Source organism: Calliphora vicina, chromosome 1 (assembly GCF_958450345.1).
Source record: "Calliphora vicina chromosome 1, idCalVici1.1, whole genome shotgun sequence".
NCBI classification, from domain to species: domain Eukaryota; kingdom Metazoa; phylum Arthropoda; class Insecta; order Diptera; family Calliphoridae; genus Calliphora; species Calliphora vicina.
In genome coordinates, this window is record NC_088780.1 from 125,269,461 (window position 1) to 125,513,253 (window position 243,793).

General features: G+C 29.7%; 12 protein-coding genes across 14 annotated transcripts; 3 read left to right on the top strand and 9 right to left on the bottom strand.

Annotated features, from left to right (window-relative positions):
- Nucleotides 1-79,302: 79,302 nt before the first annotated feature.
- Nucleotides 79,303-82,102, bottom strand: LOC135957039 (uncharacterized). Its single transcript, XM_065507698.1, has 3 exons — nucleotides 81,971-82,102; nucleotides 79,496-79,629; nucleotides 79,303-79,423 (listed from the first exon to the last, which is right to left on the bottom strand). Exons 2-3 carry the CDS (start codon nucleotides 79,622-79,624, stop codon nucleotides 79,340-79,342), a joined length of 213 nt encoding a protein of 70 aa, XP_065363770.1. The 5' UTR covers nucleotides 79,625-79,629; nucleotides 81,971-82,102; the 3' UTR covers nucleotides 79,303-79,339.
- Nucleotides 82,103-86,551: 4,449 nt separating this feature from the next.
- On the bottom strand, nucleotides 86,552-87,878 carry LOC135957049 (uncharacterized). Its single transcript, XM_065507709.1, has 3 exons — nucleotides 87,714-87,878; nucleotides 87,305-87,640; nucleotides 86,552-87,241 (listed from the first exon to the last, which is right to left on the bottom strand). The coding sequence occupies exons 2-3, from the start codon at nucleotides 87,622-87,624 to the stop codon at nucleotides 86,902-86,904; spliced, it is 660 nt and encodes a 219-aa protein (XP_065363781.1). The 5' UTR covers nucleotides 87,625-87,640; nucleotides 87,714-87,878; the 3' UTR covers nucleotides 86,552-86,901.
- Nucleotides 87,879-99,225: 11,347 nt separating this feature from the next.
- Nucleotides 99,226-100,689, bottom strand: twr (signal peptidase complex catalytic subunit SEC11 homolog C twr). Its single transcript, XM_065515741.1, has 4 exons — nucleotides 100,488-100,689; nucleotides 100,059-100,318; nucleotides 99,816-99,993; nucleotides 99,226-99,736 (listed from the first exon to the last, which is right to left on the bottom strand). Exons 1-4 carry the CDS (start codon nucleotides 100,554-100,556, stop codon nucleotides 99,686-99,688), a joined length of 558 nt encoding a protein of 185 aa, XP_065371813.1. The 5' UTR covers nucleotides 100,557-100,689; the 3' UTR covers nucleotides 99,226-99,685.
- A 1,579-nt stretch (nucleotides 100,690-102,268) lies between these two features.
- LOC135963768 (probable peptidyl-tRNA hydrolase 2) lies at nucleotides 102,269-103,052 on the top strand. The gene is made up of 2 exons (XM_065515743.1): nucleotides 102,269-102,472; nucleotides 102,534-103,052. Exons 1-2 carry the CDS (start codon nucleotides 102,293-102,295, stop codon nucleotides 102,903-102,905), a joined length of 552 nt encoding a protein of 183 aa, XP_065371815.1. The 5' UTR covers nucleotides 102,269-102,292; the 3' UTR covers nucleotides 102,906-103,052.
- LOC135963767 (uncharacterized) lies at nucleotides 103,029-104,485 on the bottom strand. The gene is made up of 2 exons (XM_065515742.1): nucleotides 103,360-104,485; nucleotides 103,029-103,273 (listed from the first exon to the last, which is right to left on the bottom strand). The coding sequence occupies exons 1-2, from the start codon at nucleotides 104,258-104,260 to the stop codon at nucleotides 103,269-103,271; spliced, it is 906 nt and encodes a 301-aa protein (XP_065371814.1). The 5' UTR covers nucleotides 104,261-104,485; the 3' UTR covers nucleotides 103,029-103,268.
- A 2,042-nt stretch (nucleotides 104,486-106,527) lies between these two features.
- Nucleotides 106,528-125,236, bottom strand: Taf1 (TATA-box binding protein associated factor 1). 2 transcript variants are annotated; one of them, XM_065515745.1, is made up of 13 exons: nucleotides 124,904-125,235; nucleotides 124,377-124,843; nucleotides 123,494-124,322; nucleotides 122,030-123,401; nucleotides 121,847-121,956; nucleotides 121,652-121,763; nucleotides 120,114-121,580; nucleotides 119,595-120,030; nucleotides 119,384-119,526; nucleotides 118,943-119,282; nucleotides 109,116-109,220; nucleotides 108,303-108,500; nucleotides 106,528-107,157 (listed from the first exon to the last, which is right to left on the bottom strand). In XM_065515745.1, the coding sequence occupies exons 1-13, from the start codon at nucleotides 125,110-125,112 to the stop codon at nucleotides 106,622-106,624; spliced, it is 6,324 nt and encodes a 2,107-aa protein (XP_065371817.1). In that variant the 5' UTR covers nucleotides 125,113-125,235; the 3' UTR covers nucleotides 106,528-106,621. The 2 variants fall into 2 exon arrangements, with proteins under 2 accessions (XP_065371817.1, XP_065371818.1); XM_065515746.1 differs by lacking the exon at nucleotides 109,116-109,220 and having other exon boundaries at nucleotides 124,904-125,236.
- Nucleotides 125,237-126,062: 826 nt separating this feature from the next.
- Nucleotides 126,063-126,916, top strand: Spc25. Its single transcript, XM_065507722.1, has 3 exons — nucleotides 126,063-126,187; nucleotides 126,251-126,476; nucleotides 126,541-126,916. The coding sequence occupies exons 1-3, from the start codon at nucleotides 126,073-126,075 to the stop codon at nucleotides 126,827-126,829; spliced, it is 630 nt and encodes a 209-aa protein (XP_065363794.1). The 5' UTR covers nucleotides 126,063-126,072; the 3' UTR covers nucleotides 126,830-126,916.
- A 2,162-nt stretch (nucleotides 126,917-129,078) lies between these two features.
- On the bottom strand, nucleotides 129,079-135,039 carry LOC135963772 (probable cytochrome P450 304a1). The gene is made up of 5 exons (XM_065515748.1): nucleotides 134,883-135,039; nucleotides 134,558-134,809; nucleotides 129,867-130,741; nucleotides 129,560-129,704; nucleotides 129,079-129,503 (listed from the first exon to the last, which is right to left on the bottom strand). Exons 1-5 carry the CDS (start codon nucleotides 134,974-134,976, stop codon nucleotides 129,319-129,321), a joined length of 1,551 nt encoding a protein of 516 aa, XP_065371820.1. The 5' UTR covers nucleotides 134,977-135,039; the 3' UTR covers nucleotides 129,079-129,318.
- A 4,348-nt stretch (nucleotides 135,040-139,387) lies between these two features.
- On the bottom strand, nucleotides 139,388-140,630 carry LOC135963774 (zinc finger C4H2 domain-containing protein). Its single transcript, XM_065515750.1, has one exon. It carries the CDS (start codon nucleotides 140,486-140,488, stop codon nucleotides 139,547-139,549), a length of 942 nt encoding a protein of 313 aa, XP_065371822.1. The 5' UTR covers nucleotides 140,489-140,630; the 3' UTR covers nucleotides 139,388-139,546.
- Nucleotides 140,631-141,599: 969 nt separating this feature from the next.
- Nthl1 (Nth-like DNA glycosylase 1) lies at nucleotides 141,600-143,082 on the top strand. The gene is made up of 4 exons (XM_065515749.1): nucleotides 141,600-141,766; nucleotides 141,857-142,324; nucleotides 142,394-142,564; nucleotides 142,630-143,082. The coding sequence occupies exons 1-4, from the start codon at nucleotides 141,638-141,640 to the stop codon at nucleotides 143,032-143,034; spliced, it is 1,173 nt and encodes a 390-aa protein (XP_065371821.1). The 5' UTR covers nucleotides 141,600-141,637; the 3' UTR covers nucleotides 143,035-143,082.
- Nucleotides 143,083-145,689: 2,607 nt separating this feature from the next.
- On the bottom strand, nucleotides 145,690-196,691 carry LOC135963776 (probable basic-leucine zipper transcription factor J). 2 transcript variants are annotated; one of them, XM_065515753.1, is made up of 9 exons: nucleotides 195,930-196,691; nucleotides 180,724-181,388; nucleotides 153,681-154,192; nucleotides 153,364-153,596; nucleotides 153,103-153,302; nucleotides 150,673-150,804; nucleotides 150,424-150,590; nucleotides 149,726-150,354; nucleotides 145,690-147,398 (listed from the first exon to the last, which is right to left on the bottom strand). In XM_065515753.1, exons 2-9 carry the CDS (start codon nucleotides 180,914-180,916, stop codon nucleotides 146,984-146,986), a joined length of 2,481 nt encoding a protein of 826 aa, XP_065371825.1. In that variant the 5' UTR covers nucleotides 180,917-181,388; nucleotides 195,930-196,691; the 3' UTR covers nucleotides 145,690-146,983. The 2 variants fall into 2 exon arrangements, with proteins under 2 accessions (XP_065371825.1, XP_065371824.1); XM_065515752.1 differs by having other exon boundaries at nucleotides 150,673-150,816.
- Nucleotides 196,692-202,305: 5,614 nt separating this feature from the next.
- Nucleotides 202,306-240,978, bottom strand: LOC135963777 (UNC93-like protein MFSD11). The gene is made up of 5 exons (XM_065515754.1): nucleotides 240,751-240,978; nucleotides 205,872-206,041; nucleotides 205,344-205,801; nucleotides 203,484-203,917; nucleotides 202,306-203,425 (listed from the first exon to the last, which is right to left on the bottom strand). The coding sequence occupies exons 1-5, from the start codon at nucleotides 240,835-240,837 to the stop codon at nucleotides 203,231-203,233; spliced, it is 1,344 nt and encodes a 447-aa protein (XP_065371826.1). The 5' UTR covers nucleotides 240,838-240,978; the 3' UTR covers nucleotides 202,306-203,230.
- Between the last annotated feature and the right edge of the window lie 2,815 nt (nucleotides 240,979-243,793).

Sequence of the window (243,793 nt, forward strand, 5' to 3'; positions counted from 1 at the left end):
AAGTATTTGTCTTAAATTGCTGGCCACCATTGTAAATATTTATAAACTGATATAACAATGACAGGCACTATAACAGTAATAATAAGGAAAGAATATGCAGAAGTATTATTACAAGGAGTAGAGTATGAAGAATACAATGTTTTTATATGTGATTAAGGCAAATCAAATATTTTTTAACCCGAATTTTTTTTTCATCAAAAATTTTGTTTGTCATAAATTCTTTTTCCAAAAAAAATAATTAAAGAAATTTAAAAAATTTTTTTTTTTTTTATAGATAGCGTTTAGACCTAATGAGTGCAAGCACACATTGAGAAAAACAGTAAAGAAGGCAAAAAATTAATTACCAGTGCGCTTAGTTAAATAGTTAATGTTGAATTTATTGAAAAACTATTTAAAATGTGATGAAGGTTTTGTTGAAATTACATAAAATAAGACTTATTGCCAACATAGCTGGAAAATATGTCGCGTGCTATATCCTACTAAAGGTTATTAAAAAGAAAACTAATGCAAATATTTCAATATGACAACTTTCATCAGAATGTTACATTATTCTGTTGTTGTTTGAAAAAAAAATCGATTTCAATTCATATATTTTTTATTTTTTAATATTGTATTTTTTGTAGCATTCTGGAACGCGTGCTATGGCAAAAAAATATTGGAAACAACATAACGACAAATCCTAACTTTTATACAAAACATATTGCTACTAAAATGCTATCAAAGTAATGCTTATTACAAACGAGGCTGGAATATATGTCGCGTGCTAAATCATTCTAAAGGTTGTTAACCCTCTAAACTGCAAAAAAAAATCACACACAAAATTTCACGTGCTAAAATTCACAAAACAGCTGACAGATAAAAAACTAAAAGTCAGAATGCATTTCGACCTTCGAGAGAAATGTTAACAAATCTATAAATAAAGTCACCGTTAAATTTAATAACAAATTATAATTAATTTTTGAGATAATGGATGTTTAATAGTGAATGCCTTGAGGCACTCTTGCGGGTTATACAACTAATGTAAATATTTCTACATTGCACAAAGACTCATTATTATTATATAGTTTAAAAAATTATGTTAAATTTTTCAAATACTTTTGCCGAAACCTACCTATCTTTTATACTAAGTGCTATAAAAAAAAAACACTTTCAACTATTTTTTTTTAATTTTTAGCCTCAAATACATACTAATGTCGCGTTCCAGATGTGCAAATGCAAGTGCAAAAATAATAGAAAAACTTTTGCGAAATTGTTAAATAATTCCCACAATATTCATACAACAGTTTTCCCAGTTAAATCAATTTTTTTCATTGTCAAGTAATACAATTTTTCCATTTTTATCATAAGCAGTACTTACATATCTGTAATAATAACTATCAGCATACTCATATCAATTACTATAAATCAAATGACAATTGCAGTTTAAAATTAAAAATTGTCTGCACAAGTTTGAATTTTTTAACAATAAATGTTTTATTAACTTGTTGTGTTCAACAATAAAAACTTCATTTCCAAGGAAAATATTTTTTAATCATTATTGAATGATGAAAAAAAAATCGGCCAACAACCCCGCCTAGTGACAGAATTCGTACTTAAACTTGTGCATTTTTTTTTAAATCACATTCTCTGTAGTTTTTAATCAGATCGTTCATTGGCTTTTGCTGTGTGTTTGAAAAAAAAAAAAAAATATTATTAAAAAATGAAAAATTGTCATGTTGTTTGGTTGTAATGACTCTGTCATATGCAATTTAATATTATTTTTGTTGTTGTTATATTTTTACTGTGTTGTTACTGCTACTGTCATTTACTTAGTTGTATCTATAGATTATTTCAGCTTCAAAATCATCATTATTCTTTTGTATCCGCAATAATAATAAACTGAACAAAATCATTATAATAGTAATAACAGAACAACAACAAAAAACCGGGGATGCGTAGTTCAAATTTTATTCCGTGATGTTGAAAAATTGTACTTTTTGGTACTTAATTGAAAAAATATTAATAGATTTGGCAAACAATCTTAACAATCGGTTTATATTTCTAAAAGTTACCAAAAGTTTTATAAACCAAATATGTTCTATAAGCCTCTCCCCCTACTCTATTGATATTCCAGATAGTATTAGAGTTTCATAAGTTCTATGAAACGGTCCCGAACGCGACATTCGTACGCCTTTTAAAATGTTTTTTAAATTTTTTTTGGTGAAATTCGGGTTAAAAAATATTTTTTCCGATTTAGACCCATTGTAGGTCCAACTTACTATGGTCTTATATACGTCGTTGCAAAGGTCTTTGAAATATCGATCATTAGATATTCATATTGTCTATATTAATGACTTAGTAATCCAGATATAGGTCAAATATCGAGGTTGTCCTGGTTTTTTCCTCATATCTCAGCCATTTGTGGACCGATTTTGCTGATTTTAAATAGCAAACTTCTCGAAAGCATGTCTGACAGAATAATTGAAGATTTGGATCCCGAAGATATCAGGATAAATTTGATTTCAACAGACGGACAGACAGACGGACATGACTTAATCGATTCCGCTATCTATAAGGATCCAGAATGTATATACTTTATAGGGTCGGAAATGAAAAATGTAGAAATTACAAACGGAATGACAAACTTATATATACCCTTCTCACGAAGGTGAAGGGTATAAAAAACGTATTGTTGAATGATCATTTTTATTCATATATATTTGGGTTGTTTGATTTACATTTGATTTTAAAATATTGTTACGTTTTAACCTTTTCAAAACGTTTGGTTTATTTCCTTTAAATAAACCGGATACTTTTGATTGCAAATAAAAGCCGTTTAGTAGTTTGAAAATTGTAACAACTCTTTATTTCTTTAAAATGTACAACAACAACAGAATCAAATAGCCACTCAATTTTTTTTATACACGTTTATAAATTCTCAGAAATACAGACACAATTTATAATGTACACGAATTTACTTGAAAAACACAACACACTTCAAGGCACTCAGTTGATGTTTATTCGAAAAGCGTCTCTGATAAACTCACTAACGACTGCAACCTCTGCCACTATTTATAACACTGCCATCTGCACTCTAGATTGCTCTTTAACTGTCAATCGAATATTTTAGATCATACGCCATCTGTGGTGTACTTTCCACAATGTTCTTTAACTGAATATTCGAATTCAAACAGCGTTGCCAACTTACGATCAATGGTCAACTGAAAGCTTTTATTTAATAATGCCCACAGATATGTTACAGTTTGCTATTACAGCGATGTTATTTAAAAGCATTATGCTACTTTTAAATCAGCCCTTAAAATCGTTATATTTGAATTCAAATACAATTTCGTAACAATATGTACAATGAATCTTATGGTAATAAAATAAAATATACACAGAAGCGTTACTGAAAGACAAAGAACCTAAGTCTGTTGTAAAAAAACTAAAAATGATCACAGATCGAGCTCTTTTTCTTGATTATACGCTTATTGGCCAAGTTACTAACGACTTTAGATTTTAGATTTTTAAGCACCTTTTCTTGCTTAAACGCTTATTGGTCAAGTTATTAGCGGATTTAGAATATAGACAACACTGAAATACAGACTTTTAATTAGATTTTTAGAGTTTAGTGAGGATGCAAAAATGTGTTTGCATCCTCTAAATTTTTAAATATTTTTTTTGTATGACAACGAATGAGTAATTTTATTTTTTATGTAATTTTATTTCAATGGATATTTTCTCGTGATCTCGTTTTCGAATTTTAATTAATAACACTCTGCGTCCTAAACCATTTTCAAAGATTTTGAAACACCCTCAAAATTTTGAGTTATTTTGAAAAAACTGTTTTAGGGTAAGTCGTAGTACTTTAGTACCTCTAACTCGCACATTTTTATACCGATTTAAAAATTGTAAACAATTATGGATAGGCAAAGAATAAAGCTTTCATAAAATGTATGCATAAAATTTAGTTTCCAAAAAATTTTGTATGTTTTTATAAAAAGTTTCGCTTTATTTTTCTTACGAACATTTAAAAATTGGATAACTACGAACATTTAAACAAAAACATAGCCAAATCGGTGTAGCCGTTTTCCGATTTTACATAAATCGAAAAAAGTGGGCGTAAAAGTGGGCATGGTCAATTTTTCATTCCGTAAAAACCTTAGTTGGACTATGACCAACATTTAAAAAAAAAAATTCTAAATCGGTCCGGTCGTTCTCAACTGATGCAATTACCAACAAACGACATTTGATTTTTATTAATATAGAAGATATGTAGATTGATTATCATATTGAAATGTTTGCATTGGTTTTATTTTTAAAAATTTTAGTTTGATATTTGACACTATGTATACGAAACTGGACTGAGCTGGGGAAACTGCCTTTATAAATGATGTATAACTTCAATGAAGTTTTAATGTTTTAGAGAAAACTATTTTGTCAAGAAAATTATCATTTCATACGTCTTTGAAACATAATATAAAGAAAATTTAACTATTTTTTTCTTTATTTTAGTAGCACAAGGTAGAATTTTTCATTTTATCGTCTCCAATTTATCTATATAAAAGTGAATGTGTGTTTATATGTATGTATATTTGTTGATTTGAAGTTTATAGACGGCTAAACGGCTAACCAGATTTGCTTGAAATTTTTACTGTATGTTTTTCTATATCTGGAAGGATATTGTTTTGAACTTCCCATACAAAGTTAATTTTAAATATCAAATACAGAGGGCGTGGCACCTCCCATATGATGATAATTAAAAAATCTATTATATGGGATACAATAAGAGATAGAGTCCATAAATTTTGCACGGTTATCAATATTAATATTTATGACAAGGATGGACGGACTATCAATAGTGGGCGTGGCACATCCCATACAAACTAAATACTAAAATTCATATCTATCTGTATAATTTTGATATGTAAAGCAATGAAACTTTGTATGAATTATATATTAAGGCCAAAAATGGGCCAACCTGCAAAAGTGGGCGTGGCACCAATCTAATCGGTGCGACCTTTATAACTATAGATATAGTGACAATTTATATATAGGGAAATCTATAGCAGCTATCAATATTAATTTTTAGTACAGAAATGCGCAGACTACCAACAATATTAAGTAAATGTTAAAATTTGTATACATTTGAAAACCTTATATAAAAGTTAATGTGTGTTTGTTTGTATGATTGTTTGCGTATTTGTAATGGCACTCGACTTACAGTAAGGAAATTAATGACCAATCTAATCGGAGCGACCTTTATAACTGGGAATTATAACTTCGGAAATGCCATTTGATTTGAATCGATTGCAGTTCCCTATGAAGCTCAATGTCAGTCTTTGCAAGTTTGCGGACTAAATCTAGAAAATCCATGTTTTTCACATGAACAGAAACTAATTTTAGATAGACTAAATATATTGTAAATCTTTACGGTACGGGTAGCGAAGTTTAGCTAGTTATAAATAAACATGGGATCCAGAACGCTACAAATGTAAAAATTCAAAAGTCTGCGAATTGGAACATAATTCCTTAATGCAATTTTTATTAAACTAAACTAATAGTTGTAGCTAGTGTGCGATTTGCAATTTTCCAACTTTTGGGACATAAAAGCATTTTTTTTGAAAAAGATAAACTTACGACAACGAAGGCTATACAAACTTTATCAAATCTAAATAAAATATTTGTAGCTCAATAATTTGATTTGAATAAACATTTTCAGCCACCTGATTCGTATGATCGTAGATTAATGATAACAAACAAAGATTTAGGTTCGGGTACGCAACATTGGAACACCAAAATTAAAAAATGTAACCCTTAATCGAGCTTTATTCGGCCTCTATTCCTTTTATACCCTACACCACCATAGTAGGGAGAGTCTATTGGGTTAGTGCTGATGAAAAATATTGTCCCAATAAATTATACCAATTATACCCTTAAATTATACCAATCTGGTCAGGATGACTTTCTGGGATTAAGCGATGTCCGTCCGTCCATGTAAACTACAGGTCGCAATTTCAAAGATAATTCGACAAAATTTGGTACTAGCTCTTGTTTTGCCCCAATGACGAAGCCTATTGAATTTCTTTTTTGCTCAATAACTGGATTACAAATCACCATGAAATTAGGTCGTGTGATTTGTGTCTATATGAAAGTTATTTATCATGAATTTTGTATGTATACCATAATTTTTAACAGATTTATTCACTTTAAAGTGATTTTCGGAAGCGGGTCTTATATGGGAGCTATGACTAATTATGGACAAAATTCATGATAAATAACTTTCATATAAACACAAATCACACGACCTAATTTCATGGTGATCGGTCCATAATTGGATTTGTAATCCAGTTATTGAGCAAAAAAGGTGAAAAATTGGTTAAAAAAAATTAAAAATGGGCATTTTTGCGATTTTTAAGGCACTGGGTGCACATTTTTCGGGTAGGTATGTTTTCTACTATTCAATATCTACAACTTTTCTCAGCCACAAAAGAAATATTCCGTACGGTATACGAGATATAACCGTGCTAAAATATAGAAAAAAGGATAAAAATCCACCTTGAGGAAAAAAAAGTCGTATGGTCATTAAATTATTACGGCAGCCAACTTGACAAAACTAATGATGCAGAAGTTCTTATTTTTGGGGCTACTTTCACGTGCAATTGTCAGAATTGAGTCCCAAAATCATGTGTTGTACTGTGTAATATTAGAAAAAATCATTTTAATTTTTGTTCTCGGTAAATCTTTCTATGGAAATATCCATATATTTATTTACATTTCAATAGAGCGGCCCATGCTAGGTACTTTTTAGTTAGAAATTGTTCTTTACTCAAATGAATCGCATCATTATTACAAGTACATATGATAAATATTCATACATTCACCCATAAATAATTAATTGTAACAGTACAGTGACCATAAAGAGAGCATTACACTGCTCTTAAATATTATGTGGGTGCATCAGCAGCAAATAAGTGAATGATGTGGAGAGGGGGGAGGTAGGTATATATTGTGTAGGTATGAGAGATATTTGATTTATGTTTATTGTTTCTGTAAATAGCGGTTGTGCTTTATTTAATAAACATTGTTTGTTATTATTATTCTTTGTAGTTGTTGCTTTATATATGATTTTAAACCAGGGTTTAAGTAGTACGTTGTGTGTGGACATAGTCATAATTTTGTGTCTGTTCTTTTTTTTATTTCAGTTGTTGTGGTTTATTAAAAATATAGACAGTGATAGTGGCGTTGATCTCTTGCTGTGAGAAAATTTGATTTATGTGCACAAAAAAAACATAAATATAAAAATTAATTTACAAAGTTATGAAATTAAAAGTGCAGGGGAGAGCCAATGCACTTTGCTTTAGGTTACAAAAAAAAATTGTTAAAATTTGTAAATAATCCACTAAAGATTGTAGGTATTTGATTATTTTTTATAATTTTTCAATAATTCAATGTATTTTTTTGCGGATTGTATTGAAATCTCCGAAAATTATTTTACTAGGTTTATAATTGATTTATTTTATTTAATCTATAATGACAAACTCTAAAGTTTATTTTTCAAATATTTCATGCACTTTAAATAACTGTCTTTTTAAGTAATTTTGAAGAACTTTAATTTTAAGACCTCAATTAATATATTTCTGATATTACACCAAAATCCGCTGATAAATACATGATATGTTGTAATCTTTTTAATAAAAGTTAGCAATATTTCAACATTTTACTTTTCACTCTGCAGGAGAATAGATTAGACTTGCTAGATGTTGGCGAAGTGTTTAATATGCAAATTTGTTAAAATAAGAAAAATTCAATAAAAAACAAGTAAGAAATAATACACTAAGTAAAAGAGCAAAAATATTTTTCTTTTAAAATTTTAATAATTTATATTATTGAGTGATTTTCGGAAGTTGGCCTTATATGGGGGCTATGACCAATTATGGACCGATCACCATGAAATTAGGTCTTGCGATTTATGTCTATATGAAAGTTTACTATGTTGAATTTTGTGAGTATACCAACATTTTTAAGCGATTTATGCACTTTAAAGTGATTTTTGGAAGCGGGTCTATATGGGCGTTAAGACTAATTATGGACCGATCGTAACAAAATTTGGGACATGAATTTTGTATATATAAAACTTATTTGGAGCGCAATTTGTGGAGATACATTTATAAATTAAACATTTATGTCCGATAAAGTCCAATTTCGGAAGGACATTTGTATGGGGGCTATGTGAAATAATGGACCGATTTCAGCCAGTTTCAATAGGCTTGGTCCTTGAGCCGAAAAAATAATATGTACCAAATTTGATCGAAATGTCTTCAAAATGGGTATTAAGTCAATCGGTATACTTTAGACTAATATTTTTGGGCGTTACAAACATCTGCACAAACGCATAATACCCTCCCCACAATGGTGGTGTAGGGTATAAATATAGTGAAAAAACGAAAAAAAAATTATTTTTCGCTGGTAAACAAATGTTGACATTTCCACTGTGAAGAACGCGACATATGAATTTAAAGTAAAGCAAATTTTTGCGTGTATAACTTAATAATATTCTACAAATATAAATTTATTCAAAGTATTGGCCATTGTTAGCTATGACATTTACCATTCTTTCTGGCAACATATGGATTTCAAGTCAAAAGAACTCTTATTTTGAAGCCAAGAACGAATCAAGCCAATATCGGATACTCTGTTCTAAAATTAAGCGTATCTACATTGATCGAAACAAATAGTAATCGTACAGGGCAATTTCTGAACTATAAGGCGAGTGAGGCAAAACTTCCCAACCACTTCTTTCTGAATAGTTTTTAACAGATATTGCAACACGTGGCCGGACTTTATCATGATGAAATATTACGGTTTCATGTCAGGCCGTATATAGAACCCAATTTCCCTGCATTTGGATGAATTCTGAATTTTGAAATTGCTGCTTGAATAGCTCACAATGATTTTTGCAAGCCCTTGTTGAGTTTTACAACAATGTTCTAGGAATAACGCCTCCAATTCTTGGTCTTCAAACTTTTTTGGCTGACCTGGGTGATCTCTGTCTTCCGTGTGAAAATCACCACTCCTGAACAGCAAAAACCATCTTTCGCTCTCGTCGAAACGGATGGAACACATTCACCATAAGCTTTGGTGAGCATTCGGTGTGCAGCAGCTGAACTTTTTTTCAAATTAAAGAAGTAAAGTAAAACTTCCAGCACATGACGCTTTGTTGTCATAAAATTCGACATATTCGAATAAAGAAAAAACGTTGATGTTTACCCTATAATCTACAATAACTATGTGAGAATAAATGACATATAAGTTATTAAAAACAAAAACCCCATTCAAAAGATACGTCATCTATTGTAACTCCCTAATTTTTAAGTCATTCACCCAATAGAAATCTTAAAATAGCAGTTTTTGAATCACTATTTTGTGCAAAATGTAGGCTTTGTCGTTTTGCAGTTTCCCACATGTTTGCAATAAACATGGAATCAAAAACGTGACAAAAAATTAGACTACATCTAGAAACATGCAAAAATCTGCGCATTGGAACATAAGTTTTTAAACTAAATGTTGAATATTTGCGTTTGTTTTTTTTTATAATCTTTAGTATGATTTAGCATGCGACATATTTTTCTGTCCCGTTTTTTATTTGACCAGCTTGCTTTTTATAGCTATTCAAGGCGTCTTCCCAGCTGCTTTATCGCAATATTATTTATACTTTAGTGGATCTATTTTAATTTGTCGTTGCTTCTTAAATATTCATATTATAATGATAAAAATATTTGTTTTGAATAGATATACACTTACGATAGCAAACATGACACAATTTGAAAACCAAAAAAAAAAAATTCATTTAATTTCTTTAATTTTTTCTTTGAAAAGTTCATTAAATTCTTTAATACTTTAATATATTTTTATTATTCAGTTAAATTTTTTAAATTGAATACAAATGTTTAACTTTTCCATACACCACTTAATATTCCATTTACATTTAAAATCTTAAAATCTAATTTTTAAACTTCAAATGTCTGGCATTTTATAGGAAATACAATAAAATTATTAAATAAAAAAGAAGATATTCGTAGTGAAAGGTAATCATTATGACGACGATAAGCGGCAATTTTTGTATACATATTTTTTAGGATGCATATAAAAACACCAAATAAGTACTTTTCATGGTGCGTGTAAATAATACAGAATGTAATTCATTGCAGACGTTAAAAATTTAAATAAACAGACAAACAAAATGGCAGACTACTGGACAGACATAATAAAATATTTCTACCATTTGACTGACAAGCCAGTCTATTTTTTTTCGTATTTATATATTTAAATATTTGTGACTGCAATATGTTTTAATTTCCGTTGCAGTTTTATTATTTTATTTAAACATTTACAAAACAGACATTTTTCATGACGGAAATGATATGTTTAACTATTAAAATATAAAGAGAAAAATGCAATAAATGTAATTTACAGTTTTTTAATATTTTTTTTTTTAATTATTTACAAAATCACACTTAAGCACTTGGTGCCATAGTCTAACTAAAATACACTGAGAGTAAACTAGGTACAAAAAATATTACAGAATAATAACACAACAAGTCCTGATAGAAAAACGGCACACAACACCAATTTGAGTGAATCTAGAATCTAGTTAAACAAGGAAATCTAATTCGAAATTGTGCATCATTAACGCAATCAGAAAATGTATTTTATGTAGCATTGCAGGGTTTGCTACTGTTGCAAGTTCTGTTTGTGCCGACCACTGGTTTTATAGTCTGTTCACACTGCACAGTGGGGCATAATCAAATTTTTTTGGAAATTAATCTGGCATTTATAAACGGCTGGTCCGATCGGGATAACATTTGACGTGAGCGTAGCCAAGGAGTATTCGAGTATTAAAATTGGCCCTATAAATGATCCAGAGGCGGCGCTATGGGGACTCAAAGTAGTGTTCCTTCAACTTGTAAAATTTTTAAACGGGTGAAATTTTTTGTTTCCCATCCGATTTCAAAGTTTTTTATATTTTTGGAAAGCGATTGGCGCATGCTTGCATACCTTGGTCCGCTTTTTTAAAAATATAGCGCATACTTTTGGACCAAATGGAGTCGAAATTCTTTTGTTAGTTAGACAACTAATATACCAATAATATACAAAAGATTTCAGAGCAATATCCATTATGAATCCAAATATAAAAGATTTTCAATTTAGAACTTCAAAAAATAGTAGATTTTTGCTGTTTTTTTGTCCTTTTTATTAAAAGTTCTTTAAGAACATATAACAATTTTATGTTTTTCTGTAAGATACGGAGAACATTTTGGTATAAAAAATATGTTCTATTTTTCGAATATGTCGGCCTTACGTCCTTCGGAAATTGATCTATTTAGTCGCATATGCTTCGTTTTGCTTCTTATTCAAGTGAACTCTTAGAATCAGCTCTTAACATTTTGCTGTCATGGTCTAGGGAAAACGGTCTAGTATCAACCAAGTTCTCTGTGATGGGCTGGTCGGATTTCAGCAGCTCATAATAGATAGGCTCCTTTTGCTCCCACCAAATACAGAGAATTACATTAGCGTCATGGATATTTGGCTTTGGTGTCGATTCGGCTAGTTAGTTGGCCGGACTTCACGTACGATATCTTACGCTTCGGGTTATCGTAATGAATCCATTTTTCATCGCAAGTAATATTGCAATGTAAAAATGATTTTCTTTTATAGCGTTCAAGCATCATTTCGGACACGCAAAATCGTCATTCAAGGTCTCTCGTCTTCAATTCGTATGTTGGCCCATTTCCAGTTACAATCTCAATTTCGAAAACGTGTTGAAATTGCTGCTTGAGTAGTTCCCAATAATTTTGCAAGCTGTTGTTGAGTTTTACAATTATTGGTCTTCAAACATTTTTCGCAGCCCTGGGATATCTTTGTCTTCCGTGTCAAAATCACCACTTCTGAAACGCACAAACCAGCTCTCGCACATTGAAACCGATGGAACACATTCACCATAGGCTTCGGTGAGCAATCGGTGTGTTTCAGCAGCACTTTTTTCCCAATTAAAGAAATAAAGCAAAACTTCCCACGCCACACAGTGGTATAGAAAAAAAATAGAGGAAAATAAATATGTAACTTCTGAACGGTAAGTCCGCTTTAAATGAAATTTCACATGCGCAAAAAAGAAGGATTGTCTAGTTTAAGTTTTGAACTTGGACCTCATGGGCTCACCAGGGGCGCTATCAAGGTTCCTCAAAGTAGGACACCTCGGGTATGTTACATTTTTAAAACTACCCTATTTCTTCGTTTGTATTCCGATTTCAAAAAAATTACACATATAGAATAGTCGTAGCTATCAATTATGTCTTATAGCTTAGGAGATATTCGCAATTGAAAATTAAATTTTCAACATTTTTACCCACCCTACTCCAGTTTTTTGATAACAGCGGATCCAAATATTTCCCGATTTTCTCCAATTTTCCTTTATTGCAGTAACAACACATGTATGTGTCAAATAGAAAAATAATTATTTAAAAATAATGTCCAAAGTTATATGCATTCGGATTTAAAAAAAAACTTTAAAAAGACGATTTTTCACAAATTGTTTGTGAAAAAAGTACTTTTTTCTTTTAGTTATCGCAAAAAATGTCTAATAGGATGTATAAGGAATTTGAACTTTTTGAAAAGCAAACTTTTCATCAATTATTTTAAATGAAAAAAAATTTTAAAATTGATTGTTGATGCCGAGGGGACCAGGTCCTTTCAAGAAAAACGTCTATTTATATCCTACACCAGTCTAGCACCCACCTTAAATTATACCGATTGAAGTACAGGTGCAGAGTACAGGTCGCAATTTTGAAGATATTTCGATCAAGCCTATTGAAACTGACTGAAATTGGTCCATTATTTCACCTAGCCCCAATACAAATGTCCCTCCGAAATTGGACTTTATCGGTCATAAATGTTTAATTTATATATGTATCTCCACAAATTCCGCTCCAAATAAGTTTTATATATAAAAAATTCATGTCACCAAATTTTGTTACGATCGGTCCATAATTAGTCATAGCTCCCATATAGACCCGCTTCCGAAAATCACTTTAACGTGCATAAATCGCTTAAAAATGTTGGTATACACTAGGGTATTCGAATTATTCAATATTTGTCTTGTTCGAATAAAACGAATAATTCGAATAAGAGATTTTAACTTGTTTGAATAATTCGATCACACGTTTAAAATTAATCGAATTATTCGAATAATTTAATTTTTTTAAAAAAAGTAAAGAATAAGGTTTTGATGTCGGTTTTTTAATATTTTATTGTTAAAGAAAAACAAAAGATAATGTCCAATGTTAAAAAACATTCGAAAACAATGTCCATCATTAAATTTTCAACAGAAATATTCTGATCAGATTAACTCCCGAACAATCTACAAAACAATTGACTAGCAAACCCTTTAGTTTCCGTTTTGGAGCTATGCTTTAAAAAATTTGAGTTAGTTGGACATGATCCTGAGTTCAAATACAATATAAACGCATTAAGAACTTTTTTATGTCGTTCAATGATTCGGGTTTTAAATTGAGTAACTAATTATTTTATAAATGAATTATTCACTTTTTCTAAATTATTTATAACAAATTGTATTATACATCAAAGTGGTCTTAATAAAGTGGTCTTGGGGAATTACATAATAAAGGGAATCTGTCCAAAGTTTGATATCATTGTCAGTGAACGTGGCTAATTTAAAGTCAGGCAGTGTATGATTGACGCAATTACAAATACGCAAAAAGTTTATTACCATGTTAGACAAAGATGTTCAACGATGTTCAAAATCATGTATAAGACGAACTCCATGCTTTTCTTGCAGCAAAACGTTAGTTTGCAATATTTGTGTTTATCATTCGATTTATTAAATATTTTGCAACACTTACGTACGCGGTTAATAACATCACTTATATGCATACATATATTTTAAGATCATGCCCTTCGTCTATTTCAATGTAATCATTATAAATGTCCATCACATTCTCCATCACATTCAACTCCACTATAACCTAAGTTAAAATTTTGATTATTAATTTCGATTCTTCTAATATTTCGCAAGCTAAATAACAAATATTTTTGCTCTTTTACTTAGTGTAGGGTCAAGACCGACCATACTTTCTTACTTGTTTTTATGTAAAATTCTAATTCTCAAATCGCATATTCGATATCAAAATATAGTATTTATTTTAGATGGCCCAATATGTTTTTAATTATTTTGTAAAGGGTTCCAATAACCCCTTCCCTGGTATGGATATTAAGCCAAAAAACTAAAAATTTCCATTTTTGGGATTTTTCAACACTTTTTTGGGAATTACGGGATTTCTAATAACAAATTTCAAAATATGTTTTTATTTTTCCATTTAAAAAAAAATATTGCATAACAGTGGAATTTCATTAAAAACTATTTATAAATAAATTTGAAAAATTTGTATCTATGCAAAAAAATTCAATAAAAACCACTTCTTGTCATATTTTTCAAAAAAGTATTCCATGAATTTTTTAATTGTCTATCCATTGATATATGTTGTTGTTATGTTGTTTACGCGGCAAATTAATTATGTAGGGAAAACTTAACAAATCGCAGAGAATATTTCAACATCTATTGAATGCAAAAACTATTTTTCATTGGAATATTTTTTTCAACTAAAATTTACATTTTTTTAAATAAAATGTACAACCACTAAACTTTATTCCATCATCATAATATTAATAGGCAAGTCGATTTCTTTAGACCCCTTTTACGCTCACATTATACATTCAATTTGGGCAAGAAATATACCATTTTAAAGGGATTTATTCCCAGAAGTGCAGAATATATATTTTATTGACATGGGTTCAGTTTTTGAGGAGTTATAAGCGTTTAAAGATGTTACTAACACGTATGCAAAAACATATACATGTGAACCTTAAGCTAAAAAGTAAACAAAGAAATGCGTGTTCGTCGAATTTTTTGTTGTAAATAAATAAGAGAAACAATTAAACAGTATTGATTTCGCTCTGTTTTAAGTGAGAGTTGTTATAGAAAACAAAGAAGAAGACTTTAGTAATTTAAATTCACTTAAATAAATATATTTTTAATGTGTTTTTTTTTTTATTTTCTAACTCCCATATGCATAAACAATTTTTAAATTTATCAAAGGTTTATAAAACAAAATTTCCATTCAAAATTTGTTTTATAAACCTTTGACAAATTTAAAAAACTGTTTATGCATATGGGAGTAAATATTTAATTGTACATAAGTAAATAGTTATTTTATAATATGTGCAGAACTATAATTGTGACGATTTTCAACATTTTATCACTGCATGAAGTTTAATGAAAAATGGGACGGGTCGGAAAAAATGATGAGTCGCCTCCCATACAAAGTAAATAGTTATTTCTAAATATTTTGTGAACTATAATTGCAAGATTCTTCAAACTTAGTCTAAATGGCTCTCTTATAATTGTGCATAGTTTCGCTGAAATTGTTCGGGAATATCTGAATTAATTTCGAATATCTGTAGAACTATAATTGTAAAAGTGTTTAAACTTTTAGCGAATTAATTTCTTATTACTGTGCGGAGTTTAGCTGAATATAGACTGATTTAGAATATCTGGGGAACCAAAATGGGAGGGGCCGAAAAGGAGGTAGTCACCTCCCATACAAAGTAATAATTGCAAGATTCTTCAAACTTTGTCCGCATAGCTCTCTTACCATTTTACACAGTTTGGCTGAAAATGGTCGGGATTGCATTGGTGGTTGTGGCACAAAGTAAATAATTAATTTTGAATATCTGGAGAACTATAATTCTAAAAGAATCAATCAATTTATTACCATTCTACGGAGGTTAGCTAAAAACGAATTTATTCCTGTTCCCTGTTCGAAGTTCGAAGTTTAGCTAAGCATGATCGGCTTAGTAGGAATGACCCCTCCCTTATAAAGGAAAGTTAAAGTAAAGCTTGATATTTACATAAAAGGTTTAAAAATGGGTGAGATCAGAGCAGTGGAGTGGTATCTCCCATACAAAATTAGTTAGTTATTTTCGAATATCAAGTGATCTTTAATTGAGAGATTCTCAAATTTTGTATGTGTTATTTTCGTATTTCCTTTCATATTTTTTTTAGTTTTACTAGGTTAGGGGTAGCGAAGTGCACCCGGTTATGCTAGTTTTGTTAAAATTTTCAGATTACAAACAACAATTGTAGCTGATGGAAACTTTGAGAATCGACAAAGTCCAAAGTAAGCACAATTTCGGTTTTTATTTTAAAAAAATAAATTAAAAATTGTGGGCGGTACAGTTTGTTTCTCTCTTTTCTTTAACTGTAAAACTTCAATGGTCTAACAAATCTATTATCATCGTATTTAAATTGTATTTACATTGTTTGGTGTTCCATACAATTGATTTCCCTTTAATTAAATGTGTTATACTTTTCGAATAAATATTCATTGCAATGATTTCGTTTATGTTGAATTTGTATTTAATAACAAAGTTAGAATTTTTCAAATAAAATATACACAATATCAAACACATAGCTATTAATTTGAATATTCATTCATTCATTCACTCACCCTTTCGACATAAATTTATTGTTTATTTCGGCCACTAGAAAGGCATCATGTCGTATGATTATTGTGATTTATGAATATTTTTGCGGTATTGTATTTATTCGTTTAATGCTTTATGTGGCAACAACATCGCATACAGCTGTGGTTTCATTATTATTATTTGAACAAATAATACAATAAAATACAAACTATGGCACGCCAGGAACAGCACAATAAATTTCAAATTTAAATTATAATTATTTAAATAGATACCTCTTAAAATGGTATATTTCCAAGTCAACAAAGAAAATTGATTTTTAAAGATTAAGCTTTCTTAGAGGAAAATTTTTAAAGACACAGTTTGGAAGTCTGTAATAAAATAAAATGTTTTTATGAATTTTCACGAACGCGACATTTGAACGCCTTTGGAAGTCTTAAAATTGGTTTTTCTTGTTTAAATTTTATGATGACTACACCATTTTTCATTGAAATTGAGAAAATTCCAAATGAAATTGAGAATCTCCATTTTAAATTGAGAAAATTCCAAATGAAATTGAGAAATTCCATTTTAAATTTAGAAAATTACAAATGAAATTGGGAAAATTCTAAATTAAATTGAGAAACATTAAATAAATTATTTTAAATTAAAAAAAAAAACAAAATTAACGATTATAGCAGATGTGGAAAGATGTGGTTGTCTGGATAGAGAGACCAATTTCAATTTATTTTGTCGTAGAAAACATGGTTGTTCTCGTGTTGGATCCCGAACAGTTCTTTCGATATATACTTCCCGTGGCCCCGACATCCACCTGATAGGTGCAATTGGTGCCGCATGCATTATTCAAATGGATAGTCGCAGAGGTTCGTTCACTGCCGAAAGCGCAAACGAATAGGTCAAAAGAGTTTATAGCAAGAGTTGGGTAATCAGTTATCTGAACTCGTTCTGATATGTGACAATGCCCCTTGCCATAGTCGTTTATGTGAAAAACTCTCCCGCAACACTTTTACGATTGAGTCCCTATTCACCAATGCTTAACCCTATTGAAATAATTTGGTCCATAATCAAAAGTATTGAGAAGTAAAAGATGAATATACCAACCGTAAATCCTCCTAATGCAGGATAGCAGAGGATTTTATATCTTCAATAAATAATTAACGATTCCAAGTCCTGTACATCTACATATGTTTTTTGTTTAATGTATATTATTTATGCAGAGTAAAATAAAATTTTCTCAATTTCATTTGGAATTTTCTTAATTTCAATTAGAATCTTCCCAATTTCATTTGGAATTTTCACAATTTCAAATGGAAATTCTCAATTTCAATTGGAATTTTCTCAATTTGAAATGGAATTTCTCAATTTCATTTTGAATTTTCTCAATATAAAATAAAAATTCTCAATTTCATTTGGAATTTTCACAATTTCAAATGGAAATTCTCAATTTCATTTCGAATTTTCTCAATATCATGTATAATGTTCTCAATTTCAATGAAAAATGGTATAGTATGTTTTGTTGTTTTTTGCTAATATGTATATTAGCAATAACTATGCGATCCAGAACGCTACAAAAAATAAAACTCCTTTTTGACTAATTTTAGAAATATGATAAAATCTGCAAATTGAAACATTATTTCTTTTAAAGCAATTTTTATACCCTACACCACCATAGTGGGGAGGGTATAATGCGTTTGTGCAGATGTTTGTAACGCCCAAAAGTACTAGTCTAACACCCACCTTAAAGTATACCGATCGACTTAGAATCACTTTCTGAGTCGATTAAACGATGTCCGTCCGTCCGTCTGTCTGGCTGGTTGTCTCTCCATGTAAACCTTGTGCGCAAAGTACATGTCGCAATTTTGAAGATATTTCGATACAATTTGTTACATATAGTTTTTTCTGCCCAAGGACTAAGCCTAATGAAACTGGCTGAAATCGGTCCACTATTTCACCTAGCCCCCATACAAATGTCCTTCCGAAATTGGACTTTATCAGTCATAAATTTAATTTATATATGTATCTACACAAATTTCGATCCAAATAAGTTTTATATATACAAAATTCATGTCACCAAATTTTGTTACGATCGGTCATAGCTTCCGAAAATCACTTTAACGTGCTTAAATCACTTAAAAATTTTGGTATATACACAAAATTCAACATAAATAACTTTCATATAGACATAAATCACACGACCTAATTTTATGGTGATCGGTACATAATTGGTCATAGCTCCAATATAAGGCCCACTTCCGAAAATCACTCACGAATATAAATTATTGATATTTTAAAAGAAAAATATTTTTACTCATTTACTTGGTGTAGGGTATTATATGGTCGGGCTTGACCGACCATACTTTCTTACTTGTTTTAAACTATACTAGATTAATATGGTTTTATTTTGATAGTTGTAATGTTTGCATTAGTTTATTTTTATAACCTTAAGTATGGTTTAGCACGCGACATATTTGTCCGCCAAATTACATGAGCTTATTCGTAATAAGGATTAGTTCTAAAAGTGTCAGCAAAAACTCTACTAAATTTCTAAATTTTAAAAGATCTGGAATTTAAAATATGTTTGCCGAGTTAAATAATGCTTAACCCCTTGTGGACCAAGGCTTTAAATCGTTGAAAATGTTAAATTTTTTTTATTAAATATTGAAAATAAGAACTTCAGGAAGTTATTTACAAAATTTTAATTTTGTGGAGGACCTGCAAGTAACCGAAAGCGACCAACAAGTATCCGAAAGGGACCTGGTACCTTTAGGTCAGCATCAGTCAAAAGAGAAAAAAAGCTTATCGATATTTGTTTAAATTTTAATAATATATTGATTAGTTTTGTAACTTTTATAACATTTTCTATTACGAAACAGTATTTTTTACCATTGCAACATAAATGAACATCACAATGAGAACATGAAATAATTCACCGTTATTCTGGGTAAGCGAGCTTGCCAATAGGCAAAAAAAATATTATTCCAAAGATGATAGTGTACTTCAAAGTACTTTTGGGCAAAAAGAGTCAAAATATGTTTTGATTTAATTTTGTAAGCTTATTATTGTTATGGTACTTGTAGGTACCGTCTGTCGTCAAAGGGTTAAAGACATTTTGTCCACTGTCAATTTTACCTTCTTTTTAGCAGCTAAGTGGAGCCTCTCAGGAATAAAACTTGTGAATGTGGAGCTCGGTGGAGGTTTTAGCGTTTTCCAACAGCAAGTCAAAGCATTTCAGAGGCATATGTCAATATTGGCAAAAATATGTCTGTAAATTTCCGTAGATTTATTTATAAATAGTTATATTCGCCGTAACGTATTCTTGCTCCATTTATACATATGAAATGCTACTGAAGTGGCCACGCAATGAGCGGTATTTCTGAGCGGCTAAGCGGTGTCGCTTAGTAGTATTTTATATATTTCTACACCCGAAACAATTCAGATTGAAATTGAAAGAGATTGTGGGATCCATAGGCATCTCACATGGCTCAGTGGTTTCAATTTGAAATGAACCGTATATGGACGAATTTGTCTGCCTTTTCGTACCCATAAACGAAACGTGGATCCACCACAACAACACAACCATACACCAGCAGTTCACATTGGGTTACTGGAGGTGAATCGATCATTAATTGCCTATTTTGATGACTTCGACAAACAATTTTTTTTTTGAAATAGAGTCAAAGGAGTCAGAGACTTATTGACCCGGTTCTCGTACATTAGAACAAGCCACCCAAATGGTTGGACATTGCCGAATAACAACACTTACAGGAGTCATAACACAACGACTAACTCATAGTTAAAATCTAACATCAACATAGACCCACAAATACTCGTATGTATTTTGTTTTGAAAGCATACACATCAACGAGATGAAATTTCAAATTAGATGGGTGTCATTCAAACACTTATATACATATATACACACACACTAAACTATACAAATATAAACACATATGAATGTACATAAGTATGAGTGCAAATGTAAATGTGTTTTCATGTGTGGAGTGTTAGTATTTTTAACTAAACCATAAATTTAAATGTTGTGAAAAATGTTTTATTATCATTTGTAGTTTTGTTTTAGTTTTTTATTTTCTACAACAAAAACACCCATACAAACGTATATTAATATACATATATTAGGCTGGCCCTTATATTGCACTTTTGCAATTTTCTATACTCCCAAGGTGTAAATTATTATTCGCCATCTAAAAATCAAATACTTAAAATTTTAGCAAAATCGAAAATTTGTTTTATTTTATTAATTTTAACGATATTATGGTCACTGTGTAATTATGTATATTGTTGAGGTAACCATATACATATCATTTACATCATTGTTGCAATCGTATATATATATATATGATTGTGGTAAACAAATATATGTTTATGGCAATCTTGTTCAAGATGAATCAAAATTTTTTAAATATTTTCAATATAACCCAACTTGGTCCTACAAAAAGTTGGCCAAACAATCAAAGGTCTGCTATTATTAAACAGTACCAGGAGAACTTGTCCGCTGATATAAAACCAGGTTTAGGTAGAATGAATTTTGCTAATATGTATATTAGCAATAACTATGCGATCCAGAACGCTACAAAAAATAAAACTCCTTTTTGACTAATTTTAGAAATATGATAAAATCTGCAAATTGAAACATTATTTCTTTTAAAGCAATTTTTATACCCTACACCACCATAGTGGGGAGGGTATAATGCGTTTGTGCAGATGTTTGTAACGCCCAAAAGTACTAGTCTAACACCCACCTTAAAGTATACCGATCGACTTAGAATCACTTTCTGAGTCGATTAAACGATGTCCGTCCGTCCGTCTGTCTGGCTGGTTGTCTCTCCATGTAAACCTTGTGCGCAAAGTACATGTCGCAATTTTGAAGATATTTCGATACAATTTGTTACATATAGTTTTTTCTGCCCAAGGACTAAGCCTAATGAAACTGGCTGAAATCGGTCCACTATTTCACCTAGCCCCCATACAAATGTCCTTCCGAAATTGGACTTTATCAGTCATAAATTTAATTTATATATGTATCTACACAAATTTCGATCCAAATAAGTTTTATATATACAAAATTCATGTCACCAAATTTTGTTACGATCGGTCATAGCTTCCGAAAATCACTTTAACGTGCTTAAATCACTTAAAAATTTTGGTATATACACAAAATTCAACATAAATAACTTTCATATAGACATAAATCACACGACCTAATTTTATGGTGATCGGTACATAATTGGTCATAGCTCCAATATAAGGCCCACTTCCGAAAATCACTCACGAATATAAATTATTGATATTTTAAAAGAAAAATATTTTTACTCATTTACTTGGTGTAGGGTATTATATGGTCGGGCTTGACCGACCATACTTTCTTACTTGTTTTAAACTATACTAGATTAATATGGTTTTATTTTGATAGTTGTAATGTTTGCATTAGTTTATTTTTATAACCTTAAGTATGGTTTAGCACGCGACATATTTGTCCGCCAAATTACATGAGCTTATTCGTAATAAGGATTAGTTCTAAAAGTGTCAGCAAAAACTCTACTAAATTTCTAAATTTTAAAAGATCTGGAATTTAAAATATGTTTGCCGAGTTAAATAATGCTTAACCCCTTGTGGACCAAGGCTTTAAATCGTTGAAAATGTTAAATTTTTTTTATTAAATATTGAAAATAAGAACTTCAGGAAGTTATTTACAAAATTTTAATTTTGTGGAGGACCTGCAAGTAACCGAAAGCGACCAACAAGTATCCGAAAGGGACCTGGTACCTTTAGGTCAGCATCAGTCAAAAGAGAAAAAAAGCTTATCGATATTTGTTTAAATTTTAATAATATATTGATTAGTTTTGTAACTTTTATAACATTTTCTATTACGAAACAGTATTTTTTACCATTGCAACATAAATGAACATCACAATGAGAACATGAAATAATTCACCGTTATTCTGGGTAAGCGAGCTTGCCAATAGGCAAAAAAAATATTATTCCAAAGATGATAGTGTACTTCAAAGTACTTTTGGGCAAAAAGAGTCAAAATATGTTTTGATTTAATTTTGTAAGCTTATTATTGTTATGGTACTTGTAGGTACCGTCTGTCGTCAAAGGGTTAAAGACATTTTGTCCACTGTCAATTTTACCTTCTTTTTAGCAGCTAAGTGGAGCCTCTCAGGAATAAAACTTGTGAATGTGGAGCTCGGTGGAGGTTTTAGCGTTTTCCAACAGCAAGTCAAAGCATTTCAGAGGCATATGTCAATATTGGCAAAAATATGTCTGTAAATTTCCGTAGATTTATTTATAAATAGTTATATTCGCCGTAACGTATTCTTGCTCCATTTATACATATGAAATGCTACTGAAGTGGCCACGCAATGAGCGGTATTTCTGAGCGGCTAAGCGGTGTCGCTTAGTAGTATTTTATATATTTCTACACCCGAAACAATTCAGATTGAAATTGAAAGAGATTGTGGGATCCATAGGCATCTCACATGGCTCAGTGGTTTCAATTTGAAATGAACCGTATATGGACGAATTTGTCTGCCTTTTCGTACCCATAAACGAAACGTGGATCCACCACAACAACACAACCATACACCAGCAGTTCACATTGGGTTACTGGAGGTGAATCGATCATTAATTGCCTATTTTGATGACTTCGACAAACAATTTTTTTTTTGAAATAGAGTCAAAGGAGTCAGAGACTTATTGACCCGGTTCTCGTACATTAGAACAAGCCACCCAAATGGTTGGACATTGCCGAATAACAACACTTACAGGAGTCATAACACAACGACTAACTCATAGTTAAAATCTAACATCAACATAGACCCACAAATACTCGTATGTATTTTGTTTTGAAAGCATACACATCAACGAGATGAAATTTCAAATTAGATGGGTGTCATTCAAACACTTATATACATATATACACACACACTAAACTATACAAATATAAACACATATGAATGTACATAAGTATGAGTGCAAATGTAAATGTGTTTTCATGTGTGGAGTGTTAGTATTTTTAACTAAACCATAAATTTAAATGTTGTGAAAAATGTTTTATTATCATTTGTAGTTTTGTTTTAGTTTTTTATTTTCTACAACAAAAACACCCATACAAACGTATATTAATATACATATATTAGGCTGGCCCTTATATTGCACTTTTGCAATTTTCTATACTCCCAAGGTGTAAATTATTATTCGCCATCTAAAAATCAAATACTTAAAATTTTAGCAAAATCGAAAATTTGTTTTATTTTATTAATTTTAACGATATTATGGTCACTGTGTAATTATGTATATTGTTGAGGTAACCATATACATATCATTTACATCATTGTTGCAATCGTATATATATATATATGATTGTGGTAAACAAATATATGTTTATGGCAATCTTGTTCAAGATGAATCAAAATTTTTTAAATATTTTCAATATAACCCAACTTGGTCCTACAAAAAGTTGGCCAAACAATCAAAGGTCTGCTATTATTAAACAGTACCAGGAGAACTTGTCCGCTGATATAAAACCAGGTTTAGGTAGAATGAAAGTTCCACATGATGTTACTAAAGCCTAAAAAATTGAAAGCATTTTTAAAAATTCTCAACACCTCCGGTAGGAAAGCAGTCCGGTTAGGTCAGTACTATGGTTTTTAATTTCCCGACCATGTTTGATTCCCGGGAATCGGGAAATTTTTTTCTACATTCCCGGGTACCCGGCTATTCCCGAAATATATAATGATTCTGTAAATTAGAAATATTATATAAACACTTACCCCCAGTAACACGAAGTCTGTTTATGTTTTAACTAATAGTTATACTGACAGTTTTCATACAAAAATAATTTTAAACGGCAATATAACTATTAGTTAAGGCATAACCAGACTTCATGTTAATGGGGGTTAGTGTTATAATTGTTAAATATTACATTTGTTAAATCGGATAATTGTTAAATCGGGTAGTGAAAAATTGGCAAAATACCCTGGAAATTTGTACCGGAAATTCCCAGGATAAAAGCCCTAGTCAGTACTCGGACTATTTGGTACAAAAAGTTAAAGGCAATGCAGGTTTAAAAGCATTCAAGGCTCAAAAAGTTCTTGACAGGAACTCTACTAACAAAATTAGAGGCCAAAGACAGAGCACGGAAATTGAAATCAAATTTTATACAAAAACAAGTAAGAAAGTATGATCGGTCAAGCCCGACCATATAATACCCTACACTAAGTAAAAGAGCAAAAAAAATTTTCTTTTAAAATTTCAAAAATTTATATTTTTGAGTGATTTTCGGAAGTGGGGTTATATGGAGGCTATGACCAATTATGGACCGATCACCATGAAATTAGGTCGTGTGATTTATGTCTATATTAAAGTTAACTATGTTGAATTTTGTGTGTTTACCAACATTTTTAAGCGATTTATGCACGTTAAAGTAATTTTCGGAAGCGGGTCTATATGGGAGCTATGACTAATTATGGACCGATCGTAACAAAATTTGGTGACATGAATTTTGTTTATATAAAACTTATTTGGAGCGGAATTTGTGGAGATACATATATAAATTAAACATTTATGACCGATAAAGTCCAATTTCGAGAGGACATTCGTATGGGGGCTAGGTGAAATAGTGGACCGATTTCAGCCAGTTTCAATAGGCTTGGTCCTTGGGCCGAAAAAATAATATGTACCAAATTTGATCGAAATATCTTAAAAATTGCGACCTGTACTCTGCGCACAAGGTTTACATGGACAGCCAGCCAGCCAACCAGACGGACGGACGGACGGACGGACGGACATCGCTTAATCGACTCAGAAAGTGATTCTAAGTCGATCGGTATACTTTAAGGTGGGTGTTAGATTAATATTTTTGGGCGTTACAAACATCTGCACAAACGCATAATACCCTCCCCACTATGGTGGTGTAGGGTATAAATATACCTGCTGCATAATGGATGACGAAATGTACGTATGAAAATTTTTTCGCAGCTTCTGGGTCAATTTTTTTTTTTTGCACATGCTCGAGGGAATGTAGAAGAAAAGTTAAGGACCCAAAAGCAGACAAAAATTTCCCAAAAAGTTCTTGGTATGGCAAGCAATATGCAGTTTCGCCCAAAAAGCCAAACATTTGTTACAAAAGGGTTCTATAAATACCGAAATTTACATCAAGGAATGTTTACAAAAGAGGATGCTTCCATTCATAAGACTTCTTAATGCGTCCACTTATCTTTGGCCTGATTTGGCATCTGTCACTAATGGTAAGCATGGTCTTGAGTGGTACAAGAATAATAATGTGGTATTTGTACCAAGAGAGGCAATTATTCCTCCAAACTGCCTGGAGCTGAGGCAAGTGGAGAAATATTGGGCTGTTGTTAAAAGAGAATTGAAGAGCAGAAAAAAGGTGTCCAAAAGTGAGCTCTATAAAAACCATAATGGAAGGGTTTTCGAAAAAGGTTCAAAATTTCATCATTTGTGATTAGAACTATAAAAATAATTTTTATTTTTTGTGAAAATTGTAACAATAATTTCAATCAAATAAAAAAAAGATTCAAAACTCTATGTTTAGTGGTTTCATTCTGATTAACATATTTGTATGTTAAACATTTTTCGATCTCAGTCCTTATGGTGAAGTAATGCATCATAAAAATGATTGCCATAAGCATATATTATTGCTACAATTATGTAAATGATACCATAAACATATTATGGTTACCGCAATCATATACATAATTACAGTGACCATAATATTGTTAAAAAAAACATGTAAACATTTTTTTAATTTTTTTTTTGTAAAAAAATATTTCAGTGTGCGAATTTTTTGTGCTAACTTCTTTAGTTTTTGTGATACAAAAAATATATTGGTTGGTGATAGAATGTCAATAGTAGTGAACAATAAGTGACAATAATTTTGTCGGTCATTTAATTTGAAGTATGAAAAAAATTTATATTAAACCTCAAAACTCCCCCTGATACAAGGAATCCATGGGTGGGGTGGTTTCAACGTTTTTGGTCAGTCTAGAAATGTTAAAAAAATATGTATATTAAGATGAGATAGGCAAGATTTAAATGATCAAAATTAAAGCCAACATATCTAAGTATCCGAAACAGGAAAAAACTTAAGAATATGTATTGTGGTTTTAATTTGAGAACGCCTCAAAAAAAAAGTGGCGTATGGTCCCCCTTCTACCCTATATCAGATATGCGAATATACACAAAGATCTAAACGTGCTCTTTGAAAAAATTGAGATCAATGTTTATTTATTGAAAGTTTTCAAAAAACCATTCTACAAGCGGACTGGATTTTATTTGTATCACAGTCCCAAAAGTCCTATGTCAAGTATGAGTATTAACAAGAAATTTCAAAAATCTGATTTTGCTTAAATTTTAGTAATTTATTTTTAGATGACGTAGAACAATTTTAGACCCTTAGAGCATAGAAAACTGCAAAATAAAAGCCATCCTAATGTATATAGTATATCTATTTATACTACGTATACACTTGTATATGTAATATATGGGCAATTCCATGTAATCATACGTGACATTTGTACGGCTATAGAGTAGAATAGATTTTGCAATAATAAGAGTATCTGAAAAATAATTTGCTCTTTATGTTCCATTCTGAGGTTACTATATTTTAAAAAATTATTGTCCAAAATATAGAGCGAAATAAAACGTGACATAAAACGGAAGTAATTTTGAGGTACTTGTAGAAATATGCTTAAATTTGCGAATCGTGCGAATCGTTATTTTTATATCCTTCACCTTCGTGAGTCTGTCATTCCGATTGTAATTTCCACAATATAATTTTCCGACCCTATAATGTTATATATTCTGGACACTTATAGATTGCCATGTCCGTCTGTCTGTCTGTTGAAATCAACTTTCCGAAGCCCCAAATAACTTACATACACGATTCATACATCAATATCACCGGAATTCTTCCGGCCCAGTTGCTACTTAAAATCGAGAAAATAGCTGATTTATAATGAAAAAACCAGGACAACCTCGATTTTTGACCTATTTTTGACCTATATCTGGATTACTAAGACATTAATATAGACAATATGGGTATCTAAAGATAGATATTTCAAAGACTTTTGCAACGATAAGACCATAATAAGTTGGACCAAGGACGAAGGCCTCTGTAGCCAGTTCCTAATTTCCAATATTGATATGAAAATTTAATTTGCTATTAATAAATAATAATAATAATAATAATAATAAGTTGGACCTACAATGGGTCAAAATCGGAAAAATACTTTTTAAGCCGAATTTTTTTTTCGCTAAATATTTAAAAAAAAACAAAAAAAAATTTAAAGTTAAAAACAATTCAAAAAATTTTTTTTTACAAAAAATTTTAAAAAAAAAAACATTGGAACAAAAAATAAATTTCATTTACCTAAAACTATTTTAAATTTTTATTCTGAAGTATAATTTGGTGAAGGGTATATAAGATTCGGCACAGCTGAATATAGCTCTCTTACTTGTTTCTATTAATTTCTTACACTAAACCACATATTTTTCCACTAAAATCCGTCATATTTAAATGAAAACAATCTTTGGATGATTTTATAATAAATAAAATTTAATATCGTACGTTACATACCGTATGCGACATATTTTTCTCTTATAGTACAACAATCTATATTCTGTAAATATACAAAAACTTTTTAATAAACAATTTGATAATAGCTAAAAAAAACATCAGAGTCAACTTCATTTCATACTACATGTTAATTGGGGGCTTAGTTTTCGCTGCAATCTTAGCCTAAAACATACAGTGAGGCCTCGATTATTCGATTAACCGGCAACATCAATTAACCGGGAATGAAAATTTAAATATTTTTGTATCGATTTAATTTTTTTGCATCGATTAACCGTAATTACCTCTATTATCCGGGATTATAAGCAAATTTTTTTCGATTATCTTTGAACAATCAATTTGAACAATGTGAATAAAACGAAAAGGGGGAATTCCCTCTATTGCATACGATGATTCGGAAGCATATACAAAAGTAGATTTTGCTGTTTATGAATGGTTCCGGAAGGAAATATTTAAAGGGACTCCAATTTCTGGATAAAAAACTACTTAAAATTGGTACTCAATTAACCGGGAAAATTGATTATGCAGAATGCTCCCGGTCCCGACCATTATGGATAATCGAGGTCTCACTGTACTAATTAAATTAAAAAATTAAATATAGTCAGTTTAAACTAAGTATTATTATTATTATTGCCCTTAAAATGTTGTAATAAGTTCTAAATACCTTCACATAGTACAGATCATCTTGAAAAAAAGTTTTTCTCGTGGAATTGCCCATATGTATATAAATACACAGATACTTAAAACAAAGACCAACAACTACATTTAAACTAATGTTGCTCTCAAATGTTGATGCTGGTAATGTTTGTTGCTGATGATGCTGATGATGAGGGTGTCTGTTTTTCATTATTTTTTCGTGTTTGTAATTATGCCCTTGTTTTTTTTTCCGAAAAATATCTGGTATATATCTCAACTATATACATACTACATACATAAATTGACAGTTGTTTGTTGCTGTCATAACGGTAATTGTAATGTAATGTATACTCCTCGTACTTGATAGTGTTTGTTGGATTTGGAATAATTTTACTCTTTTTTTTTTTGGTTATTTTAGAATTAGTTGAGTGACCACAATATGACAACACTTATAAGGAGAAAACATACAATATTGGTTCATATATACATACGAATGTATATGTGATTTTTTTTTTTTAATTTTCAGTAGTATGGATTGCAATAATGACACTTTAGTCAAATCAGGCAATAATAATTCGTTCGTTGAAACATTTTACTGGTTTTAGGCTTAAATTAGTATTTAAAAATTCCCGGGAATGAACTGTCAGTCGACAATGAAGCTATTACTTTCAGTCTGGTATGTTTTCATCTTTTTTAAATCAGTTTTTTGGTCACGATATACACCCTGCCACTGTGGTTCCAAATTCAAATCAAATCTAGCTAGACAAAATAATTTACTGGCTTTTGATATGTATTTATGATCTCTGTTTCCAAAACTTATGTTTAAACAGCTCTAAACTCTGCAGTTCATTGAACTAGTTCCGCCACGTCGCACGTTGGGTTCAAATTGTATAAAAGTGGCGATTAATTGAAAATTAGAAATAAAGTATTTATAATAAAAGTAGATAAAATTCTACATCACTAGCTGTAAAAATAAATCAGCTAAGTTGTTTACTTTCTTTTCAATGAGCGGTCAAAGTTAGCAAATTATTGCTGTTTTTAAAAAAAGTGAAAAAATTGGAAATATTTACAATTCAAGTGATTATTGTTAGTGTTAAATCTATTAAAAGTAAATCTTTTTTTTTATAAAAATTATGTGTATATATTTTTAAATTTTTTTTTTAAAAAAGCTCCAAAATTTGGATAATTTCCCCATTTAATGAGCCACAAGTATTAAGTTAGTAATAGTTGAAATTAGTTTTATAGATTTTAGAATAGTATAGGATATCAGCTTATATTTAAGAAAAAAAAAGTCCAGACAATGCCCGGCTATTTTGTTTTATTTTAATTTTTGTGTAAAAACTCTGGTTGTCATTTATTTAACAAGACCAGTAAATGATAACAACGATGAAGATAGTGATGATGATAATGATGAAGAAGATTATAATAATGATGACGAAGATGAAGATAATGAAGCTTATGATAAATAGGATATTTGTGATGAATTTGAGAATGCAGAATAATACAAATATGTTAATATATTTTTTTTTTATTAAGAAGGTAAAACGAAACCAAAGAAAGATTCCCCCCAAAACATTTAAATTTTTTTATTTTTTCAGATTAAATTTTACATTTACTGAATTTAGTGAAAGAAAAACTGGATACAAATTTATACTAATAGGAATTCATATTACATATTAACTTATTCTTTAAATTTATATTGATTTCAAAGTTACAGCGAAAATTAAAAAAAAAAAAAATTTTTAATTTTTTTAAAAAAGCTGTGTTTTTTAACATTTTTTTTCCAAAATTTTCAATATATTTTAAATTTGTCATACTAAATAACAAAATCTAAAAAAAACTTGTCAAAAGGTCAAAGGGAATCCCGCAATTCCTAGAAATTGGAGCGAAAAATCCCAAAGAATTATATTTTTTACAATTTTGTCCCCTATTTATTGCCTTTGGGAATAAATAGGGAACATATCAAGGTTTCCAAAGCTGCTTTTCGTTTTCTGTTTCCAGCTTTGGGATTTTAGAACATGTGGCCCAATGTTGAAATTTTGATAAAATAAAATAGGTCAATTTCCGAAGGGCGTAAGGCCGACATATTCGAAAAATGGAACATATTTTTTATACCAAAATGTTCTCCGTAAAGATGCCTTACAGAAAAACATAAAATTGTTATATATTCTTAAAGAACGTTTTTTTTTAATAAAAAAAGTGTTAAGTCACCTTTTCGCCTAAAAAACAGCAAAAATGTACTATTTTTATACCCTTCAGCTTCGTGAGAAGGGTATATATAAGTTTGTCACTCCGTTTGTAATTTCTACATTTTTCATTTCCGACCCTATAAAGTATATATATTCTGGATCCTTATAGATACCGGAGTCGATTAAGCCATGTCCGTCTGTCTGTCTGTCTGTCTGTCCGTCTGTCTGTCTGTTGAAATCAGTTTTCAGAAGACCTCAGATATCTTCGGGATCCAAATCTTCAATAATTCTGTCAGACATGCTTTCGAGAATTTTGCTATTTAAAATCAGCAAAATCGGTCCACAAATGGCTGAGATATGAGGAAAAAACCAAGACAACCTCGATTTTTTACCTATTTTTGACCTATATCTGGATTACTAAGACATTAATATAGACAATATGGATATCTATTGATAGATATTTCAAAGGCATTTGCAACGACGTATATAAGACCATAGTAAGTTGGACCTACAATGGGTCAAAATCGGGAAAAAAAATTTTAACCCGAATTTTTTTTTTTTTCAAAAAAAAAAAAATTTAAAAAACCAAAAAAAAAATTTTTAAAATTTAAAAAAAAAAAATTTTAAATTTAAAAAAAAATAATTTAAATTTAAAAAAATAAAAATTTAAAATAACAATCGAAAAAATTTTTTTCAAAAAATTAAAAAAACAACTAAAAAAAAATTAAATTTTGTTTACCTAAAAATATTTTAAATTTTTAAGTATAATTTGGTGAAGGGTATATAAGATTCGGCACAGCCGAATATAGCACTCTTACTTGTTTAATTTTTGAATACAAAATCTTTTGAATATTATTGGTAATTTAGTTGTCTAACAAAAAAAATTCGACTTCATTCCAAAAATACGGACAAAGGTATGGAAAAATTTTAAAATTTAAATTAAATGCCTATAACTTTGAAATTATAAGAGATAAATAGCACATGCAAGCATGTTTTTTAAAGGCCTAGTCTAATGCTTTGCAGAATATAAAAATCTTTGAAATCGGATGGGAAACAAAAAAAATGACACAAAATAATACCCTACACCAAGTAAATGAGTAAAAATATTTTTCTTTTAAAATTTTAATAATTTATAGTCGAGAGTTATTTTCGGAAGTGGGCCTTATATGGGAGCTATGACCAATTATGGATCGATCACCATAAAATTAGGTCGTGTGATTTATGTCTATATGAAAGTTATTTATGTTCAATTTTGTGTATATACCAACATTTTTAAGTCATTTAAGCACGTTAAAGTGATTTTCGGAAGCGGGTCTATATGGGAGCTATGACTAATTATGGACCGATCGTAACAAAATTTGGTGACATGAAGTTTGTATATATAAAAATTATTTGGAGCGAAATTTGTTTAGATACATATATAAATTAAACATTTATGACCGATAAAGTCCAATTTCGAGAGGACATTTGTATGGGGGCTAGGTGAAATAATGAACCGATTTAAGCCAGTTTCAATAGGCTTCGTCCTTGGACCGAAAAAATGATATGTACCAAATTTCATCGAAATATCTTCAAAATTGCGACCTGTACTCTGCGCACAAGGTTTACATGGACAGCCGTCCAGACGGACGGACGGACATCATTTAATCGACTCAGAAAGTGATTCTAAGTTGATCGGTATACTTTAAGGTGAGTGCTAGACCAATATTTTTGGTCGTTACACACATCTGCACAAACGCATTATTCCCTCCCCACTATGGTGGTGTAGGTTATAATTATATTTCAATTCAAACACTTAAAAACACAAATAAATAACAAAAATGTGTTTTCAATTACGAAAATTATCTATTCAATAATTTTTCTATTTGAAATTCAACCAATAACGAAAATTGTATATTCAATTGTCAAAATAATCAAATTCAAAACTCAAAATTCAATAGAAAATATCAAGAAATTTTGTTTTTGAGCAAATGAATACTTGATTTAATTATAAAATAATTGAAACCAGTTCAATATGTGACAAATATTTTAATTGAAACGGTTTAAGAAATAGTGGTTTCTGTGTACTTTGTAGATCCCATTTTAATAACATAAATGGGATGCAGAACTATCAGTTCTTCATAACGGGAATATAAGTCAACCATTTCACACTAACGAATTCCTGCGAATTCACTTTAGTGCTAGAAGACATCATGAGCGAAGTCTGTTCAGAGAGAACAGGAATAACATGGAGCATCTCACGTCAACTCGAGGATTTGGATTATGCGGAGGATATATGTCTACTCTCGCACAAGATCTCCTATGAGAATCAATAACATTAGCGCCGATAACATTATGCTACAAAGCCAACCAGTTGAATATGTAGAAAGCTTCTGCTATCTAGGCAGTATCAACGAATGGTGACGCAGAAACTGACGTAATACTGTGCAATGCATGAATGTAAATTTAACGTAAGTTTTTAAACATTTTAAAAATATTCAAACAATAAATCATTTATGCAAGCATGTATTTGTTGACATTATTTATCAACATTTGTACACAGCATAATTGGTATTAAAATTCTAGTTATGGTGATGAATAAACATTACAATACCCTGTCACATACATATCAGACACGTTTCAAAAAATAAATATAAAATTTAATAACTTTATATTTACTATAAATATTTAATTGTGAATAATTACAAAGTATTGTGAATATTCGAAAGAATCAAAGTCGTCTTTCATGAAAATGTAAAACTTAGTAAACTTTCAGTATATTTTTATGATACAAACCTAACCAGACATTGAGAAAATGGGGGCAAATTCTTATGAATAATAATTATTCACCTTGCTTTGCAATTCATTATTTTCTATAGTTGGATTTTAAAGTTAAAGATGCAAAAAAATTTCAAATAAAACTCAACTGTTGTGTACCGATAACGACCTACTGAACTAAATGTTCTTTTCAAATTGTTGTACAGTATATGTATAAAAAATAAAACATCCTTTAGAGGAAAAAATAAAAGTACTAAAATTAATAAAATGTAAATAAAAGTAAAAAGAAAAACATAATAAAAAGTAAATACAAATATCACATATAACTAGTCAACATATAGTCACATACATACATGAATAAATAAGTATCTAAATCAGTGGTACGCAAAAAGAGGTATTTAATTTGTGTGCTCTTTTGGGTAAAAAATTAAATATCCACAACAACATCAAGAAACTGAATGAATTGTGTGTATTTTTACGCTCTATTACGCTCTTTTGTTCACATTCGGGTTGTTTGACGAAAATCATCGTAACCTCAACAATATGAACGCCTACCATGGATCTAAATACATAGAATCTTACATACATATTTACACATATAAATATATACTTTATGTATAGTTGGTAACATTCTGAAACCTTCTTTTCCGTTTTCTATACAACTGAAATTTATGAACTGTATTATGAAAGAAACACACTGGCAATAACAAATTGTGCCCTTTTCATCAGAATATTTAATATTTTAAGGTAGGACGAAGAACGATGACACACAGTGAGCTCAACCGGAAAAAATTGGGTAATAAATCTGGATGCTCTAAACTACTTGTCCGATTGTAAAAAATGGGTACGAAAGAATCGTACAGGAGGACATAGACTTTAAGAAAACGAAATTTGTGGCTTCCCTGTTAGAATACAAGGTGAGTTACAGGGTGTCAAAGTTGACGAGCTATGATTAGCTAAATTTTGTACAGTTTGTAACTTGTGCAAATATGGACAGATTTCAATAAATGAAATATATACGTTAGTAATAGGGTCTTCGAATTATTCGATTTTTCTCTTGTTCGAATAAATCGAATAATTTGAATAAGAGATTTAAACTTGTTCGAATAATTCGATCATGAGCAAAATAATTTTTCTTTTAAAATTTCAATAATTTATTTTCGTGAATGAATTTCGGAAGAGTGGTATGATGGGAGCTATGACTAATTATGGACCGATCGCCATGAAATTATGTCGCGTGATTCGTGTCTGTATTAAAGTTATTTATGTTGAATTTTATGTGTATACCAACATTTTTAGGTGATTTATGCACGTTAAAGTGATTTTCGGAAGCGGGTCTTATATGGGAGCTATGTTCCAAGCTGCATCTTATATTATTGTGCTCAATCGTTGGTAAAACCATTAATAATGTTGTTCAACACATCCATTAAATATGGCTATTTTCCTAAAATTTGGAAGTCTTCTTACATTATTCCGTTATTTAAATCCGGTAATAAATCTGATATCTCCAATTATAGAGGCATTGCTAAACTCAGTGCAATTTCTAAGATTTTTGAGAATTTTATCACTGATTACATGTACCATCAATCATCATCTATACTGTCATCATGTCAACACGGATTTCGGAAAGGTTGTTCTACTACAACGAATGTCCTTCATCTTACAACACATGTAAACCAAGGCTTTGTCCAAAGAAAACAAACTGATGCCGTATATACCGATTTTAGTAAAGCTTTTGATAAAGTAAATCACAACCTTCTTTTTATTAAGCTGGACCTTCTGGGTTTAACATCTCGCAGCCTAAACTGGATAAAATCGTATCTTTTGGATAGAACTCAATATGTTAAATTCAATAATAAATACTCCAAAAATATTTTGGTTACTTCTGGTGTACCTCAAGGGAGCCACCTTGGTCCTATTCTCTTCTCCCTGTTCATCAATGACCTTCCGGATGTTTTAAATTTTTGCAACATTCTAATGTATGCGGATGATGTCAAAATCTTTTTGAGCTTCTCTCAATATGTGGATCATTTTTATCTCCAATCCGATCTCAACAATTTCTTTTTTTGGTGCAGTCAAAACCTAATGGAATTAAACTTAAAATAATGTAAACTTATGCGCCTTTCTAGAAGTAATTATATTCCCGCAAACTATACTTTGGGCAATTATCAGCTTGATTCTGTTGAAAATTTTCTTGATCTTGGAATTTTACTAGACCATAAATTAAACTTTGTTTCGCATATTACTATGACAATAAATAAAGCCAGAGGTGTACTTGCATTTATAAAACGTTGGGCTAAGGAATTTAGCGACCCCTACATCACAAAACAACTTTACATCTCTTTAGTAAGACCTATATTGGAATATGGCTCTGTTATCTGGGATCCTTATTACAACATTCATATTCAGCGAATAGAATCTGTACAAAAGCAATTCTTACTCTTCTGTTTACGTGGTTTACGTTGGAATCCTGAAATAAACCTTCCATCATACATTGATAGACTTAAGTTAATAAAATTGCCTACATTACACAGTAGAAGAACTATGCTTAATGTAACATTTATGATCAATATAATTAATGGTGAAGTCTGCTCCGAATTCCTTGTAAATAATGTTACTTTCAACGTCCCTCAACGATTGTCACGTCATTTCAAGCCACTGTATGTCAAAAACGTTAGAACTAACTACGCCCAAGCTGATGCAATAAGGAGATTATACTGCGAATTCAATAATCTTTATCATCTAATTTATTTTTCTCTTAAAACAAGTGTAATTAAATATAACATTATTCGTTTTTTAAATGATTAATTATTTGTTGTACTTTTTGTAAATTCATTGTAATTATATACTATATATTTTCATAATAGTCTGTAAGGATTTAATCCATTGACTTAAATAAATAAATAAAAAAAAAATGACTAATTATGGACCGATTATAATAAAATTTGTTGATATGAATTTTGTATATATAAAACTTATTTGGAGCAGAATTTGTGTAGATACCTATATAAATTAAACATTTATGATCGATCAAGTCCAATTTCGGGAGGACATTTGTATGGGGGCTAGGTGAAATAATGGACCGATTTCTGCCAGTTTCAATATGCTTCGACCTTAGGCCAAAACAATTATATGTACCAAATTTTATCCAAATATCTTCAAAATTGCGTCCTGTAATCTGCGCACAAAGTTTACATGGAAAGCCATCCGACCAGCCAGCCACCCAGCCAGACGGACGGACATCGTTTAATCGACTCAGAAAGTGATTCTAAGTCGATCGGTATACTTTAAGGTGGGTATTAGACTAATATTTTTGGGCGTTACAAACATCTGCAATAATACCCCACCCACTATGGTAGTTTTGGATACTCTAATAAATAGTCATCGACATTTACCAGCGTTTTAAAAGAAGTATAAAATAACAATATTTGATTTTACAATGTTGGTTCAACCTTTTTAATTTAATAATGGCATTTGATCGGTATTGTCCACTTATAGTTTTAATCGGTGTAAAATCAAAAAAATTGTATTGTTGAATTAAAAAATTCAAGAATTTCGATTGACACCACTGTGCGACGACTTTGTAAGGACCCACTAACTGATTGACTAACTTAACGATGGGGCACACACACACCAACACATTCTACGTAGATACATTCAAAAAGTAAAGGAATACATGGTACCAAATCAACATACAAACAACAACATATTACATGCATACATACATCCACAAATACTCGTTTACATACAAATTTATGAACATATACATACGTTTTTGTATATTTAAGTGTAAAAGAAAAATTATGAATTTATAAGATATTTTATTATGGTAAACATTTCCTTTTCATTTTTATAAACATTTTATTTTTATTTTATTTATTTTTTTTTTATTGGTAGATTGTTTATTTACAATTTGTATTTATTTCTAAATGTTTATGTGTTATTATTTTTTGTACACACAGAGAAAATTCGATGTAGTAAAATTTTACATGTCCAAAGGACTCTAAAGAGTATGTGTTTAACGAATATGATCAAAATCGTAAGATTCACGATCAATTTGTATGTAATTTCTTATGCTATTCATGAATTTCGAAAGGACCATAATTATACAAATTATCCACTTACTATTGAAACTATTTTTTACTAATTCTTTATAATAAAAAAAATATATTATAAAAAATTCAACAAATATTTATTAAAATATACACAAAAACGTTCAACTATCTTGAGAACCCATTCTGAATTTTATATATGGGCAATTCCATGTCATCGTACGTGACATTTGTACCCATATAGAGTGGAATAGATTTTGCAAAAATACGATTATCTGAAAAGTAATTTGGTCTTTATGTTACATTCAGAGGGTACAATATTTAAAAAAAAAAAATAATAAATTCTTGCCTCCTTTTCACTTCTCATATTTCTTTATAAGAGACATTTTGTTGTGAAACTTGAAGAACACCAAGGTTGCCAATTTAGCCATTTTCCGGCTAGATCTAGCGATCTTATTTTCATTTAGCCATAAAAAATGGCTAGAATTAATCTAGCCGGAAGATCTAGCCATTTTATTTTGTCTTAGCCTTTTTTATTTTATACTTATCTTGAGCATTTTTGGAATTTTTTAAAAATAAAACAGTATTTTTTATCAAATGACAAAGAAACAGTCTTTTTAAACAAATTCGTCTGTTGATGATTTGATAAGAATATTATTGTTTTTATGAAAACAGGCTTCGAAATTGTTTCCAAAGCAAACACATGAGGCATATTCAAAAATCAATTTTACATTTCTTCAATGGATCCGATTTTGAATGTAAGTGCCCAGAAATATGTTTAATTTTTAATTAAAAAATATTGATATTACAATATTTATCCGCATTTTCTCAATCTCTGGTTATTTTTCATCGTGACGATATACTGACAGTTCTCATACAAAAATTATATTTATTGAAAGTATATCGTTACGAAAAACGATAACCGGAGATTGAGAAAGTGGGGGTTAATCTGCTAAACCCCATTAATACGAAGTCGGTAAAAATTATTTTTCAAAACTGTCAGTATAACTATTAGTTAACACATAACCAGACTCCGTGGTAATGGGGGCAAAAAATGTAATATTTATGAATTTGTATATTTGTATTATTTTTGGATTTTAGCCATTTCTAGCCATTTATAATTCAAAATCTAGCCATTTTCTGAGCTGAAGAGTTGGCAACCTTGACTGCCACCTTTTCCCTTCTCAATTTTTGTAAGTATGAGAAAATGTTAGGAAAACTAAAAGAACTAAATTCTTTTTGTCTGCCTCTCATTTTTCTTAATAAGAGAAATTCTTTAAAGAGCTAACAACACTGCCTCCTTTTCACTACTTAGAAATTGCAGCATTAATTATATTCATTTATTATACCCTTCACCTTCGTGAGAAGGGTATATGTATATAACTTTGTCATTCCGTTTGTAATTTCCACAATATAATTTTCCGACCCTATAAAGTATATATATTCTGGATCGTTATAGATAGCGGAGTCGATTAAGACATGTCCGTCTGTTTGTTGAAATCAATTTTCTGAAGACCCCAGATATCTTTGGGATCCAAATCTTCAATAATTCTGTCAAAAATATTTTTTAACCCGAATTTTTTTGTCACCAAAAAAAAAATTTTTAAAAAAAAAATTTTAAATAATTCAAAAAAAAATTTTACCAAAAAATTAAAAAAAAAACTATTTTGGAAAAAAAAAATTGTTTACCTAAAAATATTTAAAATTTGTATTTGAAGTACAGTGAGACTTCGATTATCCGTAATGGTCGGGACCGGGAGCATTCTGGATAATCAATTTTCCCGGTTAATTGAGTATCAATTTTAAGTAGTTTTTTAATACATATAGTTTTTCGATAATGACATTTACGGCTCTATATTGCACCCTGATCCATCAGTTGGATCAATATCGTCCAATTTGGTGGACAAACTTTCACAATACCGTTTTCAGCATTAAGGCAAACTGCTCTCAGGTAAACAATTTCAAAAAATGTCTGTTTAATCTCCATTATCTCATTGGTGAGTTTTTTCATTGATATGAATTCATTTAATTTTTCCACGAAAATTGTAGCAGCTACATATATAATCAGTTGCTTATAATCCCGGATAATAGAGGTAATTACGGTTAATCGATGCCAAAAAATTAAATCGATCCAGAATTATTTAAATTTTCTTTCCCGGTTAATCGAATCACGGATAATCGAGGCCTCACTTTATAATTTGGTGAAGGGTATATAAGATTCGGCAAAGCCGAATATCTTTTACTTGTTTTTTTTATAAATTTTTTATTTTACTACGACAGGGGTAGCGAAGCTCACCGGGTCAAGCTAATTTGAAATAAATTTAAGCGATTAAACTTTAACTTTTGGACGATGTTGGACGGATTTGGCAAAATTTTACTTTCTTGTACAATTTACAAAGTATTGGAAACTATAAAAAGCTTTTCAAATTTAATTTAGGTCCTATTTTCTCTCAGTGCAGTTTATTGTTGTATATTAGAACTGTATGTGAGAGGTGCGTGTTACTCCTCTACAGATCACGATATATAAAATATAACCTAAAACGAAACAAAAAAAAAACCTTCGTACACGTGAAACATTTTGAAATACTTAAGTGAGCAACAACAGCAAATATTAACTAGTAGCGGCAATAGTAAATAAATATTGGGTAAGAAAAAAGGAAACTATCGTGTCAAAAAATATTTAAGAGTTTTTTTGTTTTCTTTCAAATACAATGGACAGATAGACATAAAATTTCATAATATCATAATAAAGTGGTAAAAACACAACAACAAAAAGATAGCTTGTGGTATATTCAGGCCTGTCACAGAATTCCATTTCGATAGAAAATGGAAAATTTCTTTCGGAATGAAACCACTTTCAGTTTTCAAAGTGGAATTAATATTTCTTTGTAATTATTTGTTATCTAAAATTTTTAATCAGTTTCTATAGCAAAAACTTCACATTTGCTATAATATAAAAAACGCTGTTCAATTTAAAATCTGGAATACAGAGTTATTAAATCTTTTTGGAATTAATAAACTACACGGAATCTGAAGAACCTAAAATAAAATCGATCGGAATTGTAACTACGGAATTGAAACCATTCCGAACAAAATGTGTGACAGGCCTGATTGAGTTTGCCATTCCGTTTGTAACATATCGAAATATTGGTCGTAAAATCAAATAGTATATATATTCTCGGTCCTTATATAATTCTAACAACAAATGAATTCGAAATTTCATGCTCGCTAACCCAATATTTGTTTTGTTTTTTTTACTATAGAAAACAAAACAAAAAAAGCACAGCTGACGGAAAAAATAAATAAAGTAAAACGTAAAAACCAAAATCAACCACAGACAGCACGAACCAATACAATTACATCATACATAGTAACAAATAAGGAGCCGCAGAACAAAAGGTACAAATTGATTTTTTGGTATTTTTATATTTGGGTTGAAATCTTCTAGAAAAAATCAAGTTCCCAAGATTTTTAAATTTTCAAGAAAGTACCTTTTGTTCTGCGGCTCCTCAAATACACATACATACACATATATACATTAGGATGGACCTTATTTAGCAATTTTTGAGTTTTCGCTGCTCCCGTCATACCTATAACGTTTACAAATTGATGCATTTCTCTTCAATATAGTTTTGTCCATGGACTTGATTCCATTCTCCTGTATTAACCTCCTAATACTAAATACTATCTCTGTTAAATACATAACAGGGCACTGTTAACTGCAAAATAAGATCTGTTACAAAATGTGGTTTGTGTCTCGACTAGTTAAATACGAATTTATCTTCACACATATGAAAACATAGTTTTTTTATACACTTCACCTTCGTGAAAATTCCACAATATAATTTTCCGACCCTATAAAGTATATATATTCTGGATCCTTATAGATAGCGAAGTCAATTAAGCCATGTCCGTCTGTCTGTCTGTTGAAATCAACTTTCCGAAGCCCCCAAACAACTTACATACACGATTCATACATAAATATATCCGGAATTCTTCCAGCTCAGTTGCTATTTAATATCAAGAAAATCGGTCCACAAATGGCTGAGAAATAAGGAAAAAACCAGGACAACCTCGATTTTTGACCTATATCTGGATTACTAAGTTATTAATATAGACAATATGCATATCTAATGATAGATATTTCAAAGACCTGTGCAACGACGTATATAAGACCATAGTAAGTTCGACCTACAATGGGTCAAAATCTGAAAAAATATCTTTTAACCCGAATTCTTTTTTTTCACCAAAAGTTTTTTTCGCTAAATATTAAAAAAAAAAATTAAAAAACAAGAAAAAAAAGTTCGAAAAAAAATGATAAAAACAACTTTGGAAAAAAATAAATTTTGTTTACCTAAAAATATTAAAAAGGTTTATTTTAAAGTATAATTTGGTGAAGGGTATATAAGATTCAGCTCTCTTACTTGTTTTAATTAAAATTTCTGTTCTCTCTTTAAACATAGCTATAAAAGACAAAAATTTTTTTACTTGGACTTCATTAACCCATGATAGACTGAAGTCAAAAATAAACTAAGAAATTAACTACCAAAATAAATGTGAAAACTATTTTTTTTAATACTAGGAGGGATTTACTTTTATTTTTCTGAATTTAACCCTTTAAAGCCCGCAGATATGTTTAATCAATTTCGTGCAGTAAAAACATAATTTTTGTAAAAATCAATATAAGTGCTTATATATATTAATATGTAACTAAAAATTAATTTTGTAATTTATTTTCGTCATGATCATATAATTTTACAACATTTATAGTCTAATTTATATGTATTTTGAAATAGCTTTGAACAGTATTTTTGATTTCAGGTTAATATGGGTTAATTTAGTCCAAATAAAAAGAAATATTAATTTGTTAGATATGGTCCAATAAACTTAAAAAAAATATACATATGTATTGTTACGAAATTGTACTTGAATTAAAATGTAACGATTTTAAAGGCTGATTTAAAAGTAGCAGAATGCTTTCAAATAGCAGTGCTGTAATAGCAAACTGTAACATATCTGTGGGCATTATTAACATTGAATAAAAGCTTTCAGTTGACCATTGATCGTAAGTTGGCAACGCTGTTTGCTGCGACCGTATATTCGAATTCGAATATTCAGTTAAAGAACATTGTAGAAAGTACACCACAGATGGCGTATGTATTAGTAAGATCTAGAATATTCGAGCTTTGACAGTTAAAGAGCAATCTAGAGTGCAGATGGCAGTGTTATAAATAGTGGCAGAGGTTGCAGTCGTTAGTGATTTTATCAGAGACGCTTTTCGAATAATCATCAACTGAGTGCCTTAAAGAGTGTTGTATTTTTCAATTGAATTCGTGTACATTATAAATTGTGTCTGTATTTCTGCGAATTTATAAACGTGTATAAAAAACATTGAGTGACTATTTAATTCTGATGTTGTTGTACATTTGAATAAATAAAGAGTTGTTACAATTTTCAAACTACTAAACGGCTTTTATTTGCAATCAAAAGTATCCGGTTTATTTAAAGGAAATAAACCAACGTTTTGAAAAGGTTAAAACGTAACAGTATAAACAAAAACGTTCTTCGATTTTGCTAAAATGTTAAGCACTTGTTTTAAATACGATGGGGAACAATTTTAGGTCTTGGTGCTACCCTAATATAGTATATACGTATGTATATATACTTACTACATATATGAACAAAAGAATCATGTTTAAGTATCATTTTACGGTATAAATATTAGTAAAATATCATCGTACACATAAGAAGGTGGAATGGATATAAAATGTTAAAACGTTCATCTTTAATTTCAAAAGTACACAGCATGTATGGATTTATGTGCGTGTATGTTTTCATTTCCCGGAAAACTTTTACTTTCAGTATTGAGATAATAAAAAAGAATACGATTACTTCTGTTTTTTAAAGTTAAAGGTGACTACAAGAATTTGAATGGAACAGTTTTTTGCGAAAAATTAAATTGTTGGCACTCAAATTGATTATACGGGAGACATTTGTATTTTGATTACATGAAATTTTGCTCTGATTATTTCTTAACAATTTTAAAATTTGTCTTCTCCTTATGAAAGCAGTAACCTGCTTAAATTTAGTGGTAATATCTGCAACATAATCTGTGAGGTTGTCTCATTACTGGGAGCATAATTATTTCTCTATTAAATTAATTTTTCAATAAATAACATTTTGTGTAAATCTTTTTAATTTCGGTTTGGTACGTGTGCCTTTTTGAATGAAACAAAGGTTTTTGGAAACAGAATTATTTTATTTTTCAACAGTCTCTTTGAGCCCTATGCACTTTGTCCAATGTTTACCCAATTATTTTCTCACTTTCGAAACTCAACAATCTAATATTGGAACTCTTAGCCGTTAGGCAAATGATACTGATCTGATTGCTATTGTCCTGTGAATAAAAAAAAATCCCTTGAAATTATTGTCGGGAAATTCAAAATTAATTAATTAAACTTTAATGGATTTAAATTTAACATCTTTGTTTGAAGAAGGGCTTGTTCAAAATTTAGAAATTAAGGATGTTGTAGATGTTTGTAACATGCCAAAATATTGTACCAACCTTAAAGTATACCAATCTGCTCAGGATCACTTTCAGACTCGATTTAGCGATTTCCGTTCGTCCGTCCGTCCATGTAAAACTTGTAATCAAACTACAATTTCAAAGATAATTCAATAAAATTTGATACAAGCTCTTCTATTGTCCCAAGGACGAAACCTATTGAATTTGGTTAGAATCGGTCCATTATTTCTCCTAGACCCCATACGATTGCACTATCTGAAATTAGTTAAGCTCTCATAAATACCTTAGTTATATAGATATCCAAACCAAATTCTGGAAAAATAAGTTTTATATAAGTCAATCTCGTCTCACCAAATTTTGTGATGATCGGTCCACAATTAGTCATAGCTACCATATAGGCCCACTTCCGAAAATCACTTTAATTAGCATAAATCTCTTAAAAATAATGGTATTCTAAAAAAACTCAACACAAATTATTATATATATATACAGAAGTCATGTCACTAAATTTTATAACGATCGGTCCATAATTAGTCATAGCTCCCATATAATGCCCACTTCCGAAAATCATTTTAATCAGTGTAGATTTCTTAAAAATGGTGGTATTCAAATAAAATTCAACACAAATAGGTTTCATATATACAAAAGTCATGCCACCTAATTTTGTTGTGATTGGTCCATAATTATATTGGTGTAGGGTTTCATATGGTCGGGCTTGACCGACTATACTTTCTTATTTGTTTTTTACTTATTTTTCTAGTTGTAAAAAATTCCCGTTTCCCGGGAAATAAAATTAGTCGGGAAACCCCAAACCCTAAACATGGCCAAAGAGAAAAATACTGTATACTGGAAGTATACACAACCAGAGGCATATAAAGTTTTACATATTTACTGTAACCATTTCAAATTTGTTACAAAATCATAGTCACGTTACCACAATTTGCTGATAGGTGATACTATATGTTTGTAGTTTGTAGTAAACAAATGGCAACGCTGTATTCGAATTCGAATATTCAGTTAAAGAACATTGTAGAAATAGAGCTTTCTAGATGGTTATGCAGTGTTATAAATAGTGGCAGAGGATGCAATCGTGAGTGAGTTTATCAGAGACGCTTTTCGAATAAACATAAACTGAGTGCCTTAAATTGTGTTGTGTTTTTCAAGTAAATTCGTGTACATTATAAATTGTGTCTGTATTTCTGAGAATTTATAAACGTGTATAAAAAACATTGAGTGACTATTTAATTGTGTTGTTGTACATTTGAATAAATAAAGAGTTGTTACCATTTTCAAACTACTAAACGGCTTTTATTTGCAATTAAAAATATCCGGTTGATTTAAAGGAAATAAACCAAACGTTTTGAAAAGGTTAAAACGTAACGATATGGTAAGTCCTTCATCACAAAAATGATTGTAACAAATATATTGCTATAAGCAAAAATATGTACAACTAAATTTTTTTCCCTGCGTGCAAATAATAAGTTTGGCGGTGGCAATATTATCATTAAAGCTAATACACGGGAATCGGATACAAGTCCATTTTAAACGATGTTATGTATGCATACACCGAGGAAAATATGCCCATAGGAATGGCAATACATAAGTTTCCATTGTTTTGTAAATATTTTGTTCAATTTCCATTTTCAGGATTTAATTAATTATGTTCTTGTATTGTTTTGTTAATACTAATAAGTAAATATAAGTATATATTGTTACGAATTTGCATTAGCGATTTGAATTTAACGGTCTGTAGCAACTGCCAGCAATATTCATCGTGTTTGCAAACATTTCCATTAGTAAAAGCTTCTACTTATCAACAATGTTGATAGCATGCGGTTGATTAGCATTGTTTTTAAGTATGTCAACAGTAAATGTTGCAGTAGTCGAAGAGTCTAATTTGAAACATCGTTAAGTAAAGACATCAACTGAATTGCCAGTGTACATTATAAAGTGTGTGTATTTCTGCGAATTTATAAACGTGTTTAAAAACACTAAGTGACTATTTAAATAGTTGTTGTATAAATTTAAATAAATAAGGAGTTGTTACAAATTTTAAACCACTGCTTTTATTTGCAATCAAAAGTATCCGGTTTATTTAAAGGAAATAAACCACCGTTTTTAAAAGGTAAAAACATAATAATATTAAAGAAATACTTAAAAAATACAAATTACTTTGTAATATTTATGGATTTTTACATATTAATTGAATGTATACTGAAGATTTTTCTGAAATTGGGAAAAGTTTACGTTTTCAACACCTTTGTCAAAGGTCAAAATTTTCAATATTTGTAACATTTAATAAATCAATATGGAATTATTTTGTATTTTTAGCAGATTTTGATAAAAAAAAAACAGTTAAATTCTGGCCATATGCTAGCTTTCCAGAAAATTTATGTATATTATTTGTATGTTATCATTAAAAATTATTAAGTATTTTATAGTTATTTAATTTTATTTGAAATAACAAAAACAAAATTTTTTCCTGAAGATGCTACACATTGATGTAGCGAAATATTGAAATAAAAATTAAATATTTTTATAAAAAAGACCTTAAGCATAAATAATTATTATATTAAAATTAAGTATTTTATAAATGATGAAATAATAATCCTTTAAAAAAGAAATTACTTACTCCATATGGTAGAAAATTATATACATATGTATATTTTCTTTATGCAAACAAATACATATGGGAAATTCCACGAGAATGACAACCACGACTGAGAAAAAATAAACATCCATGAACATTTTTTTCAAGATGATATGAATAGGAGAAAAAACTAAAATGTTATACTATGTGAAAGTATTTAGAGCTTATTTTAAGCTCAATAATAATAGTTTAAACTGATTATATTTAATTTTTTAATTTAATTGATATGTTGCAAAAACTAAGCTCCCAATTAGCATGTAGTATGAAATGAATTTGAATCTGTTGGTTTTTTTGCTATTGGGAGAAAACTGCTATTTTCGGTTTTGACATCTTCGATTTTAATGAAATTTACCACACATATCATGGTTCCAAAGGGTTCCTCAAATTAATGACTTTTTCATTGGAAACCCTTTCCATTTCAAAAATATCGCGATTTGAAAATTGAGAAATGTGTTAAAATTGTCTAAAATTATATACACATAATTGCCCATAACACTGAAAAGTCCAACATAATTTTTAACTCCATTTTAAAGCCAAAGATATTCTCTTTAAAATGTTGCGAATAAAATTGTTTACTTCCAAAAGGTTAAAGATGAATTTTCGGAGTATATATTTCAATGTAAAAAATATCAAAGATCGCGGTGTTAAAAATTCAAAAAGAACATGGTGTGAGCTGGGCTGTCAGATGTGGCGATTTCTCGCCAAATTTCCAATTGGCGACATGGCGATTTACAGACTAGTTGGCGATTTTTTTAACAAATTAATCTGATCATAGGTAGCATACATGATCAAATAGTTTCAACAATATTAAATTTTTATTCTAAAATGTTTAAGCCGTCATTTTTAAATAATTATGTAAATATTGATAACTTAATATGCTCACTAAAATTGGCTATGGGTTCGATGGATTCTTTGGAATCATGAATCTATCGATTTTGGCACAGAATTTGAAATGGAATTACAAAATATTAAAATGGAGGAATATTATGTAGACATTTTAAAAGAAAATTGTTTTTTGTACTTAAAAAGCTTTCAAAAGGAATGCTTAAACGGTTACCAGAAAATATAACTCTTTTTAAAGTATGGAAATTTTCGATAGTACAAAATTCATTAACTTTATTTTTGAATCCAAAAATATCTGCAGGGGAATATGAATTGCAATGGTCAAAATTAGCATATATCAATTAGACTCAGATCTTTAAAGGTGAAATTCCAAAGAAATTTGTTAGATTTTTGGCCAAAAGTTTACAATTATTGAGATGCAGGTGGAACATTTCACTTTAAAGACTTAGCATTGGCCGTTCTTAATATCTTAATTTTACCAACCAGCAACGCTTGCGTAGAAATGGAATTTCAATATGAACTTTTAAATTCATTGATAAGAATAGTAAGTTACATGACTGTTATAAATAACTAATGCACTAGATTTAAACCGAAATAAATTGACTTTATAATACATAAAATTAGTATGTGGTGGCATGCAGATATGGTATGCCAAGCAACAGTCTGATCGACTTTAATTTGGCTAAGCCCAGTACCTATCTTGGCCCCTCCTGAATCTCAAGTGGACACATACCTCCTCGTGGTGCCACCTGGGGTAGCTGCTTTAAACACCCGTTTCGAAGTAGTGAGCTAATTTGTGCCACGAGTTAGTTCAACATAAGAACTTTAAAAAAATGGTTGGGGCGTTGGACTTGTAATTCACCCCCACAAAAAAAATTAACCTACAATGAAAGTTAGAGAGAATAGTATGTATTTTACAATAAAAATCTAAAAAAAATATTTTGGCGATATTTGGCGATTTTTCGTTTAGCTTTTGGCGATGGAGGTAAACAAAATCTGACAACCCTGGGTGTGAGGACACCTAGACTCGATTAGTTCAGGAGTTATAAAGAAAAACATTATTATAAGTACGTTTTTCATATAAATTCATATAAAAATGTAAGCAAATATAAAACAAAATACAGTTGAATCAATTTTTATATGAATTTATATGAAAAAACTTAATTTTAATAACGTTTTTCTTTATAACTCCTAAACTAATTAAGTCTTCATCGAAATTATTTTGCACGAATATAGTAGAGAGTATATGTGACAAATATAGTAGAGAGTTTAGGTGTCCACACCCCTCGTTCTTTATTAATTTTTAGCACCGTGATCTTTGATATTTATTACATTGATATATACATATATTCCGAATATTGACCTTTAACCTTTTGGAAGTAAACAATTTTATTCACACCATTTTAAAGACAATATCTTTGGCTTTAAAATGGAATCAAAAATTATGATGGTCTTTGAACAGTTTCAAATTTATGGGCAAATTTTGTGTATATAATTTTAGACAATTTTAACACATTTCTCAATTTTCAAATCGCGATATTTTTACATCGAAATGAGTTTCAATTGAAAAAGTCACTGATATGAGGAACATATTGGATATATTATGTATATGTGATAAATTTCATTAAAATCGAAGATGGTAAATTCTACTGCTGTCCGCTTTCACATTGATCCTTCTTATTATCTAATTGTTTATTGAATATATATGTATGTTCTATTTATTTTTTTAGTTTTTGTATACATATCGAGCCCTTAGCGCCAAATTATCGTAAGCGACATTTTCAAAATTTTTTTTTTATTGCAAAAATTAAAATTTTATGGACCGACTGATGTTTTAGCGTTCTCAGAATATCAAAATTGTTAATAACTTCAAAATTATTTTTACATTTTACAGTAAACGAATTTTATCGTAAGCGACACATAGTGGTATAGAAAAAAAAAGAGGGAAATAAATCTGTAACTTCTAAATGATTAGATTGATTTGCATGAAATTTCACAGGCGCAAAGAAGAAGTGCTGTTGAGTTTAAGTTCTGAATGTGAACCTCATGGGCCCACCAGGGGCGCGACCAAGGGTCCTCAAAGTAGGACACCTCATGTATGTTACATTTTTAAAACGATCCTATTTCTTCGTTTGTGTTCCGATTTCAAAAAAATTACACATATAGAATCTTTGTAGCTATCAATTACCTCTTATAGCTTAGGAGATATTCGCATTTGAAAATTAAATTTTCAACAGTTTTACCTAGCCTACTCCAGTTTTTTGATAACAGCGTATCCAAATATTTTGCGATTTTCTCCAGTTTTCCTTCATTAGACTAACAACATATGTATGTGTCAAATAGAAAAAGATGTGTTTAAAAATAATGCCCAAGTCCAAAGTTATATGCATTTTAATTTAAAAAAGCCGATTTTTCGCTAATTTTTTGGGAAAAAAGAACTTTTTTTCTTTTTAAGTTATCGCAAAAAAATTCTAAGAGGATGTATAAGGAATTTATACTTTCTAAAAGCTAAGTTTTCATAAAATATTTTAATTGAAAAAAAAAATAAAATTTTTTTTTACCGAGGGGACCAGGTTCATTCAAAAAACACCTATTTTTTATGTAAAATTAAAATTTAGGGCAAAAATTCTCAAATCGCATATTCGATATCAAAATATAGTAACCGATTTTAGATGGCCCAATATGATTTTAATTATTTTGTAAAGGGTTCCGATAACTCAGACCCTGGTATGGATATTATAGCCAAAAATCTAAAAATTTCCATTTTTGGGATTTTTCCAAATTCGTTTTTATTTTTCCATTTTGAATAGAAAATTTTACATAACTGTGAAATTTCATTAAAAACTATTCATAAATAACAATTTTATTTCAATTCGAAAAATTTTTATCTTGAATAAATTTTGAATAAATAAATAAATATTTTTGAAAAATAGACAAATAGCTTGAACGAAATTATATTATATCCCATCATAACATTTTTAATTTTATGTATAAATTTCAAAATAATCGAAAAAACCTTCTCCTGTAAAATTTGTGGTTTGTTGTTTTACTATAAGAGAAAAATATGTCCCATACGGTATGTCACGTACGATATTAAATTTTATTTATTATAAAATCATCCAAATATTGATTATATTTAAATATGATGGATTTAAAAGGAAAACTATTTGGTTTACTGTAAGAAATTAAAACAAACATGCTATATGTCACGATTTGCAAATTTCTACATGTATCTCAAAATTACTACCGTATATCACATACGATATACCCTTATTTCGCTCGATATTTTGGACAACAATGTTTCGAAAGAACTTATAGTTTTTTGTTTAAATATAGTACCCTCTGAATGGAACATAAATTTAGACAAAATTATATTTCAGATACTCTTATTTTTGCCAAATCTATATCACTAACGATGACATGGAATTGTCCATATGGTAACGCATTAAGAAAAATCATAGAAAATTCTCATTAACAGAGGGGAGAGTAAAAGTTCTCAAAAGCAGTAATTAAAGAATAACCAAAAAAAAAGAATCATAAATAAAGGCAAAGACAATAAAAATCCATACAAAATATGATAAATGCTTTTGTTTCTACATATGTATTTAAATATTTGGTAAAGCTATGAATTAGTGTGTTTGTGGGACTTTAAAAGGAAACACCGAAGAAAACAAAAAAACCCTGTAAATAATTGGTTTTATTCGCTCTCACATTCATTAATAAAAATCATATCATAGAAGATAACGGTAAATAAATGTAGGTATGTATGTATTAATAAATAGGTATGAATTTACATGAGGAGAGTGCCCATATTGTTTCTTAAAGGAAAAATTAAGTCATACTACACACAAACACTTTTTTATTAGAAATATGTAATTGCAAAATCACTTACATTTAATTTGTTGTCCTTAAGGTTTGTCTCTCTGGCTTTCTCTCTCTTCAAAGTTGTATGCCTCGTTGACTGTGTATAGGTATTTGACTTTGAATCTTTGACACTGTTTTTTTTATTATTTTTCTTCTTCTAATTTTATTAACAATTAAAATTATGACAAGTTTTGTGTTTAATTTGGTTTTATTATTTTAATTAATAATTTATTTATATATTTTATAGCTGTATGTAAAATCAAATCTTTTTCGTTCACAAGTTTTATAGATTTATTTTTGTTACACTTAAAATTTTTGTGATTTGTTTAAATAAATTGTTTTTTTCAATATTTTTTTAAATAACTGCAATTGCAAAAATATTATTTTGTTAATTTATTTTTTTTTTTTTTGAAAATTCAATTAAAACTTATTTTCTTGATTTCTTGTTTTTTCTCTTTTACTTCTAATTGAAATCCTTTTCATACATAAAAACCTTTCACCTTTCAAAACTTTTTTTCATTACTCAAATCCTTAATTTCTTTTATCTTGTTTTTTTACTTATTTCTTATTGTTGTTTGTTGTATATTTCTTTTTTATTTTTTGGTATTTTATCCAACTAGAGTATAAACTCGTTTTAACGATTTACTACTACCACCTTGAATTTTTTGGGGAGCTCAAAACTCTTCAACGTCTCTAACTAAACTGATTCGAAAAATCCAACAGACAACATCTTTAAAACTAAATTTAAATCTGTGATAATTTCACACAATTCCACACACACATTTATAAACACTATAACAAATTTTGTATTGTACAATTCGTGTATGCACCCGAATACATTTCATGCAACTAACTACGTACATATTTACTCTCTTTTATTTTGTTCAACGAACTGATGAGAGCAATGATTATCTCTGCCTAAACAAAAAGTAACCAACTTAATGATAAACTTTTGCTCATCACTGACACGAATTAACTGTTATACGAAATAGGGCTTCTCCGGTTTTTTGTTTATTTTCAGACATCCCCCAAAAACAGAACAGATGAACAGTGAAAGCTTTCTCTTTGCTAAAACACTCAAACATACTACTCTCTACTTGATTTTCCTTTTTTAAAAATTATTCTACCTGGTTTATACGTATGTAAGTTTGTTTACTTTTTTCCTTTACGTTTTTTCTGTGTTTTGCTGTTGTTGTTGCGAGAGCTTTTGGAGGCCTCGTGTTTGTTTTGTATACTTGGATTAACTTTCATAACGACACACACGACTACTTGTGTCCAGTGTTGCCAGATAAATTTGACCGCATGTGACCAATCTGGAAATCGAAGTCCCCAATTCTATTGTTCTTACTAAAATTAAATTTTCAATATGTTGAGTTTAACAAAATATGTTTATTTCCATTGTATTATGAAATATTTTGAAGATATTTTTGTATTTCGAATTCTTGAATATATAGTATAACAACAGAGTTATTATCCGAATTATCGGTTTCGGATTAGACCAAAAGTCTGCCTAATTAATACCAGTATTCGGTATTCGGCAAAAATTTTACCGAATCCGAAACCAAAACTTTTATAAAGGAAAAACAAAGATTATGGAATTTTAATGTAGAAAAATATTTTTTTGTTATAAAATATCTAAGAATCGTGTAAAAGCTATACCTTCAAAAAAACTTTTAATTATTTTTGATAAAAACAAGACGATATTGATTCATAACACTTAGCCCCCTCCATACTGTGAAACATTTGCTGCAAAACATTTGAGTTTGTTGATGAAAGGGGAAAGAGTATGTCATCCACATTTATTCGTTCATATTCGTTCTGTACAGAAATGTCAAAAACTGAAAATCAAAAACTTCACTGTGTGGACACGAATGTAGTTTCAAAGGAGAATTTAAAAATGTTTTGCAGCAAATTTTTCACAGTGTGGACCGGGACTTAAAATAATCAAGTACATATCTACCTTGAAACTTTGCCGATAAAAACATGATTTTGAGATCACGTAGTATTTGTAGATTTGATTTGAATATACATATTTTCGTTGTTTATTGTGATAACAAATGGATGAATATGTATTCCTCCATATCCGGAAAAATGTTGGTTTATCATTAAACCACTGATTTTTTATTCCAGTTTTTAATACTGTTACGAAATTGTACTTGAACTCAAATATAACGATTTTAACGGCTGATTTAAAAGTAGCCTAATGCTTTCAAATAACAGTGCGGTAATAGCAAACTGTAACATATCTGTGGGCATTATTAACATTGAATAAAAGCTTTCAGTTGACCATTGATCGTAAGTTGGCAACGCTGTTTGCTGCGACCGTATATTCGAATATTCAGTTAAAGAACATTGTAGAAAGTACACCACAGATGGCGTATGTATTAGAAACCTCTAGACAGTTAAAGAGAAATCTAGAGTGCAGATGGCAGTGTTATAAATAGTGCCAGAGGTTGCAGTAGTTAGTGAGTTTATCAGAGACGCTTTTCGAATAAACATCAACTGAGTGCCTTAAAGTGTGCTGTGTTTTTCAAGTGAATTCGTTTACATTATAAAGTGTCTGTATTTCTGAGAATTTATAAACGTGTATAAAAAAACATTGAGTGACTATTTAATTCTGTGATTGTTGTACATTTTAAATAAATAAAGAGTTGTTACAATTTTCAAACTACTAAACGGCTTTTATTTGCAATCAAAAGTATCTGGTTTATTTAAAGGAAATAAACCAACGTTTTGAAAAGGTTAAAACATAACAATACATAGGATTCGAAATATCCAAAAGTACATACAATTTTTTGGCACGAGGACGAAACTGGCTGAAATGGGTCCATTACTTCACCTAGCCCCCATACAAATGTCCTCCGGAAATTGGACTTAATCGGTCATAAATGTTTAATTTATATAGGTATCTCCACATATTTTGCGCCAAATAAGTTTAATATATACGCAATTCATGTCACCAAATTTTATTATGATCGGTCAATAATTAGTCATAGCTCCCATATAAGACCCGCTTCCGAAAATCACTTTAACGTGCATAAATCTCTTAAAAATATTGGTATAGGCATAATATTCAACATAAATAACATATAGACATAAATCACACGGCATAATTTCATGGTGATCGGTCCATAATTGGTCAGAGCTCCCATATAAGGCCCATTTCGAAAATCACTCACGAATATAAATTATTGAAATTTTAAAAGAAATTTCAATAATTTTCAATAATTAGTGTAGGGACTTGACCGACTATACTTTCTTACTTGTTTTATAAATAAAAACGATTCAAAAAAACAAAAAATCCGTATTTTAATACTAAATTCTATAAAAAAATTAAAATTTAAACTTTAGCCCTTAATTCCTCAACAACTGCTGAACTGGTTCAAGGAAATATCTCTCCATGAAAAAAATAATTCTAAAATATCTTTATCTATGCAAAAGTTCGATCCAAAATCTAAATCCCTCCTCTTAAATAAAACTAGAAAACGCCAATTTTGTCCCCAATCTGGCAACACAATTTGTGTTTGCAAATGTATTTGAAAGTGTCTGAATCCCAGTAAACATATGCAAATGGTATTCTATATAGAAAAGTTTAATTAATTTTGAATATAAATAAAGGTCGATATAATAATTAAAAACATATTGCTGTCAGATTTGAACACATTATGAGCCATAGAGTGTAAAATAACCAACTTTACTACGAAAAGCTTTTTGAGTTTGCAGCCAAAGTAAAGGTAAATAATTTTAGATAACTTTAACCTCATATACATAAAATGGACAAGGATTAAGTATATTCCAATTAAAAAAAAAAAAACATAATAAGAAGTTCTTAAGTTAATTTTTGAAAATATTTCACTCGAATAGTGTTTTCTTAACATGTTACCAAAATGTGACCTCGTTCTGACCCCAATTATATGCATGCGATAATTTGGATTCAAATGTCATTTATAGATATAACGAAATATTTTGAATTCGTTCATTTTCACAAATTTGTGGTCGGTCAAGCCTGATCATATAATACCCTACATCAAGTTAATGAGTAAAAATATTTTTCTTTTAAAATATCAATAATTTATATACGTGAGTGATTTTCGGAAGTGGGCCTTATATGGGGGCTATGACCAATTATGGACCGATCACCATGAAATTAGGTCTATATGGAAGTTTACTATGTTGAATTTTGTGAGTATACCAACATTTTTAAGCGATTTATGCACGTTAAAGTGATTTTCGAAAGCGGGTCTATATGGGAGCTATGACTAATTACGGACCGATCGTAAAAAAATTTAGTGACATGAATTTTATATATATAAAACTTATTTGGAGCGCAATTTGTGGAGATACATTTATAAATTAAACATTTATGACCGATAAAGCCTAATAGGAATCGTGGTCGTCCTAGAATAACCTGGCGAAGATCGGTGGAAGAGGAGTTTAGAAGCAGGGGGTTATCATGGGCACAACTCAGACATCTTGCCCAATATAGGATAAGATTTAGAAGTTTTATTCAAACACTTTAGTTAAATATACATATATTATGAAACATTGTTGCTAGAAGCTCCAATAGGAGTGGCGTATTTACTGTACAATAAATGCGTTTACTAAAATAAAATTTGTATGGAGCCTAGGTGAGATCATGGACCGATATTGCGCATTTTCAATCAGATCCTTCCTATTCAGCTAGCTCCTTTGTTTAGCCCTATCGTGTTTTCAACATACAGACAGGCAGACGGACGGATATAGCTATATCGTCTTAGAATTACATAAGAACCCAGCTATATGTATATGCGATGAATATTTCGATGTTGGGTATAAAAGGAAACATCTATTTATTTGTGAAGCAGTATATCGAGCCCTTAGCGCCAAATTATCGTAAGCGACATTTTTAAAATGTTTGTTTTATTTCAGAAATTAAAATTTTATGGACCGACTGATGTTTTAGCGTTCTCAGAATATCAAAATTGTTAATAACATCAAAATTATAGGGGGTAAGATTTTATCGTAAGTCAATGTTTATATTTTACAGTAAACTAATTTTATCGTAAGCGACACACAGTGGTATAGAAAAAAAAGAGGGAAATAAATCTGTAACTTCTAAATGGTTAGATTGGTTTGAATGAAATTTCACATGCGCAAAGAAGAAGTGTTGTCGAGTTTAAGTTCGGAACGTGGACCTCATGGGCCCACCATGGGCGCGACAATGGCCCTCAAATTAGGACACATCGGGTATGTTACATTTTTAAAACGATATTATTTCTTGGTTTGAGTTCCGATTTCAAAAACATTATACATGTTCTCATCGAGCACTACGAAAAACCTCGTCTTAGGTATCAATTATTTATTATAGCTTAGGAGATATTCGCATTTGAAAATTAATTTTTCAACATTTTTACCCACCCTACTCCAGTTTTTTGATAACAGCGTATCCAAATATTTCCCGATTTCCTCCAGTTTTCTTTTATTGGACTAACAACACATGTACATATGTATCAAATGGAAAAAGAATTATTTAAAAATAATGACTAAGTTCAAAGTTATATGCATTTGAATTTAAAAAAATTTTAAAAAGCGAATTTCGCTAATTTTTTGGGAAAAAATTACTTTTTTTCTTTTTAAGTTATCGCAAAAAATTTCTAAGAGGATGTATAAGGAATTTCTACTTTCTGAAAGCTAAGTTTTCATAAAATATTTTAAAGGAAAACCAATTTCAAAATTGTTGTTACCGAGGGGACCAGGTCCTTTCAAAAAACACCTATTTTTTATGTAAAATAAAACTTTAGGGCATAAAATCACAAATCGCGTATCCGATATCAAAATATAGTAACCGATTATAAGCGGCTCAATATGTTTCTAATTATTTTGTAAGGGGTCCCGATTACCCCGACCCTGGTATGGATATTATAGCCAAAAAAAACTAAAAATTACCATTTTTGGAATTTTTCAACACTTTTTTGGGAATTGCGGGATTGCTCATAATAAATTTCAAAATTCGTTTTTATTTTTCCATTTTAAATAGAAAAGTTTACATAACTGTGAAATTTCATTAAAAACTATTTATAAATACAAATTTAAATTCAATTCGAAAAATTTGTATCTATGCAAAAATTCAATAAAAAACATTTTTTGTCATATTTTTTAAAAAAAGTATTCCATGAATTTTTAATTGTCAAAAGTTATCAATATTTTTGAGAAGTAGACAAATAGCTTGAACGAAATTATGCTATATCGCATCATAACATTTTTAATTCTATGTATAAATATTAAAATAATCTAAAAAAACCTTCTCCTGTAAAATTTGTGTTTTCTCGATATTATCTATGAATCAATAAGTTGTATGAATTTAAGACACACCGCAATATTTGTTGGGTTATCTAAGTATTACTGTAACATTTTGTGTATATGTATGCATGTACTTGTATATCTTATATTTGTTACTTGTATCTGTGCAAAAAGTTAAGAATTTTAAATCCGTGGTCAAAGATGAGGAAGGTGAAAAGTCATGCTCTTTACTAGTGTTACAAATAAAAATAATTTTAATTTATTTTTCTTTATTTTGAAATACGGTAATAAAGAGTGAGTCAAAAAAAACTTATACACACTATTCCAACCAAAACTTATCATTGGTCCAAAAAATTATAATTTTTTTTTAAAACATATGCACGTAGTAAAATAAGGCCAAAACGAATAAGAGAGCTATATTCGGCTGTGCCGAATCTTATATACCCTTCACCAAATTATACTTTGAAATAAATTTTTTTAAATATTTTTAGGTAAACAAAATTTAATTTTTTTTTTTAAATTATTTTTTTTCAAACATTTTTTCCAATTTTTTTTTTAGTTTTTAAATTTTTTTTTTTTGGAAAAAAAAAATTTTTTGATGAAAAAAAAATTCGGGTTAAAAAATATTTTTCCCGATTTTGACCCATTGTAGGTCCAACTTACTATAGCCTTATCTACATCGTTGCAATGGACTTTGAAATATCTATCATTAGATATCCATATTGCCTATATTAATGACTTAGTAATCCAGATATAGATAAAAAATAGGTCAAAAATCTAGGTTGTCCCGGTTTTTTGCTCATATCTCCGTTATTTATGGACCGATTTTGATGATTTTAAATAGCAAACTTCTAGAAAGCATGTCTGACAGAATTATTGAAGATTTGGATCCCGAAGATATCTGTGGTCTTCAGAAAATTGATTTCAACAGACAGACGGACATGGCTTAAACGACTCCGCTATCTATAAGGATCCAGAATATATATACTTTATAGAGTCGGAAATGAAAAATGTAGAAATTACAAACGGAATGACAAACTTATATATACCCTTCTCACGAAGGTGAAGGGTATAAAAAATAATTAATTTATTTGTGTACAGCACAGTGGTTTAGAAACTTTTTTTTTGGAAATAATTCGGTAACTTGGGAACTATTGGAGGTATTATTACGAAGTTTCACATGCTTTGAGCTGAGGTGTATTCGAGTTAGTTTACGTTTGTTCAGCTTTCTAGCGATAATGGGGGCCAGTGCGTAGCCCCTCAAAGTTGGTCACCTTGTTTCTCAATTTTTTTAAAAAAATCGCCAAAAATTCACTTATGATCCGAATGAGCTGAAATTTTAAATATATGTAAATAGTCCTTGAGACGGCCTCAACAAATACGCTCACAAACTTAAATTAACTCGAAAACACCTCAGCTCAAGCCATGTGAAATTTCGTAACAATATCTCCAATAGTTCCCAAGATACCGAATTATTTCAGTTTCTAAACCACTGTGTGCTGGTGGTCACAGACAGTGGGGTCCATCGAGAAAAAGTGATAATAAATCTGATTCTTGTAAACTACTGCTCCGATTGCAAATATATATGTGAACGAATTGTGGAGCCTGACATAGGCTTTTAGAAAATCAAATTTTTTACTACCCTGGTAGAACACAAAATGAGAAGCAGGGTGTCAACTTCGACCAACCCAACTCTGCTGTATACATAAACAGATTTCAGTTTTTATACCCTTCAGCTTCGTGAGAAGGGTATATATAAGTTTGTCATTCCGTTTGTAATTTCTACATTTTTCATTTCCGACCCTATAAAGTATATATATTCTGGATCCTTATAGATAGCGGAGTCGATTAAGCCATGTCCGTCTGTCTGTCTGTCTGTCTGTCCGTCTGTCTGTCTGTCTGTTGAAATCAATTTTCTGAAGGCCCCAGATATCTCCGGGATCCAAATCTTCAACAATTCTGTCAGACATACTTTCGAGAATTTTGCTATTTAAATTCAGCAAAATCCGTCCATAAATAACGGAGATATGAGCAAAAATCCGAGACAACCTCTGAAAATTTCATCAAAAAACACAATGTATTGCATGCTTTGACAAAAAAAACAACAAAACGTATGTGTGGATGTGCAAGTTTTGTGTATTTTGTTTTTTTTTGTGTTTTGTTTCTTTTGGCATTGTTGTTGTTTTTTATACAACTAAACGTTTGTTTGGTTGTGTGTTGGTTTTTTTTACAAAAAAGCAACAAAACGTATGCTTGGTTGTGCATGCTTTGCGTATTTTGTTTTTTTGTGTGTTTTGTTTCTTTTGGCGTTGTTGTTGTTTTTTATACAACTAAACGTTTGTTTGGTTGTGTGTTGGTTTTTTTGACAAAAAAGCAACAAATCGTATGTGTGTTTTGTTTCTTTTGGCGTTGTTGTTTTTTATACAATTAAACGTATGTTTGGACGTGTGTTGGTTTCATTGGCTTGCGTATTTTGTTTTTTCTTTTGGTGTTTTGTTTCGTTTGGCGTTGTTGTTGTTTTTTGTGTTCTTGATAAATTTAGGATGCTGTACGCTGAAAGTGGGCAATGTACATACATACATATATACTAATTATAAAAAATAATAATGCATCCACAACAAAGGTGAAGGGTATATAAGATTCGGCATAGCCGAATATAGCACTCTTACTTGTTTTTTTATAAAACAAGTGGGAAGGTAAATAAGGTCTTGTTTATTTCACAAAGTTATCTCTTATCGTTTAAAACTTTGACATTTTCGGTTTCCGCACATGGCTACCCAACTGCTTTTCTAAAAATATTCTCTTATTTCTAATAAAGTCTAAAATAACATGCACTTATATTTTTGTGCAGAAACAGATATAATTAACTATTGATCTCGCAATACCCAAAAAAAATACACAACTGAGTTCCCAGTAGTTTGAACTATTTAAACTATACCAATAATTAAATAGTTAAAGTTTTAAAATTACAAATTGTTCTTCTGAGAAAAGGATGTATGTATAGGGTAAACGCTCCTATAGTCGGCATGACCCAGTAGTCGGCATTTTTGACTTAAAAGCTTAATAAATAAGAATAACGATAATTTTATACAAAAGTAAGATTTAACTTTAATTAAACATACACTCATTTATCTTTATGTAATGTTTAAATTTGGGTGAGATGAGTATTTTCATCTATTTTTGTCCTCATTAAGTGACCATCTTTCAACTGGTGCGGAAGTGCCTGTTTTTTAAGAAATTTTTTAGTGGCAAGGCCAACTAAAACAAGTTAGTAACCATATCAATTTAAGTAATATTTTTACCAGAGTGGTGTTAACATATAAAACTTTGTTTAAATATTACCTACAATGTGAAAGTTTTCACAAAAAATATTTTTTTTGGTTATTTTAATTGATGCCGTCATTAGGAACAAAAATTTCTATGATTTTCAATAGTCGGCATAATGATGCCGACTTCAGGAAAATTGCTAATTTTTTGTATTAAGCTCAAATTCTACAAATTTGTTTATTACTCATCTCTCTTGACAATAGATTTGAAGAAAATGAGTTTGAAATGAGTTTACCCAATAGTCGGCACAGTTTTAATTGAGCATTTTAAGAACTGCCGAGTATAGGAGACCAAGCATCCTGAACTCGGCAGCAGCTTTTTATTTGACTGGAGATCGTTAAACAGAGTAATATTTAGAGATTCAGTAGGTATTATTAATTCTAACATCTTAGAATTCCAAATATGGACACTCCAGAAAAAAAACCCATGCACCAATATCCTGAAAAAGCCTTAAAATATTTTCTATGCGAGAGAAGGCCCGATTTCTGTATTAGGTGCCAGTAAACAATATGGAGTTCCGCGTTCAAAAATATAGGACAAATTATACAGTTCCGAAGGTCCTATGAGAATGGGGCCGCAAACAGTGTTATCTAATTCCAAAGAAAGTGAGGATTAACTTAACACGGTTCAATCAATCGTGAAGAGCAGCAAACCACACCATTTGTATATGATCTACCCGTAAAGAAATGGTATAAAGGGGTTTTTAAACTGTTCTCTCTAAAATAATCATGTAAGGTACCTTAATAAACAGGCTCTTTACTAAATCAGTTGGAGTTATTAGTAGATGATCGGCCTGAAAATGAGAAAAGAAACGGATTTGGATCTAGCTTTTGAAATAGTCAACCGACTAGCTCCTAATATGAGCGTAGAATTGATTCCGATGACATTATCGAAGAGAACAATAACTTAAACATAAATTATCAAACTATTGAAATTGTGAGTAATCTTACCATAGAGGCAGGCACGTTCATAATTAACAAGGAAAAGTTGAAAATATGGTAGTATCGCCAACTTTAGCTGCAGAAAATCACAATGAAACGTTGAAACCTGTTCACTACTCATCTCCAACTTTATCAAATAATTATTCAAATACTTGGTTTCAGCCTTTTAACTGTTCAAGTCCAATCCCAACAAGTTGTAGTTGTACATTTCAAATTTTTTCAAAGTTTTTTAATAATATTATGGTCACTGGGATATTGTATATGATTGCGGTAACCATAATATGTTTACGTTACCATTAACATGATTGTAAATAAATATATATTTATGGCAATCATTTTCATGATAATGATTTATCATAATATGTTGATCTCAGAATATGATAACCATAATCCTAGAACAACACAATATGTTGAAGTATTACATCATAAACATGGTTGCCACAAACACATAAATATTTACTACAATCATATGTATATATGATTGCTACAATGATGTGAATGGTAACTTAAACATAAAATAAACATAAATGGTTACCGCAAACATATACATAATTACAGTGACCATAATAGAAAAATAAAATAAACCAAAACAAATTAAAAAAGGAAGATAAAACGAGTTAGGGGCACATGTGAATTTGGACACAGATCCTGAGGATGATGGTCTAAAAACGTAGGATATGATATTTGCCCACAGTGGTTTCACCTCAAATGCACTAATTTATGTTTTTTATTAGTATTTATTTAAATGGCTGATATTTTAAATAAAAAATAACTTGAATTCTTTTAAGATTTTATTCTTTTCTTAATAAAAAATGCTATGCCGACAATTGGGTCACAAATTGCCGACATTAGGATCAAGGGTGCCGACTTCGGGCACAAATCGTGTTTTTTCAAAAAAACGTAAATTGCTCAAATTTAATAAAAACTGCTTGAAAAGAATTAATTGAGTCTAAAACTATACAAATTACTAAACAACAATAACCCATTTACATCCCAATACCATGTTCGCACTCATAATGGTATCACTTTAAAAACTGAAAAAAAGTTAAACTGCCGACTACTGGTGCATTCACCCTATATTAAGGGTTTCATTTTATAAAACGAAACGTTTGGAAGCGTAAGCAAAATGTTAATCGTGATTAGGGTTCCTATGCGGGAAAAATTTCCCGGGAATACCCGGGAATATTTTTTTGAAAGTTTTCAGGAAATGTTTGTCGGGAATTTTCGGGAATTTCTTTATAAGTTTTCTTCTTAAAGTTACAATATTCAGATTCGTAGTGATGACCAAATTTGTTGCTAATTGAATATTCTATTGTATTCATAGATTTTGTACATTGTACAACAAAATATAGTTAGTTTATACTCCTTTTAAAATGCTGGTATCATAATAAAACAATTTATTCGAAAAAAATTTAATGGTTATTGTTTCAATTTAGTATTAAAAAATTCCCGGGATTGAAAATATTTATTGTAATTTCCAATTGCTCTCTACCATATGAAGAAGACTGACCGCTACTTTCTCGATGTCGAAAGAAGTTAGTAGACAACGTTTGGTGATATTTCCATTACCTGTACAAAAGAAATAGGTCTTCAAGGAAAATATCTAAGCTTTCTTTTGAGAAAAAGAGCCCATTTTGAAAAAAGTCCAAAAAGTTTTTGAAAAAAAACAGTTTGGTCAAAATATCGAAGTTTGACCCCGTCTAACTCAGAGAGTTCTTCACCGATCTTTTTGTGTTTGAATTACTATCGGGACTTCATCCCGATCGGAAGACATCGATTTCAAAAGTTGGTTTATTTGACATGAAATCCCCCATATATTAGTTTATTGTTGTTAATAATTCCCACATAGTTGCATGAATTTTAATATAATATATCTAAGAAAAACATGAACAGGTGAAGCTAGAATCGAAGTCTCGATCTACTAATACATTAGTTAAAATTAGTAGTTAGCCGACCGAGAGCCGAAGCATTTATCTTGTCGGATCATACTCATTAGCTAGTCATAACCAATAAGTTGTAGTTAGCCGATGTTAGTCTCCTCGGATTGCATCCATTAACTGTATTTACCAATAATTAGTCATTAGCAGACCGAGAGCCGAAAACTGTATCTCGTTGGATTACCAATAAGTCATAGAATAAACGCATAGAACGGAAGGAGAAAGGAAAAAATTACTCTCTGTTCACACATACGGGTGATACAAAAACAAAATACATGCAATACATTCTCATGAATTAGCTTTTTGACAACAGACTTAGGTCTTTGGCTCTCAGTTACCTATCTAGTTGTTGTATATGCAATAAGTCGTAGTTAGCAGATGAGATCAGAAGAATTTATCTCCCAGGATTTTATCTATTAATAGAGTGTCCAAAAAACCGGTTTCCGGTTTAACCGAAAAAGTGTGTTTTTGAAAAAACCGCTTTTGATTATAGTATTTTAAAAAACCGGTTAAACGGTTTCGGTTTTTATCTTCAAAAAAACCGGTTAACCGGTTTATATTCAATTTTTATTTAATATGAAAATGTTCTCCTTAAATTTATTTTTATTTGTGGACGCTATTGGGAAATATGTTATGAATTGTGTACTAAATCTTCGGAAATTTGGCATTTTTTAATTCTTAATTTTATATCTTTTTATTTTACATCTTTTACGAAATATTGTCAAATGCTATAATTTTCTATAAAATAAATTAATATTTTTAAAAATGGTTGATACCATTTTTTCTTAGAAAATATATTTCATTAAAACCGGTCTTACAAAAACCGGTTTGTAAAAAAACCGAAAAGTTAAAAAAACCGAAACCGGTGGAGTTTACAATGATGAAAAAACCGGTTGACTGGTTTTCGGTTTCGGTTTTGGATACTCTAGCCGACGTTTTTGATAAAAGTTCCTTAGTATTTCATAAAATTTTCAGAATTTCACTTTTTAAATTTTTGAATTATTTAGAATTTGAGTACTTATTCTTTAGTTGGCTAGACGCCGCCGCCGGACTTTTTTGAAGTGAAATTTAGTTGGCGCAGGCGTCTGGTCATTAGCCGATCCAGAGCCGAAGCATTTATCTCGTCAGATTATACTCAATAGCTAGTCATAATTTATAGGGCCAACGAATTCATCTCCTTGGATTGCATCTGTTGCATTTAATCCTAGAAAGATAATCATATTCTGGCATACGTTAAAGATAATCATGCATAAAATTTACGGATGGAAACAAAAACTGCATCACAATTTCTAAGGAAATTCTCAGGGTCCATTGAAAAATCTACATATGTTTAATTTTTGTGAACCTTCCTAGTACTTATACACATGTACGTAAGTATGTAGACAATTGCATGTGGTTTAAAATTATAAAAGCAAACAAAAAAACATACACAAAAACAAAAAAATATTTAAACATGTAAGAGAGCTATATTCGGCTGTGCCGAATCTTATATACCCTTCACCAAATTATATTTAAAAATATTTTTAGTGAAACAAAATTAATTTTTTTTTCCAAATTGTTTTTTTAATTTTTTGAAAAAAATTATTTTTCCATTTTTTTTTACAATTTCTTTAAATTTTAAAAAAAGAATTTATGAGAAAAAAAATTGTTGATGAAAAAAAAATTCGGGTTTAAAAAATATATCCATATTGTCTATATTAATGACTTAGTTATCCAGATATAGATAAAAAATAGGCCAAAAATCGAGGTTTTCCCGGTTTTTTTTTCCTAATATCTCAGCCATTTATGGGCCGATTTTGTCGATTTTAAATAGCAACCGAACCGGAAGAATTCCCGATATATTGATGTATGAATCATGTATGTACGTTATTTGGGGGCTTCGGAAAGTTGATTACAATATACAGACGGACAGACGGACATATATCCATGTCTTCGCTATCTATAACGATCCAGAATATATATATACTTTGTGGGGTCGCAAATGAAAAATGTAGAAATTACAAACGGATTGACAAACTTATATATACCCTTGCCACTCATGGCGAAGGGTATAAAAATGTACAAAAAAGAAACTCAAATCATATCCTTTTGCTTAAGGGACTCTCCAAAAAATTTATAAAAAAAAACTCAGAAAAATATTAAAAAACACACGCTACGATTAATATATTTTTTTTTTAATGCAATTCGATAATCATCATCATCTAATCATAGGTGTACCAAGTACCGTTATAATTGTATAGCAAAAACATTAATTAAATTGTATTAAAACATGCTAACAATCACTTATTTATTGAACATTATAGTGTGAATAACATATTATGTTGAGCGTCTTATGCGAGAAGTTTAGCTTTAGTTCTTTAATTTGAAAAAAAAAATGCCGCTGAAGCACACCGAAGCCTATGGAGAATATCATCCATCAGTTTCAACATGCGAGATATGATTAGTGCGGTTCAGAAGTGGTGATTTTGACACGAAAGACAAAGATCGCCCAGGCCTGCCAGAAAAACGTTTGAAGACTAAGAATTGGAGGCATTGCTTCTTGAAGATTCTTATAAAACTCAACAAGAGCTTGCAAAATCATTGGGAGCTACTCAAAACGTTTTCGAAATTGGGATTGGAAATTAGGTATCATACGAATTGAAGTCGTGAAACATTGAATGATTATATTTTGCATGTCCGACAATATGACATGATAAAAGACCTTGTGAATTGACCAAATATGAAGTTAGATATTCGTCTTAAGTTATTGAAAATAAATTCGAGTAAATAAAATCCCATAAAACATATCACTTCGTGTTTTAGTTATCCCTGATAACACAGAAAATGCAAAAAATAAGAGTAGACTCACATGCAATTCTTAATATTAAATGGAGAGCAGTACGAATGAGAGCTATGTGGCTTAGTGATCAAAAGTTGTATTTTTAACAAACTATAAGCAAGTGTAAAAATAAACATCAGATTGTAATTTTTCATTTTTTTTTAAATGAATACCCTTACTTTATGTTAACTTTAGTAAATTTTACTGAGAATAAATTAAACTTTTCAAATTATAATCGCTGTTAATTGGAATTTTGCATTAAATTGTCATATCAAATCTTCTTAAAATGAGTTAGGAAATAACAGTAAACTTTATGAAAAATTATAAATTCAAAGAGTGACAATGAGAATTAAATCTGCTACATTTTAGATGTTCAGCAAATTATTAAACAATAAGACAGATCAACAGCAAAAAAAACAAGTAAGAGAGCTGTATTCGGCTGTGCCGAATCTTATGTACCCTTCACCAAATTATACTTCAAAATAAAAATTTTAAATATTTTTAGGTAAACAAAATTTATTTTTTTTAGGATATTTTTAATTTATTGGAAAAAAAAATTTTGAATTGTTTTTTAAAATGTTTTAAAATTTTCCAATTTTTTTTTTTAAATTTTAAAAAAAAATTGGGTTAAAAAATATTTTTTCCGATTTTGACCCATGTGGTCCAACTTACTATGGTCTTATATACGTCGTTGCAAAGGTCTTTGAAATATCTATCATTAGATATCCATATTTTCTATAGTTAATGATTTAGTAATCCAGATATAGGTCAAAAATCGAGGTTGTCCTGGTTTTTTCCCATATCACAGCCATTTGTGGACCGATTTTGCTGATTTTAAATAGGAAACTTCTCGAAAGCATGTCGGACAGAATTATTTAAGATTTGGATCCCGAGTATATCAGGGGTCTTCAGAAAATTGATTTCAACAGACAGACAGACAGACATGGCTTATTCGACTCCGCTATCTATAAGGATCCAGAATATATATACTTTATAGGGTCGGAAATGAAAAATGTAGAAATTACAAACGGAATGACAAACTTATATATACCCTTCTCACGAAGGTGAAGGGCATAGAAACGATTGAATAACCACTATATGGATTTGATGCACCATGGCTACCTAAGTAAACAAATTTTCTACTCAAGTTTATGTATATCAATCAAAAAAGTAAAATTTTGTGAAAATGAGTGAATTCACTTAATTGTGAATAAATTCGAATAGACTTCATGGATTCTTATGATTGATAACTCATTTTGTTCCTATTATATGTGGCTTTACAATAAAGTAATAAATCTGAACAATTTCTACCGTTTTCGATTTTTCATCATTTTTTAAAACAAAAAAATTTGCTATTTTCACGTAAAACTACTGAGCCGATTGAAACAGAATATATAAACGGATTAAAGGTTGTTTAAATCATAACTTTTCTAAGTTTATTTTAATAACATCAAACGAACCCTGTTTGAGTTGTCTTTAGTTATGTGGAGAAACGTCTACAAAAATTTATAATTTTACTTAAACATTTTTTTTTAAAAAACCATTGCATAGAATTTAAAATTTGGACCATATTTGTACTACTGGAACCACAATACATCAAAATTGGTGGTCTAAAAGCCTTTAAAATTGTTTGCTGATTTTTTTGCCTTGTGTAATCGAACTTTATAGTATGTTTAATTTAATGACTCAGCTTTAAGTAATACTTTATCAACCATTTTAGTACCACAGTTCTTTTTAAATTCTATTTGTATTGGAAAAAGTGTTAAAATAGTATCGACGCACATTGGCCGAAATACCTAATCTAGCGGCGCTTTAGCGAGATTTTAAATTTCGAGATTTAGAATTTGATACACTTTTTTTTTGGAAAACGTAAACCTCAACGGATTTTTTTCAGTTTTCTTTTTTGTTTTGTTCCTAATATTCGCACAAAAATAATTAGTTTGTGATCTGTGATTGTCTGTTTTAGTGCTTAACAGTGGAAAATGAAAAATGTCCTTTGTGAAAGGGTTTTTAGATATGAAATCCAATTTTGTGTGAAATAAAATTATGGTGGATTCGACCGGATTCGGTTAACTGTTTACATAGTTTGTTTAAATGGGTTGTTATATATATCAAGTTCAAATATTGGCTGCAAGTTTTTGCTAAGTTTTGAGTATTTTAATTAAAATGGCAGAGTGTAAACGCACCCTTTTTATACCCTTCACCTTCGTGAGAAGGGTATATATAAGTTTGTCATTCCGTTTGTAATTTCTACATTTTTCATTTCCGACCCTATAAAGTATATTTATTCTGGATCCTTATAGATAGAGTCGATTAAGCCATGTCCGTCTGTCTGTCTGTCCGTCTGTCTGTTTAAATCAATTTTCTGAAGACCCCAGATATCTTCGGGATCCAAATCTTCAATAATTCTGTCAGACATGCTTTCGAGAATTTTGCTATTTAAAATCAGCAAAATCGGTCCACAAATGGCTGAGATATGAGGAAAAAACCAAGACAAAGACATTTGCAACGACGTATATAAGACCATAGTAAGTTGGACCTACAATGGGTCAAAATCGGAAAAAAAATTTAAAATTTAAAAAAAAAAATTAAAATTAAAAAATTAAAATATCAATCGAAAAAATTTTTTTACAGAAAATGAAAGAAACGACTAGAAAAAAAATTAAATTTTGTTTACCTACAAATATTTAAAATTTTGAAGTATAATTTGGTGAAGGGTAATATAAGATTCGACACAGCCGAATATAGCACTCTTACTTGTTTTAATATGGTTTCATACATTTTTGTGCAAAAATTATAAGGAGTAGTCGTAGAGCATTGAATTTTGTCACCGAGAATTATATGGACTAATTTAAGAAAAATATGAAATTTTATCAAAATAGTCCACTCCCAACGGCTAACGCCCACTGCCCATGCAATCCAAATCCATTTTTTTCGCATAAAATTTTACCTATCCAAGCCAAAGTCTAGAAATTTGGTCCATACATTTTCTGAAATAAACAAAGATCGCTTGCCGAGTTTCAATAAAATCGTTCACGCCCACCGCCCACGCGGCGGGTAAGATTTTGAAGATTTTTTCACTTTTCATGACCTGGTATCTCCGGAACCATTTGGTCCAGTTATCCAAAAGTTTGTAATTGTAGAATACGATTTTATACCGAATTTCGTCAAGATTGGAGAGGGTCAAGTCCAAAATGTATATTTTGTTGCTTGGTTATACTATATGGAAGTACCCATATACTTAAAAAAACAAACAAATTTTAAAATTTTATGAATTGATTATATTTAAATATATATAAATAAGGGCCTTTTTTTTGTAAATCGAACCGTTCTGAAACGTAAACAATTTGTATGAAGAATACTGGGAAAAGGGTTTGAAACTTGAATATTTTTCATACAAAATTTATTTAACGTTTGTCGTTTCGTTTTATAAAATGAGGCCCTAAAAAAAATAAAAAATTCATTCACATTTTTTTATGTTTTCAAAGTTAGAATGGGTATTTCGGCCACTGTGCGAAGGTGCCTTTGTGCCACTCAAAACGTCTTTTGGACAGAAAATAATGAAAATATTTTAATTGAAACGTGGGAGGAATAACAAGTAAGAAAGCTAAATTCGGCTGTGTCGAAATTTAATACCGTTCACCAAATTATACTTAAAAATATTTTAATTTAAACAAAATTTGAAAAAAAAAATTGCACAGTGGCCGAAATACCCATTCTATTGTTTTTTTATTTTTTAAAAAAAATGTTTTTTCCAAATTTATTGAATTTATGAGAAAAAAAAATTTTTTATGAAAAAAAAAATTCGGTCTAAAAAAATTTTTTCCCGATTTTGACCCAACTTACTAGGTCTTTATACAGCGTTGCAATGGACTCTGAAATATCTATCATTAGATATCCATATTGTCTACATTAATGTCCAGACACTGTTAAGTTAAGTTTTTATTGTTAATGAGGTTAATAAAAATATTTACAGAAAAGTTGTGAAATTGTCAGTCTTGTTATAATTTGGTCATTGTCATAAAATTCAGAATAGTATATAGTTGAAGTGCCACGTGCCACGTGCTTCATCAGTATTAAAGTTGAATATTTATTTCCCTGCTATTTAGAAAGTAAAAAAAATAATTATCTACTTAAAAATTTCCTTAAACATGATTTATAGAGATTTGAAGTTAAAACGCTAAATAACTCTATAGAATCCTTTAAAACAATTCAAAATTTATAATAATAATAATAATAATAAATCAATAAGCTGCGTTTTGGAAAAGTGCGGGAAATTTAAATTTTTTTTAGGCCCCCAAAAAAAATATTAAGTACCTCAACACTGTAAACACAGCCATACATGTTTATGTATCCAAATAATGAAAGAAAGCACCTGATTTTTACCTGAAAAATATTTGTTAAATTTACATTGGTAAGCAACAACAATAATAATATGTATTAAAAAAAAAACAAGGTAAATAACAAAAACGACATATGTATTTGTGTATACGTAGATTTTGTAGTAGTATCATTTACTACCACATACATACATGTGTTCAAAATACTCTCACACACAGATACAAAATATAAAATAAAATTTGTCTAGATGTGTAGTTGTCGTGGTAGCAAAAGTACGAGAAAAATATTGTGAGAATATGGTAAATAGTGAGATTTGAACCGAATTTCTTAATCGCACAGATAACTAAAGCTCCGCACAGTGATTCGATTCATAGATAAAAATATGAAATTAAATAAAAGATTATTTTTTTTATTTTTCTTAATTCCTTCAATTTTTGGATTTATAACAGTGTTCTTAATTTCGTAGATCTAAAATAAAAAAGCCTATATTTTTATCGAGACGTTATAAGATAACGAATCGCTGTGATCCGTGTTGAAATCATAAATGTTTTGTAAGGATGTGTGTCAGGGTTGAGTATATATAGTATATTGAGAACAAAAGGTACTTTTTTCGAATTTTTTTACAAATTGATTTTTTCGTATTTTTATTATATTTGAGTTGAAATCTTCTAGAAAAAATCAGTTTCCCAAAATTTTTAAATTTTCAAAAAAGTACCTTTTGTTCTGCGACTCCTCATATGAACTGAATGTACCTTATGGGTTATTTGTCGTTTCTTGTGTACATCTAATTGTTTAGGAAGACATTAAGATACGCTTTCTTTTTATATTGGCAGATGTTTGTAACGTGTAAAAATATTATCCCAACACCCACCTTAAATTATATCGATCGACTCAGAATGACATAATCTGAATGGATTAAGTCGGTCTATTATTTTACCTAGCCCCCATACAAATGTCTTCCCGAAATTGGTCTACACAAATAACTTTCATATAGATATTAGTCATAGCTCCCATATAAGGACCTCTTCCTAAAATCATTCACGAAAGTAAATTACTGAAATTTTAAAGGAAACATTTTTTGTGCTCATTTACTTAGTGTAATACCCTACATGGCAGGGCTTAACCGAACCTATTACTTGTTTTTATATACAAAATGGAAATACATACATACATATGTATGTATGTGTTTTCATAACAATTACAGATTTTAACTATAATATTATGAAACTATATTATGCACCGATATTCTGACTTTTGAATTAACAAACACACATTTGGTTAAAAACATATCTATGTATAAGATATTTTTCGTTTCAAACCTGCAGTTTCTTAATTCTATATTTTTGTATAAGCTATAAAAACGTATAAAAGTTTTTTAAAAATGAATTCTAAAACGTATAAAATATTGCATGTTTTTTAGTACAATTTTGAATCATTTAATTCTAAAATCTAATAGTACTTTTCTAAAAGTACTTTTCATATGGTCACACACACACTTTCATACACAGAAAATAACAGGATACCCCAACCAAGAGATTGCTAAACAAGAGACAATGAGTATAATATTAATGAAGAAGAAGAAAACACAAACTTTTGTTCATGAGAGTGAGTGAGCGAATAAAAAGGAAAACAAAGAGTAAACAATTTGATACAATAACAAAAAACCAAAATAATGAAAACAACAACAGCAACAATATATTTAAAACACACATACATACAAACATACAAATAACAAAAACAAATTATACAAATAAATAAAAATATCGATCACACACGCAAAGGTACAACAACAACAACAGCAGCAGCAGCAGAAACCAGAAAAAAAGGAAAAATAAAACACCCAAGCAGCTCTTGGAGCAAAAAAAAACGTACAATATAAATAACAATAACAAAAACCCCCCAAAAAAATATAGTAATTGTTGTGCTGCAGCTGTTTTAATTTTCATAAGACAGTATCCTCTTCTTCTTGTGCTGCTGCTGCTTCTGCTTCACCTCCTTGAGCCGCTACTGCTTGCCAGTCTTCTTTAGTTATTAAATAAATGTATTTGTATTGAAAAGTAACTGTAAAGGAATCTAAATATCCTTACCATATGTTTTATCCACACACAAACACACACACACATGCACTTATACACAATTAAAACTAAACTACAAAGAAATAAAACTGAAATTGTTATAAATATTACATGAGCCCTAAAATATGCTACACATTTTTGTATATATGTATATAAGTATCCAAATAAATAAATAATTACTGAGTACCTATAAAGGTTGTTTTGTTTGTTTTATCTACTACTTTTTGTTTATTTGTTTAAATTAGTTGTTTACTTTTAATATTTTTGTTTTTAATTTTTTTCTACAACACACATTTTGTTTTCTTCACTACTATTTATTTTTTTAATTTCTTCCGTTTAACCAGACACATATACTGACCGCTACGAGAGAAAACTCACGTTAGAATAACACCCGGGATAGAAATTTAGATTTTTTTTCGTTAGATTTGCTTTTGGTTTTTTTTACTAGGTCTCCTCTAATCATCACACAATGCTGAGAAGGCAGGCACCAGCAAAAAACAACACTCACCTTAATCATTGCTTACACATACATACATACTCTATATATTAACAGATATATAAAAGCTTTAATGTATTATAACAGTTTTGATGCTTGTTTTAATAAATGTCTCTCTTTTTTTACCAACAAAACAGCTTTTTTGCTGTGACCACCGGCCGGAACTTTTTTCTTGGTTTCTTATACCATTTAACATCATTTGTTATGATTTAATTTCAGCTGTTTTAAAAGCTTTCGCAAGAAGCTTATTGTCCGAGTAAAATTAAAACATATCAACTTTTATACGTTCACATCGATCAAATATTTTACGAAAATAACGTAACCACTATATTCAAATATTGGTACGTTCACTTTTAATTTTTTCTTATTTGTTATAATATGACTTTTAGGGTCTAATTTTATAAAACGAAACGACAAACGTTAAACAAATTTTGTATGAAAAAAGTCAAGTTTCAAACCTTTTTCCCAGTATTCTTCATACAAATTGCTTACGTTTCTGAACGCTTCGTTTTACAAAATAAGGCCCTTATAGTACCAAATTAAATCAAAAAAATATCTTATATAGTGATCTTTTGAGGGTCTCATTTTATAAAACGCAACGACAAACGTTAAATAAATTTTGTACGGAAAAAAGTCAAGTTTCAAACCTTTTCCCCAGTATTCTTCATACAAATTGCTTACGTTTCTGAACGCTTCGTGAGGTCCTTAGTGAGATCGACATTACTAGTAAATAAAATATGTATTACATTTCTTACCAGATTAAAAAATTTAAAAGAATGTCCCGAAAAGAATACTGATTGATAGTTAACCTCTGCATGAATGGATTTATTGTTAAGAATTACATATGAACTTGCACAGTATTTGCACTCGAACTATACTTAGGCCCTCATTATACCCTACACCACCATAGTGGGGAGGGTATTATGCGTTTGTGCAGATGTTTGTAACGCCCAAAAATATTAGTCTAACACCCACCTTAAAGTATACCGATCGACTTAGAATCAGTTTCTGAGTCGTCCGTCTGGTTGGCTGGCTGTCCATGTAAACCTTGTGCGCAGAGTACAGGTCGCAATTTTAAAGATATTTCGATCAAATTTGGTACATATTACTTTTTCGCCAAGGACCAAGCCTATTGAAACTGGCTGAAATCGGTCCATTATTTCAGCTAGACCCCATACAAATGTCCTTTCGAAATTGGACTTTATCGGTCATAAATGTTTAATTTATCTATGTATCTACACAAATTTCGCTCCAAATAAGTTTTATATATACAAAATTCATGCCACCAAATTTTGTTACGATTGGTCCATAATTAGTCATAGCTCTCATATAGGCCCGCTTTCGAAAATCACTTTAACGTGCATAAATCTCTTAAAAATGTTGGTTTATACACAAAATTCAACATAAATAACTTTCATATAGACATAAATCACACGACCTAATTTCATGGTGATCGGTCCATAATTGGTCATAGCTCCCATATAAGGCCAACTTCCGAAAATTACTCACGAATATACGAATTTACTTGGTGTAGGGTATCGGTCAAGCCCGACCATACTTTCTTACTTGTTTTATAAAACGAAATGACAAACGTTAAACACAATTTGTATGGAAAATATTCAAGTTTCAAACACTTTTCCCAATATTCTTCATATAAAATGAGGCCCTTAATAAGATTTAGGGCCTCATTTTGTTAAACGCAACGACAAACGTTAAACAAATTTTGTATGGAAAATTAGGCCCTTTAAATAATTTCGACCACTTGGAAACGACTTGGTTTGACTTTTTTTAAGTTTTAAAACTTTTTGATTTCACACAACACAAAATTCTATTCGAAAAATTGTATTTTCCATAAACGAACTATGAATACTTTGAACTACAATAAAAAATAGTTGCTACGAAATTGTGAATCGTTGTTGTATTATTGTGGTTTTGCCAATTGCGATAACAACATACACTCTACCTATATCTAAACTTTTCTGTTCTTATAATGACGTCATAAATTTTGCAAAAATGGAAAATAAATTAATAAAACCATAATGTTTATAAAACCATAAGTTGCATAAGATGTTTTTATCTTAAATAATCTACCAAATGTTTGCAAACTGAATAAAGCCAGGAGGTATACATACATACTAGAATATTATGCAAATTGTGATACTTTTTACTTAAAAACCCCAAATCGGTTAACCGATTTTTTTCTATTTAAAAAGCCGATTTCAACCGGTTTCAAATATTTTATATTTTAGAATTATTCGACAGGCCGGTTTTTTGTATTGGTTAATCGGTTTTTATACCCTACACCACCATAGTGGTGGGATATATTGAGTTTGTGCAGATGTTTATAACGCCCACATTACGTATACCGATGGACTCAGAATCAGTTTCTGAGTCGATTTAACGAATCTTGTGCGCAAAGTACATAATTGGTCCTAGCACGTCCGAAAATTACTCACGAAAAAAATATTGAAATTAAAAAAATCACTGCTATCGCTAATCAACATTTCACATGAAATATTTACCCTTTTCCTTTTTTCGTTCATCAACTTTGTTCACGTGAAAAAAATTTTGTAAACAATAAACAGCTGTTAGTCCCCTTTTACAATGCAGAAATTGAAAGGCAGACAGACGAAGTTTGTGGGCGAGGAGTTGAAGAGGTAGAGTGTGCTTTAGGTTAGTTCAAAAGAGAATGAGAAAAAATGTCTGCCTTTCAATTTCTGCATTGTAAAAGGGGACTTACGAACAAAATCAACTATTGTGAATGTAAAGTTCATCATGATATTCCCGATAGCAATTTTCCCTTCGAGGGAAATGAATATTTCATGGGAACAAAATTTCACATGTTATTGCCGATAGGGGTGAATATATAAATAATACCGCATATAATGAAAACCGATTAACCGATTTTATCAGCTAAGACTACAATTACCTCTACCGAAATAATCGAAAATAACGTTACCGTTAATTTATTAAACCATATATAAACTATTACAATATGCCAATATACCGTTATCGAAATCTGTTCGAATCGAAAGCATTGAAATATTCCAATCAAATATAATGCCTGATCTTTCATGTTGATCATTGCAAATTGACGTTGATTACAATAACATAACCGGTTTCAATCCCTCATAGGCCTTAATAGGTTTAACACTCCGTTAGTCGCAATCATTTTCAATCGCAATGATATCAATAAAAAAAGGCGTGTTTGAAAATAATATCTTCACTTTTTATTTCGAAAACATAAAAACAATATTTTAAAAGACGAAGCGTTGAGAGACGTAAGCAATTTGTATGAAGAATACTGGGAAAATGGTTTGAAACATGAATTTTATTCATACAAAAAGCCTTATTTTATATAACGAAGCGTTCAGAAACGTTCAGCAATTTGTATAAAGAATTCTGCGAAAAAGGTTGGAAACTTGACCTTTTTCCATACAAAATTTGCTTAACATTTGTCGTTGCGTTTTACAAAATGTATTCAAAGTATTTAAAAGAGTAATAAAAATCAAATTGCAGTAAAAATATATTTTTTAAAAATTTACAATAAAAAAATGTTTGCCTGTATCAACCAGATCAATTGCGACTAACGCAGGGTTAATCAAGATCTATTAATAGGGTATTGCTACACGTTCAACATATATTGTGATATTTGGATCGCGATCCATTGTAATGGATCACGCAAAATTAGGTTATTCTGCGATTTGGATCGCGATCCATCAATACTGCATGTTACACGTTCAATAAATATCGCGATACTGGATCGCTGTCAATATATATTGAACGTGTAGCAGTGCCCATATGATCTGTGCAATTCTACAACAATACAAAAACAAAAACACACATTTTGTTTGTGTAAATTTTAAACTGTAAAACTATACTGAGCTTGTCAAAAACAGCTGACTACAATACCAAGCCAAACGTACATAAAAAGGCGAATTCACCACAAGGTGGTGTCGATAGCTCAGCTGTTTACTTTTCTTCACTTGTTTAAAGGTCTCAAGCTGTCAAATTTACAAATGTTGCGAATACCACACAAACCCAAAAACAAAAGGCAGACTTTGACAGTTCCAGCTTGGGTTTTTAATTTCCCCACCTTTTTTGATTCCCGGGAATCTGGAATTTTTGTCTACATTCCCGGTTACCCGGCTATTCCCGAAATATATAATGATACTGTAAATTAGGAATATTATAGCCAAATTTCGTATAAAAACTTAGTGTTATAATTATTATATGTATATCAGAGCTTCGAATTAATTAATACAATTTGAGCTTAATTCACTAAAATCTTAATCCGTAATTAAAACTGTCAGCCTTTAAATTTTCATACGAAAAACCCCATAAAAAACAAAAAACTGTAAAACAAAACATTTCACGGTTGACTTCTAACTTGTTTTCTTTGCATTTTCATCAGTTTTTAATTCCCGGGATTCATGAGTAAAAATCCCGGGAATCGGGTAGTGAAAAATTGGCAAAATTCCCTAGTTCCAGCCAACATAACCAAACATGTTGGCAAGCACAGTATTAGAGTATCTAAAACCGAAAACCGGTCAACCGGTTTTTTCATCTTTGTAAACTCCACCGGTTTCGGTTTTTTTTTAAACTTTTCGGTTTTTTGACAAACCGGTATTTGTAAGACGGTTAACCGATTTAAATGAAATATAGCTCGATTTAAATGAAATAAAGCTCATTCAAACGCATTTATGAAAAACTTTGATACCATTTTTAAAAATATTGATTTATTTTATAGAAAATTGTAGCATTTGACAACATTTTGTAAAAGATATAAAATAATTGCGTAAGAATTCAAAAATGCAAAATTTCCATTAAATAAAAATTTAATATAAACGGGTTAACCGGTTTTTTTGAAGACAAAAACCGAAACCGCTTAACAGTTTTTTTAAAAGGCAAAATCGAAACCGTTTTTTTCAAAAACACACTTTTTCGGTTAAATCGGTTTTTTGGACACTCTACACAGTATGTAAACACAAAGGAGCAAACAACGATCACCTGATTAGTTTCATACACCTTATTAATGACCAGGATTTTTTTGTAACAGATTAACCTCCGTTTTCACAATCTCTGGTTATTTTGTATCGTGACGATAAACTGTTAATTGGAGGTTTATCGTTACGAAAAACAATAACCAGAGAAAAAGGGGATAAGAAGTTTTCAATTATAATTTTGAAAATGCACGTTCCAAATAAGTAGTTTGACAATTTGTGTTTAGTTTAAGCTGCATTTAAACCTCTTCTTAAACCCCCTTAACAACAAAATAATTAATAAAAGGTTTTTTAAATTTTTTTATGTCAAAATTTGTTTAGTCTTATTTATATAAAAAAACATATTAATCTGTTACAAAATAACTAATTATCTAACTTAGGGAAAAAAAATAAAAACAAAATGCATTTTTTTCAATTAAACAAAAATTATTGAACAAAGAAAATTCAACAATTTAGAAGGGTGACTTGCATTCCATCATAGCCTTGGCACAATACTGGGGGAATTGTATACACTGCAGTAAAATATCGGTAATGGACTGTAAAGAAAATAATTTTAAATGATTAATAAACATTGACTAAAGTAACAAGAACTACATTATCAAACTTACCGATAAACCGGGGAAACAAACCACAAAGATTAGCAAAATTATGTATACGCCAGCACAGAAGAAAGCTAAAAAGAACGAGATGAACCAAAATACCAAAAACCAAAAAATAAACCAGATTGGATTGCCCATATTTGCTGAAAAAAAGAAAAAAAAAAAACAAAAAACCGTCAAAACATGATAAGAAAATGTAAACAATAACAATTTTTTTGCTGCCATCGTTGTTGTTTTTGTCCGAAACCGGAATTAAGTGTTGTCAACCTGTGGTGACGACTAAAGTAAACAAAGCGTTTTATAAAACACCAACATGTACTTGAATTATTTATTTAGTGGGTAATTGTTTGAAGTCAGCGATAAAGAAGAATGAGTAATTTGCAACTTTTTGAATTCGGGACTTGACTAGAAATTGGAAAAAACTGAATTCCGTCTACTCATTAAGGATTATTTTTTGTGGATAAAACTTGATAAATACAATGGGAACCATAGTATCAATTTCAATGGTAAACAAGTGGTTTACTGAATTTCGTTGTGGCCGTACAAGCACGGACGATGACGACCATTCTGGACGCCCGAAACAATTGAAAAAATCACGATGTGGTGTAAGCCGATAGGAGATTGAAAGTGCGAGAGTTTGTGGAAGCCATAGGCATCTCATATGGCTCAGTGGATTCAATTTTGAATGTTCACTTGGGCATAAGAAAGCTTTCTGCAAGAGGGCTGCCGCGTTTGCTCACAATCTGGTAAACAGCAGTTTATATGGCAAATATCCATGAATTAGGGTACGAAATTCTCCCTCTTCCGCCCTATTCTCCAAATTTAGCTCCGAGTAATTATTTCTTGTTTCCAAACCTGAAGAAATGTGGCAAAGGTTGAGCAAAGTCCATAAATTTGTTTCCTAAAACCTGGCACGGACTATTTGACCCACCCCTATACATTGAAAAAAGTTTCCGAACTGTTGGAGGAGGTGGAGGTTTCACATTGATTTTGGGTTGTTTTTCGACATCTGGCGTCGACCCAATTTTTTGGATTAAAGAAAAAATGTGTGCCGTAGATTACATAGGGATACTTAAGAATCAAATTCTACCATTTGCCGAAGAGTAAATGCTTCTTGTCTGGAAGTTTATGCAGGATAACGACCCGAAGCACTCCTCTAGGCTTGCTAAGTTATAGTTTGAAGAGAAAAACGTGCGTTTTCTAAATTGGTCCTAAGCTCATTTTCAAAACAATGTAAATTCTTATAGCAGCTATTAGAACGTACTCTTTCGCGTAGAAATTTTTGAAAAGCACTAAAAACATTGCTAAAATCACTGAGATGACAGTGCTGAAAACAAACCAAATTCTTCTCTCTTTGGCTGGGAGAAGAAATAAATACACAATTTAAATGAGAAGTCATATAATTATTTTGTTGTATCTGGTAGTTAAATAATCCACAAACAAATAAAATGCACTTTTTTAAACAATCTTTGTTGTTGTTTGTGATACTAAAACAAAAAACAAATTTTTTAAATAATTTTTATGGGAATGTTATTTTTAGTGCGTGACTACAAAATTAAAATCGAAAAACATTTAAACAATTTTTGTTAAACAAACTAGGTATCTATGAATAAATACACTTGGAATATTTTTGGATAACAACAACAACAATAACAACTATCAACCAAAAATGGCAACTATGGAAAGTTGTGTTAATTAAACCAAATATGTGTGGAAGATAAGGTGCCAATATGTAATGTAGCGTTTAAATATTTTCAAAATGCATGTGTCATACATTTGATGATCATGACACATTGCTGAGTTTTCTATTTGTTCTTCTTTATTTTTTTATCAATAAAGAGCATTTACAATTTGGAAAGATAAGAAACTGAATATTTCAATATGTACTTTTAAGAAAATTAAAGAGATCACAAAAATAAAGTGAGCGATAATTAAAAAATTATTTAACAATGATGATGTCAAAGTGACAAGTAATTACTTTTGTTTAATAGATAGTAAAGAAAATTAGAAGAAAAAAACATTGAATCTAGAAAATGAAACACTTGTCATAATAAAATTTAAATAATAAAAAAAAAAATGAAATACCTATAAAGTTTCAGAAACTAGGCGAGTATTGGAAATTTTGTAGCACAATTAGAAAATAAATTTATTGTCTGAGAGGGGAAAAACAAACTATATGACGTGATCTGTACTAGTCACGCATCTTATTCGGAAAAATCTTTTTTTTTGTATTCATGGTTGTATGGAAAAACAAGTTTGTTGCGTTTCTTTCTTATATTTTCTTATTTTTGTTTTTCAGTTTGCACATTCTAGTTGTAATTTTCTTAAGATTTTCTTTTATTTTTATCTGATTTACGTCACCACAATGAAAAACATTTACAAAGGAAACACTGTTTAGGAAAAGTCACTGTACTTTTGAATTGTTGTTTGTTTGCTTATTTGTTTAGATCATCAATACAATACAATACATAAATACACACTAACCTTCTTCTAAATATTTTATAACTTAAAAAATCGGAAATTTTCACGTCTTATTGCAACTGCTTAAAGTAACGCACTGTGACACTGATCAAGCAACAAGTGTTGTAGTAAAATGGATACCTAAACCGATCCCCCCACAAACAGAATGAGAGTAAATACTTTAGTGTACTTCAGAGATGGGTAATGGATGGTATCAAAATAATATAAAAATAGTACTTTTTTTTAGCTTCAAAGTACTAAAATGTTTATTATGTATGTTCATATTAAATCGAACCATCTACAAAAATGCTGTTATACACAATATTTTCTATAGAAATTACTGTTATACTAATGATTTTCTATATAAAATACTGTTATACTAAGTATTTCTTCAGAAATTAATTTTATACTAAGTATTTCTACAGAAATTACTGTTATACTAAGTATTTCTATAGAAAATACTTTTATACTGAACATTTTCTATAGAAAATGTATAAATTTGTCATGTTACATAAATATGCATGTACTGAAAATTATTTGAAAGTATCAAATGCGGGAGTATTGCGGTACTTTTTAATTGGAAATAGTATCAAAAAAAGTAGCATTGTATTAACTTTTCCAACCCTGGTTTACTTTTTCTCAGAAATGAGAGAGAGAGTGAGATAATGAGAATCCCTCTCATAGCTGCAGGTCTGCCAGATTTAGGGATTTTTACAGAACTGATTTTTGGTTTTATTATATATACGAATTTATAGCAAAAACAGTATTTGTAATATATGTAAGTGAATTTCAATATTAAATAAATTTAAATACCTTTAATATTCTACCATGGACATTTTTTTTAGTAAAATCAACCTTTGAAAAGAAATTCTTATTTTTTATTTATTCCAAAATAGACATATTTAGACATAGACATACACAAAAGATAGGAAAATAAATATTTTTCGGAAATTTTACATAATTTTCCTTCAAAATTATTTGTCAAGTTGTATTTTTTGTAATTTTAATGATAATATTAAATTTTATTAAGCTCCCCAAAATACCGATTTTCTTTCGAAATTAGATGGCATCCATGTTCCCTCTTTTAGTATAGTATTTCTCTTCCCACTAACTATTCACGAGTTGGTTTGGTTTTTGTTGTTTAGAAACCTTATCAATCTTATTCAGTATAAAGTGGTATTAATTAAAATATTTTTTGTTTGAATTCTTATAACATTAAACAATTTATTTTAAATATCTTCATTAACTTTAATTTAGGTACATAATTTGTATGAAGAATACTGGGAAAAAGGTTTGAAACTTGACTATTATCCAAACAATTTTTTTCTAACGATTAACGTTTCGTTTTATAAAATGAGGCCCATAGAAACAACACACAAATTTTTGGATTTGGTGCCCAATACAAAATCTGTGCTGAAATAGCAAGCTTGGCTACCGATTCGAAATGGATTAAAAGTAACGATATTTGTAGTTCGCTAACCGTATATTAGGGCCTCATTTTATAAAACGAAACGACAAACGTTAAACAAATTTTGTATGGAAAATATTGTTACGTTTTAACCTTTTCAAAACGTTGGTTTATTTCCTTTAAATAAACCGGATACTTTTATTGCAAATAAAAGCCGTTTAGAAGTTTGAAAATTGTAACAACTCTTTATTTATTTAAAAATGTACAACAACAGCATTAAATAGTCACTCAATGTTTTTTTATACACGTTTGTAAATTCGCAGAAATACAGACTTTATTTATAATGTACACGAATTAACTTGAAAAACACAACACACTTTAAGGCACTCAGTTGATGTTTATTCGAAAAGCGTCTCTGATAAACTCACTCACGACTGCAACCTCTGCCACTATTTATAACACTGCATTACCATCTAGAAAGCTCTATTTCTACAATGTTCCTTAACTGAATATTCGAATTCAAACAGCGTTTCCAACTTACGATCAATGGTCAACTGAAAGCTTTTATTTAATAATGCCCACAGATATGTTACAGTTTGCTATTACAGCACTGTTATTTGAAAGCATTATGCTACTTTTAAATCAGCCCTTAAAATCGTTATATTTGAATTCAAGTACAATTTCGTAACAATATTCTAGTTTCAAACCATTTTCCCAGAATTCTTCATACAAATTGCTTAAGTTTCTGAACGCTTCGTTTTACAATATGAGTCCTTTAATTATAACGGTAATTTCTAGTGGTTTCCACAGTTTGTCAAGACCTAAAACCGACAATTATTTTTTGAACTATTGGGTTAATTAAATTTTAAAATTTGTATTTTTCAGTGTTTTTATATACAAATTTTTAGGGCCTCATTTTATAAAACGAAGCGTTCAGAAACGTAAGCAATTTGTATGAAGAATGCTGGCAAAACGGCTGAAAACTTGAATATTTTCCATGCAATTTTATTTTGTACCCCTTTGAATTAGGGGGTTTAAAATGCGGGATTTACAATAGATGGCGGTTTTTATTTTAATAACATATATGTCATTTTAAAGGGTACATATCTGTAATTTATTCTAAGTTAGTTACCCCATGTCTATACCTGATAAATTTGTATCATGATACACGTCAAAATGGTTGTCTAGATAAAAAATTATCAGCTATATTCCCCATTTATTAGTATTATTGCTTCGTTATGAAAAAATTGTTAGTGCTTTTGCATAGACAACTTTGTCGTGACAACAAACGTCATTAATTGTTATGATAAATTAATAATAAGTCTGTCTATATCGAACAATAAACAATAATTATTTTTTCTGCTTTGAACATGTTGAATTTTGTACCAACAAAGCGTCATATGCGGGAAGTATGGCTTTACTTTTTTAATTTGAAAAACAGTGCAGCCGAAGACACCGATAGCTCACCAAAGCTTATATAAATATGTTCCATCGGTTACAACATGCGAAAGATGGTTTGTGCGGTTCAGAATTGGTGATTTTGATACGAAAGAGAAAGATCGCCCAGGCCAGCCAAAAAAAACTAGAAAACCAAGAATTGGAGGCATTACTCCATGCAGATAGTTGTAAAACTCAACCAGAGCTTGGAAAATCATTTGAAGCTTCTCAATCAGCTGAAAGTCCTTGAAAGACGATTTTGTATGAAAATTCTGGTTGAACGCTGTAAAAGAAAATCATATTTGCACCGAATCATGAAAAATGAATCCATTACTATAACTAGAAGAGTAAGAGATCGTATGTGAAGTCCGGGCAACTAATGCTATGTATTTAGTGGGAGCAAAAGGGTCCTATCTATTATGAACTGGTGAAATATAACCAGACCATCACAGGAAACCTCTACCAAACGCAACAGATTCGTTTGAAGCGAACTTTGGCCAGAATATGACGCCAGACATGAAACCGCAATATTCCATCATGACAACGCACAGCCACATGTTACAATACATGTTAAAAAGTATTTAGAATGAAGTGATCGGGAAATTTTGCCCCACACGCTTTTTAGTACAGACCTTGCCCCGTCCGACTACTATTTGTTTTGATCGATGCAGAACGCTCTCTAAGATACGCTTTACTTTGGAACAGAGTATCCGATATTGGCTTGATTCGTTCTTGGCCTCAAAAGATGAGCCAGTTCTTTTGGCTCGGAATCCATATGTTGCCAGAAAGATGGGAAAATGTCATGGCTATCAATGGCTAATACTCTTAATACATTTATGTTGTACAAATGTCGCACAATAAAAGCTAAAGATTTGAAAAAATCCCACATTTTTAAGTCATACACCCAATATTTTCAGTAGAAAAATTAAAAATTTATAAATGAAAAATAAACAAGAATGAAAGTATAGTCGATCAAGTCCGTCCATATAATACCTATCGGCCTTGTATAGGAGCTGTGACCAATTATGCACCGATCGCCATAAATTCAGGTTGGGTGTGATTGATTTCAATATGTTTATGTTGAAACATTAAAGAGATTTTCGGAAGTGGACCTTATATGGGAGCTATTCATGCACCGATCGTCATGAAATTAACATGCATGACTATTTGTAGATACAAAACTTATTTTGTTGAATTTTATTTGGATACCAACATTTTTAACAGAATAATGCTTGTTAAAGTGAATTTCGGAAGTGGGCCTTATATAGGAGTTTAACCAATTAACGGTTTTATCAAAGTAACAACATCAAAACGTCATAAATAACTTCTTTTGAAACTAATTGAAACTTGTGTGTGAATGGTGAATATGAAAAAAACAGAAAAAGCTATAGAAAATCAAGATATCACAACTTCGAAAAAAAACTTCGAAAAATTTCAAATATATTTCGCATAAAATGACGAAATTATAGCGAACCATTTCCATAAAATATCCGAAACTACTCTTTGGACGCTAACCAGACTTCGACAAACGGTGACCCAGGCCTAAAACCTTTACTAATTCACTTGCCGATTATGATATACATAAATACATATATTTTAGTTGTTCACTTCTTTATCAACTTACATAAAAATTGAGAATTTCCAAATTATGTTTAGTTTTAAGTGACAATTAGTAAAATTTTACAATTTATTTAAAAAAATAAAGCAAAAGTCAATTTTACATTTTATCCCTATAGCGATGATCATAAATCTTTGCAAGCAACTTAAATTTAGAATTAAAAAATAATAATTTGTAAATATGACAGCTTTTGACTACTTTGTTTTATATCGAGTTCCTTTCGTTGAAATGTTATCGAATGTCATATTTTTCTTTTCAGTTTCCTCTGTAACATTTATACAATCACATAAATTAGCATTCGATATCATGGGACGCTACAAATGAAATGAAAAATCAAACACTTTTCCAATAGTGAATTTTTCATTTGCACTTGTATATTTGACTGGTGATCAAGCTAGATTAAATCCAACATTAATACAACACTTTCCCACTTCCTCGCTATCGATGAAGAAGGAGAGAAAGTATAAATATGCATTTTTTCTCTTTAGTTAATCACTCCAAGTCTCTGGGTGGTGGTCCACGAGGCCTTAAAACAGTATTCAATAGATTTTCTCCGGGTTGATTTTTGGGACGTGGAGTGGGTGTCAAAGATCTAGTATGAGGAGCAGATTCTTCCTTCTTCTTGACAGCTGAGGTAGCAGCACGACGTTCACGGATTTTCTCTTCCATACGAGAGGGCACCATGAAACAATTCGATTCACGATAAATAGGCTTACGACGATCATTCCAAGGGAATTCCCATTGTATGGGCTTAAAGTCACGTTTCCAGGGCCTACGAGGTCTAAACCAAAAGTCACAAGTCCAATCTTCTTCACCCTCATCATCGATATCGCTATAATTTGTATATTTAAATTGTATATCTCTTTCTTTAGGAAAACATATTAAAGAAACTTACCCTCTTACATAGACACGAACATAACGACCTGATTTTCTAAACAATTCCAAAGCCTCATTGAATGTCAGTTCCAAAGCGGGAGTATCATTGATTTGGGTTATCTCATCACCGATACGCATACCAGCACGACGAGCCAAACCGGTAGGTGTAACATTGACTATTGTCAAGGGTTCAAATTGATCGATACCGCCCGTAACCTCTATGCCCCACATTGAGTCTACGAAACTCATGATACGACGATCAGTTTCCACAGTATACGTGATACGCAATTGATATTCAACATTATCAAATGCATCCGAGGTATATTTGGGAATTCTCATTTTTGATTCAATCAGTCTAAAAATACAAAAATCCATTCATACATATAAACTCATCTGTTATGTAACATTTTCCATTTTCAGCTACAAACCTGTATTTGTATTTCCAGAATCGTTTCCTTTTTTAGGGGAAATATACACTAAAGTTGATTCAACAGCAGAGTCCTAAAATAAACTGATCGTGGCCGAAAGTTTTTGGCCTAAAGTAACTCCTTTTTATTTGTTTTTGTTCTACGATAAATCGCTAGTTGCAGACGTTGGACTGTACAACAATTCGATTAAAATTCAATTAAACATTCTATTCTTTGGGGTGGGTGTTATTTATACTCATTTCTGCGATTCTGTTGAGATCGATATATTCTTAGTGATCATGACAATACATTGACAAATTCATGGTCAAGATGTTTTCCGATCTGATTGTCAATTAATGTAACGTCATTGATTTATTTTGATACCACAAATAAATGCATCATTTGCCAAGTAAATTGTAGAATATGTAGGTGAAAGGTTTGTGTCGATACGAATTTTAAATACACTTTGAATTTCAAAACATAAGGTTTTTACTTTATTCTGAGTTCTTATGAAATTTTGTTAGTAAATTTAATTAATTTATTTATAACATGCCAAAGTTATACAAAAAAAAAACTAAAACCATGTTGTTGGCTTCATGTGAAACTACCTGCAAATAAATATTTAAATATACATAGTTACTTCTAAAAACTCCTAAAGTAAAGTATGTTCACGATCACATATTCTTAATATTTAAATGATTTAAATATCTAAAATCCTTATTAATATTATAATTTCTGTTACAAATTAATTAATAAACCTTATGTATCGTATTCTGAAGGTAGAGAATAAAAAGCCAATGATTTCATTGAATGTTTAAATACCAAAAATATGTAATTACTTTTGGGGGACAAATTTAGGCAGTTTCATAGGAACTATGTATTGCCTTCAATTTCCGATTCCATACGAGGGTAGGCTAATGAAGTTCACATTTTATTTTACAATTAATTAAATAATCAATAAAGTTTTTTATACACATATTAATCGTATGATTTTTTAAACTATGCCGTTTTTTCTGGAAAAAAAAATCGAATTTCGATCAATTTCAATAATAATTTGTTAATCCGTGGCTTATTATTGTTGGCAAATGAAATGTTAAACAATTTACAAAGCGAAAATAATAAGTATTATGTACATTACATCCTTTTTATTTTCAAATCGTTTCGAAATCGATTTCAATAAACTTAAATACGGAAAATAAAAATGGATACTTTCATAATTTAGATTTCCTATTATTTCGGAAACGGTATTTTAGAAATAACGGTAGTCGACTCTATTAGATTTTCACTAAATAATTCGAGGGAAAAATTAAATATTAAATTCAATAATTTTTGTATTTAAAGTTCAATCAATAACGAAAATTGTATATTCAATTGTCAAAATTATCAAATTCAAAACTCAAAATTCAATAGAAAATATCAGAAAATTTTGTTTTTGAGCACATGAATACTTGATTCAATTATAAAATAATTGAAACCAGTTCAATATGTGATTTATAGAGTCATAACAGCAAAAAAGACGTAAGCGCCAAACACCAAATTTTACAGGGGAAGGTTTTTTTTAAATATCCTTGGTTGAAGTCTAAGTATTACCGTGAAATTGAGTATGCACAGTAACGGGTATTTATGTCGCTTACGTCTTTTTCGGTGGCAGTTACACCCTTTCAATTTTATTAAAAACACAACTTAATGTTTACATTTTTTTATATTGTTCAAATTATATTCATTTACACAAATTCAAATTAACGTTTTTAACCTTAAAAGACTAATATTAATTACTTTGTTAACACTGCAGCCACACGATCAAGTTTTTCTTGATAGTCTTTTACATATACTGTATGTCAAAATTTATAAAAATTGAAAGCGGTGACGTAGGCAGCACGCAACTTGAAAACAATTTTAGTTCAAATTGGACATAAAAATGTAATCAGCTGTTTTCTTGAATGAAAAATTGAACACCAACTTGAATGTGAAATTGAATGCAAGTTCGTTTCAATTCTTAAAAATGTGAGTGTATTAGTAAAAAAGTGTGAGTGTATTAAAACTTGAAAGGCAAAACTTGATCGTGTAACCCCCAAGTAAAACTAATAAAGACGTAAGCTCCACTTCTTGTTCACAAAATATGTAGAAACAAGTAAGAGAGCTATATTCGGCTGTGCCGAATCTTATATACCCTTCACCAAATTATACTTTAAAATAATTTTGTTTAAATATTTTTAGGCAAACAAAATTTAATTTTTTTTTAATTGTTTTTCAAATTTTTTTTAAAAAAAGTTTTTTCCAAATTATTTTTTTTAGTTTTTAAATTTATTTTGGGAAAAAAAATGTATGACAAAAAAAATTGTTGATGAAAATAAAATTCGGATTAAAAAATATTTTTCCCGATTTTGACCCATTGTAGGTCCAACTTACTATAGCCTTATCTACAAAGTTGCAATGGACTTTGAAATATCTATCATTAGATATCCATATTGTCTATATTAATGACATAGTAATCCAGATATAGATCAAAAATAGGTCAAAAATTTAAGTTGTCCCGGTTTTGTGGTCATATCTCCGTTGTTTATGGACCGATTTTGCTGATTTTAAATAGCAAACTTCTCAAAAGCATGTCTGACAGAATTATTGAAGATTTGGATCCCGAAGGTATCTGGGGTCTTCAGAAAATTGATTTCAACAGACAGACAGACGGACATGGCTTAATCGACTCCGCTATCTATAAGGATCCAGAATATATATACTTTATAGGGTCGGAAATGAAAAATGTAGAAATTACAAACGGAATGACAAACTTATATATACCCTTCTCACGAAGGTGAAGGGTATAAAAACAATAAATTGTACTTACGTCTAAATTGTTTTTGCTGTAAAATCATAACGGTACATTATACAGCGATGGTATTTTACGAGATGATGCGAATGATCGAGAACTATCGATATTTATCAAAAACCGAAAATTGATAATCATGGCGCTTACGTCTTTTTGGCGGTTATGGCTCGATATATTTGAATTGAAACGGTTGAAGAAATAGTTTTTTCTGTGTATAAAAAAATACCACAAAATCTACTTTAAGATAAGGTTCCTTTTAACAATGATGCTAACTGTGGGTTTTATGTTTTTTTTTATTTTAAATAAAATTTAAATTTTATCATTTCATCCTAATAAAGCTTATAAAAAATTATTCTCCAACATTTCCACATTATTTTTTACAAGCTATAACTTTATTTTTATACCCTTCACCTTCGTGAGTATGGTGCCGGTCAAAATAATAGCACCACATAACCTTAAAGCAATTAACATGGAAAATATTTTTATTTCCATAGTAATTTTAATTAAATATAATATAAGATCGTTAATTAATCTCTAATTCTTCTATGAGTAAAGTTTTCTTTAAGAAATATTAACCTTTCTTGGCACACCGTTTCGAAAATCAGGCATTTATGTTCAGCACGGTGGTCAAAAGTGGCGACTAGTGTTGCAGTTATTCGCTGACCATTACAAGAACAAAATTTAAATTATTTAAATCCTAGAAAAGTTTCACCAATAACAATATTACATCCTCTATTAAAGGTAAAATTTCCAAAGTCGCATTACCATTTTTCAACATTCAAGTACCAAAACACTTCTTGGTCAAATAATTAAACAAATTATATTGTTTGATATCAGACTTCTATAGAATGTCCTCCGAATCCAATTTCAACCAAAATTTAAGATAATATATTCATCTTTTCTTACAAACACACAAATTTTAAAAATTATAGTTTGATCGTGTTGAAGATGTGGAAGAATATATTGAAGATGTGGAATAAATAATTCAATATTATATGATCAAATGCTTGATAAAATCATACTCAGATATAAATCAAAGAAACTATGACCTTAGGAATGATCTATGGAATGATAAATTGATATAAATTTGGGTTTCAAGCTAAAAAGTCAATGTCGTGGCACAGGATGCGATATCCCCAAACAAAATTTTATTAAAAATAGATGGTCCAGAGTCACAAAAAGGGTAAAAGGAAGCCAAAAATATTTAAGAAGTTATTTTGTGGAATGAAAAATTATATTTGGCATACATGTTCTATATAAAATTTTCAAAATTTTAGAATCTTTATGGGTAGGAGGTGGTCGGTCTCTTTTTTGCAAAAAAAATACGAAAACAAAAGGCAGCAATATTTTACTTTTAATAATAACGTGTTAAGAACGTTACAAACCATAATAATTGTTACTAAATTAAATTTTGTCCTGGTTAATTTTTGTTTATTTTAATCGATTTCTATTTCTATAATTTTAACATAAATATAGGAAATTAATTTTCTAAAAATTCTGGTTATGTTTTAACTAATAGTTAAACTGACAGTTTTCATACAAAAATATTTTTAACCGACAGTATAACTATTAGTTAGGCCATAACCAGGCTTCGTGGTAATGGGGGTAGGACGTATAATAATCGAAATATATGTAACTGATTTGGGTGGCCTTTGACCTCCAATGTAGTAAGTAGCAGATACGTGATAAGAAAATCTATATCAATTTATATACTCGAAAAGAAATCTTATTAAAGCTTATTAAAAAAGGTTGTTTGAAGGGAGTATCGAATTATTTAAACCTTTTTAAATACATACATAAAAAAATTAAAAAAAAAAACTGACTTACCAGTAAAACTCCTTGTCCATCAATATACTGTTCCATTGCAGTTCTTGAATATTTCTTATCAACAAATATTTTTGAAGAAACCAAAAATTACAATGTACATACGAGTATGAAATCAAAAAAGGTACACATGTAAGTGCTAATTGTTTAATACAGTTTTTATTTTTCTAAAATATTTTTTTTAAATTGTGTTCATATTTAAATCAGAGACCGAACATAACGAATCCACTTTTTGAGGCCATTGTTAGCTATGACCTTTTCCCATATTTCTGGCAACATATGGATTCCGAGTACACAATTTTTAACACATTTTCTATTAGCATCCACAAATAAAAATAAATTTAAGGAGACATTTTTCATATTAAATAAAAGTTTAATATAAACGGGATAAACATTTTTTTGGAAGACGAAAACCGTTAAACCGGTTTTTTTAAAAGACAATAATCAAAACCAGTTTTTTCAAAAACACTCTTTTTCGGTTAAACCGGAAACCAGTTTTTCAAATTTGCCGGTTTTTTGGAAACTCTAGTCTGGACTTATACTTCATTCTAAATAATTTTTAATATATTATATTAAGAGAATGAATGGTAGCAGATATTAACCCTCCGTTATAACTAACGCGTTAGTCGCAATCATTTTCAATCGAGACTAGTCGCAATGTATCAAATTGATATCAATAAAAGAAAAGGCGCGTTTGACTTTTCACTTTTTATTTCGAAAACATAAAAACAATATTAAATTCAAAGTATTCAAAGTATTCAAAAGAATGATACAAATAAAATTGCAGTATAAATATATTTTTATCAAAAAATAGCTTAAAAGTTAGGGTGTTTAAAAAAATTTACAATAAAAAAAGTTTGACTGTATCAACTAGATCAGTTTCGAATCACGGAGGGTTAAGATCAACCACAATTCAAATTGTTTATCACTCACCAAAGCATTAAAAAATCACAAAAACTAATAACTTGGGGGTTACATGATCAAGTTTTGCCTTTCAAGAATTGAAACGAACTTGCATTCAATTTCTCATTCAAGTTTGTGTTTCAATTTTCAATCAAGAAAACAGCTTATTACATTTTTTTTTGCACAATTTGTACTAAAATTGTTTTCAAGTTGCATGCAGCCTACGTCACAGCTAGAGTATCCAAAACCGAAAATCGGTTAACGGGTTTTTTATCTTTGTAAACTCCATCGGTTTCGGTTTTTTTAACTTTTCGGGTTTTTGACAAACCGGTTTTTATAAGACGGTTAACCGGTTTTATTGAAATATATTTTCTAAAGCTCAATCAAACGTATTGTTACGAAATTGAACTTGAATTCAAATATAACGATTTTAAGGGCTGATTTAAAAGTAGCATAATGCTTTTAAATAACAGTGCTGTAATAGCAAACTGTAACATATCTGTGGGCATTATTAAATAAAAGCTTTCAGTTGACCATTGATCGTAAGTTGGCAACGCTGTTTGAATTCGAATATTCAGTTAAAGAACATTGTAGAAAGTACACCACAGATGGCGTATGTATTAGTAAGATCTAGAATATTCGAACTTTGACAGTTAAAGAGCAATCTAGAGTGCAGATGACAGTGTTATAAATAGTGGCAGAGGTTGCAGTCGTGAGTGAGTTTATCAGAGACGCTTTTCGAATAAACATCAACTGAGTGCCTTACAGTGTGTTGTGTTTTTCAAGTAAATTCGTGTACATTATAAATTGTGTCTGTATTTCTAAGAATTTATAAACGTGTATAAAAAACATTGAGTGGTTATTTAATTCTGTGGTTGTTGTACATTTTGAATAAATAAAGAGTTGTTACAATTTTTAAACTACTAAACGGCTTTTATTTGCTATCAAAAGTATCCGGTTCATTTAAAGGAAATAAACTAACGTTTTGAAAAGGTTAAAACGTAACAATATTTATAAAAACTTTGATACAATTTTTAAAAATATTGATTTATTTTATAGAAAATTATAGCATTTGACAATATTTCGTAAAAGATATAAAATAATTGCATAAAGATAGAGCTTTAAAAATTCAAAAATGCTAAATAAAAATTAAATATAAACCGGTTAACCGGTTTTTTTAAAGACAAAAACCGAAACCGTTTAACCGGTTTTTTAAAAGACAATAATCAAAACCGGTTTTTTCAAAAACACACTTTTTCGGTTAAACCGGAAACCGGTTTTTCATATTTGCCGTTTTTTTGGACACTCTAGTCACATTTTTCAATTTTTATAAATTTTGACAAACAGTATATCGAGGGACTATATTCACACCCCTCTATCTTGAAAAACACAACTTTTCAGGAGAGCCAAAAAAATGTTTTTTCGCGTATTACTTGAGTTATTAAAATTCTGTATTCTACAATATTTTTTAAAAGCACCTACTGAATCTCACATATAATTGGTTTTTAAAATTTTACATTATTGTGGACTTTATGATAGATAGAGGGTTTTGCTTTTCAAAAATATTCAATGTGTATGTATGAATATGATCAGATAGACGGTTTGCATTTTAATAAAAATAAATTATTTTGATTTCATTTATGCAATCTGTCAATTTTTTCAGATAACGGCTAATTTAATATTAGTGGTTAGTTTGTTGAACGTTTTATGCTAGTAATTACATAAGATAAAAAATAAACATTATTAAACAAAAAGTTATAGCAAAAAATTTTTTGAAGTTTGATTGGTGTAAATTATCATAAAAATAATGGTATGCCCATGGTAGGTATTACGCTATTCAAATCTTGCAAATTCTTCCACTTATTTGGCTGAATTGATAGTGGACAAGAATATAGAGGATTTGGTTCAATATGTCCTGTATAAGGTTGAATACGAACAGGCAGATCAATGTGATCTGTATCAAAATTTAATTTATAATTTATGGTATCATGTGGAACATATAAAAGGGATCATAAATTAGACACAGTAGGATCGTTCTTTACTCGTCCTGGTCTAATGGAAGAAAAAAACATAAGTTTGTCATCATTGTAATTATTAAAGAAATCATAATTTAAATTTCTGCATCAAACGATTTTTTTTACGATCTCATTGTGAATTTGAACAGTCTTCCTGGCTTCTCTAGTAATTCTAACGTAATCGGTTGGCAATTATATAGATTGATTTTACAATTTAATCTCTACCTTCTCTAAGAACTTCTGTTCAACAATTTTATTATTATCCGCAGAAAAATTGCGGTTTTGGTAGCCACAACCATGGTGATGACACTTTAAAAATAGACACTTTTTTAAGCTAATTCCAACTTAAAAAAAAAACAAAAATGTAAAATATGTTAATGGTAATTCAATTCAGAATCGGCTTTCGCTATTTTGATAAATGATTGAAAAATTTAAAATTTATATTCAACATGCTAAAATTAAGAAGAATTTATTCCAAAAAAATATTTGAAAAGATATGTAGATAGTTTTGCATTCGGGAAAAATTCATTGTACAAGATAGAGAAATAACAAAAATTCATAATAAACAGCAAAAAAATATGTTCATTATGAAATTCACACCATAGATGAGGGCGGTTTTACTAAACATTTTACCATCAAAAATTCATTTTCGTGAAAATCAATGATAGAGGGTTTTGAATATAGTCCCTCGATATGTAAAAGACTATCAAGAAAAACTTGATCGTGTGGCTATAGTGTAAAGGTCATACCAAACCATATAAACTAAAATAATTTTATCAGGTTTATATTTTGCCAGAAAATAATAAAAAATTATTCTTGAAATCTATCAAAATTCATCAAATATTTTCTAATCGTTCTATTTGTATCACATACATGTACATATAACTTTTATTTTGAGTGTGATATTTTTTATCACAAAATACCTATGAATTACAATTTGGGTATTTTGATTAGGTGGACGAACAACATTCAGTTTCTGATTTAAATTTAGCATATTTTATTTTATTTTTTGGTAATTTAACTTAATTTTTTATAAAATTTAGTTTTTAATTAATTTTAATTTAATTTTATTTTAACTTAAAGATTGTTTTTTAATAGTACCAAAAATAGTACTTATTTAACCACAAACACATCACTGTATCACATTATAACATTTGTTTGCATGAGTGTGATTGCATTGTCCATCTTTGGAATAACAATAACAACAACAATTCAAGTTTTAAAACCTGTATTTACTTTTGCTCCACAAATGTTCTAAAACAAATTTAACACAAAAAAAACTAACTTAATAAACACTTTATACAATCAATATTCTTTTAATTTTACTCGTAATTTAGTTTATTTTAACACAATATGTATTTTATTTTTTTTTTTTGCAGTAAATACAATTTTTCAATTTGTTCACGGACAAATCCTTTTCGTTTTAAACTCTTCGACGCCTGGCTTTTAACTAAAGAAAATATGTAAATAATAAAAATGACGTTTACAGAACCACGAATTTATCATATTATATACGAGTATTAATACATGCATGTAAAATCGCGCAAAAATTTTAATATATTGCATTCCTTCAAGTTTTAACAATAGTTTAAATAAATTTATTGTTTTATTAATGAATACATACATTATTCTATAACTATAACTTGTACACACAATTAATTTGATATAATGATTGATTTAACCTTTGACCTTAAGAAATTATTTTTGGAACAAAAGGATTAAGGGTTAATTTTCATTTTTGTGTTGTTATTGTAAATACTAGACTTCATGTTATATTTTTCTTAAGTTTCATTAAAATCGTCCCAAAAATATATAATATTTCGCTATCTTTCCATTAGAAATTCCAAATATTGAACAATTTTACCTCTGACCTTCACGATTTAAGGTTTAACGTTTTCCGATTTTAGGAAAACTTTCAGACTATATTTAAAATTACCTGGACTATAATATTCTAAACAGATTTTACTTAAAATTAATAATAGTAAGGAAATTGGGCTCATTCGCCAAAATATGTCCAAAAAATTAGTTTTTCTCGAAAATCGCAAAATTAATATGGCAGGCACGGAAAAACTATAGGATGTATTGGCATACTTTTTCACATTTTTATTCCCTATTATGTTGTAAATAAATCCCCATGTGATGATCAAAAAATTCTGAAATTTGTTTAACAAAATTTTTAAAAATTTGAAATTGCAGTTTTGAAACTGCCGTTAAAAAATATTTTTTTTTGCTATACCTGTGAATAGGTTAACTGTATCCTATGAAGATAAAAACTCATATACAAGTAAATATGTATATATTTTAAGAAAGAATAAACTTTTGTTTTAATATTTCTCAAAATATGTTAATTTTGTTCCTACATTTCTTGTTCTAGTGGCCTGAGACACGATAATGGCCTGGCGATTTTTTAATAACTTTAACATTTTTTAACCAATTTTTGTCTTTTATATCTTATTAGAACGACAATTAAGTACACATTTCGATTCTTTTAAATTAAATTACAAAAGTAATTATTTAATGGCAAAAATTAAAAAAAAATGAAAAAATGAATTTTTCCACTTGTAAATGCACCACAAAACTAAATTGAAAGTCCCCGGGACGATTTTCGACGATTTTTGAGGTGCGCCTGTCGATTGAACAATTCAACAAAAACAAACCACAAGAAGAAAATAAATTTGGTATAACTGAACGAAATGAAGATATCCCGATGTACAGTGGTGGTCAAAACATATGCAACTAGTAACAGAATTTTACAAAAGTTGTTTAAATTAGTCTAAAAGGTAAACAAAAATATTCATTTGCTTATAATATTTTTTATTAATGCTTTAAAAATAAGAATATGAAAATTAATTCATTGAATTTAATTTTTTGCAGTGAAAAGCAAAAAAATTAAAAAAAACTACGTATGGGTTGATATTGTTCATAACTGTCATATTTTTTCATGTTATTATTTTAGTACTTCTGAAATTAGGACACCTTGTGAATTAGCTTAATATATCTGTGTATCTTTTTTCATCCATGCACTTCACATGACGGCAAACACAAAGCAAATGAAATTTGATTGTCAATCAAATAGTCAGCCAACAAATGAAAAAATCAAATCTTTTCGATTTTCATCAATCATTGCCGACAACGCGTACGTGTAGCCGAAAAAGAACGACTACATGCACACAACTTTGTGATTGATGGGTTTATTTGATCGTCTCCAGGGCACTTAACCCGTAGTAAAAAAAATGTTTTAAAAATAGTATTAAATAGGGCATTATTAAATAAAAGCTTTCCGTTGATTTGATCGTAAGTTGGAAACGCTGTATTCGAATATTCAGTTTAAGAACATTGTAGAAAGTACACCACAGATGGCGTATGTATTAGTAAGATCTAGAATATTCGAATTTTGACAGTTAAAGAACAATCTAGAGTGCAGATGGCAGTGTTATAAATAGTGGCATAGGTTGCAGTCGTGAGTGAGTTTATCAGAGACGCTTTTCGAATAAACATCAACTGAGTGCCTTAAAGTGTGTAGTGTTTTTCAAGTAAATTCATGTACATTATAGGTAAATTGTGTCTGTATTTCTGCGAATTTACAAAAGGGTATAAAAAACATTGAGTGACTATTTAATTCTGTTGTTGTTGTACATTTGAATAAATAAAGAGTTGTTACCATTTTCAAACTACTAAACAGCTTTTATTTGCAATCAAAAGTATCCGGTTTATTTAAAGGAAATAAAACAAACGTTTTGAAAAGGTTAAAACGTAACAATATCAAAAAAAGTACCATTATTTACCCAATTTTACAACATTCAATCGATTTCCGGCACGTGTTATAGTATTCCGATTGCACTTAAATTTTGCAATAGTTAGTTTCACCTCTAATGCTCACACAATCTATTAAAAAACAGATCAGATCGCGGTCTTCATTATTTATTAAAAACTCGTATCAGAGAAATATGTATGTACATATATATTTTTTTTCTTCAAATTCCTTTTTATTTATTTATAAATTTTAAAATGCATTTCGTTTTTTATTATTAAATATTCCCTTTTTGAAAACACGAAAACAAAAGATGAACAATAAATTATTTTGTCTTAAAAATAAATTTCGAACCAAGTTTTGGAGTTTATTATTATTGAACACTGTATAATTAAGGCAATTAATTCAATTAATTTAACATAAACAAATCTATTACTCGAAATTTCTTCTTTTTTTTTTTGTTCAAACTCCAAAATCAATTAAAAAAGAAGAGAAACAAAACAGTAATTGAAAAATTTGCGTTGTTTTTCCTCTTTGTGGGTTTGAGAGCTTTGACATTTATCTTTTGTTTTGAAATTTTTGTTTGTGGCATATTGTGTTTTGTTTGTTGTTGTTTTTGTTGCAGTAGATTTTCTCAAGTCTTGTTTAATTTAATATAAATCTAATGGACACACTATTCACGATGTAGTAAAACAAAAATGGCTAAAATCGATAAAATCGCCCACTGTGGAAAGAAATTGACAAAAAAAATGGTTTTATTAAATACTTTACGCAATAAAAATGGAAATTTAATTTAAACGTACCTTAACTTTGGGGTATTCATTCATAAATATTGTTATAATTCCAACATAAGGCAGGAACCCTCTGGCACGACCGACGATATCCTTTTTCGTCAACCACAACTGGCCGGGAGCATATAAACCTCTATCGTCGACGTTGTTGTTGTCACCCTTAGTCAAAAATTTGACAGAACCATCTTCCCTGTAATATAATGTATGTACATTAATGAAGTGTACAAACAAAATCCTTTACAGCCTGTTACTTACTTTTCATGCAATTTAATAACACGATGTACGATGGGTATATCTCTGCCCTCTACTTTGAATACCACGATTTCGCCTACACGTACTGGTTCCTCTTTGTAGTTGGTAAGGAATAGGAGGTCTCCTCTATGAAAGGCGGGTTCCATACTGCCACTCAAAACCACCACAATTGGTGATTCACTGCCAGTCACCACCATTAAACCCTTCCAGATCATTAAGGCGGATGAAACAATCATAGCAAAACTTAAGAACTGATACAGGGACTAGAGCAGCAGAATAAAAATAGAAATATGCATCATAGATTTTAATGTTCACATCATATACACGTATGCACTTGTGTATAAACATCCATCACATCTCGTACATGTCTTTTCAGCGAGTGCGTGTTTGAGTGCGACATTTTTGGTTTGAACTTTCCTTCCGAAAACTTACCTGGCGTTTGTTCATACGCTTAAAGTCCTGCACCATTTCGTCGATTTGGAGTGTCTCAGCTATACCCATTTTTTTGTTTGTTTATTAAAGAAATACTGTTTTAGAAAATTAGTATTTTTGAAGAATTATTATAATTTTTTCAGCTTTTTGCAAAATTTGTGACTTGTAAAAGCCGCTTGTTTTTATACCACGTCAACTGACAATGTTGCCACTATAAACTAATAAAGGTATTCATGTCTACTACACACAGTTGTACTTGCAATAAATCACAATAACATAAACCACCAAATAATTTTATGTGCTATTACCAGGGCAAGTTTTTCAAGCAAAAAGCTTGAAAGTAAGCAATTTCTTTATCGAATATTATATTTTGGATTCTTATGAAACTTAAAGACAATGTATATATGTCCAAGCTTGTCATGGAAGGAAAAAATGTCATGAAAAGTTTTTATGAATTATTTTTACAAAATTCTATTTATTGCGTTTTACAAATAAGGATAATTTCATTTTGGAAATTGAAAAAACAATTTATTGTTCTTTGTAAAAAATCTTTAATACAATAAAACTAATTTAAACTCTGATTTTTTATTTTTCTAGTGCATATTTCATGTTTTTTCTGGATATTTCAACGAAACATCGTTGTACGAACAAGTGCTCCGATAATGTTGTTGGAACAAGAATATAATATCGACAAGAGTTGTTCACACGAGAAAAATGCATGTGCCAAATGATCGAATAATCGACTCAAAAAGTGATTCTGAGACGATAGGTATACTTTAAGATGGGCGTTACAAACATCACCACAATCGCATAATACCCTCCCCACTATGGTGGTGTAAGGTATAAAAACCGACAATGGCATGGTTGAATTGTTTTTAATAAATTAAATTTAAGTATCAAGTTATGCTAACTATTCGAAACGGTAAAAAGGCAATGGTAATGCTAATTTGGATTATTTCGGTAACAATATTTTAGCATTGACGGTAATTGCAGTTATTTCGGCAATAGTAGCTAAGCGGTAATGGCTTTTGCTGTTCGCTAACTGTATTTTAATGATAACGGAAATTTCATCCGAATTTAATTATTAAAAAAATTTATAAAAATTATACATAAGTTGACAAATTATATTATAATTTTAAATATTATATTTAAAATTTTGTAGATTTCAACTAACTTATGATACATAAATACTATTTCTTTGTCTAAAGAAAAATTGTATTTGATTTTCAATGAGTTTTTTGATTTACGGTCGGTATTTATAAATTTTTTAAAACAATTCAATAAGTTTATATTTCCATTTGTGTTGCGTATGTATTTATAAATACAAATAAGACAATTAACATTATAATTTTAAGTTTTCTTATATTCAGATCCATTATACCTATAATATGTATGAATATTTAAAAGTGTCAAATAAACTTAACAAAAATATTTTTAATACTGCCGTGTAAACATGAAATGTATTTTTCAAAATGATTTCTTGACAAACTATCGGTATTTTTATCATTTTAGTTATTTATGGAAAATCGATAACCGTATTTACGATACTAAAAAATGTTTTATTCGGCTTTTTATAATTTGTGCGATTGTTTTGTAACAAAAATTTGCACTTTCTTCAACAAAAATCCACTTATAGAACCCTATCAACAGATGATGAATTAACCGATTATTGTGAATAATTGAAACAGCAAAAGAGGTCAATCACAATAGGAGCTGCTGATTTTCACAACTGTCATATTAATTGCATTTAGGATCCAATGTGGTTTCAGATTTTTTAAGAATTAAATAAAAAAGTCTAACAAAAAATGGGTGATAATAAATTATTAGATACAAATCAAATAGTTAATGGCCTGGCTGTTCTATTGTCATTTTTCGTTGGTTATAAATATGCCCTTAAAAGACACGACGTTAAAGAAAATGAGGCTACTGGGACAAAGGTAGACGAACAGGGTGCATCAGGATCCAGCGATATAAAAAATGAACCGGTAAAGTCTTCAACTGTGTCTTTTTTAAATAAATTTGTTAATAAAAATCGTTTTATTCTAGCTTTATACCAGTTTTAGTTTCAATTACAAAATGGTATTAGTGGTGCGTAATGACCTAAAAATGGGCAAAGGCAAAGTGGCTGCTCAATGTGGTCATGGTGCTGTGGGCGCCTATCAGAAAGCTGTAAGAAGTATGCCCAGTGTGGTAAGAGCTTGGGAGAATTCTGGCTGTGCAAAAATCGCTTTAAAAGTTGATAGTGAAGCCGAAATGATGGCCATTAAAAGAGCAGCAGAATCTAGAAATCTTAATACCTGTTTGATACGTGATGCCGGCCGCACACAAATTGAACCCAATTCCAAGACTGTTTTGGCCATTGGACCAGCAGCAGTTGAAGCTATAGATCAAGTTACCGGACATCTCAAACTTTTGTAAAATGTTTTAAAATTTTACAGCAAATTTTCGTATTTTATGTTAAGAAGTATAGAATTAGTAATATGTCGATTTTTTTATTTTTGAATTTTCTAAAAGTTTCCAATGCAATTACAAAAACGTTGATTAAAAAATTCAAATATCTTAAAACTTACTTTATTTTTTATTTTATCAGTTACTTCTTTCAAAAATTCCAAATCTTAACATATCGTTATTGTATTGATGTATGATAGATTTTTACCAGTTTATAATTTTTCACCCCCTGGGGTTGCTAAGTTCTGCATCTTCTAGTTTTATTGCTGCTGATTTAGTTTTACCCATACGACTGTCCATTGTTGGGAAATTGGTAGGATCAACATTAATCAACTATTCTAAAATGGCAAAGATAATAGAAATGATATTAAGAAAAAATTTTGAAAACCTATAAAATAGAATTAAAAACATATTTTTTTCTTACTAGATCGATTTTTTTCTGCACTGCTTTCACAAATTTCAATAGGATGTGTTAATTGTTCTATCGTACTACATATTTCCAATTTTGGGAAATGACAAGGCTTATTATGTTTATATGTATTAGTAATATATGATAACTTATCTTCGTCTTCTCGATAGTATTCATTATAAACCGGCATATCTTCTTGTTTGATTTCGATATACATCGGGATATCTTCATTTCGTTCAATTATACCAAATTTATTTTCTTCTTGTGGTTTGTTTTTGTTGAATTGTTCAATCGTAGTAAATTTTTCAGTCTGAAAACTTTCCATTTTTGGGAAATTACAATGCTCATTATATTCATATGTCGGCATATCTTCTTGTTTGATTTCGACATACATGGGAATATCTTCATTTCGTTTAGTTATACCAAAATATGTATTAACAATGGAATATGATAGCTCATCTCCTCGATAGCATTCGTTATAAACCGGAACATCTTCATTTCGTTCAGTTATACCAAATTTAGTTTCTTCTTGTCTAGCAAGATAAGCTTCTTCATTTCGTTCAGTTATACCAAATTTAGTATCTTCTTGTTTAGCAAGATATGCGTTTTCATTTCTTCCAGTTATACCAAATTTAGTTTCTTCTTGTCTAGCAAAATATGCTTCTTGTCTAGCAAGATATGCTTCTTTCGCTCGAGTGTACGCGGCTTCTTTCCGTTTTTTATAATACCTTAATTTTTGTTGAGATATCCGATTTTTGAGAAGTTCTTCGAAGTGATAATCTTCATCCTTTCGTCTTAGAGACAACATTTTTCTATTTCTTTCTCGATCGAAATCTCCATGTTTTTCACGGTATTTATTTAAAGCTTTTCGCATATCACGTCTGCGTGTCGCATATGATGTTTTGCGCCTGGGCATTATTTTAATCAAAATGTTGCGAGTCGGTTTCCGGACCTTTTCTATTTGAATCAATATTTTTCTTATTTACCTTTAGTCTTGTTTTTATTGTTCGTATAATTAGTGGTATTATTGGACTTTTTTAATGTTGGTGGTTCACTTGTGCATTCGTTTCTAGTTTTTGTATGTTTATTATAATTTTTGTGTTGTTATTCCTAATTTTTTTGTATTTTGTTTTGGTTTTGTGCTTGAAAAGCGGTTTGTAAAAATAAACTTTGATTATGATTCTGGAACAGGGATGGCAAATGAAATTTACAAATTGTACTAACAAGCATTAAAAATAGTACTTTTTTGATACTGATTGTACCAAATCACTTAAAACAAGATATAAAATGTAAAATATATCAAATGTTGTACTAAAAAATATATTAACATTTGAAACTAAGTTATTCTGTTTTTTTTTTTAAATAGACAGAACATTTCTTTAATTTAACTGATATGGATTTATTATAAAACTAGTCTAAAGAGGATTCCATTCTCTCATAGCCATATAGGTATGATTTGTTTAATATTTCTAGGTAAATTATTACAGAAAATAAAAAAATGTCTCTCTTTTCGGTACTTTTATTCCATTAAGCTCCCAATCCTTGATTCTAAATTTGTTATAGATAAGTTAAAAATTATCATTAGCAGAAAATGTAACATTTCCCTTTACCATTACTAAAAGGTTCGAATATCTGCTCTGTATTTTTTTGTATCTGCAACACTACTACGCTAATATTTATATAATTAAACATTTACATTATAGTACTCTGATGTTGAAAAAAGTACTATATGAATACGTTGACCACAAACAAAACTTTAATTTTTCATCCCTGTTGTATATATTAAAGAAGAACTAGGAATGGTACTGCCAGCAATAAGTTATTTGTGTATCAGGTGGAGTGGTATTTATGAGGATAATTTATTTAGACCCCTGTCCATATTTCACAAATTTTTATCATAGTGCATTAAACACATTGAAGACAGCTGGCTACACGACTACACGAACACAAATGCTGCTGGCTGCAGTTGTAGTAGGAGGAAAAAATTCCCCAGCATAAAATAACTAATAAGCAAATGCTGAAATACATATGTCATCATAAAACTGGCTTTATCGATGAAAAATCGCTTAAGAGACGTAATTGCTGCTAAAGAACTCTACATTCCATATTAAGGTCGTCATCATAATATGCATTTTATAAATAGATATGTAAATTTATATTTTGAACTATTTTTAATTTTGTTGTTAAAAATAAATGTGAACCTTTTTTTTATGTTAATATTAATTGGCAATTTTAATAATCACTTGTTGGAATTTTAAAAAACATTTTCTTTATTTGAATCGGGTAAATATTTTTCGAATTATAATCAAATGTATTTTCAGCTGTATGGGGTACGGACAATTGTTTGAAACAGTGTATATACAGGCCTGTCATAGAATTCCATTCCGATCGAAATTGGAATTAATTTCGTATTTCGCTTCTTCAGAAAAAGTAAAACGAAAATTTCTTTCAGAATGAAACCACTTTCAGTTTTCAAAGTGGAATTGATATTTCTTTGTTTTTCTAAAATTTTTAACCAATTTCTGTACCAAAAACTTCACTTTTGTTTTAGATCAAAGCGGGTAAGTTTTGTTAAATTCTGCTATAATAAATTTGCATACAAAAGGGAGTCGAAGACAAGTAAAATTCAAAAATTTGTGTTCCGTAGATTTTTATAATACTACCACTTGCACCATGAAGTAAAAAATGTGATTCGTACATATTATTATTTCTAATCAGATTTTATAATAAATTTGGAAAATAATAAATTTTGTATAAAATTTTCAAAGTAACTATTGATTTTTAAATATTAATTTTGAGGTTGTTGTTTTATCATACAGTATCACCACTTACCTGACGAATGCTTTCTTTTATTAATATATGTATGTATTTTAATTTATAATTTTATATTTAATTTATATATTTTAAATAATTTAATGTCATTTGTTTAATATCCAAATTATCTGTGTAGGTCAATAATAGCTAAAAAAAATCGGGGTATTCGTTTTTAATTCAGCCTACAATCTAAAATAAATGACATAAATAAAAAAGAAATTGTGGGTCGATTTTCCAGATCGACTCCGCACCTTTATAGATGTATTGTGATGTGGGACAACCTGGTACTTTAGGTGTTGTATACAACTCCACTAAATAAAATAACATATAAAATTCAAAAATTTTTCAATAAAAATTCAAAAAAAAAAATTTATAAAAAAAAATATATATTTAACCATACTTTATTTTAACTTTAACAAAAGCTTCATTCAAAGTAAGTGGGATGTTAAAAAATTACAATTTCTTAAAATCTTAACCAGTCATCATCATTGTTATCATCGTGATGGGAGGGTTGAGTTTGGGGCTGATGGTGTTGTTCCTGTTGCTGTTGCTGTTGATAATCTTCTTTTGAGGCGTCAATATCAACATAAGACTGAATTGGCAATTGTTCTTGTTGCTGCTGTTGTTGCTGCATTTGCATATCAATAATTGATTGCTGTTGCAGCATCTGTTGTTGTTCCTGATCGTCTTCCAATTGATCAGTAAATAGTTCCCTTTTAACACGTACATTACCATCGTCCTCTTCGTCACTTTCAGATATCGCTAAATCATCATCAATGCCCATATTATCATTTGAACCCATCATTAACGGCATTTGATGCATGTTCGCTTTGTTATCATGTGTTGTTTGAATATTTTCATTTTGACCCTCTTCGTGTTGCAGAAATTGTGACATCTTGTTATCTTGTTGTTGCTGATTAGTTTCATTGTTACCCATACGACTGTGCATTGTTAGAAAATCGGATGGATCATAGTTAGGATCCAAATCCATTGAATCATCTGAAATAGGAAAGGAGAGATAACAAATTTGAATATGCGGTATCGAGGTAATTTTTTAGAATCGCCAGTCAAAACTATGGTTCCGAATTTCCCGGGCTTTTTCCATTCTCGGAAATAATTATAAAATATTTTCATTCCTTGGAATTCCCTGTATTTTTATACCCTTCACCTTCGTGAGAAGGGTATATATAAGTTTGTCATTCCGTTTGTAATTTCTACATTTTTCATATCCGACCCTATAAAGTATATATGTATATTCTGGATCCTTATAGATATAGATTAAGCCATGTCTGTCTGTTGAAATCAATTTTCTGAAGACCCCAGATATCTTCTTCAATAATTCTTTCAGACATGCTTTCGAGAATCAGCAAAATCGGTCCACAAATGGCTGAGATATGAGGAAAAAACCAGGACAACCTCGATTTTTGACCCTATTTTTGACCTATATCTGGATTACTAAGTCATTAATATAGGCAATATGGATATCTAATGATAGATATTTCAAAGATTTGCAATGACGTATATAAAACCATAGTAAGTTGGACCTACAATGGGTTAAAATCGTAAAAATATGTTTTAACCCGATTTTTTTTTTCACGAAAAGTTTTTTTTCGCTAAATATTAAAAAAATAATTATTTTGAAGTACATATAATTTGGTGTTTGTTATAAATATAAAAAAAATTTTAAACTTTAAAAAAAAAATTAACAAAAAACAATTCGAAAAAAAAAATTTTTCCAATAAAATTAAAAAATTGCAAAAAAAAATAAATTTTGTTTACATAAAAATATTTAAATTTTTTATTTTGAAGTATAATTTGGTGAATTTGGAAAATCAGTAAAGTTTTTTTTAAATAATTGGTCAGAATTTAAGTTAAATCTGGAAAAATTACAAATTCGTTTCGTTTTCAAATCAGAACGTATATAAACCAAATATAATGTGTGTGTAGATAAATTCGACAAAAACCAAAGCTTTTGAAAGATTTTATTAAATATTTATTATGGTACGAAAAAAAAACAAAAGTTCTATTTTAAAATAAAGGCTAAAACTGGCTTTAACAAAAACTAACTTTAAAATTACTTTCATAGTTAGGCGGTATAATTTTAAACATTATTTTAAAAATAAAATCCAACTTTCAGTACTCACCTCCACCTAAATGTGTTGGTTCAATTTTCATTTCTGTCTTAATATGGGCTGCATCAATTAGATCAGAACCGCCCTCACTGCCACCGGCTGTTGACATAGAATGAACGCGTTCACCCTCCAAGAAACTGGCTGGATTATTTTCATCTTCGGAGACCTCTTGAAAACCATCTTCATCATCGTCCGTGGAACATTGCAGATCTACAGGTAAAAATTTTACAAAAATAAAGTAATATTTTAAATTTTGGCAGTCGCTTGTTTAAGGTTTTAAAATACATTAAAAAAAATAAAATGTTAATTATCCAACAATTATATAAGATCAGATATATTTTAAGAAAATATGTATATACAGAAGAGTATAAAAATATTTAAAAATTTCTATATTACACAACAGTTATTATGACAAATTTTCGAAAAATTAAATTTTTCAAAAGAACAAGTTTTTTGAAAATTATATTAATTTAAAAAATTAAAATAAAAAAGGAACAAAATAGTGTACTAGAACAAGCTTAAATTAACATAAAAAACTATACAAAATGATTTATGAATTCTAAATACTAAAGCGTGAAATATAATAAATAATTAAAAACTGAATTTTAAAAAAGGTGTATTAATTTTAAAAAAAATAGTTGATTTTGTCTAGAATTACGGAAGATCGGGTGTTATTAGTGATAATGTTGTGTGCTTGTGTGCATAATATGTAAAGTTAGAATTATTGTTGCATTTGATTTTTTAAATTAAGCTTAAGATTATAATTTGATTGTTTTATTTTTTGAGTTATTTGCAAGTAGTAATAGCAGTAGTTATTAGTCTTACCTTCTTCCAGAAAGGAGGAATTATGTGGGTTACTTATATTTGAGGCTAGGCTGTCCTTACGGGGACGACCACGACCACGTTTAACAGCATTCGGATTAAATTTGACTAAAAGTATAGAATTTGTAACGCATTTTTGGTTTGGTTTGGCTTGTTGTTGTAGTTTTGTTTCTCATTTGTATGTGAGATATTTTCAAACGTATTATTTTGTTTTTAGGAAGGAATAAAAGAAAATTTGTTTTTAATTTTTTTTAAGATTACAACAACAACAACAAAAAACAAAAAAATAATTGAACAGAAAAATTAAATTTTAAAAAACACAAAAATTATATATAAATTATTGTATTAAAAAAAAAGAAAAATCACTTTACAACATAAAATCATGACGACGGCACAGCATGTTTGCTTTGAGAAGAAACTAATTGATACAAAATTTTACTTTATGCGAAATTTATAAACGATTGACGAAACGAAGGTCTGAGTATGATTTTTTATAATTTTTATTGCAAACAATTTGTGTGATGGTTTTGAAGATATGAACATGTTTTTAAAATATGTATTGATTGTTCTTTCAGATGAACAATAATATAATCGTTTTTCGTTTTCTTATGATCATTATATTATAGTTTCCAAAAAAACATAACAAATTTAAAACTGCGCTTTTCGGTTTTGAAAAATGTAAAAGCTTGGCCTAGTCCATTCAATTTTATGATATTAGACGTTGATAACTCATAAAGTATGGATTTTGTGACAGTCATACAGTGTTACCAGAACTTCAAGAAAAAATGCTAAAAAAAAGTGCAAATTAATTTTTTCTATAAAAAAGTGCATTGCTATGCAATTTTGCACTTAAATTTGCTGTTTAATTGTCAGGAGATATGACAATATTATTGAATGAAGTTGTAATATTATTTATTGTAAGTTTTTCAAATATTGATTAGAAGTTTCCTGACCTCTCACACGAATGAAATATGTAACTTCACATTGAAGGAATTACTTGGAAGTTATCCATTGAAATGCTGAAATTAGTTAATACAAAAACCGAAATAATTTAAAATTTTTCTTTTTTTTTTCCTTTTTTATATTAAAACTTTTCGGAATTCTAATATGATTTTATTAATTTTTGCTATATTATAGCATAAGTATAGTTTAACAGGTAGCCGCCCAAAATTTGCACAGCTCACTTATGTCCATTTGGTTGTTACCTTTGTGTTAGCTGTATTTTGGTATACAATTTAAAAATACATATTTATTGAATTTCCAAAATAAAAACTTTCAAGAAATTCAAACAAAAAATGTACTCAAATATTTCCTTTATGTACCAAGTTCTCTATTGTTTTATTATTTTTTCATTCATATAAAATATTTTATTAATTTTTTTCAAAAAGCTGTTTACATATTTTGCAAGGTTGTTTACACATTGTAATTATCTAAATAAATTTTGTTTAATGAGTTACTTTATAAACTCATTAAACAAAATTTATTATACACAACTTATAAGCTTTACTAAACAATTTTTTGATTACATGATAACCCCTAATAGTTTAAGCTCTAAGTTCACTGTTTTAAATAAATTTAACTTCAAAACCTTCCCACATAAATTCGCTTGAAAAAAAAAACAAAAATTATTCAATGGAAAATATTATTTGTTTAAAAAGAATTTGGCAAGTGTTTGTGTTTTTGATGGTTTTTTGTTAGAAGAAAATTCAAATTAACTATTAATTTCAGGTTAATTCAAACCTAGTTAAAATGATGATTAGTTGTTATTAGAAATAAATGTAATAAATCAAAAAATAATAATATTAATAACAAAAAATTAATATAAACCGCAACCCATAAATAGTTTAGAATTTAACAAAATAAAAATCTAATAGGCAGCATAAAATTTAAATTAAAAAGAAAATAAATTAAAATCTAATTATAAAATTTATATTAGAGTGCAATTCGGCTAGGCCGAATCTTTTACATATACCCTTCACCCTCTTGATAAATTTTTGTCAAGGGAGTTATTTAGACCATTTAAAAATTTGAAAAGTATCACCACATCTAGGCATACTTTCTCAATGTCCGGTTATTTAAATTTTTCGTTTCAAAAGGATTGTCCATTGAAAAATATATATGTATTGAGAAAATATGAAAAAATCAAATGCTTACATATATCCTTTTAGGTTAATAAATTTCTAACTAGAACATTTATTGGTACATATATTAAAAAGTGTAAGTGTTTATTAAGGCTTATTATTAATTTTAAATATAATTGAACATTAAGTAAATGATATCTTAATAAAAGCAAAACAAAATAAATATATGTATTTGTATGTAATTATTCTTACTGAATTTCTTTACTCGTATTGGCATACAAAATTCTGCATTACTTGCACAAATGCCAGTAGGATGTGGTTTGTTTTGGTTCGAGTGTTCAATCACCACACATGTTTCCCTCTCAAAATCTTCTTGTAAATAATAATTTTCCAATTTTGGAAAACTGTTACGTTCATTATATCCATATCCATTAATAATTGAATATGATAGCTCATGATCTCTTTCTCTATCAGATTCATTATAGTTCGCAATATTAATTCGATTAGTTATACAATTAATATCAATGTTATTATCAAATTCATTTTTAACTAGATATTCTTGTGATTGTAGTTCAGCTTTTTTCTTAATTTGTTCACAATACCGTTTTTTTCGCATAGCTTTCCGACATTTACTACGTTCTTCGATACGATAATCTTCATTAGTTCTACGTAAAGCCGTCAATTGTCTATTTCTTTCGCGTTGGAAATCTCCATGCTTTTCTCGATATTTTATTTGGGCATTTCGCTGATCACGTCTACGTTTTTCGAGAGATGCCTTGCGGCACCTGGGCATTTTTATTTTCAACCAAAACTAAACTTCGTATTATATCGTAAAATGTATATGTATAGCGGTGAATATTGTATGAGATTTGCTTTTTCATTTACAAGTCGTGGAAATTGTTCATAGCCTTCGTAATATAACCATGACATAAGTTGAAATAACGTAATCAGTTAAATTTGAATGCAATTACTTTAAAAAGTATCTTCAGTGTTCATTCATACATAAATTATATAAAACCTCCAACAAAATTTTAAAAATATTAACATTTGTTTAGTCGTTGCATTTTACTATTTTACAGTACTGTATAATTTAGACTGTCACAAAATTATTTTGCCTTTGTTATTTGGTCTTTTTTTAAATTTTTCTTGTAATTTATATTTTTTTTTAATATTTTCCAATTCGCCAACAATTTTGAATTGCCAAAAACTCCAAAATTTTTATTTTTATGGAGCTCAGTGAATGATATCCGATTTTTTTCTCGTAGGGCTCACAGCACTCTATTGACTGTTTCGTTGTTTACATTTTTTACATAGTGTTATTCTTAGTAGTCCTTGATCTCTGGGTTTACACGGTTTTTCTCGAGTATTAGTCCTTCCTATCTTCCATTTTTAATACAAAGATCATCAAAACCACTCACAATACGGACAAAATTATTACTTGGAAAACGCAATAATCGATCCTTTTAACAAAAACATAAACAAATTCAAAGATAAATTGTTAGAAATACCAATCTCAAAAAATGAACTGGAATTTATTTGGTGTATAGATGGCGTATCTTTTGAACACGATTTTAGTTTTTAATTTTGAAGGGTACATATCTTGATCAAGGTTGCCAATTTAGCCATTTTCCGGCTAGATCTAGCGATTTTATTTTCATTTAGCCATAAAAATATGGCTAGATTTAATCTAGCCGGAAGATCTAGCCATTTTATTTTGTCTTAGCCTTTTTTATTTTATTCTTTTCTTGAACATTTTTGGAATTTTTTAAAAATAAAACAGTATTTTTTATCAAATGACAAAGAAACAGTACTTTTAAACAAATTCGTCGGTAGATGATTTGATGAGAATATTATTGGTTTTTGAGATTGAGAAAATGGGGGTTAATCTGCTAAACCCCATTAACCCTTTCATGCCCATTGTTGCATATATGTTTTCTAATTTTGAACGCCCATATTTATTGTTATTAAAACTAAAATTTTTACATTTTTGCAAAATTTCGTTCTTTGTCATCTTTTCTTTCAATTCGTATATTAAATTAGAAAGTTTTTTACCGCTATAATATTTTTTAAGTTGATGTAAAAATTGCATGTAATTGATGGAGTTTTTTTAGAAAAATTAAGTTATAAAAAAAGATATTTTAAGAGTTTTCAAAAAGATTTATTTCAAAATTGTGACCCTAAATTATAAAATATATGTATATGAAATAACATATATGTGATTTAAAACTGATAAAATATAGTGTAAATTTTCGTGCATATTTTTTTCATTCCTTAAGATGCATACACGCAACATTGGGCTCGAGTGGGTATATTTTTTGTTACTTTTGTTTTTTGTTATAAATCATAATCACTTACTTATGTATCTGAATACATAAGTAAGTGATTATGATTTATTTTTTTATTTTAAAAGTTTGAACTTCGAAGATAGAAATTGCGTAGGTTTTAAATTATGATCGGTATGATTCGGATCGAGATGAAGATTTGGAATATGATGAGGATATAGCGAAAAATTTGGTGAAGAATGGAATTTCAAACGAAATAATTGAACTTGTTGAAGATGTTCTTCTATTGAGCCAGGTCATATGTTTAAAGTTAACAATTTGAATAAATTCCTTGACCTGCTATCGTCACTGAATACAATAAATAAATGGGAGGAGTTGATTTGGCAGATATATTGCTAGAATTATATCGCATAAACCACAAGTCTACGAAATATTACACTCGAATTTTGTATTGGACAATTGGAACTACCGTTGGAAACTACTGGCTCTTCTATAGGCGCAATATTAAAGCGGTAACTCCAGAAATTAAGCTAATGTCTCTTGTTAACTTTGCAACATGTGTAGCTAAAGGCCTTATTCACTGCAAAAAATCAAAGCATGGTATAAGAAATAGATATAAGAAAGGTAGACCAATAAACCCCCAAGATAGTACACCTGAAGGCTTGCCAGTACCAACATCTCGGTATATAGTAACACCAGAACCGGATAATAATATCAGACTAGACAACGCCGGACATTGGGTCACTTTGGAAGGACGAGGACGTTGCCGAAAAAGTAAAAGTCATTTTCTATGCTCGAAGTGTCTTAAGTGTAAACTTGATTTATATTGTAAGTCCCGGTCCACACTGTAAAACATTTGCTGCAAAACATTTGAATTTGTTGATGAAAGGGGAAAGAGGAATGAAAAAGGGAACTTTGTTTCATGTACATGAAGTTTTTGTTGAGTATGTCATCCACATTTATTTGTTCGTATTCGTACTATACAGAAATGTCAAAAACTGAAAAGCAAAAACTTCACTGTGTGGACACGAATGAAGTTTCAAAAGAGAATTGAAAAATGTTTTGCAGCAAATGTTTCACAGTGTGGACCAGGACTAATGCAACCCGAAACTGTTTTTTAGCTTCACACATAATTTTCTATTTATTTTTTAGCTTATGTATAAGAACTTACCAAAATAATTTGAAACAAAATAAAAACAAATACTGCATTTTTATTACGGTTGGTGCCCAATGTTGCATACATGCAACCTTAAAAAAAATCGGTCTATATAATTTCTATCACCTAAATCTTAGTATATGTAACAAATTAGAGCCTAGCATCAAAGAAAAAAAATAATTTAAAATTTTTACAACGGCTAAAATAATTTGGGCATCAAAGGGTTAACACGAAGTCGGTAAAAATTATTTTAAAAATCTGTCAGTATAACTATTAGTTAACACATAACCAGACTTCGTGGTAATGGGGACAAGAAATGTAATATTTATGAATTTGTATTAATTAATTTTTGGGTTTTAGCCATTTCTAGCCATTTTTAATTCAAAATCTAGCCATTTTCTGAGCTGAAGAGTTGGCAACCTTGATCTTGATCATTATAGTGTAAACACCAAAGCTTTTTTTGGGCTTCGAAAATGTACCAACGAATCGAATCTCGAATCTTTAATTGAAAAAAGTACCAAAACTTATGGTTAAGACGATCTTGCATGTCCGAAATGCTGCGTGAACGCCATAAATGAAAATCATCTTATCAACACTCGGCCACCTTTTAAAATCTATTAATAATTAAGTGGTTGAGAAGTTTACCTCACCCGCCTTATAGTAGAGCCCTTGCCAATTATACAAATGTTTCAAAATAAAAGCGAAACATTTTAAAAATCCCGCATTTTTAAGACAAAAAAGGCAAAATACTTTTGTGGCCTGCAAATTTTATTGCGAAATAATAAAATCCAACTAAACAACAATTAATTTTACATGTACATATATTTTCAACTGCAAAAAAAATTGGTAAGCAAAATAGTTTTGTGATACATTGTACGTATGTTTATTCTGTTTTTAAGTAAGCAATTGGGGGTTTCCATTTGTTCGATATCGTACACTTTCTCTAAATTTCTCAACACCCAATCCAAATATTTTCCTTCGTATTGTCAAGTGATATAAAAACAAAATAATCCTTCAAACTGAATTCACTGCTGTGATTTATAATTTTAGTAATACAATTCTCGAGATTATTTTGTATACAACTATCTTTTTATTTTCCACAAATAGGTATCATTTCAATTTATCGCAAAAAAAAAGTTATGTATTTGGCCATGAATTATTATCTCAGGCTCTTTGCGTCAAAAAACTCCGTATGTAATTTAATCCCTATAGTAGTGTTTTCTATTATGAGTTTTAATTAATACTCATCCACTTATCAATCAAGTTTTATTTGGTGCTTCACCAGATTATTCTTTCCAATATTAGTTTCACAACTTAGATTTATATGGTACTACAACATTGTCTTCACATTACCAAAAATATTCTTTAAATGTAATTTTTTTTTTCCATATGAATGTATGTATTTATTATTGCTTAACAACAACAGCTGATAACTTGTTAAGGTGCGGTCACACGATATGTTTTTCATGCGCATTTTGACATTTATTGTAAAATGTTGTAAACTTGTACAATGCGTATTCATTATAAAGTGGTATTGATTTTACAACAAGTACATTTAAAAAAAAAACTGTTTTTTGTAAACTTGTGTAATCAGATGTGCTGTAGACATCGCCTTATAATGAAAACGGCTTGAACTTGTACATACCGTATGACGTCGAATAAACACATAGAAGGGATGGAGAAAGAAATGTCAATAAAAAAATAAACAAAATACAAAAAGCAGGGCAATAAATTTTCATTAAAGATATTTATAGATGGCAATACTGAGTATTAACACTTTTCAAATTTAAAATATTATTGAAATCTTTCGGTATGTCAAGAAATCGTTTCGAAAAATACATTTCTTGTTTACACGATAGTATTACAAATATTTTATTTCTTTGTTCATTGATATTTTTCTGCTAACTTTATTTTTATTTTATATTTTCTTTACATTTTTGTTTGCCGTATTTGTTTGTATAAATACATACCCCATACATACGAAAATAAAAAGTTTTTGAATTGTTTTAAACAAATTTTCAATACCGACCGTAAATCAAAAAAATCATTTGTATTTTTTGAGTTTTTTACAAATATTAATACTCAGTATTGCCGTCTATAAATACCTTAATTAGGGTTTTACAAGAGACTTATGTTTTTGTTCCTCAGTTACATATTCAGTTGTAATCTATGCCATGAGATCTATGTATATGAAACTTTGTATATTTAAAATACATGTTCTTTGTGTATGTTTTTCTATTCGAAAGTGAACAAAACGAGTAATTGTGAACGCCATATTAACATACAAATCATAGTTGGGGGTAATGCACTAAATGTTGATTGAAATCAACATTGCACTATCACTCAATAAAATTGTAAAACATTTAGTTTGCACTATTTTTTTTATCAGCTTTAGTGATAATGCTTATTTCTTAATTAGCTCTAAAAAAATAGTGATAATTTTTTCACTATCACTAAACGAAGATTTAGTGCAAAAATCTGCACTACAATTAATTAGTGCAAAATTTTAACCTGCAATCAATAAAAGCTGCATACTATCACTAAATTTTAAAAAATGAGTTGTCATGAAATTGTTAAATCCAAATTCGAAAAATCAAAATTTTAAATATTTTTTGTTATTTTTAATGAAGTATTATTCTTAAGTTTTAAATTAGTGCACAGAAATAAACTTAAACCATTTTGAACTTAAAAATTTAGTGCACAATTTGAAGTTGCACTCAAATTAGTGCAGAAAAAAAAGTTGCAATAAACTGATGATGACATTTTTTTAAAATTAACTAATTTAATTTTGAGTGAAAAAATTTTTAACTCACTATCACTAATGTTTACTGAGGCTGCTAATTTTCAACTCAGCACTAAATATGAACAAAAATATTGCACTAATTTTGACTATCACTAAGTATTAGTGCAAACTGCAAAATTAGTGGACTACCCCCATCTATGATACAAATGAAATTTCATATGTATCGAATGCTTGTTAAGGTATGTGGAAAACATATCGTCTAAACGTACCTGAAATCGAAGACAACATGATATATGGCAATCCTGAAACAAAACTTCTAAACTCCTTTTTGTAGAATATTTTCATTAAAATAATTAACACTGAAACTAATTTTAACAAAATTATTATTTTTTAAATAAAAATAAAAGGAACATTCCTATTCCCAAAAATAATGGTCAACTAACAGTTGAACACACGATACCAATAGTATTTCGTCTGCGGCATCTAAGGTTGTAGAAAATTTAATTAAGGGCCAAATCACTCGTCATGGTCGTAGTACATGTTTTCTCTTGACAGAATTCACTGAATATATTATGTGATTATAAGCAATTTGTATCCGTCAATGACATATCTTCTGATTGGTCTTATTTTATTTACATTGTTTCAGATTGATTTATTGGAATCGCTTGTTTACAGTAATTAAAAATCTTTTGCTTTTGCCGATAATATTTATACAATTTGCAATGATATTTATAAAATGAGAAAGTCAATTTGTTTTACAGGCTACTATTTTGTCTAACCTGGATGACTGGATGCTAACAAACTGTCTTCAAATTAATCTGGATAAAACCAAACTCTTGTTTTTAGACCAAATATAACTGATTTATTTGACTCTACTGTAGATATTGTTAGTAGCTTGAGATGCTTATTGGTTATAATTGACGGCAACATCTTGATAACGTTTGTATTAGAGTCCGTCTGACACTATATATCACCTGAATATATCGCTATCTTTACAAGTTAAGCGGACTCTTCCACATTTCTTGCTTATGTCACAAGTTAATTATTTTGTTGAGCTTTATTCAGGCCTTTGAACAATTTTTTTAATCAAAATTTAGCTTGTTAAATTTAATTATTATATCTTGGAATATATTGCCAACAAGTTATGATAAATATATATCATTATTTCAGAGGTAAGGTAGCTAGCTGGACATGAACGGTAGCGAATATGGATAATTTCACAATTATTTTATCTGATAATGGCAAGACGCGCGACTTGTTTTTCTCCACCCAAAGCTGAATTGCGAATGTAAAATGTATTGTTATTGCTAGTTTTAAAATAAATTTCCTTCTTGTCCTCCATTATCACTTACATGACATAACGGAATAACGACGACTATGTAAGCTAACCCGACGCCAAAATTAAGTCAATAATTTTTGGAATTAAATAGGATTGTATTGCTTGTGTTTTTTTTATAACTATTCATGGTGAAGGGTATAGAAAGCAGTTAATTTGAAGCATTTTATTTAAATTAAAAATCAAATCATTTCATTCTAGTAAATTAAAAGCAAAAAACATACAAACTTACCTTCTTCCACAGTATCACGTTGTTTGCGAGGTCGCCCACGACCACGCTTAATATCTACCGGTGGAGCCATATCTGGTGTTTGTGCTGTTGCGGTTTGTCCGGTTGTCAGTGATATATGACCGCCAATGCCGCGTTGGAAGGAAGCGGCAGAAGAGGTTGATGCTCTTTCATTACCCTCAACGTCAATGAAATCATTTTCGGGTGTACTAGATCGACTTGTTCGCATATAATCATAGTCTTGATCATCACCACCCCAGGTATCATCTAGTTCTGCATCGGCTCGTGCACGCTCTTGAACTTTAGCAATGTTCTGTTCTAATTGTGTACAATGTTCAGCAAACTGTGAAGATTTACGGAAATAAAATTGGAAATGTGTACAGTATGTTTTTATACATTTTGTATAATTTTAACGGTTGTTAAAATTATAAAGTTTAAACATACCTCATCTAACTGTGATCGAGCATATTCTAAAATATGTTTTGCATTTTTGGTAAAGCGAGATTCACTGCCATTGTATTGTTCACAATTTGTAGCTATCAATTCAATGTCACCCAAGAATTCTCCACGTGAATGATAGCGATGGGCTATTGAATAGAAAATAATGTTTTAGAAATATTATTTTTTTTAATAAAAATAGAGATATTTAGCTTACCTTCAACATTTTTACCAATGCTTTCCAAATCCATAGGTCTCTTTATAATCGTATAATAGTCTTTGACTTGTTTCTTGTTGACTGGTTTAAGGAAAGGCCAACTTTCTTGCATAAGTTTAATTTTGCCATGCAATTTTTCGAATATAAATGATAAAGCCACCTGATCGTCATCATCCAATAAGGGATTAATAGCTTTTTCCAAACGCATAAGTTTATCTTCTTTTTCGGCCAATAGATCGAAGCAACTTTTTAACATGCGTTGCGCTGCATTGGTGAAAGAACTATTAGGTCCATTGTATAAAGTAGAATTTTCGACAATTTGATTGAGGTCGGCGAGAAATTCTTCACGACTATGGTAGCGTTTTTGACGTATATTATCGCGCATAGTTTGTAAATCCATGGGTTTAATGACAATGCGATAATAATCGGGAACCAACTGTAATAATAAAAAAAATAATAATAGAATACATATTCAGTTTAAAATAATGAATTACATTTTTATAGATGAGTTTATAGTACCTTAGCATTCACGGGAAACATGAATGGTGTTACATCAGGCATGGCTCGCAAATCATTGAGTATCTCTTCTAGTATGGAAGACAATACGACCACTGGATCTGTTCTTCTACGATTGGCCGTTTTATTGTGTCTTTGCAAATAATCGCAGTGTATATCACTGGCCATTCTTCTCTTCTTTTTACCCATAACATCTTTGGGAACTTTCAACAACAGTGCTTTCTTGCGGCTACCCTCATCGTGACGTTTTAATAGTTTACTACTCAATGTAACTTTTGTACCATCAACATTAACCAAATCATCCTCTTCAATGTTCTTCTCTCTTTCTCTTTCTCTTTCTCTGTCCCTCTCCTCTCTTTCGGGCTCCTCGTCTGGGTCTTCGTTCATGGACATATTCAAAGAAGATGTTGGCGGACCTTGAGTACCAGTGTATAGGGGACAAGCCTTATTGGTACGCATATGGCCAACCTGCCCGCAGGCGCCACATTTAAGCTTCAAATCTGGTTTCAACTTGAATTTCTTTCTTGAAGGACTTACTTCCTTATGACTGTTGTCTCTTTCTTTGTGCGAAGAACTCTGCGAAGTTTTTGGATCACCCAGAGATGTGGGCATGCCTCCGGGTTGTAATTTTTGATTTTGAGCCAATTGAGCCAAACGTTCTCTTTCTTGGTTGCGTTTAATACGTCTCAATTGCTCTTGAATTCTTCTCTTCTCACGTTTCATCTCTTCCTTTTGCTGTTCGTCCAAGGTCGCGAATTGTTTTATAAACTGTTCATCCTTTGTGGTACGAATTTTGACATAGGCATCTATAATAGGTTGTCTTCTAACAGTTTCCACCCTGGTATACTCTTTACCCTCAGAATCTTTGAAGGTTCTGGTAATTTTCAATATTCTACCTTGATTTGAATTTTGCAAGGATTGTTGTTGACTATCCATATTGCCATCTTTATTTTTATCTCCCTTGTTTTTGTTGCCCTCTTCATCTTCCATAATTTTTTTGAGTAATTCTTGTCTTTCCTGTTCTTCTCTTTCCATTGTCAGCTGAGTAGAAGTCTTTTTATTCGACAACATGTTTTCTAGATTTTTTCCCAATTCCTCTAAATCTGACTCTTCTGAGGCCGACGATTCATCTTCGTCTGTTGACAGAACTTCCGAACTGGCCAAAACACGATTTTGTAAATCGAATATACGCTGACATTCTTCCTTATAACGTTCTTGATGTTCGGCTATTGAAAACCGATTACCTCTGGAGAACTTATCCATGCCTTGTTCACCAGCCTTAGCCTTTTCCGTTGACAATGTACGTACTACATCAATGACTTCCCATCTTGAGAGTTTTTTGATTTCCTCTTCGGGTACTTTGAATTTACGGAGCAGTTCTTTAGCTCGTTGCAAAGGTAGACGACGTAAATCAGCATCGGTACCGGTAACCGTACGTTTTGGTTGGGATTCTTGTTCTTCTTTCGTTTGCTTTAAGATAAAAAAGGAATTGATTTGTAAAAAATAATTTTTGTTGTTTATATTATGGATACAAAACTTACCGTTGGCTTATTTGGTACCCTTACGTATGAAAAGCCTTCACCACAACCAGTCGGATCAGCAGGTCCTGTAAGTTGTAATAAACATTTACCTCGCATGGCCTGTATATAAGCTCTGAAAAATAATTAAATAATTATGCTTAACGATTAAGACATTTTCATTTCAAATGTAAATATTATCTGCCTGAAAGGACGTACCGTGTTGTATTCCAAGGTGCAACTTTAACTTCATCATCAAGCTTCAGCTGAGCCTCTTCATCATCATCTTCTTGAGGTGCAAATAAGAATTTTTCACCGTAACCAGCATCCTATTGAAATGGAAACAATAATAACAGAATCAATAACAGGCTACATATTATTTATTACAATAATTCATCGCACCTTTAATCTCTGTTCGGCCGCTATCATACTGAAATACGCACAGCACTGTTCGGGAGATACCATAGCTCGGATTTCTTCTTCGGAAGGTAAACGAAATTCGGGTTTAATAACCCACCAATTTGAATCCATACCAGTACGCTTAAAGTCGGCGCACTGTTTCAGTCTCTTGCGTATACTACTTTCAGAGTGGGCGGGGAATGCTCGTTTAATATCATCCATTCGTATGCGTCTCGGATTATCGGCACTCTTCCAAAACAAACGATAAATGAACACTTGCAAGAAGTCCCTAGTAAAGTTATTGGCTCTTTTTGAGTTGGGACCTGGCACTTCATACAGCGGACATTCTTGACCCACTGTAAATATGGCATTGTATTCACGTATCCAGTAGTTGTTGCGAGTGCGTATGACCAAAAAGTCTGTGTTACTTACACTGTGCGGATAAATGGGTGCCCTATACATGTTATTCTCGAGAGCCTGTATACATTGACCGGGATGCAAAATACCCAAAAATGGACTGGTATGTGCAATGGCAGTTTCACCATATTTAAAGTCTTGAGGAGCATTATCCTTGGTAGCTTTACGTTTGTAGTAATTTTTTATTTTCGAACACATACCCACTTGATTCATTAAGGGTGGATGTTCTTCACAGAATTCCGCCAATATAATATCGCCATCTTTGCCGCTCAAATCTTCGGGGTTACGCATAAAGAAAACATCACCACCACCCGATGCAATACGTTCGGCATCACGTTGTTTAGCCTTTTTAAAGATGTGTTTCAACAAAGGCAATACCGAATGCGAAACAGACTGGGAAATCGGACCATAGGAATATTTCTTAAGAGGAGGACGATGAAATGCTCTTAATTTAATAGGTCCCATGTGTGTGGGAATAAATGGTGATCTCAATTCGACTACTGGTGTTGAGTGTTGGATTAAACTGCCACCACCCACTTTCAAGCGTAACGTTGGCTCTGCCTTCGGCATGTAATAACTGTCATTGGATATATTAAACGGATCTCTATCAGGAGATTTCGGTGGTGGTGGCGGTGTATCTTCAGCCAATACATTAATAACTCCAGCTTTACCCAGTAAAATTTTTGATTTTTTAACATGAGGATGTGGTATTTTAATTTTGGGTGGTGGTCCTGTGTTCTTATTAATTTTGGAAGGATCGATATCATCGGGTATACCCAAAATAATATTCTCATCATTTGGATCTAAAGTTAATACTTTAGGTTTAGGTATTTTGGTCATTTCTTCGGCATCCCAAATAATCTCATCTTCCCACTTGCTATAGATTAATTCTTCATTTTCTACCGGGAAAATACTATACCAAGTGTCGTCAACAGCTTCGGGCGGTTTTGTGGGTAAGCTAAAACATTAACCATTTTATAATTATTTCACATTTATAAAAAAAAACATACATATATTTTGATAACAAGTTTATATTTTTCGATCACTCACTTTTGATTTGATTTTTGTTTGCTAGATGAACTACTACTCGAACCCGTTATTTTGCCACTTGTTGATCCGGTCACTGGCAAAGTTTTGCCAGCTGGTGTAAATGCTCTAGAACCACTTGATGGCAACCAACCAGCAGCATTCGTTTTTGAATTTAACTTTTGTAGCACTTTTGCTTTAATTTCATTTCCATCCCAAACCACTTCATCTTCCCAGTGCAGCTGAGAGACCATAAGAAACGCATCATCTGCCAGGTGCTCTTCTTTAATTTCCTCTTTAGGTTCTTCCCTTTTAATGTGTTGCATAGATTTTGCATTCTTGTGTTCGTGCCGTACCTTGAAACCGTAATTAAAACCATCTCCTGAATCGGGTACCTCTAACATATCGTACCAAATTTGGGCTGGACCATAACGCCAATCGGCTATTTTTGGTTTGTTTTCATTATTGTCACCACTTTCAGGTTCCTGCTTAATGTCTTCATCATTAAAAATGCTCAATAGTTTATCCTCATCATCGGATTGGCAGTGTGATGGTTTCGGTTCAGGGCCGTAATGTAAACCGAAACCTTTTTTGCGTGGTTCTTCCGAATCGCTTGTAGAATCTGAGCCTGGATTGTGAAGCTTGTGATCACGAGACTGTTTACGCTTGCGTCTTCTCTTCTTAACATGACGCCAAATCTGTGGCAGGCTTGAAGGTTTTCCTGGTCCAAACAGGCGGGAGAATCTTAAAACTTTATCAGGCCTAAAATCCGGAAACAATTCACGCACATCTACATTGGCATATTTAGAGGGCAGCATGTCAGCCAAGGGTGTATCTAATTTACGTTCCGCCGCTAATAAATTCATCAATTAGTTTCGCAAAAACTTTACATGTTTTACGAACTTACCTTTCTCGTGTTTTGTATCAGAATCCATCCCACTATCCGAACCACTCTTGCCCGGCAGATCTTGTATATTATTCCGTAAGGGTATGCTGGGAGGAGGCATTAATTCCTTATCATCTTTGTTAATAGCTTGAACAGTTGAAGCCGGTATAGCTTCTTCTAAATCTTGCATACCATTAGAAGATCCTTCCTTATCCTCCGATTTCTGTGTTGGAGGAGTCTTGGGGCAATCTTCCGATAACTCTGTTATATCCGAATAATCCACGGCATCAGCATCTTTAATAATTTCACCATTTTCATCTTCTTGTTCACTTTTAGGATCTAAAAGACCCGACTTTAAAGCATCAAAATCACTCAATGGCTTTTTGGTTTCTTCCACTTCCTTATGTTTTTCTTCCGTTTCCTCATCCTCTTCGTCATCCACGTCTTCCCTTTCTATTACTTCATTTAACATCGAATGTAAACCCATTCTATGGACAAAACAAATGGATTAAATATAGGTATAATAGTTAAAAATAATGTTAACTTACTTGGCCAATGAACCCAAATGTTCTCTAAATTCTGAATCAAAGGCTCCGCCACCATCATCATCCATTAATTTACCCTCCGAATCGATATTACCAAAAAGAATTCCCGTTAAATCCATTCCAAAGCCACCTTCGCCTCCTTGTTGACTACTTTGGCTACCGCCATCCTCATTGCCAATGATGGAGCCATCATCATCACTGTCGGTATCCATACTTTTAATATTATTGCTTCTTCTTGTTTATCTTTTTGCCTGTGGTGGAGTCTCAAAACTTTGCAGGTATTTTGTCGTTATTTAGGTTAAATACTAAGATTTTTTAACAAATTTTACTGTTTTTATTATCAACATATATTATTGTAGTTCTTATTATATTTATCTGCAAAATATTCCAAATATTCGGTGAAAAGTTAAAAATATGCGGTGTTTTTCTTACAATTACAATTAAAATGAAAAAAAAATATCAAAATACATAAAACGTCAAATTATCTGGGTTTACACACAATCATGAATAATATACATCCGTTAACTCTATAATGCTACTACTATTAGTAGCAAATTGAGGGTGGCATGAGCGGCCGACATCAGCAAAACCATTTTTATATATGAAGTTTTTTCGATTTAGATTTGGTGGGTCATCAGCCAAACACATTCCCAAGGCGAATTTATACAAGGTGGAGTCAGTCAATCAGCTGATTACTCTTTTTTCGCTTGTTTGGTTCTAACATCTGTCAAAGCTTGTTTTTATGCTTCAATATCTATATATTCTAAGCTAATTAACAACATATTTATATTTTGCATAAAGAATTAAAGCCCTCAATATTGAATTATTAAACTATATTTAGTTTCAATACATATTTGTTTAGTTTTTAATTTCTGTTTTTTGACATTTGTTAAGACCATTTGTTGTTTTTTTTGAACTACCACCACCTTGTATGAATTCGCCTTGCACATTCCCATAAGAATTATCCATGCGTGAGCATGTGAGCCGCTGATGTCAGCAGGAGTATAAAGTTGCCAGATTGATATTTCTGGTGTAGATATCTACTCCACTCACAATACAACCGTGTGTAACACAAACTGTCAACAAAACAAAACAAAATTGCGCGTTCAATTTAAAGTAATTTTATAAAGTCAAAAGAAAAACCTAAAATATTTATTAATTTTAAAACAATTATGAGTAAATACGATTTTGCTAGACGATTAAAGCGCATTGTGCATGAGGAATGTGAAATTGTTAAAGTTGAAACGAAGATAGCTCATAAAAGTGCTAATTACTTTCAACAAATGTGTAAGTGGCAAAGAACAAACAAGTCAGTTTTTTATTTTATGCTATATATACTTTTTATTCCAGCTTCTTTAAAAACTATACTGGCCAAACAAGAGCTAGAAATATCCAATTATAGAAAAGAAGTAAATAAATTAAAATGTGAAAACGTGAAATTAGAAAATTGTAAACAAAAAGAGGAAGAGCGTCTGTGTGCAATAATACAAAATGTGGAAAAAATGCAGAACGAATATCAACGGACACTTCAAGAGCAAATAGAACAAAGACGGACGGCGCTATTGCAAATGGATTGGTAAATGTTTATTATTTGATATTCAAACGTTTGAGTAATTTTAAATAATATTTGATAATTTTAGCATACGTAGCATTAAACAGGCCACCCAAACTTACATCAATTTGGATGCTTTGCCTCAGCTTATACAGGGCGTGACCATATGTGAGCAAGAAACGTCCAGTGAGTGGAAACCGTTCCGTATTGATCCTTCAAAATATACACTAGAAGAAGTACAAGACATAATTTGGTGTGATTCAAAAGTGGATTTAATTCACAGAGAAACGTGGGAAAAATTATTATTGGGTGATATTTTACCTGATACGAGTAAAAATATGGAAACTGGAAGTGATAATGTAACAATGGTTATATAGAAGATAATATTAGTATGTAAATATAATTATTTTATATTAAAGTTAATTAATTAAAAGTAGAAATAAACAAATTAACCTCATCATTAACCGTAAATCGATTACACCCTCCGATTTTTATGCTGAAATCGATTTTTGACAACGATTAATTACACTGTCCAACAAATTGAGACTGTTTGCTTGGAACATAATAGCGACCCTATAATTCTGAAATAATTATTATGGCCAGAGTTATATCTAAAAAAGATCGAGCAAAATTAAATAAACCTAAATAACTCTCGACCTAAATAACTCTTGACATTCGGATCATAAAAAGATTTTTGGTGATTTTTTTTTTTAAATGTGAGATCCAAGGTGTTCTGTGTAATTTTGCTAATTAAGCGTAAATAGCTTTATTTATAACTTTGCTATCTTTTGTGACCCCTACTGAAATTTTCCGGGAAAATTTTTCGTAGAATATTTTAATCCTAAATGTCCATTTTAAAAGGACTTTTTTTGGATTTTCTCGAAAAAAGGTTCAAATTGACCCCTAAAGGGAGAAGCTAGAATATTAAGATCTTCCACAAAAATTATGCCCATAAAATTCCACAATATAATTCCGTCCATAAGAATTCTTTTAGACATTAACTTACAACATTTTCAAAAAATGAAAACTTTGACCCACTGTAAAAAAATTCAGACCAGCTATAAGTTTATTCTACAAAAACTATCTACTCAACATGCCCTTTCAGAATTATAGTTCCGCTATTCTGTTCCAAAAATGCTGTAGGACAGTGTTATTAGAAATTTTTTTTCCATAAAATGTTTGTGAAATTGTCAAACTGATGTAACACATATACATATCGCCATCTAAAATGCAAAATAACGTAACATCACTTTTCATAAATTTATAGGAGAAGCAAAAAACGGTATAAAATGAAAACTACTTGAGATATTGAAACAAAATTTTCAAATCTGACCAGACTTCCTGTTAATGGGGGTTAGAAGTAGAAATAATAAACAAATTAGGGCCATTATTACAAGTTGCCTTTATGTTCGTAATAGTAAAAGTTAGCTTTTTCTATTTCTTAAAGTTACCTTTTACTATGTATTACGAACATAAAGGTAAGTTGTAATAATGGCCCCTAACCTCATCATTAATAACAAAATATTAACCGTAAATCGATTACACCCTCCGATTCCTATGCTGAAATCGGGAAAAATAAAACTCCTCAAATGACTTTTTTTATGACGGAAAAAATAAAAGTCCTCAAATGAGTTTTTTTATGACGGGTATTTAAAAACTCTTTTTTAAGAGTTTCATGCGAACTTTTACGTTGAAAAATTACTGTTTTAGATGGATTTTTATTTTTAAAGTCACAAAATAACTGTTATAAAATACCTTTTTTGATATCAGTTACGGTCCCTAAAAATTTTCCAAAAAATTAAAAAAAAATTAATGTTGTTTACCTAAAATATTTAAAATTTGTATTTGTTTTTTGTAATAACCCTCTAACCGGCAAGGCTGCCTTTAGGCGGGGTATGTTAAATGTATGTAATGCTGCTTTATTTGCTTATTTCTCCCGTTATAACGGTAAATATGTGTAAAGAGACTAACAATTTACTTATTGTGATAAATATGGACGTGTACTTGTCTTTTGTTTTTTTATTCCAACGTATTTTTTTTTTATTCAAACAATAACCTGGTATATTTGTTTACCTCAAAATAAAATTGGCCGGTTAGAGGGATAAGATTGTATTTAATAAGATTCGGCACAGCCGAATATAGCTCTTGTACATGTTAGTTTGTGCTAATGTGCTCTTTTACTATATTACCAGACCAAGTCTACATTGTGAATTCCGGTAATACATATATGATTTTTCAGTTGACAACGAAAAATATTTGTTGAGGACATAATTTTTAAAAACAACACCTTTTCAAACGTAATAAATTTGTATAGGAACTATTAGAACATTTTTTCCATAAAATGTTTGTGAAATTGTCAAACTGGTGTAACTCATATACATATGTATGTATATTCCGGTGATATCACAATCTTAATTCTTATTTAAATTCTAGGAGCTATCTATTTACTTACCTATTGCTGGTGATTAAAAGATGTAAATGTTTTCATTTACATGGGAATTTTTAATTGACATTGAAATTTAATTCTCAATTTAATGCAAATGAAATGGTCAATTAATTAGTCCATATAAATAAATACTCCCTCCCATATGTGTTCGGTTTATACAATAAAACATATATTCCATAATTTAATGAAACAATTGCTTATGCCATTTAATCATTTGAATATACAATGTATGTATAATCTCCATTAACACGAATCCTGGTTATGCGTTAACTAATAGTTATACTGTTGGTTAAAATTATTTTTGTATGAAAACTGTCAGTATAACTATTAGTTAACACCTAACCAGACTTCGTGTTACTGAGGGTAAGCATAATATTTTATATAAAGGCTCGGTTATGTTATTTTAAATAAATACATATATTATTTTCTTTCTTCCAATTGCACCCAAAAATCTTTAGGTGAAGTAATTAAACCACTTAGATTAGTACTTAAGTCAGGAAGTTTGTCTGTGGGACCCAGTATGAAATTGAAATTTTGACACATAACCGTCGTCATTAAGAATAACATATTTCTGGCAAATGTTTCTCCGGCACATAAACGTTTCCCTAGAATATAACAAGTTACAGGTGTAATTTTATTTGAAATAAAATTCTTTACTAACCTGCCCCAAAAGGAAAAGAGACATCTTTTTTTAAGCATAGTTTACCCTGATCATCTAGAAAACGTTCGGGTCTAAAATTTTCTGGATCACCCCATACGCGTTTATCATTATGATAGACATACAAGCTGGGAACAACCAAGGTTTCCTAAAAAATTAAGATATATATAAATATATTTTTAGTGTTTAAGTTCAAATTGTTTATAGTGTAGCTCTTCTGAATTCTGTAATTGTATTTCAAACACTATTTATTTTTCTTCGACATCAGTCTGATATACTTAAGAGGATTTTTAAATAACATTTTACTTACTTTTGGTATCTTATAGCCCAACAATTCCGTATCACACATAGCCTTATGTGGCACATCCGAGGGTACTAATGTTTCAATTCTTAATATTTCTCTTATACACGCCTCCGTATAATTACAAAATTTACGATCTTCCAATGTTGGCAGGCGGCCACTGCCAACTACATCGTCAATTTCTTGTTGTATTTTCTTCTGGATCTCGGGATACAAAAGTAAATACTGTACTAAAAATGCCAGTTGTGTGCCCACAGCTGTAAATGCTGGAAATGAAAAATCAATCAAACTCAATATAAATTGATTTCGTTGAAATGTTGTCGTCTCAGCATTTCCCTCCAGTTCGGCTTTTTTCATTTCTTTTATATACATATCTAAAAAGTTACGCTCACTTGTTTCGTCATAAGTTTTTATGTGGCGGTCAATGAACTCCTCAAAATATTTATACATAAACACATTTGATTCCATAAGCGGCTTATAAGCGCTCCATTGGGGAAATATGTATCTTATCCACGGCATTATTCCTATCAATTTACCGTAATCGTCGGCTAGGCGTTGAAATTGCATACCCATACGAATTAACTGCCACAGCTGGCTTTGTTCGCTACGTGGTTTTCTTTCATTGTACATAATGTGAAAAACACTATTGGCCGAAAATGGACTAAAGAAATAGGGCATCAATATACGAAAACCGCCTTCTTTGACATAAGGTTTCTCATGTTCATATTTTGGTCCATTACGTATTAAATTCATCATATCAGTGAGTTCTTCTTGGATAACCATCTCCAACTCCTGAAAACGTCGTCCGAACCCGAAATCTCTTAAATAACGCAAAATAAAACGTCTTTGTTCTTTCCATAAAGCACCTTCTTCAAAGAAAATTCCTGAAAAGAGTTTCGAAATGTATTTTGTAAGGCAAAATTTTATGGCCTTAGTATGAGTAGCTACACGGATTGTAAAATAACATTCTGATTATATAACACAATCGAGAGACTTGAAAGAAAATTTGGCGTGTGTTTTGTTTTTGTTACAATAGCTGGCTGTTAGTCTTATACATTAGTTTATACCAGAAGCCGAATTACCATATTCGTGATCAATGAGCAAGCGTATCGAAAAATGATTTCGATATCGAAATTATAATAAAATTTACTAAATTTCTTTATCGATATCGAATGCCATAATCTCAAATAAGAAAAATTACTGTAAATTTTACTCGATATCGAATGCAGTAAATCGGTCTCAGGACTTCGAATTATTTAATTCAATTTGGGCTTAATTCAGAATTAAAAAAATGTCAATCATTGCATAAATCCATTCCCAAAAAAAAAAAAATCCTTAACTTCATTAATAGGATTTTATTTGAATAGAATTCGTTCTTTGCTGAATCAATTCATAACAGCATTCATTCAACCTTTGAATGCAATTTATCTTATTTCAAACCTAATCCAAATTTGAATTGCAGAATGATTCTATAAGAAATTAATTCTATAAAGAATGAATTCTCAAAGAAATTGAATTCATTACGTATGATTTACTAACGAATTAAGACAATGAATTAAAAAGCTTGGCAATTATTTACTCTAGTTCTTCAATAATAATAAATAAATATTTTGAATTAGGAAAACTTTAAAAATCAATTTCTTTTTTATTTTTTAGCACGATTATAATAGGAATTTATATATCGATGGCTTTATATAGGAAGGTCGTATGTCGTTTTTTATCAAAATCGGGTTTTTTACATATTCTGGTAGACAAAACTCAAATAGACCTCCCTTAAAAAATTCAGTTTCCTATGTTTACGAATAACAGATTTACAGTAATTATAAAAAAGCCCTAACTCATTTAAAAAATCGTTTGAAAGAAAAACCCCTAACTCATTTAAAGTGGAATGAAATTTTTTTGGTTTATATTAAAACAAAAAACTCCTAAAATTATTTTTTGATATATTATAAATTTGTAGTTGTTTTTTTTTCAATTTCACTTTCTGATATTATTGATTTTTTTCTTCTCCTGTAAAGTAACTAAAAATTGAGATACGACCTTTCTATATTAAGCCATCGATATACAATGTGGTCAATAAAATAGGTGTTTGCATTACTTTTTTTAAAAAAGCAATCAAATTTACTTCAATAAGTAATATTTCGCATTTTTCAATCAGGATTACTTTTCTAAAATTAAAATCAAGGATTTCCACTAACGGAAATCTATTCTTTAAAAAATTCGGGATTTTTTTTATTTAAATTTCTTTCAGACTTGGAACATAAAATATGTGTGTTTTTTGTTAAGGTGGGAACACTCAAATTTTTTGTGGAAAAAGTATAATTTTCATTAAAATCATACTAATTACGAATAAATTTCACATTAAAATTTTTTTAAAAATTCTTTTGGAGGAGTCGTGGTCATCTTTTTAGTGGCAAGGATCGGCAACTAGTTCTTCAGCATTGGGAACAAGAAAAAACTTTAAATATTATTACCAAATCCTTTGCATGGTAAAAAAAAACTTCGTTACAAAGGCATTTTAACTAATACAAAACTTTAGGAGATCTGGAGAAAATAAAAACAAACTTATATATACCCTTCTCACGAAGGTGAAGGGTATAAAAACAAGTACTCTAAAAGGAATTTAAGCGTAACTGGAAAGGCAATATTATTCCTAATGACCCAAAAAAGATTCTTCGAAGTAAAATTGGCGAATGTAATAGCTAAAACAATTATCCAGCTTATTCACTCAAATTTTAATATGAGGTAATAGTTTGGCTTGGGGATTGAAGCATAGTGTTTGAAGGACGAAACTAAAAAAAATTATTTGATAATGGTGCGGAAAAAAACCAAAAAGCACCGAAAAAAAGAGTTCAATCTGAAATTTACCAAAACAATATCATGGTATGGGGCTGGTTCACTTTGAATAGAATAGGTCAAATAGCCGTTATTAAAAACAATGGATGGTTATGTGTGCAAGGATTTATTGATAACAGTTATGTTAGCTTATTCAGCAAAATAATGCCTCTAAGGACTCATCGAATTTGGAGAGTGCGTGGTTTGGATACCAAACTTCACAATTTTTTAGCAGCCAAGTCAATCCCCCGATCTAAATTCAATACAAAACCTATGGGACAAATTAAATAAACACATTTCTAAGCTTTTTTGTAGTAGTGACAAAGAATTTTTAACAAATTTTCCGAAATTGTGGTATATTTACCAAGTAAACCTAATGCAGATACATATACCAGCTATTAACAGTCCGAATTAATATTTATCCAAAACAATAAACGACTTCGACAAATCCTTGTTTAAATTTGAAGTTTTTCCAATACACCTACTTTTATTGTCCAAGTCTGAAAGAAATTTAAATTATAAAAAATTACAGAATTTTTCACATGATAGACTTCCGCTAGTAGAAATCCTTGATTTTCGTTTTAGAAAAGTTTTCCGAAATATTCCTTATTGAAGTAAATTTTTACAATTTATATTGCTTTTTTAAAAACAGTAATACACCTATTTTTTTTGAGCACATGTGTGTATGAAATAAATTCGTTTAAAAAATTTTTTTAACAACTTTCTGCAAAATTCAGGATTAAGAAAACAGTAGAAATATTATCTTTTAAAGATTAATTATTTTCAACCTTTGATAAGAAAGAAGAACTAAGAAGTCTCGTTTTTAAAATCGCCAAAAAGTATTAATAATTTGCATAATGTATATGATACGATATAATCCTTCTTTAACAACAATTAATTTTATAACAATATTTTTTAAATTTATATGAAACAAGCATGAATGTATTTCCGGCTGAGCCGGTTCTAAATCCTCACCGTATATTTAAAGCAAATGAAAATAATCTATAACGATGGCGAATATACATTTCGCACACCCAGTTCAAAAGTGACACAACTCAAAATTAATTTGTCGGGTTATATAAACCCGAAAAATTAATTTTACGCTTAAACTATGCACAATACACTGTTTATCTATACAAAAGATATCAGTGTATTCAGTTGTTGTTAAATGTGGCTAAAAAAAACTTTAATATCTTTCATTATGTTTCAATTGATATATATTTATTTCCGATTTCTGAAAAAATATAATTTTGAGTTGAGTCACTTTTGTACTGGATGTGCGATATATACTTTATGAGGTCACAAATGAAGAAATTAAAAACGGAATGACAAACTTATACATATACCATTGCTTGCCACTCATGGTGAAGGGTATAAACATGTCTATCGTATTTCTAAAAATTTTAATTTTTAAAATAAATTGTAATACAAATTATCTACACGTACTTATATTGAATTTTATAAAAACAGGCAGCAAAACTTGAAGTTTGTCAATAAAATTACAAATTAACTGCAAGTAATTCATGTCACCGATTTTTACATTTTGTTTTTGTGGGAAATTTTTATTTAAGGGAATAAAATAATATTCTTATGCCATATTCTTATTTAATTTTGGTGGAAAATATGATTGTCACAAAAAATGTAAATTTTTGGCTTTCACATGTATTTAATCACATTTACATACATTTTTAATGATTGAAATTAACAATAAATATTTTTGTTTTTAATAAAATTATCAGTCGATTTACTAATTCCGATTACAATTTTCTTCAGACCATGTTTCAAAGTTCATAAACAAATAGATTAATAAAAAAAAAACAAATAATTCCAAAAAAGCGTTCATTATAAATACTACAAAATCATACCTGCCGATTGTAGGTTTGGTGTTCGCATAAGGGAAAGGTATATTTGAGGACGTCCATCAAAATCAGAATTATTTAAAATTTCACGCACTCCTTCGGCGCAATGAACTGCCACGACTGGAAATGGTCCCATAAAAAAGCCAACAATATCGGAATTATACCATTTTGAAAATTTTAAAACACCTTTATGTAAATACTTAAAATCCGATAACATCATGAACAAATAACTTCCAAACAAAGGAATACGAGGTGGTCCTAAATTTTTATAGGAATATTTTTTTAATTTCATTATTAAATTAAACATTTTTTAATGTTTCTTATTACTGACCAGGTGGAAAACCTTCTGGCCTATATGTACAGAACTTATATAAGGCATATATAAAAATTATTACACAAATACCCGATAATATTGAAGTTAACATTTTTCTTATATTTTTTTTATCTTAAAATTTTTAATTAAAAATAATTCATATTTGTTTAATATGAATACGAATGCTTCACTGCACGATAACTAAATGAAATTAAATCGTTTGTGCTTACAGATTTTGTTGTCTGGTTATTTTTTTCTTTTTTATTAAAATTATATATTTTGCGAATAAAAATCACGAAGTTATTTTTATGGTATATAATATTAAATAATACTTCAAACGAATCATTTAAAACACATGCATAAAGATAACAATTATAAAGATGCAATACACAAAGTGTTTGTCAAAATTCGTTTATCGGTTCAATGAATGGGTCATAATATTGTCCCATGTATGTTTGCAGCTATAAACCTCAGTATAAGGGATATTATTAAAATGTGTTTCCATGTTTAATATAATGTATATATATATGATATACTACATATACTTATGTATGTATATACTATACACAATATATTAAAATATATAAAATCGTAATTGTTTAAACATTTCTTGTCTTAATACTTATCTATAATATACTTTTAAGACAATTGTGCATACGACTGCATTGTACAAACATTCACACAAATTAATACTTATTCAGCAATTTGAAGGAAAAAAAAACAAAGAATGTTTATGTTGTTATATTTATTTTAATCTTAAATTTATATTCCTTACACGATCATTTTGTATTAAAATAATTAAAGATTTATGAATATAAAAATTGTTTTTTGTTTCAAATCTGAACTTGTCTAGAATTGTATATTACTTTATAAATGTTGTTTACTTATATCAAAGATTCGAAAAAATAAATTCTTTTAAACTTTTTCGAAATCAAAATAAATTCGTCTCTCTTAAACATTCCGTTAATGAATTAATTATGATTTAATTTATAGGCTGTACTTTAAATGTATTGAATTCACTCCTATGAGAATTCATTATTTATAGTATTAATTTCTTATTGAATCATTAACATTTTTAAATTAACATAATAGCTTTAAATCTATTTTTTCAATTTTGTAAATGATTAAAAGAAACAAAACTGAATGAAGAACAAATATTTTAATTCAATTTGTATTAGATTTGAATTAATAAAAATTTAATCACTCAAATGTTGAATGAATTCTGTTATGAATTTATTCAACGATGAATGAATTTAATTAAATTATTTTAAAAGAAGCTAATGGATTAAATGTTGGAATGGATTCATTGAATGAGTTAATTCCGAATTAAGATGTTTGTGAATAAAGCTCAAATTGAATCAATTAATTTGAAGCTCTTATTACAAGACATACGCATGTAGTATAACATTAAAATAATTTAAGAAATTATTTTATTAATTTTTAAGGACATTTACAAATTTAAAAAAGGTAACTTCACGCTAATTCAAAAAAAAAAAATATTTATTTTTGTAAGATTGAAATTGTAAATTTTTTTTGGTTACTACATAGAATTACTTGTATTTTTTAATCAAAATTGCGAGTTTATTGTTGTGCACATTATTTCATGTTATATAGTACTATAAACATGTTATCGCCTATAAACATTTATAGGTCAAATTTGATAGCAAATATTTTATTGAATATGAAGGATATATATGTATGTATGTATTTGAATTTTAAAATTCTAATAATTGTACGCATATTATTATTTTCTTTGGAAATGTTTGTAAAAATAATTACATCATTTTGCCTGAAAGAAAACATACAAACACAAAAATTCATGTTATATTCTAAAAATGGATTCCTCTGGTAACAAATAAAATGCAATATCTAGCACTTTTTTTAGTGATTTATTAAATTTATTTTTGAGTCTTGTAAATAGTACAAAAAGTATTTAAATAGTTTGACACATTATAAGCATTAATCGATAAAAGTGTTTGTTATAAACTTAATTTTATATTAATTGTAAAATAATGGTAAAAATTTAAAAAAAAATTCTTCGAAAAAGGAACTAAATAAGGTTCATAATTAATAGTTTTTATTAAAACAAAATATTTTTTTTTTCTTAATAGTAATTATTACATATTGCTCACTTAATACAAGACGCCCTTAACTCAAAATGTTGAAGTGTGTAGTAAGAAACTATTCTCTATTTGAAATATTCAAGTTATGTATATAATCGTTAGTATTACTCCTAAACCATCATTTCAGAATTACATCCGTAATAAGGTGAGTGCGTCGCTCAAATTTACAAGAAGTGTCAAAAAGTTCTAATAAAATGCACTATATTCAAATTTAAATAAGTTTTTGTTAATTTCCCTTTTTTCATATAATAAATAGAATACATATCATAAAAATAAATAAGTAAAATTTCGTCCAACTTAAGAAAATATATATGAGTTTGACTTGTCATATTCTAATTCCTAAGAATAATAAGTTAAAAATGATATTAACAATAGACCTTGACAATAAAGATTGTTGATGACGTCTTTGGCAGGGTAGAAAATGCATTCCAATTTGCCAATTGTCGAATAATTAATTTTCAGTGATATTCTTTGAATTATTACGAATAATTATAATAAATGAACTTAAGCCAAATTAAAATTTACTTTCAAATTATATAAAAAATATAATTATTTATTTTTATTTCATTTATTTGTAATACAAAGCCTAAAAAGGCCAAAATAATTATATTACATAGCAAATAATTATAATTATAAATAATGTTTGACAGATGCATTACAAGGCGATTTAATGATCAGCTTATTTTATGCTGTCACTTTATTATATCGAAAATATCGTTATTGTTATTCTATAAATAATTCATAATTGAGTTTATTGAAATGAGCAGAAGTTAAATTGTAAAATAATGTCACCTGTCTCAATAAATTTTTGTATATATTATTCATAATATAAGTCAGACCGACATTAGTTAAAATGTCGTCACCGAAATAATACAAATTAGCGTAGCCAACCTTGATATTTAATTATTAAAGTTAGAGGACATAGAATAAACTCACGGAAAGGAAGGAGAGAGAAATGTCAATGAAAAAAAATTAACAAAATACTTATCTTTTCACACTGTATTTTTTTTTTTTTTTTGAATTTCGACAATCTTGAATTAAGTGATCGATATACAATAATAAAATGTATATGTATGTTAAATAATATATGTAATTAAATTATTTAAAGTATTATTGGCAAGAATTAAAAAATTATACATATTTTTACTTTTTAGTACGATTGACAATGCAAATAAAGTAAGTATTACATTTTTTATTGTTAGTTTGTTGACACGCAAGCAAGTTTTCTTTTAAAGTATTCATTATTATTTAAACGAACAAAATCTTTAGACGTTAATAATACTGCAAACTTATAATTAAATTAACTTATGTTAATAATACATAGCTGTAGAAATTGACAAAAAATAGTTTTAATTAATAATAAAAAAGTAACTGATCGCTCGTGAGTTTTTAATAATAGCAGTGTTTTCCAATTTTAAAATGTGTTCAATGAAAATTTGAATAATTTGGTTAACAATGCTGCTAACTAATAGAGCATTCTGAAACAAATATGTGACCGGCTTTACGAATACCCCTTGAAATTGTGAATCCGGCTAAGTTGTGATTTGAAAGTTACATTGAGTAATTATAACAAAACAAAAGAAAATAGGTTAACTTTGAAACTGGATTTTTTTGATAAAATAATCAAATAATTTGTTTATTATATCATATTTGATTTCAAACAATAGTGAAGTTGCAGGTCATTACTTGGATATTATTGATAACATGTCAAGAGTCACCGTATGATAAATATGTAAGCAATCAGTACATACTTCTTGAGCAGAGGTATGTGTCTTGATAAATACTTAGTTATGGCCTGATTTAAAAATGTGTATGATTTCACTCAGTATTCATAATTTTTTGAGACAAGACACACTTGTTCTAGACTTAAATTTTAGTTTGACATTTCGTTTATAAAATCCACAATATGTAATTATTTGCGCCCCAGTAAGGGCCCTATTTAGAAATAAAGCATAGAATTTCGAAAATTATAATTTTTTACAGAGAAGATGCAAATTTTTCAGAACTCAATTTCACAGGACATTTCTCCATTATTTTTTTTTTTTTTTTCAAATATATGAATAATTCGAAATTAACGTCTAACTCCCAGTAACATAAAGAATGGTTATGTTTTAACTAATAGTTATACTAACAGTTTTCATATAAAAATAATTTTAACCGACAGTATAACTATTAGTTAAGGCTTCGTGTTAATGGGGGTTATTGTAATTTAATTGTTCATTTACTCATATCATACACATACATATGTGTACCGATTTGAACTTAAACAAATTTATATAGGTATTATCCAAATATTTTATCATGCACACCAAAATTCATTAAATCGATTTACGATTCTGATACATATGGACATTTATGCTTTATAAAGCATAGAACGCATATTGCGGAAATTTATCGCTTATTATGATGGGTATAAAAATGAACTTTAGAAGTTTGTTATCCCAGGCATAGTAATCCACATTCAATTTGATAACTAATTCATAAATATTTATTATCATAGGTATAACACTGCTATCATTAAGCACACAACCGTTCCTTCTTTGCCTGTAAAACTACAAATTAATTATTTTTCTTTTTTGGTTTCTTGGGATTACGAGAACGAGACTTAGCTTTACATAATGGGCAAATGGGAGCATTACGATGTATTTGTTGATGGCATGAAAGACACGATTTCATGGGAGGCGGCTGTTGTCTTAAGTTGACATTGAAATCGGAGCGAAAAGTAGGATGATGTCCTAATCCTATGGAAGGAGCTTGTTGCAGACGACTGGAGGGAGGTGGTGGAGGAGGTGGTGCTGAAAAATCTCCTTTACCCAAACGTACAGCGGAAGAAGCATTTGTTCCGGAGCCCGGAGGAGCAGGTGGCATAAAAGCATGACCTCCAGTGGGTGGCGCTCCTGGATTAGCGCCCACACTATTTGGTGCTGAAGGCGGCAATGCGGTGACAGTCGCTTCGGGCATCAATGGATGTCTGGGATGGGGTCTAGCCAATGAAGAGGCTTGATTTGACGAAGCAGCTGCTGCCGCGGCTGCACTTTGAGCGGCTACTTTTAAAAAGTTGGTTGGAAAACGATCTTTCGATATAGGACTACCTTCCTCTTCATGCAAATCTCTTAGCGGACTTAAGCCCAAGTAGTCACGTCGCATATGATCTATTTGATACTTTAAGGCCAAATATTCCTCATAGTGTCGATTAGCCATATCTACGGAACGCGTTTGATTTTCTTTTGTTTGTTTAATTACATTTTCCATGTCATTGATGTCAGCATGTATTTGACGCAATTCTTCAACATGCGACATCTTCTCTTCCAGCAAATGTTCTAATTCTTTGCGATATTCATCCAGGCATTTATCCTCATCATCACTCAACTTTACCTCCTTAATAATGCGTACTTTTAATTTCTCTAATGATACAGTTTTATCGCGTATATCCTTTATAGCCTCCAATTTGGCGTAATAGTGTCGTTCATTGGAGCTTGGCAAATCAGCAGTGGTGGCCATTTTACCGATTTTTCTATTGTTTGTGTTAACTTTGCTTTGGTCTTTTGTATTATTGGATTTATTCACTCTTTTAATTAAATTCCATAAACTATTAATAAAATGAACTTTAAATCTTTTCACTATAACAGATTATTGCATTTAAAAAACTAATTTTTATATATTTTATTGGCAAAGTAATATTTTTTTTTTCTACAATTGTCTGGATTCACTGTTTTTTCACAATTTCTTTTCACTTGACTTTTATTGTGTACATTTGTATATGCTTTCAGTGCAGTATGTTCAATAAATGCTTTGCTAAAGTATTGATTTTAAAATCAGCGTTGCCAGAAAGTTTAAAACATATGTAAGTGATAATCTAAAGGTGATTTTTATTATAAAACCTGTCGCATGATACAACAATTGTAGAAGGTAGAATCACTAGTGAGAGTTTTCAATATTTACCCCTATAACGTCAAACTTTGATTTTTTTCATATTTTCTTTTGTTTGACGTTACAGGAATTTATAATTGAGAATTTATTTTCTACTGAGTGTACCTTGTATTGTAGTGTCATGACCTGTCGTAAATTTTATTTTTTTAATTTTCGAATAAATGGTGGTCCGGTAGTAAAGATTTCGCTGAAAAGGCATATTATTAGGTGACTGTGTCGCAGCAACAAATACTAAACTTTAGAACCCAAGTTTGTATGCTTTAGTGATTTTATACTAACTAGGAAATGAACATGCTCTTTTTTTACTGAAATTTGCTGGACAGTAATATTTCTCAAAAAGTTGTTATACGGGAATAGTAATATTTCTATTTTGAATAATTCTATATGTTATTACAAAAAAAAATTGTTAATACTAACATTTATTGTGAATTTAACAAGGTGATAGCAGTGGTGAATTGAAATAAATATAATCGAAGTTACTTATTTTTTATATATGGAGTTTGACATAAATTCGTTCGGAAGAATATTTTGTATATTTGTAGATCCATTATTATATCAGAGTTATCGCTGTTGGAGACGCAATGTTGATACTATGGTACCAGTAAAGTCTAAATGTACTAAAAAAAGTACAATTATAGCATGTCTGCCATCCCTAATGCGCTTCATTTGTTTCAAAGAAAATACGAAAAAAGTTGGTTAATTACTTTATATTAGTTTTTTATGTTTAAAAGCTTTACACAATTTTCCATTAGAAAAATGAGTAGTGAAAGAAAAGTTAAAGAAACATTGGCCATAAAGTTAAGTGGAAAAAAAATTCCAAAAAGGATAGAAACGAAAGTCGAACAGGCGGTAAGTTTTTTAGTTTGTAAACTTGTACGTTTGTAAACTTAAAAGTAAAATTTAAAAATAAATAAAAAATGGAATACATTTAATTTAAAGGAAAATAAGTCGCAATTTTTTAACGAAATTAAAAATAAGGAAAAACCTAATAGAATCCTCCAAAGTAAAGAAAAGGAAGTGCCGGCTAAATTGGAGAAACTTAAAAATAGATCTTCAACTATTAAACCAGAGCTGACAAAGAATGAATATTTTAAAGAGGCTACAGTGAAACGTAGTACTCGAAATCTTAAAATAGAATGTATGGATGCTACAAAATCCTCTTTAGAGGTATTAAAAACAAACCCCCTTAAAGCTCCAAAAATCTCCAATAAAACGAAATCTCCACTTAAAGCAGAGGATGAACCATGTAGTAGCAAAAAAATAAAACAGGAATTGTCAAAGGAAAGATGGGAACCCGCTAATTGGGAAATAATGTTGGAAAATATACGCAAGATGCGATCCAATGACAAAGCCCCAGTCGACACCATGGGATGTCATAAATGTGCAGACGAAAATGCCGATGAAAAAGTATTTACTTCTTTCATTGTATATACACAAATTTGTGTAAATTATTATACCTATGTATAATTATTTCAGACACAACGATTCCATAAACTAGTAGCTCTTATGTTATCCAGTCAAACTAAAGATGAAACCACCTATCATGCCATGTTGCGTTTGAGAGAACACAATCTTACACCCGAAGTTATTTGCAATATGAAAGTAAATGTTTTGGAAAATATATTACATCCCGTATCATTTTACAAGGTATGTTGTCTATGTAAATCAATATGTAGATAAATTAGTCAAATATAACAATTTTATTTTATTAGAATAAAGCTAAGTATTTACAACAAACCGCCAAAATACTTGTTGATAAATATAATTCCGATATACCAAATAATGTAAAAGAACTGGTGTCCTTACCGGGTGTTGGTCCCAAAATGGCACACATTTGCATGTCAACGGCTTGGCATAAAGTGACTGGCATAGGAGTTGATGTGCATGTTCATCGCATTTCTAATCGTATAGGCTGGCTCCCAAAGTCCACGAAAGAACCTGAGCACACGCGTTTAGCTCTGGAAGCTTGGTTACCTCAGCATTTATGGAGTGAAGTTAATCATTTGTTAGTAGGTTTTGGCCAGACCATATGTACACCAGTTAAACCCAAGTGCAGCGAGTGTTTAAATTGTGATATATGTCCATCGGCTATGAATGTCGTTACAAAAAAGAGGTAACAATGCCTACATGCATATAGTTCAAAGTAAAATTCAACAAATCTAAAATAAATTCGTAAATTATTCGTAAAATGCTAAAAACATGAAAACTCAAAAATATTTGTGAAGATTGCAATATTAACGTAAGTACACATTCACGTCAATTTGAGATCAGAATTGGCTTTGCTATAAGTTCTATTCACAAAAACGGTAATTCTGCAAAAAAAAAAAAAATAAGAGTCCGACCGAAACATTGTTTTCAGGCCGAAACCTAACCAAACAATTACGCCTAAATTCGAAACCGAAACGATTTGAAATTGAAAAAGTTTGTGATGTAGGTATTTTTTATTTTCGTTTTGTAAATTATTAAAACTAACATTTTGATGCTTTTGAATTCTTTTGTATTACATTTCATGCCTAAATTCTGCTTAATTATTTACTATTTGTCACGTGGACCTGATTTTGCGAGAAAATAATATTTATTTGATTGAAATCGAACATTAACATTGTGGACTCCATTAACTTTGTTATTTCATGATGTACTGAAAAGCTTTTTTGAGGGCGCTGTTTTTACTGGATACATAGACATTTTACTATAAAATATAAGTTTTTCATATTCAAAAATTGTTTCTCTTTTAAAATTTCACCATCTTTATTTTTACTTTAAAAAAGTTTCAGTTTCGGTACTGGTATTAGCCCGATCAGTTTTAAAAAACTCAAATAAATTTCGAACTAGATTGAATTTTGAAAAACCTTTATGTGAATTTATATGAGGCTTATAACGTATTAATTTAAACTAATTAAATTTAAAAAAAACTTAAAATTTTTGCTAAAATTGCAAAAGTTCGAATAATTTTGGACTTACACTAAAACTATTAAACAGCATTGAAAGCGCCATACAGATACCTTTAACATGCTACCAATATTTCATATGCTTAGTTTGGGAAAAATAACCTTAAAAATGTACCTTTTTATCATCAAATCCTGACGTCAGGACAAACATTTTGAGAAATGGTAACATCGGCACATTTTTTTTCCTCCATACAAACGAAGCCACTTTATTGTATAGTATATGGGCAATTCCACGAGAATCGCTAACACGACTGAAAACACAAAAACCGTTGAAACTTTTTTTCAAGATGATTTGAATAGAAGAAAATAATAAAATGTTACTATGTGAAAGTATTTAGATCATATTTAGATCATATTACTATTATTTAAAAAATAATAGTTTAAACTGATTATATATAATTTTTTAATGTTTTAGGTATATTTTAGGCAAAAATTTCGGCGAAAACTAGGCTCCCAATTAGCTTATAGTATGAAATGAACTTCAATTTTTCATTAACTTTTTTTGGAATACTCTCTCTTTCGTGCTCAATCCGCTGTTAAAGCTCGTACAAATTGGTAGGAGTTAATCGGTATTGTTTCAACCGCCAATTCATGATTCACTAAAAATTCTCAATAGGATTGAACTAAAGACATTGAGCTGATAACTGCATTAATAAGAAATTTTTCTAGGAACACCATTCTTTACGATTTTTGACGTGTGCATTGGGTCACTATCCTATTGAAAAATTACTTCTTCTGCAGGATTTCCTCTTTTATATACAAAAACGTGATGATGAGACTACAAAATCAGTATGGTGAGTCTGCAAAATACGCAGATGGTTTTCTTTTCCCATTATTTCATTGATTCTTTGCATTGGTCCAAGGTGAAACATGGTGTATTCCAAAAAAAGTTAATGAAAAATTTATAGAAAATATGCCAGTGCGTGTAAAATTTTATTTATGTAATAAAGGATTTTGAAAATTTTTTTAAAAAATGCAATTCGTCCCTAATGTTATTGTGGGGTACAAAATTGAGTACATGCGAGTTATTTTAGTTTTGTCTGTTTTTTTATTTAGAGCTGGATGTTTTTTGTTTTGAATTGTAATTCATTTTGTTACATATTAAACATAAAATAAAAGACAGAAAAAATTGTATATTGTTTTATTATAAGATAAAAATCTGTCACGTACGGTATGTCACGTACGATATTAAATTTTATTTATTATAAAATCATCCAAAGATTGTTTTTATTTAAATATGACGGATTGTAAAGGAAAAATATTTCGTTTACGCCTCTCACGATTCGAATATTTTCTCATATTTCTACATGAACCTCAAAATGAGTTCCGTTTATGTCACGTACAACAACAGTATTTCGAATGAACTTTTTATTATTTTGAAATATAGTACCCTCTGAATGGAACATAAAGACCAAATTATTTTTCAGATACTCTTATTTTTGCAAAATCTATTCCACTCTATAGCGTACAAATGTCACGTACGATGATATGGAATTGCCCATATGCTAGTATTGTGTTCGGTTTTAAAATTCATCGATTTCTTGTAAACTTTGGATGGCAGCCATTTTATAACTTTTGAATTTCATGACATTTTTCATGGTTCGTGCTGAAAATGTTAGTCAATTTTAACAAAGCTAACGTGACGCTCTATGAACTGAAAGGTTGCATTTAAAAACCATCATAATTTTCTCGTAATAGATTTTATTAATGACCCAGAAAAAAATATTTGTTGTACGCTATCATCTTTATTCTATTAACTGTAATATTAATTGTAAAAATGCTGGTTTTAAAAATTATTAGTTTATTAAAACAAAATCCGAATAGTATTTTATTTGAAATACAAATATTGATGAATATTTATTATTATAATAAAATGGCACTTAAAAATATAATTAATACATGATAAATATATGTATGTATGTTTTTTTATACATATGTATATAGTAAATGAACATTTCTAATAACTATTTTTTTTGTTGATAAAATACAAACCAATACACATTTCTTATATATTTTGCAAACATATCGTGGCAGCTACTACAAAAAGAGCTATGTGTTTTGTTAACAACGTTTAAGTAGAGCTAATAAACAGCTAATAATATATTTTTAAATAATTTGTAAACCTATAAATTTACACGAAGAATTGTTGGCGTGTAAAGGGACGATTAATAAGGCTTTTAAATGGTCGAATACGTATTTTTTCTTTAAAATTACTTTTACATAGATCTTTTTGAAGGCGCTGCGATAATATGTATTTTTAAATAAACCGAAATTATTAAATATTAACTACACTTTTAAGTATTCACTCTTATTTCTATACAATTTTTAAAGACAACAAATAGAAAATTCCTTTCAAAATATACATAAAATCGATATTTTATTATTTCATCAATATTTGATAATAGTGAAGTGTATTTTAGTAAATATTTTTATATGATAATAACTTTAATGTTAAAATTGGTAAAAATGTAAACCTTTATAAATTTAACAGCATATGAATGACTTTCTACTTTTTAAGAAATATCATTTAAAATACGAAATTAACTATTACTATTTTTAATATATTCGATACGATAACGATAAACTACACTACACATCAATTAAACTGGCCTTAGTTTCAAATATTTTGATTACGTTACATTTAGTTTAATTTTTATATTAAGAACAGAGTAAAACAGCAATACTTTTTCTCAAAGTAGTTTTATTTAAATGTTAAATACTTTGACACAGAGACAATTTATTTTAGTCAATATTTTTGTAAAATATTTATGATTTAAAGAATTTATAACTTTTTTTAAATGAAAATAATGAACAAAATTAGTTACATTTTAAATATAGAAAGAATTATTAAAGTTGAGTTAAACACAAATTACAGAAAATATAAATATTAATAACATTCCAATTTATTTTTAAATGTTAATAACTACATAATCACTTTCAATCAACACATTTGTTTGATTCTTTTAAATTGTATTTTTTTTTTACTTAATTTCGTTGCATTTCTCGTAAATTATATTATTGTTCGCTTTTAAAAGTGTGATATTCGTATATTTCCTCGTCCTTGATTCAGTTTTTTGCGTTTTTTTATGGTTTTAGTTTTGGGATTTGGATTTTTAAACTATAAATCCGTTATGGGACCAGCTACACTTAATTTAACTGGCGAATATTCTGCCGATGTTGATGTTGCCGTAGTAGAATTATTTGTGCCACTATATTGATGTTTTTGTTGTTGATGATGATTACTATACTGTTGTTGTTGTTGTTTTGTCAATTTATGATTATGTTTAGAATTAGCGGTAGCGGTAGATGCAGCACTTGTAGTGGAACGTTTAGTATTTTTAATTCCCTCACCACCAGCACCACTACCAACACCAGCACTACTACTACTACTACCACCAACAAATTTGTTATAATTTCCACCATCACCATTTGATAATTCTTGGTGTTGTTGCTGTTGCAGTCGATTATCAGTGGCCTTGGAGGATGGGGGATGTGATGTATTAACTTGCAGAGTTTTAACCAAATTCTCAAGTCTAAAATTGAGATCAAAACAACACAAAAATACAATAATAATTTTTGAATTTATGTGAGTTACATATCTATGTAATTTTTTTAATGATATTATTCACAGTTACATTTATAATGGTGTCATAAATATGAAAATTAATTAAGTAATTAAACGTTTATAAATTTACATGAGACGGTGCACAGTTGGATCGATCGTAAAAAAGTGGTAATAAATCTGAATCTTATAAACTACTGGTCTCATTGCAAAATGATGTATGAACGAATCGTAGAGGACATAGACTTGTAAGTAAATTAAAAGTCGAAGTCCTGTTTATTTCACTATCTTATAGTTTAAAAGAAATTTAATTTTAAATATTGAAAGTTTTTCTTCTAAAAACAGCGTCTTATATCTCATGAATTCGAAAATAACACGTAAACATTTTTTTTGGCAATATATCAATCCGCTTAGTCGTAAAAAATAATCAATGTTTCGAAATGAGTTTGAAAAATTGCTAAATTTCTACAAAAATGGAGCTTGTAATTGTTTTTAATATTTCTTCAAGATTTTTTTTTTTAAAATAGTTTAATATTTTTACATAATTTTTTAAAATCGATATAGATAATTACAAAAATTTTATTGACGGGTAACGTTAAAAGCTCGATAACACCTACCGAAAAATAGTATCATTCTCAGGTATTTTTTTGTCGCACAGTGTTATTTTTCAGGACCAGGATTGAGATTTGAAAAAAAATAATGTACGTTTTATTTTCGAATTTATTAAATATCAGAGGATGTTTTTAGTATAATGTTTGGACATCTATTACCAAAGATATTTGCGAAACCCCAAATAATGAAAAAATTTAAATTTAAATATCTTTTTAATTATAAGAGATAACTTAGTGAAATAAACGGGAATTTCTTAACCTTCCCACGTGCTTTATTACAAAGTTTTGCTGTACAAATTATCTTAATTTGTATTCTAACAGGGTGGTAACAAATTTAAATTACTTAAAGTATATGTCCTACTCTGTAATTCGTTCACAAATTATTATGCAATCGGATCAGTAGTTTAGAATATTCAGATCGACCCCACTGTGCGGTTATCGGCAGTTCATGATCGCTTCATGGACTTAGTACTACAGCTTGCCCATCGAATATTCAGTAAATTTGGGCGATGAACTATTTTTCTAAATTACAAAAATGCGTGATTCGCTTACTTTACAAAAACTATACCACTTTGGGAATGGTTTATTGAAAATGCTTTGGCAGCAGTATAAGTGTTGCCGAAGCATAACGGAAGTTCCTGTAAAATTAATTTTTATTGACACCTTTATAAATGGTACTGGATTATTTATTTAGTAAATAATGCGTTTTAATGTAAATGTTAGATTAAAGTGTTGTAGTGTTAATTAAATGTGAGTCATTTTGCATTGTTGTTGTGTTAATTCTAACTAATACATGATCAAATGTTAGGAAACTAAACATAATTAATGGAAAAACAATTAAATTAAGCTAAGGATTTATTATAATATTTGGTTAAATAAAATATTAGGCTAATCTTATTACTGGCGAAAACTTTAATTGGAGAAATATAAGGGGTTTAATTGAAATTAAGATATTAATTTTCCAAGCCATTGAAACAATTCATCAATTAAACTATATACTTTTATTAAAGAGGGACTTAAACATCTACCATTTCTACCGTTCAGCAAACATTTTATTATGAATCAGTTATTCATAGAAAATCTATCTCTTTTTATATTAGGTAACATGATTTTTCTGTGACTGAATTTTTGTTATGAATGTGAAATTGCTTATAAGTATGCAATTTAAATTCTAATTTAGAGAATTTACGATTTAGAAGTATTACTCGTATTAAAACGAAATATAAACAATATATGTATATCTGACCTCACAACTTTAATATATCTAGGAGGGGAGAGCGCAGTTGGTTTTTACGCCATTGCTGAGAACAGTCAAATGAAGATTTTTGCTAATCTTCCGTTCACTATCTTCACTTTATTAACAGACATTGTGTATACATAAAATTGGACACATTTCTTTTTATCTTACTATTTTCCAATATCTTGTTTACTTTTTGTATTGCAAATTTTCAATGATAATAAAAATAGTAAATGCTATAAACGAACAAACCAAATGCGTACATTTTCAAAACTCAAGAGCCCCTCTACATATTTTATAATAATTTAAATCTAAGTATGTTTGTATGTATGTACATTTTAAAATTCCTGTTGTGGCTAATAAAAGTTTGTTTTTCTTTGTAAAAATAATGCATATGTTTAAAATATTGAAAAATAAAAACAAAATAAATGTTTGTATAATTAAACCCACGCTATAATACGTTCGTCCGCATCTTTGCGAGCGGCCACAGCTTCCTTAAGTTCTCTTCTTAAATCTTGTGGTGTTATGGTGGCAACGGCTGCACTATCCACATTATCACCCTCTTCCGATGACATTTTCTTAATAGATTTATCTTTTTTTCGCTTAATCTCATCAGCCGGAGATGAGACTAAAGCAAAATTTGGTGGGGACATAATAGGACCAACCTTATTCGTAGTATTACCACCATTAATGCTGCCACCATCGGAACTAGAAAATGAATTGCGCAGATCTGAAGGAGGTCTTTGCTGGGCCGTCACCGAAGCAATATCGGCCGTCGAAGTAGTGGAGGGCGTTTCTACTATGTGTAGAGGTTCTTCTTCCTGTTCATCTAATGAGGATGTGGCTGGCTGATGATGTATGGTACCATAATGTAGATTCATAGGGGTCTGTTGTGTGCGGCGAGAGTGGGGAAAAGATTTGCGTGTTCTCAAAGTTTCATTTTCATAAATAATGTCGGGTACACTGCGATTGTTATAAAGAGCGGCTAACATTTGGCGCATGTATTTATTTTCAGCCTCTAAATGATTAAGACGTTTGTTGGTTTCTTTTCGATCCACACGTAAATGATGGACTTGTGACTGAAATACAATAAAAAATAAATTATGAATATTTTGTATTTAATTTCCATATTTAATAAATTAAGTTACCTTTAATTCTTCTATATCGCGCATCATGCGTAAATTTGATTCATTCATTGACCATTGTCTTTCCTCCACCATGGCCTTAACACGATTCAATAGAGCATCTTCTCTTACCCGTGCCGCATCTTTAACCTCACGCACAACATCGGTCATCATACCGGGTGTATAGGCACCTATAAATAAAAATCATTGACATACAATATTAATTTGCGACGATTTAAACTAAAATAGCGGCCCTTTTGTATCGAAACGCACCTGAATGATATGATGGCGCTGGACTTTGTGTACCAAATGCACTGCCAAACACCATCGGTTGACTATGGGTACTTAATCCACTTATGCTATCTCTACGGTGCCTCATACCCAAATTGGGAGCGTGCTTTAAAACTTCAATACAAACTAAAAGTTGAAACACCAACAGAAAATATGGTACAGGAAAAAAGGACAATACAAAAAATAAAAGACAAAAATAAAAATGTAAAATTAACAAAATACAACAATAATTTTCAAATTACAGTTACAATTATACATACATTGGCAAATTGGCAAAGTAGATAGAAAGTAAAGATTAGTTAGATAGTTAGAAAGAGAAAAGAGTGATATTTTTTACATACATACATATATAAATAGATTAAAAGGAGATAATATTAGATTTACAATTAAACAATAATACAAATAAATCTTTATGTATGTGATAAATGTACATATGTATGTACAAGGATAAAAATAAATTGTGATGATATTAAAAAAGATAAAAATACGAGGCGTGATATTCAAAACAAAATAAATACAATTGTGATAAGCTATTGCTTTCCTAATAAATTATCCTTAATAAACTGAACTACATTTTAAAGTATACCTATTTATTTTAATATTAATCGATTTCCATAAATGAAATCGATTTTGAAAATGTTGAAGATTTTAAATGTTATAAAAGTTAACACAGATTTGTTCCTGTATAGAATTATTTCAACTCTATTGTTCAATTTACAACTGACGTTGTACAGTCGTATGAGTTATAAGTTGTCTGAATTTACAATAGTTGTTGATAATTTCTATATAAATGTTTTGTACAACATCAAGGCGAATTTATATACCAGGTGGTGTCGGTGGCGAATTCAGGCAAATACGAGCGAATTCATAAAATTATACATTTTCAAATAATCTTTTGCAAAAACTTCAGAGTCTGTGAATATTTTCATAATTGAATATATGGCGAATGGGTCTTATAAAGTCCAGTAAACAAAATTTTCAAAAAATTACACACGTCTTCGCAGGCATTAATACAATATGGAGTTTGAATGCGTCCTTGTTGCAAATAATAAAAAATTTAACACAAATTTAAAGATATAATTTGAGAACTAGAGCAATTGTAAAGGATGTGTGGAAGGTACCAAGGATTTGTATGTGTATGAATCCATTATTGTTTACTGGTTCAACCTATTTAGTTAATTTTTGTAATAATATTCCTACCAATTCTTTTTTTTTTTTTAACTAATTTTACTCATTTTCAATACCAAACAAATATTTGCGATCAATATACAATTTTTGATTTAGCCGTAAAAATTTTCTCAATATCTGGTTATCGTTTTTCGTAACGATAAACCTCCAATTAACATTTTTTTGTATGAGAACTGTCAGTTTATCGTCGCGATAAAAAATAACCAGAGATTGAGAAGATGGGGGTGGAAATATCTAAATTTAGCCACAAAATGGCTAAATTGGCAACACAGTGGCAACATCGACAGCTTTTTTAAAAACTAAGATGACGTTAAACATGTCGAATTCGTCTCAAAATCGTTGGAATAATGCTAAAAAGGAATATTTATGAATGAAAACAAGTCTGACAACATTGATGGCTCAATACATACACACAGCCTCAATAGTGAGTAAACACCCGTGAAAATTTTGATTTTTTAGGATCATGAAAATCATTATAGTCCGACTTAAATCTTTTTTTTCACAACCGAATTTATTATTCAACTCAATTTCCAACAAACATAAAAATTAAAATTTTAATCGATGAATAAATTTTAGGATTTTCAATAATTTTTGGTGTATACTCACTTTTGAGGCTCACTGTATGTAACAGAAATCCTTCAGTCATTAGAAATGATGAATTCAATTGTTTTGCTTTTATACAGTGAAATAGATTACAATTTAATTTCATAATTTATTAATTATGATGTAATCAAATCGCATTTTAAAAATATCTAAAAGCCCTCATAGTTTCTATAAAAATAAGAGAAAATATGTTGTGTATAAACGATTGTCTACTACTGTATTGGTAGTTTGAAAAGGATAGAAAAGAACAGGCATTCAAAATCTTTTGAATTGAACTTATATAAAAATATAAAAGGAGGTACATATATGTATGAATAAGAAATATTTTTCCAGAGAGATTATCAAGTTTAAAGACCTACTGATTAAGAGGAAACATTGACAAAATGCACCAAGTGACCGTATTTATAAACAATACGCCAACTATTTCTGGGTCGAAAATAAAGTAAACATTTTTATGTTACTGAACAAATCTATTTTCTATATCTATAAGAAATGTTTGCTTTAAGTACTTCTGAATTCTTAACTTTAACAAAAACAACATTTATATGTATCTTATTATAATCACACTCATTTACTTATAATACATATTTTTGTAGTTACCTCCACCCCCTATGATCTTACCTTTAGCTTCATGTAAATCCCGACATATTTTTGTATTCGTTTCATGTAACAATTGTATTTGTTCCATTAATATATTAAAGAATTTATTATTTTGATCCACGTCATTGGGTAAATTATTACGACGATCTGGTGTATTTTGTCCACTCAATTTTGAATCATTGTCCGAGGGATTCAACAAACAAGGATCACTGAATCGAAAACTATAAGCAGAAAAAATAGTTTCATTATATTTAATTTAAAGAATTGAAATTGTAAAATTACCCTCTACTAATATTGGGATTACTACCACTGCCATCTAAAACATCAGTTGAATTGTTTTCATGCTCGGACGAAGTACCGCCACTGCCGCCCATAATATTGACCATGGGTGGTAAACTGGCAAAATCTTGTGAGCCATCATTTTGTGGATAATAGCCACCACCAACGGGTGGAAACATCATGGAATAGCGATGGTTAAAGGAATTTGAAGAATTTTTCATAAAATTTGGCATGTTCTGGAAAATAAATTGTTTTGTTGAAATTATACATATGTATGTATGTATTTGTTTATATTAAAGTTGAATACCGATTGTACTTACTCTTTGAAAACCTTGACTGAAGGGAATATTATTAAAACTATTGTTATTTGGCATGTTGTTGCTACCATTGTTCATGGGATTTGTTCTCATTGCAAACTGCTGTTGCTGTTGTTGCGACTGTTGGTGTTGATTTAAATTGGCCATATTAAAAAGAACTGGAGGTTGCTGTTGCTGGTGCTGCTGTTGTTGTTGTTGTGATGGTGGTGGTATTGAAAACATATTTTTATGATTCAAATTATTAACAGACATTGCTGCGACTGCTGCTGCAGAGTTGGCTGCATTTGATGTCATCATATTGTTGTTAGTAGTGGGATTATAGTCGAGAAATTCCGATGAAGATGATAATTGTGTTGTTGAGGCATCCTTCAAACATGTTTCCAGCCAGGCATCCAAATGATCTTTTGTATAGCCGCTATTACCACCTCCAATTGCTGGTATTGTTGTTGGTATTGCTGTTGCTGCAGTATTGCGTGATTTTAGTTTTTTACGTTTTCCCACTTCACTGATTGTTGCTAAAATTTCAAAATGAAGCAAACCAACAAAATAAAAGGAAAAATTAACAATAGTAATTAAATATATATTTAAGTTGTTTTAATTAACATGTAATAAATTAACGAAATAATTATAAGTTTTGAATTTTATTCGTTTGTACGAGTATTTATTATTGAAATTGACCTTGATCATTTTAATATCCGCTCCACTTGTTGTTATTGTTATTATTGCTGCTAATGTTCGCACAAAGTGTTTTTGTAATTTAAAGATTTTATTTTGGATTCAATACAAACTACATACATACATATGTATGTATTTAATTTAATTTATTTACTTATTTGTTTTGTGCTGCAGTTCGCTGGCTGTGTTGCTTGTTGTTTTTAATTTGTTGCACTGGCCTCATCATCATCAAATACCATTTTTAGTTCGATTTATGTCTATTGTATTTTTAAAATGTTCTATTTCCGTTTCAATCACATCACATTGTTTACGGCTGATTAAGTAAAGAATCTATTTCAATTTCAATTTTATTTTTATAAATAAAAACACTGAACAGTTTGAATTGATTAAAAGAGAATCTATAAAGAATCAATTGTTTTGTGTAGACAAGGTGTAGTCACTGTTCGTTAAAGAGAATGATGTCAGGCTTTAAAAATAATTGAATTTAAATAAACATCAAAAATTTGCTAATTAAATTTTCAACGCTACCATTAAATTTTATTATTGTTTTTTAGCAGAAGCTGCAACGGATTCATTGAGTATTTATTACTAAATATTTTGGTAATATTTTTGCGAACACTTTAACTCCGAGGATCTATTTTAAATAGCTTCCTTATACAATGGTATCTCAATGAATTAGTAAAAAAAAGTAACGAATAATTGTTGGTCCATATTTCCAGGTGTAGTTTGTAAAATCTCATAAATATTACATGCTTCGATTCCAAAGTCTATATTTTTCTTTCAAGTATAAGTGGTCTCTTATGTAAGTTCTTTCTCCTCCACCTTCTCTGTCTCGACATAGTTAACGAGATTTATGTGTGAAACAATTTCATTTGAATATATACTTGACATGAATGATTCATAAGAGTAAACTTTTTTTATTTATTCAATTTCTTCTTTGGTTAACAACGAATAGCAGTTAGTACTGAATATACGTAAACAGTTAATAAATACATCAATGTTAATTAAAATACCCAGCAGTTTTTGTAACAGTATTTTGGTAACGGGTTTTTAGCGGTAACGGTATTAAATCTTATTTGGGTAAAGCTATTTTAATGATAATGGTAATTTCATCCTGAATGGAATTATTAATAAAATTTAACAAAATTAAAAATAAGTTGATGAAGGTATTTTTAATTTTGTAGATTTCATTAAACTCAATATCGGTAACGGTATTTACGATTATATCGGTATAGGTAATTTAAGTTATTTCGATAACGGTAACGGTAGTTGATCTGAAAGGGTATTTAGGGGTAACGTTAGCCAACCTTGCTTAAAAGTTCGAACTAGACATTTTACCTACTTTACCGAAGTAACGGGCATTAAAATGACCCTCCATTGTTTGCATATAAACAATCAGTGTATTCAATGTATAAATGGTAACTTGACTAGCTTTTTAAGTGGGAGGATCCATGTGAAAGCGGACAACAGTCGGATTTACCGTATCCGATTTTAATGAAATTTACCACATGCATAATATATCCAATATGATCTTTATATCAGTGACTTCTTCAATGGAAACTCCTTCCGGTGTAAAAATAGAGCGATTTAAAAATTGAAAAAACACCGCGATCTTTAATATTTTTTACATTAAAATATATACTTCTAAAATTGACCTTTAACCTTTTGGAAGTAAACAATTTTATTCACACCATTTTAAGGACAATATCTTTGCCTTTAAAATGGAATCAAAAAATATGCTGGTCTTTGAGTAGTTTCAATGTTATGGGCAATTATGTGTATATAATTTTTGACAATTTTAACAAATTTCTCAATTTTCAAATCGCGATATTTTTGAAATTGAAAAGGCTTCCGATGAAAAAGTCATTGATTTGAAGAACCCATTGGAACCGTGTCAAATCCGAAAATAGCAGTTTTTTGTCCGTTTTGGTATGGATTCTTCCAAGTGTATTTTTAACATGTACATTGAGGAAGCTAATTTTCAAATCAGAATGTATTTAAAAAAATTGTGTCTGGAAAACATTTCTTCAAATATGAAAAGAAGTTTTAATGTTAAGAATTTCAATAATATCTTTAAGAACTTGAAATATCAATTTGTATTTAATTAATTAATTCGAAAGAATTAATTAAATTTTCAAAATCAAATTTAATAAACATATTTCCTTAATCATTCCATTAAAGCATTCACCAGAAATTCATAAATTTTAATATTGAATTGAAATCATTTTTATATTTTATTATCCAATCTCAAATCAATTTGAATTAGACCTGAATTAACACAAATTTTATCATTCAAAGGTTGAATGAATTTTGTTATGAATTAATTTCATTAAATGATTCAAGAATGAACGAATTTCTATTGAAATAAAAGCCTATGAATGAAGCTAAAGAATTAGTTTTTTTGGGAATGGATTTACGGAAGGAATCTGTTATATCAGTGCAGAGATAATACTGTAACTTTAAATGACAATTAAAGATTATTTCTGGTGATTAAAATAAATACTTCCTAATGTGAAATATAAATAAAATTAAACTAACTATATTCTCGATACATAGGATCACAATCGACTCCTCGCTAGATTACCTGTGATATTTAAAGTAGCCATTTTTTTTGCATATCAAAAGATACATAATAAAACTTAAACAGGTTAATATAAACAGCCCTATATATCTAAAAATGAAATGGTCCATGTATGTAATGTCATCACGTAAGAACGGCTGGAGCGATTTGGCTGATTTTTATACCCTTCACCTTCGTGAGAAGGGTATATATAAGTTTGTCATTCCGTTTGTAATTTCTACATTTTTCATTTCCGACCCTATAAAGTATATATATTCTGGATCCTTATAGATAGCGGAGTCGATTAAGCCATGTCCGTCTGTCTGTCTGTCTGTTGAAATCAGTTTTCTGAAGACCCCAGATATCTTCGGGATCCAAATCTTCAATAATTCTGTCAGACATGCTTTCGAGAATTTTGCTATTTAAAATCAGCTAAATCGGTCCACAAATGGCTGAGATATGAGGAAAAAACCAAGACAACCTCGATTTTTGACCTATTTTTTACCTATATCTGGATTACTAAGACATTAATATAGACAATATGGATATCTAATGATAGATATTTCAAAGACATTTGCAACGACGTATATAAGACCATAGTAAGTTGGACCTACAATGGGTCAAAATCGGGAAAAAAAATTTTGAACCCGATTTTTTTTTTTTTTTTTAAAAAAATTGAAAAAACGAAAAAAAATTTTAAATTTAAAAAAAAAAAAATTTAATTTAAAAAAAAAATTTAAATAACAATCGAAAAATTTTTTTTTCCAAAAAATTCAAAAAACAACGAAAAAAAATAAATTTTGTTTACCTAAAAATATTTAAAATTTTGAAGTATAATTTGGTGAAGGGTATATAAGATTCGGCACAGCCGAATATAGCACTCTTACTTGTTATACCCTTCAGCTTCGTGAGAAGGGTATATATAAGTTTGTCATTCCGTTTGTAATTTCTACATTTTTCATTTCCGACCCTATAAAGTATATATATTCTGGATCCTTATAGATAGCGGAGTCGATTATCTATGTCTGTCTGTCTGTCTGTCTGTCTGTCTGTCTGTCTGTCTGTCTGTCTGTCTGTCTGTCTGTCTGTCTGTCTGTCTGTCTGTCTGTCTGTCTGTCTGTCTGTCTGTCTGTCTGTCTGTCTGTCTGTCTGTCTGTCTGTCTGTCTGTCTGTCTGTCTGTCTGTCTGTCTGTCTGTCTGTCTGTCTGTCTGTCTGTCTGTCTGTCTGTCTGTCTGTCTGTCTGTCTGTCTGTCTGTCTGTCTGTCTGTCTGTCTGTCTGTCTGTCTGTCTGTCTGTCTGTCTGTCTGTCTGTCTGTCTGTCTGTCTGTCTGTCTGTCTGTCTGTCTGTCTGTCTGTCTGTCTGTCTGTCTGTCTGTCTGTCTGTCTGTCTGTCTGTCTGTCTGTCTGTCTGTCTGTCTGTCTGTCTGTCTGTCTGTCTGTCTGTCTGTCTGTCTGTCTGTCTGTCTGTCCGTCCGTCTGTCCGTCTGTCTGTCTGTCTGTCTGTCTGTTGAAATCAGTTTTCTGAAGACCCCAGATATCTTCGGGATCCAAATCTTCAATAATTCTGTCAGACATGCTTTCGAGAATTTTGCTATTTAAAATCAGCAAAATCGGTCCACAAATGGCTGAGATATGAGGAAAAAACCAAGACAACCTCGATTTTTTACCTATTTGCAACGACGTATATAAGACCATAGTAAGTTGGACCTACAATGGGTCAAAATCGGGAAAAAATTTTTAACCCGAATTTTTTTAAAAAAAAAAAAAATTGAAAAAACAAAAAAAAAATTTTTTAAATTTAAAAAAAAAAAAATTTTAAAATTTAAAAAAAAAAAAATTTTAAAATTTAAAAAAAAAAAATTTTAAATTTAAAAAAATTAAAATAACAATCGAAAAATTTTTTTTTCCAAAAAATTAAAAAAACTGGAAAAAAAATTAAATTTAGTTTACCTAAAAATATTTAAAATTTTGAAGTATAATTTGGTGAAGGGTATATAAGATTCGGCACAGCCGAATATAGCACTCTTACTTGTTTTTTATTCGATTTGAAATTTTCAGGAGATGGTTTGTAAAAAATAAAAAAAAATAAAAAATTACGGCTAAAACCGGCTTTTTTGAGTCCAGTCAACTGTAATAAAAAAGCCCCTGAAGTATGTAGTACAAATTTAGATATTTTATTTGCAAATAAATAAAAACAGACAGGGTTGGAGAAACTTGACGAACTAACATTAGTAAATGCTACCGAAGCCGGGGGCGGTAAACTAGTTATGAATAAAAAATTCCCCGGGAGTTCTTTCCCCTTGAATTTGAATAGGAAAAATGAGAAAAGGGGAAAACTCGCGTGGAATTTTTATTTATAACTGGGCTGAAAAATTCTCAAAAATACTTAAATTTTTTTAAATATTCAATAAACATTAAAATATTTATTATATATTCATTTGGTACATATTCATAAATTTATTCACTTTTTCCTGAAATCCTCCCATTATAGATTTCATAGTAGTTTTGGACGAGGTGGTCCACTTATAATCGGGAATATTCTTTAATACTTTTTTTATACAAGAACAAGAACCACAGGCCGAAGTTCTGGACAGTTGGGTTGATTTGAGTCGCGTGGTACAAAATTGACATTGTTGTTTAATACCACTCAAGGGCCTTTTTCCATAGTAGCATGATGCCAAATCGGGCCAGAAATCTAAAGGCACTCTATTCTTTTTTAAGAAAGGTAAAAGCCGTTTTGTAGACACTCCTTAATGTATATTTTTCTGTGTTTATCGTGCCTGATGTAACAAATGATTGGCTTCTTTTGCCACAACTGCATATTGCTACACAAGAAAATTCGTGGAGAATTTTGTTTGTTTTTATACCCTTCACCTTCGTGAGAAGGGTATATATAAGTTTGTCATTCCGTTTATTTAATTTCCACAATATAATTTTCCGACCCTATAAAGTATATATATTCTGTATCCTTATAGATAGCGTAGTCGATTAAGCCATGTCCGTCTGTCTGCCTGTTGAAATCAATTTTCTGAAGAACCCAGATATTTTCGAGATCCATATCTTCAATAATTCTGTCAGACATGCTTTCGAGAAGTTTCCTATTTAAAATTTAAGTTGTGAAAAGTCATCCAGTACATAAGTTTCATCATCCATCATACAACAGGTCTATTTTTTTTTATGAAGTTTGACCTAAATTTCTTCGCTCGTTCTTTTGCTTCTAAGTTCTTTACCGCATTGCGAACTGTAACTTTCTGAACTTTATACGACTTCAAGCCAGCATTAGCTTTGTCTCTGCCCCTAAAAGAATCAGAGCATTAATTGGAGTTACCCAAGTATTAAGACATTAGAGAAAAGTACTGTAAAAAAGTGGTACATTGACTCTATCGGAACTGTAGGGTATGTATACACATACATACTATATAGTATTTGGTTTGTGTGTTAAGCCTTGACAAAAGAATACTCGTACCAGTCATAAAGTGAGAGAGATTTTAAGCCCACATTGACATAATTTGCTCAGTTTTTTTTTTATATTTATTATTATTATTTTTGCCTTCTTTTTATTCTCAACATACCAGACATTTCTTACTTTTAAATGCAAACTAAAAAAAAAACTGAAATTCCACTTGAGTCATCAACTGTTAAATGACCGATCGACCATATAAACAGAAACTAAAAAAATTACAATCAATTTGTTTTGATTTTTTGCAAAGTCTAGCAAATACTTGTAATCAATCTTTAGTCATAATAATCAGGAGCGGTAATTGATATTAACCATGCAAAATTGATATTTTGATTTGATTTGAAATAAAAATAATGTGTGGACAGTGTAATGTAATATCCCCTTCTAAATATAGTAGTTAACTGTGTAAACGGTGTTAGATGTCCGAAGTACCCTCAAACAAAATGGCTAGTAAAGAATGTTATTAACTTAAGTAACTATATATGTACATACTTATTGTTGTATTGTGACCGTTGCAATTTTTGAGTACATACTTTGAGAATTTGTGTTTATTTAAAAAAAAAGAATTCTCAAAGCTGTGGTTTAAAATAAACTCCGATAACAGCAATTAAATTGAAAAAAAATATTTTTATTTTGCCTTTTGCAAGTGTACATATAAAATACAATGTCTCTACAAATTGAAAATACTAAGTAATATTAACTGCTGTGTAATTTGATTAAAAGTGGAAATGTATAATTTTCTGCTCAATTTGTTTTGAAATTTTGCATTACGTTCATAAAACTGTTAGCCAAAGTAGCATATTAATATGAGAAAAAAATAATATGGTTGTCATATTAGATAAAACCATATAGATACGTTCACTTTGAAGTATTAATTTCTCACGATAAACGTTGATTGATTAGAAAAAATGTTGTAATCATACAAATATTAAGGAAATTTACAAACTAGTGTACATTAATATAGGTTTCATAAAATTTAATGCATGTAATTAATTATGGAAACAAGGATCCTTCTGCACCACGACAATAAGAGTTCTCATAGTTCTCTCTTCTGATGGATCAGCCAAAATGCAGCCCTGCTTTGCGAAATCAATGAAATCCAAATATTCAATTAATAGGCCAAAATGTAAAAAAAATGTGTAATAAATTTGAATTTTTTAATATTTTATTTATTAACTAGTTGAAAAGCCTGTCCATGCCAGGAAAATCATCAAAGTCGAAAAATCCAAACCGGCTTTAATAAATAAAAGATTTTAAAGAATTTTTTAATGGTTTTTAAGGAAGAATAATTTTATTTCATTAATTAATTAATTCATTTCCTTATAGAATGAAATACACAATTTAATTTACAAACAAATAAGCCTAATTGACAGAATCATACATAACAAAAAGCAATAACTAAGATTCGGCTGTTCCGAATCTTATATACCCTTCACTAAATTGTACTTTAAAATAAAAATTTTAAATATTTTTAGGTAAACAAAATTTAAATTTTTTTTCCAGTTGTTTTTTCGAAATTGCTTTTTTAATTTTTTTTTTCTAAATTTTAAAAAATTATTTTTTTTTTAATTTAAAATAAATTTTTTTTAATTTTAAATTTTTTAAATTTAATGAAAAAAATTGTTGGGCGAAAAAATAATTCGGGTTAAAAAATATTTTTTCCGATCTTCACCCATTGTAAGTCCAACTTACTATGGTCTTGTTGCACAGGTCTTTGAAATATCTATCATTAGATATCCATATTGTCTATATTAATGATTTAGTAATACAGATATGGGTCAAAAATTGGGGTTGTCATGGTTTTTTCCATATATCTTGTGGACCGATTTTCTCGATTTTAAATAGCAACCGAGCCGGAAGAATTTCGGAGATATTGATGAATGAATCGTCTATGTAAGTTATTTGGGGGCTTCGGAAAGTTGATTTCCGAAACGGACAAACGGACAGACGGACATATCTATATTGACTCCGCTATCTATAACGATAGAGAATATATATATACTTTGTGGGGTCGCAAATGGAAAATGTAGAAATTACAAACGGAATGACAAACTTATATGTATGTAATAATAAAAAAAATGTCTTTATAGACAATATTCTTTGAGAATACTGTGGAACCGTCCTTACGAAGCATACCCTGCTTCCCATCTTCATGAATCACTGTCACACTAAAATCATATAGGGATATTGCTCTAGAAAATGCAATATACAATTGGCCATGGCTAAAAACTGATTTAGGCAGATATATCCCCACCTTTTCCAACGTCTGACCTTGAGCTTTATTTATTGTTATTTAAAATGCCAGCCTTATGGGAAATTGGGTTCCGCGCAAAAAAAAAATGGGAAATCTGGATTTATAGCAGCCAGGTCAACCGTCGGGATAAATGCGGGACTTCCTTCGGCAGTGCCTGTCAGGATATTTGCACATATGTATGAGGTTTTTCGAAAATTTCATGATATAGAATTTGAAATAATGTCGAGTATGTGCTTGTTTTCCTATATAGAGTGCCGTGCGATAACGAGTCGAAAAGTAGTCATTGTTCTGATAAAATGACCCCATACAGGTTTGTTTGGGGTCAATGTAGTGTTGGAATCTACAAACTAGGGGCACATTTCCGTTTAAAATATCTTGATCTAAAAAACAGCACCATACCGCCAAACTTGTCTGTCTTATTTGTGAACTTGGTGTCCAGTCTATTTCATTTCCGCCGTCTTACAGACGTTTTCCCTTCACTGTCTCTTAAATTGTAATTGGATTCATCCGAAAGGGGGACGATTCTGGTTCTGTGAAACGGTGAAATGAAAAGTTTTTTCATATTTTCATAGAGTTTCTGATTCTCGTTTAGTGAAAAAAAGGATAAATAAATTCAAATGTTTTCATATGAAAAGAAAAAGTTAAATAAAACAAATTGAAGAACGGGAATTGCAATTTGTGTAATTGTGAAATGATAATATGAAAAGTTCTTATGAAAACGAAAATTAAAAGTTTTTTTTTTCATTTCACCGTTTCACAGAACCAGAATCAACCCCCAGTTTAAATGTTCTTTGCAGTACGGGATTTTTTTTAGAAATAAGAGGCTTTTTCGTAGCCAATACCAGCCTCACTTGCACTGTGGCTAAAAGTTCGAAAACTAATTTTAAATTATTAATAACCTCTCATTCATTTTAGGGAATTTCTTAAACTCTGTTGCTATTAAATTATATTAGTTTGAAGTAGATTTACAAGGTCTTCCTTCCAAATTTTTAGTTTTTGACCCTCTAACCCGCAAACTTTAAAAGTTGTCGAATAATTTTTTTTAGGGTAATTATGACCGAATAAAGTCTGAACAGCCATCAGAAACTAATTTGCAAATTAAGTTTAGGAACCAGGTGCAAAAAGGTGAAGAGTGCCTCAGGGCATTGTTGCCGGTTTAGGTGTAAAAAACAATAATTATGATAAGATTTTATTGAAAAACTAATTACAAATATTTCGAATAGATCGGGCGACTAAAAGTTAGTAAAACTTTAATTAAAAAAACAAGTAAGAAAGTATGATCGGTCAAGCCCGACCATATAATACCCTACACTAAGTAAAAGAGCAAAAACATTTTTCTTTAAAAATTTCAATAATTTATATTTTTGAGTGATTTTCGGAAGTGGGCCTTATATGGGGGCTATGACCAATTATGGGCCGATCACCATGAAATTAGGTCGTGTGATTTATGTCTAAATTAAAGTTAACTATGTTGAATTTTATACCCTCCCCACTATGGTGGTGTAGGGTATAAAAAATATGACACAAAATTTCACGTTCTAAAATTATGACATCACTCACATAACAGTTGCAGAACAAAACCTAAAAGTCAGAATGGATTTCGACCTCCGAGGGAAATGTTAACAAATCTGTAACTAAAGTCAAAGTTAAATTTAAAAAAAAAAATATAATTACTTTTTGAGATAATTGGTGTTTTGTAATGCATGCCTTGAGCCACTCTTGCGGGTTAGAGGGTTAAATTTCCCTCAGTCACTTATGAGTGACTGTACAATCGCTAATCGCTTGTGTACAGTCTATTTACTTATACTCACTTAATTTGAGCAGATGTCAGATAAAACGAAAGAAATTGTAATCATATATAAGACGGCTAAAATAAGTAAATATTTGCAGTCCAAAAACATGGAACTCATGGATTATTTCATGGGAACCCAAATATCTACTACTTTTGAGATCTTTAAATCAACAATAAAATACGAGTTCAACGATTTCCGATGCTTAAAGAAGAGGTTGATGAGCTAATCCTTTCCCATGACGACAATGCGAGCTTTTAATGTAATGTAATTTCCTTCATGATTTTTTAAGAACTTTAAAGCTATTTTAACAAAACTCAGGTACCAAACCTCGTGTAACTTGAAAAATTTGAAATTTACGTTTATAAAAAAACTCTACAGTTTGCTAAACGAAAAAGTACTAAATATATCTAAAAAGTACCGCAAAAAGTACATAAGATGTGAGTTTTCCATCCCTGCTACCAGGTGAACAAATGCCAAACCCACATTTACTAATTCTTTAAACCAATTTTTATTCCAGAACAAACATAAACGCTATAAACAAATCAATTTCAATTTCTTTTCCTCAATTCAACTTTAAATGATAAAATAAATCAATTCGTAACGGTTGTATTTTAGTTTTAGAGTACATCTGTATGACCTTCCATGACTTCTATAAAAAGAAACGGTCGTTTTTAAATAAAAAAAAATCCAATTTAATCGTAAAACGTACAATACAAACGCACATACTACAAATTCGAATATACCAGGCATCATCACCATGTGCGTGATAGACCAAAGAATAAACAAAAAGAAAAAAAATAAAAAAAAAACATAGTGGCAATTTCATTATTAATAGATTTACTTAAAGAAGAAATCTTTTTTGAACTCCAAGTAAATAAAATAAATGCATTTTCTTTCCTCTTGCTATAATGTTGGGATTACTGTTTTATTTAGTTTCATTTAAAATAGAATTGAACCATATCTCAGTAATGATTATGGATTCTAGAATCCCTATATAACATGTCTATGATTAAAAATATTCATTCCCCCTTCAAAGTTTATTTTATGTAGCACTTACAAATTTATTTGGAAGTTTCTCTGTTCTTTTCTTTCAATGGAGGAGACAAAATTATGCCAATATGGCGGCAGCGTCGGCAAGAGCAAAACAACTCTGTATATCAACACATTTTATCTTTTAATGAATGAATGAAATACATATATTTAGAAATTAATGAATGAAGTACTTGTATGTATGTATGTACATCATGGTGCCGCTGGTGGTGGATGCATGTTGTAGAAAACAGAAATACTTTTGGATGTCTTAGAATCATGTTATGGATATCAATAATATGTCTATTGAGACAGCAAAAACAAATAATAGATCGAAAAGATTTATTTAATTGAAATACAAAATTTTAAACATTAAATAAAAATTTAAAAATATAATAACAATCAAATACATATGTAGTACATACTTTAATTGTTTAAAGTTAGCGCAAAAAGCTAATGTATTTGGGAGCAAACTATTTAAAGACTTAATTGCAAATTCAAATTGAAGTGTAGACGTCCTGGGTACAAAATATAATAATCAATTTTTTTCGTATTTCTTTACAATTTTCGACAACTAATCGTAAAATTATCAACAATCTTATGATATCAACTCAATACTCAATATCAATATTTCAGTGCAATTAATCATGTTGAATCGTAGATATGTATATCAAGACCAGATACAAATTAAATAAGTATTATTTCCAACCTGTCGCATTGAGGAACATACATATCTAATAAAGTCAGACTATATATCCGCACTACTTGCGTATATAGCCAGGTCTATTGGGTTGATATTAATTTAAGCATTTTAAAATTCAAACTCCATTTCGTACAAAACTCCTTCCTACAGTTTACATAATTCTGTTTTGTTGGATTAACTTCTAGCTCACTTTTTGTGTTCCAGTTGCTAAGCATAACCATGATATCGCTAATCCCATGCCGTCCGCATATGCGACAATTTGGACTTATTGTCCAGGTTCACAAGAATCGTGTTGACAACAATAATTTATAGCACTACTCCCATTCTGTCCACGATCCACGTCATTCTTGTTTTAACTTCTCACTGTTTCGAAGACTCGCAATGTGAACTCTAGATTCCAAAATAGTATCCAGTTACTGATTTATTGCACCATGCCAAAGGCTATGGTGACTCCATGAGATATCTCTATGGTTCTTACTACCTCAAAGAAAGCAAGGTAGAAATGTTGACTACTTGAGATCATTAAGGATCTTTCAAGTCTCTGCCTTATGTTTGATTTAAAAAAAATATATAAGCTTAATGGATGGAAGTCTTTTGCAATGTCATGACTTCCCTTAACGTTATTGGGAATAAAAACGTTTACATTTCAACAACCCAAAGGAATATTGTGGAGATAGAGTCAGAGTTTAAATATTAAATATACGAATCGAAAAGTGTAGTAACCTTCATGGATACATATTAACCTTGTGTACGCATTGCTGTCATAAATTATACTACATCATGTGTCGAATTATTATAGCAAATTGATTAGCAAAAGCCAATCAAAACCAAATGCCCATCTAAAGTCTAGAAGTCAGACTAAAAATAATTTTAAGAGTCTTATTTTTTAAATACACAGAACAAATTTAAATCATTCTGCTAAAATTTAAATATTTCACCAATTAAAAATTTAATTATTCATTCAATATTGTTTTATCTAAAGCATTGTTTAGAAATTTATTTAAAATTATAATAATGCTGTGAAGATAAATTTGTAAAGTCAATAATACAAAAACGCCTCCATGATAAAACAATCGAAGAGTATGTCAATAGATAATAGATAAAAAGCAACATTTATATATTTGGGGTATTCACACGGTCTGCTATTAGTCATAATGTCCTAATATATTATAATAGTATAAAAACTATTATTTTATGACAAAACAATAAACACACATAGTTCAAATCATAGAGAATTATACATTGAGACGAGACACTCCGATTTGTCAAACAAAAATACAACAAATAATATTTCTGATACAACAACAAAATACATTGTCTAGCATGTATTTTGTTGTTGCAAGAGATAGGTTTTTGACAACAGACTTAGGTTTTTGACAATTCCGTCTCGTCTCTATGTTACCCTATGGTTCAAATAGTCTTATTAGTTTAGAACTTTTTTGTTTGAAACACAACAAAAATTTGATTAAACTATCATAATATATTAGGACATTATGACAATATGACCAAATAGTAGACCGTGTGAATACCCCAATTGTATAATCGTAATGTGTTGACCAAAAAACTTTTTTTATTTAGTATTTACATAATTTTTGCAATCGTTTTAAAATATTTGTTTACAAAAATTTTTATCTTATGTATACTTCCTAGAGTATGTATCTCAATATGTTGATTTATTTACTTATTTTATTAAATAAACACCCACATTTATTTAAAGATCAGAAATAAATTTTTGTAAATTAATATAAACTCTCAACACCCAGCAGCAAAACAGCACAGTGTCCACTTAACCTTCCCCTTCACTTTGGACAACACATCAACAACAGTCGAGTTCGTTAACCAAAATATACCACATAATATACTATTTGTGCACACAGTATTCGTTTATCATTTTATTCGGTTTTTTTATGTTAATGAATGTAAAATGCCAACATGAGTGAAGTTGATATGCTAATGGCGCCGCTTTTAAACATGCAATTGTATAAAATTTGAGTAAGTTACAAAAGAAACCAATTTTATTTTTCATTCATTCATTAATTTACATGCTGGCCCCAAAACCAAACCAACAGACAAACAGGGAGATGAATGGACGTTAAGACCGACACGCGGTGGGACACTAAGACCGCCAAAATGTTAAATATCTATGCAGTAATTGTACAAAGAATTAATTGCTAGAGACACTATTAAGATAAATACAGAGTTGTGATACTATTAATTCATTGGAATTTTAATGTATAAATGTGTCAATGATATTTAAATTATTTTTGATTTATCTTTAAACATTCCAATGATCGTGTGGAACCTTAAAAATGGTTGCGACTTCTCATAATTTATTCTATTGCGTTTCCGCTTTGAAACGATTTTAATATCTCTCTGTCAAAGAATGTCAACCAGTCACCCGAAAGTTTTTATTTTAAGAAACTCTTTTCGACAGCAGTGGAACTGTGTTAACAACCAAAACATCTATTTAAAAACCTGATTAACTTTTGAAAAAATAAATTGATAACAATATGCTACACCAAAAATATTCAAGGGTAGTGCAAATGTAGTGAAATATCGGTATATCTAATGTTAAAATTTCAAAAAATCATAAATTTCTTGTTTTAGAATTGATTATAAAATTTATTTCTATTATTTAAAAGATATTTGAAAATCTGGGCTTTTTTTATTTCGAAATGTTAACATTGGACACATAAATTAGCTGAAAAAAATATTTGTAATTGTGAATTTTTTTCAACAGAAATAAACCTATTATTGCTATTGAGAGAGCTATATTCGGTTGTGCCGAATATTATATACCCTTCACCAAATTATGTTTCAAAATAAAAATTTTAAATATTTTTAGGTAAACAAAATTGTTTTTTTAATTTTTTGGAAAAAAAATTTTCGAATTGTTTTTTTTTGGATTTTTTTTTTAAATTTAAATTTTTTTTTTGTTCTTTAAATTTTTTTTAATATTTAGTGAATAAAAAAATGTTGGTGAAAAAAATCGGTTTAAAACCAATTGTACTATGGTCTTATATACGTCGTTGCAAAGGTCTTTGAAATATCTATCATTAGATATCCATATTAAACGCATGACTTAGTAATCCAGTAATGACTTAGTAATCCAGATATAGGTCAAAAATCGAGGTTGTCCTGGGTTTTTCCTCATATCTACGAGCCGGAGGAATTCCGAAGATATTTATGTATGAATCGTGTATGTAAGTTATTTGGGAGCTTCGGAAAGTTGATTTCAACATACAGACTGTCAACAGGTATCTCTCAGCAAAATTTAAACGAGTTGCTTCATTTAGAACAAACGAGATATTGTGGAAGACATCGCTCAGTGAACACCTGGGTATGAGAATGTTTTCACGTTTGCTCACAATCGGGTGCACACATGTGAAGTTTCCATGGCAAAAATCCATGAATTAGTCTACGAAATGCTCTCTATTATAAATTTCGCCTTGATAGATTCATGCGTTTAAATGTTATCGAGAACAAAATATGTATGGTGGTAAGTCCGAACAAACTTATGCATATACATATTTTGATCCAAAGCTTTTTACCGGTTCAATATATTTTGTTCTTTGGACACATAAATTTGTTACAGATTTTTCTCCTCGTTTAGGCTCTAGAGTTATTCCGTTGGACAGATTTTGACCATTTTCAATACCATACATTTCCGACCAACAGAGAATATTTGGGGAAAATGTTATCGCCTTAGGTTTTTGTTTCTAGGCCCTATCGTACCTCCAACAGACAAACTGAATGCCGGACATAGCTGCATCCTCTTAGAATTTTATAAGGAAACTGAATATATATATTTTTGTGTGGCTCTACGACCAATATTTTGATGTGTTTCAAACAGAATGACAAAATTTATATACCTCTTTTTTTGTGGTGGGTATAAACATTGAGCTGTCTTTCGATGCAAGTATATTCCGATTGAAATTTCATGAAATCTTCATGGATTTTATGATTCATCAAAATGTAAAATTTTTGAAAAAAAAAATCAACTCTTTTCAGTTTCTGATTACATTAATCAAATGTTATTCATGTTTAAAATATACTACCTATTAGATAAAACTACAAACAAGTGTTAATGTTAATTTTATGTATATTTTGTTTGGGGTCCTAATGAAATCTGGTTTAAATTTTATTTTAATTTGTATCTTTAGGGTTTTAATTAACCGTCCTATATTTTAATTTAATGATGTTATAAATTTATAACAGTGAAAGTTTGTCAACAATGAAATGAAATGCTGTTGTTTTCGTTTGGGGCAGTTAAAGGAATAAAATGTTTATGATTTATTTTATTAAGAGTAAGTAGTTATTATTTTATAACAACTGTATAGTTTCTTTTAAATTTATTTAATAATTAAATATGAGAAGTACGAATGTAATAAAATGGAAACTTGTTTGTCTGTTTCACCTTAAACAAATAAATATTAAAAAAAATAATAATAATTATTAGTAGTATTTCATTAAGTGAATGACTGACGACTGATCACAGATTGAATATTTGTTGTTTGTGAAATGTATAATTACATTTAATGTTTTCTATAAACAAAAAACTATCAATTAAATAATCTACTTTTCTATCTTTTCTATATGAATTGGTTAATAAAAAATTGGATAAATATTTATTTAATACGTACGAATATACACACTTTTAACAGACTGTGAAATGAGTATACAAATAATTTTTATTTACTTTTATTTTTTAAGTGTATATTTAATATACACTTATACGTTTAATATACATTTATTAGCAAAAAGAAGAGATCACATAAAATATCACATGATCGAATGGTTTGACAAAAATCATCTTCACCTTAGTATTAAACCTCATTTATATACTATCTATGGCTAATGATTTTAACATTAAACAGATTAAAAAATAAATACATAATGTGTTTCCAGTATTTATTTAAATAGTGCTTGGAACATTTTTTATAATTATTTATTACTTTCTCTCAGTAATAATTCAATTTTAATTAATTTAAAAAGTAGCAAACAATTTTCAAGATGACAATTTTATTATATAACCATATACGGTCACCAGTACGTGATAAAAGACCAAAAAATTGCCCAAAGTATTGCACTTTTTTTTATGGGCCCCCAAAGATGGGGCCTCGGTGTCATTTTCTCAGGCTCATATCTTGCAAACAGTTCGGTTTGATACCTATGGACCTGAACAGGGGGAAAAAGGTAAAAAAATCGATTTTTTTTTTAAGTTTTTTGCGATTTTGATCTTGAAGATGAATTTTTTTTTATTTTATATGTTCACATATATTTCTTGTTCTCTTTGACAAGGGCTACAACTTTGACTCAGAGAGTAAATCAAGATTCCGAACTGTTTGCAAGATATGAGCCTGAGAAAATGATATCTTTTTTGCAAAAATTACACCGGGGCTCCAAATCTTTGGGGCCCATAAAAAAAAGTGCATGACTTTTTTGCAAAACTAGGAGATACGGGTCTTTTTTTCCTTTTTATAACGTAGTGGTGTCCGTATATGGTTATTTTTTTCTTGTTGCACTGTGTAATGAACCAACATTTGAATGGAGTAAAATAATTGATTATTTAAAATTTTTTCCATTTATATTAAAATTTATTAGTTTTTTTGGGAATCCTGGATCCGCGCCTGAATTATATCAATAGTTTTTCATTTCAGGAGTAATATTTCTTTTACTATACAACATTCTTTAAGTATAGCTCATTTTTAATACATCCCTTTCAGAATATTATGAGCTAGATCACTAATTTGTCATAATTCGTCCTTTTACCACAGGATTTCATATAAAAAATAATAGTTTTTTTTGAACCCAATACCTGATTATCGTCGATTTTAATACGTTTTGATCTAGTTTTGATTTCAGATTTTTATACAGTTTCTAAGGTATTTAATTTCTGGTGGACTTAATTGGTTATTCTAGATTTTCATGCTTTTCGATCTAGTTTCGGAGATTTTTAATATTTTGTATTTAGATGGTGTTCAGATTTGAATACAGTTTTTGAGGTGTTTAATAATTTGATGAATAGGGGGCGGATTTTCATGCATTTATTATTGTAAAATATGCTTAAAAAAAATCAAAATATAACATAAAAATTTAAAAAATATGCACAATACTTTTGTACAGAAACATAAAATAATTAATTATGAATCGCGCAATGTTAGCAACAGTTAGGACTCTTTAAATTAGACCAATAATTAAATAGCTAAAGTTTTGAAATTATAATTATTCTTCTAAGAAAACGATGGATATATTCAGCCCATTTATGAATAAAAAATTCCGCGGGAGTTTGTTCCTCGGGAGTTTTTTCCCATTGAATTTGAATAGGAAAAATGAGAAAAGGGAAAAAACTCCCGCGGAATTTTGTGTATGTTGAGTTAAAAAATCTTTCAATAACGAAATCTCTTATAAATCGGAATTGCTATGAATATTATTAATGGTTTCGATACATTTAATGAATTTTTGATACTTTGAAAAAATCTAAATTTTTTTGAAGCTAAATGATTTGAAATGATAATTGTCAATTGCTGATAGAGAAATGAAGAACTTAATGCCAGTTTCTAGATGTCGAAAGAAGTATGTATATAATATTTAATGTTATTTCTATAACAAATTAGACAATATGTTGCCCATTGTCGACAAAAAATTATATTTTTATTAAAAACTTGGAAAACATTATTTTGCTAGAGTGCTTCTAGTTCCCCACTAGAAGTACTCAAGTGTTTCAAGGGGGAAATGTCGGTTCAGAAATTTTTTATATTATGTAAAGTATGTATGTTAAATTTAGATAATATTTTCTTAAGTACCGCTAGTATGACATTCGTTGGGGACGTCTACAGACTTGCCATACTTTCTATCGCCAAGATGCTGCAGCTTTAATCACTTAGATATTTTCAAAACGTTCGATACTTCATTCTCTTCTTTCAACACAGATTGCTTTTGTATCAGGGATCGAACTATATGTTTTGTTGTAAATGTGAATCTAATCAAATGAGTCCAATACTAATTCAGATATACTGCGAGGCTCTGTCTCCTATCTCCTTTCCTATTTCTTACTTTTCTAAGTGATATTCTCTGTCAAACTTTTGTAGATGATAGCTACATTATGACACTCGCATTTGAATATATTCCAAGCCTGGCGGAAATTGATCTTATACACCCAATTTCCATTTTGCTTCGTCCGTGTTTATAGGCGATATAAATATAAATGAATAGAATCTCTTGAAGTTCTATGCAATAGAATTGAGTGTGGAATAAACACATTTTCAAGAATTGAAAAAACTGTTTAAATTTCTCCATTTTTTAAAACTGTTCAAATATATTTTATTCAATCTGATCATCTTACTATTTACACCAGATTCACCCAACCGAAAATGTATCTTCAAAGTCTATTTTGGAGCATCTTGATCGCGTACAGGTGTTTAACGGTGATGTTATGGTCGAACTATATTGATTCATTGGAGCATGCGGATTGAGTTTCTCTGTTCTATTGATACTACAATGAAATGTATTCCGAAATGTGATGAACTTAGGGAACTTGTTTCCCAACAAGTTTGAGTAATAATCGTTACACCCGAATAATGTTGTATAGACTAGTAAGAACATTGATTGCAATTAGTCATGAAATCCAAAGAAACTTTAATTTAGCGAAAACAGTGTTCGATATTCAACGAAATTTAAAACACCCGAGTCTGGTCGAAATCTATGCGGGGTCTATATATAAGCGAATCCGAAACCCAACCTACTCTAGGAGTAGAAACTGTTGAATATATCCACAGCCTTCCTTATTATGTTATGATATACACATTATAACCTTTTACTGTAGTGCCTCTCCCCATATACATATGTATTCTTCTTCATAATCCCTATCAATTATTTCTATGGAGGGAGAGGGAGTTACGGATTGTAGCTTTTATATGAATCTGGTACTTTAAAAGTTACCAAAAGCACCAAAGTTACAATAGTAAGTATGTATTACTACATTCCAGTTTCGTGGAATTCGTTTAATTTAAAATATTTTGTTCATGTATAACAAAAGTGTTCTGAAACTTCACTTTGAAATCCCATGAACATTTTAATTTATAGAAATCCTTAATTAAAACAAATATTAACACTTGAAACGAAAAAGTATGTACTTTAATTTTGTGCCCATTCGCAGCAACTGAGTAATGAAAATAAATGGAAACAACGAAAACTATTTAAATTAAAGAATGTGGTGTTATAATTGTTGTTGTTTTTGTAGTTGTTGTGTTGACAACACAACATTATTATTGTGCTAAAACACGCAGGGACACATGTATTTTGTTATTTCTGTTCTTTTGTTGTTTTCCACAAAATGTTTTTATTCAGCTGTTGCGGCACTCCTCGATTCGACTTAAATTCAACTCCTTTTTAAAAACACAAAATGTATCTCATACTTGGCTCATGTTATTGAACCAATTGGCGCATATATACACACCTTTTTTGTTGCTTGGTGTTTGGATTTCATAGTTTCTTTCTTTTTTTTTTATTTTGTTGTCATTTTTGGGAGCAATGTCTGGAATTTAGTTTTTTTTTTTTGGTTAGAGAAGTGGCTGTTTTGTCTAGAGTTTTTAGACAGGGGGAGAATATATACGACTGAAACTATAATAAACAAAGAATTTGTAAAAATTAGAAATGCATAAGTTGTGTGTAGTATGCAGTTTATTAAGTCCCCTGGAGGCCAATAATTTTCTATAAACAATTTTTGTCGTATCTATGTTGCTGGAATATTAAATAGTGTTTTAATGGTGTGTATGAGTGTTTACATATTTAATGATATTTTTTTTTAATTTGAAAATTGTGGAAAAACAATATTATTTATTACTTACATAATATGTTAGAATACAGGGTGTTAGGTCACAAATAAATCAATTTACTTATGGCTTTAGAATTGTCTAAGACAAATTGTAAAAATAATTGCATTGATTGTCAGTTTAATAATTTGAAATGGTATTGACTACTGTACCTTTAAAGTAATAAATCATAGCACAAATTTAGGATCTAAAAGCCAACAAATGTTTAAAAGTAAGACCCAGAGTATACTTTTGACCTGCACGGAATCCGAATCTGAAGAAACTCCGTTTTTCGCCATATTCGAGACGTTACACAGAGGGATAGCTTCATACATTTTTTGGCAAAAATTATAAGGAGTGGTCGTGGACCAAACTAAAAATAAAATTTTATCAAAATCTACCACGCCCACTGCCCATACAATCCAAATAGATTTTTTCGCATAAAATTTTTCCTATCCAAGTAAAAGTCTAGAAATTCGGTACATATATTTTTTGAAGCAAAAGAAGAACGCATGCCGAGTTTCAATAAAATCGGTCACGCCCACCGCCCACGAAACTCATACATAGATATGAATTTTTTGGATATTTCGTTTATTATTCGTCAAAAAAACTTCCGAAAACTATTTTTTTAATCGAAACGAGACACTCCCAACATTCATTTTATTTTAAAAAACAGATTGGTGGATAGTGGGGCTACATTTTTTTTCCATAGAAAATCAAAAATAAAATAATTTTTAGAGACTTATAGATTTGGGCATTATTCTTAACGGTTTATGATATCCTCATATTATTAGGAAGATTAAAGTAAATTTTTGCTACCACCCTTGGAATTTACTTAAATTTTTTAAAAATAAAATAAAATTTTTTCTTAAAACTATAAATGTTATATTGGGTTCGGTTTCTATTTAAAATCGTGAAAATCTATGCAAAAATAACCAATTGGTTGACCTATATTTCGATTACTAAGTCTGCACATAAATAGTATGGTGGTTATCAAATGAAACGACGTATACAGGACCGACAATGGGTTAAATTTGAGAAAAATGTTTTAACCCTTTTATTTCACCAAAAAATTTTTGAACAAATATCTTTATACCCTTCACCATGAGTGGTAAGCGTATATATAATTTTATCATTCCCTTTGTAATTTCTACATTTTTCATTTGCGACCCCATAAGAGTATATATAACCATGTCCATCTGTCTGCCTGAATATTAAAATCAACTTTCCGTAGCCCTCAAATAACTTTCATACATGGTTCATACATCGATATTTCCGCTATAGAACTAGTTTCGGCCCACAAGTGGCTGAGATGAGCAAAAAACCACTACTATCTCGATTATCGGGAAATTGTGCGAGAATTCCCGGGAATTATTTATGTGATGTTTTTTGAACTTGACTTTCTCTAAAAGAAGCTTAGAGCTCCAAAACAAATGTAATAGGTTCATACAACAAAAAAGGTTTAACCCAAATAGACAAATAACAAGTTCTTTATTCAAAATATTCCAAAAACTCGTGAACGGGCTGTCACAGAATTCTATTCTGATCGAAAGTGGAATTATTTGATTATTTTGCATTTTCACAAAGAGTGAAACGAAATTTTTTGGAATAAAACCACCATCCACATGGAATTGGAATTTGTTTAATATTATTGGGGTTTCTTCAAATTTTAATTAACATCTTTACTTAATTTTTGATTTAAACCAATAAGCATTTTTGCTGGAATCCAAGTTGAAAGCAATTGTAGTTTAAGCCTTGAATTATAGTCAAGCAATTGAATTATAGTTGTATTACACTTTATTTCAATAGCATTATCCAGTAAAAATTAAATATAAATTCAAGCCATATGTATTTTGTTTGAAAAATATTTAAGTTTTTCAAGTATTTTTCAAGTTAAAAACGTAATTACATTTGCATTCAAATCAAATTCCAACAAAATGTTCAAGTGCTTGAATTTTGGGGGCTTTGGTGCTTATTGGGAATAAACAAAACATTGCCAATTCAAAATGAAAAAAAATAAAATATTTATTTTTGCGAATTAACAGAATTAATTGGGATCTAATGGAAATTGAACACATTCCGATACAAGTGAGAATGGTGACAGGTTTGTATATAACAAAAAGTAGAAATCGAGTCAGTTTATATCTTTATATTAAATTTTGATTGGATTTTTTATTTGTATTTAATTACATTTTAATTATTCTTAAAATTGAATAATTCGTTCTAGGCGGGAATTCCCGGGATCCCAAGAAATTTCAAAATGAATCCCGATTTCCCGGGAAATGAAAAAGTTCGGGACTACTACTGATAGATATGAAAGACCTTTCCAACGTAGCTATCAAACGTCGTTGTCAAAAAACTGGAGTAGGGTGGGTAAAAATGTTGAAAATTAAATATTCAAATGCTATAAGATATAATTAATAGCTACGACGAGGTTTTATGTAGTGCTCGACGAGAAGATTATATATATGTATTTTTCTTTGAAATCGGATAATTTTTAAAATTTAACATACCCGAGGTGTCCTACTTCGGGGACCCCTGACCCCGCACTTGGTGGGCCCATGAGGTGCAAATTCAAAACATAAACTCGACACTTCCTCTTTGTGCATGTGAAATTTCATTCAAATCGGACTAACCGTTTAGAATTTACAGATTTATTTCCCTCTTTTTTTTCTCATACCACTGTGCATCGTATATAACGCCATAGTAATTCGGACCTACAATGGGTCAAAATCGGGAAAGATATTTTTAACCCGATTTTGTCTTTAACTTGTTTTTGTTTTCAATTGTTATGAATATTTATCTTAAAATATACTTTTGTGAAGGTATATAAGATACGGCACAGTCGAATGTTTTATATTAAAGAGTAGGGACAAGAGACTACCATTTTAATGACAGTAAATGTGTTTAATTTTTAATGTTAGATCTTTTCTACTTTGTTAACTAACTATTATTTGTCATTCTATTGTTATACAACCTAAAATTTTTTTCTTAATACAAAATACCCATTGTTTATTTTTAAAACGGCCTTGAAAGGCAATTGCAAAAAATTTCCTCTAAACACTTAAATGTTTACCCGCTGCGAAATAATCGAAAATTTATTGCAATTTAGATTAATCATCGACTAAATTAAATGAAAACCTTAAATAAAATACATACGAGTATAACCTTAATAAATAAATAAATAAAACTACTTAAATACAACAAAATAAAGATGATATTGTTTTGTTTAAACATTTAAAATAAATAAATGAATAAACAAACACCATGTAAACAACAGCGTAAAGTTATTTTATTATTAAGATTTTTTGTTAAAACTAAAAAAAAATCACAAAATTAAAATGTTTAAAACATGAAACGAAACGAGAAAAAAGATGAAAATAATAAAGTTACAAGAAAACGCAATTTTAACACATTATGTTAGTATACAGTGTAAATTATGGTTTTGAAAAATGTTGCGTTTGCGTGTTGAAACTCTGGCAATTTTAAAAAGAGTTACTGCTAAAATAAAAGCGATCATAAAGTCATGGAATAATAATCATTAATCATTGTGAAAAACGGTTGATACAAAATGAAACTTAATTCGTTGAATTAAACTCTTTTTTATGTAATTTAATTCAAATAAAATAAATAGAGTGATTATAATATGTATTTGTATTGTGAGTTGAATTTATTACACTCTGCAGTTTTACTTATTCAATCGTGGTCATCATGTGCTACAGGTTGAATTTCATGAATGCGATGTAGTGAAATGCTGTCATGTGAATTTAAGTGAAGTCATAACATGATCAACTCGCTTACTTCATCAATTTCGCATTGGATGCATCATAATATTCTTCCGTTTTCCTAGAATTCGAATTCATTCTCCCAGGAATATTAAATTTTGATTTTGGTAAAAATTAACAAGTAAGAGTGCTATATTCGGCTGGGCCGAATCTTATATACCCTTCACCAAATTATACCTTAAAATTTTAAATATTTTTAGGTAAACAAAAAAAATTTTTTCGATTGTTATTTAAATTTTTAATTTTTTTTTTTTAAATTTTTTAATTTTTTTTTTTAAATTTAAAATTTTTTTTTTTAAATTTAAAAATTTTTTTTTTGTCTTTTAAATTTTTTTTGGAAAAAAAAAAATTCGGGTTAAAAAATTTTTTTTTCCGATTTTGACCCATTGTAGGTCCAACTATGGTCTTATATACGTTGCAAATGTCTTTGAAATATCTATCATTAGATATCCATATTGTCTATATTAATGCCTTAGTAATCCAGATATACATAGGTCAAAAATAGGTCAAAAATCGAGGTTGTCTTGGGGTCATCAGAAAATTGATTTCAACAGACAGACAGACAGACAGACGGTCAGACAGACAGACAGACGGACATGGCTTAATCGACTCCGCTATCTATAAGGATCCAGAATATATATACTTTATAGGGTCGGAAATGAAAAATGTAGAAATTACAAACGGAATGACAAACTTATATATACCCTTCTCACGAAGGTGAAGGGTAAAAAAAATTCTTATCAAAACTCGCTGTGTTAAATGTTATGAGCACTGATGATTAAACAGAACTCTGTTAACTCAACTGGTTTGCGTCTAGGATTATAATTTTCGAAATTTAACTTCACACACATATGTTTAGTTACTTTTTATATTCAAAATGTCCAATGAACAAACGAACATGCATTTATTATACCCTTCACCTTCGTGAGAAGTGCATAACGCATCGCAGTTTGTGTTTGTTTAAAAAAAAATATATATATATTCTGGATCCTTATAGATAGCGGAGTCGATTAAGCCATGGCCATCTGTCTGTTGAAATCAATTTTCTGAAGACCCCAGATATCTTCGGGATCCAGATCTTCAATAATTCTGTCAGACATTCTTTCGAGAAGTTTTCTATTTAAAATCTGCAAAATCGGCCCACAAATGTCTGAGATATGAGGAAAAAACCAGGACAACCTCGATTTTTTACCTATATCTGGATTACTAAGTCATTAATATAGACAATATGGATATCTAATGATAGATATTTCAAAGACCTTTGCAACGACGTATATGAGAACATAGTAAGTTGGACCTCAACTTCGGAAAAAATATTTTTTAAACCGAAAACCAAAAACAAATTTTAAAAACCAAAAAAAATTTTTTAAATTAAAAAAAAAAATTTTAAATAACAATTCGAAATTTTTTTTTTCCAAAAAATTAAAAAAACAACTTTGGAAAAAAATTGTTGTTTACCTAAAAATATTTAAAATTTGTTTTTTGAAGTATAATTTGGTGAAGAGTATATGAGATTCGGCACAGCCGATTATAGCTCTCTTACTTGTTTTTGTTATTAAATCTTAATAAATTAACATTGTTATAATATCAACACAAATATCCTATTTGAAACAATTATACAAATTATAAATTATTGGAAAAAAATATTTTACCGCGTCGAAGCCGAGAAAACTCGGCGTCAAGACAAAAATATAGTCTGCTTGCTTCTTTGCTTGCAACAGGTTTTGAAGATGTGAACGAGAAATCCAAATAAATTTGTTTCTCGATTCATGACGGATTGTTACGTCACTAAAATCGTTTTCTGTTCTGGAAAAAAATTATGCCCTTTTTCTTTCTTTTGTGTTCTTTTCTCCCTAGAAAAATAATTTTTGTTTTCTATTTCGTAGTAGGGCATCAAAAATGATTATTTTTGTACAAAAACGATTTTAACTTAACAAAATTAACTTAAAAGCATAACAATGCATAAAACTTACCAATATTATGTTGTGAACCATTGTTGCTATTAGTAGATTTAGATGTTGTTACAACACCGCCACCGCCACCACCAGCGGTACTACGTTCCACTCCGTTAATGCCATTGCCTCCTGCATTATTGCTGATACTTGTACCGGCAGTTGTTGTTGTATTATTTGAATTTGTGTTGATATCTGTTTGTGACGTTGTCATATTTTTAACTTTGTTGTATTCTGTTTTCAACTTTTTATTCGTAATTTTACACAGTCACTTTAATTGTTGTAACTTATTTTATTTTATTGTTTTTTATATTTTATTTTTTTGCAATCTAACAGAATTTTAGCTCAACTTGGCTAAAACTAGTTTTGTAATATAAGTACAAAACGGACGATACTCCGACTAATTTGTGAGTCTGAGTGTGTGTGTGTGCGTGTATTTTAGGAATGTATTTAGTTTTGTATAGTTTTAGCGTTTTATTTTTCCATTGCAGCTGCTGATACTAGTTGGAGTTACATGGGACATATAATTGCTGTTTGTTGTTTGGATGTCGCTGTTATGTCATGTACCTATGCATATTAAATGATGGTGTTGCTTTTAAAGGTTTTAGCATTTTGCATTTTATATTCTTGCCACGTCTAAGTCATTTTGCTAGGAATCTGTTTATTTTATTTCTTTGAGAATAGATCTGAAAGTAAAACGAAAAAATAATATTATTTTAGTATTAAAGTTGAAATTTTAAATAAATCTTCAAGTTTATTAATGGATACAATGTAGATGCTTATTATCTTTATTGATCTGGTCGCTGTAATTTAAATCCAAATGGGAACTCTAATCCTCAAATGTTGTTTACAGTGGTTTCACGCTTAAACGAATTCTGAGTATAACGCATACATGTTTTAAACCCATGGATTGTGTCCCTAGAGGGTAGGTAATACATTCAGACCTGACTCTTTAACATTGCGATGTCTTAGAAGGGGTAAATTGTGACAGGTCCCAGAACTAATCCAAATGCACCACAGTGGTTTAGAAACTTTGTTTTAATAATAATTCCGTATCTCGGGAACTATTGGAGATATCGTAACGAAATTTTACAAGGTTGGAGCTGTGAAATGTGTTTTCGAATGGAGGTTCACATTTTTAAAAAATATCCATTTATGCTCCGAATGAGTAGGTTATCTCATTTAGTTCATAGAGATATTTAGGTTTATTTTAATTTTGTTTGATATTTTTTTTTCGTTTTTTTAGCCACAGTTGGACATGTGAAGTGATATAGTACATATGGTGGATTTCATGTCAAGTGAACCAATATTTGAAATCGATGTCTCCCGATCATTTATTTTGATATATATCCCTCTCTCATTTCACTAAGCGACCAAAAACCTCTTAATAGAATGGACCTAAGCTTTATTTTTGGCAAAAAAAAATGGACCAATTTTGGAAAAAAATTAGATTTTGTAAAAAAAAATCAAAAATTTTATGTCTTGAGATACAAAATATTTATTTTGATAGATATCCGACTCGCATCCCACTAAGCGATCAAAAATACCTTCAAGGAAAATACATAAGCTTTCGTTTGAACAAAAATAAATAAAAAAGGGTTCATTTTGACAAAAAAAGTCAAAGTTTTTAAAGTGTTATACGGGAATACAAAATTAATATTATAGTAAGAATTGTGCTAAATTTTCCAATTATTGATAAATTCACTGACATTTATTGTTGGGGGATAAGCTAGTTCCTATGCGCATTTCACTGGTTGCTATATACAAATCAAGCTATAGAGTGAAGGAGTATTACAGACACTCAAGCTTTATTTGTAAAAATATCAAAGCTTAAACAAAACTCCAACAATAAACAGTTTTTGATTTTGCAAAAAAAGTCTATATTTTGAGTTACAAAACATTTATTTTGATAGATATCCAACTCGCATCCCACTAAGCGACCAAATAGGTCTTCAAGGTAAATATCTAAGCTTTCTTTTGAGAAAAAAAATTTCAACAATTTTTTTTGAAAGATTTAAGAAATAGCTATCTAAACTATTTGGGACACATTTTGCTAAGAACAATAGGTAATAAGATACATGGATGAGAAAAAACAGCTGCTTGGCCAAAATGTCAAATTTTGACCCCATCTAACTCAGAGATTTCTCTACCGATCTTGTTGAAAAATTTTGTAGGAATTACTATCCAATAAAACTAATTGTTAAACAAAAATGTAATTAGCTGTTTTCTTGATTGAAAATTGAAACAGAAATTGAATGCAAGTTCGTTTCAATTCTTAAAAGTGTGAGTGTTACCAATAACGATCAAAAAGCCATTTGTTTGAGACAACCAGTTAGAACTCGCTTTAAAGAACATTCGATAACAGCGGACCTGTAGCAACAACTAAGTAATCACGATCATGCGATTATATAGAATATATATAAACGTGTTTCGCAATTGCTTTTCTACCTATGTTTCCCAAAGGTTTCCCGCAAAAACTAAACAATTTCTATGAACGAAATTCGTTCTTGAGCGAACGATAATCACGTATGAACCCATCACCAACGAAGTGATCGGCACAATGTTGTCCAAGTTAATAACATCGATCGTGCGATTCAAATATATACATATATTAGTATATAAGTGTTCCAGCAAAGACTAAAGCAATGTCAACGAACAAAATTCATTCCAGAGTGAACGATGTCAAATCGAGTTGATCGTCACACTATTGTTGAAGCTATCCAGTATAGAAATTATAAAAGTTCATCGCATTTTTAACATACATAAATTCACTTCTGAAGACTCTGAGTACATGTTCTATTACAAATGCAACCGACAGATTTCAGGTATTTAATTCGGTGTTGCCATATCTTAAAGCAGAAGTAGTAACCCTCCTAAATTCTTAATGTATTTATGTAGTAAATAAAAAATAGTGTTTATAACAATACTCTTATCAACAATAAACATTTTTTTCTGTTTTCCATCTTAATGTTTTCGCGATGTGTTTATTTGTTTATCATCTCAGAAATACTATTAGCAATTTCCCTTAAACGCAACCACTTTTACTATGAGTCAGGGATGGAAAATTCCATAGTTTCATTCAATAATTCATTAGTTTTTGAAAACCAAAAGTACTGCAGCACCAAATTATCCAAATTCGATGGCTAAAGATTTGGCCAAATTGGTATAAAATTAAATTCGATCCTCAAGTACAAATCATGCCATTAGAAAGCAGTTTTAAATGTTTGCAAATATTGTTTTGGTACTGAAAATTGGGCTATATTTCCAAAGTTTGTCATGAAACAAGAATGTAAACCCAATAACATTTCTAATTTTTTCGATCTATTAAGTAATAATCTCAGAAAAAGTACTTTTAATGTTTGAGTTAAGTACCATTTCAAAATCTACATTTTCCGTTCCTGATATGTGTATGTACTTGTTTCATAAAATTGCTCGTTCACTAAATTCACTTTCAATTGCTCGAAAGTAAAAATAAATTAAAAACAAAAAAAAAAATAATACAATTCAGTTTTTTATTTTGGGAAAAACTAAAAACTGCTTAAAATGTTGAAATCTAGATATATTTTTCACATTTTGGTGTATTTTCTTGTTGTTTTCTTGTTTTGCTTAAAATGGCACATGTACGAATGTAGCATGTAGCATGTAGCATGTAGCTAAATTTAAACCTTTTGTGCACTTGGGGTCAAATTTGGAATATGTGCAGTCGAAGTTGACAGAAGAACTTGCAGTTATTTGGCAGTAGTTAGTGGTATGACTTCAGCGGATGGCAAAACATAGGTGAGGTACACCCCAAGGCATTTTGAGCCCTAACCGCGAATATAACTTAAGTACTTAAGCATGAAATGGTTCTACTCTAAAATCACAACAATACTTTGTACACCTATGAAATTTTGACAGATATGCAAGTTTATTGATCTCATTGAGAATAATATATTACATATTAGATTATAACTAAATAGAGCTTTGGTTCTGGCTGGCATAACATATTTACATCTAGTTTATTTCGTTTAATATTTATCGTACTATTGGCGGATATATTTGACCTATACATACCAATAGATTCGTATTGAAGTGCTCTTTCAGAATACATGAACTCAACTCAACAGTTAACAGTTATTTTTCAAATAAAAAATAAAAGTTCGGTTGAAACTCTTAAAAATATAGGTTCTATTAGCCATCATAAAATAAAACTCATTTGAGGAGTTTTATTTTTTTCTTTTTTTTCAGTGTCTTTTTTTTGAGTCTCTGACCAGCGGCAAGTTTTGGGTGTCATTTTACATAAAATGGAATTTAATTTCTGATGAGTTTTATTTAATGAAGGAAAATTAAAACTCCCGAACTTTTATTTTTACGTTGGAAAAATAAATGTTTTAGATGGATTTTTATTTTTAAAGCCACAAAATAACTTTATCGATATCACTTAAAACCGTTACGGTACCGGACTTTATGTGATCTTGAACACAGAGTTGGAAGTTGACATTGAAGGTTCATTATAGCCTCTCAATTAAAAATAATAACAGTACACAACAGGGTTAAAATAACGAAAACAAAAAATATATTGTTTGTACAAACTTGGCATTGTGCTTGTATATTGAATGTTAAATTTTTAACATCTGATTAAAGTACAAAAAATGTACTCAGTGCGAAAACCAAAATAAAAAAATTCCACAAAAAAAACACTATAACAAACTAGTTTTGTACATTTTTAAAATAAGTCTTGGCCAAAAGCAATAAATACTTTCATTTTACATAAAACACAACAATATACGTTGTATGTATTTGTACATATGAACAACATTACAAAAAAAGATTGAAAAATTCTCAAAATAACAAACAAGATTTCTTTAAAAATAGACGAACATCAATTATTAAGAGTGTTTAAGTAAAAGAATTTGATTTCTAAAAAAAAGAAATCTAACTAAAATGACACAAATCCATATTTTATGAAAATTTTACATAAAATGTATGAATATTTTATTTAAATTTCTTGTCGTTTTCTTTCAAATAAGTATGTATTTGGTGCTTTAACTTGTATGACAGCAAATATTCGCAATTACTTCAACAAAAAAAAAAGATTGCAATCTTATCTACGAAAAAATAAAAACAATAATATGTACTATAAAAAGAAAACTAATTCTGTAGCACACACAAAATAAATATTCGTACAATACATATTACGCAAAACCACGACTTTCTGTACTAATTAAATAAACGTGAACTTGATAAACACACAAAAAAATTTATAATCTTTTTGGGAATTATTTTTGTTTCACAAGCATTTTTGGTTAATGACTTTACAAATCTCCTAAGTATAAATTTAATTTTGTTTTTCAACTTCCATTAAGTTTTAGATTTCGTTACTTTTTTGAAATTCTTTTTTGTTGACGTTGCTTGGCAACTTGTTTGCATAACGCTTTTTGTTTAAATACAAAATTTTGTAAACAATACATATTTCTAATATCTTGTTTTTAAGATTTGTTTGTTTATTTATAAATTCTTAACTCTTAACTATCTTTTAGAAAAATATTGCACTGCAATTATGCAATCATCAATTAAAATTGTTGACTAATTGAAAACTTTTCAAATAGTTTCATAACTTAGTACACTCATATACATATATGTATATGGTCAATTCACAAGGTCTCTTACCATGTCATATTGTCATAATCCTAAAATATTACTACTCTGTATGCTAGTTTATTGTGTTATCGTAACCAATCAGCAGAGACTTGCGCCGAATGCCTAAGAGTCGTGATATATTAGGACATTATGACAATATGACTAATAAGAGACCTTGTGAATTGACCAATAAAATAGAGCATTTTATTAAAAATACAGCATGCCAAAAAAGAATGAAAATCTATTATAAAAAGTAATAATCTCATTAAAAGTAAATAAAATAAATAATAAATAAAATGTGTTAAATCCAAAGTCATCAGAGCACTCATTAAAAACTGAAAATATTTTACCCTTAAAAATCTTATATTACGAAAATGTTCGAAATTGTGTGCGAAATACATTGTAATTCGAAATAATTTCCTTAAGAATCGAAAAACCAAAAGAATTTAAAACTATGTTTTATCTTTCCCGTTTGCAAACTTAGCAAATTTACATTATCTGTCAAAATTTTATAGTAGTACACTATGGAATACAACTGTCAAGTATGGGCCGCTGCTTCAAACTCTTTTCTGGGATTATCGGTGACAGTTGGTCGCAGTATAGTCCAACTATACTGATTCACTGCAGCACCATCACAATGTGGGTTGTGTGGAACTTGTTGCTGATATCCGCAGATTTTTACGCTATACACGTTTTTCATGTCACGTTACCTATTAGGTAAATTTAACGGCGCAATGATCCAGGGGCGGCGCTATGGGGGCTCAAATTAGGGTACCTTCGACAAGTAAAATTTTTAAACACATGCAATTTTTGTGTTTCCCAACCGATTTCAATGATTTTTATATGCTTCCGAGATATAGGCATTTCAAAATTGAAATTTTAAAATTTTTCCATACCTTGGTCCGCTTTTTTCAAAATATAGATCGGATTTTTAGACCTAATTTTGTTTGTTGGTTAGACAACTAAAATACAAATAACATACAAAAGATTTCAGAGCAATATCAATTATGGATCCAAAAATAAACGATTTTCAATTTAAGTATTCAAAAAATAGTTGATTTTTGCTGTTTTTTGGGCGAAAAGGTGACTTAACTCTTTTTTTATTAGAAATAAACTTTTTTTAAGAACATATAACAATTTTATATTTTCTTGATGTGTTCCTTATTTATTCCCAAAGTATTTTCCCTGTCCAGAAGGAAATGTGGAACCCATGGGCAAAATTGTAAAAAATACAATTTTTGGGATTTTTTCTCCAATTTTTAGGAATTACGGGATTGCCAGTGACCTTTTGACAATTTTTTTACATTTTGTTATTTCGAATGACAATTTAAAAAAACGCTGAAAATTTCATTGAGTTTTGTTAATAAATAAAGATTTTATTAATTGTGAATAAATTCAAAAATAATTCATCGATTTTTATGATCGATATCTCATTTTGTTCCAATTACATGTGGCTTTGCGATAAAGCAATAAATTTAAACAATTTCTGCCGTTTTCAATTTTTCATGATTTTTTTAAAACAAAAAATTGGATATTTTTACATAAAAAATATATTTTTTGCTTCAATTTGTTATTATAACTCCGAAACTACTGAGCCGATTAAAACGCAATATATGTATGTTGTCCTGTGTAATGATCCGTACGCCGTTCTACATTACTTGCGATATCTTGCATGAATCGGATTTTGTCTGTTCCATAAAGTCGAACTAGTGCAAGGTAGTATGAAAATATTTTAAAATTTCTTTAAAATATCGATAATAGCAATTTTTAAATTATGTGGTTTCCAAAGCGAAACAATAATTTCAAATAATACTACTCATTGATAATTACTAAGCAGAAAAATATTGAAATTATCTCTTTAAAATTTTCGCTTTAGACATAATCTCTAACTGAAAGCCAAATTTATTTAACAATGTTGCAAACAGGTGATCATTTAGATCATGTAATTATCATGTCAAACATAAAATCTTTAAAATGCACATACAAATATTTACACTTAATCTTTTGTGCATTCAATATACAAAGGTGTGCTATGTATGTACGCATGGAAGTGACATTATTTTACAACTTCACTTTGTATATTTAATTGTATTTGACAGTCGTTATATACATTTTGTAGTAAGTATCTGGTCTTTCATTCTTGCATTTGGTGGTTATTCTTGTTATTTTCCCAATGCATTGTCATGCACTGAGCAGTGAGAAAGAAGTGAGCGAAGTAAAATGATTGTGTGCATTTAACACCTTTGAAAGAAAAGTATCCTCAAAATGTCTAAATGCATTAATGTATCTACGGTTATTTAGCTGAATTTCTTATGTGTATTTGTTAGAACCACTTTGTATGTGGCCGTCTGTGTGGTTAACTAGCATTTGTACGAGTATTTATTTACCTACTTATAAAATACTTTCTACAAATAAACTATGACAAATTTTAACGAGTTATTTTAAAATCTGTACTACAAAGTAAATAGTTAGTAGTATTTGTGTGTATAAAATAAAATAAAACAACTAAAACTAGTTTTGAAAACGGCATAACTTTGACTTTGAATTGCACAGATACACACTAATAACAAAAAGTCAAACAAAAAAAGATTGTTCGTCGAATAAATTTTAGACGCATTAAGTAGTTAGATTCTTTTTTCTATGTTGTTTTTGTTGAAAGATTTTCCATCAATCTGACTGGAGGGGGAATTCTCACTTTGAAAAGAAAGTAACAGGTAGCAGTGAAAAATAACACAAATGTCATACTTGAGCATAAAAAATGAATGAAACTACTAAATAAATATTAATCGGTTTATAAGCACGCAAAAGAGAATTAAAACTAAATATCTAAATACATGTTTATATAAGTATACAAGGCTGTATATAAAATTATATAGTTTATAGTTGGTGAAAAATGAAACAGTAATTATTTGGCCCAGGTTTGTCCAACATTTAGTTTTCAGGTTTTTTAATATGCCCTATTAAGTTAATATTACAAACTCTTGCATATGCTAGTCGTCGATATGTTGATGATGTAACACTCAGAAGACTGAGTGTTGGCATATTAAGGTTCAGAATCTCTATTGTACTCTTTAGGTTTGGGTTTTGGGTTTTTTCCCATAGGATTGTAGAGTTCTGCCAGTGTCTGATATGTTCATTTATTGTACACTCCTTAGTTCATCCTTCAACCTTGGGAATGGTTCGGCATTTTCCAGAGTGAGGGTATCCAAACGTAATCCTATCCTGATAACTTGTCCGCCTTCTCGTTTATAATGATGCCACGGCTTGGGACCCAAATTATATCAAGATTTTCGCAATCATTCCTGCATTGTAAAAATTTAACTCTTAGGGTTTTAGTAACCACTTGAAAATGCGAGAAATGGAGCTTTGTTTAGGGTTCCTATTCGGGAAAAATTTACCGGGAATTCCATTACAGCACAGGGGGTTATTATGTAACTGCTTTCGAAAAGAAATTCGTTCGAATTTATATGCTTTCTACATTGTATTTCGAAAGTGTTTCGTTTCGAATGGAATTACATAATAACCCCCCAGATTCATTTTGATTTGTTGCCAATCGATTATTAATAGATTTTCTAGTTGTGGTAACCGAATAATTCGATTGATTTTTCCTGAATAGGAACCCTTTTATCCATCATCTTCAAACATTTAATGTCCTACGTAATCACCATGATTTCAGCCTAAAAAATAGTATTTGCACAATTCTTGAAACACAGTACCAAAATAAAACTGTAAATTTTCAAAGACAATAAAAACTAAATACTGTAACCGAACTTGTTTTAATATAAACACATTAATAAGAGACACGTTTACGAACTAATTAAAATTAAAATGTCACTCATTCTGTTTTTCGTTATTTAGTTATTCAATATTTTTGTGTTGGGACACCGGTGTCCCCGTGGTCGTCGAAGGGTTAATGTGTCTATGATATAAAATGAAATACGAGTGGATCGAGATATTAATTTAGCGCCAAAATCCTTTGGATATTTTACTACACTAACCCAATGCTAATATTCTTCATTGGAATAGTCTATCATACCCCAATTATAGCAGCACAAAAAAATATAAAACATACTAATTTATTTGAAAATAAAATTAAAAGTGAAATTTGCACTGTAGACTCGTTGCTTCCTAATTGGCACTTTCAACACTTTTAATTTTGGCAATGATTTGGATCAACAAATTGAACATTACCACTAGAGTGAGTATGAATTTTAATATTGTTAAACAATATTTAACCCTATAATCGTTTTATTCGCAATACTAAACACTTTTATTGCCTTCATATAAATTAAAGATTGGACATGACAGATTAATTTTGTTAAGCCTATCATTTATGCTTTATTATTATAATTACAAGACTTGAAAACTTAATTCAAATTGTAGATAAGATTATACATAGATGAAATCTCAGATAAAGAACGGTTAAATTAGATTATGTTTTCAACAAAGAAAATATTAAAGAAAAAGAAAAACGTTAGTTTGTTTTTTCTTATTTTCAATTTAAAGTAAAAGTACTCGTACTTGTTGGTTGTTAAAGAAAAACTTTTCTTTTTGTTTTCTTCTCGCAAATGGATGAATGAAAAATCATTGAAAGATACAAGTATCTACATACCAACAACACATATTTACAAATATAAATGTATTTACATACAAAAACACAAATACACGGTGTCTGGTATTCAAGGGGAGAAAGAAAATCATATGAAATGTTTGAAAAGAAAATAAGGTATTATTGAAGTTATTAAGCGGAAATATCATGTATCTTATAATATAATCACACATGGGAAAAACTACAAAAAAAAGAAAGAAAAATGAAGATGGAGAATAAACCCATTCAAATAATGTAATGATTTTCAATTTGTATGTACGAGTGTGAACTCGTATGAACGATCTTAAAGTTCAAATGTAATTAAAATTTTAGATTTTGTTGTTTTCATTTATTAGAGAAATTTACAGTAAATAATAAAAAAAGAAATTTTATTTCACACTATAAATCGTGTATTGTTGGTTCTCAAGGTTTTTAAAATTGTTTACTGGTAACGTACATACAATTAGACACTAGTACACAATACATTCCACCCAACATCAGATACTCAGGCACAGTAGCAAATGAAAATGGGATGCATGGTTGAACCTACTGTTGAAATTAATGTTTCTATGCCCTCAACAATACCCATATATACATATGTACATATTGTTGAATAAAGTACTAGAAGATCAAGATAATTTTTGTAATAAACATAAACAAATATTTAATGCTAAATATTGGTCATCATGTCGTATCTGGAGGAAAACCTATAGGCAAAATACGGAAATATGTTTACTCAGGAGAAGAAAGAAGATCTGGAAATTAGTTAATCCCATTTCCGGACCCTGTATTGAGAATCTTAAATATGTTGATTAGCTCTAAATAAGAAAAACTAGATGAAACATGCTAAATCTCAATTTATACCGAGAAGGCTCGTATGGTAGTAACAGAACTGGTCAAAAGTGAATATATTTATACGGATTCTAAGAAGTGCGATTATATTCACCGCAAGTCAAGGCCCAAACGCATACAATACTTGTGCTTCAACTACAACTGGCAGCTACGCAATGGTTGCAGTATCGATCAGTACGTTAACACATGTTGATCTAGAATGATGGTTACTAAGGGATGGTTACTTGTTGCTGTTGTGATCCTGGTATTATGAAAATTTCTTTCGATATCATGCATATGACCCATACTATTCACCAGAAGCTATAAAGTGAAGCGCTTTTCACTACGAAAACTTGGAAGTGTGGAACTTAAACTAGCTTTCGAAGCGAATTATTTAGGAGTGTTCTTGGACAGTAAAGTACACTGGAGAAGGCCAAAGTTTTGAACCATAAGGACCACCCACACCTTTTGCGCACATTAACTGCCAATTAAGGAGTACTTAATGAAAATGCAAACAAGAGATTTACTCAGGTTGTATGAGTCGACTTTATTGAGGCCGAGGGAAAAAGGCGACACATGAATTTTATATGAATACGGTTTCCGCTCATAGATATGCGGTGATCTGGTTATCTCGGACAATATGATAACGGAAATAAACTTCGATAGGATAACACCAATAGAGATCCCGGATTGGGATGTATGGCTTTGCAGTATTCATTGACATATCGAAATGTCTACATAGTGGAGAATGTGAATAGTGTTTTTCAGGCAGAAATTCTTGCGATCTTAAAAGCCATAGATCTCCTGTTGGATAACGTAACCTGGGAAAATAAGGCTGCTATTCAAGCAGCATTAAAGGCTCTAAAGGCTCTAAAAGGTCATATGGTTAAATCCAAGCTGGTACATGAATATAAGCGAGCCCTAGAAGGGTTGTACACTTTGATGTACAACTATGCCAAAACAATGTGATATTGAAGCTAATATGATTGCAGCGAGCTTGCACGGCGGAGTTGGGAATTATTCTTAGAGTTGATGGAGGTATTGATGAAATCACCAATCAACCACTACCACAGGATAATGTTGGTGGAGATTTTGCTTCGAACTAACCGGTCATGTAGATCATAGGCATGATTACAGGTCACTGACCAATTAGGGCTAGGACAAACAGATGGAACAACGGCACTTCCATTCTATTCTAAAGTGTGAGGGGACGAAGTTGGAAACTGTTGAGCATAATATCTGCAAATGTTCGAAACGCCATAGGTTTCGGTGGTTAGGTGGTTATTCTTTATATATTTATTTCCATCTGTATTATATTTTCTCTTTTTGCTTCATTATTTCTGGAATGGAATCACAAGTAACCCATGGGTCTCCGTGTGGAAGTGTACCTTTATACACATTTATAAAGTAAATATACGTTAATCATACATTAACATATTTCAAAGTCCAAGTCCATGTTTTGTACTTGCGCTGAAGTTTTATGTGCTGATGAGAAAATCTAAATATTTAACTACATTTTTCAACTGTAGATTTGTAGACAATATTCCAAAATACATTTTTAATCCTTCAATTTGAACCACTCAAAACAAGAGTCTCCTTTTGTAGTATTTTTTTTAATTGTCCTTTTAATTATTTGCAACGTCGTGGTCATTAAAGGAATGCCATTTGATTTTGAATTTTCAAACATCCAATTTCTAGAAAACATTATAAATGTTAGCTAATTTAGCAAGCCCGGAAATATCATTGCATGGAATCCGAAACTATTCGCAAATTATACACTTTGTATTTGTTCCAAGCTTACAAATATTAGACAAAACCCCCTTGGTATAATTAAAATAAAATAGGAAAACTTGTTACATATTTTTTTTTATATGTACCTACAAAAAAGAGAAACTATGCAGCCACCAACTTTCTCACCTTTATAGGGGGACTCATTATTAATTTAAAACATATACAATATTATATTTATATAAAAGCTATTGTATTAATTCGTTTAATTACGAGTAAACTAATTAAAACTGTTTAATTATTATTGTTTTTATTTTTTTTCATGGTTGCACCATTTCTATTAACATGTTGCTAAAAACTCATAACTATGTAAACATTTTTCGAGCAATTTGTTTAAAAGTCTTTATGAAGTTGCTCAAGTTGTTGACAGATGGTTTAGCTAAAAAGTATTTGTAATGTCTATTGGGTGATTAAGTTATCGCATTTGACAAATGGACGTATTTAGTCGTTAGCTAATAATAATTTGTCTAATTTACATATGTGAAGAAATAAATTAGCTTATTAAGTATAATGTATTGAACAACAAGTGCATTTAAACATGCAATAAGTTGATGGGTTTTTCAACATCAAAGTAGATAGAGTGAACGATATATATACATACATATTCCCAAAGATTATGAGATGTTGCCTGTCATTGACAGATTTTACGAAATATGTAGCAATTTCGATTATTCTTAAATACTTGTGATGTTTAAATATCTTTTGTGTGAACAAGGTAAGTAATATTAATAGAATTTGGCAAATTCATCAAAAACAGGTTGTGTCACTTCAGTTTGTATTCGTGACTGAAGATTCGGAAATCAGGGAATAGTCCATAATTTGAACCCTATGGAAATTGATGTATCTGTTTATCAATCTAAACCTTTTCTGGATCAAAAACTAAATCAAACTAAATCATACGACAATCATTAATATTTTTTTCACCTTAAATATAATAGAACGGACTACACGTTTTAAATTTGTTGGGCAAGGGAGTACTAAGTGGAGTGAGTGGTAGTTTTACATTGCTTTAAGCAGCTGGACCCATAATAATCTATGTATGTGATCATGTGATATTAAACGGTTTTTGCCAGTAGCAATAGTAGATCTAAAAAGTCAGTGATTCTAACGAACGTAGTGGACATATTGAAGCAATGCTTTTCAAGAAAATACAAATTGGGATGAATTATTAATAGCCGAATAATGGGGTAGATAATGATATACCCAAAGTCTTTGATAATTTGTCTTTCAGTGTAAGAAGACGAATTCATACTCGATGCCAATATTATATGAAATAAATTACATATAAATATATAAGAATACCAAAACTGTAATACTAGAGTCAGAATGACAACTGTTGCGTATAATAAATATCAACTGATGGTGCAAGTACAAGGGTTACTGCTTATGTTTTGAGATATGACATGCTGAACATTTGATTGTTAAATGTATTAGTTCTCGTTAAATATCACATAAAAAAGTCTCATATCGTTTGGCCGGTAGAAATTTTAAATTAGTGTAAAACCACAAGCTAAGTGGAATCCGCTTCTCAGAGAAAATGCAAATTAAATGAAGCGTTATAACAAATTTATTAAGTTGAATATAAATTAAATAAACTATAAACATATGGGCAATTCCATATCATCGTACGTGACATTTGTACGCTTATAGAGTGGAATAGATTTTGCAAAAATAGAAGTATCTGAAAAATAATTTGATCTTTATGTTCAATTCAGAGGGTACTTTATTTTAAAATAATAAAAAGTTCTTTCGAAACATTGTTGTCCAAAATATCGAGCGCAATATGGGTATATGGTACGTGACATAAAACGGAAGACATTTTGAGGTACATGTAGAAATATGCGAAAATTTTCGAATCGTGAGAGGCGTTATGTTTTCTTTTAATTTCTTACACTAAACGAAATATTTTCCCTTTACAATCCATCATATTTAAATAAAAACAATCTTGGGATGCTTTTATAATAAATAAAATATAATACCGTATGTGACATACCGTACGTGAGAGATTTTTCTCTTATAATAAAACAATATATATTCTGTAAATATATATATAAATTAAAAAATTAATAGAAAATAAACATTCGGGTTCAATAAACAATTTTATAATAGCAGATAAACAATCATAGTCAAATTCATTTCGTACTACATGCTAATTGGGAGCTTAGTTTTAACCACAATTTTAGCCTAAAACATGTCAATTAAATTGAATATAGTCAGTTTAAACTATTATTTTTGCCAATAACCATTTACTACTAATTAAACAATGGCCGCCCTTGGCCATTTTACCACCCAAATAATTTGCATGACCCAACCACAACCAACACTCGCACATCAAAAGAATATCTTAAATGTCAAATAACTACAACAATGAGTGTGGAGGCCCAATAATATGTCCACTTACCTTTTGCAATATAAATGAAGGAGAACCATCAAAAAAAAACTACAATATCCGCTATTAAATTTGTTGCTACTAGGTATGTATGTTGTATATGGTTGTTGTATATTTTTCTCAATTAATTAATATTTTAACAACACTACTTAATAGTTTATAAAAAAAAATTTTCCACAATATTTTAACGATTTTTCACTAACATTTTTTTTATTATTTCCTTTTTTCTTTTACAGACAATATTTATTACACTTCCTTTTTGATTATTTCATTCATTAGTTGAATTGAATATAATGAATTATTTTCTTTTCTTAATAAAGCTCCTTCTTCTGTTTTCGCTCTTTTTATTATTTTCTTTATAATTTTTTTGCGCTACTTCAATGATTTAATGTAAATTTATTTATTTCTTTTGCACTTCTAAGCACTTTTGTTTAATTAATTACTTTTGATTTTCATTTGTTGTACATATTTACTTATACACTGTATAATATACAGCCACTTTTGCACTGTTGTTGCTTTTACTATTCTTTTTTTTTTTGTTCACACGCAAAATCTTGTTTATAGGTATTTGTTGTTATTTTTATATGTATATTTTGTATCTACCACATGCGGGTGGTATGTGTGTATATGTTTGAATATTTTGCACAAACAAATCCAAAACCAACAAAAAAATTAAAGAAAGGGGGAGGTCAAACTAAAGAACAAAAATTAAATTATAATTTTAACAACACAAATATTTTATTCCGCTTCTAAAATCACACACAATTTTAAACATCAACGACCGAGGAGAGACTAATTTGCCAGTCACTAAAGATTCATTAATTTTCCGAAAAAGAGAGAGAATGTTTGTATTTATTATTATAGCAACTGTCAAGTTAGTGTACACAGTTGTATGTACCTAAAAATACTACTATTTAAAGCAACTGTGGTTTATTATGTATGAAATAACGACTGTTTAATTTAAAAATTTTACAAATAATATTTTCTATGAATTATGACCGTACATAAAACCGGAATATCATGGCAGAACAATATAAGGTAGACTCATTAGAAAATAAATTCTCAATTATACAATTCAGGTAACGTAAAACAAAAGATATGAAAAAATCTAAATGAAAAATGTCTAAGAAAAAAATTAATTTTTATTGTAAAGACCGACTTTTTTTATTTGATTGTAAAAGTATGGAATAAAATATCCATCATATGGCCCTCACGGCTAAGATGAAAGGCTATTACTCTTTTCTTGCAATTGTCCGTGGCTGTATCTCTCCGATGACGCGTTGGATGTCCGATTTGAGCTTAGGAATTGTTTATGGTTTATTCGCATAAACCTGAGATTTCACAAAACTGTACGTTGACGCACAGGAGTCTTACTGTCCATAACCGACCCAGTTTATTTAAATGTTTTAAACAATCTTCGAATGGTTAACACATTAGGGGCACTTTCTCGACTGAAAATTCGTCGAAGTTAGCGAGCGGTCACAGCATAACTTTCCAATTTTTTTTAAGATAATTTTTCATAATTTTAACGCGTTTTTCACAAATATAAACATTTGTGACAGCTGCCAAATTTCAGAGTTGCCACTTGCTCAAAAAACACTATATTTAAAAATTACACTGTTACTGAGACACCCTTTAGTTTTATAGACAAATTTTTCTTAGCTGAAATCTATATAAATATATAAATGTCTTTGTAAGTTTGTTTGTTGGTTTGTTTGTTTGTTTGAGCATCACGCCTAAACGGCTGAACCGATTTTATTGAAATTTGGAACGTAGATAGATCCTTACTGGGAAACGTCAATAGGCTATATATTTTTTATTTTACTACGACAGGGGTAGCGAAGCGCACCGGGTCAATCTAGTTTAAAATAAAAATAGTCCTTGAGGAATTGAAAAATTTTAACGTTTTTTTATATATCGCATGCAAAATGTGTATACTTACATATTAAATGTTTTTTATGAATTCAGACATATACTGATTTAGGTTGGTATAATACATTTTACATGTAATAACTTAAAAAACGTTAAAATTGTTCAAAAGGGGTCAAGGTTTGTAGATCTTCTGAAGAATAAATATAGGCTTTTTATCATTCGGATCATAAATGGAGTTTTTGGGGAGTTTTTTAAAAATTGTGAATCTTGAGGTGACCAACTTTGAGGGGCCACGTAATGGGCCCCATTACCCCTAGGAAGCTGAACAACTATAAAACACCTTAGATCAACCCATGTGAAATTTCGTATCAATATCTCCAATAGTTCCCGAGATACCGAATTATTTCCAAAAAAAAACGTTTCTAAACCACTGTGCGTTGTATGGTAAATATTGAAAACTCTCCCAAATGTTTCTACCTTGTGTATTTATTGTATCATGCCGTATTTTAAATTATATCAAAATTTATTTTTAAATAAGACATTTTTTTTATTTAGCATTGTTTTGAATATAATTTTACGATATTTTCACCATAAAGAAATAACTAAAAGACAATAAAATTTATATTTTACATATTGCGAAAAAAATATAAAAAAAAATATTGCTTCGATTAATTTATTCTAGAAGATTGTCATACAATCATTCTAGGAGACACATACATACAGTGGTTGACAAAACAATGGAAACTTTTCCAAATATTTCATTAGTGGCCTAAAATCTGAAATAATTTTTTAAAAAATTTAACATTTTTGTAGTATTTTATTTGTATACTTTTATTAACTTAATTTAACAAAAAACAAAGGACATAATTAATTAAATTCTAAAAATGATAAAACAAAATTAAAAGATTTCTTTATTACGGCATTGACAAAACAATGGAAACTTCGGTATTATTTTAACAAATATGGTCTAAACTTAGCACTAACTCAATATTTTGTTGGGTATCCCTTATTTTTTATAACTGCTACACATCGACGATGCATTGAACCAATTAAATAGTCAATGGTCTCCTTTGAAATATTTTGCCATTCCCATTCCTGGTGTAATTTTGGGTCCTTATTTTACGATCTACAATTTCCCATAGATTTTCTATGGGATTGAGATCTGGCGATTGGGCAGGACACTTCAAAACACGTACCTCGTTGGATTGTAACCACTCGGTTACAACCCTAGAGGTGTGTTTCGGGTCGTTGTCGTGTTGGAATCTCCAAACTAGGGGCATATTTTCCTCAGCGTATGGATACCTAACATCGTTTAATATGGTTCTGTATCCTATACCTGTCATGGTATCTTTTATAATATGAATTGGGCTCATATCTTGCCCTGAAAAACATCCCCATACCACAATATTGCCACCGCCAAACTTTAGTCTTATTTGTGTACTTTGGATCTAATCTTTTTCCCTTTGGTCGTCTTACAAATGTTCTCCCATCACTGCCTCTTAAATTGTATTTGGATTCGTCGGAAAAGAGTACAGTATTACATTTCTGTATCGACCAGTTTAAATGATCCCTGGCAAATTGTAGACGAGCAGAACGGTTCTTTTTAGAAATGAGTGGTTTTTTCACAGGACGATAGCAACCAAGGCCAGCCTCATTTGCCCTGCGACTAACTGTTCGGGTACTTATTTCTCTCTCGCTATTAAATTATCTTGTCTAGGAGTAGTCTTACGAGGTCTTCCACCTAATTGTTGAGTTTTTACAGAACCGGTCTCATGAAATTTCTTTATAATTTTTGAAACTGCTGATTTATTTATTGAATATTTGTCACAGATACTTTTTTGTTTTAAACCAGCTTTAAAATCGTTAATTACTTTATTTTTTAAGTCTTCACAAATCTTAACTTTAGCCATTTTTGTTAACTTTGAAAAAAAGCAATTATGCGAAAAACTTAGAAAAAGAAATTGTGAAAAATTACCAGAATTTAAAAATATAATAAAATAACTGTAAACAGGATGCTTTTTACATCGTTATTTTAAATATTATTTTCGTTTTACACTTCTTTCTTGCAGAAGTTTAAAAGTTTCCATTGTTTTGTCAGTAGCGAAATAGTGAATATTTTTAATTTTGTCCCCTTTTTTCAGAATATAATTACTTATGTTGTTTGTTTTTCGGTTAATTTATATAAATAAAACTGTACAAGTAAAATACTAAAAAAAAAAAATTTTATTTTTAAAAAAATATTTAAAATTTTGGGCTACATATGGAATATTTGGAAAAGTTTCCATTGTTTTGTCAAACACTGTATATGGGTAAAAATACTTTTCTTTCAAAATCTATGAAACCGACCTACATAAATGTTTATGATTTTGTCAAAATGGCAAATAGTATAAAACATTGCAAAATGTCAGATTCCAAGATCTTTATTAGTTATAGTTTCCTAAAGTTGAAACGAACAGGAGTATTTTCCTTGTTTACCTCAAATTTCAACTTTGTGGAGGAACAATATTGCTATATGAGCTTTTGCTCAATCACCATTCAGTAGAAAGTAATAAACTGCTAAATATTTAAGATTTTATATTTTTTTTTAGTTTTTTTATCAGTGTTTGTGATATGAGCCCCTCATAGAATTAAAATGAATTTTTAAAAATTTTTTTTTTTTACGAGACACATCCACAGGACTATATAAAATGGACTGGTTTGTTGCGTGAATTAAGTTTTTTTTGTCCATAAAATACTATTGACAGAGGGGCCCGAGGAAATTTTGAAACACTTGAACATTACACAGAATTTTCAAAAATATGCCCAAACGAAATGGCCTGTCAGATTGATTTGAAAACCTAAACGGGTTCAACTGTATTACCCACAGTTTGTAATTAGACCCTTGTATATTAAATTAGCTGTGTCTAGGGGTGCCAACCGGGACTAGTTTTTACAATCCCGGGAATCGGGGTTTAAAAATTACAATCTCGGGAATGACTTACATATTTTTAATTGACTCAATTATATAAAAGGTAAAAATATTGTTTTCGACTTTATGAAATCAAATTTTTTAGAAGAAAATATTACTTTTTGGCACAAAAACATAATACTTTTAAAATATACATAAATTTAATTAATTTTAAGATAAACTGACATTTCTTATTTGTAAGATTTTTGCTTACATTTATTTTTAAATTTTACTGCTATCGTTGGAAAAGCATTTAGAAATTGCTTAGCCGCATTTACACAAACTCTGGTTATTTTTTATCGTATCGATTAATTACATTAATTGGAATTATATCGTTACGGTAAACGATAACCAGAGATTGAGAAAATGGGACTTAGTTTTTGTTCAATCTCTATACGATGGTTAATAGGGTAGAAGGGGGATCATTTGCCATAGGGGCACATCTGCCAACACCGATTTTGTTACATTATTGTGTTATGTTTTCGTTTATCAATTATTTACCATCCCCGAAAGTTGGAAAGTTTAATTTTACATATGATGTGAGGCAGACGCGATTAATTGTTTTTCAAAAAGCTGTGAAATTTTTGTGCTAACTTCTTTAGTTTTTGTAATACAAACAAAGATATTGTTTGGTGATGGAATGTCAATAATAGTGAACAATAAGTGATAATAGTTTTTTAGATCATTTAATCTGAAGAACGAACAAAATTTATATTAAACCTCAAAACTCCCCGTGAGGCACATTCGCCAGATACAAGGAATCCCTGTCATGTAGAGCAAAATGTTGATAAAATATAGAAAAAAATCAGTCACAATTTGTTTAAATTGTTTTTGTTAAATTATGTGATATAAACAATAAATATCTAGTTTATTATACTTTGTTTTGTGAATTATAATTCCTTATATGTTATAAGTATATACATATAAGGTATAAAACTGTAATATACGTTTTACGTTTATATTTTTGAATTTAATATTACAAATGACAAAACTGTTCCATCCCTTTGGCGTATTTACCCCATGGGTGGGGTGGTTTCGCCGTTTTTGGTCAGTCTATAAATGTTAAAAAAATATGTATATTAAGATGAGATAGGCAATATTGAAATGAATAAAACTAAAGCCAACATATCGAAGTATCCGAAACAAGAAGAAATTTAAGAATATGTATTGTGGTTTTGATTTGAGATCGCCCCAAAAAAAAAAGTGGCGTATGGTCCCTCTTATACCCTGCTTACCTTTGAAGATATGTCAACGGTTTTTATAATTTTTGATGTTAATAAACACTCACAAAAAAAAATTTAATAAATTGGATTTCGGTGCTAATTAACAGACCAACCAAAAATAGTTTGCACATAATCAATTTTGTCTGATTTCAATTTATTTAAGTAATTTGGAAGCCAATCAATAAGTTGCAATTTACTCGTTTTTGTGCACATTTGACAAAGGAAAGGGAAAAAAAATAATTTTATAATAAAACTGTTTTTGCTCATATACTTGATATAGGTTATTATATACTTTTATACTCGTGTTCTTTTGTATTACAAAATCAGGATCTTGAAAATAACACAGTTTTCTTTTACTCGAATATTCAATAATTTTTCAATTCAGGTCTTTATTTATAATAAATTTTCATTTTGTTTTGTAATTTTGAATTACCACATCAATAATAATCGTAATAATAATAATAATATAAATATATATATTTTTAAACTTATACCTAAAAGGAATACAACAATTATTATACATTTATAATTTTTTTTTCAACAATTTTTAATACAATCGTACAAATAAAATAAAAATTAATTCAATTCACTAAAAATATATGTATGTATATGTATTTATGTAAATGTTATATGTATATATTTATATTTATATGTATTATAAATATTTTTGTTTGTATAAAAAAATGTCCAAAATAAGCAAATTCAAAATAAGATTTTTGTTTAATAAAAAAATTATAATTAAGTATGTATACAACAAAATACATAATAGGTATGTATGTATGTAAATGTTTATGTATATTTATCGCTATTTATTACTGTATGTATTTTGTAAATATTTGTTTTTGTAATTTCATTATATTGTTTATTATTATTTTGTTTTTAATTATATATTTCTTGGCATTAAATGTACTAATTATTGTCTCGGAAGACTATTTAGAGAAAAAACTTTAACAAAACAATAATTGTAAAAAAAGGAACAATTTCTATGATTTCATTTAATTTTCATAACTTTTCGTTCGTTGCTATTTTTATTTATTTTTTTTTTCAACGACAGCAACAATTACTATCTGCAAATTGACACAATTTCCTCTTTGTTTCTTGTTCTATTATACAAATGTCGTTTGAAAATATTAATATTTATATGTATAAAAAAAAAATATTGCACACACATACAAAAAACATGTTGGAATGTTTCAACTCTCAGCAACTCATCATATTTGTAGGTGGAATTTTTAAAGTCCATATAGTAGTTAGTTAAAAATTTTGATTTTTTATTTATGATAATCGGAAATCGATTCAGAAACCTCTGAAACATCTTGTGACTCTTCACGGGCCCGTCTCTTAGCACGCCATTCCACAATACAAAAGCAGGCAGCTCCTATAGTGCCTGTAACGACCAAAATACCCAATTGAGCTCTTAAACCCAAATGCGACGAATAAAAGAAACTTATGGCAGCGGCCACCGACTAAAAAAAAGAAAATTTTTTTAAAATATACCAAAATATTTTAGATAATAAACGTTACCTGGGTAAATTTAAACAAAGCAAATGCTCCTACTGAATTCTTAACAAATACACCACCCAACATTGAATATATCTGGGTATTAAAACAGGCATCACCAAAACCCAGCAACAAGGCACACACTAAAGCAATCCATACTTGAGGTGGATCAAAGTAAGAGATATCATCGGTGTCATTGAATGGAGCAGCATCCGGTAAATTTAGGAAAATCAATAGAAAAGCAATCATGTGTATGATATAGCCGACAATAACGATGGGATCACGTCCGTAACGTGTTGTTTTCGAGGCCAAAATGCCAAAAAGACTGCCTCCGAAGACCTCGCCTACACCTATGCAAATACCAGCCAATCCCATGATTTCTTTGGGTGTATCCGATATTTTTTGAGTGAAACCAATTGAAGGTCCGTAAACACCGCTAAAGAATGACAGTTCAAAACCTGGAAAGATAAAGATATATTAAAATGTTGTTGAATAATAAATCGTTGTTGGTTTTAAGCAGAAAGGACGTTCTTAATGTTGTTCAAATTTACGTTTTTGGTATTTTCTGAAATACAATTCCCAAACAAAATTCATTCCCTGTTTCTTCACCGCCATAGCCTGTAGTTACCGTCGAAAACGTTAGCAACACTTTTCAAAACTCGAATAAAAGAGAAAAACACAACTCAGGTGTCGTAGACGATGTCGTAAAATTCCGACAGTACTTTAGGTATCACAAATTTTAAAATAACAACAAGGTTTCAAAGTGCTCCCCGATATAAACTTGAATATGTATAAAGAAATCTTGTTGGTTTCCTACAAAACGATTGATTCCGTGTGGTCACTTTCGTTAAGTGGTACCCAGTGAAGAAATCTTCAAATAACATCTGAACATCATTTGTGTCACTTTTGGGATGTCTTCTCAAGAGACATGTAAACATTGACATGATACTGTTCTATTTTGTCTCAAGGCAGGACTTACATATGAAAAGGGGGGAATATAGAGATATGTGCAGAATCCGTTTAATCGAATATCTTTGAACAACCTTCATAAATCCCAAAAACGTAGGACACCGACTTAATGTCGCAATGATTTTCTAAAAATTTGCGAAAACCTTAGAAATATTCGAACACAAATAATTCCTTTCGAGCCACTCCATAAAAAGACTCAACTCTTCATTAACACTCCATTCAAAAAAGTCTAGACCAAGTTCATTATTATCTGCCAGTAACTTAACATCATTAGCCAATGTATAACATCAACAAAATTGTATCTGCCGGTTCTAAAATATTAGATTTTGTGAGATGATTTAATCGTTGGAAGGCTGAGAAGTGGATTTATTGTAAAAGGAAATAAACCTACTATTGGTAAAACTTTTCCAACAAAAATCTATGGCTCTCCATCAATCAGCTGTTATTTACAAATTTGGACTTTTTTGGAATTTGATTTGACCGTCAATTCTAATTAATATATTAAGAAATGTCTACACAAAGTGAATAATTTCATTAAAATAAACATGAAAGATTATTTTTTAGAAAAGATAGTTAGTCTTAACTGTAATCTATCACGCCCAGACGATTTTGTTGTTTTTCAACATACAATATGTATACATATTTACAATTTCTAAAGTGAACAAATTTCCGAATGTTTTTAAATTAAAATGAATTAAAGGTTTTTGCGCTCTTTTAAATAGAGGAGAGTTTGTAGATTATTCTAAAATAAAAACCGAGGAAAATAGGACCATCAATCTCTAAAAAGAGCTCAAAGAACGAACAAATCAATCTCTAAAATGAGCTCAAAGAACGACCAAATGAAACAATAGAAACAAATTTGTTAAATCCTTTCTGTATTAAACTATTGAAATAAAAAAATTAATTTCTTCTCACCCGTATACAAAAACGCCATACTCAACAGCAGCATGTCTCGAGTGAAAAACAATTTACCAGCCGATACTAAAGCCACCTTCGAACGATCATAAGGCGATTGTGGCTGTTGTAATTCCGTATCCATATGCGAATTGTCCGGCACTGAACGCAATGTGGCCAAAAATATCACACCCAAAACGGCCACACCAATTAGTACACCAATAACCAAACTGCGAGTTTGTTCGTCAATATGATCCTTATTTTGGAATTGATAGTAGACAAACAGATTGCCAAAGAACATGCTGCACTGTAGTAATGCCCAAAAAATGCCCGAATTACGTGATATATTGCCCGAATCACTGCAGCGTGCCAAAAATGTGCCCTGGCCAGTCCAAGTAATGGCGGCACCCGCGCCCAATAAAGCACTCGAGACATATAGCAGCCAGGTGGTGGGAAACAGAAATGTTACCATGAAGAATCTAACAAAAAAATTGAATACAATTAATTTGAATAAAATTAAAAAATTCACCCATTTCATACAATACTTACGTATAGGTTAATGCTCCCACTAGCATGGCGGTGCGTGGTCCTGTAAATGCTATAAAGGAGGGCGCGAACCAATTGCACAAAGCAAATGAGGCATAAATCACGGCCAAACTAATGTAACCATCGCCTTTGAAGCTGGGATCATCTTTGTTGATACTCACTAACAATGTTTTCTGCAAGTGTAAGATAATATAAATAGTCAATATTTAAAGCATACTTTAGGGGCTTATTTATATACTTAAGTACATGTAATGGAATATGTAATAATAGGGGAATGTGTGCGTTTGTGGTGTCAAAGACTCGTAAGCTTTGAGAGCTGTCTTAAATTACGTTTACGTTTTTAAGTTATTGACCCCTTCTTCACAACACAAACATTTATTTAAACTGTTTTGGTCTTAATATGCCGAACATGCAGTACGTTCAAGTGCAAACAAATATAATTTTTTTTGCTTCCTTGTCATATTTTTTGAGAAACTAAACGTGTTATTGTTTCGTTCGTTGTTTTTTTTTACTTTAATATATTAACGATTATTTTTTTTATTTTAATTTACAGGGAGTTTTAATAACAAGTGGCTTTGAAATATGATTACCATTACAACTAGCATGGTAAGGGTAACACAACATTGATTTTATTTAAAGCCTACATAAAACCCACTATATAACCCATAACCTTGCTTTAAGCCCCAGTTAATCACAATTTATCATACCTACTTTGGCTTTAAAGTAAAATGATTTTAGCAAAATGGACAGTTCTAGAAAAATACGCCAAATAATCACTTAGGTTTTTGATAACTGAGTTAGGTCTTTGAAATAACAATATACATAAATATGAACAGTTTTTATTGATATTTTTTTAGATGTTTTAATTCAATTAATATGTCAACAGATTATTCAACAAAAATTGTGTATTTTTTTCAAATATTAATATTGTTACGTTTTAACCTTTTCAAAACGTTGGTTTATTTCCATTAAATACTTTTGATAGCAAATAAAAGCCGTTTAGTAGTAACAATTCTTTATTTATTTAAAAATGTACAACAACCTCAGAATTAAATAGTCACTCAATGTTTTTTATACACCGTTACAAATTCGCAGAAATACTGACACACTTTATAATGTACACGAATTCACTTTAAAATACAGCACACTTTAAGGCACTCAGTTGATGTTTATTTGAATAGTGTCTCTGATAAACTCACTAACGACTGCAAGCTCTGCCACTATTTATAACACTGCCATCTGCACTCTAGATTGCTCTTTAACTGTCTAGAGCTTTCTAATACATACGACATCTGTGGTGTACTTTATACAATGTTCTTTAACTGAATATTCGAATTCGAATATACGGTCGCAGCAAACAGCGTTGTCAACTTATGATCAATGGTCAACTGAAAGCTTTTATTCAATGTTAATAATGTCCACAGATATGTTACAGTTTGCTATTACAGCACTGCTATTTGAAAGCATTGTGCTACTTTTAAATCAGCCGTTAAAATCGTTATATTTGAATTCAAGTACACTTTCGTAACAATATTAATATTTATAGTATTGTTTTATTTTATAACAAAAAATAATAAAATTCTATAGGCCTTATTCATAAACAATTTTTAAATTTAAACAACGTTTTAAAATCAAATTTTGTATGGAAATTTAGTTTTAAAACATTGTTTATATTTAAATTATTTTTTATGAATATGGGGATATACATTTTTATATTCATATTGTTACGAAATTGTACTTGAATTCAAATATAACGATTTTAACGGCTGATTTAAAAGTAGCATAATGCTTTCAAATAACAGTGCTGTAAAACTGTAACATATCTGTGGGCATTATTAAATAAAAGCTTTCAGTTGATTTGATTGTAAGTTGGCAACGCTGTATTCAATTTCGAATATTCAGTTAAAGAACATTGTAGAAAGTACACCACTAGAATATTCGAACTTTGACAGTTAAAGAGCAATCTAGAGTGCAGATGGCAGTGTTATAAATAGTGGCAGAGGTTGCAGTCGTGAGTGAGTTTATCAGAGACGCTTTTCGAATAAACATCAACTAGTGCCTTAAAGTGTGTTGTGTTTTTCAAGTAAATTCGTGTTCATTATAAATTGTGTCTGTATTTCTGAGAATTTATAAACGTGTATAAAAAACATTGAGTGGCTATTTAATTCTGTGGTTGTTGTACATTTTGAATAAATAAAGAGTTGTTACAATTTTTAAACTACTAAACGGCTTTTATTTGCAATCAAAAGTATCCGGTTTATTTAAAGGAAATAAACCAGCGTTTTGAAGAGGTTAAAACGTAACAATATTATTCACGAAATTATTAATAAACTTGTGTATAAGACTGTCAATGCTAGGGAGACCTGCTGCTCCCTGACTGAAATTAAGGCTCGGTAATGATTTGAAGCGATATTAGTATTATAAGTATGCTGAAATTCATTTGTACCCTTCTGAAATAAATTAAAACTTTGTATAGCCTTGCAAATTTCATAAGATATGAAAAATCAGTTATATTTGCATTTATTGTCATTTTTACGATGAGTTCCTTGAGGCATGCTTAAGCATTAGAGGGTTAATTATGCTGCTCTCTTTGGTGGTGATCTGGTATTTGTTTCATATTTTACTGAAGTAGCGTAGCATTAAACGTCAGAAAATGTGTCCTGTCGACAACTGGGAGTAGAGTAACTTCGGGTAATGTGGACTACCGTTTTGTTTTTTCTAAATTTTGGCCACAATATATATGGATATTAAAAGAGTTGTGAAGCAATAAATTAGCTAATGTATTCTCTAATGGTTTTTGCAGTTGAAAATTTTTTCCGTTAAAGGATAAAAAATTTATGTGAAAATATTTTAAGGAACCCAAAAATCAGCATTAAAAAAATTGGAGGGTAATATGGACCACTATATGAGGGTAATGTGGACTAGTATTTAATACATAAAATTCATGAACCAGCTAATCATGAATGATTAAAAAATTTAATTTCAATATATTTTTATTAATACAAACTAAAAAGTCGCGTTCTTGGCTTAGATAGATTGCTTACAAAGTACATAGTTATTGTCGGGTAATATGGACCAGTAGTACATAATCAAGTAATTTAAGTGGTCCACATTACACGAACTTGGGTTACAGTGGTAAAAAGTTATTTTTACCTAATTATCTAAATGTGCTTAAATTCTTACCAAATATATGCAAAACTACGTGTCCACTTTAACTATATAAAACAACCAAACATTAAATTCTACCAAGTAACTGTACCAAATTTTGTTTCTTACTTGAGCCGAAAAAAATGTTGAGCAGGCGCATTAATTTCAATACAAGAATAAAAAGTCAACATATCAATAACTCATGAAAGCAAATGTGCAATTGTCGTTTCAAACAAATTGTAAAATGTACGACAAATCAGTTTTATCATACCTTCAATAGTTTCTGAAAAAAGACACTGGTCCACATTAGACGCATAGTCCACAATACCCGAAGTTACTCTATTGTACTAAATCTGTAATTTTAAAATATTATTTGAGATACTCTTAAATCTCCATTACGAGTGTTACACATTATGTTTTAGATATGGTAAGATCGTTGTAGATATGTATGTATGTCAAATCTGAAACCATCGTAAAATTCATCTGAATCCAAAAATTGCCACAAACTTTACACTTTACTTATCTTTATGGTCAACTTGTAAAACCTTCTGTTATATTTTAAAATTTCGTTTACCACCATCAAATTGGCCTGTTAATTGTTCAACATTAGATGTTATAATTATGCATGAAATTCATTAAAATTTGTTCAACCAAACAAAAATATATTGTGATATACTATTTTTAACGCAACCTAATGACATTTTAAAAACAAAAATATACATTAAAATGACATACATACATAAAAAAATAAAGAAAATTGTGACATATTGCTGGTTGATGACATTCGATACCGTTGCATTTTGTTGCACAGACAGGAAATCACATATTAAAACCACAATTTCTTATGAACTCAATAAAATAGTATAATATTGTATAAATAAGGAGTGAGATCGAAAAATTCTTAACATACATATATGTTTATAAAAAAGAAACCACTAAACTTACAGCTTTAATTTTTTTTTTATTTGATTGAAATTATTATTACAATTTACAAAAAAAATTATTTTTATAGTTTTAATCACTAGTGATGAAATTTTGAACCTTTTTCGGAAACCCTTCCATTAACGTTTTTATAGTGCTTTCTGTCACTTTGCTCGAACATGTAGTCCATCTCCGTTTAAAATCTACCACACTTTTGGACACCTTTTTTGTACTCTTCAATTCTCTTTTAACAAGAGCCCAATATCTCTCCACTGGCCTTAGCTCCGGGCAGTTTGGAGGATTTGCCTCTCTTGGTACAAATACCACATTATTGTTCTTGTACCACTCAAGGGCTTGTTTGCCATAGTGACAGGATGCCAAGTCAGGCCAAAAATAAGTGGACACATTATGAAGTCTTATGAATGGAAGCAGCCTTTTTTGTAAACATTCCTTGATGTAAATTTCGGTATTTATAGAGCCCATTGTAACAAATGAGTGGCTTCTTTTGCCGCAACTGCATATTGCTTGCCATACCAAGAACTTTCTGGGAAATTTTGTCTGCTTTTGGGTCCTAAACTTTTCTTCAACATTCCCTCGAGCATCAGCAACATAAAATTTTTGACCTGGAAGTTGCGAAAAATCTGCCAGAACATACGTTTCGTCATCCATTATGCAGCAAGAATATTTTTTTATAAAACTTGACTTCAATTTCCGTGCTCTGTTTTTGGCCTCTAAATTTTTAGTAGCGTTCCTGTCAGGAACTTTTTGAGCCTTGTATGTTTTTAAACCTGCATTAGCTTTAACTTTTCGTACCAAATAGTCCGAGCACTGAGCTAACCGGGCTGCTTTCCTACCGGATGTGTTGGGAGCTCTTTTGAAAATGCGTTCTATTTTTTTGGCTTTAGAAACATCATGTGGACCATTCCTTCTACCTGAACCAGGTTTTCTATCAACTGACAAGTTCTCCCGGTACTGTTTAATAACATTGGAAACAGTTTGACGGCAGACCTTTGTATGCTTGGCCAACTTTTTGTAAGACCAAGTTGGGTTTTGTTGAAAATATTTAATAATTTCAGTACGCACTTTTTTCTGGTCACTCATTTTAATCAGATTAACAAAAAAATTAATATAATTGACATTACACATAATAACTGACATGTTTTTCAAAGGTAACTTGATCAAAAAAAAATTCAAATAATACTTGGGTTAAAAAATGTAATGAAAAACGTGTGTTAAGAATTTTTCGATCTCACTCCTTAGTACGATTTGTGAAGCAATAAATAAATAAACTGTGGCAAGTGAAAGTTAATTACTAATTACATAGACAATTCAATTTAAGATAAACAGTAAACTGCAACAAAAGAATTTGTTAAAGCTTAAAATGTTCTTTTACGCATTATTGTTGATAATAAATATTGTGTTAAATTGTTCATTTTTTTATTTAATAATGTTTTTATATAAATTATTAAGTGTTCTTTTGAATTTCTTAAGGCCAATAAACTGATAAGCCTGCTGGCTGGGGCTTGCAATTCGTTATTTCTTCAATTTGTTTAGAATGTGTGTTATTTTTTTCAGATTTTGTTTTTTTTTCAATAACATTGAAACAACACTTTACAATTAAATAAATATTCAATTAATCTACAATATAAAAATTAACAATAATAACAAGTAAAAATTAATGACCTATTTTAATTTGTTTATAAATATTATAAATTTATGTACTAGTTACAAGTGCATTTTCAACACTTTAAATGGCAATTCTTTTAAATGAAAATAATAAATTTAATATGTGTGTGTATTTATAAAACAAACAAAAAAAAACTTTTGAAAATAACTGTCACTTTATGTGTATGCTCATTCATATTGAAATAATCGTACATTTTTTTAGCAGTATTTCCAGTTTACATCAATTACGCATGTCATAATTTTCAAAACTTAAGCATGTAATGGAAAATTTTCTGAAAATTTAATATGCACACATCACACACAGTACAGTGGTCTCTCAATGTTACCAACCAATAAAAACAACATTGACTACAATACATAATTTATGTTGTGGAAATCCCCCATTTTTCCCAAGGGGATTTTTTATTTGCCGCAATTTTAGTTTTAAATGTTAATTTTTTTTATGTTTTAAACAACAACTTTTATGAAGTTAAAGACACAACTCCAAAAGCGGGGATTTTTGTTTTTGATTATTTAAAAAAAATCTAGGTAACCTTCAAGAGTTTTTCGTATATTACATATTAGAATATTTTTAATACGTTCAATTTTAAAATCATAGCAACTATGTATGTATGTAAACGTAACTGCTTCATACTGGGTCACGATCAGTACCCAGCAGACTGTAATTATCACAAATGTCTTATCACTTGGCGGACTCCAATTTATATATTTTGGTCATTTGACACGTGTGTGCACTTTGTAGTGCATAGAGAAGACAATTGGTTACTTTATACATCCCAAGTAATCTAGCGTGAAGACAATTGACACTTAAGTGTCTCTAAGTAATCTGGAGTGTAGTCACTTTAAACGTTTTGTGAGTAATTCGTATAAAACTGTGTTGATATAACTCTCATACAGTTTAGTTTTAATTTTGCTTAAGTATCTGGTATCCCATGTAACATAGCATGAAGTCAATATTCACTTTAGTGTCTCTTAGTAACCTATGGTGATGTCAATTCAAACTTTTTTTGTACTGCACTTTATTTTATCCACCAGAAGCGTTGACTACTTTCGATCAGCTATCAAATAGTCACATTGTAATAAAAATGGTCAATGCACATGTTAAAATAACTAATCAAGTAACCAGTTACAAAGCTAGTAAGGTAACTGACGCTATGGAACCAGTATGTGAAGCCAATGCGTTGCCTACTTTGGACCAGCTATTAGACAGTCCCATTGTAATCAAAAATATACAATTGACCCTCTGCTTAGGAAATGCCCGTGTTAAAATGACTAGTTCTGTACTTCGATTTTACCCACTCTAAATGATGGGTAAAATCACTAGTTCGGTAGAACTGCTGAGTATTTACATTGCGTTTGTACTGATGTTTGTAACGCGCACAAGTAATAGGGCCGTTTTCTCATTAGGTGATTATCTTTTTTCCCAAAGAAATTTGGTTTTCTCAATGTCTCATTTGCTTCTATTCTGTCGCAAAGCTAACCCGACCTCATCTGCCAATTATTTATTTATCGTATAGATCAAGGCGTATTAACAAGGTGAGTACGTCCCGGTGAATGTTGAAAGAGTTTATCATGCCAGGCCTAACTACCTGGCGGATATGCAGGATAATGAATTTTTCAAAAGATTCCGGCTGTCGATGGCCACATTAAACAGCTGATTTATGTAAACATGTTGTCACTTGAAGGCAGGGTTCCCAACTTTCTCATCTATTTTGAGAGGTATTGCCATCTGAAAATAATGTTTTTTGTCGATATATTTAGAAAACCAAAATTATTAACGGACAGTTTATCGGCCTAATACATTTATGTCGACATTAAGTAACAAGCAGTTTGTCGATACATTGAGAAAACGGGGCTTAGTCTAACATCCACCTTATAGTATAACGATCAACTTTGAATAACGATTTAACGATGTCTATCTGGCTGGCTGGTCCAAGGTCGCAATTTTAAGATTTTTCGATAAAATTCAAAGTCGGTTACAGCAGCTACCATTACCGCTAAGCTACAGTTACCGAAATAACTGCAACTACCGTTAACGATATAATCGTAAATATAATTTCAATAATTTGGATTAATGAAATCTACAAAATTTTAAATGTAATAAATACCTGCTGTTCACTTCCAGAAACCTTTGTATGGAAGTGAAAAATTAAAAAATGAGACTCAATTTCGACGAAATCGTTTTTCTTAATTGTCTCCTAATTATAGCCGTCGGCTTTTTTATGGTAAAAATATCAATCAGCAACTTTTCGAATTATATAAGTTTTTTTTTATTAATAGCTCGTCGTGCTGCCTCTTCAGATTTTACAATGATTCTTAACTAGAAAAACGGAAATTCAAAACTACATTTTGTAGGGATGGAACTTCAAGGGTAAATTTTTTCGCTACAAAATCTAATGTAATTCTATTACAATATAATACAGTAAAAGTAGCTTAAACTAAGAATTAAATATATAAACAAAAATAAATTTTTTGGCAAAAATTCATTATTTAGATTAATAAAGTTGGTTAAATTTTACAAAAAAGGTTTAATTTTTGTAAAATTTATTAAAAATTTAATTCAGGATGGAAATACAGTTATCACTAAAATACCGTTACCGAAATAACAGCAAATACCGTTACCGCTAAGCCATCATTACCGAAATAACTGCAAATACCGTTACCAATATTATCCGAATTAGTGTTACCATTACCTTTTGACCTTTTAGAAATAATGGACCGATCATTATTTCACTTAGCCACCAACAAATGTTATCCCAAAATAGAATCATATCGCTCATTACTATCGGATTTATATATGTAGGTATCCACAAAATGTTCCCCACTTTTAAGTTAAGTGTTCTGTGCAGAATCTTATTTACCCTTCAATAAATTATTCTTTAAGAAAACATGTAAAAACTACTTTTGGTGAATAAAAATTTTAAGTTATTCGGAAAGTTGATTTCAGCAGACAGATGGACAGACGGTTATGGTTGTAGTATCAATTCCTCTATATATGTATATCGATCCAGGGTCGCAAATGCAAAATGTAGAAATTACAAACAGAATGACTAACCCTTAACATAATTAGTCATAAATACCATCAAATAAAATTACAGTCCATAAATCTCTTGAACATTTTGGTATCCAAAAAAAATTCAACAACAAAATTTCAATAATTTTTGAAAATTTATTGAAATTCTTAAAGAAATCTGGATTTGATCATTGAAATCTACAAAACTAGGTTGAACCCATAAAATATTTCGGATCTGTTCCCGATAACATTTAAATATTTCCCAGAACCAGATAAATGTTTTTATACAAAATTCTCAGAAATCGGTTCCCGTATTATATCAGTGGTGGCACAGCCGAATTAAACACTCTTATAATTGTTAAATAATGGTTTAGGCAATAACATGTCAGATTAAATGCCTGCAATACTACTATGGAAATGTGGTTTTTTAGTTTGCAATAATATAATATAAATGAATGTATTAAGTTAAAATAATGCTTGAATGGTCCAAATATTTAAAAACTGTTTGATTGAAAAGTTAAGAATACGCAGAATAATCAGGTTTTGTTGACGAACGACCTTCAACTCACATTATTAAAATTTAAAAGGTTAAATTCCGATCACATATTTCATGGGTAAATAAGTTAACTTCACTTACTGTTAATGTTTATAAACATAGATACAGATTAAAATATTGTGTTTAGTTACCCTTAAAAATTAGCATAAATTTTCATTCATTCATTGGCAAAAGTATTCGAAACTTATTCTTAATTTAATTATGGTTTTAAGAGACATGTTTGTACTTGTACACATGTACTTTTTAGCTTAGAAACATGTCCTTTGCACCACTGTCTGCTATCAGGATATTATTTTCGAAGTCTTGTTGCAGCAACAACAAGTTGGTTGTACAACATTGTATAGATAAAATGTTTAGATACCATAAATAAAAGGAATTTCAATGTTTTTTTAACAATTGCAATAAACAAGAAAAAATGTAGTTTACGAATTGTCTGCAATCTATGTGTTATTGTTTTATTATTTTCAAATAGAAGACAAATTAAAAAAAAGTGTTTTTGAGCATTTTGTATAAAAAAAATGTATCTAATTTACCCGATTTGGTCAATTATATTTTTTATAGATAATATCGATGGTATTCATATTTATTATAAACTAACTGACCCAACAGACGTTGTCCTGTCCATATGTTCGATTTGTGAGAAGCGGTTTGAAATGGGTAAAAAATGGGTTTTGGTTATGTTTGATTTACTTTTGATTTTAAAATATGTACAATGAATCTTATGGTTATAGAATAAAATGTATAGAAGCGTTACTGAGAGACAAAGAACCTAAGTCTGTTGTCAAAAAACTATTTGACAATTTAGATATTTTGAGTGTTTATATAAAAAATCGATTTTTGTTCAGAAATATGAGTGATCACAGATCGAGCTCCTTTTCTTGATTAAACGCTTATTGGCCAAGTTATTAGCGAATTTAGATATTTTGAGTTTTTATATAAGAAAATCAATTTTTAGCCTGAAATATGAGTGATCACAGATCGAGCTCTTTTTCTTGATTAAACGCTTATTGGCCAAGTTATTAGCGAATTTAGATATTTTGAGTTTTTATATAAAAAATTAATTTTTGGTCAGAAATATGAGTGATCACAGATCGAGCTCTTTTTCTTGATTAAACACTTATTGGCCAAGTTATTAGCGAATTGAGATATTTTTGTAGTTTTTATATAAGAAAATCAATTTTTAGCCTGAAATATGAGTGATCACAGATCGAGCTCTTTTTCCTGATTAAACGCTTATTGGCCAAGTTATTAGCGAATTTAGATATTTTGAGTTTTTATATAAAAAAAATCAGTTTTTAGCCAGAAATATGAGTGATCACAGATCGAGCTCCTTTTCTTGATTAAACGCTTATTGGCCAAGTTATTAGCAAATTTAGATATTTTTAGTTTTTATATAAAAAAAATCGATTTTTGGCCAGAATATGTGTGATAACAGATCGAGCTCCTTTTCTTGATTAAACGCTTATTGGCCAAGTTATTACAGAATTTAGATATTTTGAGTTTTTATATAAAAAATCGATTTTTGGTCAGAAATATGAGTGATCACAGATCGAGCTCCTTTTCTTGATTAAACGCTTATTGGCCAAGTTATTAGCGAATTTAGATATTTTGAGTTTTTATATAAAAAATATCGATTTTTGGTCAGAAATATGAGTGATCACAGATCGAGCTCCTTTTCTTGATTAAACGCTTATTGGCCAAGTTATTAGCGAATTTAGATATTTTGAGTTTTTATATAAAAAATCGCAATTTTGGCCAGAAATGTGAGTGATCACAGATCGAGCTACTTTTCTTGATTAAACGCTTATTGGCCAAGTTATTAGCAAATTTAGATATTTTTAGTTTTTATATAAAAAAATCGATTTTTGGCCAGAATATGTGTGATAACAGATCGAGCTCCTTTTCTTGATTAAACGCTTATTGGCCAAGTTATTAGCGAATTTAGATATTTTGAGTTTTTATATAAAAAATATCGATTTTTGGTCAGAAATATGAGTGATCACAGATCGAGTTCTGTTTGCTTATTGGCCAAGTTATTAGCAAATTTAGATATTTTGAGTTTTTATATAAAAAATATCGATTTTTGGTCAGAAATATGAGTGATCACAGATCGAGTTCTGTTTGCTTATTGGCCAAGTTATTAGCGAATTTAGATATTGTGAGTTTTTATATAAAAAAAAATCGATTTTTGACCAGAAATATGAGTGATCACAGATCGAGCTCCTTTTCTTGATTAAACGCTTATTGGCCAAGTTACTAGCGGATTTAGATATTTTTAGTTTTTATATAAAATATCGATTTTATGTCAGAAATATGAGTGATCACAGATCGAGCTCCTTTTCTTGATTAAACGCTTATTGGCCAAGAATTTAGATATTTTGAGTTTTTATATAAAAAATAGATTTTTGGCCAGAAATATGAGTGATCACAGATCGAGCTCCTTTTCTTGATTAAACGCTTATTGGCCAAGTTATTAGCGAATTTAGATATTTTTAGTTTTTATATAAAAAAATCGATTTTTGGTCAGAAATATGAGTGATCACAGATCGTGCTCCTTTTCTTGATTAAACGCTTATAGGCCAAGTTACTAGAGGATTTAGATATTTTTAGTTTTTATATAAAATATCGATTTTTGGTCAGAAATATGAGTGATCACAGATCGAGCTCCTTTTCTTGATTAAACGCTTATTGGCCAAGTTATTAGCGATTTTAGATATTTTTAGTTTTTATATAAAAAAATCGATTTTTGGTCAGAAATATGGGTGATCACAGATCGAGTTCCTTTCTTGATTAAACGCTTATTGGCCAAGTTACTAGCGAATTTAGATATTTTGAGTTTTCATATAAAATATTGATTTTTGGTCAGAAATATGAGTGATCACAGATCGAGCTCCTTTCCCTGATTAAACGCTTATTGGCCAAATTATTAGCGAATTTAGATATTGTGAGAAATATGAGAGATCACAGATCGAGCTGCTTTTCTTGATTACAGATTACACAGATCGAGCTGCTTATTGTTCCTTTTACACTTAAAGGAACAATTCTAGATATGAGTACTTAAACTTTTTAAGAAAAAAAATGTTGCCCTTTCACAAAAACCACTCTAATGCACAAACTACTTAATCGGAAATATTTTTTTAGAAATTTTCTGCAATTTTATCGCGAAATTTCGGGAATTTCTTTATAAGTTTTCTTATTAAAGTCACAGTATGTTTTATTTCTGCACAGTGAAAATAATATCACGAAAACGAATCTGTAAAAAATGGAATGCACAGATTTTTTAATATTTCCCGGGAAATGAAATAGTCCGGTAAAAACATCTGTGTTTTTATTCATTACATAATGTAAGAGAAATCATATATACCATTTCCCAACAATATATTGAAAGGTAAGCTTTAAAATTAGAGTTGTGCCGCTCCGAACGTTCTCTGTGATTAGTGATTCAGTTTCAATAATAAAATTCAAAAATTTGTATAGCAAAATAAAAAACGAAAATATCTTTAAATTATATCCATGTATGACTATTTAAACATGGACTTAAAATGTTAATAACAGAAAACTAGTTTTTTTCATTCTGTCAATTATTAAATTATTATTGTACAAAGACATTAAATGCTCGTAGCTTTTTTTGTTGGCTACGAAGTCGAAGAATAACTTGTTTATTTACGTATTTGGCAAGACACACATTTAAAGTATCAAAATATATACATATATGTGTGTGTGTGTATGTATAACTAAAAAAGTGGGCTCGTCTCGATGAAAAAGTTTTCATATAATTTGCGATGTATGCATACATAAATAAATAAATAAATAAATACATATGTATGTATGTATGAAGGAATGTATGTATGTACATATGTTTTTCCATATGGAAAGCTTTATTATTAATACATACAAACATGTGTATGAAATGCATATACAGTGCAAGCTCGATTTTCGCGACTAATAAAATACTAGACCTGTCGCGAAAATTCGTTTAAAAGATAAAAGAAACCCAAAATTTTATGGAAAAATTTATGCAATTTGTATACCCTTCACCTTCGTGAGATGGGTATATACAGTGAGCCTCAAAAGTGAGTATACACAAAAAATTATATGATTTTTTTAAGATAATGAAAATCCTAAAATTTATCTATCGATTAAAATTTAAAAGTTTCGGTTTGTTGGAGAATGGATTGAATTATTGATTCTGTTGTAAAAAAAAAGATTTAAGTAGGACTATAATGATTTTCATGATTTTAAAAAAATCCAAAAATTCGCTGGTGTTTACTCACTTTTGGGGCTCACTGTATATATATAAGTTTGTCAGTCCGTTTGTAACTTTCATAATATAATTTTCCGACCCTATAAAGTTTATTCTGGATCCTTATAGATAGCGGAGTCGATTAAGCCATGTCCGTCTGTCTGTCTCTTGAAATCAACTTTACGAAGCCCCCAAATAACTTACATTCACGATTCATACATCAATATCTACGGAATCTTCCGGCTCTGTTGCTATTTAAAATCGAGAAAATCGGTCCACAAATGGCTGAGATATAAGGAAAAACTAGGACAACCTCGATTTTTGACCTATATCTGGATTACTAAGTCATTAGTATAGACAATATGGTTATCTAATGATAGATATTTCAAAGACCGACGTATATAAGACCATACATAGTAAGTTGACCAACAATGGGTCAAAATCGAAAAAAAATATTTTTTAACCCGAATTTTTGTTCACCAAAATTTTAAAAATTAAAAAAACAATTCGAAATTTTTTTTTTACAAAAAATTAAAAAAAACAACTTTGAAAAAAAGAAAATAAATTTTGTTTACCTAAAAATATTTAAAATTTTTATTTTGAAGTATAATTTGGTGAAGAGTAAAATTTACAAAATATTTACATATTAAAGATTTTTAAGAAATTGAAGATATTGAGTTGCTTTTTTGGTAAATTATTTTTTAAAATAACAGTTGATATACATACATATTTAGTACATATAATGCTGTTGTCGGCTTTTCATATGTTTATCGATGTTATACAATAGTCCACTTTAATTTTGTTTTAATTTTAATTTAAGTTTCGAAAGACAATTTCTCGCTTGTAATTTTTAAAAAATCGAATTCCATGTCGACGCTTAAATTTCTTCATCCATCTTTCACTGGCATTGAAACCTGAATTGGTTTGATAAATTTTGGAATAGAAATGACTGGCTTTTGATCGTAAAATCGTTGCTGAATCAGTGTTGCCACTTCATGTGTAATTACACATATTGTGTGTAATTTTAACTTGTATGTGTAGCCCATGTGTAATTGAGTGAATGTGTAATTCATGTGTAATTTTAAATTCCAATTATATCCAAAATATATTGTTATCTATATTTTGGATTTTAATTGAATGAATGACTTATGGATTGTTCAGATTTCAAAACCAACTGAAATAAATATGTACATTTATATGAGGGAAAGTAGCTATATCCTCTATTTTAGTTGATAAATACAAATCCAGTATCTCTAAATGTATTCATATTTATTATATTGTACTCGCTTGTTACTCAGTATAACGGTGGCCGAAATTCCAATAACAATTTGTAATAACCAAAATCGAAAATTTGTATTTTTATAATTTTAAATGGTTTATAGAATAAGGGTAAAGGTATTTACAGATAACGGTATAAACTATTATATCGGTAACGGTAATTGCAGTTATTTCGGGGTAACGTTATATCGGTAACGGTAATTGCAGTTATTTCGGGGTAACGTTAGCCATTCTTAAGAAAAAAAACAATAACGTAGGAATTTGTGTGAGAAAACTTTATTTACAAATTGTTTCCAGTTATTTTTTATACCCGTAAGAAACGTTTTGAGTTTATGCTATTGTCTGTGTGGTTTCTGGTTTGTGTTTTAAATAATAAACAATAAAATTGACTTACTATTTTGGAAGCTTTATTTCAAATTTATAACTACAAATTTTAAAAATATAAACGTTACAAGATTTTATGGTAAAGTATTTACAGGGAAGGAAAATGATCAGAGCTATAATTTTTAAACAAATAGTAAAAAATATTTATCTTTGAAACTGAAAACAAAACTGATTTCAAAGCACTTAATATAAATTAGAAATAAATTAAAATGGACATGATTAACAATTGTTAAAGGCGTATTTGGGATTGACATATTTGACTGATCTCATGAATTCATTAAATTAGAAAAGTTCACTAAAAAATCCAATTCCTGGATAAATTAAAATCACCGCAAGTGAAAATTGTCCATTGACAATAAAGTGATCGTATTTGGTACAAACATCCCAGAGTTCACTGTGACAAACCTTTTATATTCATGACAATTTTAGACAATTTCTCCTATTGAAATCACGAAAATTTATTTACATGTGTAATTTTTTCTCGTATGTGTAATTTTGGCATGAGGCATGTGTAGTTTATAATTGTCTTGGTGGCAACACTGTTGCTGATATTGGAACGTTATTTTCCCTGCAACGTTATATCAACATAATAATTTTGTTTACACGGTAAAAAAAAGCTATGTATGTATATCAGGACTGGAACATTCAATAACAATTATTATTCTACTATTACTTTACTTTTTCACATATGAAAATACCACAACTTATTTCAAGATAGTAGTAATCTTGAAATAAGTCGAGTATTTAAAATTCGACATAACTTTTTCACTATTACACTATTATTTCTTCCATCTCAAAAATTACCCTAATTTGTTAAGATTTTACTACAATTTATAAATTTTAATTCTCCATCCCTGAAGTCTTTAATGTGCGTTTGCTCATTATTACTGAACTTTTAACTAGACAATCACACGAACATCCATTCATACATGTACTTTATACTCCCACAAAGAGAGAGAGACGACTACGTCATATTCAAATTCATGGCTGCTCTGACCTTCTCATCATACGACCATGAGGGGCTGAACAAACTAACTAACATACACAACATGTTCATGGATTTTTTTTTTGGCGACTTGTAAATTCAATTGCAATGAAACTAAAATAAACTTGTTCAAAACTTAAGTTTTACAAAGTTTTAAATTTTTTTTCGGGTTTTGCTCAATTTACAAGCGGTGTGTTGGTTTTGTGTAGCATTCAGTTATTGGTCAATGGGTTAATAATGATAAACAAATTACATGCCATAAATTTAAAACAAAAACGTACAAAAAATAGTTTTTATTTGTGAAAATTGAAGGTTTGTTTAATTTTTATTGTTTCGTTATTTAGAGATATAACTACTTCCTATATTTTTGTAGATTCTAAAATTAAACTATAATGGAATACTAATAAGGTTAGACTTATTGTTTGTATAAAAATTCGCCTCCAATAATTCTTACACTAGCATATGTATGCAGTGTGGCAGGAAATAATTCGCACAGAAAAATTAAATCAAACAAAAGAAATAAGCTGATTTACAATGGGATGATCCATTCCAAAGACAGCTGTCGGATTTGTCATCTCCGATTTTAACGAAATTTGCCGCAGTTATTATGTATTACAAGTGTTTATCAAATCAAAGACTTTTTTGACTCGATACCATTTTCGGTTTAAAAATATGACGTCTTGTACTGTACAAATATAGAAGAGGTTTTAGTCAACAACATATTTCGTTACCTTAATATATAAAGGCCCTAACTCGTGTTTTTTTTTTGTAAGCCCAGATTTTATTATTTAGACAAAAAATTTCGACTTAAAAAACAAGATAACGATATTCTTTTTTTCAAAAATTTAAAAAGATATTGGCTTCTGAATCTTAAATTCAAGAATTCCGTCCTACACAGAGAAAGCTGATTCGTGATAGCAACCGAATTTGTTGTCAATCGAATGATTCGGTTGCACACATAGAATTTTTCGATTTTATCAACAGAAAGTCAGTTGATAAAGAAGAATTTCGGTTTAAGTAACCAAACTTTTGTTACCACTTCTAAAATTTTGTAGCCACAACTGTGAAATTCGGTCACGAAGATATAATCATTCGATTGGCAACAAATTCGGTTACCAACACGAATCTGTTTTCTCTGTGTATGGATTTGTAAGCTAATGCATGTTTTTTCTCGAACATACAAAAACCATGTAATCTAATTATCTATGTATCTGAATCACACATTGATAATGCATATTTTGTTATATTTGACTACAAAATGCTTATTTTCCCAATTTTTAATAAAAATAAAATTTTATTGTCGATGGACAATTTATTGAAAACTAGTTGACCTGACAGACGATGTCCTGTCTAAATTAAAAAAATCCTTGTGTTCGATTTGTGAGAAGCGGTTTGAAATGGGTAAAAATAGTTAAAAAGAAAAAAAAAACGTATTGGTGAATGATAATTTTTATTCATATAGGTTTGGGTTATGTTTGATTTACATTTGATTTTAAAATACATATGTACAATGAATCTTATGGTCATAGAGTAAAATATACATAGAAGCGTTACTGAGAGACAAATAACATAAGTTTGTTGTCAAAAAACTATTTGACAATTTAGATATTTCGAGTTTTTATATAAAAAATCGATTTTTGTTCAGAAATATGAATGATCACAGATCGAGCTCCTTTTCTTGATTAAACGCTTATTGGTCAAGTTGTTAGCAAATTTGGATATTGTGAGTTTTTATATAGAAAGATCGATTTTTGTTCAGAAATATGAGTAATCACAGGCCGAGCTCCTTTTTTTATTAAATGCTTATTGGCCAAGTTATTAGCGAATTTAGAATGTAAACAACACTGAAATACATACTTTTAATTAGATTTTTAAAGTTTAGGGAATCCCCTTATCTAAAAAATGGATATTTTCTCGTGATCTCGTTTTCGAATTTTAATTAATAATACTCTGCTACAAAATAACACTTTTTGTCAGAGCTTGAAAAGCGAGGGGTGGTCTTGAATTAAAAAATAATAAAAGTCTTTATCAAAATTTTATTTTATAATGAAGAAAATTTTCTTTCAATAAAGACAAAATTTATAAAGTTATTGAATTAACAAGTTAACACCCCTTCTCAATAACATAATATTTTGTTATTCAATTAAACCTAGAGAGTTTCTAAATTTACAATATTTAATTCTTGATAGTGGTTTAGTAAATACGTCTGCTATCATTTCATCAGTTGAAAGATATTCATATAAAATCATTCCATTTTGCATAAGATCTCTTGCATAAAAATATTTGACATCAATATGTTTAGATCTTGAATTTATTTTCTCAGATTCCAAAATTTTTAAAGTGCTTTGATTATCAACAAACAATTTTGGTATTGAGTCGAGTCCGAAATCTTTTAATAATTGGATTATCCATACAGCTTGTTGGCTAGTTTCAGTTAAGGCTACAAATTTTATATAAAAATATTAAGGAACACTAGATTGGAATAATAAAGACAAAATTTATAAAGTTATTGAATTAACAAGTTAACAGGTTGTAGGCCTAGGTGAGGGCATACTAAAACCATTTTCAAAGATTTTGAAACACCCTCAAAATTTATTTAGTTATTTTGAAAAAAAAAATGTTTTAGAGTAGGTTGTAGTACTTTAGTACCTCTAACTCACACATTTTTATACCGATTTAAAAATTGTAAACAATTATGGATAGGCAAAGAATAAAGCTTTCATAAAATGTATGCATAAAATTTATTTTCCAAAAAGTTGTTTAAGTTTTTATAAAAAGTTTCGCTTTATTTTTCTTACGAATTTTACTACAAACATTTAAAAACAAATTAGCCAAATAGGTGCAGCCGTTTTCCAATTTTAGATAAATCGAAAAAAGTGGGCGTGGTCAATTTTTCCTTCAGTAAAAACTTAAATTGGATAAAAAAAAATGTCTAAATCGGCCCGGCCGTTCTCAACTGATGCAATTACCAACGGACGTCATTTGATTTTTATTTATATAGATTATCATTTCAAAATATCACTCTTCCATTAATTATAATATGAAAACTATGGTTGGATTCTACTTTAGAGCACGATCAATATTTTTTGAATTTTTTAGGTGCATATTATTTAATAATAAATACATGGAAAACCGCCCCTTAATAATAACTGCTGTAAATTTCTTTAAAATCTGAGATGATAGAACTGCTTTTCGCTGGATCATCCCATTTGTTTAATACTTATTATTTAATAGAAAATCAAATTCTGTATTCTACTTTCATTATATGGCTGCTATTGTATTTAAAAAATTATGCAAATTAAAAACTTTCATACAAATAAATCCACCACACTTTCAAATTCCTCAAAACCTTGTAAACCATTATACAATAGGTTTTATGACTCCAACTGCAATAACTGGCTACAATTATTGAAATGTCAACACATTGTAGCTGTCACATTAACAACTGCAAAACGCAATGTAAAACAAATAACCTGTAATTACTAAAATCCATTTTAATTAATTTAACAATCTATTGATTTGCAACTACATATATAATCTAATCTGATTATAGTTTTCTAACCGGTAGACAAACATATATGGTTTTACTAAATAAACACTTCCGTATCATCATAATAAATATGAATTAATAAACAATAATAAAACATAAAACTTAATTAAATCAAATGTTATGCAGATACAGTGATGCTTTACAAATAAAGACAATATATGTATGTATTTATTACTCGTATTAAGTATTTATGAATGATAATTCCCAAAGGCACGTTAACACTTTAATTATGCACGAAGGAACTTAAGAAATGAAATAATAAAAGTACATTTAAATGGAAGTCCCGTGCTATAAAATATTTGAATCAAAATCAACCAACAACCTTGAACTACAGAGAGAACGTAAAGCAGAGTTAAAGAACGAACGTTGAACGTTGGTGGTGGTGATACATTTTAAAAGTATGAATGTTTGTGAATGGTATTTGGGCGGTCTGTGCTGTGTTTTTGCTGCAGACACACTCACTCACATTAGTACAATCGATATATTTAAATAAATAAAAATAAAAAGTATCAATAAAACAACTTACTTTTAAACTTGCAAACAAAAAAGTTTTATTAAATAAGACGAAATAAAACCGGGTATACAAGAATTCTTTATTACTATTTGATTTATTAAAATGGTTTTGAATACAAGATGTTTGGGAGTTCATTTAACTAGATTGTTTAATAAATTTATAAGAGACTTTAATACAAAATTATAATGGTCAAGTTAGACTTTGATATTTGACGTTTTTATTTATTTTCCAGTTTAATGCAGTTCTTTCAAAGTTTGAATTTTGATCATTGCGAGAAATTGATTACTAGTGCTGCCCTCTATATGTGAGGATTAATAACATTCTGAAAGCTTAACTACTATCTATTGGTATTGCAAAGTTTTACAATCTACCCCTTTGAAAATTTAAAAAAAATTGTCAGAATTCGTTGCTTATTTCGTTTTTTAAAATACTTAATTCTGTTATATCTAGGAATCTATTTTCTCTATGCTGTCGTTTATTCCCTAAAACAATTGTCATACATAAATTGTATGGAGTAATTCAATTGATTTCATATCCTATTGAAGCCGGATTGATCCAATGTAGTAATACTGGACCACTTTTATTCTTGATATACACTTATGATATGTATACAAACAATCTCAGTCATACATCAATATTTGCAGATGATACAGCTATTCTAAGCATTCATGAAAACCCTCATACATAAAGATTAAAACGTTTCTTTTGTAAAAACTAAGATCAAACAAATATAGACAAATATTTTAAAAAGCTGAAAGCGCGAAAACATTACACGACTACAAATTCACTCATCTTGTAGTCGACGTCATATTGTTGCCCACTATTATATAGGCGAGAACGTCATTTCATGGCGATATATGCCTACAAGAGCGATAATGTCGCTAAACTAGACGTTGAAATAGGAACTACGACAAGTTCCTTTATGTATCCTTCGACGATATTATAGAAGATTAATTTTACTATATTATCGTCGAGAATTACATGCACAGCAACGTTGTACATTTTGTAACCAAAAATCGCCAAATTGTCGACGATATCTTGAAATCTGTGCACAGTTACATTATTGCTCATAGTGTCATTGATATAGTAACAAGTAAAAGTTATTTTATGTATTCGGTGGCGATATATATTAAGATTAATTCCATAATATTGTCGCTCATGATTATATAGGCGATAACGTATGAGTTTTGTATCATAACAATCGATAAATTGTGGACGGCACTTTCGAACAAATGTCAGCAAAATCGTGCAAATCGAACACAGAACCAATGACAAGTTCTTTTATGTATTCTTCACGAAGAAGATTAATTTTATCATATTATCGTCGAGAATTACATGGACGGCAACATCGTAGATTTTTTCGTCATTTCTTCTCACATATTCATTGAACAACAATGTTTTTATTGCTTCGAAATTGTCGAATTTTGTACAATCGAATCGTCATATGCGGTAAGTTTTGCTTTACTTCTTTTATATGAAAAGAAGTGGCGCTGAAGCTCACCGATTGCTTTCCAAAGCTTATCGGTTTCAACGTGCGTGATATGGTTTGTGCGGTTTTGACGGTTTGGTGATTTTGACACGGAAGACAAAGATCGCCCAAGCCAGCCAAAAAAGTTTGAATACCAAGAGTTGGAGGCATTACTCCTTGAAGATTGTTGTAAAACTCAACAGGAGCTTACAAAATCATTGGGAGCAACTCGAGCAGCAATTATTTGCGAGCAGCATAATACAAAAGCAGGGAAATTGGGTACCAACGAATTGTAGCCAAGAGACCTCGAAAAACGACAAAACTCTATAAAATAAAATAATTTTTAGACCGAATCATTACTTGCGATGAAACATGGATACATTACAATAACCCGTAGCGTAAGAGAATGTATGTGAAGCTCGGCCAACCGGCCGAATCGACACCAAACCCAAATATCCATGGCGCTAAGGTAGTTCTCTGTATTTGGTGGAATACCTCTTAAAAACAATTTAGAATGAAGTGGTTGGGATGTTTTGTCTCACTCGCTTTATAGTCCAGAACGTGCCCCATCCGACTACTACATATTTGTTTTGTTCGATGCCGAACGCTCTCGGATACACTTCACTTTGGCTTGATTCGTTCTTGGCCTCAAAAGATGAGCAGTTCTTTTGGCTCCGAATCTATAATAGCTAAAAATGGCCCTCATTTTGTACAATGTAATCCACCATTACATGGGCGACAGTATTGTAAACTTTGTCGTCAAGTTGCAACAGAATGAGAGAATCATTTTGTCGTCTTTCAAACAAATGTCTCGAAAATTATGTAAGACCACAAGAGCGACAATGTCGATAATTTTCGAAGAGTGACAAGGTAGAAAGAAGACAACGATTAAAACATTTTCGCTCAACTAAGATTTGGCCAACTGGGAAAAATCATACATTTTAATTTTAACATACAGACGTTGATTAAATATGAATGAATGTTTATTACAAATTAATAAATGCATTAAATATTCGTTTCATTAAATGGCATGCAAAAACAATCGTTCGTTTTTATTTCTCAATATACATATAAACCAATAATGTTTATTAAATTAAATCATGATATAAAGTAGCGATACTCGTACATAATAATTTTATTAAGCCGTCAATTTTATTTCTTCAATAAAAAGTTCTGGTATGGAATAGTTAGATAATATGTATGAGATTCATGCAGACATACATAGATTATTGTATCAGAGATAACAATTAATGGGTGTTTTCAATGACAGTTTGGAAAGTACAATACAATGAATAGAAAATCAGAATAAAAAGCCTGGAATACAGGCAAGATGCGTAGGAGAACAAAAAAGTAAAAATTTTGTATTACAAAATTTATATTTATTAGACTATTATTCTTAACATCTTGTAACAATTTTAATATTTTGTTCATACACATGGAAATATCGATATATCGAGCCCTTAGCGCCAAATTATCGTAAGCGACAAAACACAAATTTTACAGGAGAAGGTTTTTTCGATTATTTTGAAATTTATACATAGAATTAAACATTTTATGATGCGATATATTATAATTTTGTTCAAGCTATTTGTCTATTTTTCAAAAATATTTATAAATTTTGACAATTAAAAATTCATGGAATACTTTATTGAAAAATATGACAAAAAATATTTTTTATTGAATTTTTGCATAGATACAAATTTTTCGAATTGAAATAAAATATTTATTTATGAATAGTTTTTAATGAAATTTCACAGTTATGTAAAATTTTCTATTTAAAATGGAAAAATAAAAACGAATTTTGAAATTTATTGTCAGAAATCCCGCAATTCCCAAAAAAGTGTTGAAAAATCCCAAAAATGGAAATTTGTAGTTTTTTGGCTATAATATCCATACCAGGGTCGAAGTTATCGGAATCCTTTAATTAAAAGCATATTGGGCCATCTAAAATCGGTTATTATATTTTATATCGAATATGCGATTTGAGAATTTTAGACCTAAAGTTTAATTTTACATAAAAAATTTTTTTTTCATTCAAAATTTTTTATGAAAACTTAGCTTTCAAAAAGTATAAGAAAGAAATTTTTTCCGATAACTTAAAAAGAAAAAAAGTTATTTTTTCCCAAAAAATTAGCGAAAAATCTGCTTTTCAAAATTTTTTAAATTCAAATGCATATAGCTTTGGACTTAGTCATTTTTTTTAAACAGTTCTTTTCTTATTTGACACATACGTATGTTGTTAGTCCAATGAAGGAAAACTGGAGAAAATCGGAAAATATTTGGATACGCTGTCATCAAAAAACTGGAGTAGGTTGGGTAAAAATGTTGAAAATTTAATTTTCAAATGCGAATATCTCCTAAATTATAAGAGACAATTGATAGCTACGACTAGGTCTTTTGTAGCACTCGATGAAAACATTTTATGTGTGCAATTGTTTTGAAATCGGATCACAAACGAAGAAATAGGATCATTTTAAAAATGTAATATACCCGAGGTGTCCTAATTTGTCAAATTTCATTCAAACCAATCTAACCATTTAGAAGTTACAGATTTATTTCCCTCTTTTTTTCTATACTACTATGTGTCGCTTACGATAAAATTCGTTTACTGTAAAATGTAAACATTGACTTACGATAAAATCTTACCCCCTATAATTTTGAAGTTATTAACAATTTTGATATTCTGAGATCGCTAAAACACCAGTCTGTCCATAAAATTTTAATTTTTGCTTGAATATGTATTTAATATGTATACTTGAAAGTACTCAGTTAATATTCATCGGTATAGATGTCCTATTAAATGTTCTTAAAAATGTCATGGGTTAAACCGTTTTCAAAAAATAACATTTGATCCAAACATGGGTATCAAAAAAAAAGCTAAAAACGTCCAATAAAGTTATGTGTTTTCCCCCTGAGTCCAAAACAATTTTTTTAAACTACTGAACTTCTTATCTTTTTTTTTTGATACCCATTTGGTTCCAACAAATATTTAATAAATTAATATTTTTGAAAATTCTTTATCCTTTAATCCGACCAAGAAAAACTGAGTTCTCAGTGTTACTATCTCTACTTTCACGTATGTTCCTGTTTTTCCATGTGTACAAATGACTGTAACCAGTTTTTAAATTTATATAAAATTAAACAATGATTACGAATAAGGGGGTATAAGTTTTAGGTTTTGAAGTTAGATAAAGTTTAGTTAGCTTCACTTGCAACACAAAATTCCACCCCGAAAACTGGTCAATAAACGGAAAAACTAAACATCATGAATATTTTAAATCATAGATTTTCAGAAACTGAAGAGAACAGTTTGTTCAATAATGGTTGGACATATTTTTCTAAATGCAGTTAAATTAATACAAAAATTTCCACCAAACTTTTTAAATTCTTTAACGGCTTAAACAAACTATTCTATAGCTAAATATCAAAACATAAAATTCCAAAAAAACCAAACACCACATTTATTAGGCAATAATGGCTTTAAGGTTTATTACGAAAATACAAAACAAAATCTATAATTTAATGGTGAATGTTTCATTTTAACATACCAACCAATATAACAACTAACTATTTTAATAATCTTATTTACCATTTTAATACAAGGCTGATTATAGACGATAGAAAAAACAGTATAAATATTTTATAAAACCAAGCAACTAACTTTGTGGTGTTTTATAACAAAATTAAAGAAACAAAAAAAATGTTACTATTTACTCTATAGCTAAAACAACAAAACATTGTAAAACAACACGCCCTGATTGGAATATGCAATGAATTAAAAAGTAATGCAAATTGCTACACGATATTACTACCAGTAATAATGGAAAGAAAAACTTAATTGCGGTTTTTTTGATGGGTCAGGTCGAATAATGGTAACGCTACACAGAGGACATATATTTATTGGGCTTTTTCCAAGGTTGGCTACGGTTACCCCTAAATACGTTTTCAGCTCAACTACTATTACAGCTAAGCTACCATTACCATTGCAAAACTGAGGGCTAACTCCCGCATTCGTATACGAGCGAATACTAATACGAACTTGCTATTTTTTTATTTTTGGGATTCTTTTATATAACTAGCTGAACCCGGTCCGCGTTGCTGGCCTTTAGAAAACATCTGTTTTATATTGCATCTCGATCTTAATATACAGTGTCGGCCAAAGTCGGTGATCCAAGTTGGATCATCCAACCTTAAATGTTCATACATGTGGTGGCATTTCGGCTGGTTCCAAAGAATACAAAAATTCAGTAGGATAATTGACGGCTTGTTTTTCGTTCATTGCTGTATCGTTTTGTATTTTATTGTTTCGCCAGGCACTTTCAATTGTATTTGGTAATCGAGCTTGTTAACATCATAATTTTTTGATGCCAAAATTGCACGTTCCCACAGCCAATCCGGGAGCGATTGGCTTCTAGTCTTTCGATATGCTGTTGAGATGTCTCTGCAGCTCTCGATGAAGATGCACTGCGACGCAATTGCTGAAGCCGTGATTTTTGTTATCTTCTGCGGCTCTACGTCTAGAGCCGCAGTGTAAAATGCATAATCCATCACAAGTGAGAATTGATTTAGAATTTAGTCATGAAATGTTATAAAGGTTGCCGAATTCTTCCGACCAGGGCAACACTGCTCCTGTCAACAGACACTTGTCAGTTGACTCCTGTCAAAATTTTAACAAGCTGTGCAATTTAGTTTGTGTTTGGCAGCCATTGATAGCAGACTACCTCGTAAGCATTGTTTTTTGCGGAAAGAAACCATCACTCAATTCATGGCTAAGCTTGATAAAAACTATGGGAACTCAGCACCATCAATTTCAGTGGTAAAAAAGAGGTGGCCGTACAAGCACGGGAGATGCCGAACGTTCTGGAAACCCACTTGAGGTCTATACACCCGAAACAATTGAAAAAAACCACAATCGAAGATTGAAAGATGACAGCGAAAGGGTACACACATGTGCAGTTTCCTTCCGCTTTATTCTCCGGATTTAGACCCTAGTTACTACTTCTCCATTCCAATTAAACGGCATCAGAGAGAATAATGTACCTGTTGCTGCTGCGGATATTAGAAAGATACAGTCGCTAAAACGAGTGATTTTAATGAAATGATCTTCTTAGACCAGAATATCAATAGTGTTTGTTTTCTTGATTCTAACAGCCATTCTTACCCTAACCTAATAGGATAGAATGAAATGTATATATAAAGTGATTACTGAGAACAACAAAACCCAAGGTCTCTTGTCAAAAAGTAACTCATGCAACTCTCTTCCCTCAGTGTATTAAGAAATTGATCTTCAAGGACATTAGAACATGCAATTGTTGACTTAAATTGTAAACAATACTCTTCGAAGATGTTTTCGTATTTTATCAATCATCTAATTACAGGTCCAACAAAAGTACCTTCTGTAATTTTAGCTAACGAAATTAGGAGAAACACCTTTAGTAGATACTAACAGCCCGGTTTCTTCAACATAGCAAATCAATGAAATCTGACCAGACGTATATTAAAAAAAGTATAGGAAAAATGCTCTTAAATGCAAATATTTGTACATAATTCCGAAGATAAAAAGATACAAATTTGCCATTTCGACAAATTTCAGGTTCCATTTCGACAAGTTAAATGCTAATAAAGGTAAAAAGTTGCCGAATGCAATACTTGCGGACATTTGCTGGTAGAGTAGGCATGTGTTTGAAGGCAAAGATTTTCCTGATGATGAAGAATTTCCAGAAGGTGCAGAACGGCCAGCGGTGAAGTCACAAATTAACATTATGTGTGTTCCAGAAACTGATGACGAACAATCACAATCACCTTTCGGTTTCCCTGCTAATTAGTATGGAATTAAAAATTTCAATTTGTTTCCTTTTTGATGTTCTTCAAAAAAAAAAAACCTAAATATGTATGTATGTCTATGTAAAGAAAGGAATATTTTTTAATGACATAACATGAATGACGATACTTGATATACTTTACAACACAAAATTTAATTAATGCAACCCCAAATGTTACAAACATCATAAAAAATCTAAATATACACCACAAAACCTATTAAAAAATAATATAACGAGTATAGTTTATATAAAATTACAAGTTTTTTTCTTGACGTCATATTACAGCTGTTTACATTTATAGACAAGGATAGATATTAAAAATATCTACATATGTATGTAAGAAGCATGTATGTATTTGGTTTGAAGTATCTATGCATCTGTGAGTATGTCTGTTCAATATAACTGGTATTTTTTTTAAAGACATTCCAATATTTGAATCAAAATTCATTTGACAATTCTCAGTTTACTAACATGCATACGGTGCGATTATTTTTCTTTTGTTTCATTTCAATCACGATTTATGTTAAATTTTTCTTTGTTTTCTTTTATGTTTTTTTTTTTTTTTGTCAAATTGATATTTAGTAAGTTGAAAAGTTTTCTTTTGAGTAAAAGTTTTTCGTTACAAATGGTTTATTTTGCAAAATACAGGGTGGTGGTGATGACGGTAAATTAAGCGTGGGCAAACAATTGTTTTTATAAATAAAATCAGTTTTAGTGGTGACTAACTGTCGCATGTTGCATCTGACGTGATTTTCGTATGGCAAAGAAAATTTCAATTCATCTGCATAATTTGTTTTACATATATGGGCAATTCCACGAGAATGACTACCACAACTGAAAACCCAAAAACTTTTTTTCAAGATGATTTGAATAGGAGAAAATACTAAAATATTACTATGTATGTGTAAGTATTTAAAGCTTACTACATAATTTTATTGGCAAAAATAATAGTTTAAACTGACTATATTTAATTTTTTAATTTAATTGACATGTTTTAGGCTAAAATTGCGGTTAAAACTAAGCTCCCAATTAGCATATAGTATGAAATTAATTTGACTCTAATTGTTTATTCGCTATTATAAAATTGTTTATTGAAACCGAATGTATATTTTCTATTAATTTTTTTAGTTTTTGTATACATACATATATTTACTGAATATATATTGTTTTATTATAAGAGACAAATCTGTCACGTACGATATTAAATTTTATTTATTATAAAATCATCCAAAGATTGTTTTTATTTAAATATAACGGATTGTAAAGGAAAAATATTTCGTTTAGTGTAAGAAATTAAAAGAAAACATAACGCATAGAATAAACACATAGAACGGAAGGAGAGAGTAATATATATGGAAAAATTATTCTCTTTTCACACATACGGGTGATACAATAACAAAATACATGCAATACAATCTCATGAATTAGGTTTTTGACAACAGACTTAGGTTTTTGGCTTTCAGTTACCTATTTAGTTGTTGTCTATGACATAACGCCTCTCAAGATTCGAATATTTTCGCATATTTCTACATGTACCTCAAAATGAGTTCCGTTTTATGTCACGTACAACAACAATATTTCGAATGAAATTTTTATTATTTTAAAATATACTACCCTCTGAATGGAATATAAAGACCAAATTATTTTTCAGATACTCTTATTTTTGCAAAATCTATTCCACTCTATAGGCGTACAAATGTCACGTACGATGATATGGAATTGCCCATATGTAAAAAGTTTGACATTTTTGTCCACTAACATAGATATTTATTTTTCTTTAAAAATATCATTGGACTAATTGAGGTAGGGTTGTCTGGGCAGTTGAATATGTTGAGGTATCATGACCACAAGCTGGTCATACATTTGCTCTATGCGAGACCTTTATATGAGAGTCTTTACAATTTCTCTCCGATTATTATTATTATATACAGTTAGTTTATATTTCGTTTCCAAACTCTTTTCTATTTTAAACAATAATGTCAAGCATTGTAGGTTTTCTCAGTTGTTAAGTCTCGCTGATGAAATTGCTCGTGTTCATTTTATTTTAATTTTATATCTGATGTCTACTAATCCATGATGATTTCTAGTTCATTGTACTCTACAACAAAACAACACAAAAGTAGTTAACAATAAGCTATAAATAACTGTTAACAATTTATAAATTGATATAATTTTAATTGAAATTTATTGAAATGAACTTTACAAAACGAACATACACGTAAATAAAGAGTCATGAAATCTTTTCGTAAAGACAACTTATTGTAACCGTTGTGTATAGACAATTTGTCATTCATCGAATACATTTTGACTAGTTCTCTCAAGCAATCACTTAGATTAGTAAATCTAAAAATAAATCTAATCTTACGTTAATAAATCCACTTTGAACTTTATAGGTTCTAGTTTAAACCATAGATAAATATAGGTACTTAGATTGAAAACTCTTTTGTCAGAGACCTAACTCATTTGTCAAAAACCTAAGTGGTGAGAATGTAGTAGTAAACAAATATGTGAAAACAAAAACAACACTCGTATGCAGCGTTGCCGCTTTGGTCCAAATTGGACCAAAATTGGTAGTTTGAAGTTAACAAATTGACTTTTGGTAGTTTGGTTGGTTTGTTCCGATATTTGTCGTATTTTGGTAGGCTACGATATTTCTGAATACAGGAGTATTTTTAAGAACAAAATAATTAAAATAATAACGAAAAAACTACTTATGTTAAGCCAAAATAATAAAACTACATATTTGCAAAATATGAAGATAGCATTCTCTAAAATATGTAGTTTAGTCATGTAAATGTGTATTTATTTAGTAGTGTTGAGTTCAAAAAATGCCAAAGGGCTCTCAAAACTTTTATTTTCTAATAATATGTGTTAAACTCTGCTTCAATATCATTCTTCCTCTGGATAATTTTATAGCAGCAATAATATAATTTTAAGTTAACTATTAAGTTTGAAACGAATTCATATAGCATTTCTCAAATATTTTAAATTTGGTAGGTTTTGGTAGTTTTTAATTAGAAATTTGGTAGGAAAAATATTTTATGAGTGGCAACGCTGCTCGTATGAGTGATTATTTTTAATATTATGTTTGTTTGAGTTTTTTTTTCTAGTTTCCGCTCTATGTTTCTCTATGGTTTAAAATTCTTGTACTTCAGCTGATTTTACTGTGTAGAAAATGTCTCTCAAAATCAGTGGTTCCAGCTGCAGATATCCAGCAGAAGCAGTTGGAATTGTTGCGAAAAAGACAATAAAAAATAGCATTTCTGCAGTTAGTTAATTTTTCCATACAATTTTTAAGCAATCTGAAATTGATTGTAGATAATTAAATAGTTTTAAAAATGCTTGCTATATGGCCTAAGGAAATATATGTACATATATGCAAATAACGAGGATATTTCATTATTTTACAGATTATGTATTGTCTCTTTGTTTATTACGACTTAGATATCGTAAGCAACCCCTGCATTTTTTTTTTTCAAAAATAACGCAATTTATATTGAGTATTTATATTAAAAATTAAACCTGATTGACGGAATTTGTTTTAAATTGTTTTCAATTCTGTTGAAACAATTCTGTATTTTACCCAGCAGTTTTACAAGTAGTCAATGCTTCCCTTTTTAGACAGTAATTTTCACTAATGCCTGACTCAAATTTATATATTTTGGGTCATTTGAACTGTATGTGCTTAGTTTTTGTATACATCCCTGGTAATATAGCTTGAAGTCAATTGTCACTTTAATATCTCTAAGTAATCTAGAGTGTAGTCACTTTTAACTTTCAGAAGTAATCTATTTAAGAGTCAGTTGTCACGTAACTGACAACTTAAGTTTTTTTAATTGCAGTCTCTTTGTAATCTTTGTAATCTATGTAGGGTCAATTGATCCCCTGCTTAGGAGGTTATTTAAATTTGAACTTTCTTAAGTTTACTTCTATAATATCGGACTAACCGTTTTTGAGTTATCATAAATTATATGGAGAAACATCTAAAAACATTCACAATTTAAGAAAAAAATATTTAAAAAAACAATCTATCCATAGAATTTAAAATTTTTTACCATTTTTGTACTTAGGTAACCATGATGCATCAAATCTATATAGTGGTTAGTGAAGCCTTTTTTTGCTGTTGACCTGTGTAATTGGTAAAGTCACTAGTTCGTGACATGTCCCTAGAACTGCTGGGTAACGAGTCTGCATAAGCGATTGTGTGTGAGTGTGTGTTGATTTACAAATGTATTTGAGTATCAATACACACATACACATCTACACTTGATAACTGCATACAATTGTTGGTGAGTGACTTGATAGCCTTGACGCATGCCAAGGACATTAATAATGCAATTGCAATGATACAATAGCAACACCAACAGCAACAGAAAAGAAGAAAAGTGAAAGATATTAAAAAAAAATGTACTGAAATAAGAATACGAACAAAGTAATAAAACTAGAATTCAAGCAATTTATGCAAATATACAAGGGTAGGCGGAAGATTTCTTTAAAAGATAAATAAAACACTTCGTAGGAATTGTATGACTTTAAAGCTCTTTTTTCATTTTTTTAACTTAAGTAATATAGTGTAATATTCCAAATTAATTGTTTTTTTTTTAAATTGCCTTACAAGTTTATTTTAAACTGTCCTCGTATATAAACAACTGTTTAAATGAGAGGTATGGCGAAACCTCGCATGAAACACGTACTTACATTCCCATTCATTCCACGGAAGGATAAAACTGTGTAGGTTGTGGAAAAATACAAACAAATACTACTTAACTTAGTGTTGCCATATGTAAAGAAATAATTATTAAATTGAAAACAAAACAATTAAGAGCCGAATATAATAGCTGTGCCGAAACTATGATGGACCGATTCGTACCATTTTTAACACAAATTGTTCTTTTATAATAGGAATAACGTGTGTAAAAAATATGACGAAAAGGATTTTTATTGAATTTTTGCATAGATACAATTTTTTCATATTGAAATTAAATTTTTATTTATGAATAGTTTTAATGAAATTTTACAGTTATGCAGAATTTTCAATTTATTTTTTTCAATAATATATAGTACATTTTCTATCTTTTAATAATATATATATAAATAGTTCAAGTTTTATAACTTTTTCTTCTTAATAATAAGTAGTTATAATATTATTGAAGGCAAAATTTTAAAAAACATATTTGAAAATTTTTATAGTTTTAATAACATCTTATTTTCAATTTAAAATTTAAAAATAAAAATACATTTTTATTAAATTTATTATCAGCAATACCGCAATTCACAAAAAAGTGTTGAAAAATCCCAAAAATGGGAATTTTTAGTTTTTTTGGTTATAATATCCATATCATGGTCGGGGTTATCGAAAACCTTTACAAAATAATTAATAACATGTTGGTCCATCTAAAATCGGTTACTATATTTCCATATCGAATATGCGATTTGAGAATTTTTGCCTTAAAGTATTTTGACTGAACCTAGTCCCCTCGGTATCAATAATTTTTAAATTTTTTTCATTTAAAATATTTGATGAAGTTAGATTTTCAAAAAGTATAAATTCATACATCCTCTTAGAAATTTTTTGCGATAACTTAAAAAGAAAATAAGTACTTTTTTCCCAAAAAATAATCGAAAAATCGCTTTTTTAAAATTTTTTAAATTCGAATGCATATAACATTGTACTTAGTCATTATTTTTAAACAATTCTTTTTCAATTTAACACATACATGTGTTGTTACTAGGGTATTCAATCGATTAACCGTTAATCGGTTAACCGATTAATTTTGTACGGTTAACTGTTCGAATAATTTAAAATTGCCGATTTTCAAATAACAAATAAACCGATTAATTTGTTTCGATTAACCGATTAACCGAAATTCCTTTTTTTTGCACTTTTACATATTTGTTTGTATTTATTTTTCCAATTCAATTCAATTACAAATTTCAAATTAAAATTGTATGTATATATTTTTTCGAACATCCAAGAAAAATGTTTAGTGAGAATAATAACTGATGTATTTAATTTACATGTATTTAAAACTTTGTTTGCATTTACATATACAGAACTTAACGAAACTATCAAAAGTATTCAATATCTAAAACAATCCAAAAAGGACACCAATGATATGCTTAGAAAAAACTAAAAAAAACTGAGATATTGAATATTCTTCATCATGCTTTCGATTTCTCCAACATCTACAATCAGCGAGAGAGTCAAGTTTTATTAAATCTAAAGAAAAAAATTGTTTAAATGGAAAAACTTCAATTATATTCTTTTTATAAAAGATTATTTCAGAAGATCTCACTAAAATCCTAAAAAAACTCAAATGTGTATACAAAAAGGAACTCAAATACCATATTTGCTATTATTTTTTGGTTGAATTGTTATGTTTTGTTTGTTTTTGTACACAAAATTCGTGGTTGTATTTTCGATTTAAAATTAAAATGGATATTATTCGGTTAATCGAATAATTTTAAATTAACCGATTATTAACCGATTAAATCTAAACCCCGATTAATTATTTGCTCGGTTAACCGATTAAACCAGAAACCCGGTTAATTGAAAAATCCAACTTTCGTTTATTAAGGGCCACCCTAATATACCCACAACAAACATTAAGTTGGACCTATTGCGTCCGGCCGAATTATAATTATGGCTTGTACGTGGAATTCATTTTGCAGTCCTGGATATTAAATATTCTAACGAATCAGAAAGTGATTCGGAAGATAATAAAGATGCAACAAATTTAAAAGATACCATACAGAATATGTTTTGTTATGATTTATTACTCAAAACATTACTCAACAGTTTTGAGTAATAAATCATAACAATATATCGTTACGTTAATATAGAAAGGCCCTAACTCGTGTTTTTTAAGGTCGAGATTTTTTGGCTAATTATGATAAATGAGCGCATCATTTAGCGAAATAAATAAAAATCTGGGCTTATAAAAAACGAGTTAGGGCCTTTCTATATTAAGGTAACGATATTTCTTTATTATTTTTAAGAAAAATCGTTTTCAAAATCAGTGTTAATTGGTCTCGCGTAATTATTGAAAATCTCGTAATTTGAAAACAATTTTGAAATTTGTCCCGGTTTATGTAAACATAAAACTGGCAACCTTAATCGAACTACTAAGCTAAGCGAGCCATAGATAGGGAGCGCCCTTGTAACTACAAAATTCAAATGGATACAAATGGGAGGAAGTTTTTGTTGTTGTTCAATATGAACTAAATTGTATAATAATGCAATAACAATAAACAATGAAAAATAATAACGAATATAGAATACAGAATGTGGTTGTGGAGAATAAAGAAAACTTACCTCGATATTACCCATTGTTTGGAAAGAGGTGAAGACAAACATGAAACCGAAGCCCAAAATGAGCACATTTACAAATTTTATATCCATGCTGAAGGCAATAATAAATGTCACCCACTACACTAATTGATTATCAAATATTCAACGTAATTTACAATGTTTCTGTTTTGTTAGGTATGTATGTATCTATTTAATTGATGTTTATTTTTGTTATTTACTATATATTTATTAAATTAAATTTTTTTTTCTGTAAAACGTAATTAGATTTTAAGTTCTTTTTAGTTGAGTTTGATATCAGTTGTATGTAGATGAGATGAATGAGAACAACCACTTCCGTACTTGTTGTATTAATTCTTCTACTTGCTTTAAAAATAAACTTAAATTCTGTTGCTATTCTCAATTGAAATTAAAGCAAATTTTTTATTATCAAATTGAATTTTTCTCTTTTTTTATTGTTTAAAAAACACACATTTAATTTAGTAGCGGCGGCGGCTCGGCTCCACCCGTAAATACGATTTTTCTTTTAATAAGTATTTGTTTCACTTAAATCTCATTTGTAAATTTATTTAAACAATTGATTTCTCAGGCAAAATAATATTGAAAATGTTGCTGCATTTAAACGAAATGCAACTTAATTGAATGAATTTTAAATTATTCACTTTTTTATTTTTCATTTGTAAAATAAAAAATGTTTTTTTCTTATTTTCATTAGCAATTTCAACAACAGACACTTGGTGTAATAATAAAAGCGAAATGAATCAAAAACATCCAAATTACATACAACAAATATATTTTCCTCGTTTTTTATTGATATTTATTATTAGAATACATATTGTATTCTTGTTCTTTGTTATTTTTGTATTCATAAAACATTAATCGCACAACATTAATAATGCACTTTAAAATTCCGACTTCTACCTTCGACGTACTTTTAACAACTAATTTTGTTGTGGGAAAATGGCGAGTAATGCATTAAACACATTGAAGACAGCAGGCTTCACGACTTCACGAACACAAATGCTGCTGGCTGAAGTTGCAGCCGTGCGGCAGCCGGTGAATTCTTTTAAAGACGACAGCTTCAAAGTAAACAGCTGATTTATAATTCAGTGATGTCACTTTAATTTTTTACTTTAATAAAAAATAACCGTACAAAATTCCAAAGTAATTAAACGTTAAACAATTATTTTGAGTAAATATATATATGTGGTAATAATTTATGTACCTGTTATTAATTCATTTCAATATGGTTATCAGAAACTTCTCTTAATTAAGTAAAAAAAAATATATTTTTTTAAGCACTAATTTGATTTACATTTTTTATTATATTAGCAACACTATTTCTGTTTTGAAGTTGACAAAAATAGAAATTAGCCTAATTGGGCAGCAGCAGCAAACGAAGTCGTGTCGTCGTGAAGTTGTGCTGTCGTCAAAAGAATCGTCTTCATATAAACGTGTGTATTCTATTTTTGACAGATTGAAGTCGGAAGCCTGCTGTCTTCAATGTGTTTAATGCATAAAAAGTAATTCTGCTCACAGTTTGATTTTTGAAAACAAATTCTGCGACAGAAAACCTCTTCAAACAGTCATACAACGAGTCGCGTGTAATCCTTACCTGTCCGACGAGTAAAAAATCCCTGCTTAATAGTGTTTGTCAAACACGCATGTAATTTAGATAGGCGTGTTTGACGAGTCTGTTTGACAAACATGAAGCATGTTCGCTGCCGTTCCAATCGTTTCCATTCGTGGAAATTGTCGAAAACAAATACAAAATACAACTCTGTACGAACAGCGGAGCAAAACATAATAAAGTCAGATGTAAACAAGAAACAGCTGATTATTAAAATTTTTATACCGAACACTTCCCAAATTAGTTTGTAGTATTAAGTGTTGCAAAGCGTTAGTTTAAACAGCTGTAATTTTAATTTTTCGAATTATATTTACATATTTGTAACTATGTAGTTTAATTTGTTTAAACAAATATTATTTTCAGTTTGATTTGACAGAAATTGCAAAATGTTTGTTTTTTCATGAAAAAATTCTTGAGAGTCATTAAAATTGTTTCAATCAGCGAACATTTTCTTGTTATATTCTTGTTCAAACAGATCATTTGTTCGCACAACAGAAAAAGACCGCCGCACGGTGCTTCGTTACATGGACAAAAAATACCAGAAAAAAAGTTATTCCGAAAAGAAGAAAACACTGTTAGATTCGTAACTAACACAAATTTTATAAAAAAAATATTATTTAACTCGTAACGTATCCGCTAGATGGCACAAAAGTCATACCAATATATTGATAAAAACTCTTAAGATAAAAAGAGTTTTTTTATGTTTTAGAAAAGTAATTGCCAAAAATTTATTTTTCCAAAAATTGGATTATTTTTTCATTTGTAGGTGAAAATATAGGCTATATTTTAAGTATAAAATTTTTGGTATCGATGTTTATTGTGGACTAGAGAAAATATTAAAAAACACGTATTATTTCTGTGGGTTAATTTTTTTTGAACTTTGATGGAATATACCCAAGTATAACCTAATGATACTACCTTTAAAGATTAAAAACGAAATCCACCACATTTTGAGTATAATATACATATATACGCATTTAAAAATAGGGCTAAATGACATTTTTTTTTAACTTTGAAATATATTGCTTTACATAAATAGCTATAATTTGTTTGTTTAGCTATATTTTCACAATTTTTTCTTGATTATAATTTGTAAATTTTTTCTTTGCAAAGTCCATGACTTACAGCCTTTCAAAATTACCTAAGTTTGAATAAAAATACCCAATATTTTTTTTATTTTTATTCCTTTTTTTATTACCTTGTATCCTGCTATATAAAAATAAAAAAATGATCCACCATTTTTTGATCAGAACTGTATTTTTTTGATTTCTTTTGAACCCTTAAAAATTCCAATTTTATATAAAGTTTAATATAGAAGATTTAAGCCAATATATACAAAATGATGAGTTACATGCTGATAGGAAAACTCAAATTGCTTATTCCGATTCTGATTTGGGTTCCGATGATTGTTTTTATTAA

Coding starts and splice junctions, on each gene's coding strand:
- LOC135957039 (XM_065507698.1), bottom strand. CDS start 79,624: ATGGGCAATCCAATCTGGTTTATTTTTTGGTTTTTGGTATTTTGGTTC. Junction 79,424..79,495: donor TTTGTTTCCCCGGTTTATCG/GTAAGTTTGATA, acceptor TTTTCTTTACAG/TCCATTACCGATATTTTACT.
- LOC135957049 (XM_065507709.1), bottom strand. CDS start 87,624: ATGAGAATTCCCAAATATACCTCGGATGCATTTGATAATGTTGAATAT. Junction 87,242..87,304: donor GTTCGTGTCTATGTAAGAGG/GTAAGTTTCTTT, acceptor TACAAATTATAG/CGATATCGATGATGAGGGTG.
- twr (XM_065515741.1), bottom strand. CDS start 100,556: ATGGGTATAGCTGAGACACTCCAAATCGACGAAATGGTGCAGGACTTT. Junction 99,994..100,058: donor GTTATTAAATTGCATGAAAA/GTAAGTAACAGG, acceptor ATTATATTACAG/GGAAGATGGTTCTGTCAAAT. Junction 99,737..99,815: donor ATGAATACCCCAAAGTTAAG/GTACGTTTAAAT, acceptor TTCTTTCCACAG/TGGGCGATTTTATCGATTTT.
- LOC135963768 (XM_065515743.1), top strand. CDS start 102,293: ATGGGTGATAATAAATTATTAGATACAAATCAAATAGTTAATGGCCTG. Junction 102,473..102,533: donor GCGATATAAAAAATGAACCG/GTAAAGTCTTCA, acceptor GTTTTATTCTAG/CTTTATACCAGTTTTAGTTT.
- LOC135963767 (XM_065515742.1), bottom strand. CDS start 104,260: ATGCCCAGGCGCAAAACATCATATGCGACACGCAGACGTGATATGCGA.
- Taf1 (XM_065515745.1), bottom strand. CDS start 125,112: ATGGATACCGACAGTGATGATGATGGCTCCATCATTGGCAATGAGGAT. Junction 124,844..124,903: donor CATTTGGGTTCATTGGCCAA/GTAAGTTAACAT, acceptor TTTTGTCCATAG/AATGGGTTTACATTCGATGT. Junction 120,031..120,113: donor TGTTTCCCGTGAATGCTAAG/GTACTATAAACT, acceptor TTATTATTACAG/TTGGTTCCCGATTATTATCG.
- Spc25 (XM_065507722.1), top strand. CDS start 126,073: ATGAGTAAATACGATTTTGCTAGACGATTAAAGCGCATTGTGCATGAG. Junction 126,188..126,250: donor TAATTACTTTCAACAAATGT/GTAAGTGGCAAA, acceptor TTTTTATTCCAG/CTTCTTTAAAAACTATACTG. Junction 126,477..126,540: donor GCGCTATTGCAAATGGATTG/GTAAATGTTTAT, acceptor TGATAATTTTAG/CATACGTAGCATTAAACAGG.
- LOC135963772 (XM_065515748.1), bottom strand. CDS start 134,976: ATGTTAACTTCAATATTATCGGGTATTTGTGTAATAATTTTTATATAT. Junction 129,705..129,866: donor TGGGCTATAAGATACCAAAA/GTAAGTAAAATG, acceptor TTAATTTTTTAG/GAAACCTTGGTTGTTCCCAG. Junction 129,504..129,559: donor CTCTTTTCCTTTTGGGGCAG/GTTAGTAAAGAA, acceptor GTTATATTCTAG/GGAAACGTTTATGTGCCGGA.
- LOC135963774 (XM_065515750.1), bottom strand. CDS start 140,488: ATGGCCACCACTGCTGATTTGCCAAGCTCCAATGAACGACACTATTAC.
- Nthl1 (XM_065515749.1), top strand. CDS start 141,638: ATGTTTAAAAGCTTTACACAATTTTCCATTAGAAAAATGAGTAGTGAA. Junction 141,767..141,856: donor AAACGAAAGTCGAACAGGCG/GTAAGTTTTTTA, acceptor TTTAATTTAAAG/GAAAATAAGTCGCAATTTTT. Junction 142,325..142,393: donor ACGAAAATGCCGATGAAAAA/GTATTTACTTCT, acceptor TAATTATTTCAG/ACACAACGATTCCATAAACT.
- LOC135963776 (XM_065515752.1), bottom strand. CDS start 180,916: ATGACAACGTCACAAACAGATATCAACACAAATTCAAATAATACAACA. Junction 150,817..153,102: donor GGATTTACATGAAGCTAAAG/GTAAGATCATAG, acceptor TTCAACTTTTAG/TTTGTATTGAAGTTTTAAAG. Junction 150,355..150,423: donor GCGATATAGAAGAATTAAAG/GTAACTTAATTT, acceptor ATTGTATTTCAG/TCACAAGTCCATCATTTACG.
- LOC135963777 (XM_065515754.1), bottom strand. CDS start 240,837: ATGGATATAAAATTTGTAAATGTGCTCATTTTGGGCTTCGGTTTCATG. Junction 206,042..240,750: donor AAACAATGGGTAATATCGAG/GTAAGTTTTCTT, acceptor TTACACTTGCAG/AAAACATTGTTAGTGAGTAT. Junction 203,426..203,483: donor CTTTGTTTAAATTTACCCAG/GTAACGTTTATT, acceptor TCTTTTTTTTAG/TCGGTGGCCGCTGCCATAAG.